The sequence below is a fragment of the Gobius niger genome, assembly GCF_951799975.1.
Source record: "Gobius niger genome assembly, chromosome: 1".
Taxonomy (NCBI): Eukaryota; Metazoa; Chordata; class Actinopteri; order Gobiiformes; family Gobiidae; genus Gobius; species Gobius niger.
Window position 1 is genome coordinate 29836053 of NC_136852.1, and position 288358 is coordinate 30124410.

Here is a 288358-nt window from a genome sequence, read left to right on the forward strand (position 1 = left end):
ATCCTTACACGTGGAATAAAAAAAACATTATTCACCTCCCATGTTTGGCCTCAGACAGGTTTGAGAATGGAGTTTGTTTGAAGCAATGCTGCCACCTGGTGTCTACTGTGGGTTAGGCTATCTATCCTAATCATTACTTTGGCCTGTTTCCCAAGCTTGAGGTTTTTAGCTGTGAGCCATAATAATCAAAATGGTAACAAATGTAGGCTACATATCTCACTTTGCATGTAATGAGTCTATCATATATTAGTTTCTCTCTCTCTCAGCAGCCTCAGATGCTTTGCAGATGGCTCTCCTCTCACTTGCCCCTGTCATGCCCAAGAGGCTGTAGGCCTTACAGAGTGACTTAGCTGCAAAGCCTCTCCCCTCCAACCTCAATGGGCAGGCATTGTGCACGCCACCCCTGTCTGCGGCGATCCTCCACCAGCTCCGCATATTTCTCCCTCTTCCTCTCATAGGCTTCCTCCAGTCTCTCCTCCCAGGGCACCGTCAGCTCCAACAATACGACCTGCTTGGATGTTTCTGAGAGCAAAACGATGTCTGGTCTAAGGCTGGTTTCCACGTTTTCAGTTCCCCCCCTAATCTGCCAGTCCTTCGCTGTTCCCAGGAGGCCAGTTTGGGCTTTCGGACGGGGACGTGGTTGTTCTCCGGCCCGCACGAATGAGATTTGGCGCCTTGTTGGTTGTGAGAGCTTGCTCTGGTTGACGGCAGTGTTGATGGACTCAGCGACCGCCTTCAGCACCTGGTCGTGGCGCCAGCAATAGCGGCCATCTCCAAGCACTTGGGGGGGGGGGCACTTGAGGATGTGTTCCAGAGTTCCTCTTCCTTGGCACAAGGGACATTTTGGGGTGTCCTCCTTGCCCCAACAGAAGAGGTTTGACGGGCTGGGCAGGACATCATAGACAGACTGAATGAGGAATTTGATGCGGAGGGGCTGAGCCCTCCACAATGAGACTATGAGATCATTCTGTCCATGGCTTCTTCCCATCTGGTCCATGCGCCTTGTTGCCTCAATCTCACCCACTGGCCAGCACGCTGCTCTTCCAACCCAGCCCCCACTTCGCGTTGGATCAAGTCCCGCCTTTCCTCGCCCTTGAGCTTGTAGTAGCAGGTTCTTGGAGTGGTTCCCAGACCTCCTCGGCCGGTCGTCACACTTCCCACCAGTTCTCTGTGACACAGCTGTGATTCCGCTTGAAGCACTGCCTCATGCGCCCTCCACTGCCCGTCCTCACCTCAATGCCAGCTTGAGAGACTTTTGGGTCCTTTGATTCCCTATACTGGAGAACCTCTCGTTCTGGCAACCATGAACTCCTCAGTCAGGCTGTTAATGGGGGAAGTCAGCTTGTTCTTGTTGCCATAGAGGGCGATGCTGCTTAGACTTCTAGGTAAGCCCAACCAGCGTCGAAGGCAGCTGCTGACCTTCCTCTCGAACCCTTCCACTGTGGAGATGGGAAATTCATAAACCAGCAATGGCCACAGTATCCTCGGCAGGGTGCCATGCTGGTAAACCCAGGCCTTGAATTCCCCTGGAAGACCTGACTTGTCGACTGTAGTCAGCCAGCTGTCCAGTTGTTCGTTGGTTGCCCTAATGGAGGCGGCGTCCTTTAGGGAGCGATCGAATATTTTTCCGAGGCTCCTCACAGGTTTCTCTGTGACAGATGGAGTATGGATAGAGAGAATTGGAACCGGTCAGTCACCTTCCCTTTCGTCAGATTTTTTTTCAGACTTTCTGGATTTTTCTGGCCTGAAGTACATCTGCGCCCATGTAGTTAGCCTCTCCAGTTAGCCCTGGAGGATCCATCTGCATCCTGGGACTGACGGACTACGGTCAGATCATCCATATATGCTGTGATGGGGGGCTGACGGATTCCGGACTTGGATTTGGGGCCTCTGTACTCCAGCTCAGCGGACTTGACCAGCATGTTCACGGCCAGGGCCAATAATTACACATATACATGACTTTTTGTGAGAGAAAAAAACTCTACTTCCGCATTCTAAAACGCGTCACAGGGTGGTGACGTCACTACTATGACGGCACTAAGACCCGAAGTAACAACTTTTTGAGTGACAGTGCAGGATTTTAGAGGCAGTTGTGGTGAACAGGTCTGAGCTCATTCTACACATGAGGACATGGCTGGAACCTGTGATTTTAACATGTTTAAACTCCGTATAGTTCCTTAACATAACCAGAGATGTCAAAAGAACAATTTGGATCGACTTAATGAGCCCTGTAGGTTTGATCTTTTTGGACAGTAAACAAGCAAATGCTAATGTTTAAGTTTTTTTTGTGTTTTTTTTCCTCGATCTTTTAATTTGATTGACTCCAAAACAACCCACTTATATATATTTTTACTTTTGGGAGGAAAGGAGCACATGGCTTCATTGACAAAATCTACAATGAGAAAATGACTAAACATGGCCAGTGTTGCTGTTGCAACTTCTTGCAGGTAAGCTGAAGCTACATGCATTAAATCTACATTTAAGAACAGTTAAATTATACGTAAATAATATTTATAAATATGTGTCGAACAGTTCCTGTTTTGCCGTCACGTGTTTGATATGTAGTAGTTAACCAGTAGTTAACTGGTTAAAGTTAGGGCCAGGAGTTGGAAAACACTTACGTTTAGAAAGTTAAGGTTAGGAAATGGTTTGGATTAGGTTTATTTGTCGAGTTTGTTTAACAAGTAATCATTTATTTTATCTTTCAAACCATTACCAAGTGCATACAATTAACCAAAAAACATGTTGAGCTGTTCAGTGGTGTGAACCCTTGAATATACTGGACACACTGATGCTGCTGATATACTACACTTCTACAAAGACACACTTTGAATGCTAATTACTGGGATCGATAACGTATTGAACATTTGACATTCCCTATTGAGAAACCTTTGGACTCCTATTGTTAGACTGATCATCTGTATATAATACACTCAGCTTTTTATTTGTCGGTATACTTTATATGGTGGGTTTTAAGTGATTTGTGACTTGTTTCTCCCACCATAGATTAGTGATAGTTGATCTGCTTCACATAACCATAAGCTTTTAATCGGCCGATATCTCTGGAACCGATATTTCCCGTTTTCTGCGCTGGTTTTCTGCGCTGGCTTTTCTGGGCTCAGTCAGGACTTTAAAATGAGCCCTCCCACCACACCTTCCTAGACCTCAGGGGAGCGGTGAAAGCCGGTCACCAGTTTGTTCACCTATTTTACGCATTTTATGTTGTAGACTTTTGTGTATAATTTATAAGAGACAGAGACTTTCCGTTTTTGTTTTGTTTTGGAACCTATAGATTTTTGTTTTTTAAACAAACTCCATCTGAAGTACCTTCTAAACATAAATATACAGCGCCCCCTGCTGCCACAGCTCAACACTGACATGTTTCTAAACACATCATCATACACAGGATACATAAAACACTTTTTTTTTAACCAAAAATATCAGTGGTGCATACCGGCATCGGCCAATCAAAATCCCCCCCAGAATCGGCATCGTTCTCAGAAAAACCCACATCGGTTGACCTCTCTCAGATATATTTTTAAGATTTAATCCTTGGATATAATACTAAATGTTTAACTATAGGCTATTTAAAAGATATAAAAACAAACAAACCTCAAATTAAATTACTTAAAATATCGGCCATTATATCGGCTATCAGCCGTGCAAACCCCCTTCATATCGGTATCGGACCCCAAAAATCCATATGGGTCGGGCCCTACTTATAGATGTAGGCTAGGTTAGGTCAGGTTCGGTTCGGTTCGGTTTCTGTGCAGAGTTCAGTGCAATTGAGGCATCTCATATCAACACACATAACTGTTCCGGCAAATACAGCATAAAACAAAAGACAAGTGCAGAGTCTGTGATGCCAGAACTTGACGTTAAAAAAGACAATAGCTATAGATGAATAAAGCTGTCCCTATATGTAGGTCCATACAGTTACAGTAGGCCTACATGTGGTTCATGAACTCTATCAAACAAACCTTACTGGCGCGTCAGGCTGTAGGTATGTAGCCTGTTTATTATTTATATACTGTATTATAGGCCTACATCCTTTTTTAGCCTAAATTATTCAAAACAGCACTATTCAACTCTATTTTCTCAAATAAAAATCCATCTACACTGTAAGCTTCATTCAAAAACTGGCAACCCTGCGCAGTGTCATTTTACTCATGGTTCACTGTGGTTTCAAATGCGACGCGGAAACTGAAACTTTCCTCCGAAGCATTGGTGGCTGTTTGAGGAAGCGCTGAGGAGCTGCGAGCTGCAGAGGAGCACCCCACACCGGGTAAAGTCTGACTGTCCCCCTGGGGAGGACACGCTTTCAGCAGCAGACGGACAGAGGGAGGTCCTGGAGGAGACGGGTGAGTGAAGCTTCAAGGATATCATATCTATAACACTGATCAAACTATGCTACCACAACTAAGACGTTATCAGTTCAGCATGAAAACTAGAACCAAGCCTAAATCAGTGAAACATAATCTTTACCAATGTTGAATCTCACTTTTCTACTCGGATGTTGTAACCAGAGACCCACTGCCACATAAGGTGAAGCCTTCTAATATACCACAGACCTAGACCTGGCTGCTACTAAGTGCAGTGTTATCAGCCCCTGTTTTGGAAGTCGTAGTGAGTGAAGGGTGACGACTGTAGAGGAATAAGCCTAAAAGATCAAGAGATACAGAAAGAAAAGAGAAACAAACTTTATCTTGACTCTTTCTTTGTTCTGCAAATGACAAAAGATTTAGATTTGACATTAAAGGTGCATTATAGGGCTGGGACAAAACATCGGATCGAATCGCAATACTTTGTGCTGCAATACCAAGTATCAATACTTTATCAAGTATCGCATATTACTTGTGTCTGGAGGCATTTTTTTAAATCCTGTGCTCCTTTGTTTTTCAGTAACAGTTACAGAACTTTGTTACTTTCTGTGTTTATGCATTTTTCAATCTTAACAATTCAATAATTGTTTTTTCAAACTTTGGACACATGACTTTTTAAACATATTATATCGTGATATGTTTGCATTGTGCAGCTTTTTATTTCACTTGTGTGTCTTGGACCTTGCATGGACAGTGGCCTCTATGATGCTCCAGGACCAACTGTTTGTCGAGTTTCTGGTTGGTTTTCACCGCGGACAATCCCTCTCACTAGAAAACTATTGATCCTGGAGCGCTGTACAGGCCACTGTGAAAGTAAAGGCGCCATGCTAACCTCTCATTCAGCCGCTGGGTCACAAAAAGGTCAATTACACACAAATATCTTCTTTTTTTCACAGAAAAAGTTAATTATACATGACATGGACAAACACAACATACAGATAAACAAAGCAATGCACACATCATTGATATAGTGGTTACGTAAAGGCAACTTTTAGTGGTTTTAGACTAAAAGTTTATATATATATATATATATATATATATATATATATATATATATATATATACACAGACATTTCATCATTAAAAAACCCTCATAAATGCACAAACAAACATGAGCCTTTGCTGTGAGCGGCTCAGCTCTCCTAAGACATGACTAATGTTACTTTACTGGGAGTGGGTACGTCTCCAGCTCGTCTCCATGGAGATGTGACTAAAGTCAACAGAATTTGAGATCATTTCAAATGCTCCTGCATATAGGAAATCACATCTAAATTCCTAAAACATCCCTGAGGGACTCCTCTGTACCTCCCGCTAATGGCTTAGTTTGTGGGTCTCTGAATTGTCCCCCGTCCTTACACCAAACTCAGAGTTTCGTCCCTGTGTGGCTGTTGTCGTGTTCAGCATGAACTAGGCGTGTGTGCTTAGTTCAGCATGTTTAGTTCATTTACATCAGAAAGTTTCTCTGCAACTGCTGATGTCACGATGTGGTGCTCCTATGTAGGGCTGTACAATATATCGCACAAAATATCGTATAGCGATATGAGCTGATGCAATATCCTATTGCAAGAAGCCACAAGATATCGCAACATCACTAAAGTCTTCATCTGACTGAGATCAACACATCTTTACAAAATCTGCCAAGAACAAACCATGTATCGAACTTATAAATGTGTGAATGTTCAGTTTTACCTAAACATTCTCTAACTTCAACACACATGCTATTGCTAATGCTCCATAAATTGCCAATCTTTACTTGTCTGACGGACACTTTGTGTCCCCTTCCTGACACGTGAAGTCACATCGGTGAATCTTACTCCAGCCTATCGACCCCATCATTGTTTGCATGTTGGGTGGTGTTCGAGCTGAAATGTGGAGCAGAGCGCGGTGAGTTTCCTGATGTGCACAGTGAGGAAAGCCCCTTGTGGTTTAGACACCTGCTCTGTTCTGTCTGCGTGACGCTTTCCCACAACAATAAAGTCTCATATATCCACAACAACAGAGGCACAAAGGCTATTAGCGACTTTCCTTCTACTCAAACACGATTGCCTACAATAGTGACAGGGGCTCTCCATCTGGGTCCACTGAGCTTTTCCTTGTCTTAAGGTTGAGGGTTCATGGCATTTGAAAGAGCTGTGTAATATTGACCTGGAGGACAGACCAGAAAATAGACCTGGCCATTAAATTGTCAAAAAAACAGACGTTTTGACCTTTTTTATGGTAAGTAAGTAAGTAAGTGCTTTATTGTCATGGTCAGGTGTTAGTCCTGAGCTGCTGCGGCTGAGCTGCGCTGCCACTGTGGGTCAACCTGACCCACATGACCTTGGAGAACTGTAGCACTCGGAAGAAACCTGCTTGGCTGCCCTCTGTCTCCTCTGATTCTCTGAAACGGTGCACTGCCTCTTGGGTTTGTCCCTGTTTCAGAGCGTGGTGTCCTGCACTGGTCAGCTCCACCTCCTCCTTCCTCTTCCTCCTGCGCAGCTCCCTCCGCCCCACAACAGTCTTTCACCATCGCCTCGTTTGTCCGTTTTTTGTTTCCCGTAGCTCCTGTTGTGACGCCTCCTCTGTGCTGCAGGGGTGGGGGCTCTTGGTGCCTCTTCAGTGTCTCAGAAGAAGAAATGTGTAGATCTCAAATGGGTTTAGCTGACAAGCTAGCATTTTGTTTACCTTTAAAAAGCTGCTTTCTTCAGGACCATTTTGGACTCTCAAAATAAACAAATCCACCAAACCTCCCCAAAAACACGACAAAGACGCACAAAAGTATCCATAAAAACAATGTGGAACACAGAAACCACAAATGCAGTTCACAGAAAGAGGTACACAATTAAGCTGTACCAGGAGAGAGAGAGGTTGCTTCCTGTTTTCACATCGCCATGACAACAGAAACTACCTCTGTAATTGCGAAAAACTAGCATTAAGATCAACATCTTCTCAGTCTGTCATTTTGTTATAAAACAATCATGGAGGAACAATCGTTGTCAGTGGAACCGCCTTTAATGTGGTCAGTTCAGTATTGTGGACCTACAGGGATTCCCAAAGAATTACCTTATTCTGCTCCGGACATGCCTCTTTTTCCCACAGATCGGCACTTCCTTTGTACTTGACACTTCCAGTAGAGCGCGAAGTCCATTCACTAAGTGGAGAACGAGGGAAAATGTTCACCGCTGGAATCTGATGTTTAGTGGATTGTTCTGTGTAAAATGTCCAATGTTCATTTGCATCAACAGGTTTCTCAGCACGGCCTAAAGTCGGCTTTGTTTTCATGTAGTAACTAAATTTCATTTGACTTCTCCAGACCTATGTAAACGAATACCAGTGAATGGGCGGGCACAATTCATGCAAACTTCCGTGAATAGCGGCACGTGTTGTGATCACGGCGCTGCTGCGTGGAGAGCCCAGCGCTCTCTGACACCTGCACCACAGTGGGACCATTCTTTCTCTCAAGACAGGGTTTAACTCAGCTGACGTGTGTCGCTCACACTGCACATCACAATATCAGCTTAGTATCTGGTACAGTGGCTGACCGGCTAGTGCTATTGCCTCAAAGCAAGAAGGTCCTGGGTTCGATTCCCACCTGGACGGGGCCTTTCTGTGTGGAGCTTGCATGTTTCTCTCCCCTCTGGACGGTTAAAGATAAAGTTTTCCCCCCATCATCCTAAAACATGCCCAATAGGTGAATTTTCCAGCCATTAGCCTTGCTCCATATCTGGAGATGGGTCCCGGATGACTTGAATTGAGGAAATGTATCTTGTTTTAATCGGCTTTCACTCATTTAGACACTTCTCCTGATCGGACCAAGTCTACTTTGCTTGTCTGAGGACATTTCAGACCAGTTCTAAGGTAAATCTCATGAGATAAGACCAATTTTCTTACCCCATTGGCAAAGAAAATGACCTGAAATAAGGACGAAATGTATCGAAACGAGTCAGAAACATCTCAGAACAAGTGAAATAATCTAGGACAAATGCCCAAGAACTTCTTAACAAGTCAAAACAACTCAAATTTGGCTTATTATGCTCAAATTGAGATGTTTATACTGATCTAGTTAGTTACTTTTTGCAGTCTGCTCCTTATGGGTTGCGCCATTGGACAATAAAGTGTACCTTGACCTTGACCTTATTCATTTATTTTGACCGATTTAGGACCGACCTATAAATGATAATCAGACTCAACATGCGTTTGGATGTCTCTTTCTTCTTTCTTTTCTAATCGCTGAGAGGTACGTTTTTATTAAAGTTCACGATGCACCCGAGGCAGGTTTGAACTGTTCGCATTAAGATTGAAGAGAAAGGTTTCTGCTGTCCTAAACAATCATGGAGGTGCGTGTGACTCAGTGAGGTCAACTCTGTCCATATCTTTAATCCTTTAAAAGCCGTTTGGTGTGAGTTTTTTGCTGTGGATCTAAAGTCGTGCGGAAACGTGATTCTCCCTCAGTGACCGTCAGTGTAACAGATCTGATCTCAGCCCCGATAAAGCACTACAGCACTATCTTTAATGTAAACCTATACCCTCTGTAACGACTGGAGACGCCGAGAACGTTCTTTCCACTGCAAGGGAATCGAAATGGCAATGTTAAAGGCGGCGGCAAATCGCAAAGATGAAGTCTCTGCATGCGACTACGCCTAGTTTCCGTGGGGTCGAGTCACGTGTGAAACCTTCTAACTGTAGTTTACCTTTGCATGTTGTTCTGAGGAGACTGGTGTTAGATTTCAGTCTTCTCTCACGTGATCCTGGACATGTTTCAAATCTGCAATATGGAAATACCCGTCAGAAAAATCCCACCGTGTTTCCCATTAGCAGACTGGTGGCTTGTCACTTTCTCTTCAGAGCTGTGATGAATGGTTTGTTATTTCAAGTACTTAACAGACATTAATTGACTGTCCCATCCTCTATAAAAAAAAGTACTAAAGGTTAAATGATGTGATTTTTACTCTACAACTGTAATAAATAAAATGATCAAACAAGAAGTAGAGAAATAATCAGAGGCCAGTAAAGTGATACGGGTTGGTCATTTGGGTGAAGAACTGGACAAGATTCATCCAAATCTGTGTTAATTTCATGAACTAAAATATTTACTCATAACTTTAGTCAAAGTAATATGCTTGCAGACTAAAATAAGACTAAAACATGACTTAAGTGTCCAGATGTTTTTGTCGACTAGAATATGATTAGATCAAAATGAAAAGGAACGGCTAAAATCATCAAAACGTCCAAAGACAGTTTGAAAGAGCTTCTCAATTCACGGCCAAAAGAACAGGTCTGAGCTTTGTTCATGTGGGAGAAGCTCCATGAAGGAAAGGGCCTTGATTAGACATGATTATAATAAATATTATAAATGCAAAGTTTACTAAATGTGTCTTAAATTTAGTCGACTAAAACTAGACTCAATTGAAGTGAATTGCTTGACTCAATCTTGATTAAAGGTCCTATATCATGCAAAATCGACTTTTTGGAGCTTTTAGCCATGTTGTTATACTATTTCCTTATCAAAAACACCCCCAGAGTGGTTTGTGGCTTCATTCACGCAGCTCTCAGTAATCCTCCTGAATCCTGCTCTCTGAGCAGCTGCTCCTCCCTCTCCTGGTGAACGACTGAGTGTTCAGTTGTGTCGTAACAGCGGAACGGAAGTGCTCGACGTCTGTAATGTAATGTCTTAATTCTATGCTTACGGACGGATTTTAATTTGTAAAACAGCTTTTTCATTATTTCTGTTGTAAGAGAGAAACAAAGAAAAAAAAAAAAAGGATGTGCCCGAGGTGCTTCCAGGTCAGCTGTGGCCAAAACAAACACATCCCTGAGCGTCTGAACAGATCAGTCATGTTTGCGCTGCAGCTGTGAAGATGGAGCTCGTTACCTACTCTGGACACACCTGTTCTTTATTCTTACCTAATGATAATGTCATGGACGGAGAAAAAGAAGCGCATTTGGCTACGAGGACGGGAGTTTATTCAACCTTTTTCAAGAAGAGGCCACTTGAAGTTGTTTTTTTCTCCGGGATTCAGCGACTATCAGCCAAAATATTGTTTTTCTGTGACTGTCACTGATGGATGTTTGGTGAACCTTCGCCAGAACCAAAGTGGATTAACTTTTATAACCGACGCGAGTCCCATAATGTAAACAGTGATGGACCAGAGCGGTGAGTCAGTCCAAACGCGTGTTAGCATATTAGCTTGTGTGTTAGCATATTAGCATGTGTGTTAGCCATTTATGAAGCTGTGTTGCAGATGTCAACTCCTTATAACTGCATCGTGAAGTAACTTCACATATTGCTGTTTATTTATATTACGGTAAAGTATGTGCGGAGAGAGGGGGCGGAGTTAACTGAATCGAAGCGTTGTGTCTTCCGGGTTTGAAAAATACCTCCAGAAAACACTTATATTTATCACAAAAATGAGTGCTCCATAGTGGTAGAGGTACAATCATTCATATAAATGCCTATACTTAACTTTGGAATGGCTAAAATAGCATGATATAGGACCTTTAAAATGAAAATGACATTTTCATCAAAAGACCAAGACTGTCTTCAACTTTGTTGAAACTTTGTATTGCCAGTGTACAGCACTTTGGCAGCGATAGTTGTTGTAAATGTGCTTTATAAATAAATTTGACCTTGACCTTGACCGAAATCTAAATGAATAAAAAAAAGTGTTGTCAAAAGGAACACTGCATCCAAATCCTTTGTAAAGATGGTTATAGTGTGAAGCATCCACAAGGTGGCAGTGTAGCCTTTAAGGTGCTATGCTAACTCTTGTTGACGTAAGAAGAACATTCACTGTTGTTGACCATGATGTTGGAGTTACTAAATAAATAGCTTGTAGCGCACAGAAGCTAGCAGCAGCATTTAGTAGTGTTCACCAGCACCAGAGCTAAACGAAATGTTACCTGAAAGCAGGGGCGGACTGGGATTGAAAAACAGCCCTGGACTCTGACCAGCCTGGCCCAAATTAGCGTAATTGTGCACTTCCACAAATACATAGTTTAACCTCTTACCTCCCGCCTTAACCGAGCGAATATTCCCCAGTTCGGCTTTTCATGATTATTTTTTTGATCGGAATCATCAGCAAAAAGAACGGGAAAGGTGGTCGTAGAAACAGAAGCAAAATCATTAATATAAATAATACATAATAATGGTCCCAAAATTGAACCTTGTGGTGCACCACACTCCACGGAATTCCTTTTAGAGTCATATTTTTTTTATACTGGGCTTTACCCAAATCTAAAAGCTTCTCGACTGGAGAGCAACAATGTAGCGCCTCATTTGAAAGCTAAGGCCTACAAAAGTGATGGTAACTTTTTGTCACGGCGCCACATTTTTGTTGTTTCGTTGCCTTTTCATCAAATTTTCTCTTTTTTCACTTTTTTTTATGCTTTTCCGGCACAGTTTTGTTCTGTTTTCATCCTCTTTTTCTCGCTATTTTGATGCTTTTCTTTTCATCTTGTTCTGCTTTTAGATTTGGGTAAAGCTCGGTTGAGGCGGGACCGGTGGCCCTAGAGCCAGTGGCCCTTCTGTGCTCTTCCAGAATGGACATATGGCCAGTCCGCCCCTGCCTGAAAGCAATGTTGTATTAACCATAATTGAATGGACCTATGATGATTCTTATGTGCAGATAAAGTAACGTTTTGTCTCCCTCTACAGGTGACGCTCTTCCACTGCACTGCTCACACGTGGACCAGCCCTTAGGCCAAACCCAATGTCAACAACAGAAACATACATTTGGTGAGTAACTGCATTTCATCTAAAGTTATAGGAGTAGTAGTAGTATCTTTTGACTCCACTAGAGAACTGCATGGTGTTGATTATGAGGACAAAGTGTGACTTAGACAGGCAGGACAGAAGTGTGACATTTTTCACTGGAGGGGCCCATAGAATGCACTTTAAGGAATAGACCACCGTTTGTAACCTCTTAACTCCCACCTGAACATGTTTTCTCCTGTTCTCCAAATTCTCCAAAAATCCAAGCAAAAAAAAGACAAAAATCAAAAATCCAGCAAAAAAAGACAAAAATCCAGCAAAAAAGTGACAAAAATCCAGCAAAGATTTGACCGAAATCCAGCAAGAAAAGTAACAAAAATCCAGCAAAAAAGAGACAAAAAAGACAAAAAAAGACAAAAATCCAGCAAGAAAAGTGACAAAAATCCAGCAAGAAAAGTGACAAAAATCCAGTAAAAAAAGACAAAAATCCAGCAAAAAAAGTGACAAAAATCCAGCAAAAAAGTGACAAAAATCCAGCAAAAAAAGACAAAAATCCAGCAAAAAAAGACAAAAATCCAGCAAAAAAAGACAAAAATCCAGCAAAAAAGTGACAAAAATCCAGCAAAAAAAGACAAAAATCCAGCAAAAAAGTGACAAAAATCCAGCAAAAAAAGACAAAAATCCAGCAAAAGAAGTGACAAAAATCCAGGAAAAAAGTGACAAAAATCCAGCAAAAAAGTGACAAAAATCCAGCAAAAGAAGTGACAAAAATCCAGCAAAAAAGTGACAAAAATCCAGGAAAAAAGTGACAAAAATCCAGCAAAAAAGTGACAAAAATTCAACAAAAAAGTGACAAAAATTCAACAAAAAATGTGACCAAAATCCAGCAAAAAAGTGACAAAAATCCAGCAAAAAAAGACAAAAATCCAGCAAAAAAAGACAAAAATCCAGCAAAAAAGACAAAAATCCAGCAAAAAAAGTGACAAGAATTCAACAAAAATGTGACAAGAATTCAACAAAAATGTGACAAAAATTCAACAAAAAATGTGACCAAAATCCAGCAAAAAAGTGACAAAAATGCATCAAAAAGTAACAAAAAACAAAAGTGCCATAAAAAAATGACAAAAACACATAAGGGAAATAAAAAGTGACGACAATGGCAAAGAGGAGAGAATGCATTTGGTTTTGGCGGGTGGTAAGAGGTTAACACTGAGATATGTTCTTACCTGAGCGTAGACGAGTTGATGTGTAGCTGTCTGGTCTTTACGCGTGCCCTCAGTCACAGTAAACACAGCACAGACGGCGTTAGCATTTAGCCTCTCCTCTTCTCATCAATAGATCCAAACGGAGCTGAAGTTAGCAACCAAGCTCTTCCAAGTTTTCCCTATTTAAATATGCTTACATGAGCCTGTACACAAAGTATAGTCACATAAAATTAAACATGTCGATTTTCTGAAAGGGGAACTATACTGCAAGACGCAGTAATATTACAACGCCTTGCAATACAGTTCCCCTTTTTTATCAGCTTAGAAAATCGACATGTTTCATTTTGTGTGACTACACTTGGATTGTGTACAGGAAAACGTGGAAGAGCCTGGTCGCTTCAAACTTCACGTCCGTTCGGATCCATTGATGAGAGGAGGAGAGGCTAAATGCTAACGCCGTCTGTGCTCTGTTTACAAGACTGAGGGCACGCGTAAAGACCAGACAGCTACACATCAACTCGTCTAAGCTCAGGTAAGAACATATCTCAGTATTTAAAAACGGTGGCCTGTTCCTTTAAAGCAGCACATTTACTCCAGTTTCTAAAGTCGTCAGAGTCGGAGGGGGTTGAGCATTAGCTGGGTTCGGATCGGCCCGTGTCTTTAAGGGTGTAAGTCAAATGAAATTGAGAAATTGCAATAGCATTCTGATCATTTTACATGAGCAAATCTGTGCTTGTGCAATTGTATTATAAATGATATTGAATAGAAGTTGTTGTTGTTGAGGACCCTAAATACACTTCCTCAGCCTCTGTGGGGCGGGGTGGTGTGTGGGGTGGCCAATGAGATTGCAGGGGTGGCCTGTGTGCTTACCCGAGGTTCACCCCTGACTCGTGCAGTCGGCTTTTGTAGTACCAACCGCCTATAAGGTTAACTTAATCTTAAAAAGAAAGTCCAATTTACATCCATGTTCATTTTGTCAATTTTTTTTGTCTTAATTTTAATCAATGTTTGCTGAATAAAACTAGACTAAGACTAAATTTTAACCCCTTAACTCCCACCTGAACCGAGCACATTTACTCTAGTTTGGCTTTACCCCAATCCAAAAGCTTCTGGAAAAATAGCGACAGAACTGAGACGAAAACAATGATGAAGATGTGACAAAAAAGTGAGAAAACTTAGACAAAAAATGGACAAAAAATTGACGAAAAAAATGATGAAAAAGTGGCAAAAATGGCACAAAAATTTACTAAAAAATAACAAAAATGTGACAAAAAATTTACAAAAAATGACCAAAAAATGACAGAAAGTGACCAAAAAAATGATGAAAAATTTACAAAAAAAATGACGAAAAAGTGGCAAAAATGTCACAAAAAATGGACAAAAAAAGGACAAAACATTATACAAAAAATGACAAAAAGTGACAAATAAAAATACTATTTGACAAAAAAAATTACAAAAAAGTTACAAAAATTAGTTGAAAACCCCCCCAAAAAATGAAGGAAAACAAATCTGATGACGTGAGGAAAAAGATCCATTTAGATGAGTTTTGTAGATCTTAGCTTTCAAATGAGGCGTTACACTGGCCTACAGGATTTGGGTAAAGCTGAACTGGAGAAAATGATAAATAAAAGATGATATTATTTAGATTTAAAAGTTTTGGTGCTTTGGTGCTTTGAACAAGTGGGAGAAGCTCCATGAAGCAGTGAAATACGATAGGTTGGAATAAAATGATATAGATGTAAAGTTAATCGACCAAATGTACTATATATTTTCCTTAGTTGCAAAGCCCGATAAAGCACTTTCTAGTTCAATCTTTTGTCAAATGTTACCCCGGGATGGGTTAAAGAAAATCTGCAAAATGAAGTAAATTGAAGTAAATAAATTATAAGAGTGATATAAAGTTTTCCAGACTCTTGTCTTGAGCGGCTCCAGTGTTTTGGCCGGTCCCTTTTGGAAACGCTCATCCTTTCAAAGTAGAAATGTGCGTAGTCAGCTGCAGCCTGCCCATGGTCTATATTTACACACGCCCATCTCATTGCGGGACATACCAGACCAGTCTCCTCCTCAGTACTGCTCTAGTACTGCAGCACACACAGTAATAGTAGTAGTAGTAAACACAGGACTAAAAGCATTTTCACATTTGACTTTTACAAGTGGCTGGGATACTTCAATGAGGTAGGGGCTGAGTTTTATACATTTGTTCCCTGCTTTTGTAACCTACAGAGTACAGTAAATAGGCTTGTTGTAGTGGTAGACAGTGGTCTTCTGTATTGTGGACAGTATTGAGGTACTGTAGTAGTAGTAGTGGTAATAACTTAGTACTGAGAAGTCCTATTAGCCATGTGCTTTATTATCTTTCATTATTTACTTGAGCTGCATATCAATATCAAATGAGAAAACGACTGATAACAGGTTCAATCAATATGTTCATGTTATTTCTAAAGTACTACTGTTACTTGTACTGATAGTTAGTAGTTATTGTAACCAAAAACCGTACTGTTGTCACATAGAGTGAGTGGGGGAATGGTGTGAGGTTGGTGGTTTCGCCTCCGTCAGTCTACCCGACTCTGAGCGTCTGGAAAAGCACTACATAAGACAAATACATGACTACTATTACAGAGTACGCATGTATACATACACTGAACACTACTCTTAGGACCAAACCCGGCTAAAACCCCACAAAAATGGAGAAAAAAGAGTCTGCACCAGGTCTGCACCGACGCTAAACACTGGGCGAACGCATGCACTTGTTTTGAAACACAGCACACACAAGCAGCCACATGTCAGGCCCATAATATCACTGTGCTGCGCTTCCTTATTTGAGTTGAAAGCCGAGTAAAGAGTTATTGTATGTATTAACAACTTAATTACGTATCGGGGAGCTGCTAAAGATGTTAATGTGCGTGTTTGCAAGTTTCAGCCTGTGGTGCTTTAGCTGCAGAGGGAGCAGGTTTTTCAAGTTTCTCTATTTAGTCAACAACGCAGGGAGAGAGAAGAAAGAGAGAAAAAAAAAAAGGTGAGGTCATCTTAGAGCAGCATGCGGTTTGGTGACAACACACATTACATTACGCATCCAGAGCAGGAGGGGTGAGACTGCGAGGCCAGTGGCGGCTTCACTATCGCTTGGCTTTACTTTGCCGTGCTTGGTTCACTTAGGCCCTGGTCACATTTGGTGCAAAAAATCCACCTTAAAAGCACACATGCAAATCCAAAAAATATGATCATGGTCTGGTTCTCCGCTTATTGAAGTGGTGTGTAAACAGCGCAATGTGATTATCTGATTTCTTTTTGATCTTTTTCCGCCTGTGGATATGCAAACCCGAAATATGCAGCAAAGCAGAAAGCTACTGTCACAAAGATTAAAGACAAGATGAAAAATGACTGAAATCACTGAAATGATCAATTATCCAAGTGAAGTATGCAGTTTGATGCCTCTTTGTAATCTGAAATGAAAGCATACAACAGAGTATGCTTTATAAAGAAAATAAATGCATTATTAATCTGAATTATGGTGTAAACCTTTTTGACTCATCAAAGTAGCCACCTTTGGCTGATATAACGACTGAACACGTGGCATTCTTTCTACAATGGAAATGAAATATTCTGCGCAGTAGATAGTTAAGTGTGCAGCAGCTGTGAACACGCCCGAAAACTGAGATTTGTTATGTCATCGTTTGCATGTCAATTTACCTTAGCATTCGGAGGACAGATTGAGTGATTGAATGAATGAATGACAGCGGTGGTTGAAGTTCTTGATTTCATTCCTCGAGTAAGAGACCAGATACTGCTGGTGAAATATCCAAAATACGCCCAATACAAGAAAAGTTGCTTAGACAAATGATTAAGGTACTGTACTGAAGTATTTGGTGTAGAAAATACTTTTTTTTACTTATTCAAATTAGAAGTTTCAAAAGTGTTTTACCTCTTAACCGAGAGGATCTATTTCCTCACGTCAGCAGATTTTTTTTCCATCATTTTTTTGTTGGGTATTCAACTCATTTTTTTACATTTTTCTCACATTTTTGTCATTTTTTTGTCAACTTTTTGTCAATTTTCTATCACTTTTTTGTGTCTTTTTTTTTTCATTTTTTCATCAATTTTTTATCACATTTTTGTAAATTTTTTGTCACTTTTTTGTCAAACTTTTCTCCCTTTTTTTGTCACATTTTCATCTTTGCTTTCGTCTCAGTTTTGTCACAATTTTCACACCTTTTTTCCCCCGAAGCTTTTGGATTGGGGTAAAGCCAAACTGGAGAAAATGTGCTCGGTTCAGGTGAGAGTTAAGGGCTTAAATAAGGCTTGTGAATAACAGCTGTGCAGCTTCAAAAACATGAAAATTGCTCCCAAATTCACCTCCAGTTGTGCGGCAACATGAAGGGATCAAACCTACTTCCTTGTCGTGAGTCCGTGGCATTGACCGCACATCTGCTCAGTGCTGCCTACTGTTCTGTACTGCATCTTGAGACAAAATAATAAAAATGAAGCTTCTCTCTTGCTTGAGTAAATCATCTTTACAAGGAAAGAGCTCGGGCTTTGCAGCATAGCCTACACGGCAAAGAAAACCGGCATAAATGTGGTTAAAAGCGAATAAAATCCTTATCTTCTGCGCGTGTGCGTAACCGCGTGCTCTCCGTTGCCTTGGCGTCAGCAGCAGCAGTGAGATGCGGTAGAGGAGAAACGGGGAGATGCTTTGGAAAACGCGAAAATGTTGTAGCCAAGCACGTGTCACAAACGCTGTTTCGTAAGGTATTTTGTCCGTTGTCTATTATGTCACCAAATATATCTTTATCATCATATTTTTCCTGTACTAGATCATGATATACATTTTCGTCCCTGTTGCCCTGTCCTATTGACGACAGCATAATCCAAAATGCCGTGTGCCTGAGTAAATCTACTAACCACCTCTGTCAGAGACGGCATGTGCCTGTCTGCCTGAGTACACACTGTTCCACTGGGACTTTGGTGGTAATAGTAGTAGCGCTTGTTTTGTTTTTTGCTTTATTTCCTCTCTGTCTGCTTTATTAGGAGTCGCAGGACTACTAATACAGTGGTACTAATACTAGTGGTAGAAGTAGTAGTAGCAATAGTGTTGGAAAGTCCAACTGAAGCTATAAAACTGTCACTGTGTCATTGGTTTGGCCTCTCAGTCCCACATGAGTCACGACATTACTGTGAACAAATGAGCTTCTATTATTATAATTCAGGCATGCGCATCAATGATTACTCAGTTATTGCAGCTAATACACAGTGCTTGTTTGAGCTGCATAGTTTTGCATAAAGCAGCGTGTTGGGCGGGCGGCGCGGCGGTGCAGCTGCTGGTGCCTCTCAGCAGAAAGGTCTTTAGTTCAATCCCGGATGGAGATGACCTTATTGAGCTTTTACTCGCGGTATAACGTTGTTCCCTCAGCAAACACAGACCTAGAGTACTATTTCACTTCACTCACATGTATTTGAGTAATCCACGTTATTTTGGTTGTTTCTTCTTCTACCGCTGAAGCACTCTGATCTGTGCTTCCTGGGTTATATTGTGCCGTAGACAAAACACAAAATTGTCTTTTAAGCCCTTAATCCAGCATTGGATTGGTTCCAAGCACTTCTGCGCCCTAAGTGTGTTCATGTCACATCACATAGACATAATATTAGTTGATTGTCATTCCTCACTCCTAACCATTGACATTAATAGTACCATTCTGCCATGACGGCAGGTCAGTCTCCACCGATATATGTTCCACCAACCCGGACTCCTGTGTCTTAAAGTCACTGTCTTATTCTTACACAATATTTTATAAAATGTAAGATATATGTAATGCAGGATGTTTTTAGTCTGTGCATGTTTTCTGGTGTATGTGGGAAACCTGAACATCCCGCAGGTGACCCGTCACTCACTGGGACAGTTTGTCCACTGAGATAGGTCAAGCACAGGCCATGAACTGACCCTATATGACCTCCTTGCTTTGACGGAAAGCGCTGACAACATCACCAAAACCATTATCGGTGAATTAACCATTGGAAGAACTCTTGTCAAATGGAATCTTGGATCTGTCGGGAAGCTGATTCAGCGAACCGGAGTCCTGTCCGTTCCTGTGCAGAGTCATTATGAAACGCACACAAAAACGCTGAAGCCAGAGACATGTTGCCACAGAATTGAAAACAAGACCCGACATTTCGGTCCATATAATCGTCTGCAGATTCGGAGGCAAGAAGAGGCAGAAAGCGTGTTTTGGATGCATGCAGTTTGTCAGAGACATGAAGCAGAGGGAACCACCATGAATACATCGAACTGTTAGATATTGATCAGTTGTTTATTTCGATGTAGAGTGGTCTATGATGGCAAAAAGAAATGTACTTATTACTACTACAAGAAAAGTCAGGTACACTTCAGCATGTGGGCATTCTGATGTAACATACTGTACTCATTTACACATTGTGAGGAATTATATCATTAACCCTGGTGTTTGTGGGTGGATGGTGAACCACTGAGCCACTGTATTAGGCTATTGTTAGAAAACGGCTTGTTTTTGTGAGGAAATGTTGGGTTGGGTTCTAAGATACAGGTTTAGGTGTGGGCTTCCCTCACAAGATTAGTGCTCAAAGGGCCAATATCCTGCTAGACTGGCTTTTCCGTGCTTTTTAATCATTTCACATGCTTTGAAAATAAAGCATTAAAAGTCATTCAATGAATTGTGCCAAAAAAGGTTTTAACCTTCATTAAAAAAAAACATACATTTGGGTTCAAATCAAGATTTTTTTGACAATAATGACTTTGCCCAACTCTTGTTACTGCACAAGTTCATCAAAAATACAGAAAACTATGTGGTCCAAAGCACATTCCACTGTAGCCCTTGGTGAAATTGTACAAATGCTCTAAAGTTTCCCCTTATATCCCTTTTGATTCTTTCAATATCTACATTTCCCTTAATTCATTTGTTTTACAGTGCCTTTGAAAGCATACCATTTGACCTGCTGCTACCTGTATATTTCCAATGAGAAAGTGACATGAGCCCCACACACTTCGGGTTGCCAGATCCTCTGACTTAAAGCATTTAGTCTAACAACTCCTTTTTTATGATCCACAAATGTCCGTCCCCTTCCTCCTCGCCCTCACGTAGCCGTCCTGTCTCCTTATGCACCGCTCTGGTATTTCAGGAAGGACTCACAGGGCTGAAGGGCCATCTCCGCTGCTCCGCTCGGATTGGACGAGAAGCTCACGGGGGGCGGGACACAAGGAGGCAGGTCCAAGGACAGCTTCACAGCGCAGGAGCGATCACTTCTGTCACTGCGGCTCTGACATGGTTTGGTTGGAAAAGATTGGGATTAAAATGGGACTATTATGAGTGAAGAGGCTGCGGTGGTCAATGGAGAGGCAGCTGGAGACATGGTAATCTGACATTTCATTGGGTTTCAGTCATTTTATGGGCAAAGTGAGGGTAGTAAGCTGGAGTTTCTTGGAGCTTTTCCTGGTTGGATAGACTTAAAGGTTTGCAATGTGCAGTTATGCCTGTTGACATGTTGTCTTGTCACTTTTCATTGTGCGCCTCACTAACTTTAAGTGCATGTGAGAGTTGGACGTGTTGCCAGAACATGAGTAACACAGTAATATTTGTATTTCAAACATTTATTGATTATTTTACTTCCTTCTATGGGAACAGGATGAGACCTTTAAAAACGTTTCTTTGTAAAAACTGCCACTATGCTGATCCAAAACCATCACCACAGGCATTATTCCATCAAACTATGTAGCCGGATAACTAGAAAAAACATGAAATCCTGCCATATGCCATTTTTTATTCATTTCTCTTGTGTGTAAACAAAAAAAGGAACGTATCTGCACTAGCTCAATTGTTTTAAAAGTTATAGGCCTATAAATGTTAGCTGAAGTTATGCATAGGTTAACCATTCATTTTCAGCCTCATAGACCAGGTATGATCACACTTTTATGTGTTTTTATTAGATTTGAGTGATATTTGCTCTGGCAGTGGCCATTTCTCAACGGTTTGATGTGAGGTATACTTGTCTTTCTTGCAGCGTTGAGTCGTCCCCTTGTCACTGAGGTGTCGCTGCATACATGTATTTGCTGTTTGATAGAGAAGAGGTGGGAAGTTTTGCCAAAATATGATTCTCAGCTGAACATTACCGAAGTACTGGAGTTAAAATGTCTAGAAAATTTCCACAAATCCCACAAATGGTGACAAGGTGCTGCATACTGTCAGCTGAAACATCAAACCGCCTCAAGTCCAGTCCTGACTTTTCCCATCACATTGTTTCTCTGGACTCTAGCCTTCCCCTCTTCCCTCTGTTTACCCTGTTGCACTGGTGTGAACGATATGGGCTCCACGTGTGCAGTTTTTATGTCTTTATTAGCTCGCGTTATAGGCTCTTCTTTTTGTAGCTGTTCTGTGCCGCTGCGAACACAGCCGACATGCCCAGGCACTGCCCCGGTATCGGTATGCACCGCCCGGCTCTACCTCCCTGTGACTGTATCTATGGTCTTTACAATGGGAACAGTAACCAAACAGATACGTTATAGAAACTGGAAAGCCTCATAATGGGCCAAATGACTATGTTTCAGTCTATTATGGCTCTAATAGGCCGAAACATAGGCCTCTAAAGTAATTTTGACTATATATGGCCAGCCAAAAGTGCTGTATTTGTCATCACTGTACAATTAAAAAAAAAAATTGCGTTCAGGTGTTAGGTTAGTCCGGAGCTGTGCCGCCAACGTGGGCCAACCTGACCAGCATGTTTTTTTGGGAGGTAGGAGAAACTGGTGTACCCGGAGGAAACCCCGGCTGAAACAATGTACCGCCTCCTGTCCCTGTTTCAGAGCATGGTGTCCCGCATTAGTCGGCTCCTCCACCTCGTCCTTCCGGTTCCTCCTGAGCAGCTCCCTCAACTCCGGCCTATGCTGACTTTGTCCTGTGGCTTTTGTTTTGATTCATATTAGTGCAGCTCTTACGGGGTAATATCAGTATCTAGCTGAGGAAACCTGGTTTATAGGGCTGCACAATGTGATAAAAAAGATTTCCCATCAGCCCAGTATGTTCCATTAAAGGTGCATATTTGACCTCTTAGTGGCACTGTGGCTGTATGTGCAGTTAGCTTTTGCTGTAACCCTCCTGGATCAATTTATTTTAGGGCATCTGGGAAGTTCTCACTGCTGATGGAACCATCTCCAGAGAGCCCCAGTCCGCAGTGGTCAGTATCAGAGGCGTCCAGGGGCTGGTTCAGTGCTCGCCCTGGTCTGCCAAAGAAGCGGTGACAGGTGGTGCACGTGGGGAGACACTGTTTGGTTCCGCTCTGTCGTTTTTTAAGGTCTTCTGCTCCGTCGCGTCTTCTTCTGACGGGGCTAAAAGCAGAGCGAGCTGCAGCCACAGGAGGAGCAGGAATGTGGAGCATTTCCACTGAAAACACAGAGCCGCCCTCAGCTGCTCATCGGGAGCCAGTCACATCCCTCTTCAACTGGGTCAGCGCTGGCAGTCAGGGAGAGGAGAGGTTTGGACTTGTCAATAGATGAAGTCTCCACTTTTTGTGCTCTTTGTTACAATCATAATCCATCACCGGGACCTGTTTGGAGCAGTTCAAGTGTGTTCATCACGACAATAGAAATGACAAAAATGCTGTTAGCTTTCTGAGCCTGTTCCTTCAAATCCGTACTTCTGTTTAGCCCTCTATCCACATACAAATGAACGGAGAAGCCAGGCCCTATATTCAAAAAGGCATTTATGTATTTTCTGTGGTTTCTCTATTATTTGCATCTTAATGAAAATCAATGTAGCATTTCAGTGGACACTTTTATACCCTTATTCTGAAGTAAAATCCTCAAAAGTCTGTATTTAGATATCACCTAAATGTGGTCGACATATTGACAACAGCAGAAAGCGTCTGGATCTTTCATAAAATGGGGTTGCTTGATTGCTAAATGCTAATGGCTATAGGAAAAATACATTGCGCAGGCTAAAGAACGCTGAAAAGTTTCCCGGCTTGCTAACACGAAGCTTTAGATTTGCTAGCATTCCGTTTTTGCCGAAAGTGTCGGCTTGCATTGTCATTCCCACCGCTGCCTCACTGTCTTTTCTTTGCTCGGACATCACTTCAAATGGTTAGAAATGCAAAATATCAAGGCTGAGGTGGCAAAAATAATTAGTTTAAAGGGGCTAGATGCAAGTTAGCCATTTTATGCTCACTACTGCCACCTCAGGTCATGCGTGTAACTGCAGCTTCTATATTAAGCTCGTGCATGACGGCAATTCGGACCCGAAGTAACACCGTTTTGAGTGACAGCGCAGGATTTTAGAGGTAGAGACAGGTCTGAGCTCATTCTACACATTAGGACATGGCTGGAACATGTAGAGGGAGGAAAATACGTGATTTTAACATTTTTAAGCTCTTTATAGTCCCTTTAAGCCTCAATTATCAACTTAAGGTTATAAGACATGGAATAGTATATTTTTTTTCCTGTTTGAATTCAAAAGTCCAGAATAATGTTTAGTATTATAAATAACTTTTGAAATAGTGCTGTTGCTGTGTCCTTGGGCAAGACACTTCTTCCCTTCTTAATAAATAAACGTCATGCGTCCTAGCTAGAAATAACTATTCGGTGTAAACTTCCAGCGTCTAAAAAAAAAAAGTGCCACGTCTGACCGATTGAGTGAACAGAAATGCCGGTCAGGAGTGCCCAGCAGTGGGACGCTTTTGGGGGTTCACCGTCTTGGAATCGAACTCGGGACCGCTGTGGTTTCCTCTGACTGGCTACTCTTTTGGGCATTAAAACGTCTTCCAAGAAAGCCGTCTGCCCTGAATGCGCCGACAGAGCAGTTGTCACGGTGCGGTCGTTGCCGAGGGCGTTTTTTTAAAGAAATAGTTTTATGTTTACTGAAAACCGAGCCTCTGTCGCTGCCGGGCCTTCGAACATTTCATCATTTTGTTGATAGAAAGATGCCCCGGGGCCGTCCAGACTGTCGCCTTCAGTGTGAAGGACTAACAGAGTAGAACAGACGGTCTTACACTGTTGCCTTTCAAGACACTCCAGGCCTTTTAAGTATTTATCCATTGGATCTGCGCACTCGTGATGGGAAGCTATCCTAGTGAGTGAGCCATAGTTGCCCTCTCCAATCACCACCATGTTTTTTTTTAATTTGTACATAAATGGGGGTTAATTCATACCTTTGCAATATCAGGTAAAAGGTGCCATATAGTGTAATCATATAACTCACAACGATGCACCTGTGTAGTACTTACTGTCCCATTACCATACTGTGTCAATGATTCACAAACTGATTCCCCTGGTGGTACCTGGGGTCAACTGCAGCTTTAGACTTCTTTCATTTGGATTAGAGACAATTTCCATTATTCTTAAAGGGATTAGATGCGAGTTGGTCATTTTTATACTCACTACTGCCACCTCAGGTCTTAAGCGTAACTGCAGCTTCTATGTTAAACACGTGTGGTTTGGACGTCATTTACACCCAGTTGAGACCGTTTTAGACCCAGTTCAGTCCTGATTTGATCTTGATCCAGGCCCGGTGGTACCTGGAAGGCCAAATATTGTATGGGGTGGTACATGGTGAGAAAGGTTTAAGAAGCGCTGACATATTTAAAGGGGCTAGATGCAAGTTAGCCATTTTATACTCACTACTGCCACCTCAGGTCATGCGTGTAACTGCAGCTTCTATATTCGGCTCGTGCATGACGGCGCTTCGGACCCGAATTAACACCTTTTTGAGTGACAGTGCAGGGTTTTAGAGGCAGTTGTGGTGAACAGGTCTGGGCACATTCTACACATTAGGACATTGTTGGAACATTTAGGGGAAGGAAAATACATAATTTTGACATTTTTAAACTCCGTATAGTCCCTTTAATTGTTAAAGAGGGGGTATTATGCTTTTTTCTATCACATAGCACCAGTCTATGGCACACTACAATGATGACGAAACCTTCTGTTGGTCTGTAAATGCAGTAAATTAGAATAACTGCCTTGTATAAAATTGCTCTCTCAAAATGGCTGTAGCGAATGTCTTGAAATAGGCCTCTGTCTCTTTAAGAACCTCTGACCCTTTCCGACACGCCCCCTCCACACGCTGTCTGTGGCATCAGTGGGGAGGGGGTTCTGCTGAGGAGCAGTGGTTGGTTACTCGGCTGGTGACAAAAGCTCGGGGGCGTCTCCAGGAGGTGGGGGCGTTCCTAGGAGGACTCAGGCAAACCTATCCCTAAAATGGCCGCCATCAGAGTTTTTACAGATTACTCAAAAATACGTGAATGTGCCCAGGCAACACTTCAGGCATGTTTTTAATGAGGGAATGACATAATAACATGATGTAAAGCTTGAAAAAGTCGATTTTGCATAATACCCCTTTAAAACTTTTTTTTAATATACGATGAATAATTCAAGATAAACCATAAACGTGAATGTATAATTGATCTCTCTTCCTCACTGCTTCCATTAGCATCAGTGATGACTGTCTCCTCCTGCAGAGCAAAAAGGGCAAAGCAGGGAAACTCCACCCTCACGGGGTGCACAGAGCGACTGCAAGTCTCCACAATGCTCCAGGGCCCGTCCATCAAAGGCAAAAGCTCAAAGTTTAGAAATGGACAGAACAAAAACTAAGGTGGTTAAAAATATCATACTCCCCTCAGGGTTGTCGCTGAAGATAGCTTTATTATGTGAAAACATGAAATCCCTTGGAGACAGGGTTTTAAGCTGTTTTTTTTGGAGCTGTAAAGTCCTCATAGGTTTCCAAATTATAGAGTTCCTTCTCAAGTCTCTCCCAGGGGGTCCCACCATGAGGACCGAAAAGAAGGGCTTTCCTCCCCCATTGGATATAATTCATCTGTGCACCCCTGCAGACCCCTGCCTTTACCATTAGAAACATTTACAATACGATCCCGTCTGTGAGTGCGGGATAATAGATGGAAATCAGCGTTCTACAAACCGGCATGGCGTGTTTACATGCATGAGTCTGTCATGTGTTTATTAACCTGCATTGTTGAGAATATTTTTGCAACGTCCCACTCCTTGTTCCTGGTTGTGTGAAACCATTACTCATTCTTGTAGGAAACGAGTTGTTCATTCTTCTTATGTATTTCTTCGCTAAAACTCTTACAAAATACCAGATTGTCCCTTTTTTTGTTTTTATTGCACATATAGCTTCACTCTGTTAGACGCCTCTGCTGCTGTGCTGTGTTGAATTCCCCGGAAAACAATGCGGAGAGCCAGCAGCTGAGTCAGTCCATTCAGAGGCGCACAAAGACTCAGGGTCCAGCCGCTTTCACAGGCGGCCGACACATTCCTGGAAACGGCTACGGCATTTGACACAAACAACAGAGGACTTACTGGAGAAGATGCTTTATTGTCTTTACCATTCTGATATATATATATGTATATATCCTCACAAAACACGCACTTTAACATGTTTAGACATCTTTGACTTTGACTTTTTTGTATCGAGGTTGTTCTTGAAAGCATAAAGGTTTGTTCTGTTTTTAGCTTTATCGCGATCATAACTTTATTTCATAGCAATGGCAGACCTGGCAGAGACATTCAGCAAATTGTCGGAGCCTGGACAGTGTTCCACCACATGTGCCACAGCAGCACATCATAGGAATCACAGAAATGCCTTTAGCTACAGTAGAATCTGAGCCCGTTCCTACAAATGCACACATTCTGTTAGCCGTCGAATCCCGCACCTGATTTAAATTGAACGTTCCATCCCCATACAAACGGATAGGGTAGACAGGTGTAATACTAACGTATGGGAGGAATGTTTTGTCCTTTATTTATATCATTTCTGTGGTTTCTTCATCATTAACATCTTATAAGATGAAGTTCAGTGGCCACTGGATGTGTATCCGTCCCACAAAAGGCAAAAACTGAATTTGAGTTAGCGTCTAGCTCAAAGGCCACTTTTATAGTCTCTAGTTTGTATCTAAAGTAAAATCTCAAAAGAATGATTTCTAACTAGGCTTTGACTTCAGCTAAATGTGGTTGAAAACATCTGGATCGTTCATAATTTGTGATGATTTATGCCTATTTTTAACGACTATAGGAACAACACATTGAGCAGGCTAACAGGCTCTAGAAAGTCTCCCGGACTAGCCTACTTTCTAACTGTCCGTTTGGATTGAACGCTGCTTCCCTTTTTATTTCTATGCGGCACATCAGCAGCTCGTCTCCGTGGCAATGCCGGTGCTTAGTTTTGACCGCACGGCAGTGAACATGACGTTTGAATCATTACCCCTTCTTACCCCTTGCAAAATATATCATTTCTGTTGTATAGCTGAGCACGTTTTGGTATCGCTGACTTGTTTATATAACCTGGACTGTTCCGCGGCGTGGCTTAAAATACTCTAATACTCTAATAATTCTAAACACTAAATGAATGGGAAAGTTTGCCGCTCTCGTTTTCACTCGTCCTTTATCCATCCATCCATCCATTTTCTTCCGCTTTATCCGGGGCCGGGTCGCGGGGGCAGCAGTCTCAGCAGAGATGCCCAAACTTCCCGATCCACACACACCTCCTCCAGCTGTTCTGGGGGGACCCCGAGGCGACACCAGGCCAGCTCGGAGACATAGTCCCACCACCGTGTCCTGGGCCTTCCACGAGGCCTTGTCCCACTAGGACATGCCTGGAACACCTCCCGCGGGAGGCGACCAGGAGGCATCCGAAACAGATGCCCGAGCCACCTCAGCTGGCTCCTTTCGACGTGAAGGAGCAGCGACTCTACTCCGAGCTCCTCCCGGGTAACTGAGCTCCTCACCCGATCTCGGAGGGTGCGCCCAGCCACCCTGCGAAGGAAACTCATTTCGGCCGCTTGTATTCGCGATCTTGTCCTTTCGGTCATGACCCAAATCTCATGACCATAGGTGAGGGTGGGAGCGTAGATCGATCGGTAAATCGAGAGCTTTGCCCTCCGACTCAGCTCCCTCTTCACCACGACAGACCGATACAGCGACCGCATCACTGCTGACGCCGCACCGATCCGTCTATCGATCTCACGCTCCATCCGTCCCTCACTCGTGAACAAGACCCCGAGATACTTGAACTCCTCCACATGAGGCAAGGACTCCCCACCGACCTGAAGAGGGGAAACCACCTTTTTCCGGTGGAGAACCATGGCCTCGGATTTGGAGGTGCTGATCCTCATCCCGGCCGCTACACACTCGGCTGCAAACCGCCCCAGAGCGTGCTGAAGGTCCCGGTTCGTTGAAGCCATCAGAACAACATCGTCCGCAAACAGCAGAGATGAGACTCTGAGGCTCCCAAACCGGACACCCTCCGGCCCCTGGCTGCGCCTAGAAATTCTGTCCATAAAAGTAATGAACAGAACCGGTGACAAAGGGCAGCCCTGGCGGAGACCAACACGCACCGGGAACAGGTCTGACTTACTGCCGGCAATGCGAACCAAGCTCCTGCTGCGGTCATACAGGGAACGGACAGCCCTTAGCAGAGGGCCCCGGACCCCATACTCCCGGAGCACCCCCCACAGGGCACCACGAGGGACGCGGTCGAACGCTTTCTCCAGATCCACAAAACACATGTGGACTGGTTGGGCGAACTCCCACGAACCCTCGAGTACCCGATGAAGGGTATAGAGTTGGTCCAGTGTGCCACGACCAGGACGAAAACCGCATTGTTCCTCCTGAATCCGAGGTTCAACCATCGGCCGGATCCTCCTCTCCAGCACCCCGGAATAGACCTTACCGGGGAGGCTAAGGAGGGTGATTCCTCTGTAATTGGAACACACCCTCCGATCCCCCTTTTTAAAGAGAGGGACCACCACCCCGGTCTGCCAATCCAGGGGCACTGTCCCCGACCGCCACGCGATGTTGCAGAGACGTGTCAGCCAAGACAGTCCTACAACATCCAGAGACTTAAGGTACTCAGGGCGAATCTCATCCACCCCCGGAGCCTTGCCACCAAGGAGCTTTCTCACCACCTTGGTGACTTCAGCCCCGGTGATGGGTGAGCCCACCTCCGAGTCCCCAGCCTCTGCTTCCTCATTGGAAGACGTGACGACGGGATTGAGTAGGTCCTCGAAGTACTCCTTCCACCGCCCGACGACATCCCCAGTCGAGGTCAGCAGCTCCCCACCCGCACTGTAAACAGTGTTGGTGAAGCACTGCTTCCCCCTCCTGAGGCGCCGGATGGTTTGCCAGAATCTCTTCGAGGCCGACCGATAGTCTTCCTCCATGGCCTCCCCGAACTCCTCCCAGACCCGAGTTTTAGCCTCCGCGACCGCACGAGCCGCAGCACGCTTGGCCTGCCGGTACCTCTCAGCTGCCTCAGGAGTCCCACAAGCCAACAAGGCCAGGTAGGACTCCTTCTTCAGCTTGACGGCATCCCTTACTTCCGGGCGCCACCACCGGGTTCGGGGATTGCCGCCGCGACAGGCACCAGAGACCTTACGGCCACAACTACGAGCAGCCGCATCGACAATGGAGGAGGAGAACAGAGTCCACTCTGACTCCATGTCCCCCGCCTCCCCCGGAATCTGGGAGAAGCTCTTCCGGAGGTGGGAGTTGAAGACCCCACTGACAGAGGGATCCACCAGACGTTCCCAGCAGACCCTCACAACACGCTTGGGCCTGCCAGGTCTGACCGGCTTCCTCCCCTGCCAGCGGATCCAGCTCACCACCAGGTGGTGATCGGTTGACAGCTCAGCCCCTCTCTTCACCCGAGTGTCCGAGACACGCGGCCGGAGGTCAGACGACACAACTACAAAGTCGATCATCGACCTCCTGCCTAGGGTGTCCTGGTGCCACGTGCACTTATGGACACCCTTGTGCTCGAACATGGTGTTCGTTATGGACAAACTGTGACTAGCACAGAAGTCCAATAACAGAACACCACTCGGGTTCAGATCGGGGAGGCCGTTCTTCCCAATCACCCCCTCCCAGGTCTCACTGTCGTTACCCACGTGGGCGTTGAAGTCCCCCAGCAGAACAATGGAGTCCCCAGTCGGAGCACTATCTAGTACCCCTCCCAGGGACTCCAAGAAGGCCGGGTACTCTGCACCGATGTTGGGCCCGTAGGCCGAAACAACGGTGAGAGACCTGTCCCCGACCCGAAGGCGTAGGGACGCGACCCTCTCGTCCACCGGGGTGAACTCCAACACGTGGCGGCTGAGCTGGGGGGATATGAGCAAACCCACCCCAGCCCGCCGCCTCTCCCCGCGGGCAACTCCAGAAAAATGGAGAGTCCAGCCTCTCTCCAGGAGTTGGGATCCGGAACCCAAACTGTGCGTGGAGGTGAGCCCGACTATATCTAGTCGGTATCTCTCCACCTCCCGCACAAGCTCAGGCTCCTTCCCCCCCAGCGAGGTGACGTTCCATGTCCCGAACGCCAGAAGCTGTGCATGCGGACCAGGTCGTCGAGGCACCTGCCTCTGACTGCCACCCAGTCCTCTCCGCACCCGACCCCTACGGATCCCTCTGCGGGTGGTGGGTCCACAGGAGGGCGGGCCCACGTCGTCCCTTCGGGCTGGGCCCGGCCGGGCCCCGTGGGCAGAGACCCGGCCACCAGACGCTCGCGTTCGGGCCCCAACCCCAGGTCTGGCTCCAGGGTGGGGCCCCGGCTGCGCCATGCCGGGCGACGTCACGGTCCTTGAATGTCGTACGTCCATTGGGGTCTTCTGAACTGCTCTTCGTCTGACCCGTCACCTCGGACCTGTTTGCCATGGGAGACCCTACCAGGGGCATAAAGCCCCAGACAACATAGCTCCTCGGATCATTCGGGCACTCAAACAACCCCACCACGTTAAGGTAGCAGTTCATGGGGTCGTCCTTTATATTTGTCATAATCCCACATGATTGCTCCGTAGCACAGCTGATCTCTGTTTATCATGACTCATTCCTGGATGCCGTTTGCCATTGACGCACTTTGGAAACTCCGCTCTCCCGTCACTGCTGTGTCAGACCGGCGCTCTTATCTCCAACTTTACTGTCAGACCCTGAAGGCAGCACCATAAACACGGGGAGGTTTCTGTTTGGTCAATGAGCAACCAAGTTCATGGGAAAGTCTGTATTGTTTTCCCTGTTTAGCGTTGTGTTTGGTTACAACACTGTGCTGAACGCGCTTGTTCATGCTGTGCACTTTTTGATCTTTGTAAGCTCATTACGTGCATTAGGTTTTAGACACCACTTCACCTTGGAGAATGTTTTTCATCAATGCCTAAACAAATATACCATTTTAAAACTTAAAGTTATCCATAGTTCATGTATTGTATCCATAGTTAATTTTGCCCTCATGTATAAAGATACCCTGACTAAAGGTTTTGGGTCTATGTCGTCTTCAGGCTGCAGTGGGGGAGCTCCCTCGGCCCCTGGACCCCGACATGAGACGCCTGGGCTCCACTGAGGACCGCCTCACTGCTGCCCTCTCCTGGCTGAAGACCAGCACTGACTCAGGTATACTGACAGAGGAGAGTCAATCTGTTTCTAAAAGTTAACAAATTAAGTTTACTTCTTAAAGGAGCTATACCTGACTTTTTTTAATTCATTTTGTAGGGTAAAAATATTTTTGCCCAATCAAACTATGTTGGCTTGGGTCACCTGAATTCAGGCATTACCTTCAGATTTTTGAAGCTGCTACAGCCAGTATGTAACGTGATTTAAAATGTTCAATCTCTCTTCCAGGATGTGAGGCCAGCCCAGTGTCCAGCCTCTCGTGCGGGTCAGATCGGCAGGACAGTATGACCAGTGTGTCCAGTAAGGACAGCAACCCCTTCTCCCCTCTGAGCCCCCCCACGCTCCACGACCTGCCCCCCTACAACCACGGCCGCTCCATCTCCATCTCGGTGGTGCCCTGCTCGGACATGGCCCCGCGACCGTCGGTGTCCTCTACAGGAGAGGAGGGAGAGGTGCGGCATGGTGTCCAAATCTTATTTGAAATAGGGCTGCACAATTCTGGAAAAAGAAAACAAAACACTCTTCATTGCAAATTTAATGAGTTTAGATGTGCAGTTTATATTCAACATAAGATTTAGTTGGCATGCACTAAAAACGTTCCTCTGGATGTTTAAACTACAAGGTCAGCAGGTTTTAGACATGAGGAATCCTAATAGAGCTCCACAGTCCCACCCACTTCCGGTCACGTGTCGGACCCGACACAAAAAATCCCATGTATTATTAGCATTGACTTTTCTAAAAAAGTCACTATTAAGAGTTTAGCATCACGGCGCCGACTAATCAGCTATGTGCTAACTCACGGACATGAAACATACAGGGTAAAATTTAAGATTTATCAAAAACGTTATAAACTGCAAAATTATTAAAGTAATTTTGGCGTATTTTCAAGTATTGTTTGTTTCTTTCTTGTTTAAAAACCCGCACAAGTGTCGGTAGTTAGCACATAGCTGATTAGCCAGCGCCGTGATGCTAAACTCTTAATAATTGATAGTTGTTTTTTTTATGTTGGACCCGACACGTGACCGGGAGTGGGTGGGACTGTTGCGCTCTATGGAGACTGTTTTTAGTTGCTTTCAGACATTATCATATCTCAATAATTCTGTGGACTTATTGAAATGCAACAGAAAATTGTAACAGTAAAATAGATTAGCATATCAAGACTTAAAATTTTATACTTTGAGTAAAAATGGCACCAATAACAGAGAAAGTTCATATTACTGAAACCCAGTAAGGAAAATATTTGAATTTGTTACTCTGGTTACAACAAGTGGATAGTGGAAGTGGATTTTTTAAAGATACAAATTGTAATTTTGATTTGATTGCAATTAATCTTGCAACATTAATCATCCATATTATCTTAAATGACCTAATCACAATTAAAGTACAACTTGTATAACAGTTTGATTTTAATGCCCCACCCAATGGCCGCTGGTTGCACTGCTTTTTGACCCCGACGCCATTGCTGCAGTACCTCCATATTTGGGCGGCAAAACAACTTCAAAAACAACAACAAACTTCTCCATTAGACAGTTACAGTTAAAGAAACCAGGCTGGTTTGCATATGAAACATTTTAGAAATCTCGTATACTAATGAAGGATAGACTCTGATTGACAGGCCGTTAGCATTAGAGCTAACAGCACGGGCACGGTTACGACCGAACTACACGCCCCGTGAGGGCCGAGTCTACAGTGAAGATCCCGCCCTTATGCCATTTTTAGGAACAGGGAGGAGGAGCAGGGTAGGAGGAGTCTGTAAATCTGCAATAGATTCTCTTTCGAACGTGGTCATTATGGTTGACGGGGAGGAGTGAGGAGACAGAGTCTATAATTTATTATGTCTATGGTTGTCTATGGTTCAAATATCTCAATACACAGCCATTCCATGAAAAACTGGTACCTCTTTAATTTAATATGGATCGTAATCTATCTGATTCATCTTATCTTAAAAAAAAGAATGAAATGAAAAAGAAAAGGTTTTTATTTCTGTCAATTTCCCCCCACGTCTAGCTCCCAGATCCCTTCATCCCGGAGTCGGACCCTCAGTCTCCGCCTGTGCCCCAGACGCAGAGGAGCCGAGCGGGGAAGGTCTCCCACACTCCCCCCACGTCCCGGAAACTCCTCCAGCTCCTCCCAAACCTGCAGAGTCTGACCCGCAGCAAGAGCCACGAGTCCCAGCTGGCCAACCGCATCGAGGAGCCACCCAACAACAAGTGAGTGCAAGTACAAGGCCACCACAAAAATACTGAATACACTGAACACATTTTAAATTCATGAGATGTGAGCAGTAATATTAGCTCTCAGTCGTCCAGGCGCATTCCAAAGAGCTCCTGTAGGTCCTATTTCTGTCCCTCTTTGACGCCTCGGTAAACCTGTTTCTGAATCGACTGAAGGTTTCAATTACAGTCGCCTCATAATAAGCAAAAACAAAAAGTTGACTGTCTTGAGGAAATGACTGCGGCTTTTTTTGAGATTTACTGAATTCAATAAAGCGTTCACGCAATATTTCTAAATCTCGACAATCTTCGTTTTCAGAGGCTGTAAGAAGAACAGACCAGTGGCCGCTCTACAGTTGAATGGTGTTGGGACGGTCCCAGACGACAGCAGCCTGCGCACCCCCCTGTCCGCCCGCACCCCCGGACCGTACTACGACAGTGAGTTCGACCTAGTTTGGACAGTCAGGAAGTGAAGCCACTGGGTGTTTAGTATCAGCTGTTTTAGATCAGTATTCTCCAACAGTGTAAGATAGTGATAAAGATGTGCTGGACATTACTCCTGCAAAGAGAGTAATACACGCTCTTTAAAAAGCCACTACAGACCGTTCTCACTAACTACTGTGTGACTGAAAACGAGTTTCTGCGATCCCCGTGGAACGCTTATGGTTGGCTAAAGAACAAATGAAAAAGTGCAGCGCTCACATTTCTACACTGTGCCCTTGAGTTCGATGTGTTCGATGTTTTCACAGGTTCGTCCAAACTCAGAGGATCCCCACAGGCCTTAAGGGGGGACTTGGGGCTCACTGTCACCCACAGGTAAGCACAATACACGAGGGGCCCGCTTTATTAAGCCTTAAGACATCAGGAAAATATAAACTGGTGCAAAAAGCAGTTAAAATGTGTAGACAGTCATGTGTCCAAAGTTTATAAACCAAATGCTATTTGACATTTACTGTTAAGTGTTAAAGGGGGGGTATTATGCAAAATCGACTTTTTCAAGCTTTACATCATGTTATTATGTCATTCCCTCATTAAAAACATGCCTGAAGTGTTGCCTTGGCACATTCACGTATTTTTGAGTAATCTGTAGAAACTCTGATGGCGGCCATTTTAGGGATAGGTTTGCCTGAGTCCTCCTAGGAACGCCCCCACCTCCTGGAGACGCCTCCGAGCTTTCGTCACCAGCCGAGTAACCAACCACTGCTCCTCAGCAGAACCCCCTCCCCACTGATGCCACAGACAGCGTGTGGAGGGGGCGTGTCGGAAAGGGTCAGAGGTTCTTAAAGAGACAGAGGCCTATTTCAAGACATTCACTACAGCCATTTTGAGAGAGACATTTTATACAAGGCAGTTATTCTAATTTACTGCATTTACAGACCAACAGAAGGTTTGGTCATCATTGTAGTGTGATATAGACTGGTGCTATGTGATTGAAAAAAGCATAATACCCCCTCTTTAAGACTGAAAAGTACATTAACACAAAAAGTAGCAAAGTGCAACTGGAAAACAAAGGAGTGTGTGATAAAAATGCCTCTAAACACAAGTATTGAAAGTATTACGATACTTGCTAAAGTATCGATACTTGGTATTGCAGCACAAAGTATTGCCATCCAAGTCCGATCCGATATTTTGTCCCAGCCCTACTAGAAACGCACAGCACATAAGACACTTGCACCACTAATAATGTAAACATAAAACAGGATGTGCTAAATTTAGGTAGTACTAGTTTCTGGTTTAGTAAATCAGGCCCTATATGTCAATTTTCAAGTAACATTTAACGTTTAATGTTACGTTAGCTCATTTTGGAAACAGCCAAGATTCCAGATGTAGAATGTTTGGACATGTTTAGAGCAGAAGTCCTGAAGGAGGATTAAATACAAGATCAATTGTCACTATATTCTGTTATGTATTTAATTTAATTGGCTCATATAGTCAGCAGTTTAAACACATGACAAACCTGAATGCGTTTCCCCCACGTTGATGCCCCTGCTCCGGTCCACATTCCTGGTTAATCTCTGCTGTCGCTCGGACAGTGTCGGCCGCTTCATTTTCTCTGGGAACGCTGTGTTGAAAAAGCCCGGAATTCAAAGAATCCAAAGCATTGTGTTGTTTGTGTCTGGTACGTGCTCAGCTGTAAATCTGCCTAAACGTGCGATGAAAAAACCAGCATGTTCCGCCCTCTCGTTTAGGTTTTCCACCAAGTCGTGGTTCTCGCAGACGTGCCAAGTGTGCCGCAAAAGTGTCATGTTCGGAGTCAAGTGCAAACACTGCAAGTACGTAACAAAATCAACACAAACTCTTCTGGGGTTCAGTTCATCTGCAGTTTTGAATCTTATTTTGGCATTTAGTTGAAGCAGATTCCCTTGTCCGATGCAGATGAATTCATTTTCTTTGTCTGGGCCTGGGAGTGGCACAGTGCTCTGTTTAACCACTGGTTGATCAACTTTTTGACCTCTGTCTGTGTCTTTTTCAGGTTAAAGTGCCACAACAAATGCACCAAAGACGCTCCCACGTGTCGGATATCATTTCTCACATGTAAGCACGGACTTCGAAAAATCCTTGCATGTATTGACTTATTGACTTCCTGTACTTACTCGCGTGCTTCTGGTGTGTGCCTTCAGTGCCACAGATGCGGAGGGCGGAGTCAGTGCCATCGGACATCAACAACAGAATCGACCGCGCTGTGGATCTCCCCATTCAGTTCCGCACTTTACCCAAAGCGGTCGTCAAAAGGGTCAGGGTCGTTCTACTTTTCTGCTTAGCTTTTATGATCACGATTCTCGTAGGGAAGGTTTTTAAAATAGTCAAGATTCCTCAGTTCCTTCTGGATCTTCCTTTGCTAATTTAATCATTGTAACACTGGGTTAAAACCATCCAATGTAAGGTTGATTAATGAAATCTGCAGAAGAGTCTTTTAGCCCCCACTGAGGCCTGCACCACAGTTTGAAACCGGCCTCATGAACACATTTTGAGCCAATAACGTGGTTCCCTCATGTCTCCGCTGTCAGGAAGCCCAGCCCGTGTCCTCTCACCTGGACTCCAGCAGCAACGCGTCGTCCGCCACCTCCTCCGCTCCCTCCTCGCCGAACTATCAGCAGAGCAGCCCCAGCGTGACCGCCACGCCGCCCCCCAACGCATCACCGGCTCAGGGGCCCAGGGACCAGCGCTTCCATTTCCCAGGTCTGTGAACGCAGCGCGGCCGACACTCGCTCTATTCGGGGGGAGCACGGCATGAACGAACAAACCCTGGCCACCGTTTTTACACACTGAGATGTTCTTGCCTGTGCTTAGACGAGTTGATGCGTAACTATCTGGTCTTTGTGCACGTGCTCAGCCACGCACAACAGCCAAAGATGTTGTTAGCATTTGGCCTCTCCCAGCATATTCCTATGGCTCCAAACGGGGTGATGTTAGAAGCGACCACGCTCTTCCACGGGCACAAAGACCAGACAGGTACGCATCAACTCGTCTAAGCTCAGGTAAGAACATATCAGTATGGGAAAACGATGGCCTGTTCCTATTCCAGACACGGCAGGTCAGATATCAACTTTATATGGACTAAAAGATGCACTGGATCTCACTGGTACTTTTCTGGTTCAATAATAGAAAACCATAAAATAGAATAGGTTATAACAGTAAAAGAATAGTAAATAAACTCATCCATCCATCCATCTTCTTCCACTTTTCCGTTGCCGGGTCGTGGGGGCTGTTGGAGTTGCCCAAATCACATTGCACCAGCCCCTTATGGCGCTTCCTGCAGGTGAAGGACGGCCTCACGATTCAAACCAGGCCTGTTGGTCTCTCATAAAGGGCTTCTGAACCGCTCTTTGTCTGACCCGTCACCTGGGACCTGTTTTCCATGGGAGACCCTACCAGGGGCACGAAGCCCCCGACAATATAGCCCCCAGGATCATTCAGACACTCAAACCCCTCCACCACGTTAAGGTGGCGGTTCCAGAAGGGGGAATAAGTAAACCAAATATATATATTTTTTAAATCATGTAATATTGTTCCCTACATACCTAGAGAAGTGTTTTACTCCATTCACGCAGTTTTTTGAGTAATCCTGACAAATCCTGTTTTGGTTGTTTCTTCTTCTACAGCTGAAACACTCCCATCTATTTCTCCTTGATGTAGTTTGTCATAAATGTAGCCTTTTAACCTTTTAAATCCCATAATCCATTCCACCGGTTCTGGGCAGTTCTGTGCTGAAAGTATTTTCACTGTGGCCTCGCTGATTTTCCAGCATGCTGATAGTAAAAAACTGAAGGCTTGCATTCATTTATCATTCTCACTGATGCCTCAATTAAGGAAGAAATGTCCTCTTTAAGTAGGAAATGTATAAATGTAAAAAAAAAAAAATAACACCTCTTTATCTTTCTGTCCAATAGATCTTACTGATTCAGCCTCAGCTCAACACTCCACCAGCTATAATTCTGGGTAAGAGGCCCTGTGCTGACTTTATTCCATTTTTGTTTTACTAACATGCATTAACCTATGTGTTTTTGAGCTACTTCTGGGTTTATGATCACAAAAAATAGTCAATAATAAGCTGCATATGCCATTCAGCAAGCTTTTTCCTCCCCACAAATGTCTGAAAATACAAAATGCTAAACAGAGACAAATCTATATTGCAATATATGGAACTTAAATTTGTTTTGTCTTTTAGAATTGGTCAAGTGAGCGCTGGTGAAGCACAGCCTGAAGCTCCTGGACAGGTCAGTGGGGTTTTGACGTCATTACAGTTGGGCACATGGTGGAGGAGGAGATGGTTGAAGCTGTGGTTTCTCACCAGCAGGGGGAGGCAGAGGAGGACCCGGAGGCCGAGCCTGGACCGTCAGCCTCCGATCGGGGCGGTCCGGAGCCGACCGAGGACTATGACGAGGACGGGCTGGACGAGCTGCCCCCCTCCTGTCTGAGAGAGGGTCGATACGGAGGGAACATCCACAGAAAGGCCAGTCAGACCAGCGTGTACCTGCAGGAGTGGAACATCCCCTACGAGCAGCTGCAGCTGGAGGAGCTCATAGGGCAGGTATGAACATTCAGAAATGTGTATATTCAAAGATGTGTACAACCAATAGGAAAGATGATTTGTAGCTAACATTTAATTCCATATTTACTCTGATCCTGTTTCTATTTCTTATTTTGCACTGTCTGTTTGCATTAAAAACAGGTATACCTAAAAGTGTGCTCTCCGGTCTATATTGGAGTAAAAGCTTAAAGGAGTCCTCTTTGTGGCCAGGGCCGGTGGGGAAAGGTGCACAGGGGCCGGTGGCACGGAGAGGTGGCCATCCGTCTGCTGGAGGTGGACGGGAACAACCAGGAGCATCTGAAGCTGTTCAAGAAGGAGGTGATGAACTACAGGCAGACCAGGCACGAGAACGTCATCCTGTTCATGGGGGCGTGCATGGCCCCGCCCCACCTCGCCATCATCACCAGGTAAATCACAGTCACATCCAGAAGTGATGCAACTGTGTAAAGACATAGGGATTTTTCTGACTAGTGCAATTAGATTAGTAGTAATTAGTGGATGTAGACAGGTATATGAAATGCTAAACTAATACTGGAAGAATCCCATTTTTGAGGCTAATCCAGTGTTTCTCAATCAAGGGTGCAGGGTGCCCAAAAAAGCATAAACATTTGTACACTTTAAGATCAAAGTGGTTGCATTTTTGGGGGGGCAGGAGAGAAAACAGTAACACAAATACCATGCACACATCCACACACACACATACACACACACACACACACACACACATTCACAGGTGCACATCCATACCCATACCAACATAAAATAATTCCAAAAGTAGTAAACAATCAGAACTAACAATGACAGAAAAAAAATAAAAATAAAAATAAAAATAATAATAAATCCATCAAGACAAAAAAAGGTAGCCAAGGAATAAATCCATTAATATACATAATAGATAATATAGATAAAGGTTGACAAAAAAAAAAGATCGTATAAATAAATAAAGTAATAATAACCAAAAAAGAATTAAAAAACAAACAAACAATTATTTTACCTTTTAAAATCTCCATTGGTTTATTATTGCTGCAAATCCCAAAATGCATAGCGGTATGACATCACGATCCTGAACTATTAGCCCCTGCTTTAGCTCAGATAATGACATCACATTCTAGAACGTGAACGTAACCGATGGTTACACTGTCAGAATCGGTAACTTTGCCATCCGACATTCCATTGATGACATCATAGACGCACATGTCAGAGTTTTGTGTTAGCGCTTCCAGAAACTTTGTCATTCTGCATCGTCACGTCGAGCTGATCGCACACAAAATGGTACTGAGCAAATCTTTCAAAATGAAATCCTGGGATGAGTATACGGAGGAGGACAATGTCCGTGTCTATGACCCGGCATTTGACCTGGAGGCAATACTCTACCCCCCAACACCAACAGGGGGTGTAGATGAGGAGGAGACCCGGCTGGCGTCTCCGAATCATGCCCCGGTCCAGACCATACCATCGTCTGAGGCCCCCACTATACCAGAGGGCGCTGAGGAGGAGGAGGAGACCCGGCTGGCGTCTCCAAATCCTGCCCCAGTCAAGACTACACCATCGTCTGAGGCCCCCACTATACCAGAGGGCGCTGAGGAGGAGGAGGAGACCCGGCTGGCGTCTCCAAATCCTGCCCCAGTCAAGACTACACCATCGTCTGAGGCCCCCACTACACCAGGGGGCGCTGAGGAGGAGGAGGAGACCCGGCTGGCGTCTCCAAATCCTGCCTCAAACCAGACTACACCATCGTCTGAGGCCCCCACTACACCAGGGGGCGCTGAGGAGGAGGAGGAGACCCGGCTGGCGTCTCCAAATCCAGCCTCAAACCAGACTACACCATCGTCTGAGGCCCCCATTACACCAGGGGGCGCTGAGGAGGAGGAGGAGACCCGGCTGGCGTCTCCAAATCCGGCCTCAAACCAGACTACACCATCGTCTGAGGCCCCCATTACACCAGGGGGCGCTGAGGAGGAGGAGGAGACCCGGCTGGCGTCTCCAAATCCGGCCTCAAACCAGACTACACCATCGTCTGAGGCCCCCATTACACCAGGGGGCGCTGAGGAGGAGGAGGAGACCCGGCTGGCGTCTCCAAATCCTGCCTCAAACCAGACTACACCATCATCTGAGGCCCCCATTACACCAGGGGGCGCTGAGGAGGAGGAGGAGACCCGGCTGGCGTCTCCAAATCCTGCCCCAGTCGAGACTACACCATCGTCTGAGGCCCCCATTACACCAGGGGGCGCTGAGGAGGAGGAGGAGACCCGGCTGGCGTCTCCAAATCCTGCCCCAGTCGAGACTACACCATCGTCTGAGGCCCCCACTACACCAGGGGGCGCTGAGGAGGAGGAGGAGACCCGGCTGGCGTCTCCAAATCCTGCCTCAAACCAGACTACACCATCGTCTGAGGCCCCCATTACACCAGGGGGCGCTGAGGAGGAGGAGGAGACCCGGCTGGCGTCTCCAAATCCTGCCTCAAACCAGACTACACCATCGTCTGAGGCCCCCATTACACCAGGGGGCGCTGAGGAGGAGGAGGAGACCCGGCTGGCGTCTCCAAATCCGGCCTCAAACCAGACGACACCATTGTCTGTGCGACAGATACAAGAGCTTCAGGAGGAGCTTCAGCGGGTGAGGTCAGATCTAGACAAAGAAGTCCTCAAAAATAAAGCACTTGAACAAGCTCTAAACAAGCAGAAAAGAATGACCGAGAACAAATCCCTCCAGCTGGAACAGGCTACGACCCTTCTCCAAAAGAAAGAGAACTATATATACAAGCAGGTAATGTCTAGCAAGGAGCTAGCAGACAAACTAGAAATGCAGATCAAAAAGAACGAGACTCTCGACAAAAGTCTGAAAGCTCAGGAAAAACGTTCCAAAGACCAGTCCGCCCAGCTGAAGCAGGCAAACGAATTGCTCCAGACAAAAGAAAAGTACATTGAGAAGAAAGTTCGGGAAAATGAGGAGCTGAGAGCAGAGGTTAAAAACCAAGAGAAGGAACAAAAGGCCAAACAAAAGCAGCTCGACGACGCAAACACTCTAATCGCTAAATTGAGGGCATGGATTAAGAACCAAATTTCAGGCGACAAAAGACCGACACCCCATCTCAACGGACAGGGCTCAAAGACCGTTAACCAAGAGACCTGTCGCTCGAATCCACCAGCCAACACCACCACCACCAGAAAGAGCATGGGGAGAGTTCAAGCAGAAGAAACCGCCCGTAAAATCCATGAAACTGACAGTGAGAAAGTCTTTACAAAGACTGCTCTGGACACACCTGTGAACTCGGACAAAAACTCAAACAGAAAAGTTGAGGTGCCAAAGTCGAAGCCACTCAACAGATGGCACCGACGCTAAACCAACTCCAGCCAACACCTTTTCTTTTCTTTCTTTCTTTTTTTTCCATATATATTTATTGGATTTTCGTTAATGTAAGGCATAAAAAAAAATCAAAATCAAAACAAAAAACAGAACAGAACATTCTGGCTCAATTCAAAGACAAGTGGAAAGCTCAGAGTCAGTCAGAATCACGCAATCACAATGCCATATGAGTTCATATTATGCCTCTGTGAAGTATAGATGATGCGCCCATACCAATAAAAGGGTCTCACATAGGACAAGACACTGACCAAAGCTCGAGCTATTGCCTCTGACTCCGCTCACCCATCTGAACTCTATACAATATACAGATATAGTTCCGCTGGCTAAAAATCTGAAATAATAATTGCCACAGAATTGGACTGAGCTGTTCTGTAATGCTTTTTCTGTTTAATTTTTCTATGTATTTTTTTTTCTACTGGGAATGTTTGTATTGTCCCTAGTCTTGTGTTTTTGTGTGTGTGTGTGTGTGTGTGCATCTGTGAGCTAAAGATGAATTTCTCTATTCTATTCTAATCTATTCTATTTTGTCTCGACAGTGCACTTTGCTGGTTAGATAATCCTTGTGCAGAATGTAAGCATCCTGTGAAGTTGCCTCTCATACTTCCCCGTGATAGTGACATCTGTTACTCCGAGCAACATGATCTATGGATTGCACTCTCTAGTAGCAGAAATTGAGAATATTTTACTGAATTCACATTTTACAATATGCCAAACATACTGTACTGTTCAGCAGGACCAGTGGTAATGAGTAAGACTAGCCACTTCGGTTTTACATTTTAGGCATAGCGGAGAAAGGTCTGAATTAAATGTCTGACGTTGGGAAGGGGAGATAAGCACACGATGCAAGATTTTGAGTTGTAAAACTTTTGCCTGATTACAGACATTTAAAGTTAGCATTTTTCCATGCAAGCACCCAGTCAGTCAACACCTTTTCAGAAATAAAAATAAAGCCTTTTATGAAAAAAAAAAGGGGGGAAAAAGCACAAATTGTCACATGTTTAAATTAATAGTTTTATTGAGTTGCTATATGTTACAAGAAAGGGGATTTTTGATGGTGCTTCACAGCAAGAAAGTCTTGGGTTTGATCTCGGGTGGGACCTTTTTGTGTAGAGTTTGCATGTTCTCCCTATGTCATAGTAGGTTTAGTGCAAATGTGGAACAATGGGTGGAAATTATCCGGCGTGGCGTGTTTACATGCATGAGTCCCATAAACGTGCACTGTCCTGGCCAAAATAAACAAACAAACAGATCAATAAATTAATGAGAAAACAAACATTCTAACTTTGACTTGTTTTCTGTGATTCAAAATTAAATAAACCAGGCAAGGAATTAGATGCCTGATGTTAATACTGTATATTATCACCCTGAGAAAAAACAACTACTTTAAAATATATGTTATATATAAGTGGGACCACTTGGAGTTGATTCATTTTGATGCTGATAATCTGACTTCACTTTCTATAGAATTGGCAGCATTCTCGAGGTAGTAGGGGGTACTAAAAAAGGTAAAAAAGCTTGGGACGGCACTACAGGGTTATCAGGCTTTGGAATATTAAGACCCCCTGGAGACAGGTTATGTAGTACTGTATTTAAAGTGATAGTCTGTAAGTTTAAATTCAAATTTAATATACTGCGTGATTTGCCGCCTGGGCCTGCCTTTTGACGTAACATAAGTAAAATGGCATAATTATATATTTTCTAAAGTCCCTCCCTTTGCTGATAAAGTAATCAGTATCTCCGGTGCCATCACTTTGACCAATGAGACGAGCTTTCCTGTGAACAGGCCTGTTAGGTCCAATTAGAGGGGAGGGGGCGGGACTTCATTGTTTACTTTTGCAATCAGTCTGTCTCTCTCCCGCTTCTCTATGGTCCTTATGGTGGGGAGCAGACATTGCTGTAATACCACCCCCTGGTGGCCAGCGTTGACTCCAACAGACAATTGGGAGCATTGATTCTAATGGGACTGGCTCAAAAGAGTTTTTCTTTTTCTAAAAATGGCTATGACCCATGTGACAACGCTGGGGTAGGTGAAATATTTTTAACCACACTGGTTTTTGTTCATCAGCCCGGAAATTGGAAACATTTTCAGTGGCTTTTGCCCTTTAAAGGAACAGGCTGCGTAGGAGGAGACAGAGCGGTCAGTAAGTTTCACAACCGACTCAGTAACCTTTAAAATGAATGAGGCTGAATGGGACCCGCCCATCTTTATTATATTATATCTGTGGTCTCTTTCCTCAGTTTTTATTCTCACAGACTATCACACCGATGTTTGACTTCTGAGCAGAAGGATTCTATAATCAATTAGCATATTCAACTCCCATGGTTCACTTAGTCATTAGGATTTGTTGAATTATTTTACCTTTTCTGGTTCTGCTACAATCTGCAGGCCATCATCAGAAACCTTGAAAGTTACACTAGTAACAAGTAGACACACTGAACGTTACTAAACTTCTGCTTATAAACTGTAGACATCTGCATGAGACAATGTGAAGAATGTTGTCTCTGTGTACGTTTTCACTCACTTAAAGGTATTTCCTGATGAGGACAATAAATGATCTCCCTGCCTCGCTATTGAACCCTGTGGTTTACTTGCAGCTTCTGTCGGGGCGTGACTCTGTACTCTGTGGTGAGAGAAAGAGCCTCTCTGCTGGACAACAACAAAACCCGGCAGATCGCACAAGACATCGTCAATGTGAGGATTCGCTCATTTGATCCAGACAAATGTGTCAGAAGTCGTTAATAATATTTCTAACTTTTATCCCCCCCAGGGCATGAGCTACCTTCACGCTAAAGGCATCATCCACAAAGACCTCAAATCCAAAAATATTTTCTACGACACGAACAAAGTGGTGATCACAGACTTCGGCCTGTTCGGGATGTCCGGGGTGGTGCAGGAGGGCAGGTAAAGCACCCGTCTGTGGGTTTAGAAAGGTCACACTTCAAAACCTCACTTTTTATCCATGCTCTCATGTTCCTGTCACTTTTTTTTTTTTTGCACATTTGAGTCATTTCACAGATTGTGTCAGCACTCAAACTGTCTACACTCAAAACGTCAACCACTTTGAATGCTACTTGCTATTGTTTTAGCTTCTTTTAGACTGATCCTTTCATCTATACTACAGGGTTTTGGCGGGAAGTCATTAAGTGATTTGTGCCTGAAGAGTCATTAAAAGCATTAATGGGATTCAAGGAGGAAGACAATAGCCTTGCTTGAATGTGTTTTTTTTTTTTTTCACTGTATAAGCTTATGAAAAGTAGTCTGTTGTATCAAATGTTCTTCCTTAAAAGCCCAGTTTCTTCTCATTCCTCTATCAGGGTTAGAAAACGTAAAGAGGGGGTATTATGCTTTTTTCAATCACATAGCACCAGTCTATATCACACTACAATGATGCCGAAACCTTCTGTTGGTCTGTAAATGCAGTATAAAATTGCTCTCTCAAAATGGCTGTAGTGAATGTCTTGAAATAGGCCTCTGTCTCTTTAAGAACCTCTGACCCTTTCCGACACGCCCCCTCCACACGCTGTCTGTGGCATCAGTGGGGAGGGGGTTCTGCTGAGGAGCAGTGGTTGGTCACTCAGCTGGTGACGAAAGCTCGGAGGCGTCTCCAGGAGGTGGGGGCGTTCCTAGGAGGACTCAGGCAAACCTATCCCTAAAATGGCCGCCATCAGAGTTTTTACAGATTACTCAGAAATACGTGAATGTGCCAAGGCAACACTTCAGGCATGTTTTTAATGAGGGAATGACATAAAAACATGATGTAAAGCTTGAAAAAGTTGATTTTTCATCTTTCATCTTTTACCTTTTACTAAAACGTATCTTCCTTAAAAGCATAATTTCTCCTCATTCCTCTATCAGGGTTAGAAAACATAACAATAAATGCATAGATTTGTTGCTTTGGGCTTTTGGCATTGGAATGGGATTACATTATGTTCTCAAAGTGCTTTACATTAATGAACCACTCACCCATTCATTTTCACACACTATTCCTAAACCAGTGTCTCCCCAAACATCTGAGCCACTGTCGACTCAGAATATGAGGCTAAATTAAAATGCTGCTTAACCTTGTTTTAAATGACCTCATATCTACCTCAGCCTCATAAACTCGCCAGTTCAGAAACGGATTATGAATATTAAACACTGTGATATGTTGTATTTTTCTTTTAGGAGGAAGAGTGTGCTGCGGATACCTCATGGCTGGATCTTTTACTTGGCGTCTGAGATCGTGAGGAAGATGAACCCAGAGGAGGGTGAAGACCAGCTGCCTTTTTCTAAAGCTGCAGATGTTTATGCTTTTGGGTAAAAATATTCCTATCATACTCGTATCATCAGCCTATCCTTACTTCTGACAGAGGTGGGAGTAAGTCACTATATGCAAGTCTCGAGTCAAGTCCAAGTCGTGAAGGTCCAGGTCCCAAGCAAGTCCAAGTCATTTGGTCATGGGGTCAAGTCGAGTCATAGCTTTTGTCAAAGTCAAGTCAAGTCTTTCTTTAGTCACCTCAAGTCATGAAAATGTGTTCAATATACTGAAAATATTAAGTGCTTTCTCATGATTTTGATAATTTAGGCAAAAATCTAACTTTTAAAAATGTAATGGATTTGGATTTAAAGTCTAATTAATATTTAAGTCGCCATAAAATTTAAAATGCATATATTTTAAACGCTCGAGTATGAACAAAATTACTGGGACAGCATTTTAAGGAGGGGGCCCGGGGGGACTACTTAAGAAAATGGAAACAGAGTCTTATAAACACGAGTTGCTTTCCCCTGCAGCATGAAAGATAAATATAAAATAATATTTTTTATTTCTGGCAGTTTTTCTGTCAGTGGTTCCCCTGTAACGCCCCAGCCCCTGTATACTCGGATTCGCCCCTGCTCAAAGTAGATTCCTTGCAGCCTTCAGTCCCGCTGTCACTGGACTCTGTGTGCCTGCGGTAACTTTCGTGAGAACGCCTTTAAACTCCAAAAAACCCTCAAGACTTCTGTTATTAATCCAGCTCTTAATGCTCTTTAATGTATTGATCAGACGTGCACCGAAAAAAGCAAGTCGCTAATTACCATATAGATGCACTACTTTTATGCAATGAATCCTGATATTTGAACAATTACCCTCAAATAAATAATAGCTATAAAGTCACAGAAAGTCACGGAGAGTCATTGGCCTCAAGTCCAAGTTAAGTCTTTCTAGAGTTTTGGTCAAGTAAGTCTCAAGTCCCAAAAATTGCAACTCCCACCTCTGCTTACTGACCCTTTATTTTAGGCCTGGAGTCGTCTTACTTAACTTTAGGTTGTCATTTAGATCCGGTTTGTGCTGTATTTATATATTTACTTTACTTAAAAGACTGCCAAAAGACTGCCAGACTAAAAAAAGTGTTCCTACTGTCCTCTCTCTTGTGTTCAGTACGATCTGGTATGAGCTCCAGACCGGTCTGTGGCCCCTGGAGCAGCAGCCGACGGAGGCCCGGCTGTGGCTGTTCGGCTCTGGGGAGGGAATCCGACGAGAGCTGGGGCAGGCGCATCTGGGCAAGGAGGTCACGGTGAGAACACTGGCACTTTACCCCTGTGAGCTTTACTATCAAGAAAAGACTGCACAGGTTTCTGGGGCCCGTTATTTGAAACTTAATCATCAGGATTTCTTGGATTATTCCCATATCTGATCCGAAAGTGGGCATATCAAAACAGATTGAAATCCATATTTGTAAATCCAATTCTGCCTTAAATCCATATTTTGTGCATTTCAAAACTTTACTCACAAATCTGGATCCCTTTGGTCTGAGACTGATCCAGCTCGAACATTTTTGACTCAATTTCAGGGGCGGGACTGGCCATATGTCCATTCTGGAAGAGCACAGAAGGGCCACTGGCTCGAGGGCCACCAGTCCTGCCTCAACCGAGCTTTACCCAAATCTAAAAGCTAAAAGAAAAGCATCAGCATAGCCAGAAAAAGAGAATGAAAACATGAGAAAAACACAAAATCACTTTTGTAGGTCTTAGCTTTCAAATGAGGCGTTACATTGTTGCTCTCCAGTCGTGAAGCTTTTAGATTTGGGTAAAGCCCAGTATAAAAAAACATGAATCTAAAAGGAATTCCGCGGAGTATGGTGTGCCACAAGGTTCAATTTTGGGACCATTATTATTTATTATTTATATTAATGATTTTGCTTCTGTTTCTACGATCGCCTTTCCTGTTCTTTTTGTAGATTATTCAAATAAAAATAATAATAATAAAAAGCCGAACTGGGGAAAATGCACTCGTTAATGTTAAGGCGGGTGGTAAAAGGTTAAAATATGTATTTGTGGAAGTCACAATTATGCTAATTTGGGCCAGGCTGGTCAGAGTCCAGGACTGTTTTTCAGTCCCAGTCCGCCCCTGCTCAATTTAGACATTTAGCACACATCTATATCCTGTGTCCTATGTCCTATACATACAAATAGTCATGATGATCAGCACCTATACTGGATTGTACATTTTGAAATAGTAGGCCCATTATACTGTCATGGGAATACAATATAATGCACCGATTTAGACAATTACAACTGTGCTAGTGATCAAAAAATAATCGCTGATCTTACAATAACTATAGTGGCAAAAGAAAAGTATCCCGGTTCACCGTTGCCCCAGCTTTAAGATGTTCGTCCTGACTTTGACCCCTCTCTGTAGGAGATCCTGTCGGCCTGCTGGTCCTTCGAAGCAGACGACCGCCCCTCTTTCACTCAGCTCAGCGACATGTTGGAGAAACTGCCCAAACTGAACCGGCGACTCTCCCACCCCGGACACTTCTGGAAGGCACAAGAGTATGTGACGTAGAGTTTTATGGGTTACTTCCATTAAAAAAAAAAAAAAAACAACAACCCTTACGCTCAAGTTTTTATAAGGGAGGACATGCGAGAGAAGCATGGGACTCAATGGACTCCAAAATGTTGTAAATATGAATATTTCTGACCATTGTCCTGCTGAGGGAACACCTTTTTAATGTGAGGCATCTTTTTTAGGTTTTAGAAGTGAACATATGTCAGCCATAACATTATGACCACCCCGTCTTTGAGGGTTAACACTGGACTGTGATTGGTCAGCACAGCCATTGATCATCAAACAGGTGACAAACAAACACACTCTAGCATTCAAAACCCAAAACAATTGCTTTATTTTGTTTGCATTTTGTTTTACGGTTGAAACATTACTCGTCAGGTTTCGCTCGTTGTAACTAAACAATAAACTTAATACTCAAAGTCTGAATCTCGGGGGTCACTTGTCATAATGTTATGGCTGACATTACCACAACTTCATTGGCATTAAAGCTGCTTCCTCTTCATTTGAAGCTGTTTTTCATCCATGTTTCCTGCACATTTCTCTGAAACGTCTCTCTCTTCTCTCTCTGTTTTTGGGGTCTGTGCTGACGTTACCTCTGCCACTTCCCTCCCTCCTCCTCCTCCTCCTCCTCCTCCTCCTCCTCCTCCTCCTCCTCCTCCTCTCTGTCCTGGGACTTCCTACTTCCTGGTGTACTCCCTGCGTCACTTCCTGGTTTTGTCTCTGACCGAAGGCTGTGGGATCATCACCTGTGCTGCCAGGGCTTGCACATGAACTGTCCCTTCATCTACAAATACAGCTGAGAGGAGACACTGGCCGAGAACTTTACATGTTGCTGCTGGAATGTGAATTTGTAAATCGCAATTCTTAGATGGATAAAGGGCAAATATTAGTAAAACCCTTAATTAAAACACTTGCCCTTGTGTCCTAGTGGCACGTCTGGTTTTACCAAGAACTATCGGACCGGATTGATAGAATTGCACCTTTCTCTGTTTGAATCACAGTTGGATAACCCAGTTGGTCGTGTAATAAAATACCATTTTGGATCTGGTTTGCATTAGCCCGTAGACTCCACAAACTCCTCCCTGAAGGCCGTGCACCGGAGAGGCTGTGCGGGAGTTTTACTGTGTGATTTTGAACTTTTACTGCTCCGATTTCTTCGAGTCCTTGAAATGCCCTCAGCTTGTCACTGTGTCACGTCATTTATGTTTCCAACACACGGAACACACCACAAAAAGTAGAAAATAAATGTATATAGATTTTAAAGATAGGATCAAAGTAACACACACTCAAATACATGAGCTTGTACTGCTGAAGTGTCTTGCTCAAGGACTCAACTTACCGGCGCTTTTTAAATGTTCCTTTTCTTCTCAACAACTATTGCGCAATCCTACAAAACTGTGTGAATCTTTGCCAGTTGGTTCTTTTGCCAAACTGAAAGCAGTTTTCCGTGAGCGATCTACTTTCTGTGCAAACTCATCTCCACGACTGAGTGAACATTTGTTTTCACATCTGCCATTACCTGACACGCATGTCCTCTCTCCTTTCTCTTCCTCTTTTGGAGTCTAACCCGCACTGACTGGATTCAGTGTCTACTGACGTGTGAATAAAACAAAGGTATTTGTATATACAGCGCACCAGATAAGCAAACTTCTATTTAAAACAAAGTGGTTGATCTGAGCAGAGTATTTTCCGAGGTACTTTGTGATATCTGTGCACAAACTGTGAGCGAACTGGTGGGATTTTCTACTTTGAAATGTGACGGGTTCAAGTGTATAGCGTTTTTGTACATAACGTGTTTGTGGTTTTAATAGGAATAAAACTACGCTCCTTTGACTCACCCCTGTGTGTTGTGGTCACTGACATGAAACCGTTTTCTACACTGCAAAAAGTCCCCTACTAAAAACAAGGGAAAAAATATTAAAATAAGAAATTCTGCCAATGGGGTCAGCATTTTTTTCCTGCTAAGAATTCTTATTTCTAGAATATTTTTCTTATCAAAAAAACAAGAAAGAAACACTAAATTTAAGCAAATAAATAGCTAAAATTAAGCAAAATGTCCTCAGAAAATGGAAGAATTTTAGGGAAAACATTCTTATTTAGTGAAAAATTGTGGGTATTTACTTAAATGTTGCTTGATTTGAATAAAATGTTCTGAATTATACCTATTTTTGAGCAAAATGTTCTTAATAAATACTAATATTTAAGGAACATATTGCCCTCGCCCGGGGACCCACCTCTATAATGAGAAGCCAGGCTGATGGTCAGAATCACCTGGCTGGAGGAATCATCTATTGTACATGTTTTTAGTTGTAGGGGAAATGTACACAGACACGGGGAGAACATGCAAACTCCACTCCACTCTTAGCATGTTTAGCATGTTTATTTAGCATGTTTTTTAGCAAATATATCTGAACAAGAAATGGCTCGATTTTATTTCCTAAAATAATATTTTTTTTCTTAAGAAAACTTTGCAAGACAAGACATTATTACTTTTTAGGGAAAAAATAAGCACTTATTTCTTAAAGTAAGACATTTTTTACTTGCTTAGAATCCACTTTTTGCAGTGTCTGGACCTATCGACTGCTAACTTCTCCTGTTCTCCAGCTGGGACTCATGGAGATCTCAGGCCCTGGAGCCTCCTGGCCGTGTGTGCCGACACTGCTCCCAGAAAGGATTCTCATGTTTAAACCGTTTTTACAGCCTTTTCTTACTTCTTCTTCTTCTTCTTCTTCTTCTTTCTTACTACTTTGCACTAAAGCAGACATGTCAAAGTTTCCAATCATCCGGCCCCTGACTTGTAGAGCATACATTTCTGAGTATGTAAAAAAAAAGGAAGTCTCCAGCCCAGGGGGAGGCAAGTTTGCTCGGCCGAGAGCCCATTTTCTTCATTGTAAAAAGACCAAGGGCTGAACCTGACAATTGTAGCCAAAAGTAAAGCTTACAAGTGCCAGTGCTGTGCATAATACATGACCTAATTTGGTGTTAGGTCAGTATTTCTCACAGTATTTCTCACATTTTTACAGTACTTAACACATTTTCTCCAGTTCAACCTTTCCCAAATCTACAAAGCTTCTTGAAAAAAAAAGCATCAAAAGATTGACAAAAACACACACAAAAATGGGCGACAACAAAATGACACATTTTTGTCATTTTTTTGGTCAATTTTTTGTCAATTTCTTGTGACATTTTTGTGACATTTTTGCCACTTTTTCATCAATTTTTCATCACTTTTTTGTCAATGTTTTCTCACTTTTCTGTCACATTTCCATCATTGTTTTCATCTCAGTTTTGTTGCTATTTTCACAGCTTTTTTTCCAGAAGCTTTTGGACTGGGGTAAAGCCAAACTGGAGAAAATGTGCTCGGTTCAGGTGGGAGTTAAGGGGTTAAAACATGCGGGCCTATATTTATCGCCTCATGTGTGGCCCGCGATCTGCCAAGGAAGCTGGCAGATACACTAAAGGGATACATTGTATTATTTGCATAACAATTTAAAGAGTAAAAAAAAATGGAAGCTCGAATAGTTTTACGCAAAACTTGTTCCTCTTAGTGATCAGTTCTCAGACAGTGCATGACGTCAGCTTGGCTTCTTGACAAAGATCAACATAGAAATAGTGAGATGATGGAATGAACGATGTGTTAATGTTTATCTACTGGTTTGATTCGGTTGATGCACATTCGGTGGTCAAAGACATGTGGAAGGCGTGGCTTAACTGGCAGATAGAATCATCCGGGAGGAGGTAGAGTCAACGTTTACACAGGAACCCATTTGAAGAAGTGTAAAAAAAAACGCCTGTTCCTCTTCTGTTGCAGTTATTCAACTCGTGACTAGGCCTGTTGCTCATTGTTCATTGTCCTTATCTAAACCCTTGACTTTCTTTGACCTCGTTTCAAAAGTGCCACCCCTGACCCACAGTGATTCACAAACATGTGATCGGTCATTCATCCACTCCTTCTAAGCCCACAGAGGAAGTAAAGCTGTCACTCTGGTAACGGAAAAGGGAGGAGCTACCAAAATGTATCCAACTGGTGCTACCGCTGCATTGCATTTCCCGGTGGGGATGAGCAACTACTGCAGGGCCTGACTGGCAGAAACATGGTAAATGGTCCCAGGTTTACCTTCCACTCCCACTAACAGTTAGGACAAAATGCAGGAAAAATTCTGCCAATGGGGTCAGCATTTTTTTCTTGCTAAGAATTCTTATTTCTAGAATATTTTTCTCATCATAAAACAAGAAAGAAACACTAAATTTAAGCAAATAAATAGCTAGAATTAAACAAAATGTCCTCAGAAAATGGAATAATTTAAGGAAAACATGAAAAAAATTGTGGGATATTTTACTTAAATGTTGCTTGATTTAAGTAAAATGTTCTAAATTATACCCATTTTTGAGCAAAATGTTCTTAATAAATACCATCTCCATGATGTGGAGCCAGGCTGATGGTCAGGATCACCTGGCCGGAGGATTCACCTATTGTACATGTTTTTAGGGGTAGGGGAAACATACGCAGACCCGGGGAGAACATGCTCCACACAGAAAGGCCCCGTCCTGGTGGGAACCGAACCCGGGACCTTCAAGCTGTGAAGCTGAGGCTCTAACCGCTGTGCCACCGAGCCGCCCACTTTAAAGAATGGAATGTATTATCTCTCTGTGAGAATCAGCTCTTACATTAAGAGTTGTTGTGATCTTAGTTTTTCTTAAAATAAGAACAAATATTCTTTGTCTAAAGCTGAAGAAGATTCAAAAAGTTTTTTCTTTCTTGTTACAAGAAAAAATTGCATGTTTTTAGCAAATATGTCTGAAGAAGAAATGGCTAGATTTTATTTCCTAAAATAAGATTTTTTTTCTCAAGAAAACTTTGCTCGGCAAAACATTATTACTTTTTCGGGGAAAAATAAGAACTTATTTCTTAAAGTCAGACAGTTTTTACTTGCTTAGAATCCACTTTTTGCAGTGTACAAACTACAACTACTTCTGAGAACTCCTACTGCCAACTGCTACGCCGCTACTGCTACACACAAACTATGACTACGACTGCGACTCCTAGATGTATCTTAGCTATTCAAGCAATCCTTTACTACTAATACAAATTCTATTCTAGCGGCCGGGATCCTGACGAGGACGCCTAAGCACCAGCACATCGCCCCAGCCCTCCGTGACCTCCACTGGCTCCCGATCGGTCAGCGCATCAAATACAAAATCTGCCACCTCACCTATCAATGCATCCATGGACACGCCCCGGACTCTCTCACTGAACTCCTCACCCCTCCGTCCACAACCAGAACACTCAGGTCCTTCTCTCCGTCCCCAGAACAAAACTCCGGACAATGGGTGACAGAGCGTTCCAGGCGGCTGCTCCTAAACTGTGGAACGCCCGACCACCACACCTGAGGGCCCCACAGTCTCTGGAGACTTTCAGAAGAGGACTCAAGACTTTTCTGTTCCCTTATTAACATTTTAACTTCAACTTTTGTGTCCTTTATTTATTGTCAGTTTTTACTTGTGTTGTAGCACTTTGAGATTTCCATGTAAAGTGCTTTACAAATTAAAGGCATTATTTTTATTATTATTATTATTAGTACTACCTATTATTACTATTCCTGATGACTGTTTTTCAGACTCTACCCTTTTGTATCCGTGAGCTAAAAAGCCTGGCCACCTGTGGTCCAATCCCACTTGCCTGGGTCTTTTCACAGGTGTGAGCTTCAGGAAGAGTAACTACTAACAGTACTGCTACTGCGGCTACTAATTTTATGGAACTGGAAGGTTTAGTCTTGCCAACGTAAACTCAGTCAGACACACAACTGAGCAGAGTCTGTTTAACTTGACCAACTGTATGGAAATATAATGGGGCCAAAGTCCGTCCTGTTAGTCTTATCTCCACTTATCTCCAGTCGGTTCTTATTCAAAGCTGACTGTGACTCAGGTTTTTCCAGAGAAAACAGGAGTTAGGGAAATGTCACACTTGCAATTTCTCCTCAGTGAGTGTCTGTCGTGAAAAATTCCACGTATCCTCTTGTAATGGATAAACGATTACAAAAACAACTACTCCTGTAACTTTTACAACTACTATGACTATTATTATCATTACTGCTACTATCTCGCTATTTTTACTCCGTCTACTGTTAATTCCAGAGGTGAGTTGGGCATACTTGTTCCAAAACTGACCTCCTCTGACAGATAGTGCAGCTTGTTCTTCTGTGTGGGACGGAGACCCCTCACAGGTTTAGAGAGTGGGGGGCAGGGAAAGACCATCATGAAATACAGATTTTTTAGTTATAGTTTTGATATGACCAACGCTTTTGATCCAGAGGTTTAATGTACTTTTTGATATATGGTCTATAGCAGGGGTAGACAACGTCAGGCCCGGGGGCCAAATTTGGCCCTTCAGCATAAAACCTTTGGCCCCCAAGAGAATTTTGAAGAAACATTATTCATAAATCCGAGACCAAATATGTGAAAAGGACTCTAAAATGTGTAAAATACTGTAAATATTTTCACATTTCCCAGCAAAACACCCCACTAGGTCATATATTATGTGCAAAACTTATATTTGTAGAAAAAGGTGCTTTACTTTGGGCTACAATAGTGAGTTTCGGCCCTTGGTGTTTTGGCATTGAAGAAAATCGGCCCTCCATGACACAAACTTTCCTACCCCTGGTCTATAGTTTGTTCCAAATTATTATTCAAATGATATTTTTCTCAGAATTTCTAAATTGTAAACTCAAATGACAGTCAGCATCATTTTCAAGTCTTTAACTGTTAAAGGATCATCTGAATGATCAGAGCTGCTGTTTGGATGTGAACTGCCTCCCACCCTCATAGATCTTTTGCTTAAGGCTCCAAAGGTTCTCAATAGGGTTGAGGTCAGGGGAGGAGGGGGTCCACATCATGAGTTCCTCTCCTTTCTTTTATGCCCATAGCAGCCAGTGATGCAGAGGTATTCTTTACAGTATGGTGCGTAGTCATGAATGAAGATGATTTTGTTTAGGGAAAGCAGGATTCTTCCATTTCAGAGGTCATTTTCACACCTTCAGGGAGCCTAAAGGTGCCGACCAGCTCTCTCCTAATCATGAAACTTTTGTCACTTGGAGATTTGCTCACAGTGGATCCATTATTATTTTTACTTCATTAAAAGTAAAAAAGTGAGTGTGAATGTGAAAACAAAAATGTAAAACAATCCCAAACATTTACATTTTATCATTTTTTTATTGGCCATAACATGTAAACATTCACAGGACAGGGAGGAAGGAAGTACAGGGGTTAATACAGGGGTTCACTTACTTATTCCACACTGTTGTGAATGTCTCAGGTTTTTCTGTAAAATATCTTGATTAACTTGCAAATTATTTTTTCTTATGATGATATCATGTTGTCCAGGCCCTGAGGCAACAAAACAGCCCCACACCATGATGCTCCTGCTCCAGACATGACGCCGTGTGTTCCTCCCAAACTGTTCAACTTTGGGTTAATCAGTCCACAATATATTTTTCCAAGCCAAAGTTGAATAGTTTGGGAGGAACACACAACTTGTGTGGAGGGAAAATGGAGCAACATCAAAAACATATGCTCACTGTGAAGTCTGGTACAGGAGCATCATGGTGTGGGGCTTTCTTCAGGGCCTGGACAACGTGCATCATCAATAGAAATATTAATGGATTGATTAATTGATCATGATATTTTGCAGGAAACCCTTCGACAGTCGACATAGCGTGGAATCAGTAAATGAACCCCTGTGTTAAATATCTGCTGATCCTTTTGCACCAATAACTGCTTTTCTGTAGTTGCAGATTAGACTCACAACGATCAGGATGAATCTTGGACCACTGCTCTTCATAAAACTGCTGCAGTTCAGTGAGATTCAGGCGGTGTACTTACTTATTCCACGCTGTCCTGTGAATGTTTACATGTTATGGACAATAAAAATATGATCAAATGTGAATGTTTGGGTGGTATTAGTTTCAGCAGACACTGTTTACTCATTCCTATGATTTTGATGAAGATCAGACCACATTTTATGACTAATATAGGCAGAAATATAAGAAATTCCATACGGTGTGCTTATATACTTAAATAGTTGGGAACTGGCTACTGGTGATTTTTATTGCTTCGTCATTGTCATAATAACTACAATTAAACAGTGTTAATTTCATTGACTAAATTTAGTCTTGATTTTAGTCAAAGTAATTTTTTTAGACTAAAATTAGACTAAAACTAAACGTTTTTTTATGAGACTAAAACTACGACCAAAATGTCCATATTCTTGTTGACCAAAATAAGACTAAACAAAAATGAAAAGAAGAGACTAAAATCATCCAAACCTCCACTGACAGTCTGAAAGAGCCTCGTGTCATTTAAATTCTCTGCCCTGTGGGTGGTATTAGCTTAAGCAGACACTGTTAATCATTCCTGTGATTTTGATGAAGATCAGACCACATGTAGTGACCAATGGAGACATTCCAAACGGTGCTTTTTCCTCCCACAAGAAACGAACCCAAGAAGCACAGTTACTTTAAAAAACGCAAGTAACCTGAGTACTTCCTGCCTGTGGTTAATTCATCTGAAAACACTGTGGTTGTGACATCAGCGCACCGTTAGCTGCGCGTCTCTAACACCGCCCACTTTTGGAGAAATCGAAACTGAATCCCTGTGCTAAAAGCGAAGTCCTTTCTACAACTGTGTCACCTCTCGAGCAGACCCGTCTCCTCTCGCATCCTACGGCAGACAGACATGGCCTTTAACCAACAGTCTCCCTTCTACAACCCGGTAAGTCACTCATGTTGTGCGCTCTTTGGGCGTGCGCTCTGGTCTCGCTGTTCACCAAATCCACGCCAAAAGCGCACAGAGACACGTTCAACTCACCATCTGCGTGTTTGCCTTTAGTAGCAGATATCTCTACATCGCAACGTCACTGGTTCAGTCTAGTTTAAGTTAAGTAGCAACTATTACGCATGGCAAAAAGAAGCTCGTAAATAACGCGCAATGCTCCATTTGTCCGTCTCTTTATGCAGCACTCGCCTTTAAAATGTGCTGCAGGGACAGAGTGGACTGGATTTCACTGGAGAAGTAAATTAACTAGTAAAAGGTTTCGCATTAAAGGGGCAGTCGTGTTCAGGAATGTGCGCACAGTCATCTCAGTTACGCACGTTTGGGTAAAAACTTTTTTTCCACGGCCGGAACAATAAATGGAAGTCATTCAAGAGCAAAAAAGGAAGTATCATGTGAAGTGAATTTAGAATGTTACAAGTTAGAGAAGCTTTTCATTGTCACTAAGCTTTTGACTCTCAAATGACTGTCCTTTTTTGAACCATTTTAGAGCAGCAGCAGCAGTTGTGAAAGAGGGGCAGGAAAAGTGGAAAAAGTGATGCCTGTTTACAAGTATGAGTCACTTTCTTGATAATCTGGGATCATTTCTAAATGTGTGTGGGAAGTAGCAAGCAGGAACAGGACCTGAAACGACATTATGAGCTGAGTGGGCATTTGACCTATTCATAAACTACAGAATTACACTTGGACTTGGAGTAAGTGTCTGCTACAGTCACATGCTCGCCATAAAAAAGCAGTGGTTTATTGAAAGGCTTTTAGTGAAGTGCAGGAGCCAGTGAAGTTTTATAGATTGTATGTTTTTTTTCCTTAACCCCTTAACTCCCACATGAAAAAAAAGCTGTGAAAAACTGAGACGAAAAAAATCATGGAAATGTGACAAAAAAGTGACAAAAAATTGATGAAAAAGTGGCAAAAATGTCACACAAATGTCACAAGAAATTGACAAGAAATTGACAAGAAATTGACAAAAGATTTACAAAAAATGACAAAAATGTGACAAAAATGACAAAAATTGGATTAAAAAAATGACGAAAAAATGACAAAAATGTGACAAAAAATGACAAAAATGTGACAAAATGTGACAAAAAAATGACAAAAATTGGATTAAAAAAATGATGAAAAAGTGACAAAAATGTGACAAAAAATGACAAAAAAAATGACAAAAATGTGACAAATTATGACAAAAATGTGATAAAAAATTGACGAAAAAATTACAAAAATGTGATAAAAAATTGACGGAAAAATGACAAAAATTTGACAAAAAAATGAAAAAAATTGTATTAAAAAAATGACAAAAAAAAGAAAAAAATGTGACAAAGAATGACCAAAAAAATGACAATAATGTGACAAAATGTGACAAAAATGTGATAAAAAATTGACCAAAAAAGTACAAAAAATTAACAAAAAATGACAAAAAAGTTACAAAAATGAGTTGAACACCCAACAAAAAAATGATGGAAAAAAAAAACTAATGACGTGAGGAAAAAGATCCTCTCGGTTCAGGCGGGGTTAAGAGGTTAAAAAACAAATGGGCAAAATGAAAATCCACAGAAGTTGAATTTGAGCATTCTCGATCCCATTTGTCTCAGTTGTAATGAATTTGACCGGCACATGTGTGTGTAAAAGGCGTCTTCTCTCTTGTCGTCTGCAGAGGATCCCGTTCACCGGTTCGATCCACGGAGGTCTGCAGGATGGAAAGTCCATCACTGTGAGCGGGCGAGTAAAGCCCGGAGCCGACAGGTGAATATGTGTTTGGATATACTTTGGAATCATGTGCAGTAGTCGAGGTAGTGGTGCACAGGTTTTTCTTTATTTACTTAGGTAACTGTTATAATTTAGGCTTCATTTGATTTCACTACATTTTAGAACCACTGTCTGTACAAAAGCATCATCTAATGAAACTTACATTTATTTATTTGTACATACATTGACCTCAGACACTGAACTTAACCTCTTACCACCCGCCTGAACCAAATGCATTCTGTCCTCTCTGGCCATTATATAGGTCTGTGTAACACCTCATTTGAAAGCTAAGACCCACAAAACTGATCTTTTTCCTAGCGTTGTTGCTGTGTTGTGTCACCTTTTTTATGTTTTTTCTTTTGGGTCACATTTTTGTTGAGTTTTTGTTGAATTTTTGTCACATTTTTGTCACATTTTTGTTGAATTTTTGTCACTTTTTGTTGAATTTTTGTCACTTTTTGGTTGAGTTTTTGTCACATTTTTGTTGAATTTTTGTCATTTTTTTGTTGAATTTTTGTCACTTTTTGGTTGAATTTTTGTTGAATTTTTGTTGAATTTTTGTTGATTTTTTGTTGAATTTTTGTTGAATTTTTGTTGAATTTTTGTCACTTTTTGGTTGAATTTTTGTCACATTTTTTGTCTCTTTTTGTTGCATTTACATCCTTGTTTTCTTCTCATTTTTTGTGGCTGTTTTGGTGCTTTTTTCCCCAAGAAGCTTTTTGATTAGGGTAAAGCCAAACTGGAGAAAATGGGATCCGTTCAGGTGGGAGTGAAGAGGTTAAAGGCTGCTGTAATGTACTTCTGATCAGAAAGGTCAGAATAATAATGAGAAAGCTTCTGTCTTCTCTATTATGTCCAGTTTGCAAACTAAAGTACAAATCTCCTCTTTCAGTCATTTACGAATCAGTTTGGTTTGTCAAAATGCTGCCGAAACCAGTAAATTGGTAAGAGGTCTAAGAGGTCTAATTGAAATGATTCAATCGAATTCTTATCTGTCCTCTACAGACGGTCATGACTTCGTGTGAGCCAGGGGCGTGTCCGGGCTACTGCCACCGGAGTCGGCCACAGACTAAACCTTCTCCGCGATCTCTTCCAGGTTCCATGTGAATCTGCAGTGCGGCTCGAGGCAGAACGCCGATGTAGCGTTTCATTTTAACCCTCGGTTCGACTGCCACCCCATGACGGTGGTGTGCAACAGTTTCCAGTGCGGCAATTGGGCGTCAGAGGAGCGCCAGCACAACGCCCCCATCCACCAAGGAGCGGGCTTCAACATCACCATCACGGTCCGACCACACGCGTACCAGGTAACAACAACACCCAAATCTTTATATTGATAGATTATATGTTGTTTTCCTTATCCCCTTAACTCCCACCTGAACCAAGCACATTTTCTCCAGTTTGGCTTTACCCCAGTCCAAAAACTTCTGGAAGAAAAAAATGTGACAAAATGTGACAAAAAAATGACAAAAATTAGATTAAAAAAATGACGAAAAAAAGAAAAAAATGTGACAAAGAATGACCAAAAAATGTGACAAAATGTGACAAAAATGTGATAAAAAATTGACGAAAAAAAGGACAAAAATTTGATTTAAAAAAATTGACCAAAAAATGACAAAAAATTGACAAAAAATGACAAAAAAATGACAACATGTGATAAAAAATTGACGAAAAAATGACAAAAATGTGACAAAAAAATGACCAAAAAAATGACCAAAAAAATGACAAAAAATGAGTTGAATACCCAAGAAAAAAATGCTGGAAAAAAAAATCTGACGTGAGGAAAAAGATTTTTTTATTTATCAAACAAAAATCACATGCGTTTCAACAAACTCCAGGGTCTTTGTGGACATGCAGTGTAAGTAAGTGTTTTGGGCTGAAATTCATATATTTTGCTTGGGTTGAGGGCCATCACAGTGTGTTGAAGGCCGGTGAGAAAGCTACATGCCATGGAGGGACAGGAATGTTTGCGTGTTGTTTGTGGTTAAAATGATGGCCAAATTAAAGACTGATCAATCGTGGAGTCAAAGGGCTCCCTGCTGTGGCATCTCGCCCCCTGTGCCCAGCAGCTCATAGGTGGAAACAGCACAGGACAAACAAACCAAAGGTCCAGGGTTTCCGCTCAGCTTCAGCTTCAAAATCAAGGTCAGGTTTATTTATATAGCACTTTTAAAAACAGAGTACAGCCCTAACAGTGCTTTCCATATTCATGTTTTCATATATGCAATAATAGAATCAACACACAAAAAATCTACTAAATGGAATAATAAAACAGAAATCAAGCTCTAACACAGTGTGCAAAATATAAAATAGAACAAACAATGAAAAAAAAACCTGCAGCCTAATTTACAATTACAGCCTCTGCATCATAATGGACTCCACCCTCTCGTACAAAACACAACATCAACAACATCACTAAAACATCCTCCTTCCACCTCCGCAACATCGCCCGCCTCCGCCCCTCCCTTACCCAGTCTACAGAAATCCTCATCCACGCATTCATCACTTCCAGACTCGACTCCTGCAGTAGCCTCCTCTACGGACTTCCCACCGCTCACCTCCAAAAACTGCAATACATCCAGAACTCTGCTGCCCCGCCTCCTCACCCACACCCGGTCTAGGGAACACATCACCCCCCCCGTCCTCCAGCAGCTCCACTTCGGCTCCTGTTCAGTATCGTATTCAGTACAAGCTCCTCCTCCTCACCTACAAATCCCTCCCTAACCTGGCCCCGCCCGACCTCACCGAGCTCCTGCAACAACACCAACCCACCCGCCGCCTCCGCTCTGCTGACTCCAACTGCCTCACTCCCATCACCCGCACTAACCGCCGGGCCTTGGGGGACCGGGCCTCAGCCATTGCCGCCCCCCACCCTCTGGAACTCACTCCCACAGCCCTTTAGAAACTCTGACTCACTACCAACCTTCAAATCAGTCCTCAAAACCCACCTGTCCAACTAGCTTTTTCCTAAACCCCCCCTTTTTTGTTTCGTTTTATCCCCCATGTAAAGCGTCTTTGAGTGTCCAAAAAAGCGCTATGCAAGTTTGATGTATTATTATTATAACACAAAACCTCTTGCAGTCTTCAAGTCTACCGCTGCAGACATTAGAGCAAAAATAAGAACAAGGAAGAGCCGTATTGTGATATCTTGTGAGTAACAGCACATATACTCACACATATCCCTGACTCGACCGTTTGCTTTGTCCAGGTGTCCATAAACAACGTTCACTTCCTGGAGTTCAGGCACAGGCTCCCGTTTCAGCAAGTGGACACCATCATGGTCGGGGGCAAAGTGGAAGTCTCCAACATCTCCTTCATGAGCCCGGCGGTAAGTTAATGTTCTCTCAGAAACATAACTGGAGCTATGTTTGGAAGCCAAGAAACTGTATCCATATAACAAGTTGTGTTAGACCAAGTATCTATTCAAATATCTGCCCTAATGTTATTTGGCATTAGTTACACACAAAATGACTCCCCAGTTACTGTTTTAGTATATAACATATCCCAAACATACATCATAACGAAAAAAAAAAAATGAGTTTGTGTGATGACATTAGTGATTCAGTGAAAAGCTGCTTTATAATGATCTCTGTCTTGTCCCCAGCCGCAGTTCACGGCTCAGCCCGGGTTCTTTGTTCCTCAGGTGGCTTTACCTTCGTTCGGAGCGTTTCCCACTGGCCCCGCCTTCCCTCCGCAGCCTGGGTTCCCCGCCCAACCCGGCTTTCCCGCCCAACCCGGCTTTCCCGCCCAACCCGGCTTTCCTCCAGCCGTGCCTGTAAGTAAAGGAAGTCTTCTCTGCATCATGTCAAAATTCCTTTTTTTTTTTAAATGTTCGACTCCATGTTTCTTAGTTTTTAAAATCAACACAATAGACTCTGTGCAGGGAATGTTTTTGGCTAACTTCCTGTTAGCCAGTGTAAAGACTGTTTCTTGTCCACATTTTAATGTAAATTGAAAATAAAATAAGGTTTAACCTCGAAAACTTGAAGTTACACTGAAAGTTTAGTTCAGATGGTGGTGCTATTTTGACACTTAGCATCAACGTTAGCCTTTAGCTTCAAGGCTAAAACACTTGCGGTGATAAAAACTAAAATCCTCCTCTGGTGAAGTATTTACTTCCTGTGTTAAGTTTTTGATATGTTAAAGGAACAGGCCACCGTTTTTACATACTGAGATATGTACGTACCTTAGCTTAGACGAGTTCATTTGTACCCGTCTGGTCTTCACGCGTGCCCTCAGTCACGTAAACTTAGCGCAGACGGCGTTAGCATTTAGCCTCGTCTCCTCTCCTCTATAGCTGCAAATGAGGTGAAGATAGAAGCTACCAAGCTCTTCCACGTTTTCCCTATTTAATAAGTATAATTACACAAAATTAAACAATGATTTTCTAAGTGGATAAAAAGGGGAACTACATTGCAAGGCGTAATAATACCAGGTGTAGTTCGATATCCGCACAGTAAAGTGAAGATATTACTGCGGGGTAGCTTCTATCTTCACCTGGTTTGGAGCTATAGAGGAGAGGCTAAATGCTAACGCCGTCTGCGCTGTGTTTACGTAACTGAGGGCATGCGTGAAGACCAGACGGGTACAAATGAACTCGTCTAAGCTAAGGTAAGAACATATCTCAGTGTGTAAAAACTGTGGCCTATCTCTTTTCTATCTCTTTTATGCTTTTTTCAATCACATAGCACCAGTCTATATCACACTACAATGATGACCAAACCTTCTGTTGGTCTGTAAATGCAGAAAATTAAAATAACTGCCTTGTATAAAATGTCTCTCTCAAAATGGCTGTAGTGAATGTCTTGAAATAGGCCTCTGTCTCTTTAAGAACCTCTGAGCCTTTCCGACACGCCCCCTCCACACGCTGTCTGTGGCATCAGTGGGGAGGGGGTTCTGCTGAGGAGCAGTGCTTGGTTACTCGGCTGGTGACGAAAGCTCGGAGGCGTCTCCAGGAGGTGGGGGCGTTCCTAGGAGGACTCAGGCAAACCTATCCCTAAAATGGCCGCCATCAGAGTTTTTACAGATTACTCAGAAATACGTGAATGTGCCAAGGCAACACTTCAGGCATGTTTTTAATGAGGGAATGACATAATAACATGATGTAAAGCTTGAAAAAGTCGATTTTGATGATGTGTTATTGACCTGTTGTGCTCTGCAGGCCGTCCCGTACCACAGCGCCATCAGTGGGGGACTAATGCAAGGTCGGACCATCACCATCCAAGGATCTGTGCACCCAAATGCAAACAAGTAAGAGGCCGCTTCACTGTAGAGACTTTATAAACCAGTGATCACCAATAGGGATCATTTAACTCAGTCCCTTTGACAACAAATGGTCATGTGTTCTCCAATGCTGCGTTTGGACTGCTGCCATTGTATCTTCTCTAAAGCCAATCGCTGAGAGAGAAAAAAGAGAGAGGAAGCTGAGGTCGGACTTACTGGAAAACCCTCCTCCACATGTTGAGAAAGTAAAAAGACAATGAAGCGGCAGCAGAGGAAGCCACGTGTTAGTCATTAGAGACAAGGCTGTTTTCCACTGGACAGCCTGCCAAGAACAAGTGAAGCTAAAAGGTTTCATCTGTGCATGTTTGAATGTGCTTTTCCCTGCAGGTTCGCTGTGGATCTTTGCTGTCCGTCGGGGATCGCGCTGCACTATAACCCGCGCTTCACCGAGAACACCGTGGTCAGGAACACGAAAGAGAGGGAGAGATGGGGCTCCGAGGAGAGAGGAGGCGGCATGCCCTTCCACAGGGGACAGGCCTTCAATGTAAGACACAAAACACAACCAAACAACTGTGGGGAAAATATTGCAAAGCCATTTTGCCGAAGCATTTAAGTTCATTTATTTCAGTCTTCTCCAGGTTCCAAATTGCTGATATAAATATTTTCATCTAATTGTTGATCCCCTTCATGGTTTTCTGTATGATTGCGGCTCCTCCCTGTGGTTGAAATGAGTATTACAAGAAAACAGCTACTCTTCTGTTTGCTGAAGCGACTGCTTTGTAAACTCAGTTAGTGATCAGTCCAAAACAAAACAAGACACTATTACAGGGTTTCTGCAGGGCATGATTTTTTTTTTTCCAAAATCAAGGCCTTAAATGGCATTTAAAAGCATTAAATGACAAACAATGAAAAAAATGACTTGACCAATAATTCCCTGCTCTGCTCACTGATCTACTGGCAAGGGAAGTTTATTTGTAGAACACAATTAGAATTAGAATAAAAAGGATGTATGGAAATATATACAATACATAAAATCTATAAAATTACACTTAAACTATTTCCTGTGCATGAACATAATTTATTATATATACAGTTAGTTATCTAGTTAGTTAGTTATATATACTAACTAAGATAGTTAGTTAGTTATATATACAGTTGTGCTCAAAAGTTTACATAACCTGGCAGAACTTTTTATGTTTGTTCGCTATTTTTGAAAGTTAGTGGTTGTGTGAAGCCATTTGTGGTGAAAAAACAGAGTTTGCTCTTTTTTTTAAATCATAATGAAAAAAGAAAGTACCAAAAATGACCCTGATCAAAAGTTTATGATCAGGAGGAATTAGATTATATACAGAACCTTCTCCACAACTACCACAAAAGACTCCAAGCTGCCATTGATGCTAAAGAGGGCAATACGCAGAACAGGGGTATGTAAACTTTTGATCAGGGTCATTATAGTACCTTCTTTTTTCATTATGATTTAAAAATAAAAACTTTTTTTTTTTTACCACAAACGGCTTCACACAACCACTAACTATGAGTGAAAAAAAACTGTTTGTGTTTATCTTTCACATTCTTTGAAAAACTAATCTAAAGTTTTGCCAGGGTATGTAAACTTTTGAGCACAGCTGTATTTCCACACCACAAATATTGAAATATTCGCTGCCACTGCTTAAATACTAGACTTATATCAAAAGGTGTGCCTCCATTCAGGTAAAGTTAATGCTCAAATTGACCCAGACATACAGGTTATATGTATAACTGTACTTTTTCCATATAAAATCACCATTTTATGTTGCATAATGTTAAACAAGGGAAATGTTTCCAATAGAAGTCCACGAAATACTTCTGATAATAATAATGAGACGTTCTGTATGAATGTAAACATCTTGAAGTGAGTATGCATCCTCTCTTTCAGCTGACCATCTGCTGCGAGCAACAGTCTTACCGGATCATCGTGAACGGGATGCAGGTGCACAATTACAGGCACCGCTTCCACCATCTGAACCAGATCACCAGCCTGGAGATCAACGGGGACGTCACCCTCTCCTCCGTCATGGTCTGAGCACGTTAGATCAGACACTAAAACCACTTACAGCCATTCCTACAAGATAAATCGCTCATTTCAATTGAGGTGTACATTTAACAGTGACCCCTAAAGGTCCACTGTGAGTGAAAGCTTCAGTTTTCATCTGTACTTGTTAGTTTAAGTGTTGGTAGTTGTGTTGGTTGAAGTTGAACCCCTCTCACTGGACCAATACATGTTCAGCCTACTGCCAAACTGAGATAAGAAGTGCTGACAAAGCTTCTTGGATAACAGGCAACACTTAAAGTACCAAGCACAAATGATTAGGAACCTCAGTCTATAATGGAGAACTCCGACTGAGAGTTTATAATAACAGCACAAGATAATATGAGACCTTTATAAACATATAGTATTCGAAAATAATCAACAGAACTCTCTAAATATGATATGAAATTAAATGTTCTTTTCATTTTGGTCACAGTTTGTCTTGATATATTGCACTTGCAGTTGAGAAACCACTGCTCTGTACAGACGTGTGCCACTAGCGTGTTGAGATGTATTCACAAACAGAGCTTTTTTTTTGTTTTTGTTTTTTTTAAGCAGCTTTTGTGTATGATAAAACAGAACTTGCTTTGAAAAACATATCGCATATAAGGAAGGGATATTTGAAAAAAAAAAAAAAAATGCAGCTTTAGTTTTAACAAATTGCTACTGATCAGAATCATGTTGTCACAGTGTATTAGCATTTAGCATAAAATTATACCATATCATGACTTGTTCCAGTATATAAATTTTTTTTATTCAGACATTTGGATTTTTTTGCTGGTGCTATGTGGCAATTTGAAAATAAATTTGAAAAAGAGCACACACAAAAAAACTTTGGGTGGTGTTTTTATTGGTTTTGTTTTTTTCTTAAGAAATGAGAGACTAAAATCTAAAGTCATGTGAAATTTCTGAAAATATACATGTCATTAAATCCAATAAAGTTCATAACATCATCTAATGTTAATATTTGAAAGGTGCTTTTAAACAGACCAGTGTGATTTACACAGATTTCCACTCAAATCTGTCATCTCCGGGGTCAGACACACAGCACACATGCAGACACAGGGGTTAGACCAGGGGTGTCAAACTCATTTTGAGTCGCGGGCCAAAATTCAGCTCCCACAGCGGGTCGCGGGCCACGTAATATAGAGAATATGTTTCCAATAAATGAATAATAATAAGCTGTGATTTGGTCAAAGCCCCAACTTGACTGAAGCTTCATTAATAACAACGGTTTACACTTGTATTGCCCCCTCCTGGAACCATCACCTTAACGTGGTGGAGGGGTTTGAGCACACGAATGATCCTGGAGCTCTGTTGTCAGGGGCTTCGTGCCCCTGGTCCTAGGTGACGGGTCAGACAAAGAGCGGTTCAGAAGCCCCTTATGAGAGACCAACAGGCCCGGTTAGAATCATGAGGCCGTCCTTCTGTGGACCCACCACCTGCAGGAGGAGCCATAAGGGGCTGGTGCAATGTGATTTGGGCAGCTCCAACAGCTGCTCCCACGACCCGGCAACGGACAAGTGGAAGAAAATGGATGGATGGATACACTTGTATTGCACTTTACAAGCCTGTGTCACAAGTTCCTCAAAGTGCTACATAGTCGTCATTATTCATTCACTCCACACTCGGTGGTGGTAAGCTGTTATTGAAGCCACAGCCGCCCTAGGGCAGACTGTCCACCTGGCTATATAATGCATTGGTCATATCCTGAGTTCTTATTATGTCGGTGCCCTCTGCTGGACACGTGTGGAACTATTTACTTTTTTTTCTTATTTAATGCCCCCTAGTGGCTAGAATGAGTATTCTGGTTATTCTTTAAAAAAAAATCATAACTCCGCACAGGAATGGGCTAGAGACTTACTTTTTTCCCCTACATACTCTGGAATCTGCTCTACAGGGCAGGGGCCAGATTAAAACATCTGGCGGGCCGGATTAGGCCCACGGGCCGTATGTTTGACACCCCTGGGTTAGACACTAACCTAAAGTACCCCAAAAGTACCTCCCCTTTCTGTAAAAAAATGTAAATTTGTTTCAAAACTTGTAAATGTGTTTTGTACTTCCAGGCCACCATAGACAGGACTGGGAGATTTACACTTTTGAAAAATGATCTGTTAATACTGAACCTGATCATCGGTTGTGAGGGATTAGGTTTCCAGGGCTTTATGTTAATCCTTTCAACTGCCCAACATCAAGCACTTCTTACAACTTTTTAACACCTTTATGAAAAAAGATGAATGGACCTTAGTTCATTTGTGCTGACAGAGATGTTTTTGTTTCATGAGGAAAGGCCCAATAATGTCAGAGATATTGATCATAAACCAAGTCGTCAAAACATCTCCATTTTGACGGTTATCCTGCTGACTGTATTCATGGCTATTTCCTCATATTTGTTATTGTATTGTTATTGTAAAACATTAATTCTGATTCTGATTCTTATTCGTCTCAAAATACATAAAATCGATGAGGAAAACGGCTCCCAGCAACAGCGCCTTGACTTTTACATCCAAGTCCATCGGAAACGAGATCCCAAAGTTATCCGCGTCCGTGAACCCCTCCTGAAGGAACCCTCCCCACTGTTTCGATATTTGCCCCACAATGCTCCCCTCATCCCGGGACAAAACCTCGAAAACCACGTCCGAGCAACACCTGCAGTCGCAACACGGGCCCTTGATCTTCAGCTGCGCGCTCCGGGCCGCGTCCATGACCGTGAACTTCGGGAAAAACGGGTGCCAGTTTTGCACGACGTAGCCGATGGGGTTCCCGGGCGGACTTTGGATCTCCACCTCCTGCAGGCAGCACGGGCAACAGCAAGATCCGCATTTGACCGGACGCGTCACGGTCAAGACGTCCCGGCCGAAATTGTCGTGGATGTGGATGTCGAAAGGTCTGAGCGGCCCGAAGAACTGCATGCTAAAGAAATCGCTGTCCTCTCGGGCCGTGAAAATCTGCTGCCCCGCGCTGTTTTTGATGACGTAGTTGTTGCTCATCTCCCATCCCGTGATCATTTCGCCGTAGTTGACCTTCTGCTCGACCAGGATTTGCTCGATTTGCGTCAGGTACTCGAGTCCAGGAGGGCAGCCCGCGATGGTGGGCCTGGCAGCGGAGGGGGCGCCGTCGTATGGAGGTGGAGGACCAAGCGGGGCGAGGCTGGGGTCGGGATGCGGGTGAACCGCGTTGGTCCAGTTTTGCATCCCGATGTAGTAGGGACTGTTGTCAGCAGGGAACGCCATGGCCTGGAGGGGGAGGAAAAACAAGCATGACGACGGAAGACTTTTCTGTCCCGAAAGTGTGTTGTTTTTTTCTTGTGAATTGCTGTGTTTGTGTGTTTGAAGGTGTTTGAGATGTTTTGTTGCATCTTTGTGGATTGGAGAGCTTAACTTTCTTTGACCAGAGTTAGAAACATAAACTAAGTGCGTGATGAAAAGTTATGGCAATTGAATCGGCTCCAGATCTCAACAACTATAAGTGAAATGACAGAAAACGGGGGAAACTTTTGGCTAAGCTTCTCCTCCTGAAGGACTGTTATGCTTTGGCTCAAAAACAATGATCAGGACTGGGCCTGTTTGACTATCTTTCCTTCAGACAGAGTGGACAGAGGGTTATCTCTCTATCTCAGAGATAACTAGACACCCTCACAGCCTCTTCGGTCCTGCCTCATGAAGAAGACTGTGGAATCCCGATCAGAGCCAACAGGTCCAACTGGCTGATAAACACTTTCATCCACAAGGCCAGGGGTAGGCAACGTCAGGCCCGGGGGCCAAATCCGGCCCTCCAGCACAGAACCTCTGGCCTCCAATATAATTTTGAGAAATATTATTATGCAAATAAGGGATAAAATCATTGTTAAAGTACTCTAAAACATGCAAGAAATAGTGTCTGTATAGTGTATTTTTAAAGGGACTATACGGAGTTTAAAAATGTTAAAATTATGTATTTTCCTCCCCCCTACATGTTCCAGCCATGTCCTATATGTAGAATGAGCCCAGACCTGTTCACCACAACTGCCTCTAAAATCCTGCACTGTCACTCAGAAAGGTGTTAATTCGGGTCCAAAGTGCCGTCATGCACGAGCTTAACATAGAAGCTGCAGTTACATATAAGACCTGAGGTGGCAGTAGTGAGTATAAAATGGCCAACTTGCATCTAGCCCCTTTAAATGTCCTTGCAGAGCATCCCACTTGGTCATAATGTAAAAAAAAAGTGATTCTCAACTGGTGGGTCGGGACTCAAAAGTGTCTCGCGCGCTTACAGGGAACTTTTCTTTCAATATTTTCCATCTGAAACTACACAGAAACCCACTGGAGTCTGTTAAAATTAATATTATTGGGTTGTTTTGATGTCTTGTTCAATAAAACATGAGTGGTAAATACAATATTTTATACGATATATTACAAATGATAGTTTATTTTTATTTCACAGCTTGTCGTTAAGGTAATGGCGGGTCTCGGAGCCGGACCACTTTAGAACCACTCATGTAAAACATTGGCATTTGCAGAAAATGGTTTCTAACTTTGACGTTTTGGTAATGATGAAAATCGGCCCTCTGTGATGCAAACTTGCCTTCCCCTGCACTAGGCTGTCAGAAAGCTGATGTTTCCCCTCGCCCAGCTGCCCCCTATTGTGCGCATTAACATGTTTGATATTGCTCTATGTTTAATGTTGACTATAGTAAATAGGGATCTCCAACCAGTAGCTCGGGAGCAATCAGTAGCTCTCCAGACATTTCTCGGTATCTCTATATGCTGGATAATTTTTTTTTTAATGCATTTTCTGATTGTTCTGAACATGCTGAGAACAATCTGCGAATAGTTGGGTCAATATTGTTAAGTATAAGGAGAAAACGTAAGTAATTTTCTTCGAAATACCATCTTGGCAACTAATCCTCCTGGGTGAACTACACCTAAGTCACATTTTAGACAAGTGTCATGGTTAACACGGGTAGCATTGGTATCTCTGACATTCTTGTTATGTAAAAGTAGCTTGCCGGGTAAAAAAAAGTTACATTTATGAAGTGATTTCTGTTCTGGCAAAGATCTAGAGTTGCGAAAACCTAAGACTTCAACAAAGGGCATAAGAATTATTGGCCTTGTGCACCATATCTCAGAGGTAGCTCGGCAGTTTCTTCCCAAATCCCAGCACTGTCAATGTAAGAAGTAACTGGGAATGAATAAGGACTAACCCGCAAACTGAAAACTGCCAATCCAAATATGGAATAAGATGGACAAAATGACCTCACCCTTAGAGGATCGACCTGCAACAAGACCAGGATAGTGCTCAAATGGATATCAACGAGGTAGACTGAGCAGTTTAATACCTCGCTGCATAACTCCAGAAACATACTTTCAGAATATATTGATTCAAATGACATTTAACCCACCTTGTTTGTCTTGTCGTGTCGCCTGCATGCACCGAGATGTCTCCGTCCGTCCCTGGTGAGGGGCAGAAGTCACGGGGCTGGTTGTTATGACGCCAAACTCGTAGCAACAGCTCCTTTGAACGGGGAAGGAGTGAGTAGTGTAGTCTATAGGGTCATGTTTCTGTGTGATACCTGAGCCCTGTGCATCATCCTTTAGACACCAACAATACCGAGGTGTCAGAGAGGGGAAGCAGAGCCAGAGGAGCACAGGAGGAACTGGTGAGTTAACCTGCTTTAGCTGTTTACACATTTGACTTCTTTCACTTGCCCCTCAATCCAAATAAGTCCTATGATCACAAGAGCCCATGTAACAGGAAAGAGACAAAGTACAGAACAAGAATTTTTCCATGAAAGTTGTAAAATATATTTATGTATTTATTTTGGAATGGCATGTATTTAATTTTTTCAAACCTGTCTTTCTTGGCCTCTAAAGGAACAAAATCCACGTCAAGAACAGATGAAACACCCCTCGGATTTTGTAACACTTTATTATAATAAACATTTCTATAATAGCCGGAGCCTTCGTTTCCTGAGGTGCCCAAAGTCCTTGCTGAGTTGGCACATGGTACTAAAGCGATAACATTAACCCCCTAACTCCCACCTGAACCGAGCACATTTTCTCCAGTTCGGCTTTACCCCAGCCCAAAAGCTTCTGGAAAAAAGATGTGAAAATAGCAACAAAACGGAGACGAAAACAATGATGGAAATGTGACAACAAAGCGAGAAAACATTGACAAAAAAGTGACGAGAAATGGATGAAAAAGTGGCAAAAATGTCACAAGAAATTGACAAAAAATTGACTAAAAATGACAAAAAATTGACAAAAAATGACAAAAATTTGATAAATTGACGAAAAAATGACAAAAATGTGACAAAAAACGACAAAAATGTGACAAAATGTTACAAAAAAATACAAAAATATGATGAAAAATATGACAAAAAAAATATGACAAAAAATGCCCAAAAAAAAATTGACAAAAAAGTTACAAAAATGAGTTGACCACCCAACAAAAAAAATGATGGAGAAAAAAATCGGATGACGTGAGGAAAAAGATCCTTTCTGTTCCGGTGGGAGTTAAGAGGTTAAAGCATGATATACGTAGACCTGGCATTTTATGTTTCAAGCCTGAATAAACCTCTACTGTGTCCAGCGGGAAGGTGATAGATAGGGTTGGCCATGTCGTATCGAATATCGTTATCACAATATAATTTCACCAGAGCACCATAAAGAAAAAGAAAAAAAAAGAAAAAAAAAGGATGTAAGCTGCATGAGTAGATCATATTTGCAAGGAAATGTTTATGTCATAAAAAGAATGAAATATCACTGAATTAATCTTCCCAATAGGCGTAAGGCTGGGATTTTGAAGTCATTTGTCCGTTGTCAATTATATCGTCAAATATATCGTTTTCGTGATATTTCTTTTTTATATCGTGATATAGATTTGAGGCCCTAGTCATAGATATGGCTGCACCAGGGTTGGCCCAAGTAATTAAACTTTTAAAGCTGGAATACCCGTTTTTTTTTTTCCTTTTCAAACCATTAAAGAAGGAAGTGGAAGTTGAACTGCTTTATCATATTTCTGTGATACAAATTGCTGCAATATGACCAAAAGTACCCGCAGTTGTCTATCAGAAAGTGTTTTAGCAGCTGTATAATGTTGTCATTTCCCCACATTGGTTTAGCGACGTTATGGAGTAAAATTAAATTGAATTTCCAACATTTTTTTAGATGTAATGCGGATTGTTCTTATTCGTCTCAAAATACATAAAATCTATGAGGAGAACGGCTCCCAGCAACAGCGCCTTAACTTTTACATTCAAATCCGTCGGAAACGAGATCCCAAAGTTATCCGCGTCCGTTAACGTTTCTTGCAGAAACCCAGCCCACTGTTTGGATATCTGCCCCACCACGGATCCCTCATCCCGGGACAAAACCTGGAAAACCACATCCGAACTACACCCGCAATCACAACACGGGCCCTTGATCTTCAGCTGCGCGCTCCGGGCTGCGTCCATGACCGTGAATTTTGGTAAAAACGGGTGCCAGTTTTGCACGACGTAGCCGATGGGGACCCCGTTTGGACTTTGGATCTCCACTTCCTGCAGGCAGCACGGGAAACAACAAGCTCCGCAGTTGACGGGACGCGTCACCACCAAAACGTCTCGGCCGAAATTGTCCTGTATGTGGAATCTGAAAGGTCTGAGTGGGCCGAAATACTGCATGGTGAAGAAATCGCTGTCCTCCTCTCGGGCCGTGAAAATCTGCTGCCCCGCGCTGTTTTTGATGACGTAGTTGTTGCTCATCTCCACGCCGATGATCATTTCGGTGAAGTTGACTTCTTGTTGGACGAGGATTTGGTCGAGTTGCATGAGGTACTCGAGTCCAGGAGGGCAGCCCCCGATGGGAGGAGTGGGCAGGGGGTCAGGGGCAGCAGGGGGTGTGATGCTGTACGGGGGTGGAGGATCAAGTGGAGGACCAGGCGGAGGACCAGGCAAAGGACCAGGCAGAGGACCAGGCGGAGGACCAGGCGGAGGACCAGGCGGAGGACCAGGCAGAGGACCAGGCAGAGGACCATGCGAAGAACCAGGCGGTGGACCAGGCGGAGGACCAGGCGGAGGACCAGGCAGAGGACCAGGCGGAGGACCAGGCGAAGAACCAGGCGAAGAACCAGGCGAAGAACCAGGCGGTGGACCAGGGAAAGGACCACTGGAAGGGAGGCTGTGGTCCGCATTGATCCATTTTGGAGCGTTTGGAGCACTGATGTTGCGGATGTAGTAGGGAGTGTTGTCACCGTGGGTCGCCATGGAGATTGGCCTACAAGAGACAAGGGTAACAAAATAATTTAAATTCGATAAAAGTTGATTTGACAGGATTTTGAGTTGTATTTGTCCATTGTCTTGATTCCATCCTTCATAAATAGAATAGGAAATCATCGCCACATATCAGAAAGGACATGACACATCTTGTTTTTGATCCCATGCCTTTCATGAAGCCGCATGAACTATAATTACACATACAAAACATCTCCAGGTGAGCATCATGAAACTGTTCATAGAAGATTTCTCGTTGGCAAAGAATAGTGGACAAAAAAAACACCGTCCTCTACTGAGTCACCAGTCCTTCGAACTGTCAGGGGCAACTGGGCGACTCTGCACAGGTTTTGCTCATTATAGCCAGAATGTTGTAAGATAAAACCTGATTAATAAAACTGCAGATGAAAAACATTACAGCTGCTTTTAGGTGCAGACAGCCTGTGGAAACAAATGCAATCAAAGAATAAAGACAGAGGAACCTTATGTAAACAGAATAAGACCCTCAAGAAGAAAGCAAAACTATGAAACAATAATATAAAGAAAGAACTAAATCTAAAATAGTTTATAGCTTGTATGATCTGAAACAGTCATCAACATTATAATAAAATCTCACCTGAAATTAAAAAAATAAATAATATTGTGTCAATTCTCTGACATCTTAATTGTGTGTGATACATGAATTGTGTGATACAATAAAGTAATTAAAACAAAAATATCATTCTTGCTTGTTTGAGAGATGCATATTAAATATTTGACCTTCTCAAGAGCTAAAGACACAAAACTTCCACCATGCCCCTAGTCTAGGTGTAAGTCTAGGCAGCTTCCCTGGACTCTGTCTGATTTTTGGCTCATAGCCGACAGCTACTGTTTTCAGCTAGACCAAAGAACCACAAGTATAAGACATAATACAATGAAATAAAGGACATGCAACGTACCCTTTTTGTTTGCTGCTTTCAGATGTCTCTATCCTCTGAGCATCATGTGGCTTGTCATGAAGTTAAACTCGTGGCAACAGCGTCTTTGAGCAGATCGACTTATAGGGTTAAGTTTCCCTGAGATATCTGAGCCCAGTGCATCATCCTTTGGACAGAAACACTACAGGACGAAGCAGGGTCAAGAGTGAGGTGCCAGTACGGGAGAGCCCAGCCGAAGCCAAGGTAATGTGACCGAGGAGCTAAAGGAGGAGGCCCATAGAACCAGTAGATTAATGTAAATTGTAGGTGTTTATTTCCTTTTAAGTAAATACTTACTTAATACTCTACTCTACTTTATTTTAACTTGAATTAGAAGTAAAAGCATTTAGAATTTTGGCTTAAAGGGATACTGCGTAACATTTTGGACTATACTGTTGCCATTAGTGCACAATATGCTCCTTTTGACCAGCTCGACACAGAAAAATACTATTACCGCAGGGACTAATCAAAGAATGGATTTGGATGAGGACCTAACCTATTTCAATCTCAAATTCTACTGGTTTTAGTCACATCTCCATGGAGACGAGCTGGAGACGTACCCACTCCTGGCAAAGTTACAGTCATGTCTTAGGAGAGCTGAGTCGCACACACATGTTTGTTTGTACATTTATGAGGTATTTTTCCAATGATGAAATGATCTATCATAAAATAAATGGTAATATTCCAATTTTGTTCATAAATAAAATTCTACGCGGTGTGCCTTTACATTTTTGTATTGTATTTTTGCTGTGACTTCTTTGTTAAATGTGCTGTAGGTGAATCTAGGTGAAGCTGAAGTTAAGTCATTCTGATAAAAAAAACCCCATCACAATAACAAAATTTGAAAACACTTTCTCAACAATAACACAATCGTTCAGTGGTGTCACATACTTTTGCTGAAGAGGCGTTTTAATTTATCATCACAGCGTTCTAAAGGCCAAATCTACTGTATGGAGGAAAAATTATTTTGCTTTTGAGGGAATTTTTGGTCTTGTACAGAGAGATCATGGACCCAGTGAATGATGTTCATGATATTTTTTTTTAATTCATACATTTTCTTTTGAGCTATGACCTGAAAGTGAAATGCTGGTAATAGGAAAAACTAGCTGCTGCCCCCCATTGGGCCCGATGACATCATCACATTCTAGAACCTGCAACCCAGCAATATACTGAAGGTAAGAACAAACATTATTCCACTGCTGAAAAGAAGAAGAAGAAGAAGAAGAAGAAGAAGAAGAAGAAGAAGAAGAAAAAGAAGAAGAAGAAGAAGAAGAAGAAAAAGAAAAAAAAGAAGAAGAAGAAAAAGAAAAAGAAAAAGAAAAAGAAAAAGAAAAAGAAAAAGAAAAAGAAGAAGAAGAAAAAGAAGAAAAAGAAAAAGAAAAAGAAAAAGAAGAAGAAGAAGAAGAAGAAGAAGAAGAAGAAGAAAAAGAAAAAGAAAAAGAAAAAGAAAAAGAAGAAGAAGAAGAAGAAGAAGAAGAAGAAGAAGAAGAAAAAGAAAAAGAAAAAGAAAAAGAAAAAGAAAAAGAAAAAGAAAAAGAAGAAGAAGAAGAAGAAGAAGAAGAAGAAGAAGAAGAAGAAAAAGAAAAAAAAAGAAGAAGAAAAAGAAGAAGAAGAAGAAGAAGAAGAAAAAGAAAAAAAAGAAGAAGAAGAAAAAGAAAAAGAAAAAGAAAAAGAAAAAGAAGAAGAAGAAAAAGAAGAAAAAGAAAAAGAAAAAGAAAAAGAAGAAGAAGAAGAAGAAGAAGAAGAAGAAGAAGAAGAAGAAGAAGAAGAAGAAGAAGAAGAAGAAGAAGAAGAAGAAGAAGAAGAAGAAGAAGAAGAAGAAGAAGAAGAAGAAGAAGAAGAAGAAGAAAAAGAAAAAGAAAAAGAAAAAGAAGAAGAAGAAGAAGAAGAAGAAGAAGAAGAAGAAGAAGAAGAAGAAGAAGAAGAAGAAGAAGAAGAAGAAGAAGAAGAAGAAGAAGAAGAAGAAGAAGAAGAAGAAGAAGAAGAAGAAGAATCCACCTCACTTCTTCCACCTCTGCCATGATCACGGTCCCCACTTGCACTTCCCTCTCCTGTCCGGCAGAGGCCGCAGTCTGACCGCGGCCTGCCTTTGTTCCCTGGCCGCCTCGCAGCAGCTTGTCTGCGGCTGCTGCGTTCCCGAGACTGCACCCACACACAACCAGCAGGACCAGCGGTGCTCCGTTCGCGTGTGCTGGACTACAGTGAGTACCCCCGCCTTTAACACACATTATTTCAGACACAATTTGATATTATTTAGCCGCTGCTTTTGGCGCTACGGAAAGCCGGCGGGATGGGAGCTCGCATTCCCCAAATGTGTTCATGATTTGCCTATAACAAAAAAAAAAAAAGAAAGAAAATGAGGGCAGGGAATTGACTTGAGCCAATTAGGCTAGCTAGCAGGCTGGAGTATTCATCCAAAAGTTACACCAAACCATAGTTAATACTTTTAACCCCAGCTTTATCGCAGTGTTTATTGCCCTTTGCCGTAAAGCGTGTATTCGGCTAATATTTCCACGCCTGATCCTGCTCGGCTGCTGCTGTGGGTGAAAGGTAGCATCGGCGGCTAAAGCTAAACCCTCTGCTTTTTCAGCCCTGTCACGCTTTTTTTGTTGCTTCCTTTTTGTCCGTGGAGTTTGCAGTGAACGTGAATGCACTGCCCGTGGGGAAATGTGGCTTTGTTGACAAGGGATTTGCATTGTTTTGGAAGTAGAAAAGACAGACAAAAAAGCGCTGAGCTGCAGACAGAGAGAGCGAGAGAGAGGCGGGTGGACGTAACTTTGACAGCCCGGCTACGGTGCCCCCTCCCCGGGCTTATGTGTTGACACGAAAACATCTGGTTACTGGAGATGATTCGCATTAACCGATTAGCATGGACTTTTTTGTTGTTGCCATAAAAGTTACTGCCAATTGAAGATTTGACAAAAGAAATAAGCCTTTTTTTGAGAATAAAGTAGTCTACCCCATATTGTCAACCCTATTGTTCTAGCACGAGCTAAAATATTGATCGAAGAACCATTTTTGGAATATCCTTTGCTGGTTTGAAAACACATCCCAAATATCCAGGTCACGGGTTTTTAACAGGGCTGTGTTATCCACATTAAAGGCACACTCCGTAACATTTGACACACTGTTGCCGTCAGTACGAAACATGCTCCCAATGAGCGGCTCAACACAGAAAATACTATTTCTGCAGTGGGTAACCAAAGAATGGATTTGGACGAGGACAAAAGCTGTTTAAATCTCAAATGCTACTGACCTAAATCCACATCTTCATGGAGACGAACTGGAGACGTACCCGCTCCCGGTAAAGTTACAGCCATGTCTTAGGAGAGCTGAGCCGCTCACAGCAAAAAGGCTCATGTTTAGTTGTATATTTAAAGCAGTATTAAGTAACTCTCCCCCCTAGAGGCCATAAGCGCAACTGCAGGTGTAGTAGCAAGTTACGATTTTTTAACTTATTAATTGTCTTGGAGAGTAAATACTACGCTGACAGTAAAGGCGAAGGGAGAGAGGGTTACTGTGCATCCAATTACACAATGGAAATATTTTTTTTTCACTCAAACTTGGCTGTAAATACTGTTTAAAGTGACGTTAGCCCGCAGTTAGCTTTGCCCGTTAGCATGTTAGCTTCTTCTTCGTGATTCCATTAGTGTGTATTGGTGGCTCCGGTCCGGTGGCAGTCAAGTTGCAAACATGGTTTTCTGACCAGAGACACCAGGGGGAGATGAAAGACCCTCCAATCATCCCATAAACACTTGTATTACCCCCACAGGGACTACGGAAAGGATTTATTAAGGCCGGGGTGTCAAACTCATTTTGGGTCGCGGGCCAAAATTCAGCTCCCACAGTGGGTCGCGGGCCGCATAATATGGAGAATATTTTTCCAATAAATCAATAATAATAAGCTGTGATTTGGTCAAATCCCCAACTTGACTGAAGCTTCATTAATGACAACGGTTTACACTTGTATTGCCCCCTCCTGGAACCATCACCTTAACGTGGTGGAGGGGTTTGAGCACCCGAATGATCCTGGAGCTCTGTTGTCGGGGGCTTCGTGCCCCTGGTAGCGTCTCCCATGGCAAACTGGTCCTAGCTGACGGGTCAGACAAAGAGCAGTTCAGAAGCCCCTTATGAGAGACCAACAGGCCCGGTTAGAACCATGAGGCCGTCCTTCTGTGGACCCACCACCTGCAGGAGGAGCCATAAGGGCTGGTGCAATGTGATCTGGGCAACTCCAACAGCTGCTGCCACGACCCGGCAACGGACAAGTGGAAGAAAATGGATGGATGGATACACCTGTATTGCACTTTACAAGCCTGTGTCACAAGTTCCTCAAAGTGCTACATAGTCGTCATTATTCATTCACTCCACACTCGGTGGTGGTAAGCTGTTATTGAAGCCACCTAGGGCAGACTGTCCATTTACCACCTGGCTATATAATGCATTGTTCATATCCAGAGCTCTTATTATGTCAGTGCCCTCTGCTGGACACATGTGGAACTCTTACTTTTTTTTCTTATTTAATGCCCCCTAGTGGCTAGAATGAGCATTCTGGTTATTCTTTAAAAAAAATCATAACTCCGCACAGGAATGGGCTAGAGACTTACTTTTTTCCCCTACATACTCTGGAATCTGCTCTACAGGGCAGGGGCCAGATTAAATCATCTGGCGGGCCGGATTAGGCCCACGGGCCGTATGTTTGACACCCCTGTATTAAGGTAAACACGTTACATAGTACTGCTTTAAGAGGAATTTTTCAATGATGAAAATATCTGTGATAAAATAAATGCTTGTATTTCAATATTATTTTTTGGGTAAAAATTTTACGCGGCGTGGCTTTAACATCACTGCAAAATAAGCCTACAAATGACAGCAATTGTTTTTCAATGCATTAGACACAATAATAGCATTTATTTATTTATTTTGAGGCATGAAACATTAGTCTCTACTTATGAGCGGCTTGCCTCCCCTCACACCTGACTCGTTTCTTTGCTAGGATAAATTAGCAGAAGTGTCTGAAGAGTTTAGACGAGTTGATACATACCTGTCTGGTCTTTGTGCCCGTGGAAGAGCGTGGTAGCTTCTAGCTTCACGACCGTTTGGAGTTATATACTGGGAGAGGCCAAATGCTAACAACATCTTTGGTCTTTTTGCGTGACTGAGGGAACGTAAAAAGACCAGACAGGTACGGATCAACTCGTCTAAGCTCAGGTAAGAACATATCTCGGTATGGGAAAAACGGTGGCCTGTTCCTTTAAACAGAAAATACAACTGGACAAAATGTCTATCAGACTAAATGTTTTATTTTTTTGTCTTGTCAAGCCTTGGATATAATGTGGAGGTGTTTGTTTAAGTTCATCTAATCTTCTTAGGCCATTGGTTCTGTCAGATTTACTCTTGCTGGCTGTGAAAGGCTTATGTACAGTGACAAAGTACAGTCAGGGTTAGCACAAGTTCAGTCTAAAATCCATTGATTGTTTTCGCAAATAGCAAGGGCTGTAATTATTTTGGTTGTAGTATACCGTTGTTCTGTTGTTTCTTCATGTGTTCCTGTATAAAAGCTACTGAAAGATAATTTGGCGATTATATGTTACTGTCCTCCTACTTGTCTCAGTCCCAATATCTGTCAAAAAGATTCCAGTTTGTGGCCACGGTTTTTGAAAGGCATTTCTCGCATCAAACGGTTCATGGCAGCGGCTCCACAGGGCACAGTCTGTTATTGGAGGGCCATACCGTGCCCCCCCCCGCAGAGACAAGGCTGTGCCACTCACAACATAATGAGAAACATGTTCAGGGTGTTTGTTTAAATGTCTGGAATTGGTCCGAAAAGACACAGAAGCACTGGGAAAATATGGAGAAAAGTATGAGAATAAGTAGCAGATTTTCAGCATTTAATACATGAATCACAGGCTTTTGTGGAGGTCTAAACCTCAAGTTTGTAGCTCCACTGAATCCATAGACATTTTTGAGACAAAACATTCATAAGGCGTTGATGTAGAGGTAGCAATGTGAAGTATGCAGGGGATGTGCAGAGCATGCTCCAGGGGCTCAGTCATGTACTATGTAAGGCACTGCATAAGGAGGTTGGACTGATCTGAGTCAAGTGTCTTCCTTCTGTTACTGAGCTGTCTGAAATGATTTTTTTTTTGGTAGATTAATAGATTAAAGAGGTCGGTCATGACCCTGTAATGTTTACAGTTTCGCCTTCACTTGGCTAATCATGTGTAGCATGTGTTCTACTTCTTGTTTCCCTTCTACTGTAAACTACAGCTTTCCAAACACGTGATCAAAACAGTGGGAGGATGGTTGCTTTGTGGGTTCATCATGAGCCGCTCCTGTTCTTGAATGATAGTTTCATCATTATAGTTATATACTTTTGATTTGCTGGACATGTATATTGTTCATAATCAGCGTAGCCTTTATGAAACAACATTTCAACCACTTCTTACAAACAAGTAAAATATGTTTTCAAGCAAGTGGTTGGCCCTTATGTATTCACCTTATTCCGAAAGTTCACGTTGGCGCCACTATGAACTGTGCCCGCCCCTTTTCTCCTATCAGTTAACATGGGACTGGAGGAGTCCAGATAAAATCAGTCACTACACGAAAACAAAGCCGTTTTTCAGCCGTGCAGAGAAACGGTGCAGTGTTGACGTGTTGGTGCAAATGAACATTGGATATTTTACACAAATCAATCGACTAAACATCAGATTTGAGCGGAGAATATTTTCACTCGTTCTCCGTTTAAATGAACGGGCTTCGCGCTCGACCGGAAGTGTCTGTACAACGGAAGTGCCGAGACAAAGCAAAAAGTGGCAAAAGTGGGCGGGGCGGAATAAGGTGAATACTCAAAGGCTGTTGATGCAGTTCTTGTGTGGAGTGGAGTATGCCTGTCCAGCCCGTTACTGTGGCAGGGTGGTTACTCTGTGTCCTGCCTTTCAGCTGAGATGGGTAGAGTAGTAGATGAAATATTCACTCAATTATTAAGTACAAGTAAAAACTAGTGACCAAAAAAAGGATTCAAGTAAGAGTAAAAAAGTACATTGGGAAAATGGAGTTTCTATTTGAGTGAAAAAGTTTGTTTTACGATTCAGTCATGACGTGAATAGGAAACAAAACATATACTCGTATCTCCAAAGGAAATGCCAGAAAAATATACATTAAGATTTTATTCAGAATAAAGTACATGAAACACAAACCACATCTATTTCATGCGTCACATGAAGCTTCTGCCAAAATGTATTCACAGTGGAATGAGTAACTCAAGTCCAACTCCAACATTACCATATGGTAAAACCTCTAAGTACTACACCTATGTATCTTCTAAGTATGTGTACTTGAGTAAATGTAGTACCCACCTCTGCCTTTCAGTAGGGTCTCTTAAGTAGGAGTGTGCATGTCCTCTTTGTGTTCTCTACATATCTGTGAAGAACTTCTGTATACTTCATCAGTATCTCCAGCATCATGTTTTCATTCTTTCTGTTGTTATCATGTTATTACTGTCATTATCCTGACGTAGTTTTAAATATTTCCTGTTCATTTCGTCTTTTCAGGGGACCGGTCCCTGTCTAGTTTCCCCCCCCTCGCCACGTCGCCCCCCTAGCGTCCTCCACCATGTTCAACCTCATGAAAAAGGACAAGGAGCGGGACAGCGGGAGGAAGGAGAAGAAGAAAGAGCGCATGTCCGCGGCCGAACTGCGCAGCCTGGAGGAGATGAGCATGCGCCGCGGCTTTTTCAACCTCAAACGCGAAGCCAAACGCGACTCCAAGAACAAGATCGAGATTTCCAACCCCATCCCCATCAAAGTGGCCAGTGGGAGCGAGCTCACGCTGACCGATATCGAGTCGGATGGGCTCAGCAACCGCAGCAACCGCAGCAGCGTGGTGTTGGACGGTCAGCTGAGCGGCGCCAGTTCCACAGACGACCTGAAGGGGGAGTCGTCTCATGATCAGCACAGGGGCTCTGTAAGGGACCGAGTGGCCCATTTCGGATCCATGGCCAAGACCAACTCCTCACAAGTCGGACAGGTGGGTGCAAGAAGTCAGAAGTAGATTAGAAATATTTATTCCAGATCCAGATCCAGATCACACAAAGCTTATTCATGCTAATCCATGTGGAGGGCAGGATTGAGGAAGCAGCTGAATACAGAAGACAGAGCATTGAGGAGTGGCTACAAGTAGAAACTGAAGTAGATGAGGCGTGGCCCTGCTTCTGAACATCCATTAACCTCTTAACCCCACCTGAACCAAGCACATTTTCTCCAGTTTGGCTTTACCCAAATCTAAAAGCATCTTGGAAAAAAAGTGTCAAAATAGCAACAAAAATGAGCTGAGACCAAAACATGACGACAAAATGACAAAAACGCACCAATAAAGCGACCAAATGTGTTAAAAAAAAAAGAAAAAATGCCTTGGAGCAACAAAAAACCAATGGAAAGAACGCAATGGAACGCAAGGAAAAATATCTGTTTAGATGAGTTTTGTAGGTCTTAACTTTCAAATGGGGCGTTACACTGGCCTATGGGCTGTAATCCTTTAGATTTGGGTAATGTAGAACTGGAGAAAATGTGCTTGGTGTGCCTTGCCATTACGAAAATCACCCAGAACAATTGCCTCACCATTGAAATCTGGCTTTCCATGTTGTTTTAATAGGAAAATTGCGTTGTACAGCCAGTACTGCATCAAGTAGGAAAAAGGATTATGGTAGCAAAGAAATGTAAGCTCAAGTAGCTCGAATCTAAAAGTGTATTTTCAATTAAATATGCGTCTTCATTAAAAAAATGAATACTTCAATATTTAATCTGTATCATAAGGGTCAGAAAAGCAAGTATGATTAAGATGCCTAAGGGGCTTGGTATTTTTTCTGTTTGTTAAAGAAAATACAAGTTTTAAGAACCCCTGATGTAAAAACAGACACAATTATGAGGACATTAGTTTGACCATTGAGAATGTCTGGGATGTGCTGGAGAAGGCTTTGTTCTGTGGTTACGCTCTCCCATCATCAATACAAGATTTGGTTAAAATTAATGTGACACTGCAGAAGCTTCTTGAATCAATGCCACAGGAAATGAGCGCTGTAATCAAAGCTAAAGGCGCTACAACAAAATACCGTTTGACCTTTTTTTTTTTGGGTCAGGCAGTGTCTCTAAAATATGGTTTGTGTATATGGGGAATTGAAATGTCTCATCCTGCTTTATAGTTGGGGCTGGACCTTTTTATTTACCAGAACCTGAAAGATACTTTTTCAGTATCAATGCTACATTATTCTTTATCTATCACAATAAAATAGAATGATTATAGTCATTAGTCATATAGTATAAAACAGAAATAGGAATAACTGTTTCAAAATGCATTTGCTTCTAATGTACTGATTATGAATATTCTCTCCTTCAGATGATGAAACGCTTCTCTTTCTCCCAGCGGAGCAAAGAGGAGAGTCCGTCGGAAAGCTCCACTCCTTCGGGCCCCAACTCGGCTGCTCCCTCCCCACAGGTGGAGAGCAAAGTGTTCAACATGCTCCGCAAACACAGCGTGAAACAGTCCCCCGGCTCGCCCCCTCCGGACCCTCCCACCAAACGGCCCTGCGTCCCCGAGTTAGTCCCCAAGACCTTCCCAGCTCATCTCCACCTGCCCCCCGTCGTCGCCCCGACCGCGCCCGAGTCCCGGGAGCTGGAACTGCAGCGCCGCAACACGGGGGATTTTGGCTTCTCCCTGCGTAGGACCACCATGTTGGACCGCAGTCCGGATGGGGGGGTCTACAGGAGGGTGGTCCACTTCGCAGAGCCCGGGGCGGGGACCAAGGACCTTGCTCTGGGGTTGGTGCCGGGGGACAGGCTGGTGGAGATCAACGGGAGGAACGTGGAGAACAAAAGCAGGGACGAGATCGTGGAGATGATCCGACAGAGTGGAGACACCGTCAGGCTAAAAGTGCAGCCCATTCTGGAGCTGAGCGAGCTGAGCCGCTGCTGGTTACGGAACACAGAGGGCCTACGGAGGGACGCCACGCATGTGAGTGCAAGCGCTTTACCGCCACACACTGTCAATGTCATGCGCTTTTGGTTTGGTTTCCCGGGCGAAAGATTGTTGAATACATCATTCAGGCATTAGAGATGGAAAAGAACAGTATTATAACATGGCGGCTTACTGGAGAATGATAACATGAAAAATAACAAGCATCAAACAGAAGACAAATCAGCAGACGATCAACTGAACTCTTTTACGAACAGTTGAGAGGAGTTAGGAAGTTTGTTCTGAGTGATACAGGATTTGAACGTCATCTTTATTGTACGGCTTGCATCAATAAAAAACATTGCGGTTTTTGGATTGCCTCTGAGCAGGGGTGACTGGCTGACCATGCAAGTGTAGCCCTTGGTGTAGTGCAGGGTCTGTAAACAAAATATCCAGTAAAATATGTTTTAATTGGGAAAATACTATTGAAGAAACTTTTTTCAATAATTGACAAATAATGAACTGGACAGTAGCCTCTTAAAAATGGCTTACACTTGTCATCCACTTTACAAGCCTGTGTCATAAGTTTCTGCTACGCTGTAGTTATTATTTATCCACTCCGCACTCTGAAGTGGTAAGCTACTATTGTTGCCACAGCCGTCCTGAGGCAGAGTGTCCATGTACCACGTGGCTATAATGAGTTGTTTATATCCTGATCTCTTGTTATGTCAGTGCCCTCTGCTGGACACTTGTGGAATTCTTACCTTTCTTTCTTTAAGCTGCCCCCTTGTGGCTGGAGTGCACATCCTGACATACACAGGAATTTGTGCTCTACAAGTCAGGGGCCGGATTGAATCATCTGCCGCCTGTTGGAGACAGGTGGTGTGGTGCATTTCTTGTGGGTGACCCTGTTTGTATCTATCAAAAGTGCTTTAGTTTCAGTCCTTATTTGTTTTTGTGTGGTTCTTTTGCAGAAAAAATGCTTTGCAGTCACTGCTAGTACAAGAACTCTCCAAAAACCCTGTGTCTTTGGGACATAGTGCTCTTTGCTGGTTTCTGAAATAAGAGGGTGATGCTTAGATTTATGGCAAAAATTGGAATCCCGATCGTGTTTGGAACACCCCTGTCACAGCATTTTTTCTGTCAGGACACTGAATGTTACGCAACAAGCATTGATTAGTTCATTTGACTTGATTTTTCAATATGTAGCCAGTTGTGTTATTGACAATACTCTTACACACTGTTCTAGATAAGTTTGTCCTGTTTTCATATTACTCTCTAATTATTTGACTTATCTTTATGTCCTGATGATTTTATGCTTTTTTAGATTTTCTTTAGTTTTGTCATGATCAGTCCTGGGGTTGACATGTTGTAGCCTCATGAATGGTCTTGATCTTGTATCCTCCTCCAATATTCTTTTAGCACCTTGTTCTGATGGAGTATTTTGTTCTTAAGCCAGTGTCCTTAGTCCGACCTCTGTTTAACTGCTGCATGTTTCTGTCCACGTGACTATGGTACATCAGTGTGTGAACGGGAACAGGATGAAAATAGAAATTGATGAGTGTTTCATGACTTCTGTATTGATGAAACGTCCATTTGCTTTGTAGTAAGCAGGGATGCACCACCAGTGACTCAGCTCGGAATAATTTCTCTCTGTCATGAGCTATTTTTGTCATCAATTAAAGGGGGGGTATTATGCAAAATCGACTTTTTCAAGCTTTACATCATGTTATTAAGTCATTCCCTCATTAAAAACATGCCTGAAGTGTTGCCTTAGCACATTCACGTATTTTCGAGTAATCTGTAAAAACTCCGATGGCAGCCATTTTAGGGATAAAACGCCTGATTCCTTCAGGAAACGCCTCCGACCTCCAGGATACGCCTCCAACCTTTCGTCACCAGCCGAGTAACCAACCACTGCTCCTCAGCAGAACCCCCTCACCGCAGTGTCTAGCCCTAAGATGTAAACAGAGTCATCATGGAGGATTAGCTTCATGTGTTGTGAACCGGAGCCACAGCAGACTTTTACAAAGACACACATCAGTGTTTCTGTTACCGAAACACCCAGGATTAAAACCGGTGACAAGAACGCTTATTTCAGTGTCTGGTTCTGCGCTGGGCCTTGATGATGCACAGAGCCTCCGGAGAAAGCTAATGCTAAGCTAAACCTCGAGTCATCACGTGAAAACGAGAAATATGCACACATAAAGTCAATAAAACCACCACACACATAAAGAACCGTTTAACAATGATCAGACACGGAGCCAGGCTTGTTGATTTGGAAGTTTATTGCTCACATTTCATCTACAATGGGTCATAGCCGAGTGGCTTTCTCCCGGAGCTAACAAGCTAGCCGCGACAAGCTAACGGGAAAATTCACTGAATACAAGCAGCATATTATGCATTGAAAACGTCACTAAAACAGGCAACTGCTTGAAGCAGCCTTTATGATGATCACACACGGAGCCTGGCTTGTTGATTTTGTAGTTTATTGCTCACATTTCATCTACAGTGAGTCGTAGCCGAGTGGTTTTCTCCCGGAGCTAAGGCACTATTAGCCACGACAAGCTAACAACCTTCACCTTCACAACATTCATTGAAAACAGGCAGCATATTATGCACAAATAACGTCAATAAAGCAGCAACTACTTGAAGCAGCCTTTACGATGATCACACAATGAGCCTGGCTTTACACATTTGTGGTTTATTGCAGACTTTTCATCAACAATGAGCTGTAGTCGATTATAACAAGCTAACGGGTAACCTCGAAAAACCACTGTCCACCTGCACAGATAATGTCCGTCTTTGAATCGTATGGGCTCCTGCAGATCCTGGTGTCGTCCATGGGGGTATAGTTAGAGATCCATAGGGCATGGCAGATGCAAAGAGAAGCCTCCAAACAGCAGTTATTTTTCAGGCAAGAGCCCCTTCCAAGCGTCCGGTGTGGAAGGTTTGTCTCCAAATAATATCCTGTGTGGCCATTGTTCACAAAGTGATAAACAGTAGCTCCTTTCCAACAATAAAAATTAAAATGCACCGATCGTAGTTTCAATACAGTTGAGACAACGAGCGGAGTGTTGTGATGCCACAGACAGCGTGTGGAGGGGGCGTGTCGGAAAGGGTCAGAGGTTCTTAAAGAGACAGGGGCCTATTTCAAGTCTTTCGCTACCGCCATTTTGAAAGAGCAATTTTATACAAGGCAGTTATTCTAATTTACTGCATTTACAGACCAACAGAAGGTTTCGTCATCATTGTAGTGTGCCATAGACTGGTGCTATGTGGCTGAAAAAAGCATAATACCCCCTCTTTAATCTCTCATTATTCTGCCTTAGATAGGCTATATATATCTACTATATGTTAGGAAATAACCAGAGATTGCAGGGTTAATGGAACTAAACATGACCCGAACAGAATCAAATCATTAAGGCTCATATTTCACTCTCTCTCCTCTCTGTCCTTCATGGATTTATCCAAGTTAATGCGCTCTCTGTTTGGGTGCATCATGTTGAAGCTGTGCACACTTTGCATATAATCCTCATTGGTGAAAAATCAAGTTTTTTTTTTAGATTTTTTAATTAATTAATTATTTTTTTACTCTCTACCCTCTGCTCTGAGGAAGAAGGTCCTGCTGTACAAATGTGCTAAGAAGAACAGAGCCCACCGACGGATTTTTGTTGTTTTATTAGCTCAATCCAAATACAGTATAAATCATTTGGATGTTTAACAATCTTTGTTGCACAGTGACTTTTCAGTCAGAGAAAGGGTTTGCCTTTGCAGTTTTGTTTGTGTTGATGCACATTAATTAAATACACCAAATATATATATTCAAAATGTATTTATAGTTCGCAGTTATTTTGTTTAAAATATGGGGGTAAAAAATCGGGCCGGATCAGAGACATGAGAACCTGGGCAGCGTGGCAGACACTCATGGTGTCTCATGGAGTAGTCCCCGCCTCACATGCGCCCCGCTGCCGTGTACCTGGACTCACCGGGTCTGAGCGAGGCCCCGGTCCGGATTCTGGCTGGTTTGAGCGCCAAATCTGTGGACCGTATTCCGTGCTCTGTTCGGTCTGGAGGGGTTCATATGGTCCCGCTTTGAGCAGCGTGCACAGGGTCGGGTGACCGCGCACTCTCCTCGCGTTAAGGTATTTAAAGCACACCTTGTCGCAGGGCTGTCTTCGGTCCAAACGGGTTCGTTTGGTTCCGGTCGGCTGCCAGCTCTTCCCTCCTGCAGGAAAGCTCTGCTCAGGCTGAGGGACAGGTAGTCCTGCCCAAGTCCAGTGCTGAGTCCAGACTCTGGTCTGACTTTTTATTTTTATTTAGTAAATGTCTTGGATTGTGGGTTACTGACAGATTCCCAAATGTTCCTAATGATCAAAACATATATTTATTGTGTTTAACAATTATTTATCATTTCCTGGTTAGAGATTGTTCTTTTTCTCCGTGTTTTGTACGTGCATGCTGAAAACCCGTGGGTCAGGCCTCCTGATACATTTTGGGGCGTTTGGCATTAATCAGCAGCTGCTTGTGTGTACGGCAGCATAAACACAGGTTAATATACACATATACATTTCTGCGTGCAGTGTTGGCTTTACAAATGGTTTGACTTTCAAAATGATTAAGAAACACAACATGCAAATAGGAGACAGGAAACCATGGGCTTGAAGTTAAGCAAATGCTTTTCCTTTTCCTGCACCGGAGATCCGAAATTTACCTATTACCAGCTGTCCAGAACGTAGCATTAGGAACAAGTTTGGAATTAAACTTTATAGATGTGAGTGTTTTATCTGATTATATCTTTATCAAGTTTTGCTTGATCACTTCCTAATCAGCTAATCACCCTGGAGGTAAGTGGGTAGTACGGGTGCACATGAAAGACTCACGTGGGATGCGAAACAAAATCATTGTCCTAATGGGCGTCTGCGCACATATGTGGAGCACTCTGCCGGCCTCGGGTTCATGGCCGTTAGTCGTTGCTCTGACAATTTGCTCAATGTCTCTTCATGTTCTTCACGTTCTTCACCCCCATTAAATTAAGCCTATGAGCCAAAATGCTTCAAAAGTTATAGGTTTGACACATGTCAGACATTGTGGATTTTGCACCGTCTATGAAAATGCAGTCAGTGCTTCTTTCTAGTTGCAGCCATCCAAATTGCAATTTCCATTCCACTGGGGTGATTTGTGCGGCCTCAATAGACAAAAAGGTCATATTTTACCCCTAAAGCTCTCTTCTTATTCTGCTCTTGGCCCCTGGTTTAGATCCAACTGTGGCGCTGGACAGATCTGTTAAAAAGGACAAAGGCACTAGAGACAGTCCTGCTGCTTTACGCTCTCACAAATCCTACACGTCACTCGGAGTTACCTCAGGTTTGTGTGGAGGAGCAAGGCTTTGGGCTAGAGCTGAACTATTCTGGAAAAAAAACATCAAACTATATGTTTTTAAGAAGTATTTGATTTAACCCTAACCCTTTTTACCTTTTTGGGGGAGAATTTGGTCATTGTGTGTTTAAAGCATGTCATGGAGGAATCAAACTGAGAGGATAGAGTAGCGATATTCCATTCTCTGCAGAGGATTGTTTTTACACACCTGCTTTTTCTTTTTCTGACTATTCACATTATGATTTCTCTACAAGTACCAGACGGCTCCTGTTCAGTTGACCTTGCCCAAAAGCCCCGCCCCCCCCCAGCAACTGTTGCTAGTGCGAGTCAGTGGCTCTTTTCAGGGCAATACCAGCGTGATATCCCCCAGATCAAGGCAAAATGGGTTGCAATGTGCATTTGAGGAATACTTAACACATTGAGTGCCAAAAACGGAACAACTGAATTAAATTACGAAGCTAGACACTCTAATACACCGTATGTGTGATTTTGGTAGCTCTGTGATGAACAGAAGTGAAATAAATGACGATCAAAAACTTGTGAAGAGTCAGGATCTGGACATTTAATATGTATTATTGCGTTTCTTTTCTTTTTTTTTAGTCCGCAGGGGCGTGGTGTTGTGTAGGAAACAGCTGTAAACCCAACATTTCTTTCTTGCTCTCTGGAGCGCGTTTGACAAAGCAGAGCGGCTTCCCATGGACAGATCGAAACAGTCGAGATTTTAACGTTTGTCTGAGTTTTTAAATGGTCAAAATCGGTTAAAGTCTTCAATCCAGAACCAGGCTGTTTAAATGCGCCATAAAAAGCGATCGATCTGCGGCAACACGGAGTGTTTCAAAACGTGTCAACAATGTTGTTGTTGAAAACTTTCTTTAAACGGATATATTCAGGCATTTACCTCTTCACATAACGTAAGTGTCTGTTCAGAGAGGAGAGGGGTGAGAGTTAGAGAGGATTTAATCAGGCATAAAACACTAATTATCTCAGAATCTAGAAAAAAAAAGCAGTGATTTTAATCAAAATCGCCTCTGTTTAGCTTTGGATTTCTACGGAAACCGAGGCATGTAGAATTAAACTGTTTTCTCCTACGGAGAGCTTAGCTATGTGTCCGTAGCTATAACATAGAATATGCTCTGGTGCTACAAATATCATGAAACAGTGCGGCACTCGATGTGTTAAAAGATGCAACAAAGGGGACACTACAACTATCGAGGCTAAAGCACCAGCAAAAACTTCAAATGTAACCGGCACATTCGCGTGCACGAGTCATGCCTTTGCACTACCACGCCTAGTATTGAAAAGATCTGAGCGTTATTTGGCTTGCTAAACCTACAGGAGCCGACCCTTCTGACTTAAATGAGAAAGTTATGACGTCCTCATTCTTATGACCTGTGACCGCTCTGTGCCCAAGTGTCATTTTTAAGGCCAATCTGTGTATAAATCCCCGATTAACAGTGACATGTTGTTGCGTGTGCTTCTTATTCAGCTAGGTAACATAATAGTCATGATTCTCCATGCACTATCAGTGCAGTGACAAAACAAATGCTAAACGAGTCTTACTTTGGCTTTGGAGTGAACAGACACCGGTCCTGTTTTTTTCTCCAGCTGTATGAGGGAAATAGGCCAAGATTTCACTATTTTATCCCCAGCTTCATTTGAAAGCTTGGACTCACAACCTTCTCATCGTCTTCTTTCGGTCTTTTCAACAGTGTAAATAAGCTTAGTAGTAACATAATCTATGCTCTGCACGCTCCGGTTATGTCACTTTGAATTGTTGATAGCTACATGCTGCTTTCAATATCTCTAATTGAGCATTGATAATGTGTGTCGTAACATATTGTTTGCATGCACATCTAAATCTTAACCATTTCCAAACATATTTATTCAAGTCACCTTATGATGAATATTTTGTGATGAAACTGTCACAATGTCATAAAAGCTATCAATAAATGTTTCTTAAATATACATTTACTCTGCGTTGAAATATCCTGTTAACAATGAGGTCACTTTCACTCCAGAGCTCTCACTTTTTTTGCTTGCGGCAATCTTAACCAAATTGCCCTAATCCCAGTAATTTGCTCTGATTTGCTTATTTCATCAGTGGTTTTAAACACTGGTTGTCGACCAACAGGTCATTTTGGACGCGCATCTGCTGCAGTCGAATGTCTTGTAAATAATAATGAACTATTTTATTTGAACAGCAAAATGAAAGACCAGCTTTTTCTGAGCTTCCTGCTCTGCGGTAAGTATTGATTAATCTGTGGTACTGATTTTGTAGTCTGTTTATAGTTTGTTCTGGAATATGTTTTGAAGTTTCCATGTTACATTACATACTATTATCTTTACTGCCTATCAAAGTTTTCTGATGTACTATGCTCAGTTTCATAAGGTGAATATCTCTGATGTGAGACAGATGAAAGTTAACTCTGTTTTGGTTTTAAATCACCTTGTCACTTTAGGGCTGTATGCAGTCATATGTCTTCATCTTCCTGATCGTGTGCACTTTTTTGTGAACGTGGAAATGAACTGGACTGAAGCGCAGCAGTTCTGCAGAGAGCACTACACTGACCTGGCCACCATCAACAGCTCAGAGGTGGGATGTCACCGTTTCTAGTGGAAAATTGCGATGTATTTGTTTCCAATTGTATAATAAATACTTTAAAGTGGATATATCATGCTTACAAGGCTTTAAAATAGACTATTATTTTGAAGACAAAAGAGGTTGTTTCGATGCCTAAGCATTGATATTTTACATTTTTTTTGCCCTGACGAGAAACGCATAGGTTGTCCCATAAAGAACTTTTAACTTTTTTGTACAGGGAGTGCCCAAAAGTGCACAAAAATAACAAGGTACACAGAAAGCCACTCTACATTGCTTTTTTTTGATTTTGTATGATTTAAAATTTAATTTTTTCAAAAATATATTTTGTGTAATTTGTCCACTTTAACACATTCATTCAATAAAAGAGATCGACTTTCTTTGCTATGTAGCCCCTTTTTGTGGAGCAGCTTATTCCCATGTTTTTGGCCAAATTGTTCAGAAAAGCCCAATAATCTAATGTTGGTGTCATTTTCCAACATGGTTTCCAATAATACCTATTGTGTATTTGGACCCTGGTGATAACTATATTTTTGTTCTCCTTGAAGTGTTTTTCTTTTTTTTTAAATTATTATTATTATTTAAAATTGACCTCAGCTCATTAAAAGTTTATAATCTTTTGTCCAAACTTGAACTTGTTTAGTCCTAGAACCCAAAAACCTCTTCTTTGGGACCTGCTTTATTCAAAAGAGTTTAATAAAGTCATAGACACACCTACTTTGTCACAGGAGTATGAACTTTGGTGCAAAATATCTTAGGACGAAAAGTATAATAATTAAAAATCATGTTATCATGTTGGCAAAAAAGGTTCAACCCCCCTCGATGTATATTCAATTTGTTTTGTTTGTTTTGTGGCTTGTAGGCTTTTTTTACGGGTAGGACCCAGACAGCATTTATGCAAATTTAGTGGCCTGTAGCACAAAGTGAACTATTATTGTCCTGAGCTGCTCCAGTGATTTGGTGATTTTTTGATCAAAGTTCATTATTAAACTTTATGACTGAGCCATTTATACCTTTTAGGAAGTGCATCTTCTGCCCCGCCCCGCCTCGAACACCGCAAACATTTGGATCGGGCTAAACGCCGACCCTTCTAACCAATACTGGGCCCAGTCTTATCCCAGACCTGGCGAATGTACTGGGATGCGAGGAGGAGACGGAAAATGGAAAACCAATACATGCACTTTGAGGATCCACTTTATTTGTGAAGATGGTAAGAGTTTGTTTTTTTTACAAAGAAGAGAGTTGACATATTGAGTTATTTCTAGTGTTGGCTTGTCATTGGTCAAATTATTATTTTTAAAACTTAAAACCAGATTAAATTGGAGTATATTCTTTTTTTCTAGATCAAGATTAAGTTTTCTTGCATTTTTAAAAATATTACTAGCAATTGCATCTCAGCCGCTGCACATTTCACCATTTTGAAGTTGATAAAGTTTTGACTTGTTATAAAATATACGTATGTACTTTACAGCTTTGGGATTTTATTATTATGCATATTCGCGAGCTTGGTCGGTTGCCGTGGGTCACTGCCAAATGGAAAACAGAGAACTGGCAACCATCCAGAGTGCAGAGGACCACCAGGCGGTTTTAGCACTTCTGCAGCCATATGGAAACAGATTGACCGATCCTACTGCATTGATGGTGTGGATTCAGAACCCGGCATGGGATTGGTCAGAACACGTCCCGGTTTCCTTCACAAACTGGCTGAGTGGGCACCCACTGAGCCTTGCATATGCGAGCTGTGCAGTGGTGGATCCAAATAACTACTGGACAGATGTGAACTGTGGACTGAAACACGCCGCCTTCTGCTACCAAAGTAAATCACTCCAACCAACTACATGTACAATCTACAACATCTACATGTACATCTACAACTAGCAATGTAAAGATATTTGAGTTGAATGAAAGCATTATCAATAGCTGTGCAATATCAACCATTCTCCTGCTTATGTTGTACACAAGTCCAAAAAAGTATTTTGCATATGAACAAATGAGGTGCGTGTGAGAATCGATGTAAACAAAGCAACAACAAGGAACAATAGCAAAAAAGGTGAAGAACTTGTTCATGACTTGTACGGTTTGAGGCCCATCCTGCCGCTGTTCAAATTCACGAGCAGAGAAACAGGGGCTGGGGGGGGGGGGGGGGATCCAGGGACTGTCCCATTAAACTTAATATTATTATTATTATTATTATTATTATTATTATTATTATTATTATTATTATTATTATTATTATTATTATTACCGGAACACAAGTCAGAGAGAGGGTCATCAGCACGTTTTTGAATAGAAGAACAATTAACAACTTTCATACCAACACTGTCATTTGGCTGCTTTTGCATCCCTAAATTCATCCCTCATTGATTAAGAATTGTGAAATGAACGCTCTCCTTTCTCATTCATAGATGCAAAGACCTCTACTTTGGTGAAGGTGTCTATGCGCTCTACTTTGAACATTTTAGATCCTGAAAACTACAAATTGATCACACAAAAGGTAACTGTTTTCTTGGCTAGCCTTTGTTTTTTTAAGGTGTGAAATATTTGCTTTTATTGTTATTAAGAAAATGAACCTGTACCTATTTGGCATTTTCATATATACTGTAGATATCACAGCATTTTAAACAGACCTCAGCTTACAAAAAGAAACGCATACTTTCCATTCCAGTACCATTAAAAAAAAAAACTAAAAAACAATAAGGATTTCAGCAGAACTGGTTGCAGACCCATTTAACTGGATCACAACTACGATCAACCCTGATTGTCGACATAAGGCTTTTAAAGATCAGATTAATTGCACTATCCTGTATTATTATGTATTTGCATTTAATAAGGTGTTCTTGACATGTTTTGGTTTCTGAACAGATTGAAGAACAGCTCCAACAAAACGGACTGGAAGGCGTCACTGTGAAAGCGAAAGGTCCACCCAAAAAGACCACATAAACTTCGCACTCGGAGAACTGTCTGTAGATTTGCCACCTCTTTTTTCATTTTAATTAAATTTAAATGTCGAGATTCCACTGTTTCTGGTTGTGTTTCCGTCATTCTAACTGTCATTTTGTTTAAATCATTGCGCACTCTCGTGGGGTTAGGAAGGATTTTTCTTCTCATATTAATTGATCTAGATATATATTTTTTATTAAAAGTAAAACAACCTTGGTTCTACGGACAACAAATAGTCTTTTGGCCAAGCATGGTTTATCTTAGCCAATGTCTATTCATGTGTTTTACGAAATAGCACTGTCCTATTTTTAAATAAAGATTCTAATGTAATCCTTAAAAATGTAATGAAAGATTTGCACTCCATACATTTTTATAGCATCATCATCATATATATTCAATGTAGACTGTTATTTTTACTGAAGTACCTATATGTGTGTGATGTTTTTGAATCTATTTTTGTAGAAAAGTAACTCTTTGTGTGTAATGAGTAGTAATTATGTCGTTTTAACTGTCAAATGATTGTGTTCTGCCTGGTTTGGATTGTCTAGCTTTGGGTTTCAGATGTAATGGTGAAGTTTGCATTTTCTCCATTTGTCTGTGTAGGTTTCCTCCTCCTTGCCCTTGTTTACCCTATCACAAAATATGTACAAAAGGTTATAATCTGGAGCCAGGACTTTCTTTAATAAAGGATTCCATGTCCAATCAACAACAGTGTCGAATATGAATATACCAAAGATACCAACAACAATATTGTGCCAAGTTTGTATCTGATTTAACATGGTCATGCAGGATTTGTCTTTGCAGTAATAGTTCTAAGCATAACCTGGCCATTTTGAGTTGAAAGTGCCGCACAAAATAAATTCCACTGTGTCAGAGACTCCTCGAAAGCCCCTTTGTGTGCCCTCTGCGCTGCCTGTTAACTTTGGCACACTTGCTGTTATTCCAGGAAGCTATTGCCACTTCCACTTGTGTTAAAACTACCAGCTCCCTGTATTTCCTTATAAACTCATTACAGATAAAAAGTCCACTTGCAGTGTGCTCCTTACACAGCTGTACCGTCGCACATGTGGCAGGAATAATCTGTGCCGTCCATTATACTGTATATCATGCGCTCATAAATAATATGGTTTTGGCTGTGCACTTTTCAAACAGAAGCCTTCAGTGTCTGGGGAGCACATGTCTTCAGTAACAATGGAGTGGATCATACGGGGTGTTGCTGAATAGGTCGATTACATGCGATGCCAAAACAAGCGACAAAGACCGCGTGGATTTCGTGAACACAAGCGTTTGTCTTGAGCAAAGTGAAAGGGTTGGGTCTGGGCCTGGTCTGAGCATTTTGTTTTCTCTTGACTTACCTCCGTCTCGTCTGAAATGTTTTAAAATCTAGTTAAGTACTCTGCCTTTAGAGCAACGTCGCCATGTCGGATGTCGGAGTTTTTCTTATTTGCACTATAAAAACGCTTTGGAAGAGAAGTACGTGTTGTGAAAAAACGTGCAAGGCGGTCTTCAGATCCAAACTGCATGGCCTGAATCAAACCGTGAAGGAGTTAGAGGTCGCACTCACATCTTTCCTGTTCACATGAGTTAATTTGAAGCAGCATTGAGACGCGAACGAGGCGGATCACCCAAGCTAACGCCGTGCTAATTTAGCCTCTGACTTCCTGGTTCGCGCTAGAGGAAAATGCACTATGTTCGTGGTTGCGCTCGTGGTCTTTTTTTCTTTCACAAATGTTGAGTTTACAATGTAGATCTATGGTGCCACATGAAGTTTACAATATATATATTTTTTTGTTGCTGTAAATAGTTTGTTGGCGTTTCTGTGACAGTGACCCTGAAAAGTCACCCTGCAAGGTGTGAATAGTGCTTATAAACTCATCATGGGAAGAATTTGGAGGTCAGGAAAGCTCGGGTCGAGTTTGGACTATCTTTAATTTACTCACTCCCTCTTTCACTGAGAAGGTCCAAGGATATTAATTTTGTGATGTTTTTATGTCATTTTCAGAAACACTTACTGTATCTTGCATCTTGGTTTTACTCCCCAACACCTGCCTCTGAATGAATTACATTTCTTTTTGTTTTTCCCTCTTTCTTCTTAACGCACCCGCATGAGCACTTCCCACTGTAGTTTGTTCGAACGCTTTTGTCCAGCGTCCAAAGCCCTAACAAACTGGGCGTAGTTTGAAAACAATTGGGAAGCTGCCTCCGAGTCTTGCTGTGGTATTTGAGGAATCTGCGTTGGAACAAATAGTCCACTTCCGTCGCACTCCTACGGGAACCTCTCACAACACGCGGGGCGGACGGAGGGAGGACGCACAGCTATTTGTTTTAATGCCGTCTCTGGTCAAGTCTGGATGTCAAGGACTTCTAGTTGTGATAGTGTGAGATTATGTCCAAGTGCAGGCCTACTCAAAGATGAATTGTGCTGCTGTAAAGAGTCATTAGCAGCTCACATAACGTTTTATAGAGGCCGTAATGTAATATATTGAAGTGGAAGACAGGTCAGAACTCTATGGAAGGATTGGCTTTCTTTCAAAATGCAAATGTTTTGACCTGGTTATTGCTATTTCGGTAATTACTGAGCTTATCCACATGGAACGAAAACTGTCATAAGTTTTAATGTCGTCTCTGTCAGCCTAAATGTTTATTTTTAACAACTGAAAAGCCCCTTATCCCTTGAAAGAAAACGCAGGAGCTCAAAGTTGCTCATTTCTGAATCCAATCACTGACAAACATGGATGTTTCTCTGTCCCTTTTTTTCTCATAAAGAGCGTCCTTTAGACCAGGGGGAGGCAAGTTTGCGTCGTGGAGGGACGATTTTCCTCATTCCCAAAACACCCAAGGGCCGAACCTCAACATTGTTGTTGTATCAGTGGTTTTACATCAGGTGTCAGGGCTTTGGGAACCACCATTACACTCGGATGACAAGGACCCAAATAAAACTGTCATTTGTCATTTATCGTAGTAGTAGATATCCAATTAAGACTGAAATTATGATCAAAACAACCCAACAACATTCATTTAACAGACACAGATAGTGTTTCCCTGCAGTTTCAGGTGGAAAATATTGAATAAAAGTTCCCTATAGACTCGCGACCCATGGAAAATGGTGCTGTGACCCACTTTTGAGTCCCAACCCACCAGTAGAGAATCACTGTTTAACATTATATATGGCCAAGCCGGATGTTCTGACAGGACATTTTTATAATACTGACGCTATTTCTCACATTTTTAGACTTTAACAGGTATTTGATCTCTTATTTGCATAATAATATTTCTCCAAATCATCTTGGGGCCCAGAGGTTCTGTGCTGGAGGGCCGGATTTGGCCCCCGGGCCTGACGTTGCCTACCCTTGCTTTAGACTTATCGCTCTGCCATGTCATAAAAAAAAAAAAAGATATTGTGTGGTTCCGCAGTTACTTTTACTGTACAGGAAAAACATGGAAAAGCGGGCTCTGTCGTGGAAAACCCATACATGCAGCCACAAACCACAGCTAAATGTAACATGTCCAATGTGTATTTCCATTGCGTTTAAACATGTGGATACAGGACGTGCTACAGGGGGAACACTGTAAATGGAGGCGTTTAGTCGCTGAGCAACATTTTAAGCAATCGAGCAAAGTGACAGTCACAGCCGTTTAACTTTTCTTGTCTGAGAATAGAAACCAAATTCAATTGAGTGCAATCTTGTCAGTCCAAGGGATATTTCTGTCAACTTTGTAATGTAATTCCCTAATGAAAGATGTGTTTCCTCCCGACACAAGGCGCTTCTGTGCTCTGACCGAGGGGCGAGCTGTGCGGAGAGGAGAAATCGCAGCTCTGTACAACATCGAAATTGGGCTTAATTTATTGCCAAACTCTGCGCGGCCTCATCTCGACCCCTTTTTTAATCGTTAGCAATATTCAAACCAAGACTTGCAGCAGCTTGTGGCCGCTTATTTTCATACGAGACTCAAAGCGTGTTTGACGTGACGTTCCAGAGTTCGGGTCGGGACGAGGCGCTCTCTGGAATGCTAAAGGACGAGTTGCGAGAATGTGATGAGTCATTCACAGTGAAACAAGCCCCATGAGTTTGTCTGTTCAGCGTGTGGGCCCAGCACTAAAAATATCATTCCTCCAACTGATCTCTAATGTTCCTCCGTCTGCACTTACTTACCGCTGGGAAAAAATATTACCATATTCCTGGTATTGTCTGGGGTTTTGCGGGAACGATATCGCGATTACTAAACCGATTCAACAAAAGCGAAGTGTGTTGTTTGTAAAATGTAAATCTTAATTAACAGCCATATTTTCAGTTCAGTAAAAGAACATTATTAGTTCATGATTAACTTTGAAAAGGCTTTAGCGTTTATAATGTTATATAAAATTGCTTGCAAAATAACGAAGTAGGATGAACAGATTTAAAGTGCATTTCCTTTACTTCATCTGCCACTCGTGAAGCCATTCCGCAGATTTTTTTTTTTTTACATCAGATGCCTTTCCTGTCACTCCCAGCCACATTACTACGCCTGGAGTGATCGATGTGTCTTGCCCAGAGATACCACGACAACAATTCATCGCAACAATCGTAGGTAATCCAGGCCTATTATCGAAGCCGTTCACACACGCCCAAAGTAAAATTGATCGCCAGCCAAAAGACGGAAGCTATTAAACTCGAGACACCATGAACTTCAGGTACTCGTTTGCCTCCTGCCACTATTACTCCACTCGACCATACCGGGACATTCCACAACATCTAAGACCTGTATTTCCAGAAAGAACAAGATGAGTGCTGTGCGATTTGTCAAAACATTTCGATATTCCACAACTCTCTTGGATATTGCAGTGCTCTTGCAATATTTTTTGTAACTAAAACCTTCCAACACAATACATTTCATTAAGTTGAATCAAAAACAGTGGTGTCAAAACAGTAAAAAAATACTAAATCACGACCCAAACATGGATTAAATGGAACTAAAAAAATCATGACAAAAACTGTTTTACAACAAAAAGTGTCAATCTCTGTCAGATGGATTATTTTGAAATATATTGTGACTTCTCGCACATGGATATCCCATCACCTAATATCGCCATGAGACTAGTAATTTGGCAATATATTGTGCAGCCCTAAAGAAAACATTCATGCTTGTATTCAATATCTTGTACACTTACCCTACGTTGTAACCAAATAAAGAAATATGTGAGTACTTCTGTCTGGATATATGAACTACTGATGTGCTACCCTTTAAAGAGGGGGTGCTATGCTTTTTTCAATCACACAGCACCAGTCTATATCACACTACAATGATGACCAAACCTTCTGTTGGTCTGTAAATGCAGTAAATTAGAATAACTGCCTTGTATAAAATTGCTCTCTCAAAATGGCTGTAGTGAATGTCTTGAAATAGGCCTCTGTCTCTTTAAGAACCTCTGAGCCTTTCCGACACGCCCCCTCCACACGCTGTCTGTGGCATCAGTGGGGAGGGGGTTCTGCTGAGGAGCAGTGGTTGGTTACTCGGCTGGTGACGAAAGCTCGGAGGCGTCTCCAGGAGGTGGGGGCGTTCCTAGGAGGACCCAGGCAAACATATCCCTAAAATGGCCACCATCAGAGTTTTTACAGATTACTCAAAAATACGTGAACGTGCCAAGGCAACACTTCAGGCATGTTTTTAATGAGGGAATGAAATAATAACATGATGTAAAGCTTGAAAAAGTCGATTTTGCATAATACCCCCCTGTACATTTTTTCTAAAATCGTTATCTTGCTCACACAAGGATTACTTAAACCCTCTGTTAAATAATGCGGTTAACCCTGCACTGTCCTAATCCTCTCACTCGCCCTGCTACAATTGGCCTGCTCAGAGTCGGAGCAGACGCTGCAGTCGTTAATGGGACGTCCCGCCGAGCGATAATCCCTTGGTTTCTCCAGATTGAGGGATAATCCGAGGCATTAAATCAACTGAAAGTAGCTTCAACACTGTATTTCCAACAAGTGGAATTGTTGTGTTTTGTGATGTTTTCAGATTCATGAGAAATAAAAGTGACAGACTTGGTCACATTAAATTCTTGCACAGCTGAAAATCAATACGTTACAAATTACTTAGTGGATTATACGAGCAGCAAACACTTTGTCAAAACAATAACAAACTTTGCGTAGTAGTTGCTGTGTGCGTCCAACCAGTTAAAACCCTTGGTAGCCTCTGGTCGCTCTAGTAGTTTTTCCCTGTAATTTTGTCATTTCGTGAAGCGTGGCCCAAAACTAACCCTCGCAGCATGTGACGGGACAGAAAACCACAATTTCACTCAACCTCAGTGTCACGACTCGGAAATTAGTGAAGCCTGGAGGAGACATTTATTCTTGAAAAGCCCCAAAATGTTAAACAAATCCAGAGCTTGTGGTGCTCGGGGCTTAGGTCAGTGAACTCTGCGGACGGTCAGATTTGCAGTTGTACATTGAACCGCGCGGGGCCCGTGACGCTATTTTTGGGTTGGAATTTCCTTGGATGATTGTTTGCAGAACAAGTTCTCAACAAACTGTTCTTTCAGTTTAAATGCGCTGAACAGCTTTTAAGCAAATTTGTGTTGTTTCTGCAATCTCTTTAGGTGTTTTCTCTGCTTCATACCAGTGATTTGACCCTTCTCAATCTTTTCCACGACCACGGGATGTAACTTTCCTCATGACTGTTTGAAAAATGAGAAGCCACTCTTTCATCGGTTCCATTGAATAATATTTGACCCATCATTCAGTGCTACTTATATTTGATAGCTCTCCTGTGTCTGGCTTATCAATAGGAGCAGATTTGACTCACCAGCATGTTTGTTTATCATAGATTTAATAATTAGAGATAGATGGATTACCTATTCAGCCCCATTCATTGTAATGGTCCCGAGTGAAAATGAACATGGCTGCTCCTCCTATCCTTCTACGAAGCTTGATCCTTAAAAGGACAAAAAGGCGGGCGGAGCCTCCACAGTGCTCTGAGTTAATGCACTGAAAAGGCTTCTACTTCCTATTTTCAGAAAAAGAAAAACTCTTTGGAGCCAGGCTTTTAAGCCGTGCTAGGGAAGGTCAAAGTCGTCATTGAAATGCTGTCCGCCATGAGGACCATAGAAGAGCATTCCTCGCCCATTGTTGTTTATGCATCTACTTTTTGCGGCGTTTTTCTTGCTCTTTTCACATAGCAATGTTTATCTTGAAATGTTCCACAGTGCAGCTTTAAAATAAAGGCCACATCGCTTGAACCCAACACTCCTTTGAACCATCTTTTTTGATGTTGTCTCACAGCATTTCACACACTCGGCAGATATCGCCCAAACTACGCCTTTCCCTCTCTGAATTGTTGATATTCCATCCATCATGGTTTGTATCTGTCACGTAGCTCCATTCACATCGGGAGATGATGTTGTTTTAGTAACTCCATAGGCAGCTCTGTGGTGTTTTTCTGTTGGATTGAGAGAGGCAGAGTTTGCGCTATGTTCCTCGCCACCGCGGCGGCTATGGTGCGGCGGCCTGGATAAAACTGAATAATTTACGAAAGACACCACACAATGTTGAATTATAGAGCGTGGATGAAGGAGAAGGCTGGAGGATGGCAGAGGCGCAGCTGCCGGGGCTGTGGGTTTGACATAGATTTGGTTTCGGCTATTTGAGAAGGGACCAACAGTGCAAAGAGATGTGCTAACACTGTAATTTACAGTTAGAAAGTTAGACAATGTGAGTGATTTCAGGAGAATTCACTGATCCCAAGGTCAGTTGTTCGAATCCCTGCTCCCAACTGAACTGTCCTTGGGCAAGAAAGCTCACCCACTTTTCCTCGCCCACATTTTACTTCGATTGGTGGTGGTGAATGAATAATGGTCAAGTGTAGTGTTTTGAGAAGCTTGTAAAGTCCTTATTGATCTGTCTTTGTTCTGGTTAACACGCTTTTTTACCCGAGCTTACGATGATCACGTTAATGGGTTTTGGCTGACATACTGCACCTGGCCTTATACACTTTTACAATCCAGACTGTCTCTATCAGGCTTCCAAACATGCCACTCACTCGGCACTTATTTTTATTGGTGCTGTTAAAGCCACAGATTGATTTTAGAGACGCCTGTGGCCCCATAGCTCTTACATCTCCCTCAGGTTTTTCTGAATGAAGTGCCTGGATCTTTGGCTCAGGCCTCGGTGTTTAAAGCCCGATGTGTTTGGCTGGAGCTGCAGGTGTAAAGCCCTCAGCGCAGTGACTCAGCGTCTGTCGGTGGACTGAGCTGAGTCGGCAAAAAAACCCTCAGAATACAATGGAATCGACTGAAGGACAGATGCAGAGAGGTTCAATGACAGATGTCGCGTGAAAAACAGAAGTATTTTCGAGGCATGGAAAGTCTTTTTAGGCTAATCTACCTGGTAGCAAACACTGTTAAGGTTGGTTGTGCCCATGTGAACTTGCTGTGAGTGTGAACATTGAGGGAAGTAATAGAAGTGATAAGCTGCTGTTATCGCGGGGTGTTTCCTCTGAATCTCAGGGAGGAGCTCTTTCCTCCGTCATAATTACATGCTCCCAACCACAAATATCAACCACACACTAAGTCTGTGGAGGGCGAGACTTTCACAATCTGCTGCTCAGGATAACTTTTATATTTCCAACAAGTTGTAGCTTTCCTCTTCGCTTTAAAAAAAATACCTGGAATAGCCTTTGATGAACTTATGCATTCCACTAAGGAAAGTCTTGGATGTTGTGGTGCAAAAGCTACAATCCGGAAGAATCCTGCGCATTTCCATAAACCACCACTGAACCTGTTCTGAAACGGCATTTATTACAGTGCCATTGATTAGTTAGCATACCGTTAGATAGAAATGGCTGCTTGTTTCTTGCTTTTATCAAGTGTCTTTTCCAAACGTGGATTGATTTCTGATTACCTGTGCTGAAAAGGAGGATATGAGCCACAGTTGTGCGGAACACATCCACTTCAATTTGCTAAAGCTCAGGAACAATGTAAACGTCAAATACAGTTGAGCTAGTGTGTCCATAACTGCACAATCTCAGGTTCGGCGGTGCAATAAGCAGCGGTCCTTGTGTGGTATGTGTCTAATTTGCCGCAGCTCTTCCATTTCCTGCCCCCTCGGACCTCACGTAAAAAGGCGCAGGATACGGGACATCAGGAAGTGGCTCCTCACACTGGAAGGATATTGTTTCTATTTAGGTCCGCAGCTCCGTCCGGGGAGGAAATGACTGCGGAGACCCCTCACCGCGCTCCGCATGAAGAATTTGGGCCGGGGATGTTTGCTCAGTCGCATTTCGGAAACCGCCTGCTCCATGTCTGCTCATTTAGGAAATTGACAATGACTGTTTGTGAAATGATATGAATGAAAACAGGGGCCTAATTTCTGTTGCAAAACACTGTTGCCGTCGGCAGAAGGTCCAACGCGGTTTAAATGAGGCAATGAATAATTACTTTCAATAGATGTTTTTTGTTTGACCTCAGAATCTCTTTTTCTTCTGAGTCTTGGCTCTAGAGGATTAGGGGAGACACTATTGTACATGTTTTTATTGGTTGGGTAAACCGGAGCACCTGGATCTCAGCTAACCTAGGCAGACCCATGAAGAAAACTCCCCGCCCGGTCTGCAAATCAAGAACACTGACCGCCGAGCCACTGTGGTCATAAAAAATAATTGGTTAAAGGCTCAAAAACGACGCCTTGTTTATTTCCGTATCATAAATCTCCTACTACACGTTGTTTTGATGCAAGTCCACACTTCCTGGTCTTTAACAGCTCCTTCAAGTTTTTTGGCCCCAGCCTCTTGAACCTTGACCCCGCTGTGGTCGCCCCAGTGGAATCATGGGAGTTTGTGTAAAAATGTCATGTGTGTTTGTGCCTTCCCACGCATTCCTCCCAGATTAGCGCCGCCGCAGAATTAGCTTTAGCTCGGTGGGGTCCGCTTTGCATGGGCCATTATCTGCATGTCAGTGTTGCTCGGCCAAGTGAGCTTGTTGTATCGGTGTAAAGAGTTGCTGGTAGTAAGGCTTAAGTGAAAAAAAAAAAGAAAGAGTGAAGGAAATAACAATACAATCAATCTTTTTGAGTCTTTTGATTTCATATTTTGACCGAAAAATTGACGTCAATGGCTGTTTGATACAAAGAGATTCCATGTGACGCAATGGCAAGGCTTCACAGCTTCACAGTTGCAATCAATAAAACATCAACATAATATTAATCAATTACAGTAAAAGGCGAGAGTGCAGATAAAATACTTTGAGTCATATGCACGGGCAAAAAGAACTGTTTTCAGCCTGGATTTGGACATTGTCAGAGTTGAGGCCTGTCTCACATCCTCATGAAGACTGTTCCAGATTTTAGCTGCATGAAACTGAAACGCAGCCTCACCGTGTTTATTAATGACTCTGGGAACCACCAGGAGAACATCTAACCTAACATCCCCGAAGTTCTCAGGGCCCGAGATGGTTCATACGGCTCTAACATGTCTGAGATGGACTTTGGTGCTAAACCATGAAAAGACTTGTAGACAAGCAGAGCTGTTTTAAATTCTGTTCTCTGAGTGACAGGAAGCCAGAGCAGAGACCGGAGCACTGGACTAATATGATCGTATTTCTTGGTTCTGATAAGGACTCGAGCAGCAGCGTTCTGGAAGTACTGCACTCAAAAAAGCAAATATTACAGAAGGCTAATGTGTATTGCCTGGGTTTAAGGAGGCGGCTCGAGAGGGGTGAATAATTATAAAACCGCAATATAACACGTTCCTAACATCCAAATTCAGCACTTTCAGACTCACTGTGACACAAATACTAACAAACTGGCCTACAAGTTCAAGTGTTTTGCAATTAGAGCTCTGTATTTTATCTACACATTTTTAAGTTTACAAAATACCTCAAAAATGTGCCACTTCTATGAATATGAATAAATCAGATGTAGGGCCATTTTGTACTCTACCAGTACAGTTCTAGTTCGCGTTTGCTGACGTGTAATGTTTTCTTGAGCATTCTTCGGCGCTCTCTGAACGTGTTTGGACAGATTCCAGCTCAGGGCATGCGTCCGTCATTCAGCCCGGGTACTCCTTCATTCATCACCAGCTTCATTATGACCCGGGAGTCTAACTAGCTGTGACAGAGGCGATGAGAATAGTCATGCGTGCTTTGTGTACATGACAACAAGCGAGTCACAGGGCTAAAAGAGCCTGGCAGATAACCATTTGGAATGTTCTCTTTTAAAGGGCTGCGGTCGACGTCGAAATGGCAGTCATCGTCACTTAGAGAAGGCGGGCTCGTCAAGGCTAAACCAAGACTACACCAGGACTGATTTAACCGTAGCTCCAGCGGGACAGGACCGCCAGTATCACCCCCCTCCCCTCCCCGCGCTCAGTTTGATTGTGACGTGTGCAGGAGAAACCCTATCTGTTGGCAGCACGTGTGGGAACAAAGCCGTGCGCTCCCAGTGACCTACATTTGCCTCCGCCGCGGGGCTAAACACATGGGGAGACTGCACCGGACCACTCGGCTACTGTCTGCTACTGACTGCTGCGTGTGAGCGGAGCGCGTGAGGGCCGACCATCACCTGCACCAGAGTACTTAATAAAAAAAACAAGAAAATTACTCAAACTGAAGTAGATAATTCATAGTTTATACATATAAAAATGTGTAAATGAATAATGGATTGGATTACTCCCCTCCTGGAACCGCCACCTTAACGTGGTGGAGGGGTTTGAGCGCCCGAATGATCCTGGAGCTCTGTTGTCGGGGGCTTTGTGCCCCTGGTAGGGTCTCCCATGGCAAACAGGTCCTAGGTGATGAGTCAGACAAAGAGCGGTTCAGAAGCCCCTTATGAGAGACCAACAGGCCCGGTTTCAATCGTGAGGCCGTCCTTTTGTGGACCCACCACCTGCAGGAGGAGCCATGGGGCATCCATCCATAGAAAATGGATGGATGGATGGATGGATGGATGGATGGATGGATGGATGGATTGGATTACTGGGATTTCAATGACTAGAATGATTGTGATCAGTATTTTGTCCATAAATGAGCAACCCTGCCTTGAGCCTCATGACTCTCAAAACCTTCAAGAACTTCTACAACATCTTTTACACATTGTTTCCTTGTCTTTTCACCATCAACTATAATCGAGTAACTTCTTTAATTTTATTGCTCCTACTGCCTCATTTCAATCTCTTGAATGCCCTCCAATCCTCACAATCCCATATCAGTATTACTGTTGGCACTCTCTGCTAAATTGACCCGCAATAGTCTATATAAACTTGTCTTTGCCTTTGGGTAAATCATGGCCATTTTCTGTGAAGATGATGATCTTTTCTCTCGAGGCGAACTGTTGACTTGACACCCATCAACTTGCATGCATCTTAAGTTACACTCACTTTGTCCAGGCCATGTATTTCACCATATTGTTTCACCATGTTTTCTAAGATCTTGTTTTAACTCGCCACTCTGGTTCATCAGATGTGGATCCTCTCTGTCCGCGACGCCTACACTACCCTCGAAGTCCAGACTTGTCTGTAGCCCCAGGTGACGGTCTCATTTCCCTAACGCGCTGACTCCCGAACTATTCCTGTGATGGACGTTTGTCATTTTCATGCGAAACTCAAACCCTGTCTCGGTTTAATTTTTGAGCCTTTAGGGGTTTTGCTTTTTGAGAGTTTCCATCTGCGGGTTGATGGGTTTGTGGTTCTCCCATGACCAGGGTTCAGACAGTCGTGAAAAAGGCCCATCAGTGGAAGTCATTGAACTTCCTAACACGCTCTGTCTTTGATTGTTGTGTTATTTTCTTTTCTTTCACAAAGGAGTTACTCTTCTCTACTCAGCCCAGGACACATGACAAGTCTTAATGAACCTTTGCTACGGTGGGAAACCCCTGAACGACCGAGAGTTTACATGATCATGCTTTACTTTTCCTTAAAGTTTGTCCACATTCAAACAATGGTTAAAACTGACAACATATTTCTCATTTCTTCCACTAGGGCTGTGCAATTAATCGAAATTCGATTACAATTTCGATCATTCCACTAAACGATTACAAAATTAGCATAATCGGAAAAAAAGATTATTTTTTTCACTTTTTTTTTAAATGTATGTATTTATTTATTTTGTGCAAAGCAGACTTGCATATTTCATGGCGCTGGGATTATTTCCCCTTCGCATTTCACGTGCCATGGCTCATGCTTTTGTCTGACATAAAAATAAACCGTGCTGCTCAGTTTACTTGCGCAGGTGTGAGGGCTGGCCAGCAGGGGGCAGGTGTGAAACAGAGACCTCTCCTTAATCGAGGCAAACTTGAAATCATTTGTACTTTTATGACTGTTCAGAAAACAGAAAATATTCAGCTTAGTTTTTTTTATTAATAAATACATAAATAAAATAAAAAATGAAAGACTTTTTTTATAGGGAACAAATAATCGTGATTTCAATTATGACAAAAATAATCGTGATTATTATTTTTTCAATAATCGAGCAGCCCTATCCTCCACCTGACTAAACATTTTTCTTGTGCTGTGAAACAATAACTTCAAAATGTGTTGAGTTTCAGTCATGACCTCCATGTCAGCCTTGGTTTTGCCCTGAGTTTGTAGTTTTTTTACATTCTGTGGTGAAATGGTTTAGTTTAATATCGTCATCACTATATTCTAGACGGCATCGAGGCAATGCATCGAGGCACGCGGCTGAAGGTGTTGATCCACTGTGGGCGGGGCCATATTCATTATTGGTTCTAAGCCTTTTTTCATATTGTCCCGTTCGCACAAATCCTCCTGAAATGATTTGGGTTTAATCCGTTTGTCATTGTGCACATCTGCTGAAGTCCGCAGGTCACGGCTGCTGATCCTCCGTGTTAAATGTGTGTGTGGTGCACATCCCGTCACTGCTATTTCAAGTTTGAAACGTTGTACAGATGCTTGTGGTTTGCAATGCCTTTAAAGTGGTTGTAAACGTCTTTCATTTATTGGAGCGGAATGTGGACTGGATATCACGCTTTCCTGTAGTGCTACAACCACTGCTACTACTTCTACTACGACTGCTACTGCTTCTGCTACTACTTCTTATGCAAATTCTGGTAAAAATACATTTTAGTCGTTATTCAGGAAGTGAAAAGTGATCAGGAAGTCACGGAAGGGGAAAGCATTTTTTCTTCCACAGGTTTCTGTTCCTGAACTTCCTGAGCTCTATTATATCATTTTTTCTTCACTTTAAAGGTGAATTCTGCAACTTTTTATGCAAACGAAAAAGTTTACATTTGTGCTTATTTGACCCAGTGGCTGTTTGAGTTGTAATGATGGCGCCTTTACTTTCCATCACAGTGGTCTTTGCAGCGCTCCGGGATCAATTGTTTGGAAGGTTTTCACTGCTGACGGAGCCTCTCAGCAGAAAACCTACATAACAATTGACTCTGGAGCGCTGCAAAGACCACTGTGATGGAAAGTAAAGGCGCCATCCTTACAACTCACACAGCTGCTTGATCGCTACAAGGTCAAATATGCATAAATAAATAAAAATAATAGCATTAAAAGTTTCATAGTGATTCTTTAATGCAATTTTCCAAATGAGCAAGTTAAAAGTAGTTCTTTAGAGCAAAAATGAGTGGTCCAACCCCTCTTTTGTTAAAACTTAAAACCTTTAGTGATGCTGACGAAGCTTCTAATCTTGGACATCCAACACTTGAGCTACAACAGAGTACAGACGACAACTTAAGAACATTTTAGATTGTGTCACATAGTGGGGTTGCATGATTGTTGTCATATAGTTGGAATCGTCTGCAAGCATCATCATAACTGTACGCATAGTGGAATTTAAGGCAAACGATGGGTTATAGAAGGGGTAGGCAACGTCAGGCCCGCGGGCCAAATCTGGCCCTCCAGCACAGAACCTCTGGCCCTCAAGATGATTTTGAGAAACATTATTATGCAAGTAAGAGATCAAATTCCTTTTACAGTACTCTAAAAATGCAAGAAGAAGTGTCAGTTTTCAAAAAATGCCCTGGCAGAATATCCCACTCGGTCCTACAGCAGAACAGTGAATCTCAACTGGTGGGTCAGGACCCAAAAGTGGGTCGCAGAACCTTTTTCAGTGGGTCGCGAGTCTAGGAAACATCTTTTCAATATGTTCCATCTGAAACTGCAATTTCAGATTTAAAGGCACATCTACTGCTTGTTCAATAAAAACTTGTGTGGGAAAACACAATATTTTGTACGATATATGACACATTAAGGTTTTATTTGGGTTATTTGGGCCTGTCATCCAAGGGTGGCGTTGGGTCCCGACTTGGGAACCGCTGATGTAAAACTTTGGCATTTGGAGTTACTTTAGGCTGGAATGTTGAGGTTCGGCCCTTGGTGTTTTGGCGATGATGAAAATTGGCCCTCCTCAACGCAAACTTGCCTACCCCTAACTTAAACCTTTTCATTTATCGCCTCAAAGGCACAGTTGGAGAAAACGGTCCTGCGTAACTGATGCAGCTTTATTACAGGCTCATAAATCATCCGAGGCATCAGTTTCAATTTCCGTTGCGTAACATGAAGTGAACGCGAATATGAGGTTTGGCTGTTCTTAGGTCGGCCGGTGGTCACTGATAATGGAGCGCCGGCTGTTGCTTAACGTGGCCATGATGACAGGGACGGCAGTAACGTCTTTATGAGGAGACCGCTAAATTGTAATAAAGTATTTGCTCGAAAGCAGAGCGACTCCACCCTGTCCCTGTGGGCGCTGGGGTGGGCTCCTGTTTCCGACTGAACAGACCACGCCAATGTTATGATGTTATGCTCGGTTTCAAACAACATGGCAGTGATGTCGTCACGCTGGTGTAGGCGCTGGAACTGTGTGGAAAGTTTGGATGTTTTGCTTTGTAAAACTGACTCGCTGAAATAGTTGACATCTAATGTAGTCATCGATTCATCGTTAAGTCAGGGGAGGAAGAGTGTTTTCTGAATTTCATGAATTATCTATCTGTGTCCTAGGACAATCATCCACTCAGCAAAGCCGGGAACCCAGGGTGCTGAGGGCGCTACAGCTCCCCCTGGTGGATCGTCTATGCATTGCAGGCAATATTAAATAAATAGGATGTAAGAAATAGTGTTCTGGGGGCAATCTCTCAGCACCCCCCAAGCCAAAATATCTTCCCACGGCCCTGCCACTCAGAAAGCAGTATTAGCTCCACTCTTGTTGTTGCCAGGTCCTGTAGAAAGTTAAACCAGTTTGGAAATAAACGTAAAAGGACTCTCTCTCTCTCTCTATCTCTCTCACTTCCTCAATCCAAGCTCCTGTCCCTGATAAAGTCCCAATGAGTGCCAGTCAAAGCTCAATGGGCTGAACTCTGGAGGTTCTCGGCTTTCAAATGAGGAATGGCCTGTCGTGTGCTTGCGTTCATGCGCAGCTTTGTGCAAACCAAGTTCAGCTGCAGAGACTTTTTTTTTTCAAAGCACTTTAAGTCTCCTACAAACATTCACTTTAAGCTCGCTCCTGGATATCCTCGAGCGGCATCACTTTAGCTTTATGTGGGAAAAAGTTGAACCAAAAAAAAAAAGTTTTCTTGCGCCTTTAACCGCCAAGGGATTCATCTTAAAAATAATCCGCAGATGAATCAGTTAGCAGAATAATCGTTTGTTGCTGTCCCTAAATGAATGAGATAATTTTATTGGTTGTTGGCCTATGTGTCAGCACCAAGGAAAGGCTTGTTTATGAACTATCCCCCCCCCCCCCCCCCCCCTCCTCTCTCTCTCCCCCCCTCTCTCCCTGTTACATCACCGCGCCGTGCGTAAACACACTCATATGTCCGAGAGCCGTCAGACTCGCTGCGCAGTTTCCAGTCCGCGTGAAGTGTACCTTTAACAGGGAGAGTGCAGCGGAATAATGGACGCTTTGTGCCAAAGTCCTTTGAGCCTGGCGCCTTGTGCTGTGGCGCCATCTCGTGGACGCTCCGGGGTGGTTCAAGTAGCAGCGATCGGGAAAAGGATTTGATTTGGCCTAAAATAGCGCCGTTTTGAATATGCTTACCATGTTTTTAAGGGACCGTAAAATGAATCACAATTAAATCGAAATGTCAAAATAGCAATCGATTAGCAGCGATTTCTCTAACATTTGAGAGAAGACTGAAAGATGAACCTCTTAACCCCCGCCTGAACCGAGCGCCTTTTCTCCGTTCCCCGAAAAGCTGTTTGACTGGAGTTTACAGGCGTACAGTGTACTGTCTCATTTGAAAGCTAAGACCTATAAAACTCATCTAAGCTTCCTCCTCGTCACGTTTTCGACCTTTCTGATTGTGTTTTGATCTCGTTTTGTTGCATTTTTGACATGTTTCGGTCACATTGTTGTGGCTTGATCACAGTTACATTACCCACACAAAAAACAAAACTCTCCAGTCGAGATGCTTTCAGATTTGGATAAAACTGGAGAAAATGTGCTTGGTTAAGTGGTTAAACTAATACAAGGATATAATCTAAGTATTTTTCCAGTATGGTACTGCAGTGCAACCCTTCAATACGGCAGGGGCGGACTGGCCATATGTCCATTCTGGAAGAGCACAGAAGGGCCACTGGTTTGGCCTCTCAATTTTCTCCTTAACCTCTAATCTTACGCCTTAACCAAGCTTTGCCCAAATCTAAAAGCTCAAAAGAAAAGCGCCAAAGTAGAAAAAACAAAAATGAGGATGAACACGGGACAAAAATGTGCCGTAAAAGCAACAACAAATGTGACAAAAACGTGGCATAAACATGACAAAAAAACAACAAAAAAGAGACCAAAACACAGCAACAAAGCAATGAAAAAAGCAACAAAAAAGTGATAAAACACAATGACAAAGCCACAAATGTAAGGAAAAAACTACAAAATCATTTTACATTTCTGACTAAAAGACATTTCCAGTGTTTCCTCATCTTTAATCATCCGTTCTCTCTTCTTTATTGTGCTGAGAGTTGAACCTCAGATCATGTCGTTGTCAGATCGTCATCTCGTCTCTGACTGGAGGAAGCACTCGCTACTTCCTGTTACGCTTCACATCACTATGTCACTTTACTTCCCTCTTCAAACCTGTTTACAAAGAGCACAACTGTTAGTTTTTAAGCTCCTGCGTTAAAGAAAAGAGCAAAAAGCTGAGGCTGAATGTGAAGGAGGAGAATGACTGGACTCCATGTGCAGGTACTTGTGTTGTTATGATGGTTTATGTCAGAATTTGATTTCATGATTCACACAGCATCAAGAGAACAACTGCTACTTCTGCTTCTATTCCTACAAGTACTGCTACTACTGCTGCGGCTTGATTGCCTTGTAGCATTACTGCTTCTAGGGTGTCAAATAACTATAGTCTTTTGAACTCGGAGAAGCTGAAGTTTTAAAGTGTTTTTCCCCTCCCTGTTGGCAAACATGAAAAACAGTTCCTGACACACACTTGCAGTATTTCTGGAATAGTATTGTGGAAAAGTGTTGTGTTGTTGTGGACCTGTTTTGGAAAATGCGAAGAGGAGACTCGAAGCTTTTTCTCTGAGCTGGAAATATCATTGTGGCTTTACAAAATATCAGGACATTTTCAGTGTTGGGAATTAGCGGGAATATGGGAGTCAATAAACACAAGTGAAGGTTTCCTCTTTACAGACAGATGTAAACTGCAGCACAACAAGCTGATACAATGCAAATACACAGGAAATAATACAAATCTCAAAGGAATCATCGCTATGTCTGATGCTGTTTTTACTGTGTGGCCAATACACTAAAGCAGGCGTCTCAGACATGCGGCCCGGGGGCCAAATGCGGCCTGCGAGGTAATTTTTTGCGGCCCTCGAGATAATTACTTATTTATATTTTATGCGGCCCGCTGGTAAATTGCATTAAACGTGTTAGAACTACATTTCCCATGAGGCTCTGCGCGGTAGCGCCAATGCTGCTGCGGACGCGAGAATGTCAACATCAGACGGGGAAGGAGATGCGGCGCAACAGAGAAACAGACTAAAGCAGCGACTGAGAGAGAGGAGCTTCTGAAACAGGTGGAGACGTCAGAACGCGAGGAGAAACTTCAGTTGTTCAGCTAAACATGTGCTGGAAAAGTTACAGCAGCAGCAGGACAAAAGCACCTTTACCATACTTACCTTTAGGACTTTGCAAAGCGAACACATTGTATTAGTGTTTAAAAGCGTCACAACAGTAAAGTGAGGAGCCTTTTCTCAGAGCTACATTATCATGTCAATGAACTTCATCTTTATTAAGGACACATGTGCGAACACATGATCCACAGTTAAATTAAAAAGACAGAATATGGAAATGTATTAAAATACTGCAAATAACTACAGCAACATTGACAGTATAAAATATAACCCCATCAGTTCTCCTGAGGTCAGTGACACCACATTGTTCATGAGGTGAATCTCACTGAGCTGATCTCAGACAAACCAGAGTCTGTAAAATGGCATTTGGAGAGTGTCCAAGTCGACACAGTCATCGATGTATTTATTATATGACAGGGTCAGTACAGAACAAGTTTGAAGCTGATGCTTTTTGCTAGTGCTCATTATCAGCTCCAGTCCCGGGTCGGGCTTTTCTACACTAAATTAAAATGACATTTGTTGTACATTTTGCATTTCTTTAATGGGCTCACAGACAGAAACTGGACCTGACTGAAAGATCACTGATGCCCTGAACCAAAATGGGATTTATTACAAAAACACTAATTGTCTAAGTCTGTAATTTCAAATTTAGAAGCTCAGCAAATGTTTCGCTGATTGGAAACCTTGACTAAAGGGTTTCTGGAAATGGAATCATATGACATTGTATCTGTTAGGGCTGGGACGATCCCCTTTTGTCACCATCTGATACCTATCACGATACTCGAGGCCGATCCAATACGTATCACGATACTCAAGGCCGATCCGATACGTATTTCGTTTCAATAAGTAATTCTGATAAGTAGTATGTTTACCTTTAAATGTGTAAAAAGAAAACCGTCATATGTCCAAAGTTTAGAAACCAAATGCCGTTTGACATTTATTGAAGTGCTAAGATTGTTACATTTTGTGTTAATGCATTTTTAAATGTGCTGTAGCTGTAAAACAAAGGAGTTTATGATAAAACACAAGTATTGAAAGTATTGCAATGCTTGGTATTGCAGCACAAAGTATTGCGATCCAAATCCGATCCGGTATTTTATCCCAGCCAGTATCTGTGCCTTGTGTCAGTTTGTGGAGATTGTACTTTAATCTCTCAACCCCCACCTGAACAGAGCACATTTTCTCCAGTTTGGCTTTACCCAAGTCTAAAAGCTTCTCAAAAAAACAAAAACTAGCGACCAAAACATACCAAAAATGTGACAAAAAGTGACAAAAGAGCCAGAAAAATATGCCAGAAAAGCAAGACAAAACGGAAATGTGACCAAAACATAACAAAAAGTCACAAAAAAGTTGAAAAAAGCAACAAAGAGCGTCGAAAACGTGCCAGTTAAGAAAAAAAAGAGTGACCAAAGAGCAACAAAAACGCAGTATCGTGGTGAGACAAACCGTTGTGTCCTGTAACCCCCCATTACCTCCACAGCCCCTTTAGCCGAGCGCAGTCATCTCAGCTGCTCCAGTCTGGGACCTCAAACCCTCGAGTGCAGCCTCCCCATTGGCCGTAACGGGTCGGAAGGGGAGGGGGCCTTGTCATGGGGGTCCTGCTCCCATCTCTATTTTTAACCCTTCTATATCTGAACAGCTGTCTCCCCATCTCCCCTGTCACCGAAAAGTCCACCAATCCCGGCGTCGGCTCGGCCCCGGCCTGTCCCTCACCCTCACTGTGCGGCTTGAGGCGCTGTGGAACACTCCGGACGGTGATTTTTGCACGGATTACTCGGGCTGAAATTACGGGTTTAATCTCAACAGTCAACACGGCATTTTAAGGTAACTGAAGTGCGGCATGTTTGTGTAGGTTTTTCGAATTTACGGACTATTTTTAGATTAGCAACGCGGATTGAATGAGATAAAATTTTGCGAAAAGTCTTTTCACGTCAGCATCATTTTGTGGATGTTTGTCTCACGGTGATGTTTAGAGATGTTTAGGGAGCTGGTCTGAAGACGGTCATGTTGAAAGATGGATGGAAACTTGGCTGCATGTTTTAGGAAGCCATGCTTAGAGGAACAACAAGGGGATTATGGGAAATGTAGTTTGCTCTATGGAGATGACAAGAATTTGCTTCTGGTACTTTCCAAAGGCTTCTAGGCTATGGCTGATTGGAGCTTATGTGGAATTCGCGCCTTATTATCAGATTGGACGAGGAGACAGGAGCTACTAGACGGAAGCCAGACATGCCAGGTTATTACTTGGGACACAATGAGGAGCTAGGCTTGGGTTGTAGCCTCTGTATGAGGTACTGAATAAAAAATGGCAGGTCAGAGTGAAGCGGTTTAAACTTATTTCTAGAAATCGGATCTTTTGGCTCCATTAGCGTATCGCACAAGGCTACTGCCTACTTTTCCGAACTTTGTTTTTTGAATGTTTATCTGTGCTTGTACTATACCGTATGAGACAGTAGACTACAGTGGTGGAAGAAGTACTCAGCTGTCTTAAGTAAAAGCACAGATACAGGAGCAACACATGTACCTAAAGGCACTATACCCGATTTTTTTTTTTTTTAAATCAATGGAACACTTTTTTTTGGTCCTCCTTTGTATATTATGAACTCAGACATTTGTGGGGAAAACACTGCGTATCTCATTATAAAGCATTGGTGTCAATTTCATAAACTTACAGGCGAGATCCCTGGCATTTCTGTGACAATGACCCTGAAAAGTGACCCCGTGAGGTGTGAAATGTGCCTATAAACTCTCCAATGTGAAGAAATGGGATGTTACAGACATGTTTGTGAGTTGTCATACAAACTCAAAGTGCTAACTTTCCAGTCTGATTCAATGGCTTCCTCTTTCATTGTTCGTAAAAAAAAACAAAAAAACAAACAAGCGTGTAGGACCTTTAAAGGAACAGGCCACCGTTTTTCCATACTGGGATATATTCTTATGAGCTTAGACGAGTTGATACAACCTGTCTGCCCGTGAAAGAGCGTACCCCCGTTTGGAGCCATAGGAATATACTGGGAGAGGCCAAATGCTAACAACATCTTTGGTCGTTTTGTGTGACTGAGGGCACGCACAAAGACCAGACAGGTACTTATCAACTCGTCTAAGCTCAGGTAAGAGCATATCTCAGTATGGAAAAATGGTGTCCTGTTCCTTTAAGTAAAAGAACCAGATTAAAATGCTGCTTAAGTAAAAGTACAGAAGTATCCACTTTCAAATGTACATTTTATTAGTAAAAAGTAAAAGTATATCACACAGATGTATAGAATTATTGGGCTGTTGTTCTTAAACCGTGACTAAATGAGGAATAATCAGGTCAAACAGAAACAAAATGAGCGGCTTGTGTTTTCAGACTTTATTATTGTTTTGTTTCTGTTCAGAACGACTTCACTGTTCACCTACCAACTGATCAAGTAAAAAGTATTTTTCATGAGAATTACTTTGCGATTTTTACTTTTTACTTACAAGTGATCTTTATGTCTGATCATCGAAAGTGAGGTCACGTGTTTGGTTGTTGGGCAGAATATGAATCCGCGAGACGAAGAGTGATGTGTGTAAAACTTGCAAACTCAAACCAGGGATCAAATACCATCCTGCTGCGAGGCGTGAGCTCTAACCACTCAGCCACCACGCTGCCATGTTTCCTCCCTATGGTGGTCGTCACAATACTCACTCCTCTATTGCCTTCCCTTCGTGGGTTAAATGTTACCACCGGGATGCTGCTATAGCTTGTTGTTGCTCAGACCATATGCCACTGTTGTGCGTTGCATGCTGGGAGTTTTAGCCGGTCTTAGCCCTGAGCCATTTGACTGTCAACAACAGGGCGACAACAGACAGCTGCTCCGTCAGACTGGGAGACTGTTTACTTTAGGAAAGCCGGGTGTAGTTCACCAGTTTATGAGGAAATATGAAAAACATGGACCGCATTGTCCGTCAGGAGAACGTCTGTTTGCTTAAGTTCATCGCTCTTTTGTTGTTGTGTGACTGAAAGTGCGGCCAGTATTACTGGTCTCACTTCAACAGTCAGAATGACTGCAGTTCTAACGCTAATGTGATGACTCGTTGTGTATTGGTAGTTTGTGTTTCCAAAATGGATCCTCCTTGTGATCTTTCAAATTGCTATCATCAAGGCTGGACAATATATCACCAAACCCATTTCAAAGCCCATTTTTGAATTACCTTTAAAGTGCGTCTGTGTTGAAATGGTTAATAGGAACATATTGCAGCTCTAGTAATCCCTAAATTCAAGACATTGATCAAATATCACAATTTATTTTCCACATTTCGCAGTTCTAGTTATGGCATGCTGAACATTTTTGTTAAGTTTTGTTAACCTCTTAACTCCCGCCTGAACCGAGAGGATTTTCTCCAGTTCAGCTTTACCTTAATCCATGTAACACCTCATTTGAAAGCTAAGATCTACAAAACTCATCTAAATGGATCTTTTTCCTTTTTCCTCACGTCATCTGATTTTTTTTCCATCTTTTTGGGGGGGGGTATTCAACTCATTTTTGTAACTTTTTTGTCATTTTTTTTGTCATTTTTGTCATTTTTTTTGTCATTTTTGTCATTTTTTTGTCACATTTTTTGTCATTTTTTTGGTAATTTTTTTAAATTTTTTTGTCTATTTTTTGTCATTTTTTGGTCTTTTTTTTGGTCTTTTTTTCGTCACATTTTTTTCATTTTTCCTCACTTTTTTGCCACATCATCATTGTTTTCGTCTCAGTTCTGTCTCTATTTTCACACCTTTTTTTCCCCAGAAGCTTTTGGATTGGGGTAAAGCCAAACTGGAGAAAATGTGCTCGGTTCAGGTGGGAGTTATGGAGTTAATGTGGAAATTGAGGAAAATCAAAACAGTTCAATCCTCATGAAGATTTTCTTTCTTGTTCAATGAGAAAGGACATAGTGATAACATTAGATGCAGCAGTGCTTGAATGGGAGAACAAAGCAAAAATGTTGCCAATTATACTATATTATACCAGGCTGACGAAGTGTATAATACGCAAATCTCTTTTTATCAAATTAAATAAAAGTGTATCTCTATCAAATGACACAAATTTGCTTCTATCCTGTGTTACCCTTATCTGAATATCCACGCACTCTCCTGACAACACTCTTTATTTTAAACATCTGACATGGGCCATAGTTGGATTACATTTAAGCCTTAACAATATGATTATGAGTAAGGGTCCAGACTCGTGTTAAACCCGCTTGGCCTTTCTGTGTCTGGCCCTCCGCCCCCGGCCGCTGTCCAGACTCTAATCCCAAAATAAAACCTGTTAGTCATCGCGCTAATTCCGATCACTGATACAAACACTCTGATGTCCCAGCGCCAGTGAAGGGGTCAGGGGGGAGCTGGGGGATACTGTACAGGCTGCTGTTTCCACTCTTTATCTGCCGTCTGTGGCATATTCAGGCCGAGATAGTAGAGGAGTATGTGGGTCAGGCAACTTCAGAGCTCTGGGATGTATCATAATGAAAGTAGAAATACCTGTATCTACTAAGAGAACGATGTTACATAACCTTCCATTATACATTTAGTTAGTAAGTTGTAGTTTTGGAGTCCCAAGATCTCCCCACCGTGCGGCCGACCTGCAGTGAATCCTGTGCTTTTAATGAATAAATAAATAAAAGACCACGGCAGACCGACACTGTTCTTGTGTTGGGCCCGTTGTGGAAAAGCTTGTCTTTTTACTTTAGAACTGCAGAGTCAAGCATTTTATTGAAGACTCGCTCTTTGCTTTAGCATTTCATGACCTTTTTTTCCCCCACAGGCTCCTCAGGTTTTGGTATCGGCATTGTATTCAGAGCATACATTTGTGTTACCTTTTTTTTTTGCCTTCATTTAATCTTTAGAGTGGCAGCAGGACAATAGTGGAATTGAGCGGCACTAGTCACAGTGGATCACTTTGTTTTTCATGCATGATGAGCCACGTGTTCTGAGTCTTGGCATCGGTCCGGTATTCGTTATCGGTGACTCCTCTGAGCCCACGCATTGGTATCGGAACACTAGTTTTAAATGTGCTTTATGAATGAATTTGTTGCAGTCAGACACATGAACGCTCTCATGAAGATTCTCTGCAAACCTACATGAACTCGAGCTGGTTTGAGACCTTTTTCTTTGGGTGTAAGATTAGCCAATGTTCTGCAGTAGGAATGAATGAATGAATGAATGAATGAATGAAGCTGGTGAACGTCTTTGTCTCCACTCTACACTGAATCTTCATATCATCTCATGTTTCCTGTATTGTCTACTGTTTCTTCAGCTCACCTCACCTCATCCACCTCAGCCCATGACCGCAGAGCCCCCAACATGGCTTTCTCATCTCGCTTTTCCTTCTGGGAGAAAAAGGGAAGTTTTGATTTAGTGAAACAAAAGCATGGACTTTTTCAAACTAACACGAACATGCGGCCATCTCGCACCATCTCACGTTGTTAATAGCCAGTTTATTTTTCATGTTTTGCCAAATTTTAACTCAAATATTTGCCGGCGCTGATTGATTTTGCATATCACGTTTGCAGTTTGCCAAATGCACCACATGTGTGTAGAATTCCCCTTGAGGAAAAGAAGTTGAATTTTGCATGACTTGTTGTTTGCACGGTGTGTTGTTTTTTCAGTCTAATAGGAAGATTGTGATTATTATTATTATTTTTTTCTACACCTTTAGATTAAAGATGAGAATAATCCGGAGCCTAAAAGTGTAAGTCAACACATAACTTTGGCAAATACGACATGTGTTTAATTTTTTATTTTAGAGAAAAAGTAGCATTTATGTTTACTTTGATTTGAGCGAATTGAATTTAAATTGTGTACGTTACTAGATTTACTTTGATGCATCAATGACTGGTGGGCCGTATGAATGAGCCCTTCAGACAAAACCTTGGATTGTGCCTGAGAAAATCTGTATTGATATAATGTCCCAGTGTCCCCATGTCTCAGACTCTTTACACACCATTCTTTTAAACAAAAAATATGTATATATACTTTTTTCAGACAGTTTTGTCAGGTTAATGTCCCTTTTAACTCAGAGTTTAACTCCTAATACCTTAGGAGCACTTCGGTTTTACTGCATGGACGTTGAAGTGCTCCTAAGGTGTTACTACGCCTTACAATATAGTTTCCCTTTTAATCCACTTAGAAAATTGACATGTGTAATTTTGTGTAAAGTTAGATTTCGATTGTGGAACCTTCCACGTAACTGTATTGAAATAGGGAAAACGTGGAAAAGCTTGGTAGCTTCTAACCAGTTTGGAGCTATAGGAATAGGCTGGGAGAGGCTAAATGCTAGCCACGTCTTTGGTTTTTTGTGCGTGACTGAGCGCGCGCACAAAAAACAGTTATTTATCAACTTGTCTAAGCTAAAGTAAAAACGGTGGCCTATTCCTTTAACAGAGTCACCATGTTAAACTGGTCTATATCCTGCTGTAGTTTGAGATTTGTAATGTCCCCTTCAGAATTGGAGGCCCAGAGTGTCGTGTTGTCTTGAGTCTTGAGGTCTCTGACCACTGCTCTATTAAGATCCAGTGTCGGCTCGATGCGGTGGGAACGATGTTTCTCCTCCTGTAGAGCCATTTCGATGGCAGTCTCTTCCTCTCTCTCCGTCTGCTGCTGGTTCCACAGACTGCGATTGCAGTCCACTGCTGAGCTCAAGGCAAGCTTCAGCGTCCAGTGAGGGTGCCATTTCTAAAAAGTTGTAATGTTGAGAGGTGTCAGAAAATTCTGGCAGGCTAAACAAAGGGATGTGTGGAAACAGAATGTGACATCAGTGGCACTGGGATCCATTCGTTTCATTTTAAGTTCATGACGGAATGTTTCAAGAATAGTTTCAATAGGTTTCAATGTAACAAGGCCAATGATAGTACCTAAAGGTGTATTAGTGATCAATTAAACAAAACAAATTTAGTAAATCCCAGTTTTAGATATTATAAAATACTTTGTACTCTGTCTCGGTTGAAACGATGCATTTCCTCATTTCTGTCCTATTTTGTGGGTGTAGTCGGAAACTGAGGGAGCGATGAGCCGAGCCAAGTCCGTCCCAGCTCTGGACCCGGGAAGAGGTCTTTTCAGATCCAAGAGCCCCTCTCCGGAGCCGTGTCCACAACCGACCAATAGGGTACGCAGTCCGTCGCCCAAACTCCGAACTCCCGTCAAGGTCCCCGAACGCTTCAAAAGCCCCGAGCCTCCAGTAAACAGGCCTGTAGAAAGAGTCCGAAGTCCTGAACCAACCTTTCCGAAAGCGGAACAAAATGGCGCAGTGGTGACAAATCAGCTTAATGGTGCAATGAATGGCAAAGACAACGTGGATAATTCCGAAGACCAAAGTTCGACTCGTAAAAAAGTTGTCAAAGTTATGCGTCGGGTTGTCCAGAAAGTTTCACCTTCTAACGAGGAATATTTGGAAAAACCCCAAGAAGCACCACCCAAACTGGAAGCGGCCAAACCTGCAACAATGTCGAGGAGTTTTTCGTTCAAACATGACACGGTAAAGATGGACGATGACATTTCGCGCGGCTTGACAAATCTAATGGTGAGGGGTCGGCCCAGGGAGCCGCGCATCCGAGTAATACGCAAAGACGAGCGACCGGAAGTCAAAGAACTGGAGGTAAATGTGGACAAGAAAGACCTTAGAAAACTGCAAGAAGAGGAGAGGAGACAAGAAATTGAGCAGCAGGAGGTCGGCGCTAAACCTTCGGCAACACAAAATTCTGTTTTAGAGAGGGTCAAGTCGCCAACTTTCAATGCATCGGAGCAAGCAGTACCAACCAAGCCAGCGCAAAGTCGCCCAGTTTCTCTACCCACTGTAGTCGGGTTTATTCCAGCTCCAAAGGCACCAGTTTTATCCCCTCCACCTCCACATACCAAACCAAGCGTTGTTAGCAAAACGACTCCGCCAAATCCTCCACAAGCTGCGCCGTCAAGTCATAAAACGGCAACTAACACCATAACTGTGCCTAAACAAGTTGTTACCAGTCAAACCACTCCGAATAGCCAAAAGACTGCTGGTGCGATTACAGCAATGTCAAAGCAGGAATCCATGACGCCAACCAGCCAAAAGACGGCTAACGCGACTACGGTAATTTCCAAACAAGAATCCATGACGCCAACCAGCCAAAAGACGGCTAACACGACTACGGTAATTTCCAAACGAGAATCCATGACGCCAACCAGCCAAAAGACGGCTAATGCGACTACGGTAATTTCCAAACAAGAATCCATGACGCCAACCAGCCAAAAGACGGCTAACACGACTACGGTAATTTCCAAACGAGAATCCATGACGCCAACCAGCCAAAAGACGGCTAATGCGACTACGGTAATTTCCAAACAAGAATCCATGACGCCAACCAGCCAAAAGACGGCTAACACGACTACGGTAATTTCCAAACAAGAATCCATGACGCCAACCAGCCAAAAGACGGCTAATGCGACTACGGTAATTTCCAAACAAGAATCCATGACGCCAACCAGCCAAAAGACGGCTAACACGACTACGGTAATTTCCAAACGAGAATCCATGACGCCAACCAGCCAAAAGACGGCTAATGCGACTACGGTAATTTCCAAACAAGAATCCATGACGCCAACCAGCCAAAAGACGGCTAATGCGACTACGGTAATTTCCAAACAAGAATCCATGACGCCAACCAGCCAAAAGACGGTTAGCGCCCCTGTGGTCAAAAAGCAACGTCCTGTGTCAATGTATGTGACCAGTGAAGTCGTTCGAGAGCCAGCGGTCAAGAAACAAGAGGTACAGAGTGGACAATACGCATGGGTTTGAACAAGTGTGGTGTAGACATTGCATGGTGGATTGAAGCGCACGTTTGAAATGAAAGTAATGTAGCAGTTGAATTAACCTCCAGAACTTAATTGTGATGACTCATGGTTAGAAAGTTTACGTGTTGATAGCGATGGTTCTAATGTATCTGCTTGGTTGAAGTTGCAGTCACATAATCGTACAACTGGTTCGAAATATTTTGTTTAGTGTTGGGTAAAATTTGAGTACAAGATTGCATGGGACTTTCTAGGACAGGCAATCTAACACAAACCCTCTGATACAAAATGAGGTTATGTCCTCTAAAGTTTTTCAAAAAGGCTTTCTGTGATGTGCTACTAGGCAAAAATATCAAACAATAATGCCCTAATATTGTATATTACCTACTATTATGTTCTGTTTTAAATGGTTGCACAGTACGGAAATTAGCACTTTGAGAACATTATGGATTCAGCTTCTTAGTGTGCTAATCCAAAGCATTTTATTTACACTATTTACTTGTACAACTTTAAAGTTTCAACTTACTGTTTTGCCAACTCAATGTGTGGCACAAACAACTCCACTCAGTTTGGTCTAGTTTTCTAGTTTTAGCCCATGAGACTTCCCTGTGCAGAAAGTGTCATTGTTTACAAAGTCCCTGTAGAAGAGGCCCGGAGTTTCAAGCCGTAGAATCGTGTCCTGCCAATTACTGCCCTGTTGCATTGTGGGAGAAAAGGCTCTTGTCCCCCCGTGTCTTTGCACACGGATAGAAGTGGCTACAACTGGGCACAGGAAGTTTCTGTGACTTTGCGGTAACTTTTGCGACATAGTGATCTGGCTAGTAGCTGTTAATGCTTCAAGTGGGTGTGAACATGAAAACTTTTGTGCCCTTTTATCTCACTTGTCTAACCTTGTTGAGTACTAATCTCGTTTTTTTTTTTAACAAATTAACATGATTTTGAAGCCTTTGCTGTTTGGTATTAACCATCTTAATAGACATTTTGGACTGCATCATCATTGCTGTGGCTGTTTTGTTGTTGATAAGCTGTCGATCTCCAGCCAAATTGAGATCGCCCAAGTATCGGCATTTACTACATTGGTCACCCAAAACGGATTCAGACATAATTATTCTTTTTGTGACTATAACTTTTTACTCATGTTTTGCACTATTTTCTTGTAAGCATGTTTGCATACCTCTGCTCTGAGCGTGCTTTTAGTGTTAACCGCTGTAGTCTTTAGTCTGATGTGCTGCTGCTGCTCTGCCTGTAGGAGGCGCCGCTCAGTCCCACCGAGGAGGCGCAGAGGAGGCTCATGAGGATCTTCAATGCGCCTGTAAATCACTGTCTCGTCTGTTTTTGTCCATATACGTATATCCTGTTTTCATCTCTCTTAACTTAACAATCAACTTGTTTACGTCTTCGAGCGCATTTACAGATTTTTGAAATTCAGAATCAGAACTACTATTATTACTTTCCTATTTATTAAAAGACTCTATTCATCTCTCTTATTGCTGAGCTAACCCTTTAATCAATCAATCAATCTTTATATATATAAATAATAATAATAATAATAATAATAATATTTTTGGAGTTGGCAGATTTAAAAACATTCTCTCACACCCACCCACCTTTAGAACATTGTTTCATCCTGTCTCCTGCTAGCTTTAGCCATGCCGTTCATCCCCAGTTTATTAGTGTGGTATATTTGAAGGCACAGAGGAGGAGAGTCTTCGCAGTTGTTCAGACTGCCCTCATTGAGGCCGGGGTCCGTCAGAGTCCATGACAGGGTGAAATCCTATCCCTGAAACCGTAACAGAGCCCAGAGAGAGAGACCCACTGCCCAAGCAACAGAAAAACGTTTAGCGCATGCGGCTAGCTTTGGCTTATCGCTTGAAGCTATGGGTGCTGATGGTTGTTACGGTAAGGACATGTTTTAGTGACTAACAGCTGCTGTGCTGCTGACCGACTGAACCAGTGACCGGATTAGAAACCACATGGAAACAACATTGTTATGATGTAGTTCGAAGCAACAAAGTGGAGCGAATAAGGTTTCTAACACAATTGTTTATTTTCTTTCTCTGATTAGTTGCATTTAATCAGGAATAGTTTGTGTGCTAGGGCTGTATCATGTGATGAAGAAATGTTTGGATGTTTCATATGAAACCATATTGACACAGCACAATTGACAGAATTTAAATAAAAATTGCATCAAAACAAGACTTGAAATCTAGCTCAAACTTTCCTACAATAGACCTAAATTTGGAAAATCATGGCTTAACCTGAACCTCCGAATTGATTAATTCACCATGTGATTCTGTTTTAGGTTGTGTTAATGTGTGAAAAATGTGTAAATCTAAGTCAGATGAAAGACCACAGTGATTTCGCGATACGTTACATGTAGGATATTGTGCACTGACTCATTAGTAATATTTCCGAATAGCCCTTATCAATTTTAGATCATCTGTGCTGCCTTGGCTTTACCACTAATGCAACTGTTTCTATGGCTTTCTCTTGTGAGCTCATTCTCCTCCGTGCGCCACTGTTGTCCACGTCCTCATGTGTTCTCATTGTCTCTCTGTCTCCTCGTCTCCTCTCGTCTCTCCACTCACGGCTTCTGCTGCTGCGGCTGCCTGTCTGCTGGTTGCTTTGGCGGCTAAAGCTTTCTCCGGCCCCATCAGCTGTGGCCCCTGGGCAGGTCGCTCCTCCACGGGGCGTCCTGGAGGGACTGTGCTCGCGAGTAACTTGTCAGAATGTAAGACATAGACACATCATTTCCACCGTCATCCTCTTTGAATATTATTATTATTATTTTTTTTTTACCGCAATCGTGCTCTCTCAAGGTCCTACATTGTGCAAATTTGACTTTTTGTGAGCTTTTAGCCATGGAAGCGGCGTGCTAACTTTGTTATGCAGAAGCAGAGATTAGCTCCACACCTCCCCCGCCTCACAGTGCACTCTCAACACACCGCTCACCTGCCCCCATACCACATAAACACAAGCACATGCACGTGCAGGGATCGCAAAATAAGTGGAAATCTTTGAAGCAGCATACGCATCAGCAGTTAGCGCGCGAACACTGCCAGGGTATAGCGTTGTGAAAGGGGTTTCCGAAAGATTGTGAACTGATTAACATCTGCCCGACCTGTGCTGATGCAGCTGAAATCCTCTTGAAATTTCCATTTTTTTGATAATCCAGTTTTTTTTTTTTTATCTCCATGACCACTAAATCAGGGAACCGTTTTTAGTTTTACTCCAGTAACATCAGCGCTCAGGGCGTTGAAAGTGGTTTAAAAAGTCAGAAGAAGGCATGATATGGGACCTTTCATCTGCTGGCATGAGAAGTTTGGCTTTTGCTGACTTTTTTTTGCCTTGTATTCCATTAATTATCACACTTTTCTCACACAATTCCTACAGCATTGTCTTGTAGAGTTTGCGTTGATAGACAATGATGGCATTTTGAAACTCTGCAATTGCCGCTAGTAACATTCGCTTTGGGCCCGCTGCAGCTTTGTGCATGGATGACTTGCCTGGTTGTTGATTTTTCGGGCTGTTCCCTTTTGTTTGCATGACGACAAGGCAGATTTTCAACACCGGATGCTGTTCCTGATCACAACTAGCCACATTTGTGCGACCGGAGTGACATTTTGGCATTTTCCCCCCTCCTCTGCTTGTGTGATTGCCATGATGTTGAAAACGGACGACTGCAGATCGAAATGTGAATTGTATGTAATTGTGTTGGCTTCTGTTGTTCCCACTCGATGCAGGTTTTTGACTTTTAGTAGCAAGTGAATGAATCAGTAAAGTAGTCCAAAGAATGGTTATACAGGCTTTTTTTCTGTGGCTTCATGTATATATCTTTGTCTGCATTTGTGGAAAGCACCATCTCATTTCTAACCGGTGTAACTTCTTGCTTCTTTAACGCTGCTCAGGGCTCAGTGGAGGACGAACAGATAGCTCTGCTCCAGAGCTCCCACGCTGCAGCCACACAGTCCCAGGTCTGAACTGCCTGCTCCAGCGTGACAACCCCTCTCCCCCTGACTCTCCATCTCTTTGCAACCCTCAGCCCTATCCCATCAACCGACTTAACCCTGTCCACACTGACCCACCCAGAGTGCCGTGTTTGTGGCCATTTTGCCTGTTCAGTGGCCTGTGTCTTGTCCTGCGTAATTTGAATTTCATGTTTTGTTTTGTGAGTTTTTTTTTCTGTTTTTGCCTGAGAAAAGTTGAATTGTTGTAAGATTTGATTAACTGAGGAATGGTGAATGGTGGAAAACTTTACAAAGAACATGACCAATTTGACATGTCATGAGATTGAGAATCGTTTTATGGAGCCAGAGACCTCTCCTCAGTTTTCAAAGCCACATTTGACACATTTTTTGCACCAAAGTTTGCAGTTGTTTTGGTCCACGGAAGCTTTCCTTCTGCACTCAAAAGTTTGCAGCATGCTCCCGAGATGAAAGGGTCCAATAAAACCTTCCCCTCATTGACTCTGTGTCTGTTGTGGTTTCAGGTGAAGACAGAGGAGCAGATCGCAGCGGAGCAGGCCTGGTATGGCTCTGAGAAGGTCTGGCTGGTCCACAAAGAAGGCTTCTCTCTGGGTGAGTTGACTCTGTTTTAGCCTCTTTGTCTTTGTAAATTTAAATGACCAAACTATTGCAATTTAGTGGAGACAGATGTGTGAGGAAATAATGTGCATTTAGAGATAAACAGCGGGAACCAGGTATTTACATACACTTTTTAAAAAGACACATGTGCCTTTTTTATTCTCACTGTCAGACATGAAACCAGAACTTTTTTTATTTATTTTTTTAGGTCAATTACAATTTAAAAAAATATTCTACAAGAATGAGAGATAGAATTTTCTTCACAGCTTTGTATTTCTTTTTACAAAGTCAGACGTTTACATACACTACTTACATACTATCATACTATCATGACCGGGATAAGGCCAGTCAGTGAAAGACTAGCACTGAAAAGAAGCAGTTACTCTTAAAGAGAAAATGAATGTACATAAGATGTGAACTAGGCTCTTGGAAAATGGGGATATGACGCTAATGCCGACCTTGACTCCTGCATAGGGATGTCAGGTGCTCATGTTGTGCTTTGTTTTTGCAGCCACCGTAGTGAAGACAGACCCAGGCGCTTTGCCCGAGGGAAAGGTGAAGATCCGCCTGGAGCACGATGGGGCCGTCCTGGACGTGGACGAAGACGACATCGAGAAGGTACTGTGTCTGTTCTACTGATTTCACAGGGAGGACACAGCAACAGGCTGCTCCTGTGGGAGCTGGGATTTGAAGTGCCAAGTTACTGAGCTCTGAGAGACTGCAGACTCACTCCAGTTGGGCTGTTTTTCCATGCATGCCCATCAGAGGGAAAGTCTCTATGAGTCTGAAAGTAAATATATAAAAGAATAAAACAGATAGATTCTTGACTTAAACAGAGTAACAATGGAATAAAAAAAACAGGATTATGATTGTAAACATGCAACATAGATATCAAAGTAGACTGACTAGAAGAGCACCCGCTTGACAAACTATGTAACCTTTAAGATCCCATCTCTCTCTCTGGTTTCCAGGCGAACCCTCCACCGTACGACCGCTCAGAGGACTTGGCCTCGCTGTTGTACCTGAACGAGTCCAGTGTGATGAACTGTCTGCGTCAGAGATATGGAGGGAACCTCATCCACACCTACGCCGGGCCCAACACTGTGGTCATTAACCCGCTCAGCATGCCCTCCATGTACTCCGAGAAGGTACGACTGAAAACAGGCCAAACCCGTCACACAGTACTTCTATATATTATTAGATTTTTACTAATACAGTTTTAGCTGTTGCGACCTGTAGTTTGTGAAGAATTCAGTGTTGTAAGTTATGTAAATACATTAAAATCAAGTCAAATTTATGATATTCCGTGAGGATACTGCCACATGGATGATGAAATGGTCTAAAACCTCATCCAAAAATGTGACGTTTACTGTGAGGTCAAGCTCAAAGAAAAGTTTTGTTCTTCCCGTAAATCATAGGATTTTTTACCACAGGGGAGTGTTTCCTTAGTAACCAGGATGTAATGTGATTTTGCAGAGCACAGAAATAAAATTTGGGCAAACTCAAGGCCTTGAAAAGCATAAATGTCAGTACAGGAATTGTGCCCAAATTAAGGCCTGAAATTATATTAAGGCAACAATACAATTATATTTGAAGATAATGAAATGGTTCAAAATAGGTTCAGCTGTAGTTTTTGTGCACAACGTTTTGCTCAAATGTTTTCTGTTGCTTTTGAATATCTGGTGCCTCTAATTGGAAATCATAAGAAATTAACATCAACGCATAAAGTGTGAAGTATTCAGTCTGAGGTAGCCTGTAATTCCCAGACTTAATTACATTTTTCAAGCCACCACTGTCGCCTCCTCTCCTTTTACAGGTGATGCACATGTTCAAAGGCTGCCGGCGCGAGGACATGGCACCCCACATTTACTCTGTGGCTCAGTCGGCCTACAGGAACCTGCTGACCACGAGGCAGGACCAGTCCATCGTCCTGCTCGGCAAATCGGGCACTGGCAAAACCACCAACTGCCAACACCTGGTGCAGTACCTGGTCTCCATCGCAGGCAGCACCGGCAAAATATTCTCAGGTGAGGGATCTATCTCTGCCATCACTTTTACCCAGTTTAAGGTTATTGGAGTAAAGATGGATATTCTTTTATATTTATTTTTTCTATTTGTCAAAAAGGATGGCAATAATTATATGGCATTTGTTTTCTGAAGGAGACTTCTTCAAATAAATTTATTACGTCGTTTCCTTGTCAATAACAGGGCATGCAGTCTTTTTTTTTGATGGGCCAAAGACAAAGATCTCACTTTGATCTGTGACTCGAAAAAATAGTTTTGCATCCACACACAAATACAACATCACAGTTTATCTACAGGCCCATGTCACGGTGAAGTCTTCTCTGCATAATTGTGATAGGACACATTATTCATTCACCTAATGGAAGCATACCATGAACAATAGAGGTCCCAGGATCAACCCCTGGGGAACCCCACAGGTCAACTGTAGAATTGTTTCCTCTACTGCTGTAGCGCTGCAATCCACTTCCAGACTTATGTTGCGTTGTTGGTAAAACCTGAAAATGCCCTTTTTAAAACCCATAATCCATTTATTTTCCTTCAGCGGAGAAGTGGCAGGCCGTATACACGATCCTGGAGGCTTTTGGGAACAGTTCCACCGCCATGAACACGAACGCCAGCCGCTTTTCTCACGTGGTGTCGCTGGACTTCGATCAGGCTGGACAGGTCTCCTCTGCGTCCATACAGGTAACATACAATATACTAGATCCATCCACCCATCATAGGCAACAGATTAGAGTTTTTCTTCACTTTTTCTGGACAAAAATATGACTTTGACAAAACTGATGAGGAAATGATATTGAAAAGAGCTTTGAGGCTACAGCTATTGAAATACTGCGTTGATAAATCTGAGTGATCTTTCCGTGTGTTCTGTCCAGACCATGTTGCTGGAGAAGCTGAGAGTGAGTCGCCGACCTGATTCCGAATCCACCTTCAATGTGTTCTACTTCCTGTTAGCCGGAGCCGACAGCAGCCTCAGGTCGGGGACTGTCTTCTTTTTTGTTGTTGTAGAATGGTGTTGGAAATGTAGGACTAATCAAATTAAATCTCAAGGAACTTGGAGCTGGTGTCTTGGATATTTTTAATATATTTTTCTGTATTTGAATAGACGAAAGTTATCTTTTCACACTGTTAATCCCTCGGTTACTCTATAAATCCATGTTTATTTTTGTCTTCAGAACTGAGCTTCATTTGAACCACGTGGCTGAGAACAGCACCTTTGGGATCCTTCCACAGACCAAGGTAAAGCATTCGATATTTCATGTGTATTGTTTTTATAAGGGCAACACATTGAAAATTGCACCAAATTTATTATTTTTAATTTAGTCAAATGTTTTTTTTACTTAGGGCGAGACAGGGCAGGTGAAAACATAGATTATTCACGCAGTGGTCAATGTTGAGATTTTTAGCTAGTGTTCTCCCTTCACATCTTTTAAAAAGACAGACTCTGCCCATACCAGGCCCTGTAATCTGATATTTAGATTTCGTCACTGAAAATAATTTTGGTGCTTATTTTTATGCTTAAGATGTATTTTCAAATGAAAACAAAAATGACCAAGAACTTACACTACATTTTCCCCCCTCATATTTATCGTCTCTCCCTGTAGCCCGAAGACAAGCAGCGCTCGTCCCAACAGTTCACGAAGCTCCAGGCGGCGATGAAGGTCCTGGGCATCTCCACCGAGGAGCAGAGGGCGCTGTGGCTCATTCTGGGGGGGATCTACCACCTGGGGGCCGCCGGGGCCACCAAAGGTAAACACAGTTCATGTAAAACAGAGTGTTGGTACGCAGTATATACAGTTTGTGTGCATGTGGGACTAACAGTTTTATGTGAGGCATGACAGGCTAACTTAGTTTGAAGTGTTTGCTAAGCGGCTGAGTAGATATGTGAATTACTAATAGAAAAAATATGGGTGAACAAGCTTAGTGATCATACTTACATTTTATATTGATTTAAAGCGACACTGCGGAACATTCCTGGATGTCCCTTGCTCAGAAGAGAAACTGAACTGTACTAAGAATAAATAAATAAACATACCTGCTTTACCAAATGCGTTTCTAATGAGCAGTGAGAAGCATTTAAAAGTTGGTGTCCAGCTCCCAGTTAAGTTACGAATCAGGTCTGAGAAGAGGCGAGTCCACGCACAGTAAAGTGAATTTTAGTGGTCATTTTTAGCCTTTAAAAGCTGCTTTTATTTTGTCTGTTTAGTGGCTTGAATTATTTACAGGCACACCTTCACATTCCAATCAGTTTGAATTTCAATGTCTGTACCCCAAAGCAATCTTTAAAATGTGCACCATGCTAGTAGTGTCCCCAATATTCAAAATGTACACACAGATTGATGAAATAAAGTTGATGACAAAATGATAACAAAACACACTTTAGTCGTCTTACCCTATAGAGAGCTCGTATTTGCTTGGCTGGATCAAACATTTGAACAGTCAGGCATAAAAACGTTTACTATCCTGGCATTTGCTTCCTTCTCTACTCTCTGCCATGTTGAAAGGTCAAAGATGATCACTATATTTTTCATTGATGCCACATGAAGGCAGCTGAAATACTTCACAAATACGGGTGTGTTTCAGTGGTCGTCAGTAGGTGTCAGTGTTGCTCCACCAGTGCACAGCTGCGGTTTACCCGGCACAGAGACGATGAAACTAAAGGCTGTTTTATGGAGCAGCTCGAGCTCTGATACAAGAGTTACAAGAACAATAAAGTACAACAAAAACGTCAATCTGTGCCTGGGAATTATGGTCCTAAGGCGAAGCAAGAATGAACTAATATTTAAGATGGTTGTTTAAAGAATAAAAGTGCCTGTCTTAGTACTGCTGCTAAACGTCTCGGTGCTAATTTATCCAATATATCTAGACTGTAACCCTGGCAAATGCCTGATTAAAGTAGTTCTAATCCAGCTCCAATGCTGCGTTCCAGGCAACTGGTAACTGGGTATTTTTCCCACTTTGAATATGACAAGACCTGACCTCAGACCGTTCCAGCTGAATAAACTTGTATGGAAACAACATGGATAAGATGTCTCACGAAAGATGAACATTACTTCACAGCAGATACTATTCAATACACGCTACATAACATTATGTTTTATCATTCAGACACTTCTCCTCTGGGGGCTGCCATTTTTGTTTGAGTTTACAAGTTGTAATTAGTTTAAGGGTCATTTCAGGGCATTTTTCCAAGTCGGAGGTTGGAAATTGACCAATTACCAGTTGCCTGGAATGATGTATAAATCGGGACAAAACCAGATCTAAACCAAAACTGAACATGTTCTAAACCAAGACAAATCCAAAACAAAATTCAAGGCTGATGCTTCTTACAAATATGAAATAAAAAAAAGGTCTTATCTATTCTGTTTTAGAAATCCTGTTGTAAACCAGGGTGTGCTAAAGTAATACAATTCTAACATTTTTACAACATTTCTAATACCCATTATGACCACCTGAAGCTGTGGAATTCAGATGATTTTTTGAAAGCCCAATGTCACAACAGGATCCTCTCCTCAAAGCTGAACAAAAAAATGAGCCGAAGAACAGACTGAATATGGGTAATTGTTCCCGTCAGCGTCGTTTATCCTAAAACGCTCCTTCTTAATCAGGAAAAATGTTTAAATATCTTTGTCCCACATTTTGAGAAACATTTATTGAAATCTCGCATTGATATGATGGCGTTCCTCACCTCTCCCACAGCATGGGTGTTGTTTAGCGCTAATGTGTGTTTACTATTGTGACGTTTTTTGCCGAGTCTAACCCTGTCTTCTGCACGTTTTGCATGCCGCGCCCTCTATCAAACCAGACGGGGACCAAGGTAATGGAAATGACACTTTTTAGCCCCCTCATCTCAATCAAAAACTACATTTCCCAGCACTACTATTTCCCCTAAATGTCTGTCTTCTTCTTTCATTTGCATTTTGATTGTTTCTGACGCCACACCATCCACTCTTGCCCTATAATTTTGACTGACTGGCGTTTTGCTAAACGTTTCCACTCCGCTGAAATGGCTGTATTTTACTTTCTCTGATCACTCTCGCCTCATTTCGTACAGTATACGAAAAACACAAAAGGCTCAACCAACCTAAGCTCAGATTGTATTAGATATTAGGTATTTGTTTGTGGAGTCACTTTATGGCTCAGTCTTTGGGTATTTTTGTTGGTTGAAATTTAATAGTAAACTTTTTTTTAATAGTAAACTTTGGTTCTCAACTGGTGAGCTGGGACCCAAAAGTGTCACATAACAGTTTTCAACGGGTCTGAGGCCTTCACCAAGACGAACTATTAATATATCGTCCGTTTTAGTAGTTTTTGATCCACCTCCTGATTAGGGCTGGCTGGGTACCATTCTATTCCTTTTCAGTCCTTTAACAACACTTGTTTTTTGATACTGACACCTGAACCTGATACCTTTACTAAAATTCATCTCCAGTGTCAAGAAATGTGTAAAAGATGGGCAATCATTTGGGAAAAAATGGGGGGAAAATGTATAAACAAAATTGGGGAAAAATGGGGAATAAATAGGGGAAATATTAGTAATAAAAATTTGAGGGGGGAAGTAAAAAATTTGGAAAATGGGACAAACAGTGGACAAAAAACAAATGCGGAAAAAAAAGCATTTGTTTGAGCTGACCCTGGACCAACAGCATCAAAACTTGGATCTACGGATATATGATTATTTTTGTTGCATTCTTTCCAATACTGGTAGTACCTAAACTTTTTTTCCCGATGCCACACTGGTTTAAAGGTGCCCAGCCATTCTCACGATCAAGGTCGGAATCTACAAAACTCAATTTGGAAATACATCGACAAAATGTTTTTTTATAATAAGATGAAAGTAATATTTATTTGAATTGAGTTGCAACTTGCCACGTCATGTTGAAGGTCCTGAAGCTTTTACTGAAGGTTGGCGGTTTGATCCCCAGTTGGATCCTGTCTTTGTAACCTTCACCTTGACTGTGTCTGCATTATCGGTGTTGGTGGGACAGGGCTGTAGGCGGGGAATGCCAGATAAAAAGCATTAAGACTCATTGAATTTAAATCGACGCCTTAAATACCATTCAAAAGCATTACATTGGATTCCAACCTGCATTAAACATTTTATCAAAAGTACTGACACCGCTCGACTTTTTTTTTTTTTTTTTTTCTACTGTGAAAATAGTAAATAATAAAACACACTCCGCTGCAGTTCTGACTGAGATTGTATTTTTTTTGCTCAGAAGTTGCCTTTTGTATCCAATTTGCTTTTGAATATTAAAAATTCCTCTCATTTTTCTGTTTGACGGATTATTCGCAAATCTTAAGAAATGAAACACGCACATATTTTTCTCCCTTTCAGGCACTAATCATTTGTTTAATAAAATGAAAAGAAGACATTGAGTTTGTCTTGGCGTTGTCTGTATAAACCTTGTCACCTTCAGTTCTTCTGCTCTTACTATTCTCCTGTCTCTCTCACACACACGCTCTCCCTCTCTCCCTCTCTTCTACTTGTCTTTCTTTTCTCTTTCTGTCTGGAGACAAAAAAAAAAAAAGATCCCGAAGATCAGTACGCTGCCGTCCCTCTAAGCTGCTGTGATGCCTGTCGTCGCCCACGCTCTGCTCCCAAAACCACACAGAAAACACGATAACACAGAAAACGGCAAAAGTGAAGCTTGTTCGGTTGAGACAAAGACTTTTTATCCAACCTCTTTATTGACACTTTTTATCTCTCTTCTTTGTAATGAATCCACCAAATCACCCACTTTGCAAAATCACCCTCCAGTGATCCTCCTTCCATTATTTCTGCATATTCATCGTTTACTGCTCTAACGTGTATCCCGTCTCTTCGTAGCCGGACGCAGGCAGTTCGCCCGACACGAATGGGCCCAGAAAGCGGCCTACCTCCTGGGCTGCACGTTGGAGGAGCTGTCCTCCGCCATCTTTAAGCACCATGCCAAAGGACTGCAGCACAACACGTCATTCAGAGGAGGGGCTGACGACATGGGACAGGGAGACGGCTCCGGTAAGGACGCGGTGTTGGGGCAGGGGTGAAGAAACGGTGCCCAGAAGTTAAAAGGAAGGTTCAGTGGGCTCAGAGAGTGACATTTTACTGTGAGACAGAGTCGGCATTGAAGGACAGAGTAAAGGTGTGGGAGAATAGTTTAACCCCTTAACTCCCACCTGAACCGAGCACATTTCCTCCAGTTTGGCTTTACCCCAGTCCAAAAGCTTCTGGGAAAAAGGTGTGAAAATAGCGACAGAACTGAGATGAAAGCAATGATGAAGATGTGACAAAAAAAAGTGAGAAAACGTTGACAAAAAAGGGACGAAAAAATGTGACAAAAAAAGACAAAAAATTGACCAAAAAATGACAACAAATGACAAAAAAAATGACAAAAAAGTGAGAAAACGTTGACAAAAAAGGGATGAAAAAATGTGACAAAAAAAGAGAAAAAATGACAAAAAAATGACAAAAAATGTGACAAAAAAATTGACAAAAAACGTGACAAAAATGACAAAAAAATGATTTAAAAAAATGACAATAAATGTGACAAAAATATGACAAAAAAAGACAAAAAATGTGACAAAAAATGTGACAAAAATGTGACAAAAAATGACCAAAAAATATGACAACAAATGTGACTAAAATGTGACAAAAAAATGACAAAAAAATGTATTTAAAAAATGATAAAAAGTTACAAAATGAGTTGAATCCCCCCCATTTAGATGAGTTTTGTAGATCTTAGCTTTCAAATGAGGTGTTACACTGGCCTACAGGATTTGGGTAAAGCTAAACTGGAGAAAATGCTCTCGGTTCAGGCGGGAGTTAAGAGGTTAAACCAAATTGAACGTTTCACTACATTGACCGCTGATCTGAGGCCATATACACTTCAATATGGCCCTTGATGAAAAAAACTATAGACACCCCTTCGCTGGACTGACCGTTGAAGTCTGGTGCTTCCATGTGAAGAGGAGTAAATAACCTCTGTTGTGCGTCATACTGATGTGCAAGCCAGAACATGCAGGGACTGAGAGATCAATGTTCTGGCGGTAACATATAGATTTGTCCTTTGTTTCAGCAGTGTGCTTAACTTATTTTTATCAATGTTTTAAGGGGATCATGTAGAATTGTTAAACTTGTAGTAAAACATACCATGGGCCAACTATATCGTGTCTGAGGGCCGCATTTTGTTTTCAGTAATGTCTTTTCCACAGCTATAAAGATCATTGTCTTTATTAGTTGACTTAACAGACATTTGGTGTGAATCTTTGTCTTTTTTTAGGGTCAAAGATCACAGCTCTGGAGTGTCTGGAGGCGATGGCGTCAGGACTGTACTCGGAGCTCTTCACTCTGGTCATATCCCTCATCAACAGGTCCGGATCCAAAATGCTTGATTTTTATTCTCGTTGTTGTTTCTATACTTAATGTATTTTAATCAGGAGGAGCTGTAGGGTTTTACTCATTTTCCATGAAACGATGCGCTCAAACGTGTGGAGATTTACACAAACTCCACTCGCGAAAGTCTCCACCTTTGCTTGAGAATTGAACCTGTGGCTGGTGGCGCAGATTAGCAGCCAAAACAAAAGAAAGAGGACTTACATTTCCTTGTCCAAATGATAACTTTATGAACACTTTGACATTGAAACTTTCCCCTTTAACAACTTCCTCCAAAAGTCCCGTGAGTGTAGCTGTTTTTGAGCCTCCCCCTCGCCTCTCCCCTGTCATGTCGCCCGCTCTCTGCCTCAGCCTCTGCGCAGCGTGTTGTGTTTAGTTTGGTCTTGTATTTGTCCTGTTCCCTCTCGCTCCTCTTGCTGTCTGCCGTTTGGAGTTTTGTCAGACTTTTTTTTTTCTCCGGGGATCTGTTCCTCTGCAGTGTTTTTCTATAAATAAATATCCTCCGCTCTGCTAGACAAATACAGTACGAGCCGAGGTAAGGCTGCTGGCTCAGGAGTTTAACTATATAGAAGTTGCATTGTGTTATGTGTCTACCTATGGAGATCTCATCTTCAAATGAACTTCAATTTGTGGGTCTTCCTCTACCTGAAATATGAATATAAGATGAGAAATGATACTGTATTATGGTGACAATAGCTCTAAGTTTCCCTGGCCCTGCCTCTGGGGAGCTGACTCGAACTTTATAACTGTCAGGAGGCGCCGTAATCAACGCGTGTGTGACTCGTCTTTGGCAGCAGCATGATTCGAACTTCTAAAACAACTGATTAAAAATGATGAACTCGTGAAAAGTGGATCCGCAGCAGAGCACATTTCTCTCCTACGCCGCTTTCTGTCATTTACATATCAGATTCGGGGCCTAATACGGTCATACGTGCAATTCCACATGATAAATCAGGTGCAGGGGCGGACTGGCCATATGTCCATTCTGGAAGAGCACAGAATGGGCCACTGGCTCTAGGGCCGCCGGCCCTGGCCTCTCACTTTACCTTACCCTAAATCCCGGGCGTAACCGAGCTTTACCCAAATCCAAAAGCATAAAAGAAAAGCATCCAAAAACAAAAATGTGCTGGAAAAAAGCAACAAAAACACAACAAAATGTGACGACAAAATGACGACAAAGCAATGAAAAAACAACAAAAACGTGACAAAAAAAAAACAACGAAAAACAAAAGACGAAAACACAACGAAAAAGTGACAAAAAAGTAGTGAAAATGCAGAAAAAAGCAACTAAAACAGGACAAAAATGCAGCGACAAAAAGTTACCGTCACTTTTCTAGATTTTAGCTTTCAAATGAGGCGTTACAGTGTTGCTCTCCAGTCAAGAAGCCTTTAGATTTGGGTAAAGCCAAACTGGAGAAAATGCTCTCGGTGATGGCGGGGGGTAAGAGGTTCACATATGTCTTTGTGGAAGTGTCGCATTTACACTAATTTGGACCAGGCTGGCCAGAGTCCAAGGGCTGTTTTTCAGTCCCAGTCCGCCCCTGATCAGGTGCAACATGCCCACAAACAGCTATAGACTCTTTTCCAACTTGCACCATTAGATTCGCATTTTATAATCTGAAATGAACCATTCAGTTTACTGTGCACATTTCAAGTGCGTCAAACTACTGATCAAGTGTCACTTCACTAAAGTAAAAATTATGCAGTCAACGTTTTCTCAAGGGAAAGTGCTGAAGTATTTGCTTTAAATAATACTGAATTAGAAAGTATAAATCAGTTTTAAAAAGTGGTATGAATAATAACGTAGCTTCGTAGCTTCAAAAACATAAAAAAAAGCGTCCAAAATGACCACCGTACGGCAACACAACCGGGACAAATCCACTTCCTTGTTGTAAGTCTGTGACAGTACAGCTGCACAGCGCCACCTACTGCTCTGGAGTGTGCATTACAAAGTTACATGGACAAATGGACTTTTTACTTTGGTGCAGGTAAAGAAAGGTAGTGGAGTCCAAAGTGTTATATTTCTCCTTCAAAATGTTGTAGTAAAAAATGTAAGTTCTCAACCACAATACTACGCAAGTACAGTACAGATCCTCTTCCTCTTAAGTGCAGTACTTAAATGAACTTACTGAAATATGGTTTGCTAACACATACAATAATCTCGTGCACCTCAGAACAGATTTGTTGAGATCTGGTCTACAGGTTTAGTAAAGACAGAGGAAATTGTACGTACCTTTTATGATTATGCGAATGGAGGCCATTTCAATTCAATCATTCCTTGGTTACGGCAATAAACTCCTTGCTCTGACAGCAGAAACCATCATGTGTGTTTGTATGTATTATATTGTGCATTGTGTATTTGATCCTTTCCACAGAGCTCTAAAGTCCAGCCAGCACTCGCTCTGCTCGCTCCTCATCGTGGACACCCCGGGTTTCCAGAACCCCAAAGTGTCTCAGTTGAAACGCGGCGCCACCTTCGAGGAGCTGTGCCACAACTACACCCAGGAGCGGCTGCAGACGCTTTTCCACGAGAGGACCTTCACGCAGGAGCTCGACCGATACAAGGAGGTGCACAAGGCCCACACACATACTGAACACACATACTGAGGCTGATGAGACTGACATGAGTCCAGAGGTCAAACTGTCCAAAGAAACGGTGCTGAAAGAAATTTGTTGAAGTAGAAGTTTGGTTTATTGGATGTCATAGTTCCTTAGATCTTTTTCTCAGTACAACAATGAAGAGGTGGACTTGGTTATTTGATAGAGCGGGACCCATTCCTCTAAAAGTGTGTTAGTTATCAGTTGGTAGATTTAGTTATTGGGGGGAAGGTGCTCTTTGGTGTTTGTGGAACTAAGACTCAAAAGAAAAACATGGCACTCCTCCCACATCAATCATTCTCTATCTACATCTCCGTGTTTTAGTTATCAGTTGCTTTAGGAATCTTCTGCTGAATTAGACCTAGTGAAACCACTGGTTTGCTAAGAGGATTCTCATGATACGGGGAAAGAAAGTGCTCAGGAAGTCAATGGTAGATTCAGTTATTGGGGGGAAGGTGCTCTTAGGTGTTTGGGGAACTAAGACTCAAAAGAAAAACAAAAAACCAAGGCACTCCTCCCACATCTATCATTCTCTATCTACATGTAAAAAGCCTTTATTGTGCTGGGCTGATGAGTGTGAAAGCATATCGCTGGTTTCTTCCATGCGTATCGGTGTCTGCGCACACTGGTGTATGAATGAGAGAGTGAACGGGTGACTGGTTCGTTGCTGTAAAGCGCTTTGAGCCTAATGCATGTGGAAAAGCGCTTCATATTGTAAGTTGTCCATCTTCAATGAAGGTTCTTGAGTCACCTTCTGTACTCTGTAGTTGAAGTGTCTTCGCTGCTAACAAAGGTCACTTCTCTGATGCAGCGGTTAAGTTTTACAGTCGCGTTCAGCTCGTACCTGAACTTGGATCACTCTGATCATCACCGAGTTTGGTGTTCCTTGTCGGAGGTGGGATATTGACCAGTGACCAGTTGCCTTGAACACAAATACGCTGACAAGAGACAAATGTAACTTGCCCTGTTTTTTGGCATTATATATGAAATTCATTCTGTTATTGAGGATATTGTTTGTCCTAAGATTTAGATGTTGATTCTTTGAGAGAGATTTTGCATTTCATTATGTGAGCATTCTTAATTTGAACATCATTTTGATCTCTGGACCCTGACAATTGGACAGCCCGTCCTATTAAACCACCAATCAGCTTTACACTTTAATTTGAAACTGTAACACGACCCAATCTGTAGTTTAATGAATTGTGAATCATTTTTTTCCTTCCTGTTGTTGATTGTTGCTGTAGCGCACTAACCCCTGCTCCTTCCTCCCTCCCTCCTACGTCCATAGGAAAACATAGAGCTTGCTTTAGATGACATAGAGTGCACTCCATCTGTGTCTGTAGCAGCAGTGGACCAGGCCTCCACTCAAGCCCTGGTAAGAAACAAGCAACGTCCATTCTATTTCACTATGTCTACGCTATCTGCCGGGACTAAAGTGTGCTAATTCTGTAGTAAAATGCTAATTGAGCCATCGCTGTAATGAGGTTTCGGGAATAACATTGTGCAAATGGTTCCGCTGTGGTAATAGAAGGTGCTAACAATGCATTTAAATGAGCTTTTTTTTCTGAAGGGTTTGGTCATACTTAGCCATTAGCTGCTTTTATGCATTTCAAATATAGCTAATAGAATACAAAGACAAAATCACTTGAGATGGTGAGCAGTTTATTGTTAATATCCACATGAAACAGAATGTGACAAAGTTTATTGCCTTTTCCCTTGGATTCAATTCTCGAAAGTGAAATTAGGCAACGTGAAATGAGAAACAAAGAAGTCTCAGTCTTTTACAAACCACGTAAGCACTTCCTTACAGGGCTTCGCTGCAAGATCAATATGGCAAATTTGAGCATCCGATCACTAAATCTGATTGGGCTCAACATATTTGGTAAATTCTTTCAAAAACGGTGAAGCCGTCCTTATGAAATGTCGACAAATCCACATTCTAAAATTGCACCTCCTGCCTCAAACTAGTGCGCGCTGATGTACTTTGTCATACTTTCGCCTCATCCTCTGCTCATTAAAAATAAGCCCACTATATTTTTTACAGATACAAATGCGAGCGTGACCTGCCTCTCCGCTCGGTCCGCGGCGTCGATTCGTATTGGCAAGAGCCGGAGGTGTTAACAAGGGTCTCGCTTGAAATCACTCTCAGCCGCGTAAAGCGATCTCTCTATAATGTGGAAATACATCCAGACAAATAGTAGTTCCACGACTGCCAAAAACATTACAACTAAGTGTTGCTGTCGTTTTGCTCCAAAGGGTTGGTGATACATTTGAAATAGTGTGATTTATTAGTGCATTGGCTAATTATATAAGGTAATCATGACCACCCGCTAATGATGGAGCCATTTACCACGAACTTTGTAATGTTCCCTACAGTAACTCGTTTGGTCAATGGGGCCACACAGCCAATCTTCTGTTGCCCCTTTATCTATTTAGTTAGTAATATGTGACCCCGGCCCCTCGTCTAGGTGCGCACCCTGTCCCGCACTGACGAGGCTCGCGGGCTGCTGTGGCTGCTGGAGGAGGAGGCGGTGCAGCCCGGGGGCTCAGAGGAAACCATGTTGGAACGGCTCTTCAGCTACTACGGATCCACTCAGGGAGTTGGCAAAGGTGAGATTTCCTTTTTAGCTTTGTTACCTGTTTGGACCACTTCAGGCCAAATCCGGCCCTCCAGCATTTAACCTCTGATCACCAACATAAACAGAACAGAAATATCATTACACAACTCAGAGATCAAGAACCAGTCAAAGATAACTAAACTGCAGGGGTAGGCAAGTTTGTGTCATGACGGGACATTTTCCTACCGAGAGCCAAACCCCACGATTATAGCCCAAAGTAGAGCACCATTTTCACCCAATGTCAGTATTGTTCCTCATTTATGGCCTAATGGGATGTTTTGCCAGGAAATTCTAAAAAACATTGGTTGTATTTATCGCATTTTTAAAGTGCATAAGACAGATTTTAATTCTTTTGAAAATATGACATATTTAAATGGATAACATCTGTTTTAAGCAGTGTTAATTTCGTCGACTAAAATCTTTAGTCTTAATTTTAGTCAAAGTATTATTTTTGACGACTAAAATTGGACTAAAACTAAATCAAAAGTTTCTCATGAGACTAAAACTATGAGTAAAATGTCCAGATATTTTAGTCGACTAAAATAAGACTAAATAAAAATGAAAAGGAGAGACTAAAATCATCCACATTTCTATTGAGCGTCTGAAAGAGCCTCATATCATGTAAATTCACTGCCAAAGGATCAGCTCTGAGCTTTGTTCATGTGGAGCAGCTCCATGAAGCAGAGGAACAAGATTAAATATGATTATAATGAATATTATCAATGCAAAGTCGACTAAATTTGTCTTAAAATTAGTCGACTAAATTTACTTGCAATTTTAGACTAAAATTGAAGATATTTTTTTGACTAAAACTAGACCAAAATCGAATTACGTTTTCGTCAAAAGACTAAGACTAAATTAAAATATGTCGTCAAAATTAACACTGGTTTTAAGTAATCATTATAATTTTATTTCAGTGAAGCAGCAAATGAATGAGGAAAAAGGAAAAGTTATTTTCATTTGAATTTTTTTAGCCACTGACAGGAAGTGACATAACATGGTTGGCACGGCAACAGTTTAAAATGGTTTGCCTCTATCTATGTCACTTCCTGTCAGTGTCCAATAAGGAAGTGAAACTGTAAACATCATAATAAATGTCAAACTAAAGGAAGCTGGGTAAATGTTTTGCAAAATCTTAAATATATTTGTGTTAACTCTGTTTTAAAAAGTCTGTTTTTATAAATTGTGTCTAATGTGTCATATGCACTTAAACCTCTGCGGCGCTAGACTCTAATTTCCTTAGAACCGAGGGTGTGAGACAACAGGACACATGTACAGGAAGCATGTGTAACCGCACTGAACAGTGTCCAAGTTTGTTTACTTACACAGTCTTAACAATAGACCAGACCCAGGTAAACCAGCGTAAATGTACAATAAAGTGTGTATGAAGAGTGTGTGAAAGGCTACTTTTACCTTTAAGACTGAAATGTGTGTGTGAAGAATTAAGCAAGAAATGGGTATATTACAAAAAGGCCAGATTTATTTAACAATTGTTACCATTTGCTATGACAGCTCCAGGTACGTCTCCAGCTGCTGAAACTGAGAGAGGCCATGGTCGCCGCTGCTCCATAGTGGCAACCAACCTCTCCTTTCTATTGTCCCCCGTTGGCACCGAGGCCGTGATATCAATCCTTTGTTTTTCAGGAGGGAACCTTCTGCTTCGTGGCGACAAGCCTCATGCGTTTTTGCTGGGACACAGCCATGGCACAGACTGGGTGGAGTACAACGCTCAGGGCTGGCTCAGTCACGCCAAACACAACCCGGCGGCCCAGAATGCCGCCTCTCTGCTGCAGGACTCCCAGAAGTAAGTAGCTTTAAAACAGCTGGCCACCAGGGGGAGGACCACAGAGAGTCACGTCCTGTCTCCGCCTGTCCCCAGGAAGAGCATCAGCGGCCTGTTCATGAGCAGATCCTGCGGCGCCACGGTTCTGTCTGGGTCCATCGCCGGTCTGGAGGGCAGCTCTCAGCTCGCTCTGCGCCGGGCCACCAGCATGAGGAAGACCTTCACCACCGGAGTCGCCGCCGTCAAGAAGAAGAGCCTGTGCATCCAGATTAAGCTGCAAGTGGTGAGTGAATGCATGCGATCCGTCTGAATGTTATTGTTGTGACATCACCGGCTCGTCTCAAGAAGTAATGTTCAAGTCAAGCTAAGCATTAGGAGCAGGTTTGTTTTAAAAGCTGTTCACTGTGTTCTTAGGCTGGACCATGGCTCTCAAACTGCAGTAGCTCCTGGACTCGCCTTCAGAACAAATAATGACCTTAAAAAATAAAACGATTTGGCATTAGCTCTGTTTTAGGGTATGTAATATCAAAAACAGGAATCCTCAAATATCCAGGTTGGTAAGTCTGAGGATTGCGGTTTTTAATTCAATCTGATGACTGGTTTTAAACATCTGTGCACGTCATGTGAGGCCATTTCAGTCGAGCATACAGCTCTGGGGGGGATATTTGTGAGGCTTTTAAAAGAACAGTAAGAACAGTAAATGTTGCTGATTTTTGGATCAAAAGGGGGTTTGCAACAAAAAGTTAATATAACCGCTGAGTGAGCTGAAAATAAAGAATACAAACAGGAGAAAAGACACAGACAAATCTTCAAGAATTCACCCCCCATTTATGAATCTGAAGCATCTTATGAGTCCAGAAACCAAACCATGCAAAGACCAATGCACACGGGTCATGAACTGCTGCTGCTGTTTATCACTAAAGCACAGCTTCACTTCCATATTGAACGATTGTCAAATGACTGAGCTGAACCTTTCTTTATCTTATGTGTCCTTCCTCAGGACGCTCTCATCGACATGGTGCGACGCTCTAAAGTGCACTTCATCCACTGTCTCCTGCCCAAGTCTGAGGCGGTGACGGGGGCAGCCGACCCCAGAGTGTCCCACGGAGAGAGCCCCGACGCTGGGCTCATGACGCTGGACGTGGGCCTCCTCCGAGCGCAGCTCCGGGGCTCCAAGCTGCTGGACGCCCTGCGCATTTACAGACAAGGTAACTCTGCTCACTGGACCTGCACGGTTTCTCTACGAGCCTGGACTGAAGGTGAAAGGACAATGAAAAGTTCAGGATGATAATAGTGTGCAAATGTACTTGTCCTGAAATATTACTGGCCGCTGTTGAAGGTCTCAATGTTTGCATTTTGCAATGTTTGCATCACTTCATGTTGTAAGTCGTCTCTATTAATGTGACCAGCCTGTGCCATGTAGTTCTTCAGTATAGAAAGGTCCAGTGACCTTTGTCCCGTTTCAGTTTATTATATGGCCAGGGGATCGTCAGCATCATATCCTCCTTGTTTATTGGAATACTCCTTGAGATGTGACGTCTAGCTTGCAAAGACCACCCACATAATTCATAGTCTACAAGGAATTCTCCTGGTATCGTTCAAGATTCACACTTCAAGTCTTATAATCAGGGTAAAGAGCAAATCTGTGCCTATTTTTGTTACAAACAAACATATGAAAACTTAAAATCTGACATTTCATTTTACTTAAAGGCAGTTATGTAGAGCTATGGGGTCCCTGCCTTTTTGTTTTGGTTTACCCCTTGGCTTTTCATTTATACTTCAAGTACCATAGTTGTTGTTGGATTAACCTTTATTTAGAAAATGAGCCACAAAAACTACAGACTGTTGTAAAATGAGGGTTTATTGAAGTTTAATCTAATGGTTAAAATCCAGCCGATGATGTACGGTCAAAGCTATATTGCAAAATGTATACAAAGATTGTGTATGTCTTAATTTGATTCCAAATACATTGAAAATCCTTAAACGCTGTGAGATTTCCCTTGACCAATCAGTTTAAAGTCATTTCCCGCAGCCGTTTTGGCCGCTTGTGTGTGTCCCCAACCTCCGAAAGCGTGTGATCTCATAAATTCACACCTTTCAAAGCCCAATTTTATCCTTTTGAGTTGAAGAGTGCCCTTTTTGAAGTGTTTTTTTTTTTTTCTCCTCTTTTCTCTCTTTTCCGCTGTAACCTTTGCTGTCTGCCCTCTCTTCACAGGATACCCGGACCACATGGTGTTCTCGGAGTTCAGGCGGCGCTTTGATGTCCTGGCTCCACACCTGACCAAAAAACACGGCAGGCACTACATTGTGACGGATGAGAAGAGGGTGAGTGTGAGGACAGGAAGGGGCACTGAGTTTTTGTGATAGATTTGATTCCTTTCCCCTTCAGGCTTGAATTGTAACTGGATGAAAAAGGGAATGTGTTAAAGACCCCTAACTGGGATTAAATCTCATTGTGAATTTTCTTCCTTTAAAGCATAATCCATTTACACTTCTCTGTGTATATTCTATGCAGTTTTACCACAGAGGCTCAGGGCAGATGAGAACATCATCATAGGCATTTCTTTTGATAAATGTGCACATACAATAGCATGTGAGCTGAGTAACGAGTCTCAGAAATGTCCTGCTCTCTCTTCCAAGTGAAGGAATAAACCCGTGGAGGCTCTGGCGTTCATCGTGCCATTTCCTCTCTGCAAATCAACACCTAAAGCAGATCTGTTTTTTTTTAGGTCTGCGAATGTTGCAGCGTTATTTAATAGTGGGAAAGTGTCGGGGTTTAGCTGCAATGACGCTCTGAACTTGGGGAAAACTTTCTCTTCAGTTGGAAATTGCACACGAACGCTTGCTCGACTGGGGAATCCACTGGGGAGCTCGGGATATAAGAAAATCCCCTCCTTCTGCACCTGACTGCAGACATCAGTTGTTTATGTATCGTTTATGTGTGCTTTTTGGTTAGGCATTGCCACTTTTTAGAATTGTTGTCCTTGGAGTCTCATATTTGAGAAATGCCCACCGTCAAGACTAGCAAAACGAAAATGTGCGTGTTATTTTATACCAACAAACCAACGTTTACCTTTTGAAATGCAGGCACCAAATTGAAATGGTCAGTTATAATGCTAATGGGTGATAAAAAGGCAGTTTTTGTTTGGTTTACTCAAAATCCCCACTTTCCAACATGAAAAGCTAAGGCTGGGCATTGGCAGCAACTTACAAAGGAAAGGGATCTTATAAGTGCACAATATGGAGGTTTTTTATTATTATGAATACACTCAGTGTGTCATTCAAGCCTTTTATCGGAGTAGTAGAGCATACTTTCTGAATAACGATAAGACAAACATGTCTGCGTGTCATGATACAGGTGCATCGATATGATACACGTATTACCACGTACTCCGTAACTATGTATTGGCGATACGATGTATGAAAAGCACATGAGCACAAACCAACTGGGAACAGCGACGTTTCATCTCGGGAAAACAAGAGCCTCAGTTCACACGAGCGTGGCATTAAGCGCAAAAGAATCAACATTGTGATTTGAATAGCTCCACAGAAATAACTATCATTAGGGGTCGTCTCCATGGCGTCTTATCTAGTTTAAAACAAGCGTTTAGTTTAAATCTCCATTAACGTTTTCTGACTCCACTACTAGTTGAGCACTTTTTATTTCAATCGCATACCTTAATACATTAGTTATAGTTTTTGTAGAATATCGGTAGCTTCCTGTCTGTAAAACGCCAGTGCTTCTTGCCCCACCTCTATCTCCCACAGACGGTTGTGAAGCGCGTCCCGCCTGCTTTAAGTGCCTTATCTCTGAGCAGGTTTAATTAGCCTCGTCCTCATTTAGAGACATTTAAAAAGGCCCCGTCGTCCGCCTCTCCAGAAATAACCCCTCTTTGAAAACCTCCTATATATTTTTTTTCACATATTTTCTGCTCCTTCTCTTCTCCCTAATCACCTGCGCCTTTGTTCCGCTCTGGGCTGTCTCCTGTAATTAATTATAACGGCGGCGCACGGCCATTGCAGCCATTAATTACAGCCACTGAAAGAAAAAGGAAAAACAAAACAAAAAACGACTCCTTCTCGCGGTGGTTAATGACATTTTTACCGTTTTCAACTCATTATTTTTTGGAGCTTTTGTGTTTTAGTCGCTGTTTAGGACAGTCCCAAAAGAATAATTAATGGGTCTCGAGAGTACAGCGCCTCACCGGTGCTGCGAGTGGGCGCAAGGTACGAAAACACAGGCCTCCCTTCATCATGTCCATGAGAGAGAGTCTACATTAATGAACTGGATTGGACGCACTAGCCAAAGCAGAACTAAGAGATGTAAAGTGGAATTTGGTAAGTGGTTCCCAGTATGGGGTCCGTGGCTGCTGTAGGGAAATATGTCGTCTATATTTATCCCTTCCTTAAACCAGTGCCTCGGGGGCAGCCGGGATCCTGGCCGAGATTACCATACACACAATTAGCGTATTGTCGTCAGAAGTACTTTCTAGTTTCATGTACTTCGAAGCAAATCTTAGAATCCTAGCAGTCTGTCACTGTTTTATTCTATTATTTTAGTTTTTTTAATGCCCTATTCCCATGATTTTTTAGTAGTGGCATAAATGAGCTTTGTCCCCATTAACCTCTTAACTCCCACCTGAACGGATGCCATTTTTTCCAGTTTGGCTTTACCCTAATCAAAAAGCTTCTTGGGAAAAAAGCACCAGAACAGCCACAAAAAATGAGAAAAAAACAAGTATGTAAACGCAACAAAAAAGTGACAAAAGCTCAACAAAAATGTGACAAAAATTCAACAAAAATATGACAAAAATTCAACAAAAATTCAACAAAACCTCTTTTTTTTTTTTTTTTTACAGAAACTCAACAAAAATGTGACCAAAAAAAAAAAAAACATTAAAAAGGTGACACAACACAGCAAAAACGCAAGGAAAAAGATCCGTTTTGTGGGTCTTAGCTTTCAAATGAGGTGTTACACAGGCCTCCATAATAGCCAAAGAGCACAGAATGTGTTCGGTTTAGGCGGGTGGTAAGAGGGGAACCATTTGTGGGAAAAACATCTTAAGATAAAGCCTTTTTATGGAACTAGCAGATTGACGTTTATGTGTTGCTCCCTGAAAACGTGAAGTTATAAACTCATTCTGTGAAGTCTGTTGGAAATGCATTGATAGAGTTAGGAATAACATGGTTTCCGCGGGGCTTTAAAGGGGGAAAATGAACTTTTGAGCACTTTTCACTAGGGCTGGGACGATCCACCTTAGTCACGATCTGATACGTATCACGATACTCAGGGGTCGATCCAATACGTATTACGACACAGTAAGTAATTACAACAAGTAACATGTTGACCTTAAAATGTGTAAAAAGTCATGTGTCCAAAGTTTGTAAACCAAATTCCAAGTGTTTTGATTGAAAAGTGCCTTAACCCAAAATCTACCAAAGTGTGGCACTGTGAGTTAAATATTGGCCGTCTAAAGCCTGCATTTGGAAACACAAGATCGGGTCCCTGAAGTTGTGTTTTGCGGCGCATCTTTGAGTAATCTTTTTTTCCAGTGGCTATTCTCAATATCGCAGCGGCAGCTCCCAAAAATCTCCCCCTGAGGTCCTAGGAAATGCTTTCCTCACCTCCCCATCTCTTGCGAAGCTTATTCCTTTCACCGCAAGTAAAACACTCGCCATAGCTTCACTACAGCCCCACAGGCTCAGAGTGGGATTGCTTGGACAGTCAGGAAGTGAAACTGGATATTTTAACAAAGTGCAAGATAGTGATAAAGATGTGTTTGACATTATTACCAAATACATGAAAAATGCAGAATACGCCTTCCTTAAAAAGCATTAAAAGTCATTAAATGAATTGTGCCATAGTCTAAGACATCAAACACTGAGTGAGTTTGTCTAAAATACAAAAATGGCGGTGAAAGACGGTGAAACAGTAGCTTTGGCTGAAATCCGACACTATTTTAAATCTCAAAAGTTGCCAGTTTGCTTTTGAATATAGAAAGTGAACACCACCCTTCCCCCGTCCGTCACTCGCCGCGGTGCCGGACCGGGGGAGCTGGAGTGAGACTGAGGTGCATATAATTGGAGACATAATGGAAGCGAACGGGCTTTGACAGTCCACGTAAAAAAAAAAAAAACACCTCCCGTTCGCCCACTCCGGTGTCTCTCCTGTCCCGGCTCGGCGAGATGTGACGGCGTTTGGCAGATCACAGATGGGGCCCCTCTGCCGCCGCTCCTGCCCCTCGTCCCGGAGGAGGAGCACTGTTTTTTAAAGGCTTTTATAGTGACGGGACGCGCCGCAGTTTGTCAGGTGCGAAGTGAAAGTGAAAAGTTAAGACTCCCGGGAACATTGTCAAACTTTTCATGCCAAGTTCCCTCTCTGAAAAGATTTTTTTTACAAAAAGAGTTACAATGAGTGAACTTCAGGATGTGGCACCACTGACTTTTTCAGTAGTTTTGATCATGTTTGTCTCTGTTCCAGGCGGTGGAGGAGCTGCTGGAGTCTCTAGAGCTGGAGAAGAGTACCTACCACATGGGGCTCAGTCGAGTGAGTACACCTTTATAACCAACACTCACTCATTTTGTTTGTTTACTGTTTTACCCACAATCCAAATGGTTGCGATTCGATTTGTAATCATTTCAGTACTGTTATTCCGCTTTAAAGTTATCAGAGGTTCAGTTCAGTTTAGTTTTAGTTTAGTTTATTTGAGCTGTTATGGAAGCTCAAAAGGACTAGGCGGAGGTGATGGAGCGTGATACAACGTGAGGTCTCTCCTGTGGAAAAAGTCATTCCCAGGCACAAACACACACTCGTGATCACATTTTATGATCAAGCAACGTCATAATATCCATACAAGTCTTCCTAAACTGCTGTTTATAGTTCTCTCAAATGCAGGGGGCCCAAACTTTTTGTCTCCGAGGGGGCCAAATACGGCGATGTCAAGCACGAAAAACACATAACTGCAAATTATAAAGTTGCTTTATTTATTTTACTTTTAATGTGCCTACATTTGCATTTTTTTTCTATCTATGCAAACAACATGCTATATTAAAACAAATGGTAACAATGGCAAAAGCCTAGTTTTAGTAGAACAAAATCAACCATTGTAGCAATTTAGTGCAAAAAAAACCCCCAGCTGTATCTACATCACCTACAGTGACTTTACCTCATTCGTTAACTCAAAGAAAATGCCACATTAGATTATTTTGAAAGTGTCCATTCAGCATCAATTCTTTTATAAGTCAGTTTTTAACATATACTGTTGTTGATGTAACAACCTTTGCAACAAAAGTTGGAAAACTGTGAAAGTTGATGCTACAACGCTCTGTAATTGACAATACCAAGACACCACAACAGTGTTTCCTTAACTTTGTGAAACAGCGCCCCAATTTGACGCTGGTGGTCAAAAAGTGTACTGCATCCATATTTACCATTGAGAATGAATGGAAGAGAGTTACGTCACTCCCGCGGGAGTGACAAATTTGTCCCGCGGGCCCCACTTTGGGCACTCCTTCTCAAATGGAAATAAAAGTCGGCGATGCGAAGGAGTGGGACGTGTTGAAAATTCTTGCAAAATCGGGCAAAAAATGGTGTAGTGTGTGCCCACCTTAAGACGTTCCAGGATGCATTTTATTTCTGCTTTTTATAGGGCTTCTGGTAGGTTTTTTGTATGGAACGTAATGTTTATGTTACCATGGAGACAGTTGCTTCAGCAGTGAAAACTTACCAGAAACCATTTCTCATACTCGCACACAGGTATGTGAGTGTAGCTGTTTAGGAATTACATTTGATTCTATCACATTATAATCATTAACCTTTACCAATGAGCAGCACTGAGGGCCTGGAGCGACTGTAATTCAGACTTGTGTCATTTACTGGCTCAAACGCTGCCTGTTATGTCTATGATCTTTTTATTTATCCAGTTTTCCACAGTTAATTATACATCCAAATTAGTTAAAAATCCTTTTTATCATTTTTGACACCAAACACTCTTTCCCTGGCCGTCTCCTACCCTCCGAGACAAAGCCAGGGCTAATCTCCAGGAAAAGGCCTCTCCGATGGTTTTGTTAATTAGAAAGGTGAATGTGTCTGGGGTAAAGAGCAGACGCCGCCTTGAGCTGTCAATTAGCAACAGATCCTGGGCCTGGACAAACTCTAACCTTGCCATAGATCAGTGCATAACTTTCCCATTCGTTAATAAGGCTAATAGCAGGTATTGGCTGTTGTACTGGTCAAAGCAGAGGACACACAGGGGCAGCTTTTCTACATCCACACACCAATTATATATAACTCTGGGAGATATAGTTAAAATGAAGCTTTGAATGAACAGAGAATGCTCATGGGAAGTGAGTAAGGTATGTTATTAAAAAAAAAATACAAACATAAAATGTAGAAATTTAAAGAGATTTAAACTGCTCAGCTCCTACAGCAGGATCAGCAGGATTTACTAAAACCAGTCATTAACTTACAGCTCAAACATAACGCAACATAAAAGGTATTCATGTCATTAGGGATGCACCGATACCACTTTTTCTAAAACCGATATGAGTACGAGTACTTGGATTTAAGTACTCGCCGATACCGAATACCGATATGAGTACAAGGCATTTTCTTCAACATTCTTACTTTTTTCCACAGCAGATTGGTTTGTAAATTAGCAAATTTACTCATTTACATTTCCTTTAAGTAAAGTAGGCGACACATTTAAGAGCAGTTATATTAGAATTGTGCTGATGCCATTTATTTATTTATTTTTATTTTCATTCAATATAATTTTTATTGCACTGTCCATCATAGACAGAAAAGCCCATGTCCTAAAGCTCCCAATGCCTGTGCTTTATTCATTTATGTATTTTTATTTAACAATAGTATTTAGACGTTACTCTTACGTCTCTTTTCGTCTTTACTTCAACTCCGTGTGGATTTTCTCGTGTGTTTTGTAGCAACTTAGCGAGTAGCTACAGCGTTTTCATTGTTCTGCTGCAGCTCATTTTCGCTCAATATGGACATGCTGTATCTCTTTTAATTGGATTTTCTGAGGACTTTTTAGTCGCTGGGTTAGTTTTTCAGAAGAATAAACCCCTGGGCATAAAACGGCGTCAGAATGGCCAAAGCTGCGCTAGCCGCGTGTTAGCAACGTTAGCCTGTATGTTGTAAACACTGCAGACGCTGCAGCACTAACAACATTTAGCTCTGGTTAAATCCAGCACAGACTCTGATTTAGGGAGTGTCGTCTGTAATAAAGTCAGCTCTATGTGGATTATTGTATTTCCACTAAAGAATTCTCCAGTTTGTTGCTATTTTCTCTCCTCAGCTGAGAGGTGCGCCTCGTAGGTGCGCTCACCGCACGTCAAATGGTATCGGTTTCTGGTATCGGGACCTCATGAATGAGTACGAGTATGAGTACAAGCATGTGGTATCGGCCCGATACCCGATACTGGTATCGGTATCGGTGCATCCCTACATGTCATGTCATTTTGAACCTCTCTCCACGATAGGCCCATGAAAAGCTGTAGTTAACCCCACAATGGCACTGATGCTCCTGCGTTATATTGGTTAGCATGAACCCCTTACTACAAATGGTTGCATGGCAACAGGAAATTCGACCTCTTTGTATGTCACATCCTGTGCTCAAGGATCAATAATGAACAGTACAAAAATGTCCTGCTAACAATGTTCTGGTGAAAGTCAGTGTAACCTGTTATATTATGCACTTGATCGAGTTCTATTGGGCTCTGTCTGTGGACTGAAGATCGGAGGCTCAGGGGCCACATACGGCCCATTTAACTTTGTAAACTAGTTTGCTAAGCATAAAGCATAAAGCATCACAGTCTATGTTTATGTCAATTATATTTATTTGACAACGACCCAGCCCCTGTGTTAAACCTGATGTGACCCGTGGGTCAAACAGTTCTGTCGGTCCCTGATGTAGATCACAGGTCTCAACAATAACCTTTGAACTTGGCTTTCACCAACATTTTACACACTTTTGGTTCTACTTAACACATTCACAGCACATACGACAACTCAAATGAAAGGAATTAAACATCACTTGCAATAAATATCATGACCATGACAAAGCGTTTAACCTGACCATGGCCATTTCTCTCACTTGCTCTCAATAATTCTTTCCGAATTTACCTGTAAATGATAACCTTTAGGTCTGTACTTTAATTCTGATCCAGATGTGGCCTGTTTGAGCCTTTTAGCTGCACTCTTCCTTCTCTGACATTGCCCTGGGCCCGTAGAGACCACACTGTGCCATGCCTCTGCACAGATATGATGTATGTTTGCTTCTGCCCCTCTCTCTCCTCTCTTCACTCTTGGTGACAAATGGCTCCCAGGGGCCCGCCGTGTCCCGGGACAGTCCCAGAGGAGCGCAGTTTAGCCCTGGTTAAAGTCAGTGAGGAGGGAAACTGGGCCGCTGTCAGAGTCGAGTGTGTACAGAAATGTACTTGTACTCAACACACGTTTCCTCATTCTCAACACTCTCAACATTCTGCGTTAATATAATAGATTTTAAATTTAGTCATAAGCTCTCCTGAGGTTTCCCCGACATTATCTAAAAGCATTAAAGAGACTTAGCGCTCCTCTGGACACACTGCTGAGCCCATTTGAGAGGCTAATTTCCAGCCATATCTCTCTTAATGGCGTTAATTCTTGGCTTAAGTCCCGCTCCTTTTTTTCCTTTCTGCACTTTTGTAAATTGCCGTTGGAGCGATGACACCTTCTGAAGGGCAAAACGTCACTCAGACTCCCCTTATATTAAAAGTACCCCTCGTCGGAGCCGCAGACGATTTACGTCCCCTGACACATATTACCTAAATGGGAAGAGCGGAGTTTTACCGGCGGATGGACATGACTTTGATTTTTCTTATTATGAACAAAAAAGCCTCAGTACTAAATCGGATAAAGGGAGCAGCGCTGTTCCACGGCATTATTGACACAATCTGGAGATAATTGATGTGTTTTGGAGCGGCAGTGGTGCTAATCAGAGAATCATAAGTTTGCCAAGGTGCAAAAACATGACTAATGTGTTTTTACTACAGGCAGGGATTTGACTTTATTAGTAAATGGAAAGCGACCACTACATTATATTCTACAGTATATTCTAAAAGAGTTTGTGTGCTCGCCCCACGGCAAGAAGGTCCCGGTGTGTGGAGTTTGTGACAATCTTATAATTTACAATGCAGTTGAATGTAAGCGGGATTTATGGAGACAATAGAGTGGGAGCAGACCGTAGCTCCAGAGGTAGAGAGCTCCAGACGATCATCATCACTTACGTCTGTGATGATGTCATCATGGAGGTCCAACAGAGATTTAGTCCTTTTCACTATAATGGGATTTAGCTGATTTGAACCTGCTGTAGAGCCGACTGCAAAGCTTTTTAAACATCTTATCACATTTACTCTGGATTTTCTTTAGTAAGTCTTTTCTGACATTCATTATCAAATGTTTTTTTTCCATACAAAATGAAGGCTTATTTTGAATAGAAAAATATCTTCTTTTTGCCTGGAGAAATGGTGAGATATATTATTCTAATTGGGGGTAAAACAAGCCTTTTATGGGCGGGCCGTCAGTGGAGTCTAGAGATTGTGAGGAGGTTTTTTGTCTGACGAACGGAGAGCTTGTGATGGAAGGTATTCTCAGAGTATTTCACCTGGAGGAACTCTGTGTCTGTGGAGGGTTCCTCTGGGGGCTCCAGTGTACCCTACCACTATAAACATGTACAATAGGGTCCCTCCTGCGCCCCATGACACCCGTGAAACAGATTTCACTGCTAATAAATCAGTAATCGAATAAATACATAAATACAACAAACATGCTTGTTTAATCCCATAAATGAATTACATAAAAATATATAACTTTCAATTGAATTAATTTACTTTACACTAAATGTTACGATTAAAATAGTAAAATGATAGTTGCCATGCAATCACTATAATTAACTATAATAATAATGCATGGTTTATATATAGTGCGTTTCTGGACACTCAAAAGTGCTTTACTTTGCATTATTCATTCACTCAATACTGGGTGGTTGTAAGCATTGTAGCCACAGCTGCCCTGGGGTAGACTGATGGAAGCGAGGCTGCCAATCTGTGCCATCGCCCATTCGACTGCACGTAATTGTAATTGACTCCATGTAATTACCCCTTTAGGTACCATGCTGTATCATATATCATATTATATATTGTAAATAAAAACATGGCAATGCTGTTTATTGGTACAAGTAAACATTCAAGACTCAAGAAATGTAGATTTTTTTTCACCACTATAATGCTCATATGTAACAATAGGGTTATCAATGCTTTTTCCACATTTCCTCTCTTCAGTTCAGTCTAGGTTCCTCAAATGTATAGAATATTGATGCCTGATATAGTTGCTTTCTCTTTGGCAACAGTCCTAATTTGACATCACCTGCAGCTTGGACAGATTATTAAAGGCTACTGTCAGTGTCTGTCCTCATTCGTCATCTCAGACAGAAGAGGCTTTTACAGACGGGGCCATAAAACCTGATAATGCTCTCACTGGAAACCGACCAACAACAGTGCAGCGCATTTCAACTAAAGCTACGGTGTGTTCAGGTTCAGAGCCGCTGCAGGGAATGTGGGCGCTCCTCTTCCTCGTTAGGTGAAAGAACCACGCTGAGTTATTGATCGACTGTCTGTTTTCCAAGAGGAAGGTCGAGAGTATTTGAATTAATACATCTACTTTGAACCATGGCTGCTCAATTTGGAGGTTATGAAACACACGCCGTTGCTGGAGGGGCCGGTCTCAGAAGCGGGTCATTAACAACTTTTCAGCAAGTTATGCAGCCAGGAGAAAACATTGGAAAATAGGGTTTTTGTTTTTTTTGAGAAGGGATGTGTGTGTGTCTATGTATATATGTATATTTATGCTACAACTCATGGCCCACACCATAATCGCCCCCCTTCACCAAACTTTAACACTTGGCAATCAGACAAGCATCGTTCCCCTGGCAACCGCCAAACCCAGACCGGGCCATCCGTTTGCCAGATGGAGAAACGTGGGGTTGGGTACTGCTGAAACTTTTTTCGATACCAGTACTTTAAAGCAGTACTAAGTAACGTGTTTACCTTAATAAATCCTTTCCGTAGTCCCTGTGGGGGTAATACAAGTGTTTATGGGATGATTGGAGGGTCTTTCATCTCCCCCTGGTGTCTCTGGCCAGAAAACCATGTTTGCAACTTGACTGCCACCGGTCCGGAGAAAGCAATACACGCTAACGGAATCACGAAGAAGAAGCTAACAGGCTAACGGGCAAAGCTAACTGCGGGCTAACGTCACTTTAAACAGTATTTACAGCCAAGTTTGAGTGAAAAAAAGTATTTCCATTGTATAATTGGATGCACAGTAACCCTCTCTCCCTTCACCTTTCCTGTCAGTGTAGTGTTTACTCTCCAAGACAATTAATAAGTTAAAAAATCGTAACTTGCTACTACACCTGCAGTTGCGCTTATGGCCTCTAGGGGGAAGAGTTACTTGGTACTGCTTTAATGATACTTGGTTTTCAATACCGATACCTGAACAATACTTTTTTCGATACCTAAAATATTTGTCATGTAGAACCACAAAAACAATAATGTGAAGATCTGCTAATTTACAATATCTGATTCATTTCCCATGTCAAAAAAAAACGTGTGAAAAATGGAGAATAATTTGGGGGGAAATTTGGGAGAAATTGTGGCAAAAAATATGTAAAAACTGTGTAAACATTAAAAAAAATATAATAATAATAATAAAATAAAAAATAGGCAAATAGGGAAAAAAGGGGAATATATTGGGGGAAAAATTGGGGAAATAGGGAAAATATTAGTAATAAAAAAGGAGAAAAAAGGGGGAAAAATAGGGGGAAAATAGGGCAAACAGGCAAAAAAAGAGGAAAAAATAGTGAAAAAACATTCATTTGAGCTGAAACAGTAAAGTCATTTTCTTTAATGGTGTCCCTGGGCCAACAGCATCAAAACTTGGATCTAAAGCTTTAAGATTTTTTTTCAGTGCTTTTGATACTTTCATTTTTTTTTATACCGGTAGCACCTAAACTTTGTTCCGACACCATACGGGTGTCGTTGAACAGCATCCGCCCCGGTCTCCTCTGCTCTCGAGTCCAGTGGTCGAGTGCTTTACACCACTGCATCCAACTCTCTGCATGGCAGTGATGTTGGCGTCGAATACAGCCGCACAGCCACAAAGGCCTATTCCAAGAAGTTCAGAATGACATCCATAACAGGGAAATAGTAGTATTTGGGGATAACAGGCATATTACTTTTAGCCTGGTTACTCCATGTACACATATTCTATAAGGTAGTCTGAGAGTGCTGTTATTGAATGTCTTTTCAGTGTAGCATTAGAATGAATGGATCGGAGTGAAAGAGGACACGGCTGCCTGATTCTTGAAGAAAAGCCTTAGAGCGGCCAGTTACTCTTTTCTCTCACAAATAGCAACACCGTAGCAAAAAACAAACAAACAGATTTATTGCATCCTCCATTTTGAATACTTTGATATAAGCTTTACTCCATACACAGCCCTTTCTCCTGCACTCATATTGCTCTGGTCAGCATGGACTGGAGGGAAATTTAATCTCTGTGGAGTTGTGCTAGTATAGAATACAGAATACTTGGAAGTATTCTATCCTGTACAAGCTTGCCAGGCTAAATTATTGTCTAAAATATTACCTCTTCGCATATCATGACTCATAGGGCCAAAGAAAAACAAAAAAAAATCTACTCACATTTATTCTGAACTGCAAATATAGTCAGTTTAGTTTATCAGGGAAAAAATCATACCTGACCATGTATACATTGAAGCACCCTCATTCCCCTCTTCCCTTCTGAAGCTGCACTCCACAGTCGCCTCCACTAAATCAAATGTTAAAGGAAGCAGTGAAGCACCCTCCTGTGGCCTTTTCATCCGCCTCCCTCTGTGGGGTCAGTCCACTCACTTAGGACCATTCACAGCCAATAAAGTTAACACACTCCTCTCCTCCGCCGCCGTCTGGCAGATACATCATCACCCAGAGAGAGCATTTTAGTTTCGGCTGCTTCCGTCCTTCCTTCCTTTCTTCCCTCACAAACTCGTAATAGCAAACACTGAAAGAATATGTCCTCTGTGTTTCGCAGGTGTTCTTCCGAGCGGGGACTCTCTCCAGGCTGGAGGAGCAGCGGGACCTTCAGACACGGAGGAACATCTCTCTGTTCCAGGCGGCGTGTCGAGGCTATCTGGCCCGACAGGCTTTCAAGAAGAGGAAGGTGAGGAGCACACGTGGAGGGCCGCCCAACAGGCTTTAGTCCAGATTTAGTTTTTTTGATGCAAGTACATACAGGCTCCGTATCGTCAGTTATAAAGCATGAAAACCATGACTCAGGTGCAAAAAGTTCTAAACTAATCCCTGGTTGAGTATGGACTTTCGACCGCCCCCCTCTCTCCTCCTCTCTGCCTCCCTTCTCTGCGTTGATGAAGTGATCCCAGCCCGTTGTGCTCCCTGTGGGCCGCAGTGAGAGCTTTGTGAAGTAATGGTCCCGGAGCTGTTCCCAAAAGCATTTACTATTTTCAACAATAAGAAACGCAATTACCACAGAACTTAATGAGGCTATTCATTCCACTACTGCTTTATTGCTTCGTCCTTCATTTGACTTTTCATGCAGATAGAATAATACAGAGGTTCTTGATGGGAAAGACTAGGACCATTTTAAATGAGTTCACAAACATTAACATTCGAGGCAACACTGGGATATGACCTGCGAAACTCGTAAAAGGGTCACATGCATGTCAGGATATGTTTGGAGAGGCAGCTTTTACACATAAGAGCCCGTATCGGTGGTTAAATACTACTGAGGTGTTGTTCAGTTCAGTCTTCTCCCACATGTGAACATGCTAGCTAAGGTGCGCAGTAGATCGTGGATGTACAGTGAAAATATCAGCGTTGCATCCCGTGCTGGGATTCACGTGCCTCTGTCCTACACAGAGATGAAAGTGAACCGTGTGCTGCTTGTAAAGAGGAAAGAGACGTTTGCAGCTCAGTTGGGACCTTTAGGAGGCTTATGTTTGGGAATGTTTTGGATAAAGATGAGAACACGTCTCACAAGCGCTAAAACATCATTAAAGTGATAGTCTGGAAGTCTAAAAGTATTAGCAATTTAATACAATGTGCAAAATCGATCACCTGATGTCAAGTAAGTAATAATATGTTTATTTTATTTTTTTGAAAAGTCGTATGTCAGCAACTAATCAGAGTCTAGTGTCATCCTGCGTTGACCAATGAGACAAGCTTTTCCTGTGAACCAGCAGGTCCAATCAGGAGGGAGGAGGAGGAGCTTCATCTTTTGCTTTTGAAATTTCTGTTCCTCTCCCCCTCATTTTGCAAACTAAGAAGGGCTTTCTGGTTGAAGGGGGAGAGGGGGGGGGGTTGATTGTTTACTTTAACATTTCACTCTTTCCCACCTCTCTTTGCAAGCTTACTGACTATCACTTTAAAGGGATATTTCAGGATTTTTGACATAGGGCCTCATTTCCTAGTTATCCAGAGTGTTGCTGGTACCTGGAGATATTTTTTTTGTAATTCATGCAGTTCTTTTGTTTGAAGAGTTTCGTGGCGCTAGGCTAGTGCAAGGCTAGTGCATTTCTATAGTATCAGCTAGCCTGCATTAAAAACAGTCTGACGCACTCCACAGAGCACCTGAGGCAAATCACTTATAATGCCAGACTAACCATATAAATAGAATACTTTTTGGAATGTAACTGACCTTGCATCACATGGACTATTTTCTAGCAGATCACTCCGCCGCCGCGTAGCTTATACAAACACGAAGCAGATGCTGCTCAAAAATAAGGTATTTTAAATGCAAAATGGTTAAAATTATTCTATCGACACAGACATTTATATGGTTAGTCTGGTGTTATAAGTGATTTGGCTCAGGTGCTCTGTGGAGGGGGTCAGACTGTTTTTATTGCAGGCTAGCTGATATTGTAGAAATGCGCTAGCCTTGCATTAGCCTAGCGCCACGAAAATCTTCAAATATAAGAACTACATAAATTACAAAAAAAATATCTCCATGTACCAGCAACACTGGATAACTAGGAAATGAGGCCCTATGTCAAAAATCCTGAAATATCCCTTTAAGGGCAGATAGCAAGAAATTATTTAGGCTACAAGAAATATTTCAGTAAAAGATTATTGTAGATATAAATGTGGGCTTTTTTAAAATTATGTTTAAAATGAGAAAGGCCCTGGAAAGGAGACTTCTGTTTTCATAAATGTTGCAGTTTTAGCCTTGAAGCTAAATGCTAACGCAAAAAAAATTGCACCACAATCTGAGTGATATTTTTTGCCTGAAACATCACTTTGATGTTTATTGAAAGATTATTAAATTAAAAAAAATGCATAAATGTAGAAAGGAAGTTGGCCAATGCACAGATGTTTACATAATAAAACATTACGATTCTGGTTTAGGTTATTTATCTATTGACTCTGAAAATATGAAGCATTTTCATATAGCCATTTTGAACAGTAACCACCGCCCAATCCATGCAAGTAAATATTTTAGGCAGAAAAAAAATCCATGTAGTCAATTGTCAGAACAACATAATCCAAAGGTTCATGTTTGGTTGCACAAGGTTTACTTTGTTTGACACAGTCTGCAGTCTCATTTTCTCAGCCGAACCAAGTCCACAAGGTGAAAAATACATTAGCAACTTCCATTTGTTCACTACAAGAAAAAACAACAACAACAAATCCAATTCCAGGCTACACGAATACTCCGAGCCGAGTGTTTACTTGCAGAGATGAGGCTGAGAGCGAGTCCTTGAGAAACGCCCTTCGAAAACCATTTCATTTGAGTTCAGAGCGAGAGGCGCCAGACGGTTGTTAATAGAGAGTATAGGCAAGAATATATACTCCACTGATATGCATGAGGGCTTTATTAACCTGGAACTGCAAAGTCGACAGATTGGCCATAATCGTGGCTTATAAACGTGCTTTTGAACACATCAGCATTAACGTCTCACCTGCTATCTCTTTAACTGAAGTCGAGTGCAAAATGTAGGAAACGCCGACCTTGGTTACCGTATAGGTATGTCAAGCTTTTGAAACACTCTTGAGTAACACCTCTTCATTGGTATGTTTCTGTGTCATAGCTTCATACACGTTCATAATTTCTCTATCGAAAACAGGTGGACATAAGTGAGCCCTAATCACTGATCTGGTGGCACTGAGGAGGCTGAAGCAGTTCAAATTCCACTTTAAATTTGAAGTTGCCAGCTGTTAGTACAGAGGCATCATTCATTTTCTCCAGAGGATTTCCTGAACTTGCTTTGACATAGCTCTACATACATAATCAGCCGGCTGGCGGTTCACACGAGCCGCCCGCATCACCCCAGCACAAAATCATTGAAAAACTCTCTTGATTTCTGCGGGGTCTCTCTGGGAAAACTCCATCCCGTCTTCTTTCTCACGTGCTGCCGACCGGCGAGGAAGACGTTCAAAGCACAAGCAAGTCTCAGTGGAGGAAGAGCATGCGCGGCTTTGAACGCTCCTGTTTGTATTAGGTTTAAAGTGGTTGTTATCAGACTGTTGTGCTGATGTCCCTCTGCCTGTTAAAGGCAGCAGTCAGTATTCCTGTATCAACCATGTTGTGGTGAAACTCCTCAGGTACCGGCGAGTACTTTGACCAATCCACTCCTATGCTGTATTTGTCTTATGAAGTACTGATCTTTCCAGACTCAGATTACAGTAGAAGTAACAATAGCGCCGTAATGATCATCGGTTGAAATAGTTTCTGAAGAAGACAAACTTTTAGCAGAGAATTTGGTGCTGATCTTGATTTAATTACAGGCACAGCAACAACGCTCTGACCGTAAAATGATATAGTTAAGAAACAGATTCTTTGTGTTTTCTAAATTTGCAGGTTGATTCATAACAAGTTAAAAGTCATTCTTGTCAGCAAATGAAACACTCGTCTGTTCATGGCTATGCTGCCACCACTTGGCAGATTTGTTGTGTTTGTGAAGTCACAAATCCAGCCAACAGACTTTGTTTTTAGCTGTTTATACAGGCCTCACTGTTTTTATTCCAATCGTTTTGAAAAATGGATCAGGTTTTGGAACATCATTATTAAACAAATAACTGATCCTTTTTGACCTCCCTGTGAAGAAAGTTATGCTCTAAAGATACTTATGCCATCCCACCTCTCCCGAGGTTTGTTTTAGTATCAAATGCAGGAAACACAAAGAGGCTGGATGCAGGAGCTGTGCTGGTGGCTCTTTGCACCAGCACAGCTTTTTGAAGACATCCTCCCGTCGACTACAGCAAACTCGTTTGACATGCAGTTGGAGAGGAGAGGGGCACAGGGGACCCGAGCACTATCGGAGCTTAATTAAACACTAGCCTGAAGACACAGAGAGGAAACAGGTGCACCGAGCTGCTACTGCCTGCGGTGTGAAGGACAGGTAGAGGGCGTCCGTATTAATGCGTCAGTGATATGAGTGACTTTGGACTCAGTAAGTGATATGAAAACTGTCATCTGGGAACAACCTGATCTACCAATGAAACGTCTTTCAAAATAACCCTGTAAAGATGACTGCTTGAGAACCTTTGTCCACAATGGAAAGTTCTTGTAAGACTGAGAGCTCACACAAACATGACAGGGATTTGTTTTTTGCTGTTGGATTGGGCATTTCTGATTGGATGGTTACCAAAGATGTGGATGGATTTGGTAAAGACGGTAGTTTCATGATCAAGTTCAAAACATAAGATGAGATGGAGAAGATGAGATGAATTGACTTGTTACAGCAGCTCTTTAGAGAGGAGCTAGAGAGGCCCTAAACATATCACGAACCTACCCACAGTCATGTTAATTGAGACACGTGCCAGTTCTATGGAGAAATCCGACCCGAATGGAATCAGTGAATGGGAACTCATCGAGATTTCCAAACACATTTTTCGTCACACCCAAACAAGCGGAAATGAAAGACTGAATGAACTCCAAAACCTAATCCCAACTCTGCAGTATTACCAATAGTCACATCCTCCCCCAGGTGCTTCAGTCTGACTCTCCTGCTCCGGCTGATTAACCGTACAGCTCTTCCGTTTGGTGCCAAAAAAAAAAGAGAAATTCATAAGTGTGTGAACGAGCTCTTTGTGCTGTAACAGGTTGTGCTCGTGTGCACCGCTGAGAGCACTTAGTCCCAATTGTCTTGGGTAAACGGCCCTCCAGATCCCCGCCGTTCTCCATGATGGCGCTTAATGCCTCTCCACGAAGCTCCCTCTGAACATTGATGCGTTAATTTGCGCACGGGAACGGCCTGTGCCGAGGCCGTCCGTCAAACACAAAACCCCGCTTCGGAGCGAGCGGAGCGGCGAATGTTGGTACAGCGCTCGCCGACTCTGTAACTCAGTCTGGATTTGATCTCAACCCAGATCAGCATGTCTTCAACGATGCTTTCTTTTATCTGAAAATGAAGGTGTCGCTGTGCTATCATGGGACAATTTTTGGAGTAAAAAATTCACTGATTGCTTCTATCTTTGAAACAGTCCTCTTTCCATCAGTTATGTTTTGTATGTTTAGCATATGACACGGAGGAAATAGTATATTTATTTTAGCTTCTTTTTCGTGAAACAGCGGCGTTAAAGAGTCCATGAAGACAAGTTTGCACCACTGGTTCCCAAAAGTGGGGTCTGGGGTTCCACCAAAGGCACTGCAAGGGAGGCTCTTAAGCTTTCAAAAAAGTTTGAATGGAAATGTGTATGTATTTATTAGATAAATCATTAAATCAGTATTTTAACTATTCCCACAGTCTAGAGCGCCGTACCCCTCAATAGTAATCATTATTCACCCTATTCAGTTTGTATAGTTTACATACAGGGAACAACTGCAATATTCGGTGCACTGCTGCGACCATTTGTTATTTCCATGTAAAATAACATGACAATAATGTTTGAATAGAGTGAATTGTTTTTATTAGGGGCCGAGACAAATAGTTAAAGTGTCTGTAGTCTGTAGGATTGCAAAAAGGGAGGGAGGGAGGGAGGGAGGGAGGGAGGGAGGGAGGGAGGGAGGGAGGGAGGGATAGCAGAAGGTGGGAGAGAGAGAGAAATTTCATAAGTTAAGATCAAGTCCCCTCCCTCCTCTCCTGATTGGACCTGAAAGCCATTCCCAATTTGCACAATTTCTTTGTTTCCAAGAAAGTGAATGATCAAGCTCCTCCCCCCCCCTTCCTCCTGATTGGACCTGACACGCTGGGTCACAGGAAAGCTCGTCTCATTGGTCAAAGGGATGGCACCAGGGATTCTGATCAGTGTCTGAGATCAGCAAAGGATAAAATGCATTTATCGAATATTACTTGTGTTGCGTCAAACTGCAGGATCAGGCGGTCAATTATGTGTAATCATTTAGATTGGTAAAACATATAAACTTACAGACTTTCACTTTAATTATTGGTTGATTGTTTTTTTCCTATTCAAGGAACTACAAATGAGTAGATTTCACTCCAGGACCGTTTAAAACAAAGTAGTTATAATTCATGCTTGCAAAGTCCACACTGATTATTGCGATTGACCGTAGAGTTATTCCTAAGAATGAATGTGGTTAAGTTTTGTTTCCCCTGCGCTTGTGCTCATAGATCCAGGACTTGGCGATCCGCTGCATTCAGAAGAACATCAAGAAGAACAAAGGCGTCAAAGGCTGGCCGTGGTGGAAACTGTTCACCACCGTGCGGCCGCTCATCGAGGTGCAGCTGACGGAGGAGCAGATCCGCGGCAAAGACGTGAGGGCCCTACCGCGTTGCAGTGCATTGCATCTGCTGGATCGATAAGGAGCTAAATACGGAATGTTTCGCTGGTTTTATTTCCGGCAGGAGGAGATCCAGCAGCTGAAGCAGAAGGTGGAGAAGGTGGAGAAGGAACGAAACGAGCTCCGACTCAACACGGATCGCCTCGAGAGCAGGGTAAGGAGCTCTGTGCACTCACAGTGGCGAGTCACAGCAGTTTAACAGTAGCCTGGCTAGTCAGACCTATTTCCTTTCTGCACAAAAGGAAGTGGGTCTTAACCACCGCAACACGAGAAGAGGTTTTAGTCCAACCAATGTTCTTCCCTCTACTTCTATATTTAGACTGTTCTTCCAAAGGCTCCATGTCCAGACTACTTCTCTGTGTCAAAGAGACAGATCGTAGTCTGGAAAAGCCAGGCTACCTTAAAGGGATATTTCAGGATTTTTGACATAGGGCTTCATTTCCTAGTTATCCAGAGTGTTGCTGATTTCTGGAGATTTTTTTTTCTTGTAATTCAAGCAGTTCTTATATTTGAAGAGTTTCGTGGCGCTAGGCTAGTGCAAGGCTAGTGCATTTCTATGGTATCAGCTAGCCTGCATTAAAAACAGTCTGACCCGCTCCACAGAGCACCTGAGGCAAATCACTGATAACACCAGACTAACCATATAAATATCTGTTGATAGAAACATTTTTGGAATATAACTGACCTTGCATCACATGAATGATCGTATTTTGAGGGACTATTTTCTAGCAGATCACTCCGCCGCTGCGTAGCTTATACAACCACGAAGCTGATGCTGCTCAAATATAAGTTCTTTTAAATGCAAAATGGTTAAAATTACTCTGTGGACACAGACATTTATATGGTTAGTCTGGCGTTATAAGTGATTTGCCTCAGGTGCTCTGTGTAGCGGGTCAGACTGTTTTTAATGCAGGCTAGCTGATACCATAGAAATGTGCTAGCCTTGCATTAGCCTAGCGCCACGAAACTCTTCAAATATAAGAACTGCTTGAATTACATGAAAATTATCTCCAGAAATACACTAACTAGGAAATGAGGCCCTATGTCAAAAATCCTGAAATATCCCTTTAACATGTTTAAATGTCAAAGTATAAAAGAGACCAAATCCACCCTTTTACGGCGTTTATTTTGTGTTTTGTCGACTTATGCTGCAGATTCAGCGATAAGACTCTGTTATCCAAATATGGCCGCCAAAGTCCACTGAGATTTACACTTGCAGTTCGCATGAAGGATGACTCTCTTGCAATCATTTTTTGGAGGGATTTTTTTTTTAAATCTATAACACTACATTTAAACCTGGCTCTATCCATTATTCAGATTTTGTCAATAGTTTTTCTCATAAACTGCCTTATTTTGTGTGTGACAGAAAACGGGCCACCAGTTTATTTATGTCGGCAATCCACGCCAAAAGTTTCAAATTGTTATCTCTAAATGTGAACTTTTTTTTCCCCTATTTAGTGTCTCGCCTTAAACCAGGACTCAATCTAAATCCGGCTCTAATCTCCCTCCGCCGCCTCTCGTGTGTGTCTGCGTTTGTTTGTTTTCTCTGCTAATTGTCTGAAGTGAAGCAGTGTTTTTCTTTATGAGCCTTATCTGCGCTCACCTGCTGCGAGCGGAGAGGGTTCCAGGTGTGAGCCACCTGCTGCCGGCGCTTTTATCTGAAAAATTAATTTAGAACGTGGAGAAATAATGAAAACAACCACCAGGCTTTAAAATGCTCCTCTGGTAATGATCGGCAGCATTAACGCTCCGACAGCAGACTGACTGCAAACACTGCTGCACTGCGGCGTGTTTAAGGTTAAGGCCTGTTTATGTCAATCTGTCAATAATAATAATGCATTTTATTTGTTTACCCCCCAGTTGCTGACCCCTAGTTAAAAGTAAACATTACGCTCATTTGCAATGCATGGATTTGATGTGTTTTTGTTGTGCCCAGATCACTGAGCTGTCATCGGAGTTGGCCGATGAGCGAAACACCGGAGAGTCGGCGTCCCAACTTTTAGAAACTGAGACGGGAGAGAGGCTCAGGCTGGAGAAGGACATGAAAGACCTGCAGGTAAGAATTCATCCTGAACCATGGCGGACAGCAGATGGCGAACCAACAACAAGGTTTTAGTTCAAAGAAACATACAACAATAATAGGAGGCCTTTCCTAACAATTATGATGTCCATTTTATCCTTAGTTGCAAATGTTTGCGTATTGTCCAGTACGTGGCAACGGATTTGTGCCAGATGTCGATCAGGACGTTAAGGTGGAGGCTTGTTGTTCCGTTTCATGAGACTACTCCAAAAATTGTTGTAAATGAAGACCGTTTTTGATAGTTATTACAACATTTTTTTTTTTTTATTTAAAGGGGGGTGTTAAAAAGTAAATTAAAAGCATACCTGAAGTTTTTCTCCCGGTCACTTGCACATTTTTGCCTAATCTTTGAATCTTCCCAATTGGCTATACTTAGCATTGGGGTAGCAGCTCCCACAAAGCTCCTCCTGAGGGCCCACGTTAGAGGTTAGATTTTAGGCCCGAACCCGGACCGAATTCAGGCCGGGTTCGGGCCGAGATATCATGCATGAGAGTCGGGTTCGGGTCGGGTCGGGTTTTAATTTTTTTCTTTTTTAATTTATTTTTTATCTTGAATAAGATACACGCATCACCTTTTTAGTTTCATTAATACGAAATCTGATCATAACCTTCTTTAAAATGGACGAATAGTTTACTACTCTTGTGGAAAGACATAAACTTCAGTAACAACTGTTATTAAGCAGCTCGAGCAGAGCATGCAGTGCACACGTGAACGTGGCCCCGCCCCCGCCATCTCACAAATATGATTGCGATCTTCAGTCAGGTCTGACTCTGCAGCACTCCACGCACGGGCTGTCCGGTCTGGTCTTCTGCAGACCTTTTGGGCAGAGCTGCATGTGTGCGCGAGCCCAGCCCTCCCCTTTCCAATTCTTGCTAAGCTTACTCCTTTCATCACTGAGTAAAAACTACTACATACTGTCACGCTGGCAGGTTATTTGTTGTCATTTTTTCTCCTTTCTCTTCATCAGGGTTTCCGCAGGGCATTCAAACTGGCATAAAATGTACATTTATTGGATGATGGTGACATTGCTCAACAAATTACACTGAATAAGTAAATCTAAATGCCCCAAATTATGATCTAAAACCACATATTTTTGCTACAAAGTTTCCAGTTTTGTCTAATTCTCTTTCCTCTGTTTGCTGGAATGTTTTCAAATGTTAAGGAATGACATACTTTATACGCAGATCTTTTTCTGCATTTGTGGCATTAAAAATATACAGTGGTATTTGGGCATTAAGAAGCATTAAATTTGACTTGCTTCTGCCTGTATAAACCCTGTGGGCCTTACATTGTGGTTTAATGTTTATCAATGCAATTCAGCCGTCTTTCATATCTAACTATAGATATCAAGGAAAAATGTCCAGATCATTGTCTCTAAAAATGTGCATCTTTATCCCAAAATACACTGTCTGGTCCGTGAGAAAGTTTCCGATTTTTTGGTGTTAGTTTTAATTTGTTGGCGGGAACAGCTGCGTCTAGGTTTTGGAGAGATTCTTCCAAACAAAGCCATGTGTCACTTATGCGCTGTTTAATTCAGTTTTCTGCCAGGAATACAATTATACCAGAGGATTCAGCTGTCAGCGCCTCTCAAAAGTCTGTCTCAACGTTCGTCTCATTTGGCCTCGGCGCGACAAAACAGATGTCCAGATATTTACCAAGGATTCTCCCGACGTGCTGTATGTAAAGTGCAGGCTTCTTCTGTTTAAACACTGGGCTAATACTGGGCGAATACTGGGAATACGTTAGATTGGATTTGTAGAAAGATAAATAAAATACTTTCTCCTTCACTATATTTCTGTGAAAGTGCCAAAGAAAAAAGTAGTTTATTTTTAAAGCGTTAAAATACACACTCCAGAACCGTAGGTGGCGCTGTGCAGATGTACTGCCAATGCCACTGACTCACCACAAGGAAGAGGTTTTGTCCCCGTCATGTTGCCAACCCGGACACAATTTTATTTTATTATTATTTTTTTAAACCATGTTCTTTTTCTTAACACTTATTTTGAACAATTTTTACCCATTACCTTCTACTTTGAAGTATTTTCTACAGCAGGTAATGATTTGACAGAGCAATTTTGACTTTAACATGAGTAGTATTTTACCAGCAGAATGTGAACTTTTCCTCAAGTAATGAAATCAAGTACTTTGACCACCACTGGCACTTTTATGCGATTTTTGCTTCTTTTTTGCAACTCAAAGCTACAATGCGTAACATTTCACACTAACCCTAAATCAATCCATTGAGTGAAATACAAGCATTTATATGGCAGGTGCTTTTATCCTTGAAAAAGTCCAAAAAAACAGAAAATGTGTTTGCTCAGCTCTCCTAAGAACTGATGGTAACTTTACTAGGAGCGGGACGTCTCCAGCTCGTCTCCAGCTCGTCTCCATGGAGATGTTGACTAAAGGCAGCCAGATATGAGATTAAAATAGTTTAGGTCCTCATCTAAATCCATTATTTGATCACCCACTGCAAAAATAGCATTTTCTATGTTGACCTGGTCATTAGGAGCATGTTTTGTATCGGCAACAGTATGATCCAAAATGTTACACAGTGCGCCTTTAAGGGGACAGACCACCGTTTTTCCATACTGTGATATGTTCTTGCCTGAACTTAGACGAGTTGATACGTACTTGTCTGGTCTTTGTGCCCATGGAAGAGCGTGGCAGCTTCCAACTTCACCCCCTTTTGGAGCTTTAGGAATATGTTGGGAGAGGCCAAATGCTAACAACATCTTTGGTCGTTTTGCGTGACAAAGCACATTTTTATTACAACCACTTTTGATTTTGCCATTTGATGCACAGATATCTCCTAACTGTACTCATTTATTTCTAAAGCCAGTTTGAAATGGTAAACTTTTCACCGCCAATCCTTACTCCCGCCCACTCTCATCCCAAAGACGTTTTAAATGTGTGACGTCATCCCCTGCCCTCGGCCAATCGCTTTAGCGCCGCCATGGTTACACTTCCTGTTTGCTGCTGCGGTTTCAGGCCAAGTTCGACCAAACGAAGAAGCAGATGGAGTCGATGGAGATGGAGGTGATGGAGGCGCGTCTCATCAGGGCGTCGGAGCTGAACGGAGAGCTGGACGACGACGATTCGGGTAAGAGAGAGAACCATCGGGCGAGTCTGTTTACAGTCACAGCCATGAGGTAAAAGCACAACAATGGGAGAGTTTGACGAGAGAGACGGCACAATGGATTCTGAAGTGCACAAAGTTAAGATCCTATTACACATTATTCGCTTGGTCAACTTGGTTAGTATTTAAATGTATAAAAACAACAATATAAGTTTTTAAAGCCCCTGTACCCGATTTATTTAGTTTACATACAATAAAAATGTCTCTATGTCGGCACTGTTTCTGAGTTATCCAGTGTGTAGCCTGCCAGAGGTCAGAATGAATGCATTTATAAAACATTAACAAAGCTTTCTTCATTAGTTGTCAACTTCTTAACTCCCACCTGAACGGATCCCATTTTCTCCAGTTTGGCTTTACCCTAATCAAAAAGATTCTTGGGGAAAAAAATCACCAAAACAGCCACAAAAAATGAGAAGAAAACAAGGATGTAAACGCAACAAAAAAGTGACACAAATTCAACAAAAATGTGACAAAAACTCAACAAAAAAATGACAAAAATTCAACAAAAATGTGACAAAAACTCAACAAAAAAATGACAAAAATTCAACAAAAATGTGATAAAAACTCAACAAAAAAATTACAAAAACTCAACAAAAATGTGACAAAAATAAAACATAAAAACGGTGACACAACACAGGAACAACGCGAGGAAAAAGATCAGTTTTGTGGGTCTTAGCTTTCAAATGAGGTGTTACACAGACCTAAATAATGGCCAGAGAGGACAGAATGCATTTGGTTCAGGTGGGTGGTAAGAGGTTAATCATTTCGAAGCATGTAAAGTGACTTTGTTTTGGTCATATCATAAATGACCCTGTTGGAGAAACCTTTTTCCAACCATTTCCCCCATCGCCTACCTCCTCCACACTGTTTAGACCACTCGATGCTCTGGTTGCATTCAATGAGCTACGGAAATCTCATTAATCTGGTGTGAAACTCGCATCCATAACGTAAATATTCTGAGATTGAGATTGAGATTGCAAAACGGGATCGCTTAGAGTAGCTTTAACCTCTTAACTTCCACCTGAACGGATCCCATTTTCTCCAGTTCTCCAGGCTTTACCCTAATCAAAAAGCTTCTTAGGAAAAAAGCACCAAAACAGCCACAAAAAATGAGAAGAAAACAAGGATGTAAATGCAACAAAAATGTGACAAAAATTCAACAAAAATGTGTCAAAAATTCAACAAAAATGTGTCAAAAATTCAACTAAAAAGTGACAAAAATTAAACTAAAAAGTGACAAAAATTCAACAAAAATGGGACAAAAACTCAACCAAAATGTGACAAAAATTAAACAAAAAAATGTCAAAAATTCAACAGAAATGTGACAAAAAATCAACCAAAAAGTGACAAAAATTTGACAAAAAATTGACAAAAACTCAACAAAAAGTGACAAAAATTAAACAAAAAAAAATACAAAAGCTCAACAAAAATGTGACCAAAAAGAAAAAAAAAAAACATTAAAAAGGTGACACAACACAGCAACAACGCGAGGAAAAAGATCAGTTTTGTGGGTCTTAGCTTTCAAATGAGGTGTTTCACAGACCTACTATATATTGGCCAAAGAGGACAGAATGCATTTGGTTCAGGCGGGTGGTAAGAGGTTAAGCCGACACAACATGGTGGTGGAATGGGACCTTTCTCTGCATGTTCTCCCCTTGTCTGTGTAGGTTTCCTCCAGGCGCTCCGGACCACTAAAAAAAAAAAGAGGTTGTTAATCTCAGTGGGGCAATCCTGGGTTAAATACAGGTCAAAATGAATGAATCTCTCATTATAGGAGGCAGGGTGGTGCTGCAGTTTTTCTTCTGTGCCCTTCTGTGTGGGGTTAGCATATTCTCCTGAACTTCCTCCCAACACAAGAAAAATAAAAAAGAGTCGTGTTCAGTAGGTTTCCGTCTGGTACCAGGACTCTTCTGAAAAAGAAATTCTGATTCTCAGTGGGACTTTCCTGGTGGAAAAGAGGAATGGAGATAGAAAAAGTGAGTGCTGCTGCGGGTCCCAGCGGTGCCAGTTGACTTACAGGTGTTCTTCCAGGAAACACAAAAAAAAAGTCTTTTCACAATGTTACAAACAAAAATAGTTCTTGCCAATGATTTACAAACCCTGCAAAATCGCGTTTAGTCATTGTAAAGGGATGCCAGTATTTGAAAAGTGAAAAATCCCCAAAACAAACTTTAAATAAATAATTTGGTTACAGAATAGAATCAATGAGCGATTAAAGGTTTATTTTTTTTTAAATAATATTGTACTTTTCAAAGATAAATGTATGGTTTTATGTTTTGTAATTCAGTCATCTCTCAAACGCTCCCGAGCCTGTTTAAGACGAACACCGCGAGTCACGAATTGTGTCAGGGAAAGTTGCAATTAGTGTCAGAAATCCACAATGGCGCTCTTTGTTTCCGAGTGCACACACGTTGAGTACTTTTCGATCCAGCATTGATTCGAAAGTCTCTGCTCATTAAAACTTCAGTCTCCAGTGTGTGTGTGTTTTTTTTTTCTTCTTGCCTGGAGCCTCCCACTCGCTCCAGTCTGACTGAGGAGCTGTGGGCGCGTGATTTTCAGACTGACAGTTTTGGAAAAAAGGGGGAGCACAGCAGAAGGAGCACATTCTTATTTTATTTTATTTAACCAAAAATCAATCTTAAAAAAACAATCAAGGAAGTCAAGTGAAGTGTGCCCCGAGAAACTGACGTGGAGGAAGACATAATGATTAGATTTTTTCAGCTTTGCTCTGTTTTGAAGGCGTGTAATTATGACAGGTTTTCATCTTTTTCTAATTACTACTTTCGTTTGATGGGCTAATGCTAGTGTTAGGTATTAATTACAGCTTTACACCAGCGAAGTGGCAGTTCTATGAAGAAAAGGTCAGTGTTAAAACAGCACCAGGTCTGAAAGACATTTACGTCGGAATAAATCATGTCTGAACTGGGTGCAAAACATTCATTAATCATGATTTCCCAGACATTTTCTTTGTCCAGGCTGGAGTGGACAGTGTTGTCTTTCCAAAACGAAGCAGATTTGTCCAGTTACGGCACTTGTTTGACAGAAGGGTTACGCACTTTTCTGATTTTTTTTAACATACTGAGACATGTTCTTACCTGAGCTTGGACGAGTTGATGTGCACCTGTCTGGTCTTTGTGCGTGCGCTCAGTCACGCAAATGTTGCTAGCTCCCAACATAGACATAGCTCCAAACTGGGGTGAAGTTAGAAGCGTTTCCCCTATTTAAATACAGGTACGTGAAAAGTTACACGATCCATGTCTAGCTACACAAAATGAAACATGTCGATTTTCTAAGCGGATAAAAAGGGGGACTATATTGTGAGGCGTAATAACACCTGGAGTACTTCAACGATATTACTGTGCAGACTTCGATGTACTCCAGGTGTTATTACGTTTGATTTTGTGTAGCTGGACTTGGATCGTGTAACTTTTCAACTGTAGCTGTATTTAAATAGGGAAAACGTGGAACAACTTGGTTTGGAGCAGTTTGGAGCTATGTCTGTGCTGGGAGAGGCTAAATGCTAACAACATTTGCGTGACTGAGCGCACGCACACAGACCAGACAGGTACACATCAACTCATCTAAGCTCATGTAAGAACATGTCTCAGTATGGAAAAACGGTGGCCTGTTCCTTTAAGAGTTTGATAAAACAGATTTGAAATCATCAAAAAGCACTTGAACAACATTGATAATCTTACAGGACGTTGTGATTTTACATTTGACTTGCTTCAGCCCGTATAAACCCTGTGTCCACTGTGTGACAGTTAAAAGTCATTTATGTTTTGGCTTCGCTGCTGCTGTGAAGGCTCCATTAATCTGCGCTGACTTGACTTTTTACAAACTTTGCCACTTGTCACGACTATCTATCCCAGCGGTGTCAAACTCATTTTGGGTCGCGGGCCGAAATTCAGCTCCCACGGCATGTCGCGGGCCCCATATAATAGAGATTTTTTATTTAATACTGTATATATAAATTAAAAAAAAAAACACATTTACCACGTGGCTATATTATGTGTTGGTCATATCCTGAGCTCTTTGGTCAGTTCCCTCTGCTGGACACGTGTGGAACTCTTTCCTTTTTTTTTTAAATTTAATCCCCCCTAGTGGCTAGAATGAGCATTCTGGTTAATCTTTAAAAAATCATAACTCCGCACAAGAATGGGCTAGAGCAGGGGTGTCAAACATACGGCCCGCGGGCCTGATCCGGCCCGCGAGATGATTTAATCCGGCCCCTGCCCCATAGAGCATAAATTCCAGAGTATGTAAAAAAAAAAGTAAGTCTCTAACCCATTCCTGTGCGGAGTTATGAATTTTTAAAGAATAACCAGAATGCTCATTCTAGCCACTGGGGGGCATTAAATAAAAAAAAGGATAGAGTTCCACACGTGTCCAGCAGAGGGCACTGACATAATAAGAGCTCAGGATATGAACCACACATTATATAGCCATGTGGTAAATGGACAGTCTGCCCCAGGGCGGCTGTGGCTTCAATAACAGTTTACCACCACCAAGTGAATGAATAATGACTACTGCACTTTCAGGAACTTGTGACACAGGCTTGTAAAGTGCAATACAAGTATAAGCCGTTGTCATTAATGAAGCTTCAGTCAAGTTGGGGCTTTGATCAAATCACAGATTATTATTATTCATTTATTGGAAACATTTTCTCTATTGTATGTGGCCCGCGACCCGCCGTGGGAGCTGAATTTCGGCCCGCGACCCAAAATGAGTTTGACACCCCTGGGCTAGAGACTTACTTTTTTCCCTACATACTCTGGAATTCATGCTCTACAGGGCAGGGGCCGGGTTAAATCCTCTCGCAGGGCGTGTCATGCCCGCGGGCCGTATGTTTGACACCCCTGATCTATCCGAACGCTCCCTGGTCCTCTTGTTTAGGTGTTCAAAGTTATTGATGAACTGGTTCAGTAGAGTCGAGGCTTGCTTTTTATTTGTTTTTGACATTTAAATATGTTCGACAAAATCACAAAAAACTAGATCATCTCCACCATATCTTGGCTTGTTGTAAATGCAGACAAATCAAGGGCTGTCGAAGGCGAAGGGCGAGGGCTAAGGAGGACACATATGTAAGATGCAGTTAGCACATTCATTACGGTTAGCATTCTCTTATTTATGCGCACATTTGGGCCTTACATATGTGCACAAACCCTCATCCCCAACCTTCTCATCATGAAGAGAGAAAACCTTCAATATTTTTGTGCAAATGAAACCATTTCCTTGCTATTCCAAGTCTGCAAACCAATATGATACAAAACTGCCTTCACAATTTTAAAGGCAGCGTTTTTGGGAAAGTTTCTCATTGTGTTGTTTTTTTTTTAGACGTAAAAACCCCAGCAAGTTTAAAAGCCACTTGAAAAGACTTCCGCCTCCAAAAGAAAGTGAAATTCTTGCGGTGCGGTCCCCTACTGTACGAATTACAATGGCTGCAATTGGAACAGCGGATAAAGGAAGCCCATTATTCGCTACATGAGGTGCTATTCGATCAATGCTCTCAACAAAAGACGGGAGAATTTCGAACGCGGAGTCTGGGAGGCAGCGGAGACTGGGTGACGACATCCAGCCGCTTCAGAGAATGGTGGATTGATTCTTTTGTGAGGGCCAGTGTGGGAGTGAAGAACAGAGGAGAGCTTTGATTTCGGACAAATTATACGGCGTACTGTGTTGCATTAGACCTTGAAGTGTAGTCTTGAAGAAATGTCAGGTTTTTGCGCACTGTTAAGGAAAGCTGCTCGATCCATTTGCTTCGTAACAGATCAAAGCTGAGTCTTTTTTCTTTTAGACCCTCTCCTCTGCAGCCTCTTCTCCCTCTCTAGCTTCACATCCTCTTTCACTATCTTCATAAATCTCCTCTCCTCGAAACCAAGGAACTATGTGAATTTCATATATATCAATTTAAACCCTGCCTCATCACCAAGTTGGGCTTTTTGTTTCCGTCCTCCCTGTTTGAATGCGGCTGATGCTGTTGGTGTGCTGTCGCGACAGGAGGCGAGTGGCGTCTGAAGTACGAGCGCGCCATCAGAGAAATCGAGTTCACAAAGAAGAGGCTTCAGCAGGAGCTGGAGGACAAGATGGAGGTGGAGCAGCAGGGCAAACGGCAGCTGGAGAGAAGGGTGGGTCTGCGCTGCATGAGTCCACACATAAGCATTTGGTGTTTTACTCATCCAACACGGCACTGTGCTCACATTACCGGTCATTGGTGGACATGTTTAAGCATAATATCTACTCCTCACACAGTGGTACGGCCAAGGTCCAGTTTAAAGTCTAGAGGAGACCGAGCCGTATTATCTTGAGGGCCAGAGGTTATGCCGCAGGGCCGGACGTCGTCTACCTCTGGCCTAAACTAAGGAGCTCTCTCCCTCTGACCATCAGAGCTGTGACCTCTGTACAGAGTTTGAAATCTCTGCTAAAAGCATTTCTTTTCATTGGCTTTTAATTCAAGCTGAGCAAGACATTTTGTACTAGGTCTAAAAATTATGTTTTTTTATGTGGAAAAAAAGTTTATATTTCTGCGTATTTGACCTGGGTCACTACTCAGTGGATGTATGTGTGGTTTATTTATTTATTTATTTATTTATTTATTTATTTTTAGTTTATTCTTTTAAAGGCAGTTTGCATTGAAACGATGGCTGCACCAACACTATGCTCATTTCCATCTGTCGTCCTTAACAAGGCACATTTAAGATACACAATTCAAATTGCACAAGATTAAAGTTACATAACAAAAATTTACAAATACAAGTGCAATATACAAATATAAAGTGCAAATTACAAATAAGTGTGCAATATTGTCAAGTTACAGTATTTATCAGCATGATTTAAAGAGCAGAAATATATTAAATGCTAAAGTCCATAAAACACATAATACAGTGTGGTAGTGTGAGCAGGACTGGTGGTCTAGAAGCCAGTCTTTGACTGCCCGTGAGAAGCTGGCCAGCATGGCCTTTACTTTCTGTCATCATTGTCTCTAGGACACTCCAGGATCACACAATTGATCCTGGACAGTTGTAGAGTCCACTGTGATGGAAAGTGAAGGCGCCATACAGCCGGGTCACTACAAGATCAAATATGCACAAAATATCACACAAAAAGTTGCATAATGCACCTTTAAAACATTTTCTTTTCAACACTCTTTGATTCCTGTCCCCCCCCCCCCTGCATGTTGTTCTATCTCTATGATGTTTCTAATGTTATTGTTTTACTGACCCGCTGGTTTTAAAATCTCCTGAGGACATGAAGTAAACTTATGTACTCCACAGCTACTCCAGGAAGAGTAGCTGTACTTGTTAATGGAGATCAAAATAAATACAAATATTTGATATCTAGTCCACACGCTATGCCTTTACTTTCCACTTTTCCAATATCCTTTGCTGTGTCCCTTTCTTTAGATCACTGACCTCCAGGCCGACAACGAGGAGGCCCAGAGGAACATCCAGCAGCTGAAGAAGAAGGCACAGAAGCTGACGTCAGAGCTGCAGGACACCAAGCTGCACCTGGAGGGTCAGCAGGGGCGCAACCACGACCTGGAGAAGAAGCAGAGGAAGTACGGCCCTACAGTCATACACCTGCACCGTGTAGTTCAGGGGTGGCCAACTAGTCAGAGACCAAGAGCCGAAATTGTCAACCTTGACGCTGTGAAGAGCCACAAAGGCACCGACCATTAGCGAGATTCCGGGGCGGTAGTTTATTGTGATTAAATAGAATGTGACCGTTTTATATAATCACAATAAACTATAATTTTATGCCTGGCCTTTTTCTTTTTTTTAAATAATAAAAAATAATTGTGTTAGATTGAATGGTTTTACTCCTCAACAAGATTGAAATACATGTATATTAACTGAAATAGTGTGCTTTCTGCTCTGACTGAGACAGAATTATCCATCCATCCATCCATCTTCTTCCACTTGTCCATTGCCGGGTCGTGGGGGCAGCTGTTGGAGCCCAAATCACATTGCACCAGCCCCTTATGGCTCCTCCTGCAGGTGGTGGGTTCACAGAAGGACGGCCTCAAGGTTGTAACCCGGGCCTGTTGGTCTCTCATAAGGAGCTTCTGAACCACTCTTTGTCTGACCCGTCACCTTGGACCTGTTTGCCATGGGAGGCCCTACCAGGGACACGAAGCCCCCGACAACAGAGCTCCCAGGATCATTCGGGTGCTCAAACCCCTCTACCACGTTAAGGTGGCGGTTCCAGGAGGGGTGAGACAGAATTAGATTATTATTATTAATAATAATAATAATAATCTAATTCTGAGACAGAATTAGATTATTATTATTATTATTATTATTATTATTTTTTAATGCTGGGGTGTGTTTGTATGTGGGGCCCTGCCCACTGAGCCCCCTTCTCTGATTCGCCCCTGGCCTGTGCGCTCAGTGCCTGCAGCTTCGTCCTGACTGGACTGTGCAAAGAACGCACTCTAGTCTGCACAAAGTTTATGAACTTTAACCAGGAGCCTCTGGAGGATCTGAGAGTCTGTTTTAAGTTGCATCTGTTACAGTTACTGTCACATGTGAAAGAAAAGTCATGACTTTGCGTATTTCCGCGTTACGATGTCGCGCTTCGCATCATACGCTTCAAAAGAGCTCCGCTTTTTTCCATTTCCTAATTTTGATCTTTTTCTGTGAAAATGAGGCCAAATTACATCAAATAAAGAGTAGGCTGATCAGAAACCTGAAAAGCACAGAAGCTAATCCTAGTGCCACGATCTGCCTGACTGTTGTTCAACCTACATCCCGCTTTGACTGAGGCTGCCGCACGGGCACCTTTTAAACACCGCCTCGAAAAGGAGGGAGATACAGACTCTCATTCATGTGTAGAGATGGAAACAGGGTCTGTAGGACGATGGTAGGATTTTTGGTCAAAGACTATTATAGTTTATGGGAAATATTTACCAATTATTTTGCAAAGAGCCGCCTTGTATTAAACATATCCAATCATGCAAAGAGCCGCACTCTGATTGGCCAAGAGCCGCATGAGGCTCGAGAGCCGCGGGTTGGCCACCCCTGGTGTAGTTCATCAAATTCTCTACAATCTGAGCCATGTAGAGACTCAGATTGTTTCAGATCGTGATGATAAACCTAAATGCCATCATGTGCAATAGTATTTTTGCCATTGTCTCTAATGTGGACAAATGTCAAACTCCACAGGAAAAAAGCATTAGGTGCTTCACTTTCTCACGTTTAACTGTGAGATCGCTACAACTGCAGGGTCTTCCACATAAAATCCAAGAGTTAAACCTAATTATGTTTAAAAGCTGTCGAGTTTAGTTGAAAATGGACCGCTCTGTGATTAGCAAAGGCGCTAACGTGGGTCGGCATACACGGATGGTCAGCACGCATTAGCATTAGTAGTGTTAGCCAATACCTCTACTTCCCTGGGTCAAAGTCTACAGCCACTGAACTAGCTTTAGGTCAAGATTAGGTTAAGCGGCTTCGGAATGTGTTGATTCATTTCATTCTGTGCATTTTGTCAGACGTGTAAGTGCGGGAGTCAAGGCTAGCGCCGCACGACTCTGCTGGTGTGTGACGTAGTTTGCTCACGCCGTTGCATCGCGTGCAGGTTTGACAGCGAGCTGAGCCTGGCCCAGGAGGAAGCGTCTCGGGAGAGGACCTTCAGGGATAAACTGGCCCGTGAGAAGGACATGCTGACGGGGGAGGCCTTCAGTCTACGGCAGCAGCTCGAGGTGCAACTTCACTTTTTACTCTTCGTTTTGGAATTTCTGGATTCTTTCAGTGCTTTTCGTTCACAATAGCCACGTTTGCCTTTCGCGTGTTTTATTTATGCTGGGTATGTTTTATGTTCAAGCCTTTCAATACTTATGTGTATATTATGATTGTGAGCTACTTTAAAGGAGACATGTTATGCTTCTTTATGGCATTTTGTGATAACCTATTAAACATGTGCAACATTATTTAACACTTTTTACATTACAACAGGCAATGTTGACCTAAAATGACTTAAAGGGATATTTCAGGATTTTTGACATAGGGCCTCATTTCCTAGTTATCCAGAGTGTTGCTGATTTCTGGAGATATTTTTTTTGTAATTCATGCAGTTCTTATGTTTGAAGAGTTTCATGGCGCTAGGCTAGTGCAAGGCTAGCACATTTCTATGGTGTCAGCTAGCCTGCATTAAAAACAGTGTGACCCGCTCCACAGAGCACCTGAGGCAAATCACTTATAACGCCAGACTAACCATATAAATGTTTGTGTCCATAGAATGATTTTTGGAACATAACTGACCTTGCATCACATGAATGATCGCATTTTGAGGGACTATTTTCTAGCAGATCACTCCGCCGCTGCGTAGCTTATACAACCACGAAGCTGATGCTGCTCAAATATAAGGTATTTTAAATGCAAAATGGTTAAAATTGTTCTATGGACACAGACATTTATATGGTTAGTCTGGTGTTATCAGTGATTTGCCTCAGGTGCTCTGTGGAGCGGGTCAGACTGTGTTTAATGCAGGCTAGCTGATACCATAGACATGCGCTAGCCTTGCATTAGCCTAGTGCCATGAAACTCTCCAAACATAAGAACTGCATGAATTACAAAAAAAATATCTCCAGGTACCGGCAACACTCTGGATAACTAGGAAATGAGGCCCTATGTCAAAAATTCTGAAATATCCCTTTAATTATTGAAATGAGTCATTCTGGTCCAATGCAAAGCTGCACAATTGATCGGACTTGCTCTTAAGCAAAAGCCACGGATGAAACGTCTTTCCCAAACCTCTCTGGTAGCCACAGGTTGGAGACCCCCTCACTATAGAGATATGTCAACTAAACCTAGCTCCTTACATTGTAGCAAAGAAATATTTGTTGTGAGCTCAACAGAACAGTCTTTGATTACAATTGATCATTTATATTAAACGTAGCAGTTGCAGTGTTTTGAGACAATAGAAACACACCATCGCCATCTTTATTACAGTTTTCCTCGATTGATTGGACGCTAAATGTCACCGACTGCACCAAACCACAACTGATTAAAGGCCCTAAAAACGTGACTCATTTGTTCAAACCTTGAGCACATGGTTTTTAAACAGTTCTTTATCACAGACGAGCTACTATTTGGCTGTTTGAACACATTTGGCATTCAAACATGATGCAGAAAGTGAACTCATCCTTGTTAACTATTGCACTCTTATATAAAACATTGGCTGAGCGGTGTTTAGTGTTTAACTACAGTGTGTTACATCTACATACAGTACATAGTTTCTGTGTGGCATTAAAAGGCCTTAAATCCATCAAAGTGGATTCCACCTGGCATCAACATTTCAGATATTACGCTTTTTGCAGGTGTTTGGTAGGTGTTTGTTGTCCTGTTTGTTTACTCTCTGTGGTCACACTGTCCCCGTCTCTTCCTCTCCCCGTCTCCTCTCTTGACTCTTGTGTCACATGTAAAGGACAAAGACCTGGAGGTGTGCGCCGTGAACCTAAAACTGGACCAACTGGAGGCCGAGCTGCTGGATCTCAATTCTCAGGAATCCAAGGACGAAGCATCTCTCGCCAAGGTCCGCAAAGTCACACACACACACAAGCATACGCACACACACACACACACACACACACACACACACACACGCAAACACGCAAACAAACACACACACACACACACACACAAGCATACGCACACACACACAAACACAAACACACACACACACAAACAAACACACACACACACACGCAAACACACACACACACACACACAAGCATACGCACACACACAAACACAAACACACACACACACACACACACACACACACACGCACACAGGCATACAAAGCATTAACCGAGTCAGGAGAATCGCTCAAATGTGCAGAAGAAGACAGTCTGATGACACTTTGATGGAGGCTGCAGACATACTGTAACTTGACCTTCGGGCGTCATTTTCAGGTTTTTGAAGCTGCAATTTAACACATTGTGTGCCAGAGTGTGTGATTTTGGTAGCTCTGTGATGCACAGAAGTGAAATAAATGAGCATCAAAAACTTGTGAAAAGTCACGATCTGGACATTGATTGCGTTTTTTTTTTTGTTTTTTTTTTGTCCGAGGGGGCGTGTTGTTGTGCAGCGAAGCTGTAAACCCGACACTTCTCTCTCACTCTCTGGAGCGCGTTTGACAAAGCAGAGCGGCTTCCCACGGAAAGATCGAATCAGTTGAGATTTTAACATTTCTCAGAATTTTTAAATGGTCAAAATTGGTCTAAGGACGACTGAGAAACATCCTGTTAAAGTCTACAATCCAGAACCAGGCTGTTTAAATGCCCACGCCATAAAAAACGATCTATAACACGCAGTGTTTCAAAACATGTCAACAATGTTATCGTTGTCGTATTTAGGCATTTGCCTCTTCCCATAACGTTAGTGTCCGTCCAGAGAGGCTAGAGGAGGAGAGTGTTTCATAAAACCTGCATTATCTCAGAATCCTAAAAAAAATTTGATTTTGATCAAATTTAGCCTCTGTTTAGCTTAGATTTCTCAGGAACCGAGGCACGTAGAATCAAACTGTTTTCACTGGACCACAGGAAAACAAACAAAGGTCAAATGGTAGGTAAGAGGGCGAGTGAGCGCTGCTGTGGGTCAGGTATATTTTCAAGTCAGGTGCTCTTCCAGAATCCGTATCCATAATCTTCATTTGAAAAAGAAAAAAGGAGATCCGAGGCACAACAGGCTTATAAGTAAAAATCCTTTATTATCAAGGGACACCAACGTATTTCGACTGATTAGGTCTTCATCAGGGCAGACAGTCAAGGTCAGATGGTCTCTTAACAAACACAGAAAGTGGAGAAGAGCAGACACTCACATAGACTAATTAAGTAACTGTCTTTCTCCAACGGTGGTCAACACATTAGATCTGAAGTGCTTTACTGAAACAAGAAGTCATGTTAATTCAAAGTCCATCCTTTTAAAAGCTTTTAATAACTTCATATTATCGTCCGGCATCCGATTTCAATGCGTTACAAAGAAAGTCAACGTTTAAAACGCCGCCTAGTCTTACATTGAGTTTTGCCGTTTGTTTCAGGTGAAGAAGCAGCTGAGGGATTTGGAGGCCAAAGTAAAGGACCAGGAGGAGGAGCTGGACGAACAGGCCGGAACCATTCAGATGCTGGAGCAGGTACCAAAATGTTTTATTTAAAGGTAATGTAGGTTTAACAGGCACCACAGCCGAACTTGGGTTGTTCTAGACACTGCAGTGGTGTGTCTTGATTGAAACGGTAATTTACTTAGACCTTTCGCTTTCTGCTATGAACATATTTCAAAGCAGCTCAGGTTTTGAGGTGTTTCCATAGCATTATTTCTAAGCTATAAAACATGAAACACCGATGGTAAGGTGGTAAAAAGATCTACATTTCTTTAAAGTTTCTATAAAGTTTCCGTTAAAGTTTAATTTCATCACAAAAATAAAAGTAAAATAGCTTCGAGCAGAATGCACAAACCAAAGCCGTGCCAGGAAAAAAAAAAAGTTTATCATCAGCACGGAAATGAATAATGTATGAAGAAGTGCGAGGTCTGTGTATAAGGGAATCTAAATGTTCTCCCTTTTTACTTTTAGGCCAAACTTCGTCTGGAGATGGAGATGGAGCGGCTCCGACAGACGCACTCCAAAGAGATCGAGAGCAAAGACGACGAGGTGGAGGAGATCCGCCAGTCCTGCAGCAAAAAGGTCAGAGAAAATCTGCTTTCACAAATGTTACGAAGTCTGTCTGGAACTTACACATTTATCCGTGGTGATTTAGTTTAGTCTTAATTGGGAATGTGAAGGCCCAACTTTGAAGAGGGTTCATTAGCTAAGTTATACAGAGTGCTTCACAAAGAGACGTTCTATAGGATTACAGTTAAGACGCAGAAATTAATAAAACAAACTAGTGTGAGTTTGTGTGAGCAAAGAGAGCAGGCTGTTTTAGGAGGTTGTTGTTGTCTGAAGTTTCAGATCTGAGTACACTGAAGCTGCACGATGAACCTTTATCACCTCGATATGGAGGTCTGAGCTACTGCATTAACCTATCTACAAAAGACTGAGTTCTATTCCTGCCTTGCACCAATCAGAATGTCCCAGCCTCGCTTCCTTTGGGCTGCTGACCCTTCAGGACAATCACGTTTGTCTGCTCTCACTATAAACAAACTCCACGTGTGCTGTGCAAACTATCCTCACCGCAAAGCACCACGAGTCAGAGCAGGAGGGGAAAAAGAGCCCGTTCATTTGAGAAGATTAAAACGAAGGATGTTTTTCTGACTCCTTAAAATGCCTCTTGCAGATTTGCATCTTGTTGCTACCTGAAGCTGAAATATAATGAGTTTACTGTGATGTCGAGCAGCAGCAGAAGTAGGTTATATATGCAGCTCAATGCTCAATCCCTTAAAATAACACATTAATAGGTGCTGTGTATAAAATATTAGCAGGGAACTGTTTGAGATTGATTTGATCCCTTCCTAAATAACCTGAAACACCTTCCGGGGCATCTCAATGAGGGTCAGGGCTCAAATTGAAGACTGTTCCGGGTGAATCGGGAGGTTGGACAGTTTAGCTTCATCAAATTGAAACAGCATCATGGGGTTTAGCCCTGACTCTGGGAAAAGCAAGAGTCACTGAGGTCTGAACCAGGTTTAAACCAAGACTAAATCAGGACGACATCAGAAATAATGCACTCTCACAGCGTCGGAGTGTTTGTGTGTTTCCACCTTCTGCGTTTCTACCTTTTATACATCTTTCTTTATACAATGACGCATCTGCAACTAAAACACAAGTTAAAAGTCCATTAAACTTGGTGAAGAGGTTGGTGTATAAAGTTTTCCTGGTGTAACTTTGGCTCTGAAAGCATTAGCATCAGTGTGGGCGGCCTCAGCAATACAAATATAAAAAAGTCAAGTGCCTTAACACCGGTGTTGTTTCCCAATAACAAAATCACCTAAACACTCGCTACTACTCGGTGATTTGCGATGCTATTACAAAACGCGGCTTCATTTCGACCTTTTGACCTCCAGCCTGCGATCCCATTGGCCGCTGGGGATCACGTGACCGGCCCACGGCTCTGTCAGGTCAGCGTGGGAGTCGCATTAGCGTTAGCCCGCGTTTCCATTAAAGACAACAGTGTGTTTGTGATTGTTTGGGCTAGCCTCATTAGCCCCGGCGTAATTAGCTCCGGCGCAGTTCCATTAGCCGCGGTGCTGACTCGGCGCTCTCATTTTGTGACATTTACATAGAGCATTAGGCCGAGCAAATGAAGACGCAGACACATGGGACAAACTGGAGAGGCTGGAGGTTTTTTAATGACTTTGGCTGCTTTTTTGTTGCAGCGACTGTTTTATAGATCGCTACAAAACTACGGAGGGGAAGAGGGAGAGGAAGAAATGCTCTGTTTTGAAGCATACAATATTTCAATATTATAGAGCTGAAGTTAGACCTTAAACCTGCTTATGACACCGTAACTATGGCCCGTAGGTGGGGTAGGTTGTAAAATCGGTCGCATGGATTTAAACTTACAAAGGAGGTCGATTTTTAGCTTTCCCTCTGCGATCCTAAAAACAAATACGCAAATCGAATGCAGTTCTGGGAGTTGTTGCGAAAGCCCCAGCTAGTTTTGTGGGCATAGTTTTTAATATTTAAAATGTAAACATTTTTAGCCATTCTGACAAATCGAAACAGAGCTATGCAGCCATAGACCACAGTTTGCACAAACTCAGAGAGAGGGCGAGCCCGAAAATTGGCTTTTGGCTTCTGAAATGGCTTATCATTGGCTTTTTTGGCGGAAGGCCAGTTTCCCTTAAGCGACACTACACAGGCTTATGGAGAATGTGGTGGCGCTTTATCAACAAGGTTATGTTTTCAGTTGATTAGGGAAATTAAGTAGCACTCTGTCGTGCTGTTTTTTTTATTTTTGTTTTATTTATATATATAGCCTATATATATATATATATATATATATATATATATATATATATATATATATATATATATAAACCAACAAAACGCAAAATGCCCGTTGAAATAGGAAAAAGCCAACAAAAGGCCAGTTGATGCCAAACAAGCAAAAAGCCAACAAAAAGCCAGTTAAAGCCAATGGCAAGCCATTTCAGGAGCCAAAAGCCTTTTTACGGTCTCGGCCCTACTGGAAGCTCAGTGGCTCAGTGGTTAGTTAGAGTAGTGGGTTCCAAAGCTTCATGTGCTGGATACAAGGGCTGGGTACCGTGAAATCTTTTTCATTACCAGTACAATACTACACTTTCTCTGATACCTATACTAAAACATTTGTCGCCTCGAACCAGAAAGCAGACCAATAATGTGTGGAAAGGCTGCAAATGTACGATATCCGGTTTATCTCTAATGCCAAGAAATTTGTGGGGAAATGGGGAATAAAAATGGGAGAAATTTTGGCAAAAAGATGGAAAATTGGGGAAATGGGGAAGATGTTAGTTGTGAAAAACTGAGGGGAAAAATACTGGGAAAACAAGAAAAAGAAAACATTATTTGAGCTGAAACAACCTACAACCAATTACTTTCATTTTTCAATTCCAGTATTGCCTTATCTTTTGTTCCAATAGCAGACTGGTACTTTGCTCCACTGCTCCACTATATTAGCCTCCAGTGCCTTCATACACTTTGCAGTATGAATGGGAGTGTGTTTGCGAGTCCGAATGTGGGATAATGAATGCAGTTCAGCCGATGGCTACAAGAACAAGCACAAGCACAAGTCTCACGCGTGTTCATCAACATCAGCTTCGTCTCCACCAAATCAAACAAATGACAAATCTAATCATTTCCAATGTTTCCTAATGAGGGGTGTATATGTCTAAATCTCTTTTATTTTATTGTCATATCGCCAAGGCCTACTTTTATTAGAATTTGAATGTACACAATTGGCAAATCACAAAGGTGAAGATGTGTGATGTCCCAGGGTGAATTTCAAAATTTCCCCTCAAGATTTAATTTGACAGAATGTTTGCTAATGTTGACAAAAGAAATGTGCGCAGATATATATTTTTTGCGTCTGTTTATGGCATTAGAAGTATACTAGCTTGATATTAAATTGGCATTAAACTTGACTTGCTGCTGCCTGTATAAACCCTGACATACTTTACAATGTATTTGAAATGTGATGCATGAACTGAACCTTGATTTTAAAACAACTGTTCCAAATCTAATTACAAAATGTGTGGGTTTGTGTCGCAGTTGAAACAAATGGAGGTGCAGCTGGAGGAGGAGTACGACGAGAAGCAGAAGGTTCTGAAGGAGAGGAGAGAGATGGAGTCCAAACTGCTGACCGCACAAGACCAGGTAAACAGATGAGAAACCTGAATAAAAATCCTTCATGATCATAGCCGAGAGGGTCAAGCAGAGAGTAAACGTTCATCGTCCTCCTCCGCTGCTCCCAGGTCCGAGGCGGAGACCTGGAGACGGAGAAGCGTCTGAGGAAGGACCTGAAGAGGACCAAAGCCCTGCTGGCCGACGCCCAGATCATGCTGGACCACATCAAGAACAACGCCCCGAGCAAAAGGGAGATCGCTCAGCTCAAAAACCAGGTACTTCAAAACAAGACGCCCCTCACACTTTAGCCTTTGCTCCACCGCGGCCCTGACACTCTGACGCTCCGTGTTTCCAGCTGGAGGAGTCGGAGTTCACCTGTGCCGCGGCGGTTAAGGCTCGTAAGTCGATGGAGGTGGAGATCGAGGACCTGCACGTTCAGATCGAGGACATGTCCAAAACCAAACAGTCGGTGAGTCCTGCTCTTACTTCCTTGTTTCTTCCTGAAATTGTTTGTCCCCTTTAAATTTACTATTCTGTTTGTCAATATCATAAGTTGCACCAAAAGGGTTTGACACAGCGATGGTTTACTTCATTTATTAAAGCTGCTACAAAATGGTTTGAAAAAGTATTTTGGAGGGATGTTACATGTACTTGGCCTGAGTTAAACAAGAGATGATTTTCCCTTAAAGCTCAGCACACACTGACGTTTTTTTTTTTTTAATCAAATTAAACAACTCTTGACTAGTCGAAGGCAGACGCAGAGAAACGTGTCTCGTAGTGTGGGGGGTTCACGACTCAGCTCTCGTTCGGATCACGTATTGTGGGCGGGAGAAAGACACGACTAGACCCCAGACAGGCAGGGTACATCATGTTTGATTTTTAAAAGCAGAATAGACACAGAAAATACCGTAGCTCCCTTCTTATCATAACATCGACACTAACAGTGGCCACAGCGAAATGACTTTTTCTAGCCAGATCTTTACTGCAAATAAACTACGACAAAGCTACTTCCCCTCCACGGTCACGAGACTCAGTCCAGCTTCTTCTCTTCTTTTTAACTTCCTTTTGAGGTAACTACAGTATGAACAAAGTGGCAGAACTGCGCTTGGAGCTGGTTAGCACCGGCAGTGATTACATGACACTCTCCACCAAGCTAGAAATTGTGTCGTATGTTCTCCACTTAAAGCCACACCACGTAGAATTTTACCCAAAACATAAAATTGAAATACAAACATTTATTTTATGACAGATATTTTCATCATTGAAAAATACCGCATAAATGTCCAAACAAACATTTATCAGGCTCACCTCTCCTAAGATATGACTGTAATCTTTACTGGGAGTGGGTACGTCTCCAGCTCGTCTCCATGGAGATTTGACTACAGGCAGTGGAATAACAGACAAACAGGTTAGTTTCTCATTCAAATCCATTATTTTATTACTCACTGCAGTAATAGCATTTTCTGTGTTGAGCTGGTCAATAGGTTTTGTTTTGCCGGCAACAGTATAGTCCAAAATGTTGCACAGTGTACCTTAAAGTTGTCCCTGTGCTTCAACTGAGGAAACAAACCCAAATTTGCAAGTATGAGTGTCACCAAACTCGTCCATGGGCGCCTCAGCATCACAGGACACCCTTTTTTACCTTTATTTACTACAATACATACCAGCTGCAGTGTCTGTCTCCTTTTAAATTCAGACAAGTGTAGCTCTAAATGTGAGTTAATGGGATCTGGACTGGATTTAATGTTTCGATAAATCCTGGTCCATCTGCGCTGTAGGAGGAGCTCGTACGGAGAGCGCAGAGCTTTGCCTTGAGCTACAGATACGGCGTCAGAGGTCACACCTGTTCCCTCCTCCCACCGCGCGGCTGTTGGTGGATCATTGTTCCAGACAAAAACAAGTTTGTTTTTTTGTGTGTGTCTGCACAGAGAACAACTTAAATCTCAGAACAGTCCGTGCAAATGAAAAGCTGCCCTTGAATTTTGTGGTGGATGAAACATTCAGAGCAGTTCTGTTTGGGCCTGAAAGTATCAAACAGCAAAGGGCAAACCCAGTCACAGGACAGTGTTGATTTGGACTGTTTTAGTCTTAATCATTTGACGTCATTTAGTTTGACTCTGGTTTAACTTATTTCATCACATCGCAGCTGCTTCTCGGAGCTTCTCTCACATGACTGTAAGAGGCTCTTTCAAACTGTTTCACTGGAAGTTCAGATGTGTTTGGTCCGTCGTTATTGTTTTGTTTTTATTAACTGACAAAAAAGTGTGAAGAATTTAGTCATAATCATTACTAAACCTTTACAATGAAGGTCGCATTCACACCTGAGACGATGGTGACCAAAATGACAGCATTGTTTTGATTTTCTACTAGGCCTCTGAATCTAAATTATGTACCTTACCAGATTTGACTTGACTTTGTATGTATCAATGATTTGTGGGTTGTATGAATGAGTCCTTCAGACTAAAGTCACGACACAAATCAAACTTAGAACCACATATGTAAGTGGCCTGTGAAAATCTATGTCGATTTAAATGTCCCAGTGTCCCCATGTCTCAAAGACGCTTTACACACCGTTCTTTTTTTAATGTATATATTTTAATATATATATATAAGTTTTATTATTTTTAACTGAATGAACTTCATTAACCAGAGTCTTCTGAAGTGTTGCTTTACAGTCTGTCCTGCATTTTTTTGTTTATTTGTTCATCCTTCTTGTGTGCATTGTTTTTAAATCTCTTCATTTGAGTCTCCGCTCTGCTCCATCTCCGTCTCCTGCAGTGCTCTGTAGGGCTGCTCGATTGTTGAAAAAATAATAATCACGATTATTTTAGTCATAATTGAAATCACGATTATTCAAACGATTATTTGTTGCCTTTAATAAAAAATATTTATTTTATTTATATATTTATGCTGAATATGTTCTGTTTTCTGAACATTCATAAAAGTACGAATGATTTCAAGTTTGCCTTGATTAAGGAGAGGTCTCTGTTTCACACCTGCCCCCTGCTGGGCAGCCCTCACACTTGCACAAGTAAACTGAGCAACGCGGCCTGATGACGTCATCACACAGCGCTGTTTGTTTTTATGTCAGGCAAAAGCATGAGCCATGGCACGTGAAATGTGAAGGGAAAATATCATGCAAGTCTGCTTTGCAATGAAAAAATAAATAATACTAATAATAATAAATTTAAAAAAAAAAAATGGAAAAAAAAATATATATTTTTTTTCGCTTATGCTAATTTTGTAATCGTTTAGTGTAATAATCGAAATCACAATAGAATTTCGATTAATTGCACAGCCCTAGTGCTCCGCTCCTCTGCCCCTCATCAGTTGTCTTGTCCAGTGTGAGTGTCTTTTGCACCTGTTTGATGACACGCTCTGTCTTTCCTTCTGTCCCATTATTGGGTCCCACAAATGAATAACATGTTTCTGAAGCAGCCGTGTCATCCTTCCATCTGATGCGGATCTTCTGACAAAAGCCTCTCTGCTCCACGAGCTCTTTCTCCAGTCGTGTCATCTTATCACTGATTATTGACATTTTCTGCTGCAGATTCATCTGCAGTTTATCCATTTCTTTTGTGGCGCTCTCCCAGGCCGCCTTCATGTCATTGTCCTTCTACATGCTCTCATAGTGTTTTTCAGCTTTTCCCTCCAGAGCCTGGTGTCTCTGCTCGCGCTCCCCTTCCAGCTCTTGGGCTGTCAGATGGAGCACTTCTCTGAGCTTTTGGGAGTTGTTGTTCAGGGTTTGCGTTTCTGCCTAAAGTGACATATTCTCCTCCTCCAAGGCTCTGATGATGTTGTCTTTGGCCTTTAAGTTTAGCTGTAGGATTGTCTCTGTACACCGTTGATTCTCCAGGCCTTCACGGAGGACGCCTATCTCTTTTTCCAATGCCTTTGTGAGCCCCTCAGCCTCCTTTGCCACAGTTTGGTGGGCCACCTGCAAAAAATCAAAACGTTATTTATACAGCACTTTTCATACACATAAATTCAGCACAAAAACATTTCTCTATCAACCAACAACAGTGATGTGATGTGAACGGATCTTCAAGGTTAACGGTTAGAACTGGATCTCAACTGTAAAAAAAAAAAAAAAAAAAAAAAAATTCAGTCAATTTTACCCAGAACTCCAAGAATCAGCGCAGGCAACACAAGTGAAAGCTTTTTGCACTAAAGTCAAAGCTAAATGCACTAAAAATGATTTGTCAGACAGTTGTAGCCTCGTTTTCTTAGTTATGGTGCAAGATTTGATTCGCAAACACGTTTTTCAAAGTGTAAATATCAGTCCCATTGTGATTTTAGATCATTAAAATACAAAAAGTGCCTTTTACCGATGGTTTCTTAGATATTTTGATTTGTCTGGCTGGCGTAAGATGACACAGCCACAGTTAACATCTCCAAATGCTTCTTGTCCCTTGGCTTCTTTCCATATTTATTCCTAGTTTCCGGCCACATCCCCCTTTTTTGGTGTTACTTTTGTAGTGAGTCAATAATGCGTTGATAAAATGGTCGCTAAAAATGTGATATTTTGCGAAAGCCTGTCATTGGGGTCAACTCCTGTCTCCAATCCACTCGGGCTGAAAGGCAGTTCCAGCCTCGTCGCCGCAAATGGTTATTGCATAAATTGCCGGCTTTTTACGCCGCTCCGGACCGTGTTTCCCTCCGCCGCGCCATTCTACAGCGAATCATGCAAATGGGCGCTCGTTTTCCCTCAGATGGGGCGCCATTTTCACTCCCGGCTCCTTTCTCGTAATTGCAGTGCTTTGAGAAAATCGTCTCGCGCCTTTTTTTAATGTTGCCATCGAGAGCCAGGGCAACATTAGGAGGGATAACGTCTGAAACGGCACGCCCAGCTTTGTGAGCGCGGCTGGGGGGACGGGAAAGCTCAATGACTTACATATAAGTTCAGGTGAAATATGGCAAAATGTACTGGAACATTATACAGTCGGGTTTTTGTGTTGAGTGAAACCTGGATCTTTGTAAGCAATTGATTCATTTGGTTAATTATTGCATTTTGAGCAACATTATGTGCCCAAAGAAACTCCATTACAGGCACACAAAACAGAGTAATATACTTGTATGAATGTGTTATTTACAGTAATAATACATTAGTATCTGAAAAAAATCAACCAAAACAATGACAAAAAGCCATTAAATAAGATGAGAACGCAACAAAAACCCTTCAAAAAAGAATAAAGAGTCATGTAAAAGCAACAAAAAATCAACAAGAAAGCCACGAAAGAGCGACAAAAAATGATCAGTTTTGTAGGTCTTAGCTTTCAAATGAGGCGTCACACTGGTAAATGGTCACATTTATATAACGCCTTTCTACCTGCTTTTGGCACTCAAAGCACTTTACATCAAGGAACCAGTCACCCATTCACACTCTCATTCATACACCAGTGGACGCCAGGTGGGTGAAGTGTCTTGCCCAAGGACACGATGACAGTGGGCACCTGCGGGATTCGAACCGCCGACACTCCGATCACAACTCACAACTCGCTCTACTATACTGTATGCGCCACCGTCACATGGTCTATAGACTGCAAGCTCCAGTCGAGAAGCATTTAGATTTGGGTAAAGCCGAAATGGAGAAAATGTGCTCAGTTAAGGTGGTTAAGAGGTTAAAGTGGTGTCTCTTGCTAATATATTGATGGATACGTTCTGTCAGAGTGAAAAATCCTCTTCTCTATGCACATGGCTCTGCCCGATCCCGTCAGATCTGGAAGCTAAGCATGAAGGACCTGGTCGGGACTTGGATGGAGACCGGGAAACACCAGGAAGCCTGAGTAGACGTAGTGAGTGAGTGGTTGGTAGTGGTCGGAGGGGCCGATGGCACAGATTGACAGCCTCGCTTCCGTCAGTCTACCCCAGGGCAGCTGTGGCTACAACAGTAGCTTACCACCACCGTGTCTGAAGTGAATGACTGATGTACACAATTGTAAAGCAACTTTGAGCTTCTGGAAAAGCACTATATCAGACAAATGCATTATTATGCGTTATTAATACTAAATTCTCCCCTCCAGGAACCGCCACCTTAATGTGGTGGAGGGGTTTGAGCGCCCGAATGATCCTGGAGCTCTGTTGTCGGGGGCATCATGCCTCTGGTAGGGTCTCCCAGGGCAAACAGGTCCTATAGGTGACGGGTCAGACAAAGAGCGGTTCAGAAACTCCTTATGAGAGACCAACAGGCCCGGTTAGAACCATGAGGCCGTCCTTCCGTCCATAAGGGGCGGGTGCAATGTGATTTGGGCAGCTCCAACGCCTGCCCCCACGACCCGGCAACGGAAAAGTGGAAGAAAATGGATGGATGGATAACACTAAATTCTATATAACAATATTCAGTTACTAAATAACTTTTTATTTAATAAGAGAACAGGGGTCCGATCTTGTGTCTCGCAGACTAGAACATTTGTGATCTTTCCACTCCAGACTTGGCGCATCTAAGTGGGTGGAGACAAGCATTTTCCTCCGACCAGATCGACTCCGTGGCCGGGAGAGGAGTTGTGGGGGAGTGGGTGGGGGGAAGGTGTGCATTTGTTTTGTTTCGCATTCACGCCACACGCAGGTCATTCTTGTAATAATAATCCAGCGGTTCATATTTCAGTCTTTTCTCAAGCGCAAATGCTCCTGGACATGTTGAAAGTGTTCCCGTGGTCTGGATTTTTTAAAAACACAGACCTAATCGCACTGGTTGTTAGAGAAGTCACAATGAGATATTTTCACTAAATCACACAGCCCGACTGTTAACGCATCGAGGGCAGATCTGATCTCCTCATATGTAAATGAATTTGCCCTAGATTTTTCGTCAGATATTTTTAGTCCTTTCAACAGCGCACCTTGCCTGCTCGTCTCCGCTCTCATATCTCTCCTCTCTGTGTGTGGCACTTGTAAACAAAGCACAAATAAGCCCTTCCCCTGATAATAACCCAGCCGTCTTTTGAATTTCTGCGCTATTATTGGGAAGACTTTTAATCACGTTCGAGCCCTCGGTGCCGCCTCCTCCCAGCGATGGAATTTATGATTCTGTGAACGGAGACGACACTTAGGAGCCAAGTCGAGCTCATCTTTTTTGCTGAAGATTTGTTTTCAGAAGCCTGTATGAGAAATTGTATTACTTGATACCTAATTGTTGAGTTTTATCAAAATCCAATCGTCCAGTCTTATAGGAGGACAGAAAAAGTATTGACGCCTTTATTTAGTCTTTAGAATGGACAATCTGGTTGATCTGAACCCCACGGCCTACCCATGTGTTGGGGCAGGGTGGTTACCTCAAATATATGGTAAAAGCCTTCTTTCCCCTTATGTTGTTAAGACATTGAGTGCATTTGAAAGCAGAGACTCGACGTGCCTTTGTTCCAGAGACATCCTGGGCTAAATAGAGGCTTGTTTTGATCAAAATCACGGGGGTTTAATGCAACACTAGCCTGGTTTTACTATACCCTGGTAGTCATTGCATTTCATACAAGGGTCTGGAACTTCTCAATTGAGCTCCGTTATCAGGTGGGAGGGGTGAACTCCTTCTTCACTAGAGTTTGGTCGTGACGTACTATGTATTGCGCCCGAGTGAGTGAAGCAGCCATTATAACTCTATCATAACTCTATCAAAACTCTATCATAACTCTTGAGGACATTCCTTGCGCATTACAAAGCTTCAATTTTAATTTCTGGATATTTGGGAGCCGAGCCAGAACGGATTGAAGAGCTTCCATTACTTTCGTATCCGCCGATACGAGATCAGACCCAGACGCACATGTAGGGAAATTAGGGACCGGAGTTTACGGATGGCTAAGGCCAGGCTAATGCAACTCTCTACTTTCTGATTAACTCGTCTCTCCTCTCTCCTCTCTGGACAGACACTAGCGTTAAAATATGTTATAATATCAACTGTTTCGATATTTCCATGGTATTCGATATTCCTTTGTCAAACGCGCTCCAGAGAGCGAGAGAGAAGTGTCGGGTTTACAGCTGTTCGAACGCAACACCACACCCTCTCAGACTAAAAAAAGAAGAAAAGAAATGCAATGATATATGTCAAATGTCCAATTGTGACTTTTCACAAGTTTTTGATCGTCATTTATTTCACTTCTGTTCATCACAGAGCTACCAAAGTCACACATGCGGTGTATTAGAGTGTCTAGTTTTGTTATAATAATAATAAAAAACCCAGCAAAAACGGGTTTTTCAGTTTTTGGCACTCAACGTGTTAATGTTTACAACATAACCATAACAGGGGTTCAGCGAGGCATTAAATAGCATTAAAATTCATTCAATGAATTGTGCTAAAATTTCACCAAACAGCATTAAATTGGCTTCAACTGGCATTAAATCTAAATTTATTGGAAAATGATGACATTGCTCAACAGTGTAAGTCCATCGAAAATACAACATATTAAGTTGCAGTTATGGCTGAAATTGACCGTGTATTTTGCTATAAAAGTTTCTTACAATTCTCTTTCCTCTGTTTGATGAACTGTTTGCAAATTTTAAAAAATGAAATGTGTGCTGATTTTTTTAAAAGCGTTACATTTGACTTGCTTCTGCCTTTAAACCCTGCATGACAACGTGTCATTGTAACTCTCGGCACACTGTCATTGTGCGAGTTTAGATGTAGCCGATAGCTCTTGTATGACTTTGATCTAGAAGAGGCAAGGCACAGATAAAAAAAACAAGGCGAGAGCTTCTCCCTAACCTGCAGAGAGAGGAGGTTCACGGGTTGTCAGGTCGGCTGCTCCTGGGCCACTTCAGTTCCGTCTAACAGAAAAGGTTGTCCATGACGTCGCAAAAGTAAAGCCTCTGCTACTCGTTTCCTGACCAGTTCATACACGATTTCAAAGATGTCCACAGCAGATCAGATACTGTAAACTAAAGTGACATTTCTCCACAATAAACCCTGTTTGAGTGACGGGCAGCTGCAGTGCTTAATGTGTGCAGGGTTGGGCCGGACTGATGTCGTTTGCTGACCTGTTGACTGTGTCTTGTGTCTCACTTACATCTGTTTGACATTGCATGAAAAACAAAGGAAAAGATCTGTCTTTTTTTCTCAAATGAGATTTAATCAAACCGTTCAAGTTGATTTTGCCAGCCAACAGAACCGGCCCCTTCACGAGCGTCACACGACTTCCTCCTTCCTGTCTCGGCTCTCTCTCCTTACTCCACAAATGGGTTTATTAGCGTATTCATATCACCACATTATGCATCATTTATTAATCCTGAAGCCCTCGCAGCCGCCCTCTCTTCCCCCCTGCTCTGTGCATTACCCGTCATTACCTAAATAGGATTAGCGTGGCGTGCGGTCCCTCGCTTGTCTAGTGCCAAAGGTGTTCGGTAATTGGACGTGTCGTTTATGACTTGGGGGCTTAAGTAAACTGCCGAGTAGAGCCCCAGAACAGAGGAGGACTTGACTGCGTACGTGCTAAAAGCTAATGGGGGCATTGCAGGGACAGAGGGTGAAAAGGGACGGGAGAGACGACAGCAGGGTGGAAGGGTTTCAAAATGCACTATGAGATTATATCTAGACACCTGCCATTTGGTATTTCGTGGTTATATTACAATAAGCACCTAGCAGTTCAAGAGAGAGCCCAGAGATGCACATAAGTCCCTGACCAGCAAGTCCAAGTCAAGTCCAAGTCCCTGACCTACAAGTCTAAGTCAAGTCCGAGTCTGTAGCCCCGCAAGTCCACGTCAAGTCCAAGTCAAGTCCAAGTCCCTGACCTACAAGTCTAAGTCAAGTCCGAGTCTGTAGCCCCGCAAGTCCACGTCAAGGGCCAAGTCTCTGACCCTGCAAGTCCACGTCAAGTCCAAGTCAAGTCCAAGTCCCTGACCTACAAGTCTAAGTCAAGTCAGAGTCTGTAGCCCCGCAAGTCCACGTCAAGTCCACGTCAAGGGCCAAGTCTCTGACCCCGCAAGTCCAAGTCAAGTCCAAGTCCCATGGTTTCTATATATTTTACACTAATTCAAATCGCGGCAGAGCACAGTAAAACCACTTTAAAATTTAAAAACAACGCCTGTAAATTAACATCAACTATTAGACAAGTACAAGCCCAGGGCTTCCATACACAAATAATCAGCATCACAATATTTCTATGAAGCACAAGGCCATTCAGAGTCAATCTCTATGCAATGGTAAGTTAGGAAAACACATAAATAATATGAACTATTTACCACTGTCTAAAGCTGTGGCCAAAGGCAAACCCTGTGTCATTTATTCAACTATTCCTCACACACAACGACATTTCTTAAGTTCAGTTTTGTAAAAGTAACATCAGTATAAATTAGTTCACAGCAGTACTCTGTCACAAACATGTCTGCAGTATTAGCCTCAGCATGTTACTGAAGTGCCCCGTATCACACAGTATAAACTGAACATGTTACACCATCCACTGTGGTCATATAATACTTCCAGTCTTACCTTGAAGACGCAGGTTTACAGACTGTAGACATGATGGTCCAGCATCTTCAGCCTGGAGCTACATGACAGGACTCGATACAGGACACGATATCCACTGCCAGCTTTTAGTCTTTGTCTGACAAAATATTCCCTAAATAAACGGGGTAGCCTCGTAATTGTTACGATTTGATCACTAATCACTTTATTGAGTAGTAACTTTAGTTTAGGTTACAACTTGTGCAGCAGCTCAAACTCCTCTTAACTCCGCCTCCTTCACTCGCGCTGTGGTGCTTAAACTCCGCTAGTACTAAGCCCAATGAAGCCTTACTGCAATGGGCTTTTCATTAATAACAAGAGAAAGTGTTGATGTGATGCTAAAAGTACAGTCCCAATGTCGCGCTCACGATGTCGACAAACCCACGAGGAGAGACAAAAAAAAAGTCTTAAGGGGATGAGTCCAAGTTGAGTCGCAAGTCTTTAAAAATAGCAACTTAAGTCCGACTCAAGTCCGAGTCCAACTCGCGAGTCCCCATCTCTGGGAGAGCCTGACAGATATGACATTTGGGGACCGATATCTAAACTTCTACACATCCAATGATTTTGATAAATCTGACTGCACATAACAAACACTTTTGAATTAACTCAGAAAATGCTGAAAACATTGACAGTTGTATCATTTCTCCCTGGGAGGGGACCCCCAGCCCTTCTATTTAGTCCATGTATAAAGCTTGAGATTAGGCCACAGGGGATGTTCTAAAGTTTGCCGCCATCTTTTCTCTTAGTGAAGTACCTTGATTATATAGTAGCATTTCTATCTTTCCAGTAAATAATGGTACTGACATTATGTACTTGAACAAGTAGAGCTCTCCATAGTGACTGTGTGTCGCGTCTCTTGCAGCTCGAGGAGCAGCTGAGCCGTCTGCAGAGGGAGAAGAACGACATCCAGTCCAGAATGGAGGAGGACCAGGAAGACCTCAACGAACTCATGAAGAAACACAAGGCCGCTGTCTCTCAGGTCTGACATATCAGTGCACTTTACTATTAGTATGTGCTGTCAGATCAAACCACGACCTTACTATTATATATTATTTTATATTAACTATCCTCTAACCTCAGCATTCTTCAACCAATATATTCACTATACCTCCTCTGAACTCTCCCAAACCATCTCACTCTGACAGCTTTTTCTCTTAAACATGTTGAATTCTCCATCAGACCAACCCCCCATCATGAACCGCGAGAACAGAAACAGAATCCGCTCCTGTGTTGATTTCCTTCCCGTAAATTGTGAGATAGTTTGAGGTTTTAACTCTTTGTTGCAGACATAGTAAGTCCCTTCCCCTTCATTGGACTTTACACACATAGGGCAAGACACTGCAAGTGAACAGGAAAAATAAATGTGTATATAGGCAGCCGTTCCCAAAGTCAGGAGCAATGTGGCCCCGGTCACGGCGACCCACCAGTGACGATGCTTTACAATCATTTACAATGTTATGTTAAAATAGCATATGGGACAAGAAATTACAAAGGCTATGGACTGAATTCTGTTCACATTTCAAATTATTTTTGAGTAGTCCATTCCCGTAATATTCTGATGTAGAAATACGGCATATAATATTTGTAGTTCAAAGTGTGGTAGTGTGTCAGTTTAAATGTTGTGTATATAATTGACCGCCAGGGCCGGAAATTTTATGTAACATAAGTTATATTGAATAATTATATTTTTTTTACTTTTGAAAGTTCCCTCCCGCTCTCTCTGTCTCTACATTTTGCTCTCTTAGATCTGACTATCCCTTTGAATTTTTTATGAGATAATTTTGATGACCTGTTAGATACAAAAGAAATCTGAGGGAATGTTAAATATTTCCAAAAAAATATGTCAAATATGTATTTTTGTGGGGCTTAAATTGTCATAAAATCAGGCTTGAAATTGGATATGAACAAATCCTTCCAAGAAAGCCTTCACAATATCAAGTTAAAGACCAGTACATGCTGGTACATGCGGAGAAAACGGCCTTTGAAATGACCGTGTACTAAACTGTAGAGGAAAGTGCATTCAGTTAGAAAATGAAAACCCTTCTTATTTGCTTCTGCTACAAAGGTCAGTATTCTTTGGCCGTTTCCATCTCTACTTCAGATTAGTCCCTATTTAACAGGACCACCTAGTATATAATACAGTGTCTATAATGACTCACCGCAGCTGCCTTGTGTGTTCTTTCCCATAGGAGGCTAATGTACTCTATAAAAGGCTCCCCACTGTTTCCCAACGCGCGGAAAAAGCACGGCAGGCGCGTTTATCATGAAGCCATTATTACAGAGGCGCAGGCAGATGGAGTGTGTCAGGGAGAGGTGCTTCTGAGATGGGACCGACTCACAGAGACGGCGGGTTTCCACTTAATTGTGCTGTCAATAGAAAAGAGTCAAATGTATCAGGCATGACACTAAAACGCTAATGCAATTCATTATTTTCTCAAGTTGACAGATGACTGGAGGACATTTGCAATGGTTTGTTCCCCCTCCTATTTGAATGCATTTCAAATTAGGATTGTGACAGTCAACAATGCTTTAGCCCATATAATGATGGCTTACAGTGTTTTACGACAAAAGGTAAGCTTTGTTTTGACAATATCGAGGCTGCTAATCTGTGCCATCGCCCACGTGTTTGGGTCGATTCCTGACAAACTAAAGCACGGGGTGAAGCACATGCTTTTCTGGGTTTAGAAAAAAGGCTGGCTGCCATCACAGCTCTACCTGGGTCGCTCTTTAACCCTGTCCGTCTTCATATTTGCCTTTTCAGTCGGCTCAGAACCTGAACCAGATCAGCGACCTGCAGGCCCAGCTGGAGGACGCCCTGAAGGAGAAACAGGAGGTGCAGGAGAAGGTAAGGACCAAGTAGAATACTAAACACATATTGAGGCTTTAGGATTTTCCCCTTTCATTTTTCGTCTGAGGAAGCTGCGTCGACGCGTCCGTGAAAGTTACATTTTTCTCCCTCTTGACAAACACAACCGGTGGAGTAATTGATGTGCCATTCAAGTCGGCAGACGCTCCGCAGATTGTTTTCAGAAGGAGACGGGTAATCGGAGCGAACATGCTTCTGCTGTCACCGCCGTAATGAGCAGCTCTGAGCGTCGCAAATCAAACTCCCGCACATTAGAGCGAGATTAGGACCGAGCTCTCCACCCCCTCAACGAGAGACGAGGGGGGTTTGCAATGACGGGACGGGGGCGTTTTTCACCGTACAAACTAGCGAATATTAAGTCAATAAATAGACTTGTGTTTGCTTGTGTGTACAGGCCAGTCACGGAAAACAGCCAAAAATGTATTCCAATTTCCTGAGCTCTCAGAGCCAGAAATGAACAACATTAGTTGAATTGGCTGATTACATGTCTGTCAGGTGCATGAGTAGCATTGAAGTGAATTAGGATGGGGCGCTTTAGATGAATATACTTTACAGAGTTGGACTCTTAAAGATCTATGACAGTTGGAACAAAAGATTGTAAATGTGTATTGGGCAGAGGGAAACCATCATAGATGCCAATTTACGGAACCATCGGGTTGTCCCTAAATGATTTAACCGTCTGAAATGAAAACCATTTGACCGTTTTGAAGAATCTATTAAAACCTAATTCCATATGTGTTCATTCATAAATGAACGCCTTGAGTGAGAATCTACAATGCAAGTAGTCTTGAAATAAAAGGAAAACCAGTAAATAAAAAGCATTTGACCGGAGCTATATGTTTTTTCCCAGTGAGAGCCCACTGCCCAGTCCCATCACCCGAGAGTTAAGCTCCACGACAAAGCAAAATCTGGTCTCAGTTTCGACATTTCAAACAAACATTGTTTGACCGAAAAGCACAAATTACTCAAAAAGTTATGTTTTGAATTACAACGTAGCTCTTTTGCAAAATAGTCTTGAAGAATCTTGTATCTTGAAACTCTCCAACGACGGTGTGGAGGCCAGGCTCATCCTTTTGAGTCAAACAGCCCATGCTTCTGCTCTGCCGCCGCAGTCCTACTAATGTGATGGACTGACCTGATGTCATCAGGGCAGATTAAGATTCAGGTGGGAGCTCGAGCCCCATGGCATCCATGGGATTTGTGTCTGTGAACCCTTCAACTATAAATGAGAGTATGAGACAAAAAGAACAAAAACATCACCACTGGGGCTCTGCATCTGCACTATTTACAATGAGCTGTATATAATATACATTTAAGGAATACATTAAAACCAACTGAACATTTCTGGACCTAACAATGACGGGGTAATTTAAGATAAAATTGAGCCATTTCCGACATAACATTTTCCCCAGTTAAGAAACATTTGAAGCTGACAAGTAGTATGCAGCTGAAACATGTTCAGACTTAAAAACATCAGGGTTTTAGTTTTCTCAATTTTCCCACTACCAACTGGGGCTGGGTACTATTGGCAAAAAATAATGTCTCCATATTTTTGAGAGCTTTCTTGATAACGATGACTGTCAAAAATCTGTGCTGGCAACACATCCGTAATTCAGATCGTTGTGTTGCTCAAAAAGATGATGACTTGAATAAGTGCTCCTCCTGTGACCAAAACAGTGAAGATGGCGGCCGCGACACAAGATCTTTCACCAAAGAAAGAAAAGAGTGGAAAAAGAGTGGTGCGCACTGAATGGGTGCTGCTGCCGGATGCTCTCTCATCGAATGCAATTTCTCCATCTGTGAGATCAATAAAGTATCATCTTATCTCTTATCTCAATAAACTACAAAAGTGCAGAAAAAAAACACTAGAAAGTATATTTTATTTGTATTTCTTCACTGCAGTTTTTTGGTAATTCTACATCTATTGAAGTGATTATACATTATTTCTATAGTCTCGAGTCAGCTGCTTCATAAACGAATGACTCTGATGCTGAAATGGTGCGTGTCTAAAGAGCAGCTCTTTTTTTCTGTGCAGCTCAAACTCTGAACCCATCACTACTTTTTGACACATAACAGTAGTCTAGCAATGACTTTTAACTTTGCCAACTTCTCTGTGTCCAAACTTTCACGTCTTACTTGGTTTCCTTCAAGGCATTTCTAAATTCTAATTCCAAATCTGTCAGTCTGCGGCAAAAGGTTAACAGAAGTTTGTTTTGGCAAAATCTGGGACAGTTTTTGACCTGCGGCACTCAACAACTTCATACTTTGTCAAAACTTTGTGTTTACTTTTGTATTGACGATGCTGGAAAAGAGTTCTGTCACATCAGTGTATTTTTGGCTGACCTGTCTGGAGTGAAATACCTAGATAAACTATATTATTGATTGGAGCCTTCTATAACGCTTGTGTCTTCCTCCCACTTCTTTTCAAGCGTAGTTAGTTGTTATTGGCTTATTTAACCTAAACGTTTTTTAGTGCTGTCAATCGATAATATATTTAATTGCAATTAATCTCATGAATGTCATAGTTAACTCGCAATTAATTGCACATTTTTATCTATTCTAAATGTCCCTTGAATGATGGTTTTAATACTCCATTACTCTTATTGGGCACTTCAAATATACAGTAAACTTGGGGTGCAGTCGGGTTTGAAAGCACACTTTTTTTTTCTTTTCTGACTTTGTTGTCTTACAACATAAAGTTCACTCTTATTCATAAATACCGCTCAAAGTAGGTGATGTTTTGTTGAAGGTCCATTTTTACAAGGTAAACGTATCATTAGCATGTTTTGTTTTCTCGACTTTAGAGGGAAGAGTTTAGCTCTTCTGCTCCAAAAGCAGCACAACATGACAGGCACATGTGCTGAAAATAATGCAGAAGCAAGAAGAAAGGCAGAGCTACTAAAATAACAAGGTCCTTACTGACCTGAGGAGAGCAGGTAAAGGCTGCTCCACTTTAGTTCCAAACTTAGTTTTGTTTGACAAAAACAGTCGTCCATGACGTGGTAAAAGTAAAGCCTCGGGAAAGTTTATGCTCCTGATAAGTCCATAAGTGATTTGAAACATGCAGAAGGAAAACATACCTACAACAAGTGCTATTTCTCCACCGTAAACTGGCAGTCACATGATGCAGTCACGTGATGCGGTCCCGTGATGCGGTCCCGTGATGCGGTCCCGTGATGCGGTCCCGTGATGCGGTCACGTGATGCGGTCACGTGATGCGGTCACATGATGCGGTCCCGTTTGACATACGGTGTATGAGCCGCATAATGTGTGTCGGAAAATTGACGCCGTTAAAATGGATCTGTATTAACACTTTAATAACACGATATTTTGGACAGCTAGAATGTTTTTCTGTTCTTAAGGAAAAAGAGTAACTTGTGTTGTGATTTAGGTTAATAAAGCTGGATAATAATCAGACTGAATGAATAAATAAAAAGTCTTAAAGTGTCCTCTATATTATTTTACTTCCCAGTGTCTGTAGTTACAGCGGGTTTAGCCTGGCCAGCCAGACGCTCCTGCTTTCTGTTTGTGATCAACCGTCTGGAGCTCTGCAACAGCCAATCAAATAACTCACTCATTTACTTAACGAGAATGTCCCTGTAATGCTTCTCTGGGTGACCATCCTGGAGGGCGAGTGGTTTGACCAGTTGGAATTCTCCTGCGACTAAAGATCTGAATGGAGTTGCTGATAACTTCAGCACGCCGTTTGTGCCATGTGCAGCTCTTCTCTGATTGGTTAATGTGTTTGCCGATCACGACCATTGGGAACTAGAAGAAATGACTCCCAATTAAGACATTATAGCATTAAAAACCATTAAATGAATTGTGCCCCAATAAAGGCTTGAAATATTATTAAAGCATTTCATTTCATTCAAACAGGGATTAAATGTCATTTTCTTGGGAAAAAATGACATTACTTAACTATTAAACACATTCAACTGCATTTTTTTGTTATATTGAATTTGCTTTTGAATATAGATATTTCTCCTCATTTCTCTGTTTGACCGAATGTTTGCAAATCTTAAGAAATTAAATATACACACATCTTTTAAATATTTTTTGCCGTTTGTGCCACAAAAAATGCAGCGTTTGACATTGAATTTGACCTGTATAAACCTTGTATAATAATCAGAGTCATTTCTCGCCCCCAGATCCAGGCGCTGCAGAGCCAGCTGGAGTTCCAGGAGCAGTCCATGGTGGACAAGTCCCTGGTGAGCCGACAGGAGGCCAAGATCCGGGAGCTGGAGACCAAGCTGGAGTTCGAGAGGACACAGGTCAAACGGCTGGAGGTGAGAGAGGGAGGGAGGGAGGGAGGGAGGGAGGGAGGGAGGGAGAGAGGGAGGTGATTGGGGAAAGAGCCGGTCTGAGAGTTAGAGAAAGAAAGAGAGAGCAACAAAATCCAGCATTTCAGCCTTGGAGGAAAACGTGTAGGAGGCAGCAGGGAGAGCAGAGAGGTCGGTTCACAGGCGCCGGAATGAGCAACCGAGGTCAAACTGAGAGGCAGCAGGAGTGGACTAGCGCAGCATTAGAAATACTCTGGGCCGTGGGAATACCAAGATACCACGGCGAGTAGAAGATAGTGCAGTGTATGAAGTATGGTATAGATGCCTTATAGCCCCTATAGCTGGAAAACAAAGATGGAGCTTACCAACGTGCAATAAAAACAGATCCCATTCACACAACCAGCCGCTAAAACATATCGAGGAATGTTATATTTTATCTGAGTGGGTTGGTGGAGATTTCGAACACCTGTGCACTTGTAACAGCCCTGTATGTGCGGGATCTTACGGGACACAACCTGTTTTAGTGGATCATATTTAACATACCTGGATGTTCTATCTCCCTGTCATTGACTTTCCTTTTACATATTTGACGTACAACTTATTTCAAAGGGGGTTTGAAGGATATTTTATTTTGTGTTTGAAAAAGTTATTACTGAAAATAAAAAAAGAATGATAAAATGACATTCTTTCCATTAAGCTCAATAAATCAGAAAATGAATTGGAGAAGAAATCAAAACCCTTCAATACAAGACAACAACAATCTGGTCGATGTTGTAACTTGTGTGTGAGGTAAAAAAAACATTTTGAAAAAAGTTCATTCTGTGCCATAATGAGCAGCCATTGTGTAAATTTGACTATTTCTCTGTTTCCAGAGGAACACAGGAACAGGACATGTCCAGAGACCTTTGTTGGACTCAAACCTTGAAAATGAATATAAAAATAGAAGAATTTTGCCTTAAAATTGCCATGTGATTTTGAATCACTAAATAAACAGAAACTGAAATCCGATTTATCATCCAACTTTGGCTCACGGCTAAACCCCTTCTCTTGTATTTTCGAAAGCAATCTCTCATTCCCTGTCATTGCTTTTGCACTGTTGAACCTAATGCACTATTTATATCCACCTGCCTCTTACAAAACTCCAGAGAAAAGGCCTAACTCCCCGCTCAGAGCCCGCGGTTCAGCCCAGGTACCTCCGGCTTTCATGAGGCAGAGTATTGATTTGGTTATAGAGAGGCTTTCTCCCACTCACAGTGAAATATGGACGGGGCCCATAGCTAATGCTCGCTGTCTCAACTGATAAAACGCACTAAAATACAGAGTGGTGGCTGTGTGGCAGTAGTTGCAGTTGAAGTAGTAATAGTGGTGGTGTATGTAATAAACCATAGTCATAATGGCTTGGTTGTACTGTGGTTGTGATAGTAACTGTAGCATTTGTTGAAGCTCTCTTGGAAATAGCAAACCCTTTTGTTGTGATTATTGTTGTTGTGAAACTAGAAACGGTCGTAATGGAGGTAATGTTTAATTTGAAGAGCTTTTGTGTCTAAAACTGCATGGTTAACGCCTCCTCTGGTTTCACATACCCACTACATTTGAATTTTTGCGGTTGGCCCATTGATAGTCCACAAAACGTCACCAGTTCTGCCCATGGTTCTGCCTCTGTGCCCCCGTCCACACACGCCTCTGCCTCTGTCATGTAGCAACCAGGAAATGTGCAGCGCGCCCAGAATGTTTTTATGTAGGTGTGTTGGTACAGCAGCCAATCACAAGAGAGTGTACCAATTATCCTATGAAAAAAAACACAGGTAACAGCAGTCTGTCAGATATGGAGGGCTTGGTATGAGGCTGTCAACAGGGCAGACACCGCCCACACACTCTTCCCCCCCCACATGACTCCTCCCAAGCCTCTGAGACCACCCCTTTCGCAGAAATTTGTGACCTCAGTTTGTGGGTGGGGTAAGGCTCTGGCCCGCCCGTTTAGGCCCGCTTTAAGTGTTTCTCAGTCTCCACTGTTATTCATCTCAAACGAGTTCTGTGGGGTTAAGGTCAGGACTTTCTCATCCTCTTTGTTCACTGGTGCACAGTTCTACAAACCTTTGTGCCAACATCGATTCACTACGAGCAAAAACCAATTGACAATAACGAAGTATTTCTAAAAAAAGGGAAAAGAAACACAATGTTACCGTACAATTCCATCCAAAAGTACATGTAATATCGTCAGTGTAACTTATTTAATTAGAGTACTAGTTACTGCAGCTGTAGAAGTAGCAGTAACAGTAGCCGTAGTAAAGGTTCAGCTCAGGTACTTCATCACTCAGTATTGATTCTGTTCTATCGAGCCTTAGTCCCACTCAGTGAAATATGAATAGCGCCAGTGGCTGATGTTAAAAGGCTCTCCATAGACATAATATGGACTTACTACACCTGTTTAACCGCCGTGTATTTATCTACTGCGAAGCCCCGATGCATTATTAATACAGAAACAAGCCCATCAATTCTTAACAACGTCTTTGCAGTTACAGAGAGACCTGCAGCCAGTTGTTTCAGAGTGCTACTCCCATCGAATTTAGATGAGATTTCTCACAGTTCATCTTTTTTTTTTTTTTTTTTTCCCGCAAAACTGCATTGTGTAAGTTACCCTTTCAGGCTTGTGCCAATGCGAGACCAAACTGACAAACGTTTTTAAAAGGCTGGACTGGTCTCAATATCGGAGAAATTCATTGGGAAAAATTGGTACATTTATTTAGGTCATGAAATATCCTCTGCAAACAGCTAAAAGTTTCCATATTTACATCTCAAACTTGCTACCCTGCAGATTAGGCCTCTATGAACTTGAAATGCATGTGATATGTTTAAAATGTGCCCTGTAAAACAAAAAATGCAAGTTTACAGCAGGTTTCTTTTTTATACAATAGAGATCCAGAGCTGACCCTTGCTGCGGTGGCCCAGACTGAATCGTTGTGTTGTTCATCAAATAGAATAAACAAGCGGGTCGGGGGTCCTCCCCCAGAATTATATTGAAAGGATTTGACTAAAGTATTTTTTGAGTACTTTTTCATGTGTCTTCAACCGTGTTGTGCATTCATATCATCAGCCGATATATATTTTATGCTGGGGGGCCTGACGTTGCCTGACACAGATTTTTAGGCCAAACCCCCTTTGCTCTGCCTGATCCCGTCAGACCTCTGATGCTCAGCAGGGAAGGGCCGGTTGTTATTTGGATGGTGACCCTTTGGAAACTCCAGGAAGCCTGGGTGAATGTAGTGAATGAGTGGTTGGTGGTTGGAGGGGCCGATGGTGCAGATTGGCAGCCTTACCCAGGGCAGTTGTGGCTACAATAGAAGCTTACCACTACCAAGTATGAAGTGAATGAATAATGCAATGTAAAGCATCTTTGAGTGTCCAGAAAGTGCTAAATAAAACAAATGCAGTGTTATTATTATTTTAATTAAATATTTTTTAAAATAATTGTGTACTTCGCACACTTAAAGGTATTGTACAGTCCATTTAGGGAAATGAGTCATTTCACCTACCTTAAACTTGAACTGGCTTAGTCAGGACTACCCATTTGAAGGATTTCACCTTTTGTGCTTCGTTTCTAACTCTGGGTTCGTGGAGTAAACCGGCGCACTCGGGGGAAGCCCCACCCATGCAGTCAGAGTGAAATACAAAACAAATTAACAAACTTAAATATTTGCCTTAACTTTGGCCGTATGTCTCCCCAGAGCCTCGTAGCCCGCCTGAAGGAGAACATGGAGAAGCTGACGGAGGAGCGGGACCAGCGCAGTAGCAGTGAGATCAGAGAGAAGGAGCAGAACAAGCGTCTACAGAGGCAGATCCGCGACATCAAGGAGGAGACCGCAGAACTGGCCAAGAAGGAGGCGGAGGCCAGCCGCAAGAAGCACGAGCTGGTCAGTCTGAGCTGCTTAGAGTTGAGATCTTGTAAAGTTCAAAGGGAACATGGAAATGATCTGAAAGATTCTCTATGAAAGCGCAGTGCAGTCTTACACTTTACTGCCCTGTATTAATCTGAAATGTTGACTTTAAACTTTTCTCGAATCTTGAAATCGTAATTGATTCCAACCCCGTCCGCCTCTAAATGCTCTGAGTGGGAGTTTTCTACAGAAGGTCGTGACATTTTAGGAGCTGCATTCATCAACTCCATCGCACCGGCCCTGACCCCATCAGCCTTTCCGTGGCATCTCTGAAAAGTTCACTGTCGGCTCTCGTTAGCAGACGATGGACAAAAGGAGTTAAATCCAAATAGATGTATCTCCTTTGCCCGTGGGTCTTCGAACTTGCAAAGAACCGTTTTTTCCTATGAAGTAGAAAAATGTATGTGTGTAAAGAGCGACAACCACCTTCAGCGCTCAATTATATAACTTCTCATAAACAGGAGATGGACATCGAGAGTTTGGAGGCGGCCAACCAGAGTCTTCAGGCCGATCTGAAACTTGCCTTCAAGAGGATCGGCGACCTGCAGGCGGCGATAGAGGACGAGATGGAGAGCGACGACAACGAAGACCTCATTAACAGGTACGCGCAAGTACTACGCTACAGTACCACTGAAACATGAGAGTATTAACAAGGATTTCAAGAACATTTTTTGGTTTGTGAGGAGACGTACGTTTTATGACTCATATTCCTGATTGTGTTTTACAGATGTTAAATGTTAAAATGATTATATTGCACTGTTAGCAAAGGGTGAAAGACTGTTGTTCATTTATTTCAAAAGACTATTTCTTTTTCATTTGTATCATTTATTTGAGTTTATTTGAAACAACCAAATAGCTTCCTTTAAGGCGGTTGCTGGCCCAACAGGCATCAAGACAAGGTCTCTACAAATGTCCATACCGCACTGGGATCGTTTAACTCAGTGACTGCCAGACATTTTCAAATCAGAGAGCTCCCCACTGCCAGAGGTTTTTCAGGATGTTGACAGAAAATTTAGGTCTAGGTCTATGTCAACACGAAACCCCCCAAAAGAAAGATTCGACTCTCCTCTTTCATCTAAAAATTGTCCGTAGAAAATAGGTGAAATCACCCAAAATGCTTTTTTCTGACCAAAAAGCTGAGAAAATGAAAGAGCAATGCTGCCACCTAGTGACTCAATAAAATAACTAGTCACTAGTTGGCAGCATTAGACAGCACAACTAAGATTTTAACACCAGACATGCTCAGAAACCCAATTGACGTCTATAGACGTCATTGGCAGTCAATGAGTTAACGATGATGTAATATTGTATTGCAAAACCCACACCACAATGCTTTAAGGATCAGTACTTGATCTGCGTATTGTGTTTGGTGACTCACCCAAACTCTGGAGGATGAAAACTTCTAAAACAAATGAATGTTCATAATGGCAAAACAATCTTTAAAATATGACCACAAATTCTGAGGGAAAAAAAGGCTTGATCATCAGAAAGCACATCCTCCCAGCCCTTTTCTTAATCTATTTTCATTTACAATTGACCAACACATATTCTGCTTGATGTTTTTCTATGTTATGTGCTTTGTTTTGTTTTTCCCAATCCGAGCCGCAAAACCTTCATAAACAAAATCATAATCCATGACTGAATAGGTTCCATATCCATTCCTGGAAATCTTTTACTTCAAACAAACTACATTTAAAGCCAAAGTCATCATCTAAATCAATAACTTCTCCACAGTCCCTTCTCGTAAAAGCAGCAACTTGTACCAGGCAACTTCACGCGCCAAGGGCAAACCCAGTGAAATCATTTGCATTGTAATTATCTGCGGACAGAGCCAGAGGTCCTCCATTGTGCTCTGCGGACGCTCGGAAGGCAGCGAGACTCGACTGCTTGCCCCCATCCTTGGCCTCTCTGTTTGAAAAGCCTTATTTACTCTTAGCTTGCTGAGCCAAAGTCATTATTTCTTCAGACCGAGCCCCGTGAAGCAGGGCGAAGGTTCTCTTTGATGAATAATGTCGGGATGAGTGTCGCTGCGGGGCTCGCAAACATAAGCGGAGTGTTGCTAATGGACACTTTGTCAGGGAAGGGACATCAAGCACTTTTATTGGGGGATAGTTGAGATGTAATGTCGGAAGGTTAAACTTTACTGACCAGTTTTAGCCGGGGAAATTAGAAATGAGTTTAGAACATTTCACAAGATGACGTCTCAAATGGATTTTACAAATACATGTTTAAAGGCGTCAAATGTTCATGAAGATCCAGCTGAACAAGGGGGGGCTTTTTCTTTGTTTTTATTTTCTTTTATGCAAAATTGTGTGTCATCTGTCATTTCATGCATATTTTTGATTTTATTGTTTACTTTAAATGTGTGTTGTTTCTCTTCATTTGACTTCCTTTGTTTTGTCTTCCTTCGCCCTCACCTTCATCTCCACCAGTTTGCAGGACATGGTGACAAAGTATCAGAAACGCAAGAACAAAACGTGAGCAGCTCCAAAGGACTTTGTTTTTTTTTTTCAAGAGTAACATTTTCCCCTTCGGAAAACACTGCGTGAGATTTAGTTGTTTTTGCTTCTGGAGATGATGCATAGTCCACAGCCTCTGATCAGATCCCGGATAAAAAGGAGAAAACCCAGGCGCTTCATTAGTTGGGGCTGTCAGGCTGCAAGAAAAGGAATATTCCCCCTTAACTCTCATAACAAAATCAAAAAAAAAAGAAACTCTGTTATGATTTTTCTTTTAGTATGTTCCTTTCATGTGAAGCCATGTTAGATTGATTCTGCTGCTTTTACTTAATAGTAGCGTCAGTCTGGACAAATTAGATTCCCAGTCATGATTGTTATAGATTATATGGCAAGGGGGGGTTCCAAGTTGCTTCAACCTGGGGTCACTTCTGCAGGAGGGTTTGGAGACATTTACACAGGCGGCTGTGCATTTATTGGAAAAGGAGGAAAGCTGTATTGAGAATAAGGACGACACATTTCTTGTTTGGAAACAAGACATTCGTAAATCCATTCCATAGCATGATGAGTTGTACAGTGGGGCAGTGGGGTGAAATTAATATAAAAAGTTGAATTAGTTTCCCCCATCAGCTTGAGTTTAGCCCCTACACGCTTTAGTTATATTAGACCTACTGCTGGTAGAAAATGATATGTTTGCACAGTTGGAAGCAAGGACTTTATTTGTAAATCGTTTCGACACAGTATCTTCTTTGACACTTAATCAAACACTTTAACAATTAGTTTTTTCCCTCTGGGGCCAGGACTCCCCTGAAAAAGAGACTCTTAATCTCTCAGTGGGACTATCCTGGTTAAATAAAGGTCAATTAAATGTTTTACTTGTAAAAGACTGAAAAATACCAAAACAAGGCTGAAATGGGAGTTCATTTGGCAAATCGTGACTAAAACTGAACTTTTGTTTCAATGAAATCAGTGTCAATCTGTCGGGGAGAAGATCCCAGTGATTCGACGATCTATTGTGCAAGATAGAAGCCAAACCGCCCTCGTTCGGAGCAAACCCCACCAAACGCCTCCCATCGAGTATCAACCCCGATTTTTTTTTTGACTGGAGGGCTGGAGATGGAGATGGGACTGTTGCGTTTTTCTGTATCAAAGAGTGGCTTAGTTCCACTTGTTTGGCCCGTTCAGACACGGCTCATTTGAAGCTGGCTGAGATAAGGGGGATTTCCTTTTGAAGTCTGAAGGCTGCTGGATAATGCATCATCAACAGGGCAAGGGCTGTATCGCAACGCTCTCCATAACCCCGGAGTTTACTGCACTGTACGCGCTGCATGCCCCCCCCCGCACCCCTGCCACGCATGGACTGCTCCGCTTTGGCGTAACAAAACCCAGTGTGCAACAATAACAGACATGAAAGAAAGGCGAAGCTGCAAGTCTCTGAAGGCCCTCGGTTTGGGATCGGTCTAAGCTTTAGGTGTAGGAATGTTTACTCAGAACCGGATATGCAACGGCTTTGAGACTATTTATGAATATCTTATTTATGTTGGGGGGAAACGTTTGAATCGGCGAGTGAGTGGTGATTATGGTTGAAAGGGTCAAAGGCTCAGAAGACTTTTTTAGTTTGTTTTTATTATTGTAGCCGTGCCCATCTTTTTTATCATCATGACATATTGTATAATACTGAAAATCTACACTCATACAGAGACAGCACCTGTCTGTACCATGCGCCATGGATAATGGATGGAATTCACTACAGACCCTTGTGAATGTTCAACAAAAGGCATAAAGCCACATAATCATTCTCTTCTGAGCTTTGAGGATGCGCAGAAAAGGACCTGGTTGATGCACAAGCTTGTCTGTATCAGGTTTAAATTATTTTTGATTTTTTTTCAATGCATAATAGCCATAGTAAACACATTTAAAGGGGGGGTATTATGCAAAATCTACTTTTTCAAGCTTTACATCATGTGATTATGTCATTCCCTCATTAAAAACATGCCTGAAGTGTTGCCTTGGCACATTCACGTATTTTTGAGTAATCTGTAAAAACTCTGATGGCGGCCATTTTAGGGATAGGTTTGCCTGAGTCCTCCTAGGAACGCCCCCACCTCCTGGAGACGCCTCCGAGCTTTCGTCACCAGCCGAGTAACCAACCACTGCTCCTCAGCAGAACCCCCTCCCCACTGATGCCACAGACAGCGTGTGGAGGGGGCGTGTCGGAAAGGGTCAGAGGTTCTTAAAGAGACAGAGGCCTATTTCAAGACATTCACTACAGCCATTTTGAGAGAGACATTTTATACAAGGCAGTTATTCTAATTTACTGCATTTACAGACCAACAGAAGGTTTGGTCATCAGTGTAGTGTGATATAGACTGGTGCTATGTGATTGAAAAAAAGAATAACACCCCCTCTTTAAAGCAACACCGCGTAACATTTCACACCATGAATAGAATAAATTACAAGCATTTTTTTATTACTGATATTTTTGCCATTGACTAGTATTTCAAAGGTTACCAAACAAACCTGTGTGTTTGCTGTGAGCGGCTCTGACCGCTACTGTACTGGGAGCAGGACGTCTCCAGCTCGTCTCCATGGAGATGTCGACTGAAAGCAGCCAAATATGAGATAAACAGGACAGGTCCTCTTCCAAATCCGTTATTGTATTACCCACTGCAAAAGTAGCCTTTTCTGTGTCGAGCTGCTCAATGGGAGCAGCGTTTGTTTTCGCTGGCAAGAGTAGAATCCAGAATGTTACTCAGTGTGCCTTTAAGTACATACATCATGCAAGATCAAAGTTTTTGAGCTTTATCCATGCTATCAAGTGTCCGTGTCAGAAACAAACCTGGACCAGTGATAAATTAATATACTGTATGTGTTTTACTGATTAGGTACTTTATTTTTTGCCTGTAAAAGGTACATGATTAAGAGATTTAGAAAGGTATGCAGCTTATTTTTAAATTAGTCAATAAACTGAAATGTCTGAGTCAAACAAAGTATTTATATTTTACTCAAATCTGCAGGAATGATACATTGAGTCAAATTGATATGACCTAAGTTTATAATTGATTCAAAGCCCTGGGTCAAATGATTCAAAAAGCTGGATTGTTGCATCCATAACAGCTTTGTAAAGTATATTCTACTTCTTTTTTTCTTTTTTCTTTTTTTTTTTTTACCTTTTGGTATTATTTACGTGGGCAGCGTGACAAATCAAAACCTCTGAGCAGAAATTGGGAGCAAACAAAGTGAGCACGCTCGCTCCAGTCTGCTCCCTTGCTGTTGTGTTAATTCCCACAACACAATTTCATCAAAAAGCCACCTGTTTCCCTCCTGTGCCGCCGTCTCATCGTGCCAAACAAGTCCTTATCTCCCTCTCGCGCGAGCAGCCGGCCCTTTTCGAGAGGCGCTTGGCGAGTATCTCCTTTAATAACTCACACGTTTTAAAACTACAAACGGCGGAGTGAAGAGCGCCTCTTACAAATCCCGGGAGTTGGGAGGATTTTGTTTAGTTTGTGAAATGCACGAGTGACTAACGGTGTGTCCCTGGGCGGCTCCACGTGTCTACGGAAATGAGATAAATGCAGTTTGGGGAAATTTGTCCTGGAGCCTGTCAGAAGCTACGGGGAAATTGTGAAAAAGTTGTCAGAAGTTATTGGCTGAAATGATCTATGATAAGTAAATCTATAGAGGCTGGAATAATTAGTATGAATTGAAGGTCATAGGCAAAATAAATGGTTAGCTAGCAACGTGCGAGAAAGCCGAGGAACTCTTTCAGCGGCGGAATGAATCATTTAACACACGATTACTTTTATGCAAACAATAGAGGCGACAGTGAACGTTGGCGTGAGGCAAAAGGAATCCAAGGCACTCAGATACAGTTAAAAGTCCTTTATTGGCAACGGGACGCCTTCATCCTGGAAGAGCACCTGATTTTTCAAGATTTTGAAACATTTTAGAACATTTGCTGAGACCCAGGGCAGCTCACCCTCCTCTTGAAAGTAAATCTAAATATATATTTGAAGATTGAAGCTCCTACTACAGGACTATGCCAGGCAGGGGCGGACTGGCCATATGTCCACTCTGGAAGAGCACAGAAGGGCCACTGGCTCTTGGGCCACCGGTCTGGCCTTTCCATTTTCTCCTCTTATCCCCCGCCTTAACCAAGCTTTACCTAAATCTAAAAGCTTAAAAGAAAAGAATCAAAATAGCGACGAAAATGAGGATGAAAACGGAATGAAAATGTGCCAGGAAAGCAACAAAAACCCACAAAAACATGACAAAAAAAAGAGACGAAAACACAACAAAGCAATGGAAAAAAGCAACAAAAAAGCGACAAAAACACAATACGAAAGTGACACAAACGTGACGAAAAAAATGAAACAAAAATGTGGCAACAACGTGACAAAAAGTTTCAATCACTTTTGTAGGTCTTAGCTTTCAAATCAGGCATTACACTGTTGCTCTTCAGTCAAGAAGCTTTTAGATTTGGGTAAAGCCAAACTGGAGAAAATGCACTCGGTTAAGGGTTAAATATGTCTTTGTGGAAGTGTTGCATTTATGCTAGTTTGGGCCAGGCTGGTCCAGAGTCCAGGGCCGTTTTTCAGTCCCAGTCCGCCCCTGATGCCAGGCTAAACCGGGTCTGAATCGGGACTAAATCAGGACAAAATCAGAGCTAAAATGGGACAAACCATGGCCTGAAGACTCTATCCAAATCTAAATCGGGACAACACCAAGATTGAGCCAGAACTATACGGAGTTTAAAAATGTTAAAACTAAGCATTTTCCTCCCCCTACATGTTCCAGCCATGTCCTAATGTGTAGAATGAGCTCAGACCTGTTCACCACAACTGCCTCTAAGATCCTGCACTGTCACTATTATTATGTTATTTCGGGTCCGAAGTACCGCCTTGCTTGAGCTTAATGTAGAAGGTGCAGTTACACATATGACCTGAGGTGGCAGTAGTGAGTATAAAATGACCAACTTTTTATATAGCCTCTTTAACCAGGTCTAAATCGAGTATAAACCTGGACTAACTTGATTTCATTACTTGAGTAAAAATACAGATACTATTTCTCAATTAATATATTTTCCGTGTTTTTAGGTTTAGGTTCATTAAACATTGACATAGCAGGAATGAGAAACAAATCAACCTGAAATGTGTCAATTATAATAGAATGAAAACAGCAATAGGAAAAAAAAACATCTATAAAACAGATTTATAAAACAAGGTTAAAGCTCTTTTGTGTTGCTTTTCTTGGCTTCATATGGTGTTCGGTGTCTAATGGAGGGTCTGAGTCATGAAGGTGTGCAGAGGAGAGGAACTGTCCTTCAGGATATTCTGGAGGGTCTACAGGGTGGACATGTCCCGCCTCTCACTCAGAGACTGGCTGTGCTTTTGCGTTCAACTTGATGCTAAATTCTTGCAGGGAGAGGTATGTCGTGAATTAGCGACACCCGGCGTTAAGGGGTTAAGTAATTGCTATAGAAACTACATAGGTGGAAAAGTGCATATCAAGTATTATTTAAGTTCACAGCTTCAAAAACATGAAGACGGCAACACGGCGGGAACAAACCTTGTCATGAGTCAGTGACATTAACAGTACATCTGCACACCGCCACCTGCTGTTCTGGAGTGTACATTAATAGGCTTATTTTGGACAAAACACAGTAGAAAGTTTATTCTTTTTAGAAATGCGTTAAGTAAACAGTATTTTTTTTTTTCTTCAAATGTGCTGGAGCAGATGTTACAAGTTCTCATCACAAGTGTAACTATGATGAAACCAGGACCACAGGCTGACTTGTTCCTGGAGTCCTCAGAGCCCCATCCATAGAAGCTAATGATGAATGTAATGGGGTGTAACATAGTCGTACAGCCAATGCCGCACTCTATAAATGTCTCTCTTCCTGTTTGTTTTGGTCTCGTGGGCTCTCGGCGGCGCAGCCTAACTAATGTTAGCTCGTCCCGGGACATAAATCAGCCCTGACAGAGTTTGTACAAAGATTATGGAGTGGGCAGCGTTTTGGAGGAGATAGGCCCAAGAGCGCTGAACTTGTCCCAGTGTGTCACTTTAATAGACTGTTGTTTCAGACTGCGGGAGAAATATTGTTGACGTTTCGGGAAATTTATCAACTCTGGTTTAGACTGAGATGTTGCTTTCTATTCCTTCTAAATCGTTTGATGATTGTACCTAGAAATGAGTTAAGCTTTGAATACATACTCCTGCCAAGGCACTACTAAAGCATGAAAGCAAATATGTTTAGCTAATGTTCGTAATCATTTGGACATTGATGGTTAGGACTAGGACTTGGGTTTTTAAGTTTCTTTATAGCCCTAGGACCCACCAGTGATAAACTCTGTTCAGTAGCAGTATTTTAACTTGTATCGTCTCAGATAACATCGCAATAAACGATAATATTGAGTATAATGCAAATACTGTAGGCAATAAAAAGAAAACTGTAAGCAACTATTTTAATTGAAATGTATTGAACTTTTGGCTTTCAACATTAACACCTTATGCCAAACAAAGTGCAAAATACAAGGGCTGAAATATTCTAGGACATTCTGTGCTTCTCAACCTTTTTATCACTCATCACTCTCACCAGGTTCTGTGTTTGAACTAGGCCTGTCACGATGTTTTGAAATAGTCAATAACATTAATATTGCTATTTAATCTACATTATTCTAGTTAAATATTCCCTTACAACTCACTTCTGAGTTTAATTAAACCTGGTTAGAATAAAATGTATATTAAATGTTTACACAGTGCAGAACAGTAACACATAGATCTAAGTACGGAGTAAGTTCTCAGGACTATCGCGCTTGTATTTAGATAGAGGCTAAAGCGATCGGGTTCCTCTCGCTAACAGTAGCTCTGATTGGCTCTGATGCACTGACTGGGCGGTGGTTTCGCTTCGTTCTCACCTTAGACATTGGGCAGGCCTATATGGTGGTTGGAGCTTTGAACAATATGCAGGTGAAACTCGGAGAATTAGAAGATCGACTTGAGCGCGTGAATGTCTAATGTTTCAGTGATGTTGTTATCCAACTTACAGAACTACACTGCATTCCAAATTATTATGCAAATTGTATTTTTGAGTCAAAAAGGTAAAAAAAATAAAAATAAAAAGAAGAGCCATGCTTTCCCTAACAAAATCCTCTTCATGCATGACAACACACCATGTCCTGCTGTAAAGAAAACCTCTGCATCACTGGCTGCTATGGGCATAAAAGAAGAGAAACTCATGATGTGGACCCCCTCCTCCCCTGACTTCAACCCTGTTGAGAACCTTCGGAGCCTCGAGCAAAAAAAAATAAGGGTGGGAGGCAGTTTTCATCCAAACAGCAGCTCTGGGAGGTTATTCTAACATCCTGAAAAGAAAACCAAGCAGAAACTGTCCAAAAACTCACAAGTTTAAAGGAATAGGCCACCATTTTTTCATACTGAGAGATGTTCTTACCTTAGCTTTGACGAGTTCTTTAGGACCTGTCTGATCTTCCCCCGTGCCTTCAGTCACGTAAACACAGCGCAGACGGCGTTAGCATTTAGCCTCTCCCTCTCTCCTCTATAGCTCCAAAACAGGTCAAGATAGAAGCTACCAAGCTCTTCCACGTTTTCCCTATTTAAATATGGTTACGTGAAATGTTCCACTACAAAGTATAATTACACAAAATTAAACAATGTGGATTTTCTAAGCGGATAAAAGGGGGAACTATATTGGAAGGCGTAATAATACCAGGAGTAGTTTGAAATCCGCGCAGTAATCTTCACTTTACTGTGCGGATTTCGAACTACTCCTGGTATTATTACGGTATTATTATTAGAAGGCACGGGGGAAGACCAGACAGGTCCTATAGAACTCGTCAAAGCTAAGGTAAGAACATATCTCAGTATGTAAAAACGGTGGCCTATTCCTTTAATGGATTTAAGAATTTTTAAGCTGCTATCAAACAAGGGCTCCTATGATAAAATATAACTTGACCTGTTCATTTTTTTTTTGATTGAAATAGCTTTTGATTTCAGTAAATATGACCTCCTAATGCTACAAATACAAATGACAATTTTCAGTTAATTACAAGTTTTAAAATGTATTGAAACGATGAGTTGCATAGTCATTTGGAACAGTGGATTTTGAGGTTTTTACTATATTTATTTTTGAAAAAAATACTGTTATCACTGGGAGATTTTTTAAACCACATTTAAATGATCCTCTAACAGCTAAAAAAATGAAAATTATGCTGACTCTCATTTGAGTTGACAATTTAGAAAATCTTAGAAAAATGTCATTTGCATAATAATTTGGAACGCAGTGTAAATCGGTCCAAACTAAACCAAATCTAAATTAGTCACATAACTAAGTCTAACCCGGCTCTGTCATCACCATAGAGGACTAGAAGCTGAGGCTAATTACCGCTTAAAGACTTGCTTCTCCTCCCACTCCTCTGACACCGCGACCTGCCGAGAGCCCAGCAGAGGTTATTGTAGTCCGATGGAGCAGCGAATCCAAATCTGGCATAGAAATAACTATCATTTAAAACCATTAAGCCCAGCAGTGGTCCTTACGAATGCTAATGGCTCTAATTATCAGGCTGGCGGAACACGGTCGGACTAAAGCGATGGGTTCATTTTGTATTTCGGGAATCACCGAGGTTAAGACCGATACGTGACCTACAAAAAACACGATCTTGATTAGGCATTGTTTTTTGTTTAAGCCTGTTACGGTGCCTTTGGAGGAGTTTGGTTAGAATTTCATTTATTTTTTCCCGCGAAGCATTGTGTTCGGAGCAGTTACCGAAAAATAATTGCAGCCTTCACGACGCGCTAATTGCGACCATTAAAACTGCAATTTCAGTCACAGGTAGTAAGTTATCGCATCAAATATCCACGCAGAGTCGTCCAAGATGAAGAACAGAAAACGGCGGGGAAAAAAAGCAGATAATTGATTGCAACTGCTGCGACAAATCATTCTCGATGTTAAAGCCAATTTCGTGGCGCTCTCCTTTCTGCAGTGGAGCCGTTTGATGAGCAGATGTCTTACTTTGTGCTCCCTTTGTTTCTCCATCAAAGCTGCAACATCTTAATTTCACAGCGGCGGCGTCGGCGCTCCGTTTCTGGTCGGCGCGCTCGGTAATAACCGCGGCGTGCTCTTCATCCGTGTCAAATTTCCTGACAAGCCGGTGTGTGTGTTTTTCTGGTTTTTTTTGTTTAGTTTTTTTTGTCTCGCCACGCCGCCTGAACATGTGCGGATAATTGTGAGGGGAAAACAGCGGCGGGCCCAGCTGCGTGCGAAATGACTGTGTTGAAGTGGAATTACGGCTAAATGAGCGCGTGCATGCGAGAGCGCGGAGTCACCGGGGGGAGTAATCACACACGCCGCATCTGGACACGCGCTCTGTGGCTTCTGTGGAGTTTGTTTTGGTTAGTTTGGTTAGTTTGTTCAGGCAAGTCGCTCACCTTTTATCACTGTACTGGGTGAGCTGCCCCTTCCACCCTCGGAATGGGTGGAAGGGGCAGATTGGCAGCCACATTTGCTTCAGTCTGAGCTCGGGCAGTTGTGGCAGCATGTGTAGATTCCAGTGGGATTTATCCGCCTACAATGGCCAGGTGACCCGACTTAAGCTAAACCTGGATTAAAATGAGATTTAAGCGGATGCATTTGTGAAAAAATGTCGGTTACGTCACATCGGGCAGAAATTACAAATGGCGCCATGACAGTTCTTGAACTGTCACCAGAGCGGTGGAAAGGAAAGTCAGTTTGTTTGATGACAGTCAACAGTTTTCTATCTCTGAATGTTTTTATTATATTCTTACTGGATTCCCTGTGATTCAGTGCTGACGGAATCGGACCAGAATAATAAGATGCTATCACCAAAGTAAAGTTGACAAGTGTGAAAATCTCAGCACCGATATAACAGCCCGGTTTGGAGTCTGGAAAAGACTGATTAGTATAACCAAGGATGACATATTTTAAAGGGGGGGTATTATGCAAAATCGACTTTTTCAAGCTTTGCATCATGTTATTATGTCACTCTCTCATTAAAAACATGCCTGAAGTGTTGCCTTGGCACGTTCACATATTTATGAGTAATCTGTAAAAACTCTGACGGCGGACATTTTCGGGATAGCTTTGCCTGAGTCGGAGGCGTCTCCACCTCCTGGAGACGCCTCCGAGCTTTCATCACCAGCCGAGTAACCAACCACTGCTCCTCAGCAGAACCCCCTCCCCACTGATGCCACAGACAGCGTGTGGAGGGGGCGTGTCGGAAAGGCTCAGAGGTTCTTAAAGAGACAGGGGCCTATTTCAAGACATTCACTACAGCCATTTTGAGAGAGACATTTTATACAAGGCAGTTATTCTAGTTTACTGCATTTACAGACCAACAGAAGGTTTGGTCATCATTGTAGTGTGATATAGACTGGTGCTTTGTGATTGAAAAAAGCATAATACTCCCTCTCTAATAGATTTTTGTTTTTGTTTGGCGAGATTGTTGGGTCTGCCAGTTTCTATGACTTCTTCCAACAGGACAACGGCAAAGTTCTATAGTTGTAGTTCTGGAAAAATGACATATAATGTTTAGCTTTTTACGGTGTCCTTGCTCATTGTTGGTCAGTACATCAGTCAGTAAGCTTTTGTTCTTAAAGCCACACTGCGGATTATTCCAGGTTGTATGTTGCCATGTCCCCAAACACCAAAGACCAACTCGTGCAGTTAAAGTCTAAACCTAGTCAAACATGTACTGATAATGTGAAGTGTTCTGCGATATGACTTTAGAACTAAATCGGAAACAGAGCAGTGAATGTGCATGAAATAACCCAAAGAAAAGGGGGAATTTGTGTGCATTTCAAGTTCAACCCCATGTTGTATGTCCTGTTATCCACATATATATTTTGGCGAGTACTTAAACAGTGTTTCCCAATGCTAACTCTGAACCAGGACCTGCCTCTTTCAACCCTTAACACCAGTTTGAGCGTTGTTTCCCCACCAAAGTGCTGTTGTGATCTACCTGTCCTCAGAGTGGGCTGCATGTCTCTGATTCAGGAAACGCACTGTCAAAATAAAAGCCTCTTCAGCCTCTTTCCTTGCAGCTCTGCAGACAGGAGACTTTGACAACTAACAACTTCTCTTTCTAAGCCTAACATGACTCACGGCTCTCTGTACAGGGCGACTATGCAGACATGAAAATATGGGTATTCATATCAAAAAGATTGTTTTGCAACTAAAACATCCAGGGAAATAATAACGCCATGAAACTTGTATGCTATACACTATTGAAATCCATCCATATTTTCTCCCTGCATTTTCCCCCTGTACACTCTCTCTCATGTTGCTGAATTTCTTGTGTAATCGGTGGCTTTTTCCTGTCGGTGCTTGGTGTTTCTAACTGTCTCTCCCTGTGTCTCTGGCCTCCCGCAGCCAGGGAGACTCAGACACAGACTCTGAGGTGGAGGATCGTGTCGATGGGGTCAAGTCCTGGCTCTCCAAAAACAAAAACTCGGCCAAAAACCTCTCGGACGACGGCAGCCTCAAGAGCTCCAGGTTTGTATCTACCATGGAAATCACTGGGTCCTGTAAGAAGTGTAGTGTCATAGTTTTTGGTCTGTTATAGAATATTAGCGACATACGAACTATTCGCACGGAAAAGACTCAGTGCAGTATGTTCCCCTTTAAAACAGCCTTCAACTTAATACACTTTAGTCAGCAACCATTGTACCATATGCTTTCGCGGGGCAAGACCATTCCGCTCCCTTCCTCCTTGCCTCGTCCATATTTCTTTCCCCTTTATTTCAGTTCTTTTCCGATTACTACAACTCCTACAGCAGGTCTTAAGCAGCCTGTCCAGCCTCTCGCTTTCTGTCTTAAAATCACTTTACATTATCGGGCCCGGAGCGAATAGAGCCATCTCAGCAGAGCGCCGGGCCAGAACTAGACACTTGTTTGTGCAGTTCATTCGGGGGCTACTTTATCTTTATTTTCCCTCCCCCAAAAAAAAGGGAAAAAAAAAAAAGAAAACCACCTCTGCGCAAGATTTATCGACGTGCCCAACAGCCGGCTGGCACAGTGCAGCTCACAGATTAATGGATATGTCTGCAGCGTGACCATTTCCATTGGCCCAAATTCCTCTCGTCCCTCTCCTGCCTGAGTTTAACACACCGGTGGGAGATTTACCGCCGACTAAATGACATTGAAGTTGTTGTAGTTTAAAGATTGTATGTCAGTAATTGTAGAAACTAATCAAAGCTCCTGGACGACTTGCTATATCTCATGCTATATAACAGGGGGAGGCAAGTTTGCTTGGTGGAGCTGATTTTCTTTATTATTATTATTATTAAAGGACCAAGGGCCAAACCTGACAATTTTAGCCAAAAGTAAAGCATCATTTTCTACAATTGCCAGTGCTGTGCATAATTTATGAGCTAATTTGGTGTTTCCTGTTTGGAAAGTTTTAAGTAATTGACAGAGTTTCTCAGATTTTTGCAGTACTTAACCCCCTGCCTTAAACGAGCATGTCTTCTCCAGTTCAGCTTTACCTAAATCTAAAAGTTACTCAACTGGAGCTTACAGGTGTAACGCCTCATTTAACCTCTTAACTCCCACCTGAACGGATCCCATTTTCTCCAGTTTGGCTTTACCCTAATCAAAAAGCTTCTTGGGGAAAAAAGCACCAAAATAGCCACAAAAAATGAGAAGAAAACAAGGATGTAAACGCAACAAACTTGACAAAAATTTAACAAAAAATCAACAAAAATTCAACAAAAATACAACAAAACTCAACCAAAAAGTGACAAAAATTCAACAAAAAGTGACAAAAAACTCAACCAAAAAGTGACAAAAATTCAACAAAAATGTGACAAAAACTCAACAAAAAAGTGAAAAACTCAACCAAAAAATGACAAAAATTCAAGAAAGAGAAAAGAAAGAAAAAAAAAAGAAAGAAAAAAAAAAAACATACAAAAGGTGACACGACACAGCAACAACGCGAGGAAAAAGATCAGTTTTGTGGGTCTTAGCTTTCAAATGAGGTGCTACACAGGCCTATATAATAGCCAAAGAGGACAGCATGCATTTGTTTTAGGCGGGTGGTAAGAGGTTAAGATTAAACTCTAAAACGATTAAAGAACTTCAGATTTGTATAATAATATTTCTCAAAATCATCTTGAGGGCCAAAGGTTCTATGCTGGAGGGCCGGATTTGGCCCCCGGGCCTGACGTTGCCTACCCCTGCTATATAATATACCCTAATGAGATGGATTGCTAACCTTTATGCTTGATGAATCCACCGATCATCTCTTCTTAGGCGCCGACAAATGTGTTTGTTTATTTGATTTGAAATGATTAGGGTTTAGTTTAGAAAGACAACGATGGAAGGGCACACCCTCCATTAGTTTACATTGTTCTTGGACCATGGACCATGCACTTGGACCGTTTCCCTCATCATCTGTATCAGGATAAGAAGTAAAAAACAAAGTATGCGCTCATTTTTGTCCTTAACACCCACGCATGCTTTTATAGAGGAGAAATTTTATACTAGCTGTTAAGTCCTTCCCCCCCTTCCCTCCGCGGACCTGCCACGGCTGCTCACCGTCGCCTGTAATCGAAAAGAAAATGTAGCTTGATACACGACGAGGAGCGCGGGAGAGCAGCGGAGCGGCGAAAGGAACAGGCCAAGCAAAAAGAGGCACTCAGTGAAATAAATGGCTGTACAGTGGCTCAGAGCGGGCTGCAAAACTCCGGGGGAGAAAAAGATTGGATTTAAAAGGCCAAAGTTAATTTAGAGTGGAGTGTGATTGTGTTAATAGCTTGTTTAACTATTGGAAAGTAGGAGAGCGGTGGAGCAATTTCAGACTTCTAACAGTTGCTATAAATTCTGAAAAATATGCACACTTTTGCAGTAAAATGTGTCAATTTTATAGTACCGTAGCTTTTATTTTTAACTTTTAGTAAAAGGCCGAACCCTCAAAGTAGCTGGTAGTAGACCCAAGGGGTATGTAAGGACTAAAAGGTTAGGAACCACTAGTGTAGAGGGTGGTGTTAAAAAGAGATATGTTCCTTTTCTCAATATCAAATGGTAAATGACAAGTATTTAAGATGTATTATTCGGTAACTTGCAAACAAAAATATTGTTTCTGTGTTGCCGTGTGTCCTCAGCATACGTGTGTCTGCTTGTGTGATTGAACAGTTTTAAAATAGTGGAAGATGAACAGGTACTGTATCTGTTCAGGATCAGGTTTACAGGAACGATGCCTGATGTGGTAGTTTAGTCTGGATTGGACCAACTCCCAATCTGGCGTCTATCTACACTATCCTACTTTCTAAAGCTCTACTTTTGATTCATAGTTTCATTTGCCTCACAGCTACCATCATCCACCGAGTTATTATGTTTTGCTTGCATACTGTCTTTCATTTTGAACATTTTTGTCTCACATTTCAGTTGGTTTCATGTCTTCTGTTCTTACTTTCCTTGCCTACTCCTCATCTTACGTTTTCCTTTATCCATTTCTCTTTGTCCATTCTCTTCATCCCTTTGATTTCCCCTCCACTCTTATCTCCGTCTAGATATGCCGCGAACGTTGACGCTAAAGAGTGGAAAGAGGGTAAGGATTGGAAAGAGGCCAACAAAGAGGGCAAAGACGTCGAAACGCCGGCTCCTCGCTCCGTTTCCGTCATGAGTTCGCTGAGCTACCGAAAACGTGCCAACGTGGACTCGAAAGGAGACGCCCTGTTTACCTCGCTCAAGGAAAACGCAGAGGATGACGCCCTTTCTTTCAAATCCAAGTCAAAAAGCTTGGATCTTGACGACGATTGCTATTCGATCAGCTCTAGACGCAAGCCCCAGGTGGCAGATGACACAGAATCGGTGATCTCTCAGGCGTATTCTGAAGCGAATAGTCGCGCGAGGAAGGGGATGGATAGTAGATGGGGCGATTTCGATAAAGAATCCACTGTTTCGTACAACGCACCGAGTCGGGCGTCAACGCGACGGGACTTTAGTCCTGACGATGACGCCAAGTCAACAATCAGCTTAGGTTTGTCGAGTCCATTGGCGCGTAGAAAAAACGCTTCGAGATTGGACGAGGGAAGAACGAGCCCCTGTTATAGCAGGAGGTCCTTAGCTCGTAGCCCGGGGAGCGTTAGTCGAGCTGATTCGATCGCCAGAAGTTGCAGATTGAGCGAGTTTGATGTTGATTTTGATGATGGCAAAAGTATGGCGTATACGGAGAGATCAAGGTTCAGTCCGCTGTCTCCAAGCGGTCGTAGCGTTTCGATGCCGCCTCCACAGGCAAGGTCAACGCTAGATGACAACGAGACCATGGATATTAAACCAGTTAGCCATCGCAACTACCTCGATCCGGACTTGGAGAAGGCAATCAACGAGGTGCTGAGTTTCAAACCGATCAAATTCAAGAGGCGAAGTTTGGAAGATTCAGAAGTGGAAACAGAGAAAGCTCAAGACGGCGATGCCAGGAGCGTCAACGGAGAATCTCGCCCCAAAAGCAGCTTAAGAAGATCAGCGTCGGCGGTGGATTGTCTCAGGGCGTCGCGCTGCTCGAGTAGCGCGAGCAGCCATCGCCGGAGTAAGAGCAGAAACAAGGGCAAGAAGAAAAAGCGCAGCAATAGCTCGGATTCGGAAAGTTCTGGCGACGGCAGGAGGAGCAGCTCTAAACGAAGGTCCAAAAAATCCAAGAAGAAGTCCAAAAAACGCAACGACACTTCCTCGTCTTCATCTAGCTCCTCCGATTCAGAGTCCGATTCGGATTCCAGCTCCGGCGCGTCTACAATCTCGTACAGAAGCTCGAGCAGTGTCAAAAAGGCGCCAAATCGGAAATCGTCAAGTCCCGAAATGGAGGGAGAGGACGGCGAGGCGAGCGAAGGTCGACCGTTGAACAAAAAGGATGAGAAGAAGAGGAAGAAGAAAGTGGACAGCCTGGTGATGAAGTATCTGTACAGACCCGACAGCGACTGAGGCAGTAGGTGGCGCTCCGGAGCACACTGTAGCATGGCGTGGGCCTAACTGCTGGAAATGAGGAGTTATCGAGAATTAGCCGCGACTTGTTACAACGCTAACCCGTGTGTTGGACTGGCATGTTTTTTTATCTCACATGTTGTTGGTTTTTCTGCAAAGACTTCTGGGTAATTTGTTAGAACAGGCAAGATTCATCCATTCAAGAGTCGCTTTTCACTAATTCCTTACACATTCTCCACAATTTATGTATTTCTACTTTGAGAAACATCGCATTGTTGCATGGTTTGTTTGATGAGACACAACTAATGGTCGTTGTTTGTTTCAGTTTCAGAACAAATTAAGTTAATGGCATGAACTGTCTTTTTTCATACACTTGGTCTGTTACATATATATATTTTTATGAACGATTGCAAATTCAGTTACACACTTCCTTTTAAAATTAAGCACTTTGTTGCAATACATCATGAAGGAAGAGTCACATTCGCTATTTTTTTTTTTAAACTTTGATATTTTGGTCCTCCCGCAGCCCAACCAGCGGACGCCGTTTCCTGTTCGACCGGTCGGACGACGAAGAGGAAGAGGAAAAGGAGACGGGCTCGCTCTACTCCAGATACAACTACAGGCGCAGCAGCTACCTGAGAGAGGAGGACGAGGACCGCGAGGAGACGACTGCATAGTCCCCCCACCTTTTAACCCCCCCACCCACCCACCTCCCGAAAATACACACAAACTTTTAACCAAACTGATATTACAACACGAAATCTCTTACCTCCTGCGAAACCATCACGGCGGTCTGCTTCTCGTGCATGAAACCTCCCAAAAAAAATCTGCAAGTCTCCACGAATACACTTAACAAAGTAGTCTTGAAAATGGGTATTGGTTTATATTTGTGTATGTTGTATCTACATCATGGGCTTGGTAATGTCGGGATAGTTTTGTGTACTTGTTTACGCTCCAATTTATATTCCATTGGAGAATTTGGCCAAGTCGCACTCAAATAAATGCCGTCAGCAAACTACTGCAAGATAATCACTTGCGACATGTACACGGCATTACGTAGGATGTAACTACTTCACCACAGGATACCTCTGTGTTCATAAAGCTGGGAGTTTGTGTCTCAGAGCTAATGGCTAGCACTAAACTACCCTGAAGCTATCTTTTCTTTTTAAACACGCCGACCTTTCGGAAGTGTTTTCATGTATCAGTGGCCCGTTACTCGCCGCATTTTCTTTAAATACTTACCGTTGTTGTTATTTCAGCGAGACTTTGCCAAATTCCTGCCAAGGATGTGAAACAAGTAAACAGGAACTCGCTCTGCGTTAGTGGGCAGGATAAAGAGGTTCAATATTACAATGGATTCTGTCATTCAAATGAGATTGTTTGGTTTTCTTGCAACTTTACACATTATTTCCCCCCCCCCCAGAAGCAAGTGACTTCAAATCTAGGGACGATTCTAGATTTATTTTGTTTTTACTCCCCAAGGACAATACTATGCCAATGTATATTACAGATGTCAGCAATAATTTAGGAGAATTGATGAATTGGGTTTGTTGTAACTGACTGTATCTGTCTGTACTACCATTGACTTGCCAAAAGCCTGTGTCTTAAGTTGTGTCCGCTGTTGTGTGTTGTTGTTTTTTTTTTTTTGCTATAAATGATTAGTCCTATTTTTTACTTTCCCCTTCTTAAAAAAAGTGCCATTTTTCGTGGTTAAAAGTGGCCTGTACAGCTTTGAAGAGATTGTTCACTCAAGCTCTGTTTCCACCAAGTGCTAAAATCGGATTGGTTTTAACTACATGATTATCAATAAGTCAGTCAGAGGCACTGGGCAACAAAAAAACAAAAGGCTGAGTTGTTTTGATGTTTTTCTTGAGTGATAGATATGTTCACTAATCAGAAACATCGAGCCCCGTGTCCTTTGTTCAAAGCAAACTCAACTGATTGGAGTCGTTTTGACTTTTCTTGTATCATTAATGGCTGAAAATGAATGAAAAGCAAGGATTGAGTACTGCAGTGTAAAATAGGAATTCAAGCTTCAGAAGTGTGCTGTTGCTGTAAATGTTCTATTGCACACAGCATACATATGTATTAGTAAAAGTGAAAAGCCATTGAGAAACTACTACTGCAGTGGAATCCTATTTTGTATCATTAAGTATCATTTTAAACCTTTGCCCACTACATAACTTCACCAAATGTTACCAGGATAAAAAGTCAACCAAACGTAATTGAACATGTTTTGCAACTTGGTGGAAACTTTGCTTTCAACAACTTACTTTCTCACCGTTGCCTCATAACGTCCTGCCTTTTTGCAATCGAACAATCTCTACAAGAAACAATTCTATCACTTTGTTGCTTCTGTTCTTCACTTTCAATACCGAGTCATCTTTTAAAGGAGCCCCCACACCCTTTTTTTTTTTTTTTTAGACTAAAATGTGTTCACCGAGGACTGTAATGCCTGCCTGTCTGTGCTCACTTTGGCCACAGGGGGCGCCGTGGACATTGGGGGCAGCCTTTTGTTTTGGTTTCTGGGTGAAATGCAGATGAGATGGTACTTTTTCTAAAAAAAAATACCTAACGGGAACTCAAATATGTTTTTGTTTTTGTCAGCAAAGCTTGTGCTAAAACAAAGGAGGCACACAGTAAGTATTCAATAAGTTTTGTACATAAAGTAAAGTTGATAAGCAAATCATGTGTGGGTATGTAAGATGTTCTTTTTCATACACAATATAGATAGAAAAGAGGGTAGTATTGTTTAATGGCCTCACCCATTCATGAACCAAGATAAAAACTGAGTTACTTAAACTGTTAGTCCAGCTCCAAAGCTTACAATCATATCACTAATGTCTTTTTTCTTTACTAGAGCTTCATTATTCAGAATGGGGCAAACATGAAAATAGTGAAAAGATAGAAATCTGATGATTTTGCGCATGTTTGCAACGCGTGAAGTTATGAATGACTAGTCTGTGTTAAATAAAGACGAGGGGCAAAGATGTTCTTATGGAAAGTCTATAGAGGTCAGACAGTTCGGAGCCAGCCGCCATTTCTTTACGTTTTCAAAAAGAAGTGGGTCACAATTAGTCCGTTCTTAAAGGGACTAGACGTTTAAACATTTAAAAATGTTAAAATTATTTGTTTTCCACCCCTTACAAGCTCCAGCCATGTCCTAATGTGTGGAATGAGCCCAGACCTGTTCACCACGACTGCCTCTGAAATCCTGCACTGTCACTCAGATCCACCGTCATGCACGAGCTTAACATAGAGACTGCAGTTACATGTAAGACCTGATGTGGCAGTAGCGAGTAAAAAAAAAAAAAGACAACTTCCATCCAGTCCCTTTAATATACAGTCTATGGGAAAGCTGCAGTAATGCTAACAGTAGCTAGCATGCAAACGCTACACAGTAAAAATGGTTCAAAATGCGATGCAGACGGGGGTTCTCAGGTGTCTGATATGCTGCAATGGGGCAAAAAAAAATGTTTCTGCACTACAAGAAAAATAAATAAATACAGGACCATTAATCCTTAAACACTCAATTTGAGTGTTATTCAGAAATACCCCAAATATATCTTGGTCATTTTAAGCTGCTGTTGCTCACAAATTGTACTTTAATGATGGAAATTGATGGAAATGTTCTTTTATGAGGCTCGATGTTCAGTTCTCATGTTGTGGCAGAAGTCTATGGCCTATTCTGGACTCGCACCACTCAAAATAAAATGTAATATTAGCGCAAATCATGTAGCTTTGCCGACAAATTTCTCAAAAGTATAAACTCCAAAACAGTACAAGCTACTCCTTCAACATACTGTGAAGCCATCTATCCCTTTTCACTACAAGAAACATTAAAGAACTTCCCCAATGTCCTCCTCCTCCCCTTCGGTCACCACCAGTCTGTCTGTCTCCTAGATGCTTCTTCTTTGCGTATTTGAGGGCTGAAATTTTGTGGATTTGTGCATTTTTTTGTTGTTGTTAGAAACTTTGGGTGTGATTGTACTCGACGTGCTTTTGTAGCTTTTCCGTTTGACCGTCTCTCTATGCAGTCGTGGGCCGCCTGCGATCCGACGTGTCGGGACGGGACGACGCCGGAGGGACAACAACAAAAATGTATGGCTTCATTTAAACAAAACGAAAAAACACTTCTTACTTTTGCCGACTGCGCTCAGTATTTATATATAAATAAGTGTATGACTCGTGCTTTGGAAATAGCTTCTGTTTATTTTCATGATGGAACAAATTGACCACTTGTGATAAATTTTGCATTACAGTTTAATATATTGTAAATAAACAACGGTGATTGTATTAGAAAGGCTGGATTTGTGTCTGTCGTTGATTGAAAGTCACGCAGTATTTTGTGATATTTTAGTCGAGGTAAAACGCGCTGTAATATTTGCTTGTAGTGCCTTTAGCTTTGATTCCAGCACATGCGCTGCGGCGTCGATACACAGGAAGACAGTCTTGACCCCCTCGGTGGAGCTGTAAAGACTGTGGCTGCCTCCGAATTGAGCAAATTGGTAAGAGGTCTAAGCCCAAACCTGATGCACATCACCGTCCGCCGTGATAAGAAGCCTCCGAATAGGGCTGTCAGCGAGGAAGGAGGCGGGAAAGGCCTCTGGAGGTTTCTCTCAAGCGGTTTGGAGCTACAGTGGGTTGCATAAGTATTGGTCCCCCTTTAATTTTTCCACATTTTGCCACGCTATGGACCATAAACATAAATATAATTCATTTAAATTTGATGTGAAAGACACACACTAAGTGACACAAACTGAAAAGTGTGATGTGCAAAAGTACCGGCCCCCCTTTCCTTTTTGTGCAACCAATGACCTGATGATTTCTGAATGATCACATGTTGACCTAGTGAATAAACAGAGTCTACCTGTGTGTAATGTAATGTCAGTTCAAATACAGCTGCTCTGTGATGGTCTCAGAGGTCTGTTAGAGACTATTGTGGAGCAGAAGCATCACGAAGTCCAAGAACACACCAGACAGGTCCGGGATGAAGTTATTGAGAAGTATAAAGCTGGGTTAGGTTATAAAAAGATTTCCAATGCTTGGCTGTGGGCAAAATGACCCAAAACCACTGAACATTTTTGAAAAAAGAAGCAGGAAAAAATATGAATGTATGGTTATTTTAAGGCTCTTTTGTGGAGTGTACGTTTTTTGACCTTAGTTTGACGGATCACAAGAAAGTTTTTATATACACCATCCAGGAATGGAAAGAGTCTGACATCACTGCAAACCTTTAGGCCGTCATCCTAAACTTACTGACCGAACAAGGACAGCACTGACCACAGCTGTTACCAAGAAGCCTATGATGACCCTGGATGAACTGCAGAGAGCTACAGCTCAGGTGGGGGAAACTGTCCACAGAACAACTATTAGTCGTACACTGGCTCGAAGAAGCCATTTTTAAAAGAAAACCATAACAATGGAGCCGATTGTCTCTGAACGCTCCATTTGAGCTCAGCGAGCGGCTGCGTCACATCGTGTCAAATCATGTGATAAAATATTAAACTATGCTTACAAAAACAGTTGTTTCGAGGAATAAAAGAGGCCAGGAGGCTGTTTATATACTGGTTTTGGTTGGATGTCTTACTGTTTGAACATTAATGCCAAACAAAATAACTGTGTAATAGCTGGCTCCTTGTGATGGCCTTAACACTAAACACAGACATTACTGACCCACTGTTTCTCAGCCACGTCCAAAAGCTTTTTTTCATCCCTACGCAATCTTTCTCCTTCTCAATCTTCCCTTTTCTGTTTTTTTCTGCCTTTCTTCCGCCACTGGTCCTAGTTAAGTATCTTTCTTAAGGTGTGGACACGCCTAGCGTGGCTCACATGGCAGGTGCGGTTGATTCCTGTGTGTTGTCAATGTAAGTGTGCACACATGTGTGTGTGATGAGTGTGGGCACATGTGCGTGTGATGAGTGTGGGCACATGTGCGTGTGATGAGTGTGGGCACATGTGCGTGTGATGAGTGTGGGCACATGTGCGTGTGATGAGTGTGGGCACATGTGCGTGTGATGAGTGTGGGTTGCGGCAGGTGTGTTAGAGCCGTGAGAAATAGCAGCAACACGTGTCAGCTGTTCAGAGCGGCGTGAACGTGAGGAGACAAACACACATTCAAGAATAATAAATATAACCACCTCTACTACATCATAAAGACACAAGTGAAACCAAAACACCGGCTGAAAGAGGAGGAAAAGCCACAGCAGCTGTGGTTTGAAATGCCTGTCCTGAGCCCAGGCATTCAGATCAGAGGAATCATACGCTTCAATAAACTTATGAAAACACGGGCGCGGGTGAAATAAAGGACGCACTGGATTAAAACATGTTTAAAAGGGAATTTCATCGTGACTCGATTGCTGGACAGACATGTACTACACGCACACATGTATTGAAATAATATCCAGGAGAGGGAGAGAGGAAAGAGGCGAGATTTGCCTGAAGTGTCAGAAATGTAGGCTGGTTAAACTATTCCACTGTCACTAAAGCACAAACAAAGAATCAGGAAACTGTTTTCCTTCATATTGTAGCGCCACTGTAGACGATAAAAGAGAGATCCGGTTGTACCAAATAGTTGCTTTATTGCAGGAACTGTAAAGGGTTACTGTCGGCCGTAGCCACACCATACACTCGTCCCAAGTGTAACAACAAGAACAAACTAGCCGAACATACCCCACGCTCAACGTCAACCCCAACACAAGCCTCCGCCCTTGTTCCGCCCCCAAACTTATAAGCCAGTCAACATTTAGAGAACATAAACATTGGACACACAATGCAGGGTCGCTACAATATCTTAAGGCTAAGCAGCAACAGTGCAGAATCAGGCAGCAGTGGCTCCGCCCGAAGTGAACACATGTGAGCGTCTGACCAGCATCCAAATGGAAGCAACAGTGCGGTCCATGTGGTTAGGTGTGACGCCATCATTAATCTGACATCCTGCAAAGAAATCCAAGCAGAAACTGCCCAAAAACTCACAAGTTTAATGGATTCAAGGACGGTCCTATTATAAAATAAAACTTGACCTATTGAGATGTTTTTGATTGAAATAGCTTTTGGTTTCAGTAAATATGACCTCCTAATGCTGCAAATTCAACAAATGACCATTTTCAGTTAATCACAAGCTTTAAAATGTATTGAAACGATGAGTTGCATAATCATTTGGAACAGTAGATTTTGAGTTTTTTTACTATATTTATTTTTGAAATAAATACTGTTTTCACTGGGAGATTTTTTTCAACCACATTTAAATGACCCTCGACCAGTTAAAGACTTGAAAATGATGCTGACTCTCATTTGAGTTGACAGTTTAGGAAATCAGAGTAAAATGTCATTTACATAATCATTTGGAACGCGGTGTTCACATTTTTCTCTGTATAATGTATAAATTAAGAGCAAAGTTCTCAGCATTGTCAAAAAACTTTCTTTTTTTTTGACAAAAAACGATACCGTGAGGGCACATTAGCGCATTCCAAAAATCCTAAAACTAAGACCCTCGGGGGAAAAAAATCAAAAAACAAACATAAAGGCAGCAACAATACCGTAAATTCAGATTGAGGGAGACAAAAGGGACACACTTTACATTACGGGCCAGTAAGTCCGTGGTACTTACAGTGGTAATTACAGTGGTCCCTTTTGGTACTTATTGTGGTACTTGCAGTGGTACTTACAGTGGTAATTATTGTGGTACTTGCAGTGGTAATTCTAGGTACTTATTGTGGTACTTACAGTTGTAAGTACTATTACAGTTGTAAGTACTAGCATTTACAGTGGTAATTCTAGTTTCTTACTGTGGTACTAATGCTCTTTGTAATGAAGATTGTACTTCTACTTCTGACAAAACATCTTCTTCTGAGACACTGAACAGTGAAGAGGCACCAAGAGCCCCCACACCTGCAGCACGGAGGAGGCGTCACAAGAGGAGCTACAGGAAACAACAAAAGGGACCAACGAGGAGATGGTGATAGACTGTGGAGGGAGCTGTGCAGGAGGAAGAGGAAGGACGAGGTGGAGCTGACCAGTGCAGGACACTACGCTCTGAGACGGGGACAAGCCCAGGAGGCGCTGCACCGTTTCAGATGATCAGAGGAGACAGAGGGCAGCTACAGTTTCTCCATCCTCCAAGGTCATGCGGGTGGAGTGGCTGAAGGACAACGAGATCATGGACCCGGCTGAGGACAGGAACTTCTACATCACCGTGGACACAACCTGATCATCAAGCAGGCGCGTCTGTCCCACACGGCCAACTACACCTGTGTGGCCAAGAACATCGTGGCCAAGCGCAAGAGCTCCACCGCCGTGGTCATCATCTACGGATTTCCCATCAACCAGTGCTCCTCCTGTGACCAAAACAGTGAAGATGGCGGCCGCGACACAACCATCTTTCACCAAAGAAAAAAAAAAAAAGAGGGGTGCGCACTGAATGGGTGCTGCTGCCGGATGCTCTCTCATCGAATGCAATTTCTCCATCTGTGAGATCAATAAAGTACCATCTTATCTTATTTACTTTGATTGATAGTTTATAGTAGCTACAGTGATACATCTATGGTACTTATTGGTAATTCAAAGATATTACAGCAGCAATTCATAGGTAGTAAATGTGGTACTAGTAGTAGTAGTACCACCATAAGTACCATTGTAAGTACCACAATAAGTATCTAGAATTACCTCTGTAAGTACCAAGGACTTACTGGCCCGTAATGTAAAGTGTTACCGACAAAAGGGGGCTTTGGGCAGGGCGGTCGGCGAGGGCCGATAATCGCCGCTTGCGGCTATATTTTCAAAATTGTTTTCCCCCTTAACTGTTTTCAAACATGACCATATATGGGCGAACCCAGAGATGCCGTCTGTATCTATTGCAAGTTTTCTGTCATTTTGTGTTTTCATATAAAAATAAGTAATGGGAATTTCAGCACTAATTCACGGTGGCCTTGTTTCAAAAAACTTCTTCAACATCCAATGATCTTTTACATAACACTGACATTTTCAGCTAATTTACAGTAAATCTACCCACTGAAAAAGTAAATAGTAAATGGTTGTTTATTTTACAGTGAATAAAATTGTTTTAAACCTATGACAACACAAAACTGTACTTTGTTCTTAACTTATTATCGTAACATATTTTCTTTGATACTGTCTGTCATGTCTGTTGTGACGACGTGTGATTTTGTGACTGTGATGGTGAACCAAAGACAAATTTCCACCTCGGTGGACAATAAACCCCCATGAGCTGCCACCTTAACGTGGTGGGGTTGTTTGAGTACCCGAATGACCCGAGGAGCTATGTTGTCCGGGGCTTTATGCCCCTGGTAGGGTCTCCCATGGCAAACAGGTCCGAGGTGACGGGTCAGACGAAGAGCAGCTCACAAGACTCCTATGGACAATGAAAGAACAAGGACCGTGACGCCGCCCGGCATGGCGCAGCCGGGGCCCCACCCTGGAGCCAGGCCTGGGGTTGGGGCTCGAACTCGAGCGCCTGGTGGCCGGGCCTTTGCCCACGGGGCCCGGCCGGGTACAGCCCGAAGAGACGGCGTGGGCCCGCCCTCCTGTGGACTCACCACCCGCAGAGGGATCCGTAGGGGTCGGGTGCAGAGAGGACTGGGTGGCAGTCGAGGCCGGGTGCCTCGACGACCTGGTCCACATGCGCAGCTTCTGGCGTTCGGGACATGGAACGTCACCTCGCTGGGGGGGAAGGAGCCTGAGCTTGTGCGGGAGGTTGAGAGATACCGGCTAGATATAGTCGGGCTCACCTCCACGCACAGCTTGGGTTCCGGATCCCAACTCCTGGAGAGAGGCTGGACTCTCCATTTTTCTGGAGTTGCCCGCGGGGAGAGGCGGCGGGCTGGGGTGGGTTTGCTCATATCCCCCCAGCTCAGCCGCCACGTGTTGGAGTTCACCCCGGTGAACGAGAGGGTCGCGTCCCTACGCCTTCGGGTCGGGGACAGGTCTCTCACCGTTGTTTCGGCCTACGGGCCCAACATCGGTGCAGAGTACCCGGCCTTCTTGGAGTCCCTGGGAGGGGTACTAGATAGTGCTCCGACTGGGGACTCCACTGTTCTGCTGGGGGACTTCAACGCCCACGTGGGTAACGACAGTGAGACCTGGGAGGGAGTGATTGGGAGGAACGGCCTCCCCGATCTGAACCCGAGTGGTGTTCTGTTATTGGACTTCTGTGCTAGTCACGGTTTGTCCATAACGAACACCATGTTCGAGCACAAGGGTGTCCATAAGTGCACGTGGCACCAGGACACCCTAGGCAGGAGGTCGATGATCGACTTTGTAGTTGTGTCGTCTGACCTCCGGCCGCGTGTCTCGGACACTCGGGTGAAGAGAGGGGCTGAGCTGTCAACTGATCACCACCTGGTGGTGAGCTGGATCCGCTGGCAGGGGAGGAAGCCGGTCAGACCTGGCAGGCCCAAGCGTGTTGTGAGGGTCTGCTGGGAACGTCTGGCGGATCCCTCTGTCAGTGGGGTCTTCAACTCCCACCTCCGGAAGAGCTTCACCCAGATCCCGGGGGAGGCGGGGGACATGGAGTCTGAGTGGACCATGTTCTCCTCCTCCATTGTCGATGCGGCTGCTCGTAGTTGTGGCCGTAAGGTCTCTGGTGCCTGTCGCGGCGGCAATCCCCGAACCCGGTGGTGGCGCCCGGAAGTAAGGGATGCCGTCAAGCTGAAGAAGGAGTCCTACCTGGCCTTGTTGGCTTGTGGGACTCCTGAGGCAGCTGAGAGGTACCGGCAGGCCAAGCGAGCTGCGGCTCGGGCGGTCGCAGAGGCAAAAACTCGTGTCTGGGAGGAGTTCGGGGAGGCCATGGAGGAAGACTATCGGTCGGCCTCGAAGAGATTCTGGCAAACCATCCGGCGCCTCAGGAGGGGGAAGCAGTGCTTCACCAACACTGTTTACAGTGCGGGTGGGGGGCTGCTGACCTCGACTGGGGATGTCGTCGGGCGGTGGAAGGAGTACTTCGAGGACCTCCTCAATCCCGTCGTCACGTCTTCCAATGAGGAAGCAGAGGCTGGGGGCTCGGAGGTGGGCTCGCCCATCACCGGGGCTGAAGTCACCGAGGTGGTGAGAAAGCTCCTCGGTGGCAAGGCTCCGGGGGTGGATGAGATTCGCCCTGAGTACCTTAAGTCTCTGGATGTTGTAGGACTGTCTTGGCTGACACGTCTCTGCAACATCGCGTGGCGGTCGGGGACAGTGCCTCTGGATTGGCAGACCGGGGTGGTGGTCCCTCTCTTTAAGAAGGGGGATCGGAGGGTGTGTTCCAATTACAGAGGAATCACCCTCCTTAGCCTCCCCGGTAAGGTCTACTCCAGGGTGCTGGAGAGGAGGATCCGGCCGATAGTTGAACCTCGGATCCAGGAGGAACAATGCGGTTTTCGTCCTGGTCGTGGCACACTGGACCAACTCTATACCCTCCGTCGGGTGCTTGAGGGTTCATGGGAGTTCGCCCAACCAGTCCACATGTGTTTTGTGGACCTGGAGAAGGCGTTCGACCGTGTCCCTCGTGGTGCCCTGTGGGGGGTGCTCCGGGAGTATGGGGTCCGGGGCCCTCTGCTAAGGGCTGTCCGTTCCCTGTATGACCGCAGCAGGAGCTTGGTTCGCATTGCCGGCAGTAAGTCAGACCTGTTCCCGGTGCGTGTTGGTCTCCGCCAGGGCTGCCCTTTGTCACCGGTTCTGTTCATTACTTTTATGGACAGAATTTCTAGGCGCAGCCAGGGGCCGGAGGGTGTCCGGTTTGGGAGCCTCAGAGTCTCATCTCTGCTGTTTGCGGATGATGTTGTTCTGATGGCTTCAACGAACCAGGACCTCCAGCACGCTCTGGGGCGGTTTGCAGCCGAGTGTGTAGCGGCCGGGATGAGGATCAGCACCTCCAAATCCGAGGCCATGGTTCTCCACCGGAAAAAGGTGGCTTCCCCTCTTCAGGTCGGTGGGGAGTCCTTGCCTCAAGTGGAGGAGTTCAAGTATCTCGGGATCTTGTTCACGAGTGAGGGACGGATGGAGCGTGAGATCGACAGACGGATCGGTGCGGCGTCAGCAGTGATGCGGTCGCTGTATCGGTCTGTCGTGGTGAAGAGGGAGCTAAGTCGGAGGGCAAAGCTCTCGATTTACCGATCGATCTACGTTCCCACCCTCACCTATGGTCATGAGATTTGGGTAATGACCGAAAGGACAAGATCGCGAATACAAGCGGCCGAAATGAGTTTCCTTCGCAGGGTGGCTGGGCGCACCCTCCGAGATCGGGTGAGGAGCTCAGCTACCCGGGAGGAGCTCGGAGTAGAGTCGCTGCTCCTTCACGTCGAAAGGAGCCAGCTGAGGTGGCTCGGGCATCTGTTCCGGATGCCTCCTGGTCGCCTCCCGCGGGAGGTGTTCCAGGCATGTCCTAGTGGGACAAGGCCTCGTGGAAGACCCAGGACACGGTGGTGGGACTATGTCTCCGAGCTGGCCTGGTGTCGCCTCGGGGTCCCCCCAGAACAGCTGGAGGAGGTGTGTGTGGATCGGGAAGTTTGGGCATCTCTGCTGAGACTGCTGCCCCCGCGACCCGGCCCCGGATAAAGCGGAAGAAAATGGATGGATGGATGGATGGATGGACAATAAAGTAAATCTAATCTAATCTAATCTACTTTTGACAGATCAGACAACAGCTAAAAAAAAGTTCATTTCACAGTTAAAGCCACACCGCGCAACATAAAAAAAAATACAAGCATTTATTTTATTATTTTGTTATTTGTTTTTACATAAGGGTCTGGACCTGTTTGCCCTGGGAGATCCACCAGGGCTCGTTCAGCCCCTCAAACCCGATGAACAATGGGTTACCATGGCAACGGCCCTAAAGACCTGTGGAACGAGCTCAGCTGTTTAAATGTGATTCTGTGATGACGTCACATTCTATCGTCAGGGCGTTCCATTCGCTTCCATGACAACCCTGTCTGCATTAGCCTAGAACCGTCATCACTCGCATCACTTATCCAGATCCGTTTGTCAGAGAAGTCGCCTTTAAACGCACTCCCTCACGTTTTGTAGCATTTTCGCCGAATTTCGTCAACTTTTTGCATCGTGTTGCCGCATCGTTTTGCCGCATCGCTTTGCCGCATCCTTTAGCTGCATTGTACATCGGATTGCAGCTTTTTCAGAGACACAAACCTTGTTTTTCCAGTTTCAACATGAAGCTCTTTGGAAAGAAGCGTTCGTCCGACGCCGCGGTCATACAGGAGCTACGCCTCGCGCTCTGTTCGGCCGAACAGCAGGTGCAAAGCGAGCGTCTGGATAAAGCCGCGTTAGCGAAGGCTCTTGACGAGAAAACTCTGTTCTCACAGAGTCTCCAAGACGCGCTGACCGTCAACAATGAGACTCTGACGGTGATTAGAGCCGACGTCCAGGCTCTAAACGCCCAAAACCAGGGTCTGAATGAGGAGAACGACCGGCTTCGAGCCTCCGTGTCGGACCGGGACGCTCAAATTCTCCTCCTTCAACAGGAAAACGATCACCAGCGAGAGAGTACGAAGCTCGTTATCGACGCCCTGAAGAGCAACTACGGACAGCTCAAAGTAGCAGACGCGAGTCTTCGTAAGAAGGTTAAAGACCTGGAACAACAGGTCGGACTGCAAACGCTTTTGCTACAACGGCAGGACGAGGAGCTGGCGGAGAATCATCTCAAGTTTGAACAGTTCACGCTGCTTGAGGTGAACTACGCCGCCCTAAACGAAGACGTCCACCAGATGGAGGGGGAAATGAAGACTCTTCGAGAGGAGCAGCTGTCCATGAAGGAGGCCAATAAAACCTCCACAGAGGAAGCTCAGGAGACCATTTTAGCTTTGAGGAATGAGATAAAAGTCCTCAATAAAGATCTGGATTCACAGCAGAGAGCGAACCAGACTCTGCAGATGGCTCTCGACAAAAAAATGGTCTCCTGCAAGAAGCTGCAAGACCAGGTCCATCGGACAAGTCAAAAGCTGATGGCAGAGGAACAGAAGTCCCTCACGCTACAAGATGAAGTCACCAAACATTACGACAGCCTGGAGGAGAGTGTGAGAGACAGACTCCACGCTCTCCAAGAGTCTCAGCGTATGTTCCAGACATTTCAAAAAGAGACATTAGCAATGAAGACGGACCGGGACAAGGCAATGGAAGAAACGGACAGGTTTAGGGAGGAAGCAAGCGTTCTCCGTGGACAAGTTGAGAAACTTTACGAGAACATGAACTCTTCTGCAGCTGACAGAGAACAACTCCAGTTGAATCTTCAGGACAAAGTGAACATAATCAGCCACTTTGAGGAAATAAACATGTCGCTTGAGTCCGAAAAACGCATCCTCTCAGAAGAGAAATTAGAAATGAAGGCGGACCGCGATAAGGCCATGGAAGAGGCCGACAAGTTGAGGGAAGAAGCAAGGGTTCTCCAGAAAAATAACAAGGTGATTTATGCAAATCTGGAACACGCCGCCAATGTCTATGTGGAAATGATGTCTGACATAGAGGCACTTCGGAAAGACAACATTAGCCTTTTACGCCAAAACATTGCTTTTGAGAAGGCAGCGAAGGCAGCAGCCGCACAGCAGGAGACGAACGAACAACCAGATCTGCTGAAAACCGTGGAGCCAGAGAGGAGCACAGCACCTCAGGACACACAGGCCAACAACAGCTACGCCTCGCAAGACATCAGGAACCGGAGGCCGAACGACCAGAGGAACGATTCCGACCAAAACATGCCCAACGTTCAAGGCCGGTGGAGGAGCAATGGCTTCAACGGGAGACGTTAGGAGCAGCAGGGTCAGAGGAGAAACGGTTACTGGGCCTGAGGGGAACATCTCTCGCGAGGTCTGAGGGGAACAGATCTCTCTCACGAGGTCTGAGGGAACAGCTCTCTCACGAGGTCTGAGGGAACAGATCTCTCTCACGAGGTCTGAGGGAACAGATCTCCCTCTTGAGGTCTGAGGGGACAGATCTCTCTCACGAGATCTGAGGGAACAGATCTCCCTCTTGAGGTCTGAGGGAACAGATCTCTCTCACGAGGTCTGAGGGAACAGATTTCTCTCACGAGGTCTGAGGGGGGACTCTTCTCTCCATTCCTGTCTTCTCTCTCTCTCTCTCTCTCTCTCTCTCTCTTCCTCTTTCTCCCTCTTTCTCCTCTCTCTCTCCTACATCCTCTCCGCTCTGTCCTCTCTCATCGTTGATAAATGTTTTTGTCTTTCTCTTTGTTTCAGATGACCGGTCGTCATATCACAGCCTTCAGCCCTTTCCCCGGAGGAACCGAACTGAAGCTCCAACTTCTGGACGTTCTTCCCCCCCCCCTTATTTACTTAATAAAACGTATACAAACAAATATAAGTGTAGGTGTGCTTTCTGATCATATTATATAGTATTATACATATCATTATACATAGTATAGTATAGTATTATCCATAGTATAATTTTGCTCAACTGAGGGTTTTGTTCATTTCCTTCATAGCACGTCCTGAAAAGGACCAAAATTAATTACTTTGTCATAAAACACGGTTATATGAAGGTCTAAACTACAAATCCTAGTAGAGACGGATTAGTGAGCATAGTTTCATATACAGAGCTGCTGCTTGGATAAAAACTGCCTCCCACCCTCATAGATGTTTTGCTTGAGGCTCCAAAGATTCTCAATAGGGTTGAGGTCAGGGGAGGATGGGGTCCACATCATGAGTTTCTCTCCTTTTTTGCCCATAGGAGCCAGTGATGCAGACTCTTCTTTTTGTACCATAGAAGAAAGTGGTCAGTCAGAGAGAGGTCATTTTCACACCTTCAGGGATCCTAAAGGGGCCGAACAGCTCTCTCCCCATGATTCTGGCCCAAAACATGACTCCTCCCCCTCCTTACTGACGTCACAGCCTTGTTGGGACATGGTGGCCATTCACCAACCATCCACTACTCCAACCATCTGACCATCCAGGGTTACACGGCGCTCATCAGTGAACAAGACTGTTTGAAAATGAGTCCTCATGTATTTTTGAGCCACTGAAGCCGTTTCTGCTTCAGCTTCAATTAACAGTTTAGGGGAGGCCGGATAGAAGGTTTATGCACAACTGCAGCCTCTGGAGGCATCAGCAGCTTCAAATACCTGTCTGCTGCTTTGTAGCTGCTGTTCTATTCATCTGATGTATTTGTCTGGCAGAAACCGTCCTCATTGTGCCTTTATCTGCACAAACCCGCATGTGTCTGAATCATTCACAAATCTCTTATCAGTACGATGATTACGCTTCATCTTTCATGAAATATCGAAGGTTTTCATACCTAGACCAAGGCATTCAACTATTTCACGCTTTTCATCAGCAGAGAGACTCTTTTTCTTTCCCTTATTGCTTGAAAATGATGATCTGCTTAATAAAGTGGAACGTCCTTTTTCAGTAGTTTTTCCCTTAACTGGGCTTAACCTGAAAACTAATCATCACAGGCGTCTGAGATTAATGTCAGTGATTCATAAAGCCCCAAGACACGATACCATCCATGAGTTTCATTGTAAAACATATTACCTTTTTGACACTGAAATACAATTTGCATAATAATTTGGAACGTGGTGTATGAATTTGTATCACACTGTATCTGCAAACTGAAGCATATTTTAAAATTTTACTTAGGGTTGAAGGGCGTTAGGGTTTACTTATCCAAGCACTTATCCAAGTTCCTTTGAGGAGAAATGACCTCGTTACAACAGCTCTTGGCAGCTATTGGAACGATCTTGTCTCTTAGGCTTCAGAAGCGAAGAGCAATGCTACATCCATGTTTTTCAGTCTATGATTCAGACAACATGAGTTTTCCTTCTAATCATATAAAAATGAGCCAGTCCTTTGAATGGCTCTTTTCAATATTTAGTCAGAACAAGTGACTGTGATGTCATGAATACATATTCAGGTGTAACCTACAGTTTAAAGTAAACAAAAGCTTGCACTGACGTCTCTGACGTCTTGCAGCACCTTTAACACTGGGTGAATTTAAACTACCCCAGAGTGAGTTTTCAAATGAAGTTCAGAAGTCGCGTGCATTTCTGGGTAAGTTTTTAGTTGGCCACCTTGGTCTATAATGAGCTGCACTCTGTTGTTATTATGAGCTCAGCAGCAAAAACACAGAAAAAACACTTTTCTTCTTCACTTCTGTGTTCATGTGTTATTTTTATTTGCTATGTCAAACTTTAAACACTAAATCTGCTTCCAAAATGCGCATTATTATTAAAAAATCAAGAATGACCTGAAGCAAGTGGATAAACCTTTTAGGGTTTTAACTGCAAAATGTGTTTTTCCGTCACTCAAGCAATACTTAAAATACACATTAGAATAAGGTGATGGAATAAAATATGGACAAAAATCCTACATACCCTTGATTCTTGTAATCGTATAGAGTGCACGGAGCGCACAAAACGAGCACGAAGCGCTCGCCTCCTATCAAACATGCACTAACGCACTCCTCTCGCCGTGCACGTTCCGTGCACATACATATATAATGCAAAAATCAACATTGTAATTGTACAGAGCCCACAAAAGTCAATGGGCGACTGGTCCTTTTTGTAATTGTAATAATAATGAAAGAGCCTAATGTCATGTAAATTCACTGCCAAAGGATCAGCTGAGCTTTGTTCATGTGGATGAAGCAGAGGAACAAGATTAAATATGATTATAATGAATAGTATCAATGCAAAGTCGACTAAATTCGTCTTAAATTTAGTCGACTAAATTTACTTGAAATTTTAGTCGACTAAAACTAGACTAAAATTGAAGATATTTTTTTGACTAAAACTAGACTAATATCGAATTACATTTTCGTCAAAAGATTAAGACTAAATTAAAATATGTTGTCAAAATTAACACTGGTTGGAAGGGCGCCCCCTTGTGTCACCTTGCATCCAAATGCCCCGAACGTAACAGCGGTCAAAATGACCCGCGAAGGCCACACAAGGGTTATATCTTTTTTTTTTTTGCTTACATTTAACACAATCTACTGTGCTGAAATGGTTTTGTGAAATAATATTTCGTATTCCGCCAGTATTAACATGAACATTAATCCAATGTGTTGTCATTGTGCAGCCATAGTGCCTCATGGCAAACATAACTAAACATAATGTCATGAACCTGCAGTTTCTTCCAAACACTGATGGATAAATGCAGCTGATCAGGGATTCTGCTCCGGTGTCATTTTGCCTCCATGATTCTGCAGACCAACATTTCCTTTGCGCAGACTCTGGCACAGCTCACGGCGCTCATCCTCCAGTGACGTTGCTCAAACACTCTGAGCTTTTGAAAGTTCACACGCTCTGAATTTCTTTGCTCACACGTCTCTCCCGGCGTGCAGGCAGCGGCACTCGGAGGAGCCGCCGACAGCAGCGAGAAGATGTAAGTTTTAGACTCCATAATGAAACGTACCACAGGAGGGTTAGCGGCCGCTCGCAGAGGCTCGAGTGGCGCTGGTTCACGCTCGGGTCAACGCTGTTTTGATCAGTGGGTTTCTGCTTAGAACAGGGATTTCTGAAAATCACCACCTGGATGTAACTGTTCTGATCTTGGTCAAGTCCAGGTTCAGCAACACTATGAGCCCAAAGAATGAGATCAGCTAGACCGGGTTATTCCATCAATGGATTTTTTTCTTCCCTGATGGCTCGGGCAAAATTCCAAGACGACAATGCCAGGATTCATGGAGCTCACATTGTGAAAGAGCGGTTCAGAAGCCCCACATGAGAGACCAACAGGCCCGGTTAGAACCATGAGGCCGTCCTTCTGTGGACCCACCACCTGCAGGAGGAGCCATGGGGGCTGGTGCGATGTGATTTGAGAAGCTCCAACAGCAGGAGAAGTGGAAGAAAATGGATGGATGGATGGGCTCAGGGAGTATGCGATGGATCGGCCGCCACAAAGTCCAGATCTGAACGCCACTGACAATCTTTGGGGTGTTCTGGAGAAGGCTTTACACAGTGGTCACATTCTCCCATCATCAGGATCTTGATCTTGGTGAAACATAAACGCAACACTGGATCTTATGACAGTGCAGAAGCTTATTGAAATGATGCCACAATGTGCTGGAATCAAAACGAAAGGCGCCAACGAGCACAAGCAGCTTTTTTGGCTTATTTTATGCTTTTAAAACACTAATTTGTGAGGAAAATCAAACTATTTAGTAAGTCTTATTTGGGCCTCCACTTGTTTATCCCAGGGTAATGTTGGGTCCCGGTCCTCAGTATCGTAAGACTGATTGACTGACCGTATTACATGCTCCAAATCTGACATGCAAAGGAGAAAAAGCTGCGTGAGTGAAACAAATGCGTAAATGCCACTTGCTGATCACGTGCTTCTCATTTTGCAAAGAGCGAAGGCCGTTTGCCTGGCTGAGTTTAGCGCCGAGCTACACTTTTTAAAGCCAGGTCCATCCTCTCCTCTGTTCGTCCAAACGTCAGCAGAGTAAAGCATCCGCAGCCTCGCACGGATGAAAGACTGTAGAAAAGCAGATTCAATCTCACTGATCAATATTCAATCTCATATTTTGGTAACTGGCCTCAGACGCGGCGCTCCATCACTTCACTGCAGAGTTTGAGGAGACTCCAACGTCAGGAAAAGCAGCTCAGTGAACCAAGAAAGTCAGCGCAGATCTTTGTGCCAGGTTCTTGGGTCAGGGCAGAAGAACCTGACAGGAAGATCAACTCTGAACAGAAGCAGCCTATGGTGCCGTCTGTGATTCAAAGGTTGTGGGTTCAATTTCCACTCTCTCACATCTGTACAACTGGGCTAAAGAACATACTGTGCACCTGTAAAAGAAGACTACGACTGCTGCTTCGAGCTTCACCCATTTCCTGACAGTCCATGCCATAAATAAGAACCCTCAGCTCTAGAGACTTGCACCGTGCCACTTTGGTCTGGTTGTCATGTGACTATGGTGCGTTCAGGAAATTGAAAAAGGGAGGGAAATGGCAATGGTTGGATTTCTCACACTGGGTTACATTATTGTTTGCAGCAAGGGTGTAAGAAATAAGAGGAACGAAAACTTCCCTTTATTTCATTTACATTTACACATTGGCATGAACTGAATTTAAAGTTAAGGAACTTGTTTATCTTAATAAACCTCTTCGTAGTCCCTCTGAGGGGGTGATACAAGTGTTAATGGGATGACTGGGGGGGGGGGTTTTCATCTCCCCCTGGTGTCTCTGTCCGGAAAACCACCCTTGCAGCTTTTCCTGCTCCGACCCCAATACACACCAATGGAATCACGAAGAAGAAGCTAACAGGCAAAGCTAACTGTGGGCTAGCGCTACATAAACAGTGTCTGAGTGAAAAAATAATAATCTCCATTGTGTAATTGGATGTACAATATCCCTCTTTCCCTTTGTCTTTTCTGTCAGCGTAGTATTTACTCTCATACAATCTACATACATACAAATAAAGCTAATTTGTTCTGATGGGTTTATGTTTAACACTGAGACATGATGAGTGTAGTGCAATTGTCCACTTTGCACTTATGCAAATCCTATGTGTACAATGAGTAAGGATTAAACAACGAGGAGCCGTGCATTCGACGGTTATAATGCACGACGCGGAGTCAAGAACACCACGACGCGCAGCGGAGTGGTGTTACTCCGCGAAGTGCATTATAACCGTCGAATGCACGGCTCCGAGTTGTTTAATCCGCTTATACCATGGTCCCACAAACGTAACATTTATAATAAATATTTGTTTCATTTACTAAACTCACTAAATATGCCAGACCACCGGGACTATTTTATGTTGGTTATTAGCCGGTCACCGAAGGCTCGTCTCAGGGCGAGTCATTCTCCGCAGTTACGAGGATCTCAGTCAGGCGCAACCAAACAACATAAGCACACGCTGCATCGCCAGAATCACAACACAACAGGACTAACCCGGCACTTTTCCGTGGAAGTAAACACCGATGTGCGGCACTCGTGGGCAGGAGCTGTTTCACTTTTACGCTGTTTAATAGATCCATGTTTTTAACCTGAAGCTAGCTAGCTAGTTCAACGAGCTCAACTGTTTATGGAAACAGCTGCGGTGGAGTCCGCTTACACCTGGCCCCCACGAACTGAAACTTTTATGATTGACTTTACTAATCCAGACAAATATGTTTAAATGCAGGATCATTTTATGTACGCCTGAAAATCATGAATAGTGCCTTAACCGTTTTCAATAGAAATGTAAAGCTCATATGTTATTAACAGTAGCTAACCTAGCTGCTCACTCTCCTCTACTTCCCATTTATCAAACATTTTGTTTTGACCAAAAATGTTGAAATGAAAAACAAAATCCATCTCATACGTTCCTGTCAGTCACTAATTACGTGTTTATCTGATTCAGCTGTGTCATGCGTTGCTATGGCGACGCCCACAGCGGAGTGATATCCCAGTGATTTAACTACCGGACTACGTGTGCGGTTATACGAAAATAATGCACGCTTGTTAGCACCCACCAGCCAATCAGAATCGAGTATTCACCCAGACCATGGTATAAAAGATCTTAAGACATGGTAGTGTGATTTTTTTATTGATTTAACCAGGATATATTAGCGTACATCACAGGGAGATTTCCATGATGTTCCTCCGTCGGTGTGGTCTTGACCAGGGTTGCTCAGGGACCCCTTACCGAACAGAAAACCTCAAGAAGCCCCAAACATCCTCCACCCCCCCCCAATCAACACGATGCTAGAATTAGGCCCTTATATACAAGTCATGCAAAGTCAACTTGTTTTGAGCTTCCTTGTCAAAAGCACACCGGAAGTAGTGAGATAGTGAGATCCTCTAAAATGGCAGGTCAGCCTCGTAGAGCAGGGGTAAAGGGGTAAAGGGGTGCAGTGGCAGTGGAATGCAGGGCTGCCACAGCATTCTGTACATGTCCACTATCCGCGCAGCTGATGTGTGGACGTATACAGCCCAGAGCAAACATCCTGTTCACCGGTCGAGCATGAACTGGAGCACCTGCATCCATGATTACGATTTCTGAATAATGGCACTTTTTAATAAGAACAAGGCGACTGTGGCTGGAATGGCAGAGCAATTCTGTGTAACCAACAAAACCAAGCCATTATTATTAATTATTATTATTTATTTTATTTATTTTTTGGGAGGGGAGGAGTTTTCATTTCATTTATTTATTTAATATGGACATAGCAATTACATTGGAACGAACCAGATGCATTGTTTAAAGTGTTATAGCACATGTTATACAGTATGTTATAGCACATTATTAAACACATAAAACAGATTATTAAACTAGATAAGGCACATTTTACACATGTGAACACCTTTGGGCCGGTTTGAGCCACTGTTTGAGCTCTCTGGTAAAGATGGTAACGCTCGTCTGCAGTTTCAGAGCCGTGGGGAGAGAGTTCCACAGTGTAGCCCCCTCTGAAGGAGAAGCTCCACTGTCCAAAAGATTATCTAAATTTTGGGAGCACACAGTCCCCATTGACTGAGGCTCTGGTGGAAGGTCTGAGAGAGCCCTGACACCAAGGAGTGGCTGATCTGGACATAATAAAATAAGATAATCCTTTATTGATCTCACAATGGAGACAATATACAGTGGGGAAAAAAAGTCATTTGGTCAGTTTCACAAAGACATTCTATTGGATTTTGGCCAAATACTTTTTTTTCCCCACTGTACATTCTCAAGGTTAATTGTTCCCAAAATATAAAGTATAAAATTTGGGCTGTAAAGTAGTTGTAAATTATATTGTTAGTTTGTTTGCCCGTGCAGGGGTGAACATTCTTCATATTGGGTTTTAGTCGCCTGTGATTTCTAAAGAGCAGATTTGGACAGTCCCTCGAAGCGGCGGATCCTGAAAGGTGAAAGGTCGAAGGCCGGCACCTCTCCCAGAGTCAGCTCACACAGAAGCTTCCCGATGATTGGTCCAAATTTAAAACCGTGACCTGGAAGACAAAGGGCTGAAATGTCAGAGATTCTGCTCCTGATTGCAGGGCAGATCAGCGGGGAACTTGCTTGTCCTCAGCGAGGGGCACGAGATTGACGGAGAGCCCCTAACATCTATGTTCCTGCTCTCACCTGCTGTATGGTCAAGACCAGAAGCAAATGAGTTTCCTCTTGCTTTGAGATAGGGTGAGGAGCTCGGAGAAGAGTAGCTGCTCCTTCACATCGAGAGGAGCGGCTGAGGTGGAGGACGTGTTCCGAGCCCGGCCCATTGGGAGGCCTGCTGGAGGAGGGACTTTTCTGAGCTGGCTCTAGGAACACTGGGCATCTCTGCTCAGACTGCTGCCTCATGATGGATGATGTCAGGATCTTTACCAGGGGCATGGGGAGGGGATAACAACAGAAACCGAGTGAACAGGTGAGGGATGCATTATATGGGTCAACTCAGTGAGGGCACCTTCAGAGGTTCACTCATCAGAGAAATTCGAGCTGTGACTTTCAGACGCACTCTCCCTCTCCCCCACAGACTGCACAGCCCACTAATCCTGCAAAAATCAGAAGTTCGACTGATCATACTTTTAAATGAGAATAATGTTCCCTTATGAGTTAAAAAAGTAATTCAGATTCAAATCTACGTGCAAGCTGAGTGTTGGGGAGGGAGGAGGGAGGAGGGAGCGGTTTCGGAAAGGCCCTACCTGTGTCCTCCTCTACATCTCCGCTCTCTCTTCCTCCCTCGAGTGTGTGCGAGCATTGCACACTCGGCACTGGTGTTCTGCAGAAATGTGCACGCTTGTGGAGATATGCACCCCCCCCTCCGCAAAACGACTGCTCAGCACGCACCACCCAGGCGGCCGGATTGAAGGAATGCACCTGGAATGCCGCCGGTGTTTTGCTGGTTCTGTTTGTGGTGCACGGGCCCCTCGTGCTTGTGTGCGGTGTGTGCGTTCCCATGTGTATCAGGCGGTCGTTCCTTGTGCCAATCCAGGACCAAATGCCAGACAGTTTTGGGGAGGTAGGGCTCTGCGATCGACCCGGTTTGCGTGGGCGAACTACGACGATCGACGTGATGGACATCCCTAGGCTAGAGTCACCTCAAACAAAACCAAGAGCTCAAAAAGAGAACTGAAATATCATTACCAGGCTCTGACACTTGGTCTGTTTACTGGTATTACTGGAAATGCTCTTGAACATAACAGGCTTTTCTGAAATAGCAGGTCTTTAGGAACATTAAAGTGAAATTTGGGGCTTGTTTTACAAAGTAAATGATTTGGCCAAAAATGTCCGCTCCACTATGGCTATGTATTATTGTAGAGTCTTGACTATAGAAAATAAATGTTACATGCATAATACTTGCATAATACATGCATAATACATGCATAACACATGCATAATACATGCATAATAATACAGAGGATTGTGGTGCTAAATCGTATCTGCTTTACTGCTGGTCCAGCCAGTTTGTCCTATAGGTCTTTGAAGCCTTGAGAGCCTGACAGTTAGTGACATGTACGTTTTGATCTCATTGTAGAAATATATATATATATAAATAAATAAATAAATGTTTGGACATCGGACGCCTGGGTGACAGTTGCCATGGAAACCCTCCTTTTCGAGCTCTCATGCGGAGCTTTGATGACAAATGCACGCGGTGGAGCGAGGGGGAGGGAGAGAGAGTGTTTTATAAAGGACTCCTATGAACCCAGGGCTCGGGAACATGAAAGTGGCAGTCCTCCTTCTGCTCATGCACTAATTCAAAATGATATAGGAGGAGGCGTTTGAAGGTCGTACATTACGCTGCAGGCGTTTCACAGCAAGTAACACGTAACTTAAATGATGATCATATGTCACATATGAATAAAAGTGAGCCTTATAATCTCTGTGTAAACAAAAGCCTGAGTTTATCCAATACTGGCCCCTAAAAAATAACACAAGTTACTTCACGGTCCATACCTTTAACAACTTAACACCGAGCACAACAAAAAGTTACTCACTTTTGTAGTTCTTAGCTTTCAAATTCCTCTCCAACTTTTAGAATTGGGTAAAGCCGAACTGTGGAAATGCCCTCGGTTCAGGCGACTGTTGCAGCTCATCATTAGCTCGGCTCGTTCTTTGTAAAGTGCACAGGAAACAATAAGAGTGATCTGCTTCTGGAACCCACTGGTGATAGAGCGACTTTCACTGAGCAGCAGACTCTTCATATGTAAACAACAGGTGCAGCTATGGCGGCGGGGTTAATAATGTCTGAACACAGGAAACAGAACCCACCAATCAGAGGCGCACCTGCACGGCCCATTAGCCCGGGTGCAACAGGTGTACGCTCGCACACAGACAGGCTGGGATTGTGCCGTCATTAAGATCCGTCATAAACAACTTTAGCTACAGAAATGGATAGAAATGAAACGGACCGAACAGCACTGGAAAATAGTAGGCTAAAGAAAGTTGTGCTTATCTGCCCATGATTTGAGTGGGTAAGTAAAACAGTCTGCCTCGAAAACAAGTAATTTTGCACTTCAATTGAGAAAAAGTGCAAAAACACTTGTTCCACAGGCAGAACTTTAACTGAGCAAGTCAGAATTACTCAAATTGAGGTCATATATTGTGCATAGTTTGAGCAATTACTCATAAGGCCAATGTCTTGCACCACTTTGTATAAAAAGACATGAAACTGTGTTCCCTCTCCCTCTCTGTCTCCCCCCTGTATACAGGAGGAGCTGTGGCATTTGCTTGTGCCTCTGACATTTTGAGTGGCTCTCCTCGGGTCTGTCCGCCCTGCTGTCTCATCTCCTCTGTGCCCCGGACCTTAAAGCTGCTTACATTATTGTAGACTGAAAAAAGGTTTAAGACGAGACGTTGTGCGGATAGGGAAAGAAAAATACATTTAGAGATACAGAGATATAGAGATTTGAAGTTCTCTCTCATTTCAGTTTTCCTATAATAATAAGCATAAAAAATGGCCTACATTTTCTGCATTAAATGTATGATTTTATTTTGTTGATTGATTAGTTACAAGATTTTTCTTATAGGTAGTGAATAAGTTATTTATGAAACATGTTGGGTTCAACACTCAATAACGTCGAGGAACATAATCCCTCTCATGGAAGAGTGGAATGGAAACCTCATTTGGAGAAAACAGGCCCTGAAGTTCTGTAACATGTGCCATCTGTGTATATTTGTCCCGTGTTTAGCCACGGCTGCCTCCCAGAAAGGAAATAACCACATTTGGATTACATGTTAATATTTGTGGGAAATCTTCCACTTGTTCATCACAAAAGCTTTAAGGGAGATAAGTAGCTAAAAATCTCAACATTGAATGACCACTGCGGGAAAAATCAATGTCTTGCCTTAAAAGAAATTCCACTAAAACACTGAGTTCAACTGAGTCACACAATCTTACGTTAAAGCTGAACTATTTGGGATAAAAAGGGATAACATTTTTTTTTTTTTAGGAGTAGATTTGAGAGAGAGCCATGGCACGTTTAGCCTGCCTGATTCAGATTTTCTTGTGGTTGGTCAAATTTCCAGCATGTATGTGTTCTCTTTCCAAGTGACCCAAATGGGCTGAGGACAAACATCACACGCAGCGCAACAAACAAACAAAGAACCTTTGGCTGTGGTCTTTTGCCCCAAGCAGACTGTGTGTCTTAGTGCGTTTTTATGTCAGGCCCTTATAGCTTTATCGTTTATCATTATTATCATATGTTTCAGATTGTGCCACTGCACCAAAGATAATCTGAGCTGCAGTATGAACGTCACCAAAGTCTAACACTTGACCACAAATAATCCTTTAAGCTGAGAAAAACCTGGTCAGGTGAGCGGCGATTCGTTTTCATTTCCAAACAACCAGTACAGATGACGACGAGACAACTTTTCTACGATGGAAAACGTACACAAACATAATCTAGGAAGTCTTTTCATGCAGTACCAATGCAGGAGCGCATGGATAATAATAGCACACAGATATTAAAAGCCATCAAGCATTGAGTGTCATTTCTTTGAAGGCGGCCTCTGCCCCAGCCTGTGTCCCTATGGAAACGGCCTGTCAACTTCAGAATAAAGGCACAGAAGGAGGCGCCGGGACCTTCAGAATAAAAGCACAGGAGGAGTGTGTGTGGAGGAGTTGTGAAGGAGCTCCACGCTGCTCGGAGGCAGGATGCAGGATGACAGAGGGAGCGCTTGTAAAGAGGAGACCCACGGTGCTCGGTGAGCCACTTTTAAATTGGGAGAAGCTCGTTTGATCAACAAGACTCTGCATTGTACCTCCAGGCTCGCGCTGGGGATATGGAGATTTGGGCAAAGAAATAAGCACCAAGTAAATAGAGCGAGTGAGCGAGAAAGACACCAGTGAACTGAACACATTATGCGGACATGCTACACCTTAGTGTGTACTGTATAAAGTACTTCATATCTGGGGGCACAGGCTGGTAATAGTCCAAAGACATTGTGGTAGGTCTGTAATTCAACATATATAACACAGAACAACTCACTGTTGCACAAAAACGTACAGGTGGGATTAGTCATGCTCTCCCATGTGTCACTGTCATTCTCTCAACAAAAACATACGTGGAATAGTGTTTTGCGTCACTCACACACGCTTGAGTAATGTTTGAATCTCGTGCCAGGTATGGGAGGTGACATGGTGCCTGTCTTGGACTTTTCCTACATTGTTCCTCTTTTTCCACGGAGCTCGTCCTACATAGTGTTGTCACAATTTCAATTTGGATTTCAATACTGAAAATGAAACTCAATTCCACGGCAAAATAAATCCCCTTTAAATATACACTATATTTGCTGTAGGAAACATTTGTCTTTTTCATCTGCACTGTATTATATACACTGCAGCACTCAACAATATATTAGTCTATTCTGATTTACCATGTTCTTGAGAAATCCTTGTAGTAAAAGGACTCATTTGTTCTCACTAATTAACTATTTTGCTTATTCAGCAGCAATATTCACAGTCAAATGCGTTTACTGTACTTGGCAATTTAATCTACAATATAAACCATTTACAGACTGGACTTGGCCCATGACCATCATGTTTAACACTAATCTGCCCTCATGAACAGTTCCTGCTTTCACATTTATGCATACATAAGTAAGGATAAAACAGCGAGGAGCCGTGCATTAGACGGTTATAATGCACAGCGGAGTGCATTATAACCGTCTAATGCACGGCTCCGAGTTGTTTAAACCGCTTATACCATGGTCCCACAAACATAACATTTTAAAACAATGTTATTTTCATTTACTAAACTAAATAAACTACATGGAATATTTTATGTGGGTTATTAGCCGGGAGCTGAAGCTCATTTCCGCAGAGCAGCTCGTTCTGGGCAGTGTTTTATCAAACTTGTGTGGATTCAGAGGCGCTACAGCCGCTGTAATGTCTCTCTGAGACCTTCTGAGACACTATTCCCCTGAGCGGAGACAGAAGATACGTGCAGATCTCTGATGATACACTCTTTTCATATTCCCCAAATCCTCTACTGCTGTAAAATGAAAACAAATGTGCCCCATCGCGAGAACCAGGGACACAAGTCAGCTGACTCAGTTTCCCCCAAATCGAGAAAAAAAGAGTTTCTGTTTTTTTAAATTGGTCATTTTCGCTTTTTTGCAGAATCTTTCAGTTGACATCACCAGCCTCACCATGTTTTAGAGAACAGTATTGGTATATTTAAAAGCGTGAAATCTCAGGGTGAAAAAGTCAGAGGCGTGTCATAGTGTGACTTGATGATTATGCAACGCTTCCCCGTGTGTCTCACGCAGGCCGGCTGCTGTTGCTAAAGCTCTGAATATCCGAATGCTAACGTTGGAATATTACTACAGTGAAACCAGTGAAGTGAGCTTTTTCAGGCTAACTTTTCCAGTGCAACTGATGTCCTGGCTGTAAGCATGCACAGCGCCCCCTGCTGACCATTGCGTTTTCAGAGTCAGCTCCTCGCCTCAGAGCGCGTTTTACAAGGATGGAGCGCGGATTTGCATAACTCTACGTTGAAGATAACTGAGCGACGAAACTGGATTTGACCACAATAGTGAACATAGTCATTTTTTGCCTTTTCTCCCCCCTGTGCTTTACAGCTTCACGGGGGGAGACGGGTATGGCTTATCTAGATGAGATGTAAATGAGCCCTATTGTCTCTCCGAGCAACAGAGAGAGGTGAGAACAGCCATAAGGTTTAGAGGCCCATTTCTGTGGTTAGAAATATTCTGGGTCCTTAACTTCATATTGCTCTCACTTATATTAAATATTATCAGATTCCCATGTGTTTCACATTGTTGGAAAGCTTGGAGACGACACTTTAACAATCTGTGAAAAGCTTCGGTTGTTTCGGTTTTAGGGATTTTAGATTTTCCAAATGATTTAAAACAGACAAAAGAGCAGAATAAAACAGTGTATTGGTCGCCGCTCTGCCATCTTCAGTATTTTGGAAGAGTGCATGGTGGTGACGGCTGCCGTCTCTTGGTGTGTGATTGGACCGATGTGGGTCAAGACGTTCTTCTTTTGAACAGAAAGGAGGAGTGTCTGGCAGGCCAGGCAATACATTTAATATAGTTTGGTTCATACTAACCCCCACCTGAACCCAGCACATTCTCTCCAAATCTAAAAGGCTCACATGGCGCATGTTTCATAAAACAGGTGATATCTCCATTTCTAGAAAAAAAAAAACAGTGATTTTGATTAAAACTAGCCTCTGTTTAGCTTAGGATTTCTCAGGAACCGAGGCACATACAATTAAACGGTTTTCACCTCCTGAGAGCTTAGAGTCTCACCTTTCAAACGAGCATGTGTCCATAGCTATAACATAGAGTGGTGTATAGTGGTGGTGTTACAAATATCTTTTTTTGTGTGTGAATGTTCTGACAGATTTATGGAAACCAAGCAAGAAGTGGTAACATTGTGCTGTTTGTTTGAGTGTCCAACTAGAGTGAAATCAGTTCTCAGATTGTGACAAGTTTGTTTTGACTTACCAGAGAATCCTGCTCCAATCACGATGTTGCTGTGCTGAGGGTGGCGGTCCAGCACGAAGTGATGGTCCGGAGTATTCTGCAAAACAAAACAAAAAAGAGGTAAATTACAGGGTTCAGAGCGAGAGAGTAAGTGGAAGAGAAGAGAATCGTGGAGAGAAGGACAAAGAACACAATCTCTTCAACAGTCTCTGTGATTGGAGGAGCTCTGATTAAAAACGCAGACCTGCTGGTTCAAAGTGTGTGGGTTTGAAACAAGGCGAGTCCTGGACTGAACTCGTTGAACTAGTTGATGCAAACACAGCCAAAACAAACGGCGCCCTTCGCTCTTTCTGCAGCAAGACGAAGGAACGGGATCGGCCAAAGTCTAATCTATTTCACTTACAACAGCGCTCACATCTGACTTTACAACAAGTAAACCAGAACACAGTTTGGAAAGTCAGTCAACAAAGTTCAGCCATCCTCTCCCTCTGTTTACCTCCATGCAGTGATGCCATACAAGGACAAAGCTTCAAAACAGCAGCATTTCCAGCAGCCCTGCGCACTTACAGTGTCTTCTAAAGCGTTTCAATAGAGAAAGACAGAATTACACGATTGGATTAGCCTCTGTTCGACAGCTGTGAGGGCAGAGTCCAGATTTTGAGAGAAACAAAATGAAGAAATCAGCATGACCAAACGAAGGACAAGGTCAGAGACGACATGTCGCACAGATGATTTACAACAGAGTCCTGGATATAGACTGGGCTGTTGTCTTGGATCTTCTATTAATGCTGCACTGAAAGCTGTTTACACGAGCCACACTTTCTTGTCTTTTAATGCCAGTGTATGGAATGGTCTAAAAAATGCACTGCAATCACAGCTCCACTTGGGTTTTTAAAAGCAGCACATTGAGGACACAAAAGCCGAAAAACAAGCTCCATTCAACTCAAATCACTGATCCCACCTTTCCACAGTCAACATCAGCCCGGCGTGGAGCATATCTTAAGGTAAGGGCTTTATTTGTCAATATATACCTCCTTGTTTGCAGTGTTTTGACTTGGTGCCTGTCCAATCACGTTCCATTTTGCAGCCATCTCAGACAGAATGTAATAATCAAAAAGCAGTGTGTGTCCAGTGTTCACCTGTTGAACTTCCCTGGCTTTACTTTTAGGCGGATACTCTCCAGAGCAAGTATTAAAACAGCCTTCTTTGTGGTTATCTTTATTATTACGTACCTTGTCTTTCCTCCTTTCTTTATTTCTCAATCACAGCAGCATGTTTGTAGAGGTCTTACTCGTACAGTATCTCAATTCTTCTGATGTCTTCACAGCACATTACATTATCTAAATAAATGCAGTCCTACCGTGTACATGCAGCTCTCCACGATGGCGGGCTCGGGGTCCAGGCCGGGGACACAGCGCGACACGTATCGGCTCAGGATGTCCACGTCCGAGCGGTCCCTCTGCCGGTCTCTGTGGTCCGGGTCTGTGGGGCTGCCCGTGTGGAGGCAGATCTGACAAAACCGCAACAGAAAACACATTTACACGGCCTTAGAACTGAAACTACGACATAAAGAGTTTCATTTGTGCAGTCAAAATGTGAGACCCAAGCTACTTCTATAGCCACAGTTGCCCAGAGGCTGACTGACAAGAGACCTGGCTGCAAATCTGTGCCAACTAATTAAACACTCGGCAAACCTCTCAATCTCCTGAAATACTTTTATCGACAACATTCCATTCAAATTTGTCATCATTCATGGCGTAAATGCGGTGAGTTAAACACATTAGCGAGTGCATAAGTACGGCTATGCTAAACGCTAACACAGCCCTGCCCTAATCAATGCAGGCCTGTGATTAGATAGAGCTAATGTGGAAGCCATTAGCAGCATTAGCAGATAATGGCTTTATAATTGTGACATTATAAAACAGGGCTGTGCGTTGGAAAGATCCATCACCTTTTATCGACCCTGACCTCACCGAAACACAAGGAGGGATTAATATAGTTATTATCTGGTGTGAAGCATGAATGATGAGTGACATCAAATGTTTTCCATTTTGCAACACTAAAAAAAAATATATCTATATCTTTCTTGTGGGTATTGCTCTCTTCAGTAACCATGCATTTAAACTTGGGCTGGAGGATATAACTTATGTTACATGGACTTAAAAGGGTATTTCTTCTTTTAAAGACTTAACATTGATGGCCGTCTTGCATCTTTTCAACAGTTGCAACACAAATGATAGTCTTCCGAATTCCCTTTTTAATGTCTTTTAATTTTTACAGTTTCGTCACTTTCTTATCGCTGGTGTCCCACAACATGAACCTTCTCCCCAGAACTTAACTCTTGACAGCTTTATGTCTGTTGAACCATGTGATAAAAGTGTTGTTTCTCGTTTCTCTGGGGATAGAAATTTCGGATGAAATTTGGCAGGACTGACAATATAGTGAGAACCAGATGTTTACATAAAAATAAATAAATAAATAAATAAATAAAAAGACACATTTGCATTTTTTTTTTCTCACTGTCAGACATGAAACCAGAATTAACTTTTATTTTTCTTATGACAATTAAATCAAAAATACTTATATTTGTCAAATTTCAGAAGAATTCATATTTGGTAGAATTGTCTTTTAACTGCATATTTTCGGTCAAACGTTTTGGATATCTTTCCACAAGCTACTGACAATAGTAGGCAGGAATTCTGGTTCATTCCTCCAAACAGAACTGGTGTAAATGAGCCACATTTGTAAGCCACCTATGCCTTTTCAGTTCTGCTTTTTTTTCATGATGCCATCTATTATCTGAAGTCCGTCAGTCCCTCCCACAGTAAAACAACCCCACAGCATGATGCTGCCACCCCCGTATTGGTTTCATGTCAGACAGTGAGAAAAAATGCAAATGTCTCTTTTTATAATAATAATAATAGTAATGCATCGGTTTTATATAGCGCTTTTCTGGACACTCAAAGACGCTTTACATTGCACTATTCATTCACTCCATACTCGGTGGTGGTAAGCTACTATTGTAGCCACAGCTGCCCTGGGGTAGACTGACGGAAGCGAGGCAACCAGTCTGCGCCATCGGCCCCTCCGACCTCACCAACCACTCACTCACGCATTACATTACATTTTTATGAAGTGATTGTAAACATATGGTTCTCACTGTAAAGCAGTTGTAAAAATGCACTATAATAATGCAATATACAGTTTAAGGTTGTTCATTGATTGCACTTATCTCCCACCAAATGAAAAATATTTATCAGAATGTTTCGGATATGTGTGTCAAATGTTCATCGAATAAGGGAACATTATTACATCACAGCCGTTTTGGTCTAGAATGTTTGTCTTCCTCAAAAAGGTTATTGGCAGAACGCTTCCATGTAGCCCTGACCTTTACAGTTTTGTTTGGTGTGGCTGACGAGCATTGGGAAAATTATATCAATGTGTACATTATTGGCCAGGAGGATGATACTGCTTTGTTGGAAGTCAGGCAAATGACCTTCTTTTTTACTTTTTTTTTTTTGACTTGGGAAATGTGCTACAATTGGAACAAATTAGATACACGCTGTCTCATCGACCAAGTGTTTATTTCAAGATCTGGCAACCAGTCACCATGATGTTGAATAATCTTAAGTGACTTCTACTCAGCTCTATTAGTATCTTTTGCCTTTTTTTGGTTGTACCCATGTGAATTTGCTACATTAACACATGTTATGTTGTTTTTGTGAAATCAAATAAAAATAATAAACATATTTAAAAAAAAATCATAATTCAAACTGAAACCACTAATCACTTTTCAAACAACTCTTCATATCCCCAATATTCCAGTCCAGTTTTTGTGTTGCTTTGGGGTGATGCCATCTGTCGTCTCTCCCCTCCACACGTGAGGCCCGAACATTAAGGCTCCGCTCCTGCTGACCACACTAAGATGGCCGCCAAAATGTGGCCTAAAATAGAGACATGCCCAGACTAGAGCCATTAGCCCCACGCAGGGAGACAGTTTACGGAGAGACCTGAAGGGGCGGACGTCTCGGATATGGATGCCAAGGTCAAAAATGTAAGATGCACCACAAAGATTTTTATTTGGTTCTTTGGAGAAAAAAAAATGTAACGTAACCTTAGTATTTTTCATATCGCACATGCTTCAAGGACCTTGAGTCTTTAATCTTTAAGGGGCAGATGCTCACCTTGACCAGTCCAGGGTACTCGTTGGAGGGCAGTCCATAGATGTGCACATCAGTTTGCTCTCCCTCCGTCAGCAAAAAACAGGGGAACCGGTTCTTGACGTGGTAAGACCCTGGGGTTTTCTCTTTCCAGTAGCACACGTTGATCTTCACCACCTGCACGTAGGACAAGATGTAGTTTTCTAGTGTTCTTCAAAGTATCATAGTAAATAATATAGGTTGAGTAGTGGCAGTAGTACCTTTTATACATAAACTGCTTTTAAATGAATGCAACACCTTTTGAAATATCTCACAAGTGCAAGAGTGATGCTATTTTCAGAGAATCTCTCTATGGCCAAATCGGACTACAGCGTTTCATCAACAGCTCAGTTCCCTCCTCATCGTTTCTCTTTAATAAAATTACTCCATTAAGAAAGTGTTAGAGCCGCGCAGAGAGATAGACTTAATGAAATGAACAGTTATTTGCAAATGGAGGCATGAGAACAATGGAAATCTGGGCACTGCTGGAGAGGTCTATCTAATTGTTACTATCTTAAACTCTCAGAGAATTTTCATTTGGGGGGGGAAAAAAAGACTAATATATAATGTAAACTACTACAGCCATATTTGCCAAATCTCCCTCACCAATCAGGCCCATTTCAATGACTCTCACCAAAAGCAGATTGTTCTAAATTAAAGTCAGTTTAACATCAAATTCTAGGCAGTGTGTGGGCTGGAGAACAGAGAGTGAGGGAGGTGCTGCTGAATAGGATCTGAGAAATGGTTTTGAGTTGTGAAACAAAAGCACAGTGACACATCCAGGTGGGCACTAAAGTCTGTGCTCACAATTCAGAGCCAGATACATTTTTTATGAGCTGCTAAAGGAACACCGTGTTTCATACTAACACTGAGGTCTGTTCATGTTTGGACAATATTAACAAGCCTGTCGCTCTGTATTTTGAGGTTTGTTTCATTGGCAGGTTGTGCGACACAAACATCATGGACAATGCTACAGTGCAGGATTCATCACTGGCAAAAATAGCTCTTTTGTTAGCCTGAAGGCTGGGGAAACTCTTTCTGGAGATTGGTACAACAAGTCATGGAAGCTCTGTCTGCTCACCATGACCCCCACCTCAACTTCTGCTCCAGCCAAATAAAACAGATTTTTTTTGTAATGCACACTGTGTGCATGCTTGATTCTCTTTTGTCCTCAATAAAATGACAAAATGGACAGTATTGTCTGTTATTACAGAGTATTTAGTGAACTCAGTGTTCTACTTCGCGTTGCTGGAGTCGAATCCTACAATACAATTCTACTTTTATATTGTGCTTTTAAATATCACATGGCTACAGGCTTTTAACGTGGCCTTATTTCACTGGTCTTTCCACAAAGCTGCAGACACTACACACAACGCTGTTCTTGATAAACTCTACCCCAGTTTGTTTTTTACATGTCCATATTTTTCCTGCTCTTTGAATAAGTAGAGGTGATATAGTTTTGTGAAGCCACCCTCCACAGCGGAGCTAATTATACGGTCCGGTCTGTTGTTGTGGTACGTGACAAATGTGTAACTGTGGAAGAAGTGCTCGGTATAATTACTCATGGATTCATATGCAAAACTCCGCCTGGGTACGAGGACACTTCTCTAAGTCCTGCGTTGCTCTCGGCTGCTGTATGGAAATTTTTCTGCAGCAAAGATTCTCAACCCAACCACTTTTTTGGGGCCATATTTTGCTGAAAAAGAAGCCAAGACTCCAGTACGCAGCCCTGGATGATCACATATGAGCCAACTCGAGCCTCGTAGCAGAGCTTATTTTTATTGCTACTATAGGCCTATAATAAAAGGCAAAGCAGTAATTTCAGACAAATAATAGTAAAACCGCATTTTGTAATAAACTCTTTCAACAGACTTGAAATTAATTCAGTAAGCAGTTTGTAATGCATTCTCCATTATAAAACAATGGCACAGTTTTACTGACCATTGTTAATCATATAAAGCACATAAATCAGGAGTGCCCAAAGGTTTTTCATGAAGTGTGCACAGTGTGGAGGTTCACCGTCAGAGGTAACGCAGATGGATTTAGCAGATATTCATCGAGCAGCCACACATCTATTGAGGCTTGGAACCTTAAAGCCGGCTCTGTCTCACTAAACTGTCATTTGCAGTAACAGGACAATGTCTGGGAATGTGTCACATAGCTATAGTTGGTCCTGTTGGATACCTCCAGGGGCAGCTGCAGTCCGGTGGGGGCCAGCAGCCTGTTGGCCCATGGTCCCGCGGTGATCACCACACTCCGGCCTCGGTACGTTTTGGCTGAGGTGGTTACCGTGACGACAGCACCTGGTTTAATGTCCACCACCTTCTCCTGGTCTCTGAGGACACCTCCGTACTTCTTGAACTGATCCTGTAAATAAACATACGCTATAAATTAACCATTTCAAAATGACCCCTCCTGGAACCGCCACCTTAACGTGGTGGAGGAGGTCTCCCATGGAGGCGGTTCAGAAGCCCCTTATGAGAGACCAACAGGCCCGTTGAATCGTGAGGCCGTCCGCCCGTGGAACCACCACCTGCAGGAGGAGCTACAAGGGGCTGGTGCTTCAACAGCTGCCCCCACGACCCGGAAACGGAAAAGTGGAAGAAGATGGATGGATGGCATTTCAAAATGAGCAATTTGCCGACTAGGATCATGTCAAGAGTTTGGGATTCATTGTTAAAAACTAAACAATATGCCCCAAATCCGGCATTAGAAGAAGCTGATAATGAATGAGACAGTAGTCAAAACTACACATACACAGTATTTATTAATAATGTACATATTTTGGACTTATTGCAGAGACTTAGACTAAAACTAAGACTAAAACTAAATTAAAATATGTTGTCATAATTAACACTGCTGCAATGAAATGAACTAACATTAAAAAAAGGATTCTGTTTGTAATAAAAGCTAAATTGGCATCCTTTGTTTGGTGATGGCACGCTCAGAGGTGTAATCCTTTCCCGGCAAAAAAGCCCTAAATGATTCCATGGAAACAAGGACATTTTGTTGTATACAGAGGACATTATGTTCCCTAATAACGGCATACAAAATATCCACTGTCTTGTCGTCTTATCAAAAGAAAAAAGACTAAATGCTTCAGTGACCGATGAAAAACCCCTTTAATTGTTGTTGACGGCATTATCTTTGGGCAGAAATGACACCGACTGAGGCCGACTTTGGAAAACACTGGTGTGACTAAGTGGCTAATTTCACACTGCTGTTTCAACATGTTCCGGTCGCTCCGTGACTCTGTATGTGTGAAACTGAAAGAATAATAAAGTCTTTTGGTCCAGAATTAATGTCAGACTGCGGTGGAGATGGGGCAGAGGAGGTTGTAGATTAAATGGCAAGAAGATGGAGAGCAGAGGGTGGGATTGATTGAAGGACAAAGCATTTAAACTCTGGGACAGTCTTCTCCAGCACATACCAAAGATTCCCAACGGAGTCTGGATTCTGTTGATGCCGATCCATGTGTGAAAATGTTGTCTCACGCTCCCTAAACCACTTTCACAATGTGAGCCCGATGAATCATTGTCATCTTGGAATATGCCCGTGCCATCAGGGGAGAAGAAATCTATTGATGGCATGGAGGTTCAGGTCATCAGCTGGTCTCATTCTTTGGGCACAAAGCGTTGCTGAACCCAAGGTGGACACGCTTGAGTTTATTCTATTTTTAACCTTTCTGGACCCCTCGCCTATTGTTTTACACCTGTGCACATGTACAAACGTCCAGACCAAACAGTGCAGGTGCAAATGTGCCTTGATTGCCCAATCAATCAATCAATCAATCAATCAATCAATCAATTGCTTTATTGTCATTTAAAAATGTGCATAAATAAACGTGAACACCCACTGTGTAAAAGCAGGACATCAAAAAAAATAATGTTACTGTTTTTAAGCCTTAAAAGGAACAGGCCACCGTTTTTAAATGCTGAGATATGTTCTTACCTTAGACGAGTTGATGTGTACCTGTCTGGTCTTTACGCGTGCCCTCAGTCACGTAAACAGAGCACAGACGGGGTTAAGATAAGATAAGATAAGATAAGATGACACTTTATTGATCTCACAGATGGAGAAATTGCATTCGATGAGAGAGCATCCGGCAGCAGCACCCATTCAGTGCACACCACTCTTTTTCCACTCTTTTTTTTCTTTGGTGAAAGATCGTTGTGTCGCGTCCACCATCTTCACTGTTTTGGTCACAGGAGGAGCACTGGTTGATGTTCTTGGCCACACAGGTGTAGTTGGCCATGTGGGACAGACGCGCCTGCTTGATGATCAGGTTGTGGTCCACGGTGATGTAGAAGTTCCTGTCCTCGGCCGGGTCGATGATCTCGTTGTCCTTCAGCCACTCCACCCGCATGACCTTGGAGGATGGAGAAACTGTAGCTGCCCTCTGTTTCTCATCTGAAACGGTGCGCCGCCTCCTGGGCTTGTCCCCGTCTCAGAGCGTGGTGTCCTGCACTGGTCAGCTCCACCTCGTCCTTCCTCTTCCTCCTGCACAGCTCCCTCCACAGTCTATCACCATCTCCTCATTGGTCCCTTTTGTTGTTTCCTGTAGCTCCTCTTGTGACGCCTCCTCCGTGCTGCAGGTGTGGGGGCTCTTGGTGCCTCTTCACTGTTCAGTGTCTCAGAAGAAGATGTTTGTAGATCTCAAATGGGTTTAGCTGATAAGCTAGCAGTTTGTTTACCTTCAAAAAGCTGCTTTCTTCAGGACCATTTTGGACTCTCAAAGTAAACAAATCCACCAAACCTCCACAAAAACACGGTAAAGACGTACAAAAGTATCCAGAAAAACAACGTGGTTCGCTGAAAAAGGCAAACAATTCACTGAAAAAGGCCAACAATTCAGCTGCACCAGGAGAGAGTTAGCATATAGCCTCTCCACCTATCATCTATAGATCCAAACGGAGGTGATCCAAGTATAGTCACACAAAATTAAACATGTAAATTTTCTTAGAAAATCGATGTTTATTTTGTGTCACCTCCTTTTGGAGCTATAGATGATAGGAGGAGCGGCTTAATGCTAACGTCGTCACGCGTAAAGACCAGACAGGTACACATCAACTCGTCTAAGCTCAGGTAAGAACATGTCTCAGTATTCAAAAACAGTGGACTATTCCTTAAAACAACCATATGGTTTAAAGGCACAAAAACAGTAACATTCTTTCCTCCCAGCAGCAAAGGCATTACAAAAATAAATCAAAAGGGCATCAAAAACAGAGAAGAAAAGTTACTTGTTAAGTTGCATTTATTGTCTCGAATTTGCGCTCACAAACTGAAGCCAAGGTGACAGAAGTGTCTTGCCCAAGGACACGGTGACAGGACGCACTGGTTAGAGCTTTGGACCAGAGGGTCGGCCCCTGTCGCCCTAAGCTTACAACAGCTGCCATTCCCCTTCTGGACCTCACCAGGCTCGACCCGGAGCTTATCAGACGAGGTCAGGCTTTCTCAGGTTTGCAGGAGAATTAAAGCTGTGTTTTCAAATGTGTTTTAGTCCAGCTTTTATGCAGTCCGTTTGTTGTTTTGCTTTGAGGGTCACTGGTTTCAGCCGTGATGAGTAAAGTGTGAAAGTGTGATTCATTTGTGAGATGAAAACACCACATTTTCTTGTAAACATGATTTTGGTCCAAACTGCATTACATTTGTATTCTTCTCTTTTAAAAACTACACTCGGTCACTTTGATAAATTGGGTTTTCTGGATTCACACCAATGAGAACAACCTACAACAAATACTATAGGTGATTCGTCTGCTTTTGACCCATCAGACGTTGCTACTTAGTCTGGGACGAGTTACCTGAGCGGTTTTGAGCGCGCGGTCTGCGAACAGCACCCCGGCGGTCATGTCCACGATGGCCCCGTTCCCGGGTGAGAGCACCATGTTGGGGATGTGGGAGCTGAAGTTCTCCCTGGTCAGAGTCACTGTGGGGGCTGAGCTCTTCAGCAGCGTGGACTTTATACTTCTGTAACTCTCACTGTTCTCCGGGCCCATCACCAGCAAACCAGTCTGTCTGCGAGGCAACAAGACAGGAACGTTATTGCATTTTATTTACAGTGAACCTATCAATAAAGCAGAATTCTAAACCTATCCCTGCTTGTGAACTCATTCCCCAAAATTGTTAGAAATGTGTCAGGAAAGTTAGGATTGAGTTTGGACCACAGTTACATGTCTTCTGTGGGTTTTTTTACTCATCATATTCAAATTCCTAATATAAAAACATCATTTTGACAAAGTGCTGGTAGTAACCATTTGTAATCAGCCTGAAGACCTGCCTGGGGACGCCTCGAAATGAAATTAAAATATTCTCAGAGACCCAAATGAAATTGCAGTTCACGGAGAGTTTAGAATTATTTAACCACAAGAACGACCAAGATTTTGAACACGATTTGCATAAAATATACACTCAGATTTTCTTCAGCACTGTGTCTGTGCCGGCTTAAGTGTAGAAATGTACAAAGCCCACTTTATTAGGCTGCCATTTATTTGTCATTCAGGGATTACAATGACATTAGGTAAATGCTCGTGAAGACTCCAATGAAGAGGCACTGGAAATACTATTATAACAGTGTTCATTGATGCTTTTATATGTAGATTTTTGTTCACCTGATAAATAACACAAACACAAGGTCAAGCAGCTGCGCGTTTCTCATATTAAAACCATACGTTGCATCACACTGTAGACAGTTCATGCATCGCTGCCTCTCTCACTTCGCTTGTTTGTGTTTGTGAATAGAGCTGCAGCTTTTACATGCAGGTGGGTGCAGGCGGCTCAGGGTCGCACTCTGCTTTGCACTTGGCACCCTTGAAAATGCCATTTCTGTAGACGAGAGAGGAGGAGGAGAGGGTGAGGCATGAGAGACAGCAGTGGGGATTTCACACACCAAAATTAGACTTAAACTACATCAAAAGGAGATGATGATTGCTAAAACTAATATAATCTCCAGATATGTTTGACTACTAATAAAAAACAAAATAAAACCGAATGAAGGGGATCAAAACATCTGAAACTGTAGTGCCAGTCTGAAGGAGCATCAAATCTTTTAAATGAAGTGCTCATGGAATAGGTCTAGTGCAGGGGTAGGCAACGTCAGGCCCGGGGGCCAAATCCGGCCCTCCAGCACAGAACCTCTGGCCCCCAAGATGATTTTGAGAAATATTATTGTGCAAATAAGAGATCAAATACCTGTTAAAGTACTCTTAAAATGCGATAAATAGTGTCAGTATTTAAAAAATGTCCAGTCAGAACATCCTTCTTGGTCATATATAATGTTAAACAGTGATTCTCTACTGGTGGGTCAGGACCCAAAAGTGGGTCACGGAACCATTTTCAGTGGGTTGTGAGTCTATAGGGGATGTGTCTATTAAAATGAATGTTGTTGGGTGGTTTTGATCATGATTTCAGGCTTAAAGGGAAATCTACGGCTTGTTCAACAAAAACGTGTGTGAAAAATACAATATGTTATACGATACATGACAAATGACAGTTTTATTTGGGTCCTGGGCTTGTCATCCGAGGGTTATGGTGGGTCCCAAAGCCCTGCCACTTGGGAACCACTGATGTAAAACTTTGGCATTTGCAGAAAATCGTTCTTTACTTTAGGCTACAATGTTGAGATTTGGCCCTTGGATGTTTTGGCAATGATGCAAATCGGCCCTCCGCGACACAAGCTTGCCTACCCCTGGTCTAGTGCTTTGTGTATGTGGTAAAGACACTATTGTGGGATGAAAAAATATGGTTCTATAGATCAGCACAACATTTGGTCGACTAAAGCGAGACTGAAACTGAACTAAATGGAAGCCTAACACAAAGGAACAGAGGGGGAGGGAGCAGGAAGAGAGAGGAGATTGTTAATAGTCGGGGGTTGGCCCTGTCAGCCGGTGCCAGTGACAGTGTGTTATTTATGTCCCACCTCCAGAGCTGTGTCTGTGGCCGGTGTCACTTAATTTTACAGGAGTCAGGAGCAGCTCATGGTCAGAGCGCACTCAACAACACAAGGACAACAACACTAACTTTTGATCAGAACAACCTTGTCTGGAAATACGGCCGGGCTCCGCAGTCAATTTGCAAGTTATTTTTACTGTGTCGCATAGAAACCAGGGCTGCTGTATGATGACATGACTCCAAACTCTGACCTATGACGGAACGGCTGGCATGGCAACCACAATTAGGAGTGGTAGAAGTGCTATTCATGGTACTCGCGTTAGGCATGATTTGTTTTTTTGCTCCTGTTTTATTTTGACGCGTGTTCTGTCCTTGTGATTTTGCTTTACATCCCCTGTGTTAATTGCCTGCCCCGCCCTGATGTGCTACACCTGTGCCCTGTACCCCTGAGAAGAGAAGAGAAGAGAAGAGAAGAAGAGAAGAGGACAAGAGAAGAGAAGAGGACAAGAGAAGAAAAGAGAAGAGGACAAAAGAGAAGAGAAGAGGACAAGAGAAGAGAAGGGGACAAGAGAAGAGAAGAGGACAAAAGAGAAGAGAAGAGGACAAGAGAAGAGAAGGCAAGAGAAGAGAAGAGAAGAGGAGAAGAGGACAAGAGAAGAGAAGGCAAGAGAAGAGAAGAGAAGAGGAGAAGAGGACAAAAGAAGAGAAGGCAAGAGAAGAGAAGAGGAGAAGAGGACAAGAGAAGAGAAGGCAAGAGAAGAGAAGAGAAGAGAAGAGAAGAGGAGAAGAGAAGAAGACAAGAGAAGAGGACAAGAGAAGAGAAGAGGACAAGAGAAGAGAAGGGGACAAGAGAAGAGAAGGGGACAAGAGAAGAGAAGGGGACAAGAGAAGAGAAGGCAAGAGAAGAGAAGAGAAGAGGAGAAGAGGACAAAAGAAGAGAAGGCAAGAGAAGAGAAGAGAAGAGGAGAAGAGGACAAGAGAAGAGAAGGCAAGAGAAGAGAAGAGAAGAGGAGAAGAGGACAAAAGAAGAGAAGGCAAGAGAAGAGAAGAGAAGAGAAGAGAAGAGGAGAAGAGGACAAGAGAAGAGAAGGCAAGAGAAGAGAAGAGAAGAGAAGAGGAGAAGAGAAGAAGACAAGAGAAGAGGACAAGAGAAGAGAAGAGGACAAGAGAAGAGAAGGGGACAAGAGAAGAGGACAAGAGAAGAGGACAAGAGAAGAGAAGAGGACAAGAGAAGAGAAGGGGACAAGAGAAGAGAAGGCAAGAAAAGAGAAGGCAAGAGAAGAGAAGGCAAGAGAAGAGAAGGCAAGAGAAGAGAAGAGAAGAGGACAAGAGAAGAAAAGAGAAGGCAAGAGAAGAAAAGAGAAGGCAAGAGAAGAGAAGAGGACAAGAGAAGAAAAGAGAAGGCAAGAGAAGAGAAGAGAAGGCAAGAGAAGAGAAGGCAAGAGAAGAGAAGAGAAGAGAAGAGAAGAGAAGAGAAGGCAAGAGAAGAGAAGAGAAGAGGAGAAGAGGACAAAAGAAGAGAAGGCAAGAGAAGAGAAGAGGAGAAGAGGACAAGAGAAGAGAAGGCAAGAGAAGAGAAGAGAAGAGAAGAGAAGAGGAGAAGAGAAGAAGACAAGAGAAGAGGACAAGAGAAGAGAAGAGGACAAGAGAAGAGAAGGGGACAAGAGAAGAGAAGGGGACAAGAGAAGAGAAGGGGACAAGAGAAGAGAAGGCAAGAGAAGAGAAGAGAAGAGGAGAAGAGGACAAAAGAAGAGAAGGCAAGAGAAGAGAAGAGAAGAGGAGAAGAGGACAAGAGAAGAGAAGGCAAGAGAAGAGAAGAGAAGAGGAGAAGAGGACAAAAGAAGAGAAGGCAAGAGAAGAGAAGAGAAGAGAAGAGGAGAAGAGGACAAGAGAAGAGAAGGCAAGAGAAGAGAAGAGAAGAGGAGAAGAGAAGAAGACAAGAGAAGAGGACAAGAGAAGAGAAGAGGACAAGAGAAGAGAAGGGGACAAGAGAAGAGGACAAGAGAAGAGGACAAGAGAAGAGAAGAGGACAAGAGAAGAGAAGGGGACAAGAGAAGAGAAGGCAAGAAAAGAGAAGGCAAGAGAAGAGAAGGCAAGAGAAGAGAAGGCAAGAGAAGAGAAGAGAAGAGGACAAGAGAAGAAAAGAGAAGGCAAGAGAAGAAAAGAGAAGGCAAGAGAAGAGAAGAGGACAAGAGAAGAAAAGAGAAGGCAAGAGAAGAGAAGAGAAGGCAAGAGAAGAGAAGGCAAGAGAAGAGAAGAGAAGAGAAGAGAAGAGAAGAGAAGAGAAGAGAAGAGAAGAGAAGAGAAGAGAAGAGAAGAGAAGAGAAGAGAAGAGAAGAGAAGAGAAGAGAAGAGAAGAGAAGAGAAGAGAAGAGAAGAGAAGAGAAGAGAAGAGAAGAGAAGGCAAGGCAAGGCAAGGCAAGGCAAGGCAAGGCAAGGCAAGGCAAGAGGAGGTGGGGTTTGAGACGCAGCTGAAGTGCATGATCCAATAACGCACAGGTGTCCATTAGATCTTTTTCTATGGTTGGCGGTAGCTGCAGGAAATGGTTCTGTATTTGCATAGCATTGAAATGATTTCAACGCTAGTCGCCACCCGTATCGTGCTGCTCTCCTGTGTGTTCTTCTTTCCGGTCGCCAGGCAGCAAATGGAAGCTCTTCGCTCTCTTCTCTTCTGCCGCTACAGGTGTGAGCACAGTGTTATTGTCAGCGTGGACTTTGGACACTTTCAGTTATTAACCATCCCCAGTCCAATGGACAGACAGCGTTGGAGAAGGGGCTGCGTTGTTTGGCCTCTCACAGTCCTAGCACATGGAGCAGCCAGCTTGTGTGTGTAGAGTGTGCTCACAATACCTCACCCCTTTACCGTGCACCTACGACCATCAGCCTCTGTTCCCTGCCTTGGTTCGACGACGTGGCTGCATTTGGACCCGTGCATGTGGGATGACGACAAGGAGCTCAGCCCGCTATAAAGCAGCTGCTGATTGTCATCGGTCTATGGCTCCATGTGGGTCAAAAAGTGTGACTGGAAAATATTTGTTTGTGTGATATGTTTTATACAATGCAGGACTGGAAGAAATGGAAGTGGGTTCCCTCTTGAATTCATCTGTTCGTAATCATTTACCACTGCAGCGTGAAGACACCAGGTCGTACCCCTGTCCTACCCTCCATATGTTCACAGTATTATTGGTGTGAACGGGGCTCTGTGTGATGCCGCCGCAGCCTGTGACTGATGGGGCTGCTCTGAAGGCCAGCTGTGCCCTTGGGCTGAAAACATCTGCCTCACTATCAAACACAAAAGATGCAGAGATCATGGAATTATTGAGCAAAGTCAAAAAAATGAGTCTGGACTGAAAACCCTTTAAGAATATTGTGGTTATAGGTTTCCGGAGTCTGAAATCATCATTTAAATTAAGGCTGATATTAGCATTGTGACATAAGTCTTCAAATCAAGATTCAGTTCACAGTAAATCTCAATTATGAGAAAAAAACTTAACTAAAAGCAGAGATTCATGTTGTCAAAAATTAATTGAACATATTCATTATACAAACATTCAACCACTGAAGTTTATAAAATATATTAATTGAACTGCAATAGCAAATGATATGCTCTATAAATGCTAAACATACATGCGGGTAAGCATTAAGCACGTAACCTCTTAACCACCACCTTAACCAAGTCTCCAGGTCAGCTTTACCCAAATCTAAAAGCTTACAGCCTATAGGCCAGTGTAGCGAAAGCAAAGACCTACAAAACTCATTTAAACAGATCTTTTTCCTTGCATTGTAGTCACTTTTCTGTCCCTCTTTTGTCATATTTTTGTCACTTTACTGTTATTCTTTGGTTGCTTTTTTGTCGCGTTTTGTCTTTTTTTTTGGTGTGTTTTCATCCTCATTTTTGTATAATTTTTGTTGCTATTTTGTCACTGGAGAAAATGGGGTTAAGAGGTTAAAGTGAGTTTACTATTGGGTTTTTCGATTGATTGCGCAGTCCTAGTTCACACTGAACATTTTGAGCGTTAACATTTGATATAAGACCAAAATATTTACTTTTAACTGCCCGAGTTTTCGATTGGATTGCGATTAATTGCGCTGCCTCGTTCTCTGCAGACATCTTGCTACACAGTGAGACAGCTGTCCTCTCCTGAATATACAGAGCACTAGACAGAGTTGACAAGTGCGTTTTCCCCTGATGCCCAGTCGGCTGCAGTAATAGAAAAGCCAAGGCTCCACGCTCCTCCGCAGATGGAGAGCCCGGTGTACCGTGGCACAAAGCACCTTGAATGTGACAATTCATAGTGTTCGGCCCCACATATTGTTATGTTCACTTTAATAGGTTTTCTCTCTTCTGCGTGCGTCTGCTGAGTCTGCGATTCAACACGGAAGAATGTGTTCTCGGACATTACAAGACAGAGAAGAGCAAGGTGAATGTGCTCCAGCAAATAATGGAATAAAAAGTAGCCTTCAAATGGAACAAACAAAGTTAATAACGAGACTTGGCCTTGTTCAAAGGGAGTTTAAGGCTTTGAGAATACATGGGACGGCCCACTGAGTGAACACAGTCAGATCACTATTCTTAAATACTTTTACTTGGACTCAGACATGGTTTAAAGTGCTAAAGACTAGACTTAGACTTGGGTTTAGATAATAATGATCTGACTCTGGCTCAGAGGTTTCGGTGGTAAAGACTCAACTGGAAATCAGGTTTAGGTGGTAGTGACTCGATGTCTCCATGGTCGACCCATACTGAAATTTTTCATGATCTGCCAACCCTGTCCTTGAGAAGAAGCACCCCTTTGTCACTCTGTCATCGCTCTATGGCCGACTCAGCGCGGTTTGCTCTGCTATTTCATTTGTGGGAGGTCACACATCCACCTCTGGCCTCGCACGTTGTGCCTTTCCCGTGAGCGGTCCGACAGGACAGCCGTGCTGCCGCGCACACTCACGCTCGGGGGAAGAGACAGGTATCACGCATACATCGCCCTGTGTGTATTTGTACTTCTTTAGCACTTGAACCAAAACAGAGAGTCGGCTGGTCAGCCCGTCCCCTCAGCGTTACCATGGAGACATGCTACTCACACCACACCACGTGACTAAATAAAGTTAAAAAAGCTAGCATTAGATGAAAACATGTACATTCTTATTTAGGCATATAATATTTTCTGTTCCTATTATGCAAAGTATTTTAATCTAAGGTTGTTTTAAAAATAGCCTTTGTTCCATAGGTTTTTTGACCCCTTGTCCTCCACTACATTTCAGTGTTATAGAACTGCTCTCCGACTTCTGCTACTCTTTTCAACAACTAAAACTCATGTTATCTTTGTCCTCAATTGTAAACAGATTAATTCATGGAATATCAAAGAAACAATATTTCCAAAGTTTCCTTCATCAAGACAATTGCATCACATGACATCGACTATTATTATTATTAATAATAATAATAATAATAATAATGGCTTCCACTTTACGCGCTTTACAAGCCTGTATTACCAAGTCACTCAAAGCGCTGCACTGTCGTCATTATTCATTCACTCCAAACTCGGTGGTGGTAACTTATGGTTGGATTCAAGTTATATTATCACCAATTGCCTTTCATTCAATAACGACTCAATGTTACACAATGCACCTCAAACCTTTCCACCATGTACCTGTACAGTTGGACCCCCGCCTCTCGCTCCACCTCGGCCCACAGCTTGTAGCACTCCTCCATCATGTGGGCGTAGAACTCCTGCTCATAGGCCTTTCTGATGATGCGTGTCTGCCCATGGGAGCTGCCTCGAGTGTGCGGCAGGACAAACTACTCCACAGAAACAGACGGGATTAGGATATGACTTTTTTTTTCATTATTACATTGTAGTTTTAAGATCTTTACCAGTTTGGCTTTCGTCAAGAATGTTGTGCTTTAGTTACATTTTAGCCATGTTTTGGTCCTAATTTACAATTTCTTTTAAGCCACACAGTGATGAAAAAACACAATTTTTGTTGGTATTTAATGGCATACTCTACAACAAAGCCTGCATTATTTAGATGATAAAAGATGCAATTTCAATTCAATGCAAATCAATTAATCATTCATCAGTGTCTGTTCAAGTATTTCCTGCTTGAAATAACATTGATAATATTGCTTAGAAAGTTGCCCCGGTGTTGACCTAGTAAAACAGGCCCGACCCTACTGTAGTAGTCGGGGTGTAAAAAGTTACGTAAACTAAAGTTGCATAATGATATTTACAACCAGCTCAGACCAGAGAGGGGAGGATCGGACCAGTTACCCTGCACGCAAGAGCATTTCAGGTCAAAGAGCCAACTGGGAAGACTGTGTCAACCCAACAGAGGAATAAGGAGAAATTTCAATATTGAAAAGCAAATTGGACGGGAGACTTTCGGGCAAAAAGTGTCAGCCAAAATTGCAGCTGAATGCGTTTTACATTTTTTTTTAATTATTCATTAATTAAAAATACATGAGCAATATCATCATTCCCCCAAAAAAATGCACCTGAATCAAATTGCAGGCTTTACTAGAACTTTGGCCAAAAGATTATCACATTTCAGATGCAAAACATTTGAAATCAGGTCAATCATTTTCTATTGAAATAACTTATTGTGCTGCAAGATTCATCACAATAAATCTGCAAATATTTGAAGGGACATATTGTTTTGTGTAATATCCTGCAAACACCCATATGAAAACATGGGATTCTTGCATACCTGTTTTTTTTTTCTTTCTTTTTGCAATTTTGTAAATCATTTTGACAAACATTTCAAAATCCAGCACCAATGATTAGCCTGTTTGCTCCTGTTAATGATCACAAGAGCTCGCGCCACAGGCTCGGATAAACAAGTTTTAATAGCTCTTACCAGCTAATGGTATAAAAATGCTATAAACATTGAATTTGCAAATACTCCGCACTGTTTTCTGTATTTCTATGTTGTTTTTTGGTAAAATGCACAAACGGCGCTTCTGTGGAACATGTGTTCACAGCTGGCAGCGGAAGTTCAAGTCTCCCCCAGTCTGCCCCACCTGTTCCAGCAGCAGCGTCCTCTTGCCCCTCTTCGCCAAACTGTAGGCCGTGAACGAGCCCTGGACCCCGGCTCCGATCACGATGCAGTCGAAGAGGTCTCTGTCGGCGGACATGGCTGCTCTCTCGTCGATGTCACCTCAGATAACTCGGTCAAACTGCACCAAACACCCGTGAGACGCTGGTGGCCCCGCGCGCTCATGTCAACAAGAGGCAGGCCCCGCCCATTCACGACACGAGGAGGGACGTAATACAATCTATGGGAGGGACGCGGGCCGAGACCCTGGGTTTGGGCTGACAGGCGCCCACTGGAAAAGTCAGGTTCTACGGTTTTTTGATTGACTGCGGAATTCTTCCGCAGTCAATTATTGGTTTTCATGTTCTTTATTATTATTCCTCTTCCATCTTTTTCCCGATTTTCTAGAGCTTTCAGCACCTTCATGCTTTGTGCAATTTATGCAAGTTATGCATCAAAACGTTCCGCATGTTGAGGAGAAGGGTGCTATTACTTTTGGGACTTCTGCAACTTACGTGTTTTCCGCAATCGGCCAAAATGTCGGAGATTTTTCCCATTGACTTATAATGGGGCTGCCGCAAATCCATGCTTTTCTGCACTTTTTTCTGCATTTTCTGCAATTTCTGCACTTTGTGCATGTTCAGCTTCTGCAACTTGTGGGTTTTGAGAAAAAATTGGCCTTCTGCAGTTTTCCAGTTTTTTTATACGGGAGTTTGAAATTTTTGCATTGGTGTGTATGGGGGAATCCAGCCAATGGGGAGACTCCAGGCCTTTCAGCCATTTGTGCAGCTTCTGCCAATCAAGCACTGAGGCCATTTCAACAGTTTGACCAGTTTATGGAATTTAAAAAGTTTATGCAATATTAACAATTTATGCAAAGTAACCACTTTATGGGATTTAACCAGTTAATGCATTCTAAAGCGTTTATGCAACTTAAGAGTTTATGCCATTTAGGATTTGTGAATTTTAAAGCGTTTATGCAATTTACATAATTTATGCAAATTAACCCATTCATGCATTTTACCACTTTATGCCGTTTATACAGTTTATGCAACATAACATTTTATGCATTTTACCAGTTTATGCAAATTTGATTATGCAATTTGAACAGTTTATGCAATTTCTGCATTCGCTTCCCGCATTTCCGCAGTCAATCGCAATGGCGATTGCATTTCTAGTTGTATTTGGATTGTTGTTTCATGGTCAGTTTGTGCGTATTTCTCTTGCTTTTGAAAATTGGTCATCTTATCGTAGGGATTATTGCAGGGGTAGGCAACGTCAGGCCCGGGGGCCAAATTCGGCCCTCCAGCATAAAACCTTTGGCCCCCAAGAGAATTTTGAAGAAACATTTATCATAAATCAGAGACCAAATATGTGAAAAGGACTCTAAAATGTGGATAATAATGAAAATGTTTTCACATTTCCCAGCAAAACTCCCAATTGGGTCATATATTATGTGCAAAACTTGAAAAAAGGTGCTTTACTTTGGGCTACAAGAGCGAGTTTCGGCCCTTGGTGTTTTGGCATTGAAGAAAATCGGCCCTCCATGACACAAACTTGCCTACCCCTGGATTATTGTTTGCCTGCTGTACATATTTAGCCAAATCTAAAAGCTTCTTGAACAAAGCACCTAAATAGAGATGGAAACGAGGATGAAAATGCAACAAAAAAGCCACAAAAATGCGATGAAAACTGCAAAAGCACAACAGCAAAAGAGATTTAAAAAAGAGACGAAAACACAGCAAAAACGCTTCAAAAATGGAATAAAAAATGCAAGAGACAATGTAACAAAAATGTTGCGATCTTAGCTTTCAAATGAGAGACGTTACACTGGCCAAACTACAGCCATGCAACCTTTAGGTTTGGGTAAAGCCGCACTGGAGAAAGAGGTTAAAGTGCTTTGTGAATAAAGCTGCAATGGTAGGTCTATTCTGTTAACCCTCAATCGCACCATTAAAAAAAGTGTGGGCGCCATAAGCACAAAAATGTGTGCACTTGAAAAAAGCTAAGCATGAAAGCGGAAAGTAACAAGGTGACCTTGAACATAGAAAAATAATAATTTATTCTGTTATTCTGTATTCTCTTATTCTGCTTTCTAGTGTTACACGCATGTCTACGCTGAAGGATCCACTTTTTTTACCCTTGTAAATACTGTCAAAGGACAAAGGATGACGAAGGATAACTTAATGGAAATCACAATCACATGAAATAATTAAAAAATAAATTACCTTGGAGAAATTCACTCAATTAAAAGGAAGGAGCTACAAAAACAAAAATGCACTTGGGTCGGGTGTGATGCCTAACCAATGACCCAGACATTCAACATTTCATTCATTCTTTCATCGATCAGATTTCAAACCTCTCGAGCCTGTTATTTCCGGCTGTATTATCATTTAGCCTTTTGGACCATTTTATTTGGTACAGGCTGAGATCAATTGATTTGGATATTCTCCGTTCTGTCATGTGCTTCCTCCTCCTCCTCCTCCTCCTTGGCATGTCTCCCTGTGCACTTCGTTGAGTGTGTTTTATTTTCATGTCAGAGTACAGTCTCAGCAGGGTCTCTCCGCCTCCATCTGGACCCAGCCAGTCTCATTCACTCTCTTCCTCTCCCAGATCTCTCTCTCCTTCCCCCCTCCTTCTTTCCCTTCGCGCAGACCAAAGTGCACCTGTTAACTTTATATAACCGTGCATTACGGGCCTCGCGCCGTGGAAAGGTCGCTGCCTGAGCGGAGCAGCCAGGAAGCACCGACGGGTCAAGGATTCGCTCTCAATGAAAACCGCTCAACAGCAAGAGACCGGGAAAAATGCACCTTATGTTTTTTGCGCACATTTATCTCCGAGATATAAAGAAGAGAGGTGTGAAACATATTGTATCAAAAGAGGGATGCGATAAACAGACTGAATGTGTGAATGCAGAGACAGTCTTTAAGCCGTGCAATAGTATGAAGACGTAAAGCAAAGATGGAAGATTGTAAAGAGTGCGAAATCCATCCAATCCACTTTGTTTATTTCATTTCACCAAAGTTTTGTGTGTTTTCTTAGTGTAAGCACTTCCGGAATAAAACAGGAATAACAAGGAACAACAGACATTTCAACCCAGAAAGACTCAAACAGAGACAAAAGCAGTGATCAGAAAGATTTATTGACATATATATATATATTTGGCGATCAGACCCCGGCAGTAAACAACGATATATGGATTAAAGTTAGTATGGATGGGTAGTAGCAGAGTTAAGTCGACGATGGAAGAGGCAGCTGGAGTTCCCGCAGTGTGAGACCGAGGGTGATGATTGACTGTGACAAAAGTGTGGCTCTGGGCTGACATGCTAAGGTGCAGGTGTGACCCTCGAGGGAGGAGACAGTGAAATGAGTAGGTTCGCTCTAGATGAGCCAGACGGATTCAGTTTTGACAGCCGACTGCAGACGCACGGTGCATGCTGGTTAGATTTCTGTTTGACTTGCTCCAGAGGCTCTGATGTCACGGGCACGTGGGGCACGGAAAGATCGTGAGACCCCAAGGAGAGCAGCCGACTGGATCAGCTGCTGCAACTTTTCAAAGGCAACTGCAGCGGCTCCACGGCCCCGGACGGGAAAACACCCACCTGTCAGCGACTCACGCTCAGGTGATTGGATACCAGTCTGCTGTGATAGAAACATATGACCCCCCCTCTCCTCTCAGGGCAACACTTTAGATCTGAACAAAAAGTATGACTGAAACAACTGAAGTTGTGCATTGCCCCCTAAAAAAGAGCTCATGTTTGATTTCAGAACAAACTCATGATTTAAAAGGAAATATTTGATCTCACAAAGTTGAACAAATGAACTAATGGGAAAGTTTTCTCTGATGAAGAATGATGTCGATGGAGTAAAGGAAACAGAGCAGGAGGTGAATGACTTTTATTTAGGATAAACTTGAAATGAATGCGATATCTGAACGAGACGCTGCGTGATCTGAGGCCGCTCTCGTTGTTCTCTGCATGTGGAGCAGTCGGATGGGCTTCAGACTTTTTTCTCCACCCCCATTGCGTCGGCTACTCTCGCCGATCATCCAGGCGAGCCGCAACCACGCCTCGAACGAACCTAGTGAACTGAGTCTTCCAGGTTGAATTTACGCCTTTATAGCATGAAGACAAGAAAAAGTGACCTCAGATTATTTTTATCAATTACTTTTTGGGGAAACTGAATTTACAAACGTAGCTTACCACCGCTGAGTATGGAGTGAATGTACAATTGTCTCATGTAAAGCGCTTTGTGTTATGTCTGTGAAAGGCACTATATGAATAAAGATCTTCTTCTTTGTCTTACTTTCTTTGTCCCTCTGCGTCAATAGTTTGACTGTAAAGAACTGTAAAGAACCAAAGCCGATTAGTGTGTGGATTCATTGTTCACTTTTGAAATGACTCTCCAGTCTCCTCATTTTGCAATCTTACAGCTTATAACTTCAACCACTCAACTATCGGCCAGTGAATGCTCTTTGGATATCACGATCAGCTATGTTTGTGTAGGCTCTCAGTTGTCCAGGACTTACCCATAATAGTGGCGATTTTCAGATATGGTCGATTGGACTGGTTGAGTTGAAGACGTTTCGCTTCGATCTTCCTAAGACTCTCCTCGCTCTCGTAGTCGAAATGTAAGACTGGTTCAGCACACAGGCTAAAGGTCTATTTAAACATCTCATGATAAAGCGAACTGAGCTGAAAAAGCATCAATATTTTTTCTTTTGTTCTCTCTCTCTCTCTCTCTCTCTGCTGACAGACAGATAAAATGAGCCATCACGCAGCAGATTGCTATGTGGAGCCCGCAGTCTTACTGAGGAGAGAAAGCTCCATCTGTTTCCATGTTCCTGGTGGGTCCTCTTTCTCTCTTTCTCTGTGTGTCTCTGTCGGGGAGTTTAACCACGGACTACACTGCTGTCTCAGAGGCTACGTGGGGCCATATTTACCCACCAGGACTGGGACTGTCAGAGTAATGACAACCAGTTTAGTGGCACCAGCAGGAGACGCGGTAGTTCTCGCATTGCGGTGGTAGAAGCAGCAAGTAACAGTATTAGGAGTCTATATTAGATCCACGGTTGTCTGGGTGACTAGAAGCATAAATAAATCACTTGGCGTTTTGGGAAAAGCTAAGCTCATGAAGCTAATTCCAAATGTATGAAGTATTACAGTATTGCTCATGAAGGTTCAGCGACACTGTGTGCTTCCCTCGCACTGGAACAGGTCGGTGAGTTCATAAAACAGAAGACTGGATGCATCAGCTGTTTGCCTCACCAAAACATCCGGCGAAAATCGCAGGAGTAAACAACAACAGCGATCGCCCGTTTGGTTAAAGAGCATGAGACATCATTTTCACACATGGCTCGGCCTCCACAGAGTCCAGATCTTTATGGGGTTCCATTTGTGCCAAAAATAAGTTGCTGAAATATGTGTTGATATAGTTGGTCTATGTCATTGCTATGTGTCTTTAGTCTATGTACACGGTGTACATGTCGTTGCCAAGTGTTGTTTCACATGTGTATGTTGCTTATGTGTTTGTTGCATAAGTGTAAGTTGTATATGTAGTTGTTGCATATGCGTTTGTTGCATATGTAGATATTGTATATGTTTTTGTTGCAAATGTTTTTGTTGCATATGTGTTTGTTGTATATGTAGTTGTTGCATATATACAGTAGTTGTTGCACATGTATTTGTTGTATATGTAGTTGTTGCATATGTGTTTGTTGTATACAGTATGTAGTTGTTGTATATGTGTTTGTTGTATATGTAGTTCAACCTGGATAGACTCAAACAGACAAAAGCAGTGATTAGGAAGATTTATTGACATGTATATTAGTTTTGGCGATCAGACCCGGCGGTAACATCGATGTATGAAAGTCAGTATGGATAAACAGCTTGTAGTTAGGGATGTCTTCCCCGGAGCCTGGACACTGGTGGTGGTATGGAAGACCCGTGAAGCTGCAGCAGTAGAAGCCGTAGATGGAAGAGGCGGAGATGGGGTGGAGGCGGGTCGCAGCGCAGCTGGGAAGCGAACGAACCATGATTGCTGGGGCTTAAAAGCGGGGCCGAGGGCGATGATTGGCTGCTATGGAGGTGCGGCTCTTACGCTGATGGCTGAGGTGGAGGTGTGGCCCTCTCGGAAGAGATAATTGGCTGGAGGTATGTGATGCTGAAAATCATCAGGTTGAATTAACGCCTAGGCTTCATTTGTTGCATATAATGTAGTCTGCACATTACTTCACTGCCTGGCAGTGTTCAACGCTGTTGCTTATTGTTGTTGGTAGGCATTTAGGCAGCAAAAAATGTGTTAATTTAATTAATGTGACTCAAAAATAGCATGTTCATTTTTTATTTTTTTATTAAATATAATAATAATTAAATGATTAATTTATTATAATTTCGCCAATTTATTCATTTATTATTTTGGCAGTTTTGGTCCCCCATAAAGATATACTTTAATAGTCACTGGTTAATGACAATGGGTGCAGGCAATAACAACAGCTACCAAGCAATGACATATACCAACAACATGAACCAATAACAAGGAGCAACGGCATTGAAGGCAGTGAAGTAATGTGCAGACTACATTATATGCAACAACCACATATGCGACAACTACATGTGCGACATACGCAACAAACAAATATACAACCACGACATATATATAGACCAACAACAATTAGCAACAATATCTGTACCATAGACATAGACCAACAACGCAAAGCAATCACATGTTTAAACTGCATATTTTTGACACAAATGGAACCCCATAGGTCTTTACCCCATTGAGAATTTTGCGCAGTGGTCCAAGCTAAAGGCGATCCAAAAGAAAATGTTAGCGCATGTGACTTAGGTTAGGCAGTGCAGAGAACTGACCCTGTCCATTATCTGCATACTTTGTTCTGTCTGCCATGCTGCTCCTGAAGTAAAAGACGATGTAGCAGCTTCTCCTTTACATGCAGTAGATTTAGATGTTGCTTCGACGTGAACGCAGGGTGTTGGACACAGTTCACTGGACACATATGATAATCAAACTGCCAATAGATTAAGTAAATCAAGTTTCTCCCATAATTTTATACAATAAAGTGTGATGTTGACCCGTAAATAAAGTGATTTGTGATATAGGCCCTAATAAAGAAAACAGTGTCTAGACTACGGGAGGACTGGGCCACACAAGACATTTCTTCGCTTTACTGCCAAGGCTTTCAACATCTTGGCACGATACGAAGTCTGCACGCTCTCCAGAACCATGTGTAGAGACCTTTAAATCATGAGGCTTTAATCGTCAACATGAACGGAATAAATTCTATTTAAATGATTGCAATGATTTGTGGGTCCAAAGGGAGTGTTGGGCCACTATTCTGAAGGGTTGACACACCAACATTTATCTATGACAAGATGATATTTGGCAAAAGCTACAATACTGAAGCATGAAACAGGTCCTTGACATAGAAAACTAGATTTGTTTTGTCATTACTGAACTTGGATCACCCGGCTCTTCTCCCTGAACACAAACTGCTGCACCTCCAGTCACCAGTCCGTTAAACTGATCAAGTTTCCGGACGACACCACCCTCACCAGGCTCATCTCGGACGGTGATGAGTCCGCCTACAGGAGCGAGGTGGACCGGCTGGCGTCCTGGTGCAACAATCTGCAGAGCTGAACGCCCAGAAGACAATGGAGATGATCGTGGACTTCAGGAAAGACACAGCCCCACCGTCCCCCCTCGCCCTGACAGACTCTCCCACCCCCATATCCATTGTGGACTTCCGTTTCCTGGGCACCACCATCACCCAGGACCTCAAATGGGAGTCAACCATCAGCTCCCTCATCAAGAAGGCCCAGCAGAGGATGTTCTTCCTGCGGCAGCTGAGGAATATTAAGCTGTCGACCAAGATGCTGGTGCAGTTCTACACGGCCATCATCGAGTCCATCCTCACCTCCTCCATCACCGTGGGGCACTACAGCCCGGGACAAGCATCGACCGCAGTGCATTGAGCTGCTGCTGAGAAGGTGAGTTCAGATTGTCTGGGGTTTGCAAACAAAACAAAATATAAGATCCACAATGACAGAACATCCACCACCTCTTCAATCAGTCCTCAACAAAACATGTCTACCAGATGTTAAGGATGAAAAGCTCAGGACATCAATGTCCTCGGTGTGGCCCAACGCTCCCCACAACATTTGACCCAACGCTCCCCAGTCAATTACTAAGAATCTAATTACTTCACAAGCAAAAGTTTACAAATAGCCACATATTCTGTCCCAGGAATGGTCAAAAAGTCTTACAAATGACCGTTTCGAAAGTGACAAAAGCGACTGAAACGGATGAATATGCAACTTTTGTATTGACCACACGCGCCCGTTTCTTTCTTGTTGTATTTCACCGGTTTATCTGAAGAAAAGCCTCCTCGGTCTGTTTTTTTTTGTGTCGGACCGAAATCTCCTGACTGTGCGCTTT

The 288358-nt window shown here is 42.6% G+C and overlaps 6 protein-coding genes across 16 annotated transcripts; 4 read left to right on the forward strand and 2 right to left on the reverse strand.

The window, feature by feature from the left end:
* The first annotated feature begins 20534 nt into the window (after positions 1-20534).
* Positions 20535-50136, forward strand: LOC306965230 (kinase suppressor of Ras 1-like). The gene is made up of 20 exons (XM_079559493.1): positions 20535-20655; positions 31569-31680; positions 31909-32132; positions 33688-33890; positions 34213-34331; positions 34643-34709; positions 36083-36166; positions 36367-36428; positions 36515-36627; positions 36902-37073; positions 38285-38333; positions 38563-38611; positions 38689-38925; positions 39136-39332; positions 44887-44983; positions 45060-45193; positions 46457-46588; positions 47691-47826; positions 48951-49084; positions 49831-50136. Exons 1-20 carry the CDS (start codon positions 20608-20610, stop codon positions 49898-49900), a joined length of 2439 nt encoding a protein of 812 aa, XP_079415619.1. The 5' UTR covers positions 20535-20607; the 3' UTR covers positions 49901-50136.
* Positions 50137-57730: 7594 nt separating this feature from the next.
* On the forward strand, positions 57731-67029 carry LOC306966366 (galectin-9-like). 2 transcript variants are annotated; one of them, XM_079561104.1, is made up of 8 exons: positions 57731-57866; positions 59578-59666; positions 60766-60973; positions 62875-62994; positions 63271-63441; positions 64828-64916; positions 65277-65433; positions 66805-67029. In XM_079561104.1, exons 1-8 carry the CDS (start codon positions 57831-57833, stop codon positions 66949-66951), a joined length of 1017 nt encoding a protein of 338 aa, XP_079417230.1. In that variant the 5' UTR covers positions 57731-57830; the 3' UTR covers positions 66952-67029. The 2 variants fall into 2 exon arrangements, with proteins under 2 accessions (XP_079417230.1, XP_079417231.1); XM_079561105.1 differs by having other exon boundaries at positions 63310-63441.
* Positions 67030-69374: 2345 nt separating this feature from the next.
* LOC306967633 (phospholipid scramblase 1-like) lies at positions 69375-70190 on the reverse strand (the record flags this gene model as incomplete). The annotated part of the gene is made up of 1 exon (XM_079562717.1): positions 69375-70190. One exon carries the CDS (start codon positions 70188-70190, stop codon positions 69375-69377), a length of 816 nt encoding a protein of 271 aa, XP_079418843.1.
* An 8052-nt stretch (positions 70191-78242) lies between these two features.
* LOC306964848 (unconventional myosin-XVIIIa-like) lies at positions 78243-231677 on the forward strand (the record flags this gene model as incomplete). Of its 10 annotated transcripts, XM_079559008.1 has the most annotated exons (45): positions 78243-78344; positions 83697-84171; positions 85537-86151; positions 129692-129757; positions 130273-130360; positions 130878-130984; positions 131338-131514; positions 132183-132393; positions 132933-133075; positions 133267-133367; positions 133567-133630; positions 133996-134140; positions 136197-136208; positions 138222-138392; positions 139654-139744; positions 142142-142334; positions 143653-143739; positions 144833-144974; positions 146627-146786; positions 146862-147048; positions 147766-147973; positions 148981-149090; positions 153247-153312; positions 161911-162039; positions 168407-168550; positions 168641-168730; positions 170513-170632; positions 173649-173760; positions 179797-179924; positions 181200-181354; positions 183373-183496; positions 185221-185328; positions 186838-186930; positions 187369-187479; positions 190984-191088; positions 191187-191333; positions 191414-191527; positions 202344-202460; positions 204243-204326; positions 208499-208636; positions 212356-212541; positions 213027-213166; positions 214998-215042; positions 226429-226551; positions 231503-231677. In XM_079559008.1, 44 exons carry the CDS (start codon positions 83758-83760, stop codon positions 231651-231653), a joined length of 6222 nt encoding a protein of 2073 aa, XP_079415134.1. In that variant the 3' UTR covers positions 231654-231677. The 10 variants fall into 10 exon arrangements, with proteins under 10 accessions (XP_079415134.1, XP_079415137.1, XP_079415136.1 ...); XM_079559011.1 differs by lacking the exon at positions 214998-215042; XM_079559010.1 differs by lacking the exon at positions 136197-136208.
* LOC306972932 (uncharacterized protein) lies at positions 124015-127545 on the forward strand (the record flags this gene model as incomplete). The annotated part of the gene is made up of 3 exons (XM_079569652.1): positions 124015-125085; positions 127033-127095; positions 127474-127545. Exons 1-3 carry the CDS (start codon positions 124027-124029, stop codon positions 127543-127545), a joined length of 1194 nt encoding a protein of 397 aa, XP_079425778.1. The 5' UTR covers positions 124015-124026.
* A 21986-nt stretch (positions 231678-253663) lies between the features above and the next one.
* Positions 253664-280080, reverse strand: pipox (pipecolic acid oxidase). Its single transcript, XM_079559988.1, has 8 exons — positions 279891-280080; positions 278521-278669; positions 270790-271003; positions 267173-267355; positions 264974-265126; positions 262150-262299; positions 260811-260886; positions 253664-253843 (listed from the first exon to the last, which is right to left on the reverse strand). Exons 1-8 carry the CDS (start codon positions 280002-280004, stop codon positions 253713-253715), a joined length of 1170 nt encoding a protein of 389 aa, XP_079416114.1. The 5' UTR covers positions 280005-280080; the 3' UTR covers positions 253664-253712.
* Positions 280081-288358: the final 8278 nt, after the last annotated feature.

Coding starts and splice junctions, on each gene's coding strand:
- LOC306965230 (XM_079559493.1), top strand. CDS start 20,608: ATGAGTGAAGAGGCTGCGGTGGTCAATGGAGAGGCAGCTGGAGACATG. Junction 32,133..33,687: donor CTACAGGAGAGGAGGGAGAG/GTGCGGCATGGT, acceptor CCCCACGTCTAG/CTCCCAGATCCCTTCATCCC. Junction 37,074..38,284: donor CCAGCGCTTCCATTTCCCAG/GTCTGTGAACGC, acceptor TCTGTCCAATAG/ATCTTACTGATTCAGCCTCA.
- pipox (XM_079559988.1), bottom strand. CDS start 280,004: ATGTCCGCCGACAGAGACCTCTTCGACTGCATCGTGATCGGAGCCGGG. Junction 267,356..270,789: donor GCGCGCTCAAAACCGCTCAG/GTAACTCGTCCC, acceptor GTTTATTTACAG/GATCAGTTCAAGAAGTACGG. Junction 262,300..264,973: donor AGTACCCTGGACTGGTCAAG/GTGAGCATCTGC, acceptor CGGTTTTGTCAG/ATCTGCCTCCACACGGGCAG.
- LOC306966366 (XM_079561104.1), top strand. CDS start 57,831: ATGGCCTTTAACCAACAGTCTCCCTTCTACAACCCG. Junction 57,867..59,577: donor AGTCTCCCTTCTACAACCCG/GTAAGTCACTCA, acceptor TGTCGTCTGCAG/AGGATCCCGTTCACCGGTTC. Junction 65,434..66,804: donor ACAGGGGACAGGCCTTCAAT/GTAAGACACAAA, acceptor CCTCTCTTTCAG/CTGACCATCTGCTGCGAGCA.